Source organism: Camelus ferus, chromosome 6, assembly GCF_009834535.1.
Source record: "Camelus ferus isolate YT-003-E chromosome 6, BCGSAC_Cfer_1.0, whole genome shotgun sequence".
Taxonomy (NCBI): Eukaryota; Metazoa; Chordata; class Mammalia; order Artiodactyla; family Camelidae; genus Camelus; species Camelus ferus.
In genome coordinates this window covers 22,445,141-22,699,183 of record NC_045701.1, presented here as the reverse complement: position 1 = coordinate 22,699,183, position 254,043 = coordinate 22,445,141, and the positions used below count along the sequence as shown (strand labels likewise).

The window sequence follows — 254,043 nt, the reverse complement described above, 5'->3', positions numbered from 1 at the left end:
TTTGTCTTTTCAACATGAAAGATGAAAAATTAATTCCCTCAGTCACACTCCCTCATCCCCTTTACTTCCCACATTCCAATTTTTGTTTAGGTATTTCTTTTTAGGTCTTGCAGTGCTTGCCTTTATGATGCTGAGTTTCTGTTCGCAGTGTATCAACTTCAGCCATCACAAGCTGACTCCTAAAAGAGTTTTAGACAGAGGCCAGTGGATGAATCTTTAATGATGAAATTTTAGGCCCTAAGTTAACAGGGTAGGGGAGGTGTTTGAGGGCTGGAGGCCAGGATGGTAGCCTGGGAAAGCCCAGGCTTTGGAGGAAGACTGACAGATCCCAGTTCAAACTCAGCTTTGCCCTGCATTGGTTTTATAACCTTCAAGTTTCACAACCTCTTTGAGTCTGTTTTCTCATCTGCTGAATGGGTTTGGGAGAGGATTAAATGACAAGATGTATGTAAACATTTAGCATGATGTCCAAAACAGAGTCCCTTCTCAGTAGACATCCCTTTCCTTCCTTTCTTTGCCTTTTCATCTTCCCTGCCTTCTTGGTGAGGTTCAGTCTCAAAGGCTGACCTTGGGATTTCTCTGCAGTGGCTTCCTTCCTGGCCCTCTTTGGAAGAGGGTGGATATGAGAAGGGGGTAGGGAAGCCTCTAAAATGCAGCCTTAGACTCAGCTGTTACTTTGATGACCTGGTATACTCTCTGATAGGCAGTAATTATTAAGGTGTTTCCTTCCTTCTTCTGTTTCTGTCTTCCGAAGGGATTGGGAGCCTTTCCAGGCAAAGATCAGAAGAGTCCATGGGTTTTGTTCATTCATTAATTCATTCATTTAACAAAGATTTTGTCAGCTTCTCTGGTAGGCCAAGGATTATGCTCAATACTGGGAATTGGTGATCCAAAAAAGACACAGTCCCTGGCCTCATGCAACTTACAGTCTAGTGTAAAAATAAACATTAATCAACTAATCAAATAAATGAAAAACAGCCACATATTTAACGATCTGGAGAAAAGGTAATAGGTGCTATAGGATGTCTAGTGAGGATGTGACCTACCAAGTTGTAGTATTTGAACTGAGTTCTGAAGGATGAGTAGGAGTTAACTAGGCACAGGGACCAGCAGGAATAGATCTGGCAGATCAGGCAAAGTCCCTGTGGCAGGAGAGAGAGGGTGAGTACAAAAGACTAGAAAAAATCAGTGGGGCTGGAACAAAGAGATGAGGAAGGCAAAAGTGAGCTATGAGGCAGAAAGGGTGGAGGTATCTAGGCAGGGCCCTGTGAACCATGTTCAAGAGTTTTGTCTCTATCCAAGAGCACTGGAAGTCACTGCAAAATCTTAAGCAAGGATGGCTGGGAAGGCTGACATGTTCAGATTTAAGTTTCCAAAAGATAAACTTGGCTGTTGAATAGAGAGAGGATCAGAGGGTGCAGAAAGCCTGAAAGTCAGTTGGGAGGCCATTGCTGTAGAGCTTGACTGGGGGCTGTAGTGTTGTTGATAGTGAGAAGTGGACAGATTGAAGGGCTATTTAGGGGGTAATATCCAACAGAACTTGGTGATGGATTGCAATATGCAAGCTTCATGAATGCCTACACTGGAACACAGATGGGTTCATGCATGGGGCCTCTCTGAGCCTGTTTCCTCATCTGTAGACTGGGAGTTGGTGAGAGTCTACATGAGCACACAACATGGCCCCAGTGAAGCTTGATGGCACACAAATGAGTTATGCCCATTAGTTCTAGAGTAAGGCTCCTTATTTACATTCTTCCATCTCAGCATTGACCTGCGCATGTCACCATTCACCAATAAGTTTGCCCAAGATAAGGGAACTCCAGGTTCAAGATAAAATAGGAAGAAAACCCACCAGCACCACAGGGTCATAGCAGGGTGGGGAAATAAAGAGCATGCAGGCCTGGCCAGAGGTGAGGGTGTCTGCCCTGCTCTCCTGGCCTGGCCTGGCTCCAGTGGTGGGATAAAATAAGCAGTAGGCAGACCCCATCAGAACTAGGCTGTTCTCAAATGCTTTTTTTCTTATTAAATTTTTTTTATAATAAAAGAAAAACATGTTCATTTTATTTTATTTAATTTTTTTAGCTGGAATCCTTCCCAGTTAAAATATGTTCATTTTAGAAACATTTCTAAATTTTCTAAAACGTTTCCCCATAATCCTGCCACACAAAAACCACCACTGCTAGCATTCTGGCAAGTTTCTTTCTAGTCTTTTTGCTATGCATATATATTTAATATAGTTAAGAAAATGCTATGTAAAATATATAATCATTTAGAAAACTTTAAAAAATATTATTCAAGAGATGTTTTAAAAAAGACATATTCATTGTGTAAAATTCTAAAATACACATAAATCTAAATGATCTGTTTGGTGTTTTTTTTTTTTTTAAATTGAAGTGTAGTTAGTTATAGTGTGTCAATTTCTGGTGTACAGTGTAATATTTCAGTCATACTTATACATACATATATTTGTTTTCATATTTTTTCATTATAGGTTATTACAAGATATTGAATACAGTTCCCTGTGCTATACAGAAGAAATTTGATTTTTATACAGAAGAAATTTGATTTTTATCTATTTTATGTATAGTAGTATTTGCACATCTTGAACTCCTAATTTATTCCTTCCCACCCCCTTTCCTCCCCCCGGTAACCGTTAAGTTTGTTTACTATGCCTGTGAGTCTATTTCTGTTTTGTAGGTAAGTTCACTAGTGTCTTCTTTTTTCTTTTCTTTATTATTATTTTTTAGATTCCACATATGAGTGATATTATATGGCATTTTTCTTTCTCTTTCTGGTTTACTTCACTTAGAATGACAATCTCCAGGTCCATCCATGTTGCTGAAAATGGCATTATTTTATTCTTTTCTATGGCTGAGTAGTATTCCATTGTGTATATATATACCACATCTTCTTTATTCAGTCATCTGTTGGTGGATATTTAGGTTGTTTCCATGTCTTGGCTATTGTATATAGTGGTGCTATGAACATTGGGGTGCATATACTTTTTGAATTAGAGTTTCTTCGGGATATATGCCCAGAAGTGAGATTATTGCATCATATGGTAAGTCTATTCCTAGTCTTTTAAGGAAACTCCATACTGTTTTCCATAATGGCTGCACCAAACTATATTCCCACCAACAGTGTAGGAGGGTTCCCTTTTCTTCAAAAGGGTGTGACGCATTTATCGTTTGTGGATTTTTAAATGATGGCCATTCTAGCTGGTATGAGGTGATACCTCATTGTAGTTTTGATTTGTATTCAAATTGCTAATTATTCTCTGATAATTAGCAATATCGAGCATTTTTTCATGTGCCTATTGGCCATTTGTATGTCTTCATTGGATAAATGCTTGTTTAGGTCTCTTGGTTTGTTTTGAGTATATGGACCAATGTGTGGGAAGTACTTAGGAACAGGGTTTGGACATTGTTAGGGCTTGATAGATACAGGTTTTTGTAATGGTGTATATGATGGAAGTAATGATAAATTGGTGGTAATAGTACCATAAGGTAATAGTCTCCTGTGTTGGGATTCTTGTGTGTATAAGGTATTGAAGGAGACAGGAATCAAATTTTAACAAAATCCTTTCTTTCCAGTAACTGCACAATCCTAGGCTTCATTCCCAGTGTACCATCTTTGCTCTGTGTTCCCCACTGTGTCTGGGATAGTGTAAAACTCCAGAAAATCCAGAGAAGGGGAGACAGACCCCAAATTCCCACCCCAACATCCACAATATGGGCAGTTGGGGAATGTTGCAGTTCAGCCAGGGAAAATGATTGCAGGTTTGGCTACAATGACCTAGTGGGCAAAGCTGCCCTTAAAGAGAAAGTAGGAAGACTGTTCCCATTGGGTGGGGGGTTGTTAAGTCATCATGGAAAGGCTTTGAGTCTCTTTTTGGGGAGAGCATTAACAGGATCAATCTTGCTCTGTAAAGAATGATTTTTAAGAGAATGGTATTTTTAAGAATGGTCTTTTCTTCACTCAGGAAAAGCAAGGAGTCCGTGGTTGTGTGAAATTTATTAACTCGGCTACTTTGATGAGCAGGAACCCCTAGCTTCCAAGGATGGCACTTCACTGGAAGAGAGCAGCCAGCTCCTGACCAGGAGCATCCCCTTGGTGAGAGAGGAGAGGGATTCTGAGCTCCAGGGAAGGAAGTAGCCGACCAATGAGGCTAACACAGACTCAGCTCCAACAGAGACCCGAACGTAAATGTTAGTACAAGATGAGGAAGGGCCTCCAACAAAAAGGAACCACTGCGGGTCAAGCAGGGAAGCCTGGCCCTGGGAATTCGCCTCAGTTTCTCACTCTGGCAGAAAGGAGGGCTTCCGGAGCTGGCAAAGGCGGCGGCGACGACGGGCATCCCGGATTCCGGTTACCGAAGGGGCATTCACACAGCTTCTGGGATCTCTTCCCGCCACGGGATGGAAATGAGTCCCCGAGGGCTGACCATGACAGCGAGATCATTTGCGTCGGGCTTTTCCCCATTTCTCCTCCTGCAGCAGCTTCACTTGCGCCTCAGGCACGGGTCTGAGAAAGCTGGTTCCGACTGGAAAAGAAAGCCGGAGGCAGCCGCCCCAGAGCACCCGACCCTTGGGTGACCGATTCGCTAGAGCGTCCTGTCCTGGCCTCCGGGGATAGGGGTGCACTTCTGGGGCGCGGGATCCCCCCTACCTGAGGCTGAACTTGGTGGAGCCGGCGTAGAGCAGCCTTGAGGGGCGCGGCCCGAGGCAGGGCACCAGGGCCTATGAGCCCCTTTGGGAACCAGGCTGCGGGGAAGGGGTCGGGGATCGCGGGGACGCGCGGCAGGCGGTCCGGGAGCTGGTGCGGTGAAGGCTCGGCGGGCGTGGGCGGGCCGGCGGCACTGGGGTTAATGTCTGCCTCGCCCCGGCCGCGCTGACTCAGTTTCACCAGAAACCAGAGGGGAGGAGGTGGCCGATCCCCAGCACACCAGGCATCGGGGCGGAAGCGGCGTCCCGAGCCGCGCTGGAGGCCGGGACCGGAACCTCGGCCCCACCCCACTCACCTGCGCAGGTAACCCGGGTCTGGGAGAGCGAGGCGGAGGCGGAGCGGGTTTGGAGCATGCCCTTTGTTCTGCGCCCGTGCGTGTGTCCGGGTACGTGAACTCTAGCCGTCTAGTGGCTGGGTCGCGGGAGTGTGCGTAAGAGGACCGGGCCTGCGTGCCCCACTTAACTCCCGGGGTGCACGGTGCTCCTCCGTCCTCCTCTTCACTTCCTCCCGGCCGGCCCGCCTCCCTTGAAGTCTCCTGGCTGATCCGGTGTCTCCTCCTCCCTCCCCTCCCCTTTCTCAGGTCGCTAGCACCCTTGGAGCCCAGAAGCCCGCACTGTGAAGGTGACCCCTGTGGGGAGGAGGGCTATGGTCCCTGGGAGGACGATGGCGGGGGCCTGCCTCTCCCAAGCCCGCACTCTGGCGGTCGCCGTGTGGCTTCTGGGCGCAATCGGCCTCCTGCGCACCCAGGCCGGGCCACCGCCGGTGCCCCCCGGTCTGCTTACGGCAGACAACTGCCTGGGCCGCTTTACCCCCGGGGTGCCTGCCTTCGTGCTGGACACCAACGCCTCGGTCAGAAACGGGGCCACCTTTCTGCGCTCCCTCACCGTGCGCCGCGGCCGGGACTGCGTGCATGCCTGCTGCAGCTCCGAAAACTGCAATCTGGCGCTGGTGGAGTTACAGCCCGACGGCGGGGAGGACGCCATCGCCTCCTGCTTCCTCATCGACTGCCTCTACGAACAGAACTTTGTGTGCAAGTTCGCACCCAGGGAGGGTTTCATCAACTACCTCAGGCGGGAGGTTTATCGATCTTACCGCGAGCTGCGGACCCAAGGCTTTGTAGGTAAGGACGAGGGTGGCGGGATGGGTGGATTTGGGACGACCCAGAGAAGGGGCTGGTTATGGAGTCCTGCGCGAGGCCAGCATCAGAAAGGAGTTAGGAGGAGAGACCCATTCTACCCCAACTCCTCCTTAGAAGTAGGCTGCATAAACAGTAAATGAAGGACACAGGCTACAGGAATGGGGAGGGGTGACATTCTAGAGCCCAGAATGGCTCCTAAATTCAGGATGGAGAGTGGGCTGGTGCTCTGTGATGTGTGTATGGGAACGAAGAGGCAGCTTCTGGGGATTCCCACTTCTGGCCCTAATAGGCCTGGCCAGGGCAGAGAGTGAACTATCTGGAGGCCACCTGGTGACTAGATAGGTATTCCCGGACAAGCACTGTCCTAGGCACCTTGAGGCCATCAAGTGAACCTGGTGAAGGATAGGCTCCATCTCCACTGCTGGGATTGGTTATAGCATCTCTCTGCACCCTTCCTCCAATGTATTGAACTTTCGGTGGTCTGAGGAAAACTGCCAGATCCCCAGAGTATAAAAAACAAACCCAGTCTGGGGGGGTGACCCAACTAGGGAGGGAGCAGTATAGAGGCTCTGGGGTGGGGGTGAGGAGGGTTGCTGGCTGAGTCAGCCCAATGGTATGTAGACCTGGTAGGGAAGGGATGTCATCTCTCCAGGCAAGTGTATGTGTGTGTGCACACTCGTAAGCAGTCAGGGCTCTTCCTGCTTAGGATCTGGTAGCCAAGCTGTCTGCTCACCTTGTTTACTTCCAGGGATAAAGGCAAAGTGGGACGTGGGGCTCCTCCTCTTTCCTTCTGGGACTGAGCAGTTAACTGGGATCAGGGCCCCTCCAGAGACCTTCGTTCCCCATTCTCTCCACCTGCTATTCTGGCCAGGTGGGGCTCCAGGGCAGGGATGGGTCACACTAATAACCTCTATTAGTACTTTACAGTTTGCTGATTGCTGTGCCACTCAGCCTCTCACTTAGGCATCATGACAACCACCTCTGAAAAGGGTGCTATTAGTAGTTGTCCCACTTTTTAGATTAGGAAACTGACTCCCATGTTAAATAATTTGCCCAGGATAACACTGCCCACAAATGGGAGACCTAGGACTCAACCCCAGGCAGGACCTCCAAAATTCCTGTGCTCTTTTCCACATAAGAGCACCTTTCTGGTAGAAAACCTGTCTCTGACAGCCTAGCGGACAACAGAACCAGAGACTGGGGTACCCAGGGGCCAGGACTGGCTGGGGCTGAGTCGCGGTGCTCAGTTCTGGCAAGCGGAGAAGGGATTTCTCTGCCCACCCTTTTCCTGGTTAAGGGCCTGCTCTTCTCCCCGTCCTCCCAATAGCTCTCCTGGAGCTCTGAGGAGAGGTGGAATGGAGATTCCGGGAGGCAGACACTGTCTCTGGGCTAGGCTGGGCCACTGGTTCCCTCTGGATCAGGGCCTGAGCCTGTTCCACAGGAAGCAGCAGAGTGTAGGTGGTGATGACTCTAACTGACCTGAGATGCCTGTGCCCTCCCTGCTCTGACAAGACCCATCGGAGTCCCACTGCTGAGCCAGTGCCTAAAACTCTGGGGTCTGGTCAGGGAGCAGAGCTAGACGAGGCTTTCCTCTTCTGGAAACCTCCCCACCCCCTAACTGGCCTAGCTGACAACTCAGGATGGCGTGGAGATTTCCTGGGGCCTGTGGGGAGCTGGCTAAAGCTTAGACTTAGCATGAACCCTAGCCATTTCAGGGCACTGCAGTGCTTGGGTGAGTGGAGGATGCTGTGCGCATGTCAGGGAGTCCATTCTCAGCTAAGCCTGGCCAGAGAGGTTGGAAGTGGGTACAAACATTATGGCATCCTGGAGGCTAGGCCAGGGTAGACCGAGGCAGGCAAGGTAAGCGAGTGTTCAGGGGTTTTTTGATTCTTGCACTGGGGAAATCCCCCGCAGGGTGGTTCGATCTGTTCCCCTTTCCCTGCCTGTGGCTAGGCCGGTCCAATCCAGATTCCTGGGGCCTCCTGAGTACCTGGGTCCTTCCTCTCCCTTCCCCTGCTCTCCCCCACTTTCTGAGGGAGGAGTGGCTTAGAAGGTGGAGTCTGTTGCCCTGGAGATGTCCTGAGGCCTGGTAGCTGGGGGAGGGGCTGGCTTTATTGCCACTCTGGCCCTCTGCTCTCTTGGGGGTGGGACAAAGGGAGTGGTAGGGCAGGGCATCTGCCCCTTGCTCCTAGGGGCTGGGACTTGGAGAGGACCAGCTGCTTGTGGGTGGACATTGCTGATTCGGCCCAAGGTCTGACATATCACTCTGCTGCCACTTCCACCCTGGGGGCCGATGGGGCTAGCCCTGTCTGTCTGCTAAGTAGACTGCCAAGTAATCTGTCTTCTTTCCCCTTTCAGACTGCTGATTACTTTTTGAAAAATGCAAGGAGGGAGGAATGGGCTCCTCCCAGCTCACTGCCCCCTTGGCTTGGCCTCTCACCTCAGGGCCTGGGGCTGGCCCCTGCTGGGCCCTCAAGCCACCAGGCTGAGGTTTGGTTCCAGACAAGTACTTGCCTGCTCTCCCAGCCTTACTTCCCCTCAACCCCTGTAACCTTGGTTCCCTTTTCTCATTCCTGGAGGCCTCTGCACCTTCTGACATGTTTCTCCTTTGAAGCTCTCCTCTCCCATCCCTTTGCTGTCACTGTGTGTCCTGTTCTTCTCACTTTTGGGACCACCCTCTGTGAGTCCCCTATTGACTCTGTTTCCTCTGCCTCATCAAAGAGGACTCCCTGTGACTCAGCCTCCTACCAGGTGTTATTATCTCTTTACCTTTGCTTCCGTTGAACACACTCTTTCATTTGACACACCCTCCGCAGAGCCTCTGTGGAGGGCAGTTTTGGCAATATCCATCAAAAATTGAAATGCACATAACATAACCCTCAACACAGTTCCACTTGCAGGAACTAATCTTGCGGCTATACTTAAACATGTGGAAAACAACTTACCAGCCAGTCACTCACTGTACTGTTTATAAGAGCAGAGAATTGGAAACAATCTAGGTGTCTGTCAACACATCCTATAATTGGATACTGTGGTGCTGTTTTAATAATAATAAACCCTGAAGCAGCATGGGTTAGTTCTTAGGAAGAAAGGAAGAATCCAAATTAAGAGGATACTGGTGGACTGCTTAAACATGTTGTAAATTATGGCACATTCATACAATGGAGTACTATGCAACTGAAAAAAGTTTGTTATGTGTTGCTATGAAATGATTTCCAGTATGTGTTAAGGGAAAAGCAAGACGAAGAACCTGCATGCTTGTGAATTCAATTCTCTCTCTCTTGATATTTACACATACACACACACACCCAGACTAGTAAGAGTGGATGCCTCTGGAGAGAGGAACCTGAAGGGTTAAGAAGAGGGGACTTAATTCTCACTACCCTTTAGTATTTTTAAAATTTTTCATTATGTACGTGTATTACCTAAGCTAAAAACAAAAACAAAACCGTAACATTATAAAGGCAATCAAAATCATAGCTCTAAGCAGGTATGACCTGCAGTGTGGCACTTTGATGTTTTGGAGAGAGCGTGAGTCAGAAGAACCTGATTCAAATCCCAGCCCTGCTGTTTAGAAACTCAGCAACCCTGAGCAAGTCACTTAACCTCTTTGGTGTCAATTTTCTCATGTGGAAAGAAGGCATTTGTGGCAGGATGGTTAGGAAGGTAGGCGATGTAGATCGGGGTCAACAAACTTTCTGTGAAGGTTCAAATAGTAAATATTTTAGGCTTTGTGGGCCATACAGTGTTGGTTACAACTGCTCAGCTCTGCCATTGTAATGTCAAAGCTGCCATCCACAATATGTAAATAAATAGGTGAATCTGTATCTTAATTTATGGATACAAATTTGAGTTTTATGTGCTTTTCACATGTCGCGGAGTGTTATTTAAATTTTTTTTCAATCATTTAAAAATATAACAGGTGGTGGGCTAGATGTGGCCCATGGGCCGTAGTTTGGCAACCCCTAATGGAGATGCTGCAGGTAAAGTACCTAGCCTGGTGCCAGGCACACTTCAACAAGGGGCAGCTTTGTTAATGACTCCAGATCTTTCTCCATCTCTGGCTTCTCTGGAGCTCCCACTGTGCACCTCCCCTCTGGATGGTTTTCCCTCCCTCAAATTCAACTTCTCTCTGACTAAAACCCACATGTTCCTGCTCTACCTGGTTTCCCTTCCGCTCTTGCCCTGGCTCTCCTTCCCCAGTTCCCAGCACCTGTCAGTCACGGAAGCCTGAAGCGTCTGCCCAGAATTGTTTCTCACATCCTCCTTTCCATCTCTCAGCTGTCCCTTACTTTAGATCACTCCTGTTGCATCTACCTTGAACCCCTGCACTGGTCCACTGGCCAGCCTCCTTGCCCCAGAGGAATAATTCCAAACAGATAGGTAAACAGATGCTGACTGGAGCTCAGGAGTTTCCCTGCTGCCTGGGCCCTTGACCCCTCCCTTAGGACTCCTGGACCTCGACCTGGCATCTAGGAGGTCAATGTCTAGTGCAGCCATGGCTGCAAGGACTTTGTGCTACTGTTCACAGCCAGTGTCTGTTTCCTTCCTGTATCACCAGTTGTTAAATATTTGAATGTCACTCCTGGTGCGTCCACATGCCCTGACCCAGCATCCAGGGCCCTTGGAGGTCTATTCCAGGCAGGCTGGTCTCCTTAACGTCCACCAAACCAGCCTTGCAAATTCCTGGCTCGTTGCTTTGGTTCATCACGTTTTCTGCTGTCATCTGCAACACAGAACATTCTCCCCTACAACCAAACAAATTTAAAAACAAAAGAATCAAAAAATCCCTTCTGTCTTCTTCACAAGCCTCGCCTTTTCCCTCTGACTTGCCACTGTCTTTCCCTTCTCTGAACATCCATTTCCTGTCTCGTTTATGTACCACAAATCCCTTCATCTTGTTGGGTCTTTTGTCCCATGTTGCCTCATGCTGTTGGGTCTTCTCTGCCTAAGTGGCCCATAACACCCTCAAGGGCATGTGTCAGTTTCCTAGGGCCACTGTACCAAATTACTACAACCTGGGTGGCTTAAAACAACAGAAATGTACTGTCTCATAGTTCTGGAGGCCAGAAGCCCAAAATCAAGGTATTAGCAGGGCCACGCTCCCTCTGAAAACCCTGGGGGAGAATCCTTCCTTGCCTCCTCCAGCTTCTGGTGGCTTCAGCCATTCCTTGGCTCCTGGCTGCATCACTGCAGTCTCCTGCTGTCTTCACACAGCCTTCTTTACCTTCCCTGCCTTCTCTTTTCTAAAGGCACTTGTCATTGGATTTAGGGCCTACCCAGCCAATCCAGGATTGTCTCATGTGGAGATGCTTAAATCAATTAATTCTGCAAAGACCTTTTTTTTCCCCAATAAGGTCAATTAATGAATTCTGGAGATTGGACACGGACATTTTGGGGAGGGGGGCACCATTCAACCCACTGCAGGCAGGAATCCTGCTTTGTGCTGTTTCTCTCTCCAGCCCTAACCTGAGACTCGAGGAAGCCTCAGGCACGGGTACCCTCTGGTCGAGGGAGGGCATGGTTCCCTTGGGTCCTCTTGTAACTAGAGGCTGAGTCTGTCTGAGATGGCAGAGGCATCCTCCTCCGTGGCCAATCATCCTGGGACACCCAGGCTTGACACGGCACAGCCTGGGGACTCTGTGCTTAAGGCCTCTATCCAGATGGGTTTCTCAGCAGTGATCTAGGCCACAGAGTAAGGGGTGATGGTGTTAATTACACATTAACTTATCTGGCTTTTCAAAAGTGTTGTTACTAACTTTTTAAAGCAATTATCACAAGTACCTGCTTATTATAGAAAACAGGAAAAGCCCCCCTTCCAAATATATGTGCATATATATATATTTTTTTTTTCTCCCTAAATGGGATCAGATGGCAATGTTGCTCGGTAATTTGCTTCAGAAAGTTGGTTTTACAACATAAAAACGTCGTAGTATAATATATCTAAATAGAGGACAAGAAGGTGGTTTGGTTGTGAACGCCCATCTGTACCCCTGTGCAGGCTGCCAAGTCTCAGGTTGGTCTAGGTCACCCATACGGCACCAACCCCTCACCCTAGGAGAGATCCTGTCCATTCAGTGAGAATGAATACCTCACCTTATCTCACCTTCCTCTCAGGGTCCGGGATCCCCAAGAGCTTGGCAGGCATAGACTTGAAGGTACAGCCCCAGGAACCCCTCATGCTGAAGAGTGAGAACACAGACTGGCACCTACTGCAGGGTGACACAGATGTCCGGGTAGAGGTGAGACACTGGGCTGGCTCCCTGACCCTCACCTCAGCTCTCCAGGGCCCCTTTTTTGAGGCCATCAGCCAACCCGTGGCTCCAGACAGGGTGGGGTGGATAGGAGCTGAGGATACACTTAATACCAAGTCCCTCTGCTCTCCCCAGTGGGGGTGGGGGGTTGGCTAGGGGGACCTGGGGCAGCCCAGGGGCATCGAGGGGTCCCAGCCTGATGGCCACTCCTGTGTGTAGAGGAATGACCCGGACCAGGTGGAGCTGTGGGGACTCAAGGAAGGCAGCTATGTGTTCCAGCTGACAGTGGCCGGCTCAGAGCAGCCAGAGAGCACGTCCAATGTCACAGTCACCGTGCTGTCCACCAAGCAGACAGAAGGTGAGGAAGGGGGTGGGAAGTAGCACTAGGAGCCACCCCCTACCTCAGTTGACTGGGCCCGCAGACCCCCTCACCAGCTTTCCTCCCTCCAGAATACTGCCTCGCATCCAGCAAGGTGGGCCGCTGCCGAGGCTCCTTCCCCCGCTGGTACTACGACCCCACGGAACAGATCTGCAAGAGTTTTGTCTATGGGGGTTGCTTGGGCAACAAGAACAACTACCTCTGGGAAGAAGAGTGCAAGCTCGCCTGCCGCAATGTGCAAGGTGGGCCTTTGCAAAGCAGTGTTGGGGCTCAGGTCACTTTCCCCCAGGGTAGGTGTTACCTCGTCACAGGTCAGGGAGGTGGGTGGGGGAGTCTCCTGTCCCCAGGCCCCTGTCAGCTCATCCCTTCGCCCTTCGGGGCCTGGCCCTGCCTACTCTCACTTCTTGGTTTTTCTCTCCTAGGCCCCTCAGTGGAAAGGCACCATCCAGGTGGGCTTTGCTCCTTTCCCTATTCCTCTCACCCCTGCCAGCCCTCCAGCCCTTATCAGGTCTAGGCCCTGACCATGTTGCCTTGGCCCAAACCAGTCCTACCCTCATAGGATGTGGAGGACCACAAACAACCCACCCCTTGCAGCCCAGCATCCTCCTAATCTGGGTCTGCCCATTTTGCGTGTAGCAGGGTTTGGGGGGCGGGGGTGGAAAGGGAACAGGGGTTGGGTCATGCTGTCGCATTAGGGTAGAAAGGGCCAAGTAGATGATGGACCCTTGGTACTTGCTGGCCTCTGCTGGAGCCTGACCTCACCCACTGCCCCGTCCTGCCCCCACCCAGTGTGCTCTGGCACCTGTCACTCCAGCAAGTTCCGCTGCAGCGATGGCTGCTGCATCGACAGCTTCCTGGAGTGTGACGACACTCCCGACTGCCCCGACGCCTCCGACGAGGCCACCTGTGAAAAATGTGAGGCCTGGGAGATGGAGGGGCGGTGGGCAGCCGCGGGGAGGGCTGGACCGCTTGCCCTGCCCCTCTGAGAGACCCTTGTTGAGTCTCTGATCTTTCATCTTTGCAGATACCAGTGACTTTGATAAACTCCAGAGGATCCATTTCCCCAGAGACAAAGGTGAGCTCCGGCACAGGTCCCCTGGGTCAGGGCTCCACTGCCGTCCTCACTCATCCCATCAACATACCAAACGGGCCTGCTGGGTGTACCAGGCTGGGCGCGCCTCCTGGGCTTTCCTTCTGTGTTTCCCAAGCATCAGACATCCTCTTAACACCTTCAGAAATTTAGTCATACCCACGTGTCGCTGAGATGTTACTGGTTTAACTTACTGTATTATAAAGGAAATGTTACATAACTACCATAAATGGAAAGCCTCTATTATGTGCCACAAATTGAGACTGACTATTTAAAAAAGTACAATGAAACATGGTAATCAATTCTAGCTGGACAATGTTGCCTGCCAAGGCCCAGATCCTGAGCTTTCTTTGTTAAAAGTTAGACCATCCAGTGATAGAGAGAAAACCAAGTCCTTGATATAATCAGGAATGCTGAAAGAAAATTGAAAAAGATATAGTTATGTGAGTCAGCCTAGGGTAATTCTGGGCCTAAGATTACTCTCCTGGATTTATTCCCTTGCTTCTGGCAACACTGCAGATGGGCCAAATATTTCTGGGGCCCCTGAGGCCCTCACTGAGTCACAGCCATCCTCAGCATGAGGTGGCTTGGGAGGTGACATGCAGCAGCCATGTGGAGCCTGGTGGTGGCAGGGATGCCTTGTGGACACTACCCCCTTTGCCTGCTCTTTACCCCCCAGGCCACTGCGTGGACCTGCCAGACACCGGCCTCTGCTTGGAGAGCATCCCACGCTGGTACTATAACCCCTTCACTGAACGCTGCGCCCGCTTTACCTATGGCGGTTGTTATGGCAACAAGAACAACTTTGAGGAGGAGGAGCAGTGCCTTGAGTCCTGTCGTGGCATCTCCAGTGAGCCGGGCAGTGGGGGAAGAAGATGGGGAGGGGAAGGGCTTAGCTGGAGCACTAGAACACTGGGCTGTGTCCCAAGGCCTGGGCTGGTCACACCTCGTCCTCAGAGCAGCTGGAATGGGGGTGGGAGAGGATGGCAGTGGGGGGGTCTGGGGCACTGCTGAGGAGTGGCTGAGTCTCTGAGCCCTTCAGATTGACTTGTTTCTCCCCCTATCATTTTGTAGAGAAGGATGTGTTTGGTCTTCGGCGGGAAAGCCCCGTTCCCAACACAGGTAAGCCCCAGTCCGCCCTGTCACCACTGAATTAGGTATCAACTCAGGGATCAACTCCACACAATTGGTTGTGACTGCCTAAACCTGTGTTGAGAAGGATCCTGAGGTTGGCTGAAGGGACAGAGCACCACAATCAATAGTGATACCTGCCATGGGCAAGGGAGAAGCATAAAAATGCACGTGCTAGGGGTGTGCCATCAGAGTCCCAGGCCCCTCCCTGTGATGCCTGCAAGGAGAGCAACCTGGAGCTGAGACCGAGGCCCATCAGAATCCCTCCCACTGAGCTCTCAATGGAGCTGTTCAGCTGCCCGAGGGCCAGAGGTCCTTCCACACCCGGCATCCACTTGCCTTGGTCCCTTCGATACAGAGTAGGGGTGGGTGTCAGAACTAAGCAGGTTCTGGGAACGCTGCAGTCAGCCCCTTCCTCCCCCAGGCTCCATGGAAGTGGCCATCGCAGTCCTGCTGGGCACCTGCATCGTGGTGGTGGTAGCCATCCTGGGTTATTGCTTCTTCAAGAACCAGAGGAAGGGCTTCCACAGACACGGCCACGGCCATCCCCCACCCCCTACCCCCACCAGCTCCAAGGTCTCCACCACCGAGGACATGGAGCACCTGGTCTATTACCAAACGACCCGACCCCTCTGAGCCAGGGGCTGCCTTGGCCCTTGAGCCAGGGGCTCTCGAGGGCTTTCGCCAGCTCTCACCTGGCCCTGTTTCCTCCTTGCCGAGATGGAGGCCTGGGCTGGGGAAGACTTTGAGACTGTATACCTCCAGCCTGTTTCCCAGACCCATTCTGCCTCCAAGACCAGGGCTCAAGCCTGGCTTGGAGGTGTCTCAGCTAAGCTCAGGCTGCTTGTTCCTGAGAATGCTCAAGGGTCTGAGAGACGCAGAAAACCTTTGAGCCAGGAGTCCCACACACGGTTGACCTGTTGGCCTAGGATTTCAGAGGAAGATTTGCTTCCTGTTCAAAGCTGCCTGCCCCCACCGCATGGCCTTGGGAAGGGGCCTGGGGTGGCATCACAAGCTGGAGGGCCCAACCCATCCTCCAGAGCTGCCCCTCCCACTCTGCACAGTCCAGGGCTGGGGAGAAGGACTTCCCTGTATGTTTTGTTGTACAGAGTTGCTTTTTGTTTATTTAATGCCACGGGGCTGGGTGAGAGGAGTGGAAAGTGGCTCTCTAGTGCCTGCCTCCTCTTCCCCTTCCCCCAAGAGTGAGCCCCAACCTGGCCCACAGAGCCAGATCCTCTGTATCCTCCCCCACCCCCCGGGGCACTCCGACATCACACTCCCACCCCCACCCACTCCCCTACTTCCCACAGGCCCCATTCCACCCTCAGTGTAATAAAACGATTTGTTCTGTGAGTCTCCTGCCTCTGCTCTGTGGGCCAGGAGAGGGACAGTGCTGCTGGGGGGAGATGGGGCCGCCCTGTCCAACCGGTTCAGGCTTTGGTCACCCTGTTTAGCAGGTTTTCCCACCCTTCCCGAAACTGTCCTAGCCCTGGCCCCTGGGGGCAGGGAGAAGTGCCAAGTCTGACCACCAGAGGGGAGGGAAGAGAAGAGGAGGAGGGGGAGAAGAAGGGAGGGGAGGGGACAGAGGGCTGTGGAAGTAGGGGGCCTAGGGAGGCTGGGGCACTGTTTCTTCCTGGCTTGAGCTTGTCAATGAGCCTGTTCAGTAGCTGAGGCCAGTTTTAACTGCAGTGTGTAGTTAAGGATGGCAGGGGAGGGAGAGTGTACAGGCTTGAACCCTGATTCTTATGTCTACTCCTTTTGGTTTGGGGACAGGGTCCCATGTGGCCACCCATCGAAGCCTTTGCTTCTTCACAGGAGTGTAGCTGCTCCCCAGGCTCTGAGCTCCTGCCCAGGAAGGAGCCTTTAATTGAGGTGCTCCCCTCCAACCCGCACCCCTCTGTCTGAGCTACCTCCTGGGGCCAAAAAAAAAAAAAAAAATCATCCTTTGAATTCGTTTCTTCATTTGTTCAACAAACTATTGAGTGCCTCTGAGCCAGGCAACACCAGTCATTAGAAATTTGGTATGGTCAAGATCAGCACATTGGAAACCCCATGTAAGTGCTGTACGTCTCTCAGGAGATGGCCTCAGCACACTGCCCTGGGATGAAGGTACCTCTATTATCCTCGTTTTACAGGTGAGGAAACTGACTCAGCAAATTTCAGTCCCTAAGGTCCTAGAGCTGGTAAGAGAGGACTGATTCAAACCCTAACATTATGGCGCCAGAGTCTAGTCTTAGAAAAGAAGTACTTTTAGATTGTGATAAGTGCTCTACAGAAAAATAAAATGGCGATGCAGGAGGTTGGGGGCTCCTTTTAAAGGGCTGAAGTGCAAGCAAGGTAAATGTACAGCTCAATGAATTTCCATGACTGCACACACCCAGGAGCCCAGCACCCAGATTAAGATGCAGAACTTTACAAGAAGCTCAGGATGGGCCTCCTTTTGATGGGTAACCTCTCACCTCTGTGTTCTTGTATCTGTTGTACTCAGCCTGGACCACCTCCCTCTTTCTCATCTTTCAGCCTAAACTCCAGTTCTCATTCCTGAAATCCTCCCTCACACACACACAGCTCACACCCGGCTCTGGGGAATGCCCTGCTCCACATCCCTGTGTCTGCTAACAGGATGCTCAACAAAGAGTACGCCCCCTTTTCCGTTCTGTTCACTTACCTGTCTTGCCGCTGGGTTGTGGACTCCTGGAGATGCAGATGGCATCTTAGTCACCTATGCGTCTCTGGCACCCCACACATCCTCTATGACCTTAGTAAATGGTAGTGGTTCAATAAACATTGAGTAGACAGCAGGAGGTGGGGCCCATTCCCGTGCTTTGGCTGTTCCCATTTCATGGGGCACTGCATTTTTTCTTCCTACTTTACTAGCCATTCATCTTTCCATCGAGGCTCAAAATGGGCTCCATCCCTCTGGGTTCCCCCCGCCCCCAGGACTGGGAACAACCCTCATTATCCCTTGGTTCTCTATGAGCACTTCCAGGGCTGAGGTAAATTCTGTGTCCCAATGCCTAGAAGAGTAATCAGCACAGAATAAGAGGTTAATAAGTGTTGGACCAAAGGGGACATCCTTCTCTTAGGGAGGGGTGGAGTTGAGGTGAGACCATGGCAGACGAAGCACCTTCTCCAGGAAGAGCTGCTCGGATGGAGGGCATGGCTGGGTCAGCTGGGTGACAGGAGGTGGGATTGCACAGAGGCCACTAGGGGGTGCTCTCACCACTGCTAAGCACTGTCTTTGCTACAAGGTTTTGATCCAGAGTACACACCCCGAGGCAGGTGGCAGGTGTGGAGCAATGAAAGCTAAGATGCAGCACCTGCTCTTCTGCAGCTTCCACTCTGGAGTGCTGGCGTAAGGAATGCAAATACCGTAACAAAACAACTTGGTCCCCAAACCACTGAGACTTCCCCAGCTGTCCCTCTGCTCCATCCCTACCCAAGTAACTCCTAGTCTCAAAACTGTCACATTTCCATTCCTTTGCACAGGCAGTTACCTCTATCTCAAATACTTCTTTGCCCCTGGAAAGCTCCTACTTACTCCGTGATCCAGTTCAAAGAGCCTCCCCTTTTCCCCAGAGTTTATCCCTGTCCTCTCCATCCTCTGTACACAGCTCTGTCACACATGTATGGCCCATGTTAGCATTTGTCTGCCCTCACTGGGATGAGGCACCTCGGGGCAGAGATGGGGACCAGGTCTTATTTACCTTAGCATCCACCATGCCAGGATCTACTTGCGTATACAAGATATCCCACAAATGGCTGTTGAATAAAACAGAGGCTGGTCAAGCCATGGAGATTAGGAGGAGATTGAGAAAGGGCTGCATGAAGGAGGTACAAAATGAAATGAGCAGGTGGGTCTGGGTGTTCCAGGCATAACAAAATCAGAGTGAGCAAAATCTGGGCAGTGGAGGTCATGGGTCTTGCTTTGATTGGGGTCAGCAAGCTGCTCTGTTTGGCTCAAGCATTGGGAGGAAAAGCTGGGAGGTTGGTGGGTAGAGGTCACGTTGGTGGGCACTGGGGATTTGAGCAGGGAGACAGGGGAAGGAGTTCTCCAAACTCAGCTTTAAGGAGTGGACAGGTAAGTCAGCTATATCACTAAAGGTCGCAACGCAGGAATGAGGGAAAGGAGGAGGAATCCACACTGAGTAACTTAGGCAGAGTAACCTATGTGAAGTACACAGCAGATGTGCAGTAAGTAAAGGCTTGTTGGAAAGGTTGCACACTGGCAGCCAATGGGGCTGTGACCCAAACAGTGGTTAAATTTCTGTAATTAGTTACTAACATTTAAAGAGTTAGGAAACTTTATTTTAAAAAAATCCGTATTTCTAGCTTCTTGTGAAAACTTGGGATACTGGCAATCTCAGGGGCCCACATTCCTGCAGCAATTTGGGCGCTAGGTCCTCTTGAGCCCTTCTTGCACTCACCGTCCCCAACCCCCTCCCTCCCTGTGGCTCCCAAGGTTAGTGCTGGCCTGCGCCCTCGAGCCTTTAACTTTGGGACACGCAGCATCTTATCCCTTATAACCCACCTGGCCCTCCTTATATGGGAGAGTTTTTCTCCAAAACTTCTTTGTCCAAACAGTTCAAGTAAACAGTGACAAAACCTGGGTTGTTTCTCCCAAACCCATCCCTGCCCACTTAAACAAACAGCCCTGAATGAGGAGCGGTTTACCCTATTGCACAAGACCACTCTCTTCTCCACCCACCACAGCTAACTGAAGCCTGGGAAAGCACTTCCCAGCTCCCCCTGGGAGGGGCTGCGGTCAAAAGCACCACCTGAAGCCCCAAACCAGGAAGCCTGAGTCAGCCTCGGGGGAGGAGGGGGTTGCCCGGACTCTCCGGGAGCACCTTCTCCCCTCCTCAACCTGCAGTGGCTCCCAGGGGTTCTATCAGCAGAGCCCAGAACCAGGAAGACCAAGAACATAGACTGGGAGAGAAATCGAGAGGCCCCTTGTTATGAGGCTAAAACAAAACCAACAACAAAAACTTCTTTAAGGCTGTATGTTTTAGAGAAACAAAACTGAAAAAAGATATTTACCGAAAAGTTCAAAGTGTCTTCTCTCTTGAGAACAAAATGGTGGTTTTCATTTTCTTCTTTTTGTCAACCTTCATTTTCTAAATTTTCTATGAGTGTCTATTGCTCGTGTAATAAGAAAAAGTTATTTTGTGAAAAAGTCTTGAGATCTGTTTTGGAAAGAAACAAATCATCAGACCACGAAGCTCTGAGGTGGGACAGAGACAGTGGGGATGGAAAAGGGGAGCGTGTGTCTGGAGATCTGAGGAAGGGAGAAGCTTTGGGACGTGGTGACCGGCTTGTGCCCAGAGGAAACTGAGTCAGTGGATCCTTCAGGTTTTCTGTCCCGGGAGTCTGGCAGTGCCACCTGCAGGAACAGGGTCCAGTGGAGGAGCTTCAGGAGAACTAGGCAGAAGTTACCAGATGGCCAGCAGGTACCAGATGAAAACTAGTTTTATTGATTTTATTGTTGGTTACTTAGTTTTTGTTTGCTTTTGCCTTGCCTCACTGGGGAAGGATTTAAAGGCAATTTAAAGGGGTCTATAAACTATGAGATAACATGAGTATAAAGTAGGAACAAGATTTTTTAAAAAAGAAAAAGCAAGAAGGAACATAAAATAGGTCTAGGAACGAGGCAAAAACATACGAATCTTGCAGTCTTTGGGCCCAACACCTAGTTCTGTGTTCCAGCAGCAGGTGTGTCTTGGTGCGGCCCGAACACTCCAGAGGTGAGGGTGTGGGCCTGGTGGCGGGGCTGGAGCTCCTGGACTTGGGAGTATGTGGTGTGAGGGTGAAACACGGGGAGAGGGGAGATTACTGTGGGAGAGAGAGCATGGACCTAGAAAGGAGAGAAGAAAGTGAGGACAGAGCCTCTTCCTGGAGAAGAGGAAGCAGAGGAGGAGAAAGTGGTCGGAGGGGCAGAGAGGAGACCCAGGAAGAGAGAGCTCAAAGGCAAGGAGTTTCACAGCCAGCTGTGAAAGGATGCTGGGAGTGAGGAGACAGCTGACCATCATGGATGGTTAAGGAGCCAGGTGGAAACACCTAGCGGGGGCTGGGAGCAGAGTGGGGCTGGAGGCTGCTGTGGGAGTAGTGGGGAAGAGAAGGAGAGCCAGCACCCTCGCCACAGAGAGCTAGGGGTTGAGGAGAGGCCCAGGCTGGGTTTTACATGTGGAGGGAGAGGCTCGAGGTTCAAGGGACGATCAAACACCGATGGAATACAAAGGATTACACTGTTGACCACTCATTAATTTGGGGTTGTCTTCCCAGTGGGTTTTCTCTGACCCACTTACCCTTTCCTGCATGATCCCCTTTGCAACCAGTTTATGACCCCAGGTTAACCAGGTTGACCAGGGTTAGTCTCTGGTCCCCGGAGATCCCATAGTGGTCTATGAATAGTAAAGAACATGGACAAGATGGCAAGATCATTTCTATCCCAAAACTATGGTATTTACCTCAGGTTACAGGCTCTAGGGCCCCCTGAATGCACAGCTGGGGGAGGCTGTCAGAGTCAAGTTGTTGGGGCCCAGAGAGGGGCAGTGACTGACCCAAGGTCACACAGCCAGTGGTTGGGCTCAGAGCTGGGCCAGGAGGCCTAAGCCCCAACCTTTTTGCTCTGACGTCTCATCTTCCGCAGACGACCAGACTCCTAGGTTCAGTTTCTGTCCTTTCTCTGGAAGTGGGACAAAGGAGACAGGAGCCAGGCCAAGAAGCTGTCAGGGCTGGTCCCAAGCCTCAGGAGGCTGGGAACCCAAGGTCCACGCCCCTGTAAACACAGGCCAGTACTGATACCTCTCGCTTAGCTCTCGATAGCTTCCTCCAAATCAGTTCCCCGCTATTATCTGGCTTATCCCTGCAGGTCCCCTGGGAGCCAGGGAGGGGCAGAGAGTACTCGCCCCACTTCACAACTGGGAGAAACTCAGACAAGAAAGAAGGCAATAATTTGCCCAAAGTCGCCCAGCAAGTCAGGGATGGGGTTGAAACAGGAGGTCCCATGGGAGATGTGAGGGTCAGCAAAGCACATGGCCCCTTGGGCGGGGGTGTAACGGTGGCATAGGTAGAAAAATGCATACAGCCTCAGGAATCGAGGGTCCCCTGTCTCACCCAGAGAGTGATCTCGCCCATCCCTGGAGGGGAGAACTGTTTGCTCCCCAGCTGGTGCTGGGTGGTGGGGAGGGAGAGGAGAGGGGCAGAGACAACAGGACATGGCCACGGAGAATACAGATCTAGGGGAGAAGTAGTCATGGGTCAAGTGTCCCTGGGTGGGGACTGTGCTGCCTGCTTTTCTGCCAGATTTAAGGGACCTCAGGGAATCCCCACGCCCACACCAGGCCCAAAGGCTCCCCTACTGCCTCTCACTGCCAAGGGGCCAAGGAGTCATCTGGACACCTGGGGAGAGAGGCAGATTGGTGCAGATGAAGGTCAAGGAGGTCATGGAGCTGGTGACAGTGATCAACTCTGCCTTCCGGCAGGGTTTGAGTAGGTTGAACAGAAACCCACATTATTAATAGAGTTCCCATTCAATCTCAAAAATATCCTGAGTCTGACAATAAATTCCATGGTCATCCCAGTTAGGGGACAAATCTCTGTTCAGTGGAGACAGCCTTGAGAACATTCCACTAGGAGGGCCGGCCTGGTTCATTGCTAATATCTCTCCTCGCCTCCCACCTGCAGCCCTTTCTCCCTCTGCCCCACTCCCCAGCCTAGGACAACCTAATCTGTCCCATAAACTATGCCTCCCAGCCCTGCCCTCTAAGAAAACCATTTCTAGGGGGCAGAACCCCCAGGCAGCACACCAGAAAGAAGCCTGGACCCAGGGTCAGGAAACCCAGGCCCAAGCCCCATCTGCTTCACCTTGGTCACGTGGCTCTGTGCTTCAGTCTTCTCATCTGAGTATTGGAGCTAATGAGAGCCATCTGACCAATCCTGAAGTTCAGTTGTTAAGAATGGAAGGTGGTAATGGAGGAGACAGGGCGCCTAAGCATTGCTGCATGCAGGGACTAGTGCTCCCCCCCCCCCCCCCCCACCGACAGTCAGCACTGCCCAGGCCCAGGAAGTCACTCCCTACTGTTGCCACAGCATGACTAATGTGGCCCCTCGGCTGGCTGAGTGCTGCTTACCGGAGGATTTGGCCCAGGCCCAAGGAGGGCGCTGACAGCGCAGCCCTGCTGGGAGCGGGGTTTCCTGGCAGCCAGGCTCAGTGGGCAGGTCTGACCTGAGAGCCTCGTTACCGCCTGGGGCCTGGGCTGGTTGCAAAAGGGGCCGGTGCTCCTGACGCAGTCTGCTCTCGGTCTCACTCACTCTCCCAAGCTGGTTCCCAGGAGAATGAGGAGCTCAGAGGGTGCGTCACCTGCGCCCTGGGCACTACTCTGCTCCCAGGGGGAAAGCAAGCGAGGCCCAGCTCCCCTAGCTGTTAGCACACTCACACACCAGCCCAGGCCCAGCACACACACCCAACACAAAGATGCACATGGAGATAGTCCCCCTACAGATCCACACAGAATTGAGCCTGGGCACACACAGACACAGACACATGGTCCCCCAAAACAAGGCCCAACCTAGATGTGCACACACAGGCACAGAGACCAACAGACACACCCAGACACACACCCAGACACACACACAGGGTTGGGTATAACACACACTCAGGGCAGACGTGAGGATACACACACACAGGCAGAGCTATACACATCTCACATAAATATAGACACCCACTTTTACAGACACACAAACTTGCACATATATGGAATGATTCAGAGTTTTGCACAGAGGGAATACCCACTTTCAATGCACAAAAAGAGCAAAAACAGGGATGCAGAGAAATAGACATGAACACAAATATCTAATATATACAATACCTTGTCATCCTTTAGTATTTATTGACCACCCACTATCTGCTAGTCATGCTCCAATAGAAAGAGCCCCCTTCCACGAGTCACACAGACACAGAAACCCAAGCTCCCTCATCAGAGCCACTCGGGATTATATGCGGGTCCAGACTCCAAGGCAAAGATGAAGAACATTTTTTCTGTAGATGGTCATCAGCACAATAATCAACTGTAGATCTAGTCTCATTTACAAAAGAAAAAATGATTTAGAGAAAACAACCTAAATGCCCCCAAATAGGGATCGAGTTGAAGAAATTATAGTCAGGGTGAACCAGTAAGCAAACATGCACATATGGTTACAGATTCTAGTCACAGTTTATAATAATATGAGAAAACACTGTTAAATTTTCATTCTTTTTTTTGGTTTTTTTCTTTGTTTATATTTGTTTTCTTTCTTTTTTAATTTAACACTTAAAAATTTAAATGAAAAAAACCAAAAAATACAAAATTGTATATACAGCATAACCACAAGAAATACTTTTAAAATATGCATAGAAGAAAAAACTAGAAGGAAGTACATCAAAATGTTACTACTGATTATCTTTGGGAATTAAGACTATTGGTAAATTTTCAGTCTTCTAGTTCTTTGGAGTTTTCAATTTTTCTTTGAGTATTTATTATGGGAAAAGAAAATAAACATTTAATAGACAAGCAACAAGGTCCTACTGTCTAGCACAGGGAACTATATTCAATACCATATAGTAGCCTATAATGAAAAAGAATGTGAAAAGGAATATATATATGTATAAATGAGTCACTATGCTATACACCATAAACTAACAAAATATTGTAAATCAACTATACTTCAATTAAAAATAAAATAAACATTAAAAAATCAACTAAGAGTTGGTTTACACAAACCTTAAAAACAATTTACATCGATCCTCATCGATATAAATATGTATATATGACTTATGTAAGAATGTATATGTAAGAAACATACACTTTTATCCAGTGAACATGATCAATATTCCTTTAAGTTTAGATTCAACAGTGCAGAAAGTAGAGAAAAAAAGGCAAATGAAGGAGAGAGAGAGAGACTGTATTATAGAGAGAGAAGCAGAGTGAGATGGTGGGTTTGGAAATCAGAGGTAACGCCCTCTTGTTCTGCTGGGAATGGGGTCTCCGTGCCTCAGAGGAACTTTCCAGCAAGCCGTTGCTCATAGGCCTGTCTCCAGACCTCAGTAACACAAACCTGGAGCTGAACTTGATCCTCAGGGTCACTAACACAGGTCCTGGAGAAGGGGGACTGACTGGAAGATGGCAAAAGAAGAAATGGGGCATTTTGGGGGTGGGGTGGGAGCACTTCCTAAACTAGAGGAAAAATCAAAGAATTGGAGTCAGAAGTAAGAATTTATTGAGGATCAGAGAGTAGGGATCCCTGGAGCAAGCTGGCCTTGTCCTGGTTGGTGTCAGATTTGAGAAGGCCTGGAATGCCGTGCTGAGAGGCTGGGAGTCCATTGCAGGCAGTGAGAACTGGTAAGAGTCTTGAGTCAGGGAGGGGCCCGGCCGGCCAGGCCGGCATAGCGGTGAGGCTGATCAGGCTCAGTGACCCAGCAGGAGAGGAGACAGAGTGACATGAATGTGCTGGTACCATCAGAGAATTAGAGAATGAGGGGCCCAAAGATCACCTGATTGGGCTTCCTCCCCCAACCCATGGCATCTCTATGGCCCCTTAGAGCAGTTTGAAAACCTCTAATCCAGTCTTTCATTTTGCAAATGAGGAAACAGGCACAGAGAAGCAGAAAAATTTGCCTAAGGTCATGGTTGATGCTGGAGCCTGAACTTGAACCAGGGTCTCTGCCTCAAAGGGGAGTGTGTCAGGCTGGGTTGAGGTTAACAGCAGGCCATGGAACTGGGGCCCCCTCAAGACCTGGCTTCAGTGGTGCAGCTCAGCACCTCCACCCGCAGGGGCAAGGGGGCAACGGGAGACAAGGCTGGAACTCTGGGGGATGGGACCTGGTGGGGCAGGAGCTGGACAGTCTTGGATGAAATTAAACTTGGGGATTATGTGAGGTTTCACTTGGCTAGGATTTCTGTCCCTCGGCATGCTCTCTCTCTCTCTTTCTCTCTCTCTCTCTCTCACACACACACACACAGCTGTAACTTCCTGCAGAGGGAGCAGGGCTGGGACAGAGGGTTCACCTGGCCCTCAGTTGCCTTAGCAGGTGTCGCAGGTGTGCCTTAGAAATCTCTCTCCACTTGAATAACACTTACCTATGTACCAACTCAAGAATTTGTATAGCCACTTAGTAATATTTCACTTGAGATATTACCTTTCTTCTCTGAGTCTCTTTCCTTATGGGTAAAATAGTGGTTTCCCCTACCTCCACTCCCATCCCAAAAGGGCCCTTTTAAGTTCCTTCCAGCTCCACTTCCAGGGGATGTTCTCTGGATTCCTGCTCTTCCCCAAGTCCTCACTCAATGAACACTCCCTCCCAAAGGATTTCTGGGACTAAATTTCTATTTAAATTACTGACAACTGGCTCCCTGACATTCACTAGTCCTTATGTGGACTTTAAGTGCCAAGGCTGAAGACTGGGTCCAATCAACCCAAGTCCAAGAAGTTTGGTCAGTGGCTGAGGTTTAAGCTGTATGAGGTTAACTTCATTCTCAGGGTCTGAACCAGTGGGGTCCCCCAACCTGAGACCCTGGGCCCTATGGACTGTTGGAAGGAATAGAGCTGGAAGGTTAGAAGGCTCAGGGTTGCCCCAGAGCCCAGTGCTGAGCAATGTGCTCTAGAAGGGAGGGGGAGAGAGGAGGGGCACCACCCGCCCCGGTGAGGTCATGGGAAAGCAGCTCTGGCACTGACACCTGGGGAAACCCGTTTCCAGGCTGCTTCCCACGCTAGCTCTCCTGGGAACCAGCTAAGCCTCAAGTGGGGAGCCCCAAACCTGCCCCCTAGTCCAGTTCCCATCACACTGTCCCATCTAGTCCAGCCCCCCATCTTTCAATCTAGCTTCATTCCTTTGGTACCCAACCCGTCTCTATCTTAACTGTTGGGCCTTGAAGGAGCAATGTACTGACCGCTCCAGGAAATAACACTGAGACAGCGGCTTCAGAAATGTAAGGCTTTATTTGTAGACTCCACACTGCCCTACCTTCTAGGCTGTGACCTTGGAGAAAGCCCCATCTTCCTCCGGGCTCCAGTTTGCAGCTCCTCCCCTCCTCTTGCTGGGCTTTGCCTCTCACTTCCTGCCCAACTCCTGGCCCAGCCAGTCTGGGCAGTGCCTAGGGAGCCCTGAGACCCAGTTCTTCCCAGGGACCAGCCCCGCCCTCCCCAACCTTGGGAGCTGAGGGCAGCCCAGGTGTCAGCTTTGCTCCTCAGCTGCCCCACTTCTCTGCTCTCATTCTTCTTCCTTCCAAGCCTAGCCCTCTGATCTACCTCCTCCTCCCCAACCTGCCTCCAGTCCCAAGGCTCCAAGGCTCCAAGGCTTCACTTCCTGCTCCCTCTCAACCTCTCACTGTCCTCTGTTGCACCCAATCCATCCTAAACTTCTTTCCAAATCTGGGCCGGACACCATCCAGCTCTCCAAGATGCCCAGCTGTTCCCCAGGCTTTTCCTCACCCCTGTGCCAAGGAGGGGGTGGGGACCAGCACGAGGGCCTGTGATAAGAAACTGGGAATTGGATCCCAAACTGCTTTGAGGTGGCTGACACTATCAGGATCATTTTATGAAAATCAAAGTACTGGGATTTCTCTGTGAGCCTTGACCACAGAAATCCAAGTCGGAGCCTTCCCTCCTCCAGGCCGGAGGCTCACCCTGGCGTATAAGAGTGGGCAGTTGGAGGCCCGTGTCTCCAGTGTTCAGACGGGAACTGAGTCCTATGGGGTGGCCTGGCCTTGCCAGCAGAGCCATCCAAGGCCCTTTGCCCCAGTTTCTAGCAGTCTGTGGCCGTTGGCCTACTGCTCATTTGCTGCCATAGCCGTTCAAACAAAGCAGAAGAACTTCTTCCAGCGGCAGCGGGAGAGGGTACGCACACCTTTGGCATTCAGTTTCTTCTCCAGCCGGGCTTTGTGCTCGATGGCACTGAGAATGGCTGAGTCAAATACCTCCTTCAAGTTCTTCTGAGTCAAGGCTGAGCACTCCAGGTAGCAACAGGCCCGGATCTTCTCCGCCAGACCCTGAGCCTGGGGTTGGGGTACTGGGCCCTCCCGGCCGCCCTGGTCCAGCTGAATCAGTACATTGACATCGTCCCTCAGGTCGGCTTGGGTACCCACCAGCAGGACGGGAGCCTGCGGGTTGTGAGTGCGGATCTCAGGCAGCCATTTCTCTGTGATGTTTTGAAAGGAGCTGGGCTGCACCACGCTGAAGCAGGCCAGGAAGACATCCGTATCCGGGTAGCAGAGGGAGCGAAGGCGGTCAAAGTCTTCCTGGGATGGAAAGGCCAGGCCATTAGTAGGGTTATTCCCTGCCACCAGAATTGGGAACTCTTTTGTCACCTGGGGTTGGAGACTGAGACTCCTAACCCAGGGCCCAGGGCCTTTTCCATTCCTGATAAATCCAGGGCCCTCCTAGCCTCCAGCCCACCTCACCCCAGACCAGCAGAGGCCGCTCCCAATTTCTCACCTGTCCCGCTGTGTCCCAGAGCTCAATGCGCACGGGGGCTCCATCAACCAGGACTTGCACTGCAGGGGCGGGGCAGGGGATAGCATGAGTTAGAAAGAGCGTTCCGGGTCCCACCAGGCCTCACCAGCGCCACCTCGGGGCCTGCTCCCGCCTCCCTCTCCGGGGACTTCGGTGCACTCGCGCCTCAGCGCGGGCCCCAGCCCCCGGGTGCGCAACCGTACCCTCAGCCACGCAGCCGCCGGGGCCGTTGAACGTACCGGAGAAGGTGTCCAGCGCCGTGGGCCGGTAGCGCGCGGGGTACCCATTGCAGGTGTAGCTGACGATGAGGCTACTCTTGCCCACGGCGCCGTCGCCCACCAGCACGCACTTGATACCCAGCTCCGGGGACGCGCTGCCCCGCCGCGGGGGAGGGGTCGGGGCCCGGAGCGGGGACGACTCGGCCTCGCTCAGCTCCCGCGGGGGCATGGCCCGCTCCGGGGACAGCCCGGGACCAGGCTCCGCTGCGCTCGGGGAAGCAGGTTCCACAGGCTGCCTCTGACTGAATCCGCCGAAGCCCGGCGAACCGGCCGGCCGGCCGCCCGCTACCCGCGGGTATTTGTCGGGCCCCGCCCACCTTATCTGCATATCCCGAGCGGCCTCCGACCCCGCCCACCCTCCGAGCTTCCTCCCGGACCTCCTGGGCAGGGCACCCCGCGAGGTCAGGCAATCTCTAACACCCGGAGGTAGAGAGGCAGGCGGAAAACTGACGCTCAGGGAATCACACAGGTACAAGGACAAAGAATCACCAAAATGAGGCAGATCTAGGTATCTTGGCAGAGAAAGATATCTAGGTTTATCGTTAGGAGGAAGCAAGTTGCAGAACACATAATGCAACCTTTGGTTCAAATTAAAACAAAAACACTAGGCATATGTTTGTACGAGTCTAAAAAAGTCTGGGTAATAATTTTATCAATTAAAGAATGATTTTTAAAAATATAAAGATCATGACAAGGCAGAAAATAAGCGTGAACAAAGAAGGCAGGAATATATTGTACTCCCTTACACAGAAGAGCTTCCTCAAGGCAGGCTTTAAACACCTTCACTCTGCTCCTCTAAAGGAATTCAGGATGTGGAGAAGCTAATTAGGGAAGATCTTCAAGGACAGTTCTCCAACTGAATATTTTCTAAACCCCAAAGTCTCTAATACTATCTTCATCATCATCATCAAACGTACATAGCAATTACCTACTTGCTGATGCTGTTCTGGGCCACCCACTGTCCTTGCCCTAGAAGGAGTTTACGGATAGAGACAAGATATCTCAGGTAGCCCTAGGAAGGTCACCAAGAGAGCAAGTGAATAGCTTGATGCTAATTTCGTCTCTTTATTGCAGCCGCACCAAGTGACACTAGGCTCAGAGTCCTTTCTCTGAATTCCAAGCCTGTACAAAGATCTCAACCTATACAAAGACCATTGAAAATACCTCATTCATGAGTTGTTGCAGTGAGAGTGTTGGGAGAGGAAGTGTTGTTAGTAGTGAATACTAAGAGATAATCCTATTTCTTACACAGTTGGTAGCATAAAAATCCATAAGTTTGGGGGGAGGATATGGCTCAAGTAGCAGAGTGCATGTTTAGCATGCACAATGTCCTGGGTTCAATCCCCAGTACCTCCATAAAAGAAAGAAAGAAATAAGAAAACCTAACTACCTCCCCCCGAAACAAACAAAGTGCAAAAAAAAAAAAAAAATCTGTAAGTTCAAATCTCTAAATCTCTTGGAAAAAGTCTCACGAGCCCTGATTTTTATTTATTTTACTTTTTCTTTGTTTCTTTTTTTTTTCATTGTTGGGCAAAAGTTGTTGAGGACAACAACTAGAAAGTTGCTGATTTAACCATTTAAAGTTTGACTTGGGGAAATGGTAGGATCCCCATGATCTAAGTCTATATCCCAATGTCTGTATCCTACATTCCCTATATCCAAATATCTGGGGTTGTTAATAATCCCTAATTATAGCCCCGATAACTTCTCAGATGTATCTATAGAAGTTTATTCATCTAGCAAATGAAAGAAGCCTAAAAGTGTTGTCTTCCCGTTGTATCATACAGAACTTCCAAAAGCTTTTCTTTTTGCTCTCCTGGAAAGGGAGGCAAACATGGGGGATTGAAAAGCCCTGGACATCAGGAGATCTTTCCCAGTATTCCTAGTCTTTCAGCTCGTTAGCTGTGTGATTCCTGAGAAATCATTTGCTCCATCTCAGGTGCCAGGTGAAGCGTATTTATATCTAAAAATCCTTCTGATGCTAGCAATCTGTGATTCAGAGAACCTCGGGAAGTTGCCCCAGCACAGATGTCTGGAACAAAGTTGCTATACACACACACGCACACACACACACACACACACACACACACACACACACACACACAGTCTTCTTCCAGCACTCTTGTCCTTTTACCCAAGTTTTAATAATAGTTTTATTGTGTCTGTAATTTTCAGGGTAACCCTGTTTAACCCTCTCTGCAGGTAGAAGGGTATCCATAATACACACATGAGGGGAGGGGTCAGCTGGGCATGGTTAAAGCCCTGACTTGGCCTGGGACAGTCCATTCTTCGCTAGCTCCATGGGTGGGGACACTTTCTGACCTGGGTCCCACTGTCTGAGCTGGTTTAGGGACAGTCTTGTCAGCAAGAGGGGGAGGGAGGAGACAACCTGGAGAGCTGGTGAGTCACCTATTTCTCAGCTGAGGACTTGCAATTCTGGCTGCTGCTTCTGCTGGGAAAGTCCTCTCCCAGGGGTGGCTTGAGCCTTATTCCTGCCCCCCCTGACAGACTGTCTGTCCCAACTTCCAGTCAGATACACATTTGCTAAGATTAAAACCTCGCCTTGATTTTCTCCATGGAGAAATGATTGATTTTAGGACTGGAGCAGGAAATACACAAGATGAGCCTAGAACATTTGGTAGTACAGAAAGTAAGGAAGTGCTAAACAAACAAACAAAACAACAGGACAACAGGAAGATGGAGATATGTTAGATGGACACAGGAGCCAACCAAGAGAGCTTCCAAAGGCAAAATCTGGGACAATTTGAGCAACAGAATAAACTAGTATTGGATTATAACCCAAAGTATAAAATAAATAGCCACAGGTCTATTCTGATATAAATTAATAATTGAATACATAAATAAATGGGGGAATAACAGACAAATCTCCTGTGGAGAATTCCAAACAATGTATGTAAATACTGCACCCTCAAGGAGGAATGTCAACCCCCCTCCACCCTTGTGGGCTATGCATAGTGACTTTCTTTCAAAGGTGGCAGTATGAAAAGAGTGGGGGAAAAAAGTAACTTTACAGTGGACAATCCTGACAAACACTCCCTCAAGCAGGTGATCAAGATTAAGATCAACATTGATAAGTCAAGTTGATAGTAAGCACCCTTGATGTGATATGATGAGAATGACATGTTACCTCCATGGTCTTCCTCCCAAGAACTCCAGTCTAATCATGAGAAAAACATCAGAAAAATTCCAACTGAGAGACATTCTATGAAATGCTGGCCCAGTACCCCTCAAAACTGTCAAGGTCATCAAAAATGAGGGAAGTCTGAAATACTGCCACAGCCAAGAGGAGTCTAAGGGGACATGACAGCTAAATGCAATGTGGCGTCCTGGGTGGTATCCTGGAAGAGAAAGAGGACACTGGGTAAAAACTAAGAATTCCGAATAAAATGTGAATTTAATTATTAATAATGTACCAATGCTGGCTCATTAATTGTGACAAATGTACCATACAATGTAAGATATTTATAATGGGGAACCTGGGTATGAGGGTCAGGGAAACTCTGCTATCTTCTCAATTTTTCTGTAAATCTAAACTGTTTTAAAAGTTTATTAAATCTTGTAATAACCTTTCATAAAAATATGAAAATGATATATGTATGTATATGCATGAATGTGACATTGTGCTGTACACTGGAAATTGACATATTGTAACTGAAGGTACTTCAATTTAAATAAATAAATAAATAAATAAATAAATAAATAAATAAATAAATAAAAGTTTATTAAAAAAACAAAAATCTAAACAAAAAGTATGGTACTGGCACAAAAACAGACACATAGATCTATGGAACAGGATAGAGAGCCCAGGAATAAATCTATGCTTATATGAGAAATTAATTTACAACAAAGGAGGCAAGAATATACAGTGGGGAAAAGACAGCCTCTTCAATAAATACTGTTGGGAAAACCAGACAGCTATGTGCAAAAGAATCAAACTGGACTACTTTCTCAGACCAAATACAAAAAAAATTCAAAATGGATTAAAGACTTAAATGTAAGACCTGAAACCATAAATTTCTTAGAAGAAAACAGAAGCAGTACACTCTTTGACATCAGTCTTAGCAGTATTTCTTTGGATCTGTCTTCTCAAAAGGGAAACAAAAGCAAAAATAAACAAATGGGACGACATCAAACTTAAAAGCTTTTGCACGCTGAAAGAAACTATCAACAAAAAAAGACAGCCTACTGAATGGGAGAAGATATTTTCAAACAGTATATTCAATAAGGAAAAAATACATTTGATAAGGGGTTAATATCTAAAATATACAAAGAACTCATACAATTCAACATCAAACAAAACAAAACAATAAAACAAAACAACCAGATAAAAAGTGGCCAGGGGACCTGAATAGATATTTTTCTAAAGAAGATATACAGATGGCCAACAGACACAGGAGAAGATGCTCAACATTACTCATCATCAGGGAAATGCAAAATAAAATGACAACTGTCAGAATGGTTATCATCAAAAAGACAATAGCAAGTGTCGGTGAGAATGTGGAGAAAGGGAACATTTATGCATTATTGGTAGGATTGTAAATTAATGCAGCCATTATGGAAAATAGTATGGAGGTTCCTCAAAAAATTAAAAATAGAACTGTCATATGATCCAGCAATTTCTGGGTATTTACCTGAAGAAAACAAAAACAATATTTCTAAAAGATAAATGGGGGTGGGGTGGGTATAGCTCAGTGGTAGAGTACATGCCTAGCATGCACAAGGTTTTGGATTCAATTCCCAGTACCTCCTCTAAACATAAACAAACAAACAAACCTAATTACCTCCCCCTACCAAAATAAATAAAAGATAAATGCACTCCAATATTCATTGCAGCATTATTTACAATAGCAATAATATGGAAGCAACCTGGAAGCAATGTGTCTATTGATAGATGAATGGAAAAAGAAGATGTGGTATGTATGTACAATGGAACATTACTCAGCAACTAAAAAAGAAATCTTGCCATTTGTCACAACATGGATGGATCTAGATGGTATTATGGTAAGTGATAAGTCAGACAAAGAAAGACAAACACTGTATGATCTCACTTATATGTGGAATCTGAAAAACAAAGCAAACAAAGCAAAATAAAAACAGACTCATAGATACCGAGAACAAACAGGTGGATGCCAGAGGGGATGAGGGTGGCTGGGATTATATACTGAGTGAGGTTAAGAGGTGCAAACCTCCAGTTATAAAGTAAATGAGCCAAAAGGATGTAATAATATACAGCATAAGGAATATGGTCAATAATATTGTAATAACTTTGTATAGGGACAGATGGTTACTAGACTTATTATGGTGATAATTTCATAATGTATGTAAATGTCAAACCACTATGTAGTACACCTGAAACTAACATAATATTGTACATCAACTACATTAAAAAATAAAACACCATAAGCCCTAAGTGCAAAAAAAAATTAGCTATTTTAGGGAGAAGGTAAAATTAATAAAATAGTTTTAATTAGTGAAAAAACAAAAAAACTAAAATGTGGTTCTGACATTGAATCATGGCAGTCATAACATTTTGTTTCCAAAATGTCCAACACAGTTGTATGGAGCTTTAGACTTGTAAAAGTGCTTTAGTTTGCCCTGTCTCATAAGATACCCAAGTGCGATTGCTGAGGGGTGTGAGAGGTGTTGTGGAGAGTATATGGGGTCCCAGAGAAGTTAGGGGACTAGTCTGAAGATCAGAGAAGCTAGTAAGGGGCAGACAGTCCCAGAACCAGCAATCCACAGGTTCACCCTTAGGTGTGGTCAAATTTTTAGGCATTTTTGTTAAGCCCTTATCTTATTCAAAATTACTGCATACACTTGGGATACCTACAGCAAAACCTCAACTCAGCAGGAATAAACCACAAGAAATCTACCCATGCCCCTGTTGCTGGATTTTCCTGTTGCTGGATTAACAAAAAAGGAAGCGTTTACTCAAAAAGTTCCGTGAAGAGGCTCTTTGTGAGTGAAATGTACCTCGTGGAAGTCTTTTTCTATTTCCTCTGCATACTTCACTCCAAGGCCTCCAAATCAGGCCTGCTGCTCAGAACAAGCCCAGAGACTCAGGTGGGCAGGTCAGAAGCTTTGAAATAAAGAGGATGCAAGAAAAAGAATTTTATATCTAACACTAATTTCTTTGTCAACCATACTTCAAAAAAGCTGGGAAAAGCACCACTTACTAACCTATTGATGATAATGACAATACAGTAATTAGACTGTTCATTTGCCATGTTTTCTGGTTAATTGGGTTACCAGAGGTTTTTCTCTACTCGGTGGTCTTTTGTCCTGGAAAGAAGTTGGTGAAAAAATTCAGCGGCCTCAGCTGAGTGAGGTGCCCCGGGACAGGATCTTGCTAGCCAGCCCTCCAGCCCTCGAGGTCCCAACCCCACCATATCGTCTATCCCAAGGCTCAGACTGCCTCCTGGGCTTCTGCCCAGCCCTGCCCATTCTCCTACCCCAGCCTTAGCCTTTGCTTCTCCCTACCTTTCTCTCCACCTCCTCTCCCAACTGCTACTGCCCACCCTAAACCTCTCTTTCTTGCCTAGATTTGGCACTCAATCCCTGGCCAGTTTTTTTTTTTTTTATTTTACCACCTGCAGGAGTTGCCACTTAAAACATTCATCTAAAAGGATCCCCCGCTTCATTAATTGAGCTCCCCTCCTCACTTCTTTATTTCTCTCAAGCTAATGAATTGGAAAGAGTTGGAGCCAAATTGTCTCCAAACCTCACAATGCACTTGAACTCCTTCCTCTCCATCCATCTCTGTCCTTAGTCCTTTTCGTGAAATACTTGATGTACCTCTTCCTTTTGGCATCCCTTACCAAAATAATCACCTCCTGACTTCCTCCCTGGCTTGGTTTTGTTCATTTCTAGTACACCCAAGCTTCCTAAGACAACAAATTTATTCTATTCACTCTCCCACTCAAAAACAGACAGTGAATCCCTGTTCGTCACCGGATAGAGTGTATCAGTCTCTGCCCAGCATCCCACAGCGTCAAATTACAGTACACTCCCAGGATAGGATAAACAGCCACTGAATTACTTCTTAAGAGAATTTCCAATGACAAAGGAAAATGTTTAAAAAAATGAAATGATACAGAATTATATGAACAGTTTGACTCAAGTTTCTTTTTTAAGTGTACAGTTTGAATAAAAGAGAGTCCTATATGAAAGACATAGACCAAAATGTGGAGAGTCATTACCACTAGGTGGGAAACTTATTTTGCCTGATATATAACGAACACTAAGCACATGTTAGCTATTAATAGTGTGTTGCTTATCAGCATTTTCTCCTTTTTCTACAATGAACATGTTACTTTTTTACTGAAAAAAGTCACTGAAATTAAAAAATATGTTTATCACATATTTAGAAAAAAAGAGGAAATGCACTAACATGTCAACAATGACTACCTCTGAATGGCAGGATTATGAATAGCTTGTTGGCATTCATTCCTTCATTCCTTGAGGTTCAGGCACTGTGGAAAGTGCTGAGTGCACAGCGGTGGACAGAACAGGGCTCCTCTGTTCCCCCGCCTGGCTCTACCTTACATTAACCCCCCTTCTCTGAACTCATTTTCTGTTTCACTCATTTTGAGAACACTCCATGTTCCTGTGTGAATATCTCATACTTCAAGCAGCTGGGGACTGGGACGTTCTTATACAACGTCTGGCTCTTACTGCCCCAGCCCAGTGGCATCCCACTTAGGGGGAACTTTTTAACTCTTTGGAGAATGAATAAATGAATGGTGAGGGACGGTTTGCCAAATGGTAAAGAGACTGGTGGGCAGCCTCATCTTCCCTGATGTCACAAGTACTTGTCCAAATGGCCAAGCCTTGGACTCAGTCAAATCCTTAGTTGCCTCTCCCTAAAGACTGGCTCCAATGGCCCAAAGCCTCCTCTTGAACAGAAGTGGGGACCTGAGACCACTGAGGTCCATTCAGGTCTCTGAGGTTAACCCTAGAGATGTGTTTTCCTTTGATGATAATGATCATCATGATGAACATCATCAGCTGTACAAAAAGAAGACCCAATAAACAACCATTCAATTAATATGATATCACTCCAGCTCATATAACTCAATAACAACAACAACAAAAAAACCCAACCTAGTCCAAAAATGGGCAGAAGACCTAAACAAACATTTCTCCAGTGAAGACATATAAATGGCCAATAAGTACTTGAAGAAATGTCAATATCGCTAATTATCAGAGAATTGTGAATCAAAACTATAATGAGGTATCACTTCACGCCAGTCAGAATAGCCATATTAAAAAGTCCACAAACGATAAATGCTGGAGAGGGCGTGGAGAAAAGGGAATCCCTCCTACACTGCTGGTGGGAATGTAATTTGGTGCAGCCATTCTGAAAATCAGTATGGAGATTCCTTAAAAAACTGAAAATAGACTTACCATATAATCCAACAATACTACTCCTGGGCATACAGCTGGAGGAAACCCTAATTTGAAAAGATGTATGAACCCCAATGTTCATAGCAGCACTATTTACAATAGCCAAGACATGGAAGCAACCTAAATGTCCATCAACAGACAAATGGATAAAGAAGTTGTGGTATATATATACAGTGGATTACCACTCAGCCATAAAAAAGAATGAAATAATGCCATTTGCAGCAACATGGATGGACCTGGAGATTGTCATACTAAATGAAGTAAGGCAGAAAGAGAAAGAAAAGTACCATATGATATTCCTTATATGTGGAACCTAAAAATAATGACACAAATGAACATATTTGCAAAACAGAAACAGAGTCACAGACATAGACTTATGGTTACCAGAGGGGTAAGGGTGGGGTGTGGAGGGATAAACTAGGAGTTTGGGATTTGCAGATACTAACTACTGTATATAAAATAGATAAACAAGGTTCTACTATATAGCAAGGGAACTATATTCAAGAAACCTTGTAATAGCCTATAATGAAAAGAATATGAAAAGGACTGTGTGTGTGTGTGTGTGTGTGTATAGATGTAGATATATATGTATATCTGTATCACTATGCTGTATACCGGAAATTAATACAACGTTGTAAAATGACTATACTTCAATTAAAAAAAAGAAAAAGTACAAAGGAAGACAAAAAAATAATGATATCACTCCAAATTATCTTCTTGGCATCACTTATATAAATTCGTATTTTACATAATTTGAATCAGGGATGATATTTAAATTATTTAGCAACTGGTATGGCCTCAGAGAGATGCTAGTCCTTGTGCTGGAGTAGCTTTTCTGAAGACCTCTGTTGTGCCTGATACTAACCTGTTAGTGACTGGATCCTGGAGAGGAGTGACAGGGAGGGGCACACCCAGGGAAGTGGGTATTTTAACACCTGGTGTGGCCACATTGATATGCACCTGCTGAACTTCATCAGCCTGGTTGGATATGGAATGAGTGTGAACCAAATAAAGAGGGCTTGGGAACAGCGTGAAGAAACAGCAGGAATCCGGCCCAGAAGAGAAAGTGCCTGGTCCATTTTGGAACTAAAACTAGCTCATCCTGGCCAAGCAAGAGAGTAGTAAGAAATGAGCTAGAAAGGGGGGCAGGAGCCCGATCCAGGTCACACCACAGCTTTTCTCTTCCTTCAGGGTTATTTCACTGGGGAACAGCTAGGCCTAGAGTGACCAGGACTAGGGGGTATCCCGGGACGTAGAACTTTCAGTGCTGAAACCAGGAGGGTTGGTCCTGCTAACTAGATCTCTTTTTGTGCCTGTTAGTAGTTCCAGACTGCTCTTTGGAAAGACCACACAACTGAAGCTAGAATCAGAGAAGGATTTTCCAAACCAACATGAAATCAGCTTTCACAATTTTTTATGGAAGTGCTGATATGAAAGATACTGGGTTTTGTTCATGTTTAAGTTTGTATAAAGCTTGTATTTCTAAATCAAGCTCCTTTCCCCACCTTGATCTCTAATTATGCTCTTGTCAACAAGAGACAAGTGAGCTTGATGTTCAAGAGCAGAGCTCTGGGCCAAAACACCTGGATTGTTATCTGGGTTGTGTCCCTTACTAGTTGTTGTCTTCTTGGGGGCCTCAGTTTCCTTGTCTGTAAAATGGGATTAAAATAATTCCTGTCTCATAGAATGTTGTGGGGATGAAATGAATTATGGAGAATGCTTAGAATAGTGCCTGTACAGAGAGAGCAGTCTGCAAGGTTGCACTAGTATTAAAAGTTACCTTCCCCTGGGTCAGGGCAAGTTTTTTCAGATGAAGTCATGGCCCCACCAGAGGGTGAGCAATGCAAATTTGTCAGATAAGATAGGTTCAGAATTTTGTCTTCTGTGGTCCAGATAGGCAACACAAAAAGTCATCATTCTAATATACTGGTAATGTTATTCTTGTTACTTTACAGGTGAAGAAATTGAGTCTCCTAGAAGTTAAGTGACTTGCCGAAGGCCTCACTACTAAGACAGAGCCAGGATTGTAGAGCCCAGGTCTGTCGCTCCAGCACCACTGGCTTTTCAGTCCTCTTAAGAATGATGGGCTATACCATCAACAGATGATTGGTTTAAGAAGATGTGGTGTGTGTACACACACACACACACACACACACACACAATGGAATATTACTCAGCCATAAAAACAATAAATTATTGCCATTTGCAGCAACATGGATGGACCTAGAGAATACTGTATCTTATTATTTTTTTTTTTTTTAGTTTCATGGTTTTATTAACACAAATACAATGTGCACGAGCTGTCTATTCATTTTCTTCGCTGCGCAGCCTGGCATTGGGATTGGTGACTCTGATGGCCAGCTGGGCTGCTTTTTCCACAATGGCTTTGCAGTTCTTGGAGGAGATGTTGTCAGCAATCTCAGCCCAGTAAGATTTATTGCACATCAGCAGCACTTCGATCTCCTTGACGTTGTGGACCAGGAACTTAAGGAAGCCGCTGGGCAGCATTTGCTTTGTTTTCTTGTTGCTCCCGTAGCCAGTGCTGGGCATCAGGATCTGGCCTTTGAACCTCCTGCGCACCCTGTTGTCAATGCCTCTGGGTTTCCGCCAGTTCTGCTTAATTTTGACATATCGGTCTGACTGGTGCCGGATGAACTTCTTGGTCCTCTTTTTGACGATCTTGGGCTTCACGAGGGGTCTGAGGGCGGCCATGATGCCGACTAGGAGATGGCTGCCACCTCCTAGGTAGCGCCGAGGAAGAGAGGGGGAGGTGGTGGTGCACAGGGGCAGATAGGCTAGAGAATATTATACTTGATGAAGTAAGTCAAAGACAAATATTATATGACATCACTTATATGTGGAACCTGAAAAATAATACAAATGTATCTCTATACAAAACAGAGACAGACTCACAGAGACATAGAAGACTAATTTACGGTTACCAAAAGGGAAGGGGGGGAGGAATTAATTAGGAGTATGGGATTAACAGATACAAACTACTATATATAAAACAGATAAGCAGCAAGGATTATTGTATAACATAGGGACCTATTTTAAATATCTTGCAATAACCTATAATAACTATATATGTAGTTTTCAGATTATTTTATATATATATATAAAACATGCAGAGTGCAAGAAGCCAGACATAAGAGAGTACGCAGAGTATGATTCTATTTATTTAAAATTCTAAAATAGGGTAAAACTAAACTTTAGCTTAGTTTTATATATACATATTCACCCACATATATAACTGAATTACTTTGCTGTTCAGTTTTATATATATATAATTAAAAAATATATATATATATATATATAAGACTGAATTACTTTGCTGTATACCTGAAACAAACGATATTGTAAATCAACTATACTTCAATTTTTTTAAATGTAAAAAAAACAGAAAAAGAATTACAGACTACAAAGCAGGTTATCTATTGTTTTATTATCTTTTGCCTTATAACACTAATTACCATTCTGACATTTGGGCAGAGATCTTTTTAAAATTTGGTATTGCAATCAATTTTATTGAGATATCATTTATGCCTAAAATGCACCCATTTTAAGTGTATAGTTCAATGAGTTTCAACCTGCGTGTCCACCTATGTAAATCACCACTACAACAACCAAGATATAAAACATTTCCATCTCTCTTAAAAAGTTCCCTCTTGTTCCTTTCTAGTCAATCTTCCACTCCCATGCCACATCCCAGGCAAACACTGATCAGCTTTCTGTCACTAAAACTTAGTTTTGGCCTGTTTTGGAATTTCAAATGAACAGAATCATACTCTGTGTATTCTCTTATGTCTGGCTTCTTGCACTCTGCATGTTTTTGAGATTCATTCGTGCTGTGGTGTATAAGGGTAGTTTGTTCTTTTTATCACTGTATAGTATTCCAGTGTGTGGATATACCACTATTTGTTTATTCTCTTATTTATGGACATTTGAGTTGTTTCCAGTTAGGGGCTATTGTGAATAAAGCTGCTATAAACATTCATGTCCAAGTCTTTGTGTGGATATATATTTTCTTTCTCTCTGGTAAATACCCAGGTATGGATCTGATGGGTAAAGGTTAGTGCCTATAAAATGGCTGCGGATGGTTGCACCATTTTATATTCCCACCAGCTATGAGTTCCAGTTGCTTCGCAACCTCACAACACTCAGTACTGGTGGTCTTCTTGAAAGGTTTGGATGTTATTGTTGTTGTTGTAGTGTTGCTATGTTTTTAATACAAAAATCTCACTATTTTTAAAAGCTTGAGAACAGTTTCTGCAAGAGGTGACTTGGGTGAGTATATAGGCAAGTTTAATTCAGACATATGCAGTGTGATGGAGTGTGTGCATATAAACGCACATCAACAGGTCTAGTCATGCATTAATTCAGCAGGCACCTCCCAAGTACTTACAGTGTGTCAGGTCTTATGATCTAAAATGTTGGAGGCAGGGTGAGGGCTTGTTGTTAGATTTTATTGGGTTTCACATAATCAGAGAAGGCTTCCTGACTGAGGCATATTTTGAAATGTATCCTTGACTAAGAGATAGGTACACAGCGTAGCAACCGGCCTGGAGGCAGTGCCCTGAAAAAAATTATTCCCTGGGCGCTGTCCCCAGGTTTATCTAAATGGACTGTGACAAAGGTTTGGCTTTCAGAGAATCATAGACTGTCAGAGATGGTCTAGTTCCACCCTCACAGTTTACAGTTGAGGGAAGGAGAGGAGCTCAGAGGCGCCAGGTGACTTGTTCAGCAGCATCCAGCTGAGGCTCCATTTCCTGAGAAGAAAGGGGTCTGGGGAAAGAGCACGGAGGGTGGTGGTAGGAGAGCAAGGGCCAGCCTGGGAGGGGCTCCTGGCACAGGTGGGGCTGGTACAAAGCACCCCACCAAGACTCCCAAACTCCCTAGAAGTAAAGTGTATACACCTATAGGTACCGACAACTAAAACTTTTCATCTGAAGACCAAATAGTTGCAAAGGATGCCACTTCTAGCAAACTGTGAATATTGACATTTAAGGAAACTGTTACCTTGCTCTTTTACATATATGCAATGGAATCTAAAAATACCAAAGCAGTTTAATATCCTCCCTCACCCACTTAAAAAAATGTGAACAAACTCAACTTTAACTGCTGGAAAGTATATGTTATTGATTTTCTCTTTCAGTGTTCCCACTCTTACTGTAATGTATATTGTGATTGAAAGTTTTTGTTGATATCCTATTTTAATTAGATGCAATTAGTATATACATTTTTTGAACATTATAATGTTATATATCTTGCGACTGTGAGGCTCTAAGTCTTAATGCTATTTTCTTTTGAATTAAATTATCATTACAATTATTCAGTGGGTTAAAACATATCACACATTTTGCTAAAGACAGTTACACATACAGAGTAAAAATATATAAGAAATACATCTTTTGATGAGATGCATAGAGCTTTTATGGTTTTGTTTTCATTTAGTTTTTGTATTCGTGGATAGAATGCTTGAATGCAACAAAGTTCAGCATCAATTCTCTTTTCTGTTTTTTTTTTTGTTGTTGTTTAATGTAAATGCAGAGAAACCTTGTTCACATAAATCATTAGATGGGAATGAAAAGAGATTTGGTATAGCATTGTTACTTGATTATTGGACCTCCTTCTAAATTATAGGCCAATATTGTTAGTGATATTGTCTTTCAGTCAGCTAAAACTTGATTAGGTTCTCAAATCATACTCAAATTAAAGAACTAGAAAACAACACAGACCTATTGTGTAGCACAGGGAACTATGTTCAGTATCTTGTAATAACCTATAATGGAAAAGAATCTGAAAAAGAATATATATATAAAACTAAATCACTTTGTTATACACCTGAAACTAACACAACCTTGTAAATCAACTATACTTCAATTAAAAAAAGGTTTTTTAACCTATAGAGAAAAGGGGGAAAAAAGCTAAAAAGTATTTGATGTTGTCTTGTCACCTAGTCTTTACTGTCTTTGTGGGAACACCAACAGTCATTCTAGTGCTCTCTCGGCTGGGATCCCTGCAGATTTTTAAACCCTGAAGCAATGGGGTGGTGGTTCCCATTTCACCATCCCGGTGGGTGCGTGGTGCACTTTTCTTTTGAAGAGCTAGGAGCAGGGGACGTGGACAGGGACCTGACCTTGCTCCCAGGTGCCTTCTCCTGCCAGTGACTTTCAGCCCAGGGAATCTCTGGACACTGTTTCCCTTAAAACTATTTGGTGCCCTGTGCTCCTTGGGAGAGACTTATATACCCTTAAGGATTCGTGAATCCCTTTTGAGGACCACTGACCTGAGGATGCCTTCATTTCCCACCTAGACAGGTGAAAAAAGTGTCTTTTTCCCTCCCACCCAGTGACTTTTCTGGGGTCTTCACGAACCTAGAAGGTGGTGGGAAGAAAGAGGGCAAGCTGGGTCTATACTCGCCTGGGGCAGGGCTTCATCATTCACTCAGTGAGAGAAGGGATGACAGTAACAGGGAGGGGAGAAGGCTTTTTGAGAACTGAACTATTTTTAGGTAGGTTTGGAAACATCTGGAAGGGAACCAAACAGGAAGAAGAGATTTACTTCTTATAAAGTGTTGTAAAGAAGTGTCCTGAGTGAGCCAAGGGCCTTTTTCCCTTCAGCATATTTTAACAGGAGCCAACAATGTGCCAGGAGGGAGTCTGCAAGACACATGTCCCTGCCTTCAGGGGACTTACATAGGACATAGTTGGCCTGGGATGGGGAAAGAGGGAAACAGACGGGGGGGGGGGGGAGACACTGGGGAGGGGAGGGAGAGGGAGGGGATGGAGATAGTGGAGAGAAAAGAGAGAATTTACTAGGCAATTCTAAGCAGGTGATCATAATGTGGAGTGATCAGCACAGAGGGCTGAGGGACCACCCAGGAGGGGCTCTGTCCTGGCAAAGGGAGGAATATCAGGGAAGAAGTTAGTCCAGAGGAAACAAACACCTAAGACCAAATATTCAAGTGTGTAGAGGGGTGGGGTACATTCTGGGAACATCCTTAGATCAGCACTGAGAAAAAAGAACAGACCCAATGGAGTTTAACTGGGTATGAGGCAAAGGATTGCACTCCCCCCACCCCCTCCTCTCTGTATATGCACATATATATATAATAAAAATTAAAAAATTAAATTTATAGTTCCTAAATCTCCCACACAGAATTCCAAATGATTTATACTTAACCCTCAAGGAAGCATAAATCCCCACTCTTCAGCATAGGCTGTGTATAGTGACTTCCTTCCAAAGAGTACAGTCTGGAAAGGGGTGGGTGGGAGGCAGGGAGAGTAACTTGACAGTGGAGAAACCTGATAAACCTCAGTCAGGCGATCAAGGTCAACATCAACAGTGATAAGTGGTGTTGATGGTATGTACCCTTGATGTGATGTCATCATAATGGTACTTGACCTCCCCAAACCCCATAACCCCAGTCTAATTATGAAAAACAGATAGCAGACAAATTCCAATAGAGAGCATTCTAGCTGCCCAGTGTTCCTCAAAATTGTCAAGGTCACCTAAAACAAGGAAAGTTTTAAAAACTTCCACAGTCAAGAGGCGCCTAAGAAGACATGACAACTAAATACAAGGTCATATCCTGGATAGCATCCTGGAACAGAAAGAAGATTTTAGGTAAAAACTAAGGAAATCTGAATAAAGTATGGACTTTAGTTAATAATAACACATCACCATTAGTTCAAACATTAAGAACTGTACCATGCTAATGGAAGATGTTTATTATAAGAGAAACTGGATGTGTGTTTTATGGAAACTCTCCACTGTTTTCTCACCTTTTCTATAAATGTAAAACTGTTAAAAAAAAAAAAAAGAAGAATCTATTTTTTAAAAAAAACTTAATTACTTACTTAAATCAATTAAATCATTCCTTTTGTTCTGGGTCTTCATTCAGTCAACAATTACTGCTATAGTTAACTTGCACTGAGCATTTTCTAGATGTAGGCACAGTGCATAATATCCTATAATACTCACAATGCTACAAAGTAGATTTTTCTCCTTTTACAAATGTAGAAACTGAAGCATGAAAAGGCTCATTCCTGCAATTGTTTCATATATATTTCTTCGTGAGTTAGTAAATGCCCCACAGGTGCTAGGTCTCTTAGAGTAAAGGCCCTGCAGGGACCTCAGATGCAACCATGCAGATTGAGCTCAGTCATGTGACCTCTGCCCGGCTCCCCCAGCTCTACTTCCTTCCAGACAATGGTGTCACTGTACCATCTGCTAGCTCTCTTTAGTGCCTTTCTGCATTCTTCTTCCCCACCCCTCCAGCAACTAACTTGACACTAAGCCCAGTGGCCCTTCCTCAGAAACATCCCCCCAGAGTCTTTCTAGTCCACTGTCTCTTGTCCAGGTTGGGCCCCCATCACTTCTCCTCTGCTTCTGTCTCAGATCTCATCCACTCTGATGTGGACTCCACCCAAGCCACCACCCATTTTTCCAGAACCCACAACAGATGGTTTCACCCCCAGCCAAAATCTTCCGATGGTCCATTCAATGGCTTTCACAGTATGGGCACAACCAGACCCATTTCTCCCATTGCCCTGCTCTCAGTGCTCCCCACCTCTAAATATCATACAATTTGCAGGCTTTTGCTCTTGGTTTTCTTCAGGCCTGCCTAATGCTTTTTTGCCCTTGGAAATCACACATGCACTTCAAGTCTGACCTCATTTTCACCTGCTTTCCACACATTAATCCTCTCTCTCCCTGGCCCAGCAGTCAGTCCATACCTGTCTCATGGCAACTACTACACAGGGTTCTGAGGCGTAGGAGCTGTTGGATCTCCAGCTGTGCGCGTCCTAAGGCATCTCTGTATTCAGGTGTTCAGGAATGTTTGAGGTATTCCCCAGAGTCAGCTTCTGTTATATCAGAGCAAAATACCCACACTTCAAAGTTAGGTGCCAGTAAGTGGCCAAGACAAGGAAAGCCATAGCAGTTTGGAAAGGGAAGTTGTGTTCTGGGGGAGGCTCCATGGAGGAGGCGGTCTTGAAAGTGACTGTCAGATTAAACTTTCAGAGTTTATTGAGCATAAGCTCTATGTTGGACATTATGCTATCACAATGAGTTTTCACCTAGTTCACCTCATTTACTCTTCAGCACAGACATCGTGGGTAAGTATCATTATATTTATTTCTGTAGTTGAGGAAACCAAAGCTAAGAGCATCAAATGCACACTGTGTCACAGCTAGTCAGTGACTGGGCAGGAATAAGAAGGCTGGTCTCTGACTCTTACTCCAAAGTCCAGCCTTACATTGAAGAATGAGTATGTGGGGGATTATTGTTGTTATCAATTCAACGGGGAGTATATACTGAGTCTGTATCAAGCAAGGCTCACTTAGGTCCCACTGCATACATCCCAGCGAGCAGTGGAACCAAGAGGGAGGCTTTGGAGACAATGAGGAGGTGGCTGCAAGGACTCTGTGACCCTGAGATACTCCTCCTGTGCCAACCAGCTTCATGCAGTGGGGACAGTCTGGACAGTCCAGACCTGAGGAATCAGCTATTCCCCTCTTGCCTCAGCTTGCACTGGGGGCATGGACAGTGCGGTAGTGAACTCTCCTGCATCTCTAGAATTTGAATATTGCCTCCTGGCTTTCCCGCTTCTTGACCACATGACCTTGGACAAATTGCTCCATCATGCTGAATTTCAGTTTCTGTTTATGTAACGTGGGGAAAAGAGCAGTGCCTATTTCATAGGATTAGTGTGCGGGTAAGATGAAAAAAACATAAATATTAGGAACTTAGTGTGGAGCTTGGCACATCGTTGGTAGTCAGTAAACTTACCTTTTCTGGTTATTTGACCTTTGTCTGGACCTATTTGTATTTCCCTAATGTATAGGGCAGGTGATCTGGGGTGGAGCCATATGTACGGAGCAGGGCAGCTCCCTGGCTGGGATCATTTTTCCCAGGATGGAAACCACCTGCCTACCTGTTGGACATAACCAAGCCCGGGGCCACTCCAGGCCCAGAGAGCCTTTGGTGAGGGCTGGTGAGGGTCCAGCCCTCTGTGCCTGTCAGGGAAGTTCAGCAAGAGTAGCGGGACCACACAATGTATGGTGCACACTTGTCGCTTTTGAGAGTAAAGAGGGTGTTCTTAGTCATAACTACGGGCTACCCATTAAAGTCAGGGCAGTGATGACCCTCGCCTAGAGCCTTCCACTTTAGCAAAGTAGCAAGGCTCATGAACCCAGAAGGGAACAGACTCTGTCTGTGTTGCCTAGGCTGTGGAAGAGGGAAACCCAATAGCAGTCGCACCTGAACTCTCCCTGTTCTGCCGCTTTGGACTCCCCACCCGCCTCCGAAGTCACTTGTCCCTCGTTCCTACCAGGCTTTTCATGTATTTGTTCCCGGCTCCTCTGTGCTCCCACAGCGCTGTGGCCATGTCCCTGGGTACCTGTCATGAAGGCAGAGACTTGTCCGTTCTGTTCTTTGCAGGGCCCCCAGAACCTGGAACAGTGCCTGCCTGGCACAGTGTATTTGTGCTCACTGGTGGAACGAGTGAACTTCTGAACAAAATCAATTATTTTTCTAGCTTTAATTGTCTTATTTACTGGCCGATCGCCCCTGCTGGATTATGACCTTCAAGGACAGCGTTGTACTTACCTCTGTGACTTCAGCACCTAGCCCAAGGCCAGGCACAGAGTAAGCGCTCACCATCATTCTGTTAAATGAATGAATGTAAGTAGCCCAGTACCCCTTAGCAGTGCTTCGTCTTTTCTGCTGCTCCTTCTGTCTCCCCCCACACCAAAGAGCCACTACGGACAAGGGCAGAGACAGGTTAGGTAGCAAGCAGCTTCCTGCTGGCCAGACCAACAGCTCTGCCACTTTCTGGAAACTGGTGGGACCCTGGATGTGGGAGAAGAGAGTCCAGGACTGCTTACCTGTGCCTTGTGAAGGTAGGAAAAGATGGAGATGAGATTGAGGAATGGGAGGTTCTTGAGGACCTAGGGCAAAGGGCTGTTTAGAAAGGTGGGAGCGGGAGCTGGACAGAGAGGCTGGGCGGTCTTCTGAGGGACGGAAGCCTGGGCATGAAAGGTGCTGGGGACCCGCTCCGAGATTGCGTTGGGCGGGTCGGGAAGAGGGCTGAGAAAGCCGGGATTGCCTCCTAGTGTCAAAGCTCGGAACTGCAGCAGGGTGCAGGAGGGAGGGGCCTGTGGTCAGCGGGCCCGTCCATCACCCTGCTCTTCGGCTCGGAAGCGTGTGGGGCGTCTCCTCTCGAGAGCCGACGAGGCCTCGGCCCCGCCCCTTCCCCCTCCCTGGCCCTGGCCCCGCCCCCGCACTCCTCACCGCACCTCCCAGGGGCTGGCCCCGCGACGTTCCTGCGCGAGCAAACTTAGGCTTCTGAGAACCCGGAAGTTACGTTATAGGCGCGCGTCCCGGGGGCGGGAGTCAGCTGAGCTACTCGGGCGAGGTTGCTATCACCTGGAATCGGCAAAAGGGAGTCGGTCTGATCTCTTGGGGGCGGGAGTTGGGTGTAGGACTGCGCCAGAATCAAGGGGTCATGCTCCCCAGTCTTCTTGCTCTATAAGGCGAGAGCGAGAAGATCCTCAGGATTTTAAAGAGGAGGAGGAGGAGGTAGCGGATTGCCAGGATCTGTCAGATCCCTGCCGAGGCTTTGGAGTCGCAGCTTCCAGTCCGGGGAGACGGGGATCCCTGGGGGAAGCCTTGTTGTAATCCCTGGGCCCGAGACAGAGGACCCAGAGGCCGGGCACCATGGCGTCTATCCTGGATGAATACGAGGACTCCCTGTCGCGCTCGGCGGTCTTGCAGCCCGGCTGCCCTAGCGTGGGCATCCCTCACTCGGGTAAGGGAAGTGAGAGCGCCGCTACACCTCTCAGCTCTCTTGGCACCTGCAGGGGAGGAGCGGAGAGAGTGGCTCCAAGAGCTCGGGTTCACCTCCTGGACGTGCAGTCCGGGTCTAGGCCCTTGATTCTGCTCAGGCCCTCATGGCCCCCAGCTAGTGGATGGTCGAAGTTTGAAAGGGCAGCAAGAGTAGCCGCGTGATCTAGGCCCTGCCACTAGAGTCCTTCTAAGAGGGAACTGGGACTCAGATAAGGAAGTGACTTGCTTAGAGGGCCTCAGCTGGGAAAACTGAGAATAGGCTCCAGGCTTCATCTGATTCAGATTTTCCCACCAGGCCCCTTCTGAAGGTGGGAGGAGGAGAGTGGGCAAAGAAACTAGTGAAAGGGGAATGTTGTAGGGGAAGGAGGGATGGTCCTAGAGGGAACTTTGTCAGTAAACAGGGGACAATGAAGTATTTTAGGCCATTGCTAGAGCTGGGTGCAGATGAGTGTTGAGGGGAAATTTCCGTAGAAACTAATACAGAGTTGGCAGAGGGATCTGAAGCGCTGGGATATTTCGAGCAATGGTAAAGAAATGAGAGTGAAGGCTAGAGAGAAAGCGCCATCAATTTGTTAACCAGCTGATTGGACTGGTTCCCCAGGGATCCCTCTGCCCTCATCCTTCTGGAGACCCACTGAGAGTATTACCTCATAGGCAGGGAGGAGAGAAAAGGGTAGAATTAGACTCCTTTAGTTGAGCTGGAATTGCTAGGCCAAAGACTGATAAGGGAGAATGACCAACCCTTTCCCCCTGTTACCACTGGAAGCAAGTACATCATGGTGTAACAACATCCCAAGGGTTCAAAGAATCAACTCCTCACCCCTGTCAGAGGTGTGGGAAGAGCCCAGAACCCCTGATGTAGCCCAGAACTAATGTAGAGGTGATTAGCAAACTCCTTGATATATTGACCAAGGTTAACCAAGGTCCTAGGGTAGGACTATATTGGGAAGGTGGAGAGGAGCACTCTTTTTTTGTTGCCTCTCCTTTCCCTTTCTCCCTCTGTTCCATAGCTAACCTTTCCTTCACTCCTCACCTAGGGTATGTGAATGCCCAGCTAGAGAAGGAAGTGCCCATCTTCACAAAGCAGCGCATTGACTTTACCCCTTCCGAGCGTATCACCAGTCTTGTCGTCTCTTGCAATCAGCTCTGCATGAGCCTGGGCAAGGATACACTTCTCCGGTAAGTGAGGACCCAAAAGGTTTAGGAGTAGGGAGTGGATTGGTGGTATTTGGGGACCACTGACTGACTGGGCCTCTCTTTTACTCTGGGCAAGTGAAACAGTGGATTTGGAATTTTCAGGAAGTATTCTCTCCTTTCCCAAAGAGAACCAATGTAGTATAGTAGACCTGGATTCAGAACTCAGTTCTCCCACTTACCAGCCATAGAATCTTGAGTAAGTCACCCAGTCTCTCTGAACATGTCCCTTCATCTGTTAAAGATGGTACCAACCCACAAGTTAGTCACATAGATCAATGGAACTGTCTAGAGTCCTGGAATAAATCCATTTTAAATGACAATAATGTATCTCAATAAAACTGGAAGTAAGTAAATAAATACATAAGTAATTGAAAATAATTTGTGACAAAGGTGTCAGCAAAATGTTTATCTGGAATGACCATCTGGAATAAAACAGAGCTAAACCTCTGTACCGCAAAAATGAATTCTAAGTGGAATAATTATTTAAATATTTAAAAAATGTGAATATTAAAAGAATATTTAATACATTTCTATGTTCTTGGGCTGAAGGGAGACGGTCTTACTCAAGCTAGAAGATCTAGAATCCACAAGGGAAAAGATAGATACATTTGACTGTGAAGAAATTGCTGCTACAACAAAATAAAAACAAAAAAGGATATGAGTCAGGTCAAGAGAAAAGATGGTGGGAAAATAATGTTTTTCCACATATGACTAAGGATTTACATCCCTGTTCCTTAAAAAGCCCTTACAAATTAATAAGAAAAAGACCGTTCAGTAGAAAAGGGAAGGCAAACAATATAAACAAGCAGTTCACAGAACAGAAACTCCAAATTTCCAGTAAACATCTGAAAATATTTTCAACCTGTGGGAAATGCAAATTAAAATAACGGTAAGACACCATTTTTTTTAACCTATTAGTGTAGCAAAAATTAAAACCAGTAATAATGTGTGGTGCTGGTGAAGATACACAGAGATGGACTCTCACACGTTGCTGGTAAGAGTATAAATTGCCACCATCTTTTGGAAAAGTAATCTGGCAGTGTCTGTTAAACTCTAAAATGTCTATAACTTTGACCCAGTAATCCACTTTCTTTGGGGAATACATACGTAGAAAGAAAAGTACCAGATTGCAAAGGTATAGATAGAAGGATGCCGATTGCAGCAGTATTTGTTGTATGAAAAATGACCCAAGGTGAATGCCCATCAATAGGAAGATGATTAAGTTATGGTTCGGCCATCAAAGAATATTATGCAGTTACTAAAACAATGAGTTAGAGCTGTATCTGTTGACCCGGTAGAATGTTCATGAAAAATCATTAAGTAAAAAAAGCAAGCTATAAATTAGCATGCATATACACACATATATATAATGTGAAGACATTTTTGTAAAAACAGTAACAAAATAACCTTATTTATGTTATGAACATAGAGAAAGATGTTAACATCAGTTTTCTCTGTTGGGAATAACGGGATTGGGAAGAAAATCATTAACTTTTTCTTCATTCACCTTTGCATTGATTCTTTAGTTAGAATGCACATATAATTTGAAAAGAATTTAATAAGGGAAGTACCTTAAATAGGAAATAACTTTAAGGGAGCACCCCCTCTACGTTATTGTGAAGATTAATTGAGATTAAGCTTAAACTCTTGGTGTAGTGCTTGGTATATAGAAAGTGCTCAGTAACCATTAGCTACTATTGGTTATTCCCTTTTTACCCTAGCATTCTGGGATACCCCTGCCTGTCTTCCTAGATGCACTGGAGGTGTGTTAAGCAGAAGGAAAAGACTTATGCTTAGTGACTTCTCAAAAGGGGCTGGGGGTTGGGGGAGGTTCTTAGAACCGAGGGATCTTAAGTAGGACCCTGTATGTGTTTTAGAGTTCCCGAATTGCATTCAGAATTTTATGTATCTATGTAGATTTGAGGGAAGAAAGACTATGCCTTTCATCAGATTATAAAAAGGTCTGTGATTCAAAAAAAGGATCTGCCCTTCTCTAGAGTGATGCTGTGACTCTTGTCCCAACAGCATTGACTTGGGCAAAGCAAATGAACCTAACCACATGGAGCTGGGGCGCAAGGATGATGCCAAAGTTCACAAGATGTTCCTGGACCATACTGGTAAGTGGTGGTAAGAGTTCTGAGGTGGAGGCCAGGGGGTGCTGAGGGTAAGTCACTGCCTGGGTGGGTGGGATCTGAGGGTGGTACTATAAAGGAGGAGGCTGAGGGTGGGCATGGCAGCATCCTCAGAGGTGCCATGCTTTCCCCCACTCCAGGCTCTCATCTGCTGATTGCTCTGAGCAGTACTGAAGTCCTCTACGTGAACCGTAATGGACAGAAGGTGCGCCCCCTGGCACGCTGGAAGGGGCAGCTGGTGGAGAGTGTGGGCTGGAACAAGGCCCTGGGCACAGAGACCAGCACAGGCCCCATCCTGGTCGGCACTGCCCAAGGCCAGATCTTCGAAGCAGAGATCTCAGCCAGCGAGGGTGGGCTTTTTGGCCCCGCCCCGGATCTCTACTTCCGTCCATTGTACGTGCTAAATGAAGAAGGGGGTCCAGCACCTGTGTGCTCCCTTGAGGCTGAGCGGGGCCCCGAAGGGCGTGGCTTTGTTATCGCCACCACTCGGCAGCGCCTCTTCCAGTTCATAGGCCGAGCTGCTGAGGGAGCTGAGGTCCAGGGCTTCTCAGGGCTCTTTGCTGCCTACACTGACCACCCACCCCCATTCCGTGAGTTTCCCAGCAGTCTAGGCTACAGCGAGTTGGCCTTCTACACCCCCAAGTTGCGCTCTGCGCCCCGGGCCTTCGCCTGGATGATGGGGGATGGCGTGCTGTACGGATCGCTGGACTGTGGGCGTCCCGACTCCCTGCTGAGCGAGGAGCGGGTCTGGGAGTACCCAGACGGGGTAGGTCCCGGCGCCAGCCCACCCCTGGCCATCGTCCTGACCCAGTTCCACTTCCTGCTGCTGCTGGCAGACCGGGTGGAGGCAGTGTGCACGCTGACAGGGCAGGTGGTGCTGCGGGACCACTTCCTGGAGAAGTTTGGGCCTCTGAAGCACATGGTGAAGGACTCCTCCACGGGCCACCTGTGGGCCTACACCGAGCGGGCTGTCTTCCGCTACCACGTACAGCGGGAGGCCCGGGACGTCTGGCGCACTTACCTGGACATGAACCGCTTTGACCTGGCCAAAGAGTATTGTCGAGAGCGGCCTGACTGCCTGGACACGGTCCTGGCCCGTGAGGCTGACTTCTGCTTTCGCCAGCGTCGATACCTGGAGAGCGCCCGCTGCTACGCCCTGACTCAGAGCTACTTTGAGGAGATTGCCCTCAAGTTCCTGGAGGCCCGACAAGAGGAAGCTCTGGCCGAGTTCCTACAGCGAAAACTGGCCAGTTTGAAGCCAGCTGAGCGCACCCAGGCCACGCTGCTTACCACCTGGCTGACAGAGCTCTATCTGAGCCGGCTCGGGGCCCTGCAGGGGGACCCAGAGGCCCTGACCCTCTACCGGGAAACACGGGAGCGCTTCCGCGCCTTCCTCAGCAGCCCCCGCCACAAGGAGTGGCTCTTTGCCAGCCGGGCCTCCATCCACGAGCTGCTCGCCAGCCATGGGGACACGGAGCACATGGTGTACTTTGCGGTGATCATGCAGGACTATGAGCGGGTGGTGGCATACCACTGCCAGCACGAGGCCTATGAGGAGGCCCTGGCCGTGCTCGCCCGCCACCGTGACCCCCAGCTCTTCTACAAGTTCTCGCCCATCCTCATTCGTCACATCCCCCGCCAGTTGGTGGATACCTGGATTGAGCAGGGCAGCCGGCTGGATGCCCGGCAGCTCATCCCTGCCCTGGTGAACTACAGCCAGGGTGGTGAGGCCCAGCAGGTGAGCCAGGCCATCCGCTACATGGAGTTCTGCGTGAACGTGCTGGGCGAGACTGAGCAGGCCATTCACAATTACCTGCTGTCGCTGTATGCCCGAGGCCAGCCAGCCTCGCTGCTGGCCTACCTCGAACAGGCCGGGGCCAGCCCACACCGGGTACATTATGACCTCAAGTATGCACTGCGGCTCTGCGCTGAGCATGGCCACCACCGCGCTTGTGTCCACGTCTACAAGGTCCTGGAGCTGTATGAGGAGGCTGTGGACCTGGCCCTGCAGGTGAGCTAGGGAGCCTTGACACCATCCAGGAGAGGGGCCTGGAGAGCAGTAGCTTCAGATACTGAAGGGTTTGGGGGCAGTGTGGTTAGGGAGTGCTGGCTTCCCTCACATAGAGGTGCTGCTGTGTAGAGGTTAAGAACATGGGCTCGGAAGTCAAGGTTTGAATTCTGGTTCTGCCGCTTACTGAGCTATGTGACCTCAGGCTAGTTTCTGAACCTCTCTGCCTCAGATTAGTCAGCCACAAAATGGGGACAATGTTACAGTACTTACCTCATAGGTAAGTTCTGCATACGTGCTAGCCACAAATGTATCAGGGGAGGTGCTGAGTTGCATTGCTCAAATCATGAACTGTCACCTGCTCAGGATCATATGAAGTGCTGTTTAAAATGTGAATTCCTGGGTCTGAACCCAGGACTGTCTGTGGGTAGGGCCCCCAAATCAGTATTTTGAATATGTTCCCCAGTGAATTTTATATTCACTAAAATTGCAACCCCACCCTCATAAGCAGTGTTTATATACTTCTGGCAGGGACAGGCCCATTACTGAGACAGGTTTCTTCCTGGCCTCTAGGAGCCCCACCTCACTTGCTGCCCGTAGTGCAAGCATCCTGCCCATGGGTCCTCTGCCTGGGCTTCTGTCTCCCACAGACTCTGTCCTGGGTCGGGACGGGGCTTGACCCTAACACTCTGTCTCCCCTCAGGTGGACGTGGACCTGGCCAAGCAGTGTGCTGACTTGCCCGAGGAAGACGAGGAGCTGCGCAAGAAGCTGTGGCTGAAGATTGCGCGGCACGTGGTGCAGGAGGAGGAGGATGTGCAGACAGCCATGGCCTGCCTGGCCAGCTGCCCCCTGCTCAAGATCGAGGACGTGCTGCCCTTCTTTCCTGACTTCGTCACCATCGACCACTTCAAGGAGGCCATCTGCAGCTCGCTTAAGGCCTACAACCACCACATCCAAGAGCTGCAGCGGGAGATGGAAGAGGCCACGGCCAGTGCCCAGCGCATCCGGCGAGACCTGCAGGAGCTGCGCGGCCGCTACGGCACTGTGGAGCCCCAGGACAAATGTGCCACCTGCGACTTCCCCCTGCTCAATCGCCCTTTTTACCTCTTCCTCTGTGGCCACATGTTCCATGCTGACTGCCTGCTGCAAGCCGTGCGGCCTGGCCTGCCAGCCTACAAGCAGGCCCGGCTTGAGGAGCTGCAGCGAAAGCTGGGGGCTGCTCCACCCCCTGCCAAGGGCTCTACCCGGGCCAAGGAGGCTGAGGGGGGCGCTGCTGCTGGAGGGCCCAGCAGGGAACAGCTCAAGGCTGACCTGGATGAACTGGTGGCTGCTGAGTGTGTGTACTGTGGGGAGCTGATGATCCGCTCTATTGACCGGCCCTTCATCGACCCCCAGCGCTATGAGGAGGAACACCTCAGTTGGCTGTAGGAAGGTGTCAGCCCTGAAAGGCGGGCAGGCAGGAGGGGCAATCACTTGTCCCTTCTTGGGAAGGCCATGGTGTTGTCTGTGCCTGGTCTCCTGGAGGCTGCTGGGCTGGGACTGTGGCGGGGAGAGTGGAATTATAGCTGTTGCCCATGAGGTATCAGCTCTGAGAACATTCTGCCCGCTGCCCGTGTTCTTCAGAGCTACCTTTGAGCTGCTGTTTTGCTGGGCTGTCAGCCTGCTTTCCTAATAGAGGGCCATAGCCTGGAGAAGTCAGAATTCTGACCCCATTACCATCCCTCCCACATCTAACAGCTCTTATTTCCTTTTCACTCCCCACATACATCCTCTTCACCCTCTGGGGCACTACCATTCTTCCTTTTCATTCTGTGGCTCTTCTCCCTCAGAAGCCCTCTCTTCTGTCTGCCCCTAGGTCCCAGAAGTGAAAAGACAGTGCCCCCAAGTCCTGGGCATGGGCTGGGAGGAAAGGTGGTGCTGATGGTGGGCATGCTCTTGTGCACACTGTCTGGGACTCCAGTGTGAGGGGTGCCCTGGGGCAGAGGGACTCATGGAGGACAGTGGGAGATGGTGTTGGGGTTGCAGAGCATTAAACTGTCTGCGCTGCCGTGGTGACTCTCGAGTTGATGGCTTTGTGTTGATGCTGGGCTGAGTGGTGTTTGAGTAATCTCTAGGAGCGGCCGGGGTGCCACAGAGAGGCTGCCAGGGTCCTGCATGCTTTCAAGCCTTGGCTTTCCCTCCTTTGCTTGGAGATTTTGCCATTTCCTGCTCACTTCTTTGCCCTCCACGCTATCCTTTCTGACTCCAGGCTTCAGTTGGGAATTAGGGCCCACCCTCCCAAGTCTTACAGCAGGGACTGTTCTTCTCTTTGGCCAGCAGGTGGTGCTGCTCTCTGCAGAACCTTTCGCACTTAGGCAGCTGGGGGCACTGACTTCTCAAGTCAATTTGTCGGCTGGTGCTTCCTTGATCTGTTCCCCTCCCCGCTAGCTGTCCCAAGAGTTTCCTGGGAATCTCCACTGCCTAACCATAAATCTAAGTCCCCCCATTCTTCCTTCCTCCACTGGCCCTTATACCTGCTAGATTTTGCTTGCCCCTCTCTTTGCCATCCTGGATCTCTGCCTTCCCAACTTCTGCCCAGTTTTGGTTCTGCCCTACCACTGCCTGGCATTGAGCCATAATGTTGAGGTCCAACATGGAGGTGAGACTGCCACTGGCATTTGAGAGATAAGTTTTCTCCCCATCTAGTTCCTGTGACCTGCCCCTCCTCCCAGCTTACACTTCTTTAGTTGTGGCTAGAGGCTTTGGGGAGTCCTGGAGCAGGGCTTTCCTGTAACATCAGCTGAGCACCCTTTGCTCCATGGACTGGTGTTCACAGTCCACTGCTCAGCTTTATGGGTGTGGTCTATCAGCTGCTGATAGACCAAAATAACAAGTGAGTGTTCTGTCATCAGGCTGGGGTTAAGCACCTGGTTAGTGACTGCTGGCTCCTCTCTTGCCCCTGCAGCCTAATCATCTTCGAAGATACTTACCTTATGCAGTCGTAGGATAATCTTGTCCTGCTGATTCTTCTAGCCTCTGGAACAACAGGGTCTCTTCATGGCTTCTGGCAAGGGAGAGGGATGGAAGCTGCCCACCTTTGATGAGTCTCAGATTCCCCATCTCCCCTCAGAAGCAAAAGTGGGAGCAAATGGGGGTAGGGTCCCATTGGGTGGGTAGAGGGCATCCTAGTCCTGTTCCCTTTCCCTTGTTCCAAGAAGATTGGGAAGGCTTCTGGTCCCTTCCTCTCCCCCTGTGGTCTAAGGCTCCCCTCACACCTAGATATGCCCAGTAGAGGGCTCAAGGTACTGTTCCCCACTGTCAGTATTAGGTATAAACCCCTGCCTACCACTGATATGGTCACTTGCTTACTTAGAACAGCTTGGGGCTTCTGTCTTTGCACATAATGAGTGCTTGATACATGTTACTTAAACAAACACTGCCCTATTGCTCCCTCCTCCCAGGGTACTTGGCTAAGATGGCCTGGGACACCCCTGCCCTTTCTGTCCTCTCTTAAGCCTGCCCATCTGGTACTAGGCTACTTCCTCTTTCCTGGAAAAAGGCTCCAGGCTTCTCTGGCACTGACAGAATGGGGTTCCGTTGAGTCAGGGCAACGGGAAGCCACAGCAATTAGATCCCTGGAAACTAAGCAAGGCCTGGAGGAGAGGAGAGAGAGTAGGCCCTCAGGGCCTTGGCCCTAAGCCTGGGGGAGGGCCAGAAGGGGGTGGGGTGGGGTAGGGGAGCAGCTGCGTGGGCAGGGGCTAAGATGAATGAGCTGCTCCTGGAGCGGTCACTGGAAATAGGAGGAGTGGCCACAGGCAGTGACGCTGGGATCAGGGCAGGAGGCCTGTAAACAAGGAAGCCACCTGGGGGAGATGCAGGGCGGCCACTGGTCCTGGGAGCAGGTGCTTCCTGAGGCCCGCCCTTGAGAGGGCCCTGGGGGGCCGCCGGCCGAGTCGGCAGGCGGCACTAGAGGGCGCTGTCCACTGGCTTCCCGAACCTACCAACTCCTTTACTGCTCCAGGGGGAGTGGCCCCCGGAGGGTGTGCCCGCCCCGCGTCTGAGGCTTGCCTGGCCCGCCCGCCGCCCTTGTCCCCCATGGTTGGCCGGCCAAGGGCACCAGCTCTGGCAGGGAAGGTGTGTGGCTCAGTGCCTGGCCAGCCTGGGTGTGAGCTCATTTTCCTGGGACCACCGATTCTCGCAGTTCCTGCGCAAACCCCGCTCGCCCCCTCCGCTCTGAACCCCCGCCCCGAGCTCGGGTCGCAGGCCTGGCGCACTAGCCCCATTGGTTGGGAGGGGGCTGTGAGGCCACCAGGCTCCAGGCTGCCCTTGGCGTTGCCCCCCTGGCGCCAGGGAAACAAGAGGTTAGGGGGCCCAGAGGGAGTTATCTGGCCCCACTACTACCACCGGGGAAGGGGGTGGGGGCCAAGAGGGGCACCCCTCCTCCCCACTCCCTCAGCTCTGCAGATTCTTCGAGACACTTTCACAGGCGGAAATTCCCAGAGGTCAGAGGAGGGAAACGGTTAATTCCTTTTATTCAATGGGTTCCCCCCTACACGCCTCCCCCCAACTTCCTCCCTCCACTTCCCGCCCCCCCCCACTGTGTGAACAGGAAGTGGAGAGGAAAAGGCTCTGAGCAGAGCAGCTGGGAGCAGGAGGCAGGGAGTGGGCAGCAGGCTTGGTGCCAGCCCTGCCCCTCATGGTTACTTGCTGGAGGGCCAGACCCACTGTGGCCTGGGAAAGAACCAGCAGCCCTGCTGGCGGGTGGCTGCAGAGCCGGGAAACAGCCTTGTGTCTGAACCCCCTTCCCTCAGGCTGCTTCCAGGTCAGAGGCTGCTGCACTGAGGGTGCAAAGCATCCTCTGCCCAAGACCCAGCTGCCCTTGCCACTGCAGCCCCACCCCCACTGCAGGCTGGGCATCCCGAGGCTGGCAGGCATCTCTTCAGGCAGCCGCCAATCCTGGCACTGGCTCCAGCCACTCAGCCCCTTGGCCCTGCCAGTTCTTTGAAGCTCATGCAGCGCTTCCTGTTTAGGGCAGGCGATGCCAGGGCCCCTCCCCCACCATTGTTCTGTAGAGACCATAGGTCCATCTGTTGCCCCATGGTGGGGCCCATAGGCAGTGCCACACGGGAGCAGCCCCACAAAGGATCCTGCTGGCAGCTTTGCTTATGTGGGGCGAGGCTGGGCCCTGCAGCAGGGTGAGGGAGAATGGCGGTCAGAGGCAGGCCCAGGGTGGGCGGTGAGCTAGAAGGAAGATGCTAGTCTGATTCTTAGGCCACTAGAGCCCTTGGCTTTCTCCTCCGCCTGGAGCATGGAGGCGATGATATTCAGGGAGCCATACATGCTGAAGCCACCAGGAGAGGGACACCATTCTTACGCCCCAATTCAAAGAGAAAACTGAGGCAGAGGGGCAAGCTTTGCTCTAGGGAGCCCATAAAAGGGGCACAAGTGTTCTTTCAAGGGAATTAGCCCCTGCTCGCTGAATGCCTTCTTGCATTTGGGTGCTTTTCTCTCCCTGAGCAGCTTTGCCTTTTCTCAGACTTTTCTCAGCTTTCACCATGAAGTAGCCCTTGAGCTGAGCAGTAGGAGACGTGAGGTCATGGTAGGTTAGGGTGACCATAGTTTGGTGACCAGCAACCGAAGTCCACCAGGAACAATCCTGGGCAGGCCTGGCAAAAAAGGAGAAAGGGGCACTGGTTTGGTCCTCAGAAAGGTGGGTGCTACTTCTGGCTTCTAGGCTGCCATGGCCAAAGGTCTATTTGTGTTTCCCAGGTGCAGAGGCAGGTGCTGTGTGTCTCCAGCTCACCTCTGCTGGCGCCTGATGGCTCTGACCCTGACCTGCTTCCTCCCACAGGGCGAGGAGCCCAGACATGGTCTACTCCACTTCCCTCACCAGATCCTCTGGCTTCTCTCCCCAGCTCAGGACCTGAAACTAGAACACGGTTCTCAGAAGGTCAGAGCTGCAGAGCTCAGCTAGAGGCCATAGAGTGCTCTGAGATGCTTGTTCAAATAAAAACATCCCTTATGTCTGTCCATTACCTGAAATTGATATGCCAAGCTTCCCTGGTGGAAGCTGGGCTAGGGGTGGGCAGAGAACCCCCCTATTCACTGTCCTTTCCTGCCCCATCCCAGTCTCTGTGGGATGTCAGGACACCCAGGGACCCAAGTTTGAAAGCCGCTGAGCTGCCAGTCCCACCTCCTGATTTTACAGATGCTGAATCTAAGGGGAGAAATTGGTGGCTGACACAAGGCTCCATCCAGGATCCCGACCCTTCTCCATGAGATTGAGCATCAATCAGCAGTGATTGCATGCCCACTGGGAGCCTGACACAGTCCTGGGTCCCTCACTGTGCTTGCTCTCCATCTCCAGCCATGTGGGTTGAGCTGAGGGATGGGGAGGTGATCTGGAAAGAGCAAGTGCAAGTCTCTGCTCTGCCACTTACCAGCTGTCAGTTTAATCACACCCTCGGAACCTCAATTTCTTCACCTGTAAAATGTGGATAAACATAACAGACCTTGAGAGGCTCACGTGATGCTTAGGGAGAGCAGTCAGCACATCTACAGTTACCCCAGGGCCTGGCGCCCACACAGCCTGTTGGCTTGCTTCTCCTCCACTTCATTCTGTCCCCATTCCTCGAGGGCCGGACCCTGTGAGCCCTAGCATGGTTCTTCCCTCACAAACCCCTCTGATCTCCACATCGGGAATCAGAGTGGAATTGGAAGAAAGAGGCTTACTTGAGAAGGTTTTTCTGGTTTCTCAAAACATGGTGGATCTGGGATAGAGAGGTTCAGAATGAGTATGAGAGAGGAAGCCCTCTATATATAGAATAGAATATGGCCACTGACGTGGGACAGGAGTGCTACCTTGGAGGACGGGGTCCTGGTTTCCTGGAGGAGAGAGGGCACTACTCCAGCTCCAGGGAACATATCTGGATAGGCTGAGGGGGCTGGGCCAGGCGTGGCTCCTCTGCCAGTCTGCCTGCATGGTCCAGCCCAGAGCTTGCACAACAGCCTGGCTGGCTGGCACTCCCCTGAGAGCCTTAGGAAGTCCCCCTTGTCCCCCCTTGACCTTTGACCCCCTGGGCCTGCTGCAGGCCAGAATTCCAGGCAGCTGTCCTCTCTTTTACCTTCTGTTCCTGGATGTTTCCCTTTAACACTGGGACTCAGAGACACCCCAAACCCCCACCTTAACAGCTTATCCTTTCACATGCTCTCGATACAGACCAGCTGGAGCCTCCCCTGGGGCAGCTCCCACTGTGAACCAGTGGGGACCCTTGGCCACAAGCCAGCAGGACCCTTGGAGTCTGAAGAGCCCAATCCTTTTGGGAGGGTCCCCCAACAAGTGCTCCTGAACTCCAGACATCCTCCCAGGTGCCCTGCCTGATTCCATCGCTGTCCCAAAGCCCAGTGGGTGAAGCCAGGAACAGCCACAGAGCCTCCTCTCACCATCCTCTGAGCAGTCAAAGTCAGAAGAACCCATAATACTGTTCTACATTAAACCTCACAGCACTCAGCTTCACAATCAAATAATTCCCTTTGGTTTTTCTATCGGACTTTTTGCTTTTATTTTTTAGGGTTTCTCGGCCTTTTTTTTTTAAGCAATCAGTCTAAATATGTCATCGCACATCCCCCATTTCCGCCCCTAAGGGCCTCTTTTTCATCCCCTGAAATCTGGAAACCATATGTGTGGGCAGAAACCCCCCAGCATCCCCCATGGCACCCAGCTCCGCCTGGCCTCCACTGGGGCAGCCTGTTAGCTGGGGAGGAGGCTACCATCCAGGCTGGGGCTGGAAAGGGAGTTTCTCTTTGGACCTTCCCAGCTCAAGCCATGGAGAAGCCGTGTGGTCTAGTGGTTAGGGCTGGAACACACGGGTTCTGTCCCCAGCAATCTCTTTGACTAACGCTGGAAGCCTGGGAAAGTCCCCTTGGTACCCAAGGGACTCAGTTTCCCCACCAGCTGAGGGGCTCAGAGCTTCACCTGCAAGCTTATCTCCTATCTGCCTTGGTAAAAGGAGTTTTTGACCTAAAATTTTTGCTGTCACTTACAAGCTGTGTGACCTTGGCAAATGGCTTAATCTTTAATTTCCTTATCTATAAATTAGAGATGATTATTGTGCCTATCCCCTGGTTGTTGTTAGGGTTAAATAAGAAAACATACTCTCAAGGACCTAGCATCAGGCATGCTGTTAAAAAAAAAACTCCTCAATATACAGTAGTTGTTATTGTTAACAATAAGTAGAAATACATAATGAGGTGGGAGTGTGTTCTCAGAGGGCGCTGCTCTGAGGCTGTCTACCCCTGCCTCTCCTGCTTAGGCTGCCTGTCTGGACCTTCCTTGGACCTCCTCTGTCTCTAGAAGGGGAAGGGATGTGTTACCAGTAGCTGTGGATCAGGGCCGAGGCCCTGCTGCTCTAGTCCCTGTCTCCATGACGACCCCAGCCCCTCCCCTCCTTCCTTCCTCGGGAGCTTTCTGTTTACTGTAAACAGCTGCCCCAGCTCAGCCCTGGCTGATTCCGCCCAGGGCCAGCCAGACCCTCTCTGAACTGGACACTGGCTTGATGTGTGAAGGTCTGGGCATAGCATTTGGGCTCCTTGCAGCCTTGAACAGGCTCTGCTTTGCCACCTTGACTGGAAGGGAGGAGAGGAGGGGAAAAAGCCTGTCACCTCAGACTAGGGCAGCCAGAGCCTCAGAGACAAGGAGCAGATGGAGCATAATTGAGGAGGACCATGCTGAGAGAGCTGGTAGAGAGGTCTCTGGCTTGGCCTTAGACTGACCTGGGTTCAAATCCTCGCGTGGATTTGCTCACTGTGTGACCTCAGGCTGGTCATTTAACGTCTCTAAGTTTCACTCAGTTTATTGATTTGTCAGATGAAGATTATAACACCTTCCTTGGAGGACTGGTTGCTGTGTAGATTGGTGATAATGCATGTAATTATCATGACATGAACTAGCCTGCATTGATGGTGACTGGATTTATCATCATTTCACCTCTCAGATACTCTTCTGCTCAGGGACCTTGCATGAATCCCTGTCCATTCCTCCACCTTGCATGCCTCAATCACACAATCCTATAAGCATGCGCATATGTGCACAAAGCACGTATACACGTTCATGCAGCAAACACGTACAAGCCAGGTAATGAAATGTAACTCACAAGTGTCTGAGGCACAGGAGAATCTTCATGAAAGTGCAGGAAGAGACCAACTGTTTCTGAAGCCCTTACTTGGGCCTGAGTGAGCTGACAATGGAGCTGTAACATCTGTGTGTACCACCATCACCAGTTCACCCCAACTGCCCAATTCTCCCTCCAATCAGTCTCCAGGATCACATCCACCCTCCCTTCCCAGATGACCACTGTGCAGGAAGACAGGGAATGCTGCTAGGGCATGGCTCCTCTTCCTGGGGGTGGCGGGGCAAGCTTTCAGGGCAAGATGTCAGGATATGAGGCTCCTGGTTCCCAGCTCCTGAGGGGCCCACATTGGCTCCTTTGACTCTCCAGCGCCCTTGGAAGTCCCGGCCAGTTATTGGAACATTAAAGGGTGAGATTTAGACCTGCCATTCCCCTTACCACCAGAACCAGGGCAGGCTGGGGTTAGGCAGGGGCATTCATTGATTTGAGTCATTGCCCACAGGCCCATGAGTAAGTGTGGCTCTGGATTTCCAGGCCCCTCTCCTCACCAAGATGCCTGTTGGGGTCTTCCAGGGCTGGGTCCTTATTGGACCCAGGTGCGGCCCTGGGGTTCCACCTTGGGCAGGCTCCCTCTGGAGCAAGGAGTAGCAGCTGGGGAGGCTTGTGGGCTTAGCTGACTCTCCTGTCCCCACATCCCCTTGCCAACAAGTGGGCCTAACTCTGGAGATTCTGTCCTCATTCCGGCCTGGGCTGCATGCGAAAGGAGAGGAGCCCCCAGCACAAAGTCAGCCCCATGAACAGGGCTGGAAATCCCCTACTTCTTACCTTGGCTGGTTGAGGAAACAGCCTCCCGGCAGAGCGCCGCCTCCCGCCAGGGACTTTTCTCCTGGGGGTGACATAGCACACAGGGCAGCTACAGGGACCCCAGCCGCACTTCAGCCAGCCTAGGATGAGGGGAGCATCACACAGGACCATTCTCTCCATTGTGGGAAGCATGGCAGCCAAAGGTTCTAGACTCCGACTGAGACATAGGCAGGTCCAAGGGGGTGGGCAGGGAGAAGGGAGGCCACGGGGGCAGTGATGGCCACGAAAGTCTCCTCTGCTGGTGACGTCTGGGAGTCTGACCGGGCCCAAGTGATTCTGCACCCAGAGCTCACCAGCGCCTCCTCCACAACTCTTTTCCTTCACCCAGCACCCAGTCTGAATCAGGCTTCTGATAGGCTAAAAAGCCCTTGGTGATGTCCCAGGGTAGTGGTCTCCAAACTTTTTTGATTATGAATATTTATGTGTAGATTATACACTACAGTTAAAATACATATTAAATATTATTAAAGTTCAATTGATTTTTTTGATAAAAAATGAATTGAAATAGGAATCCTCCTATTTCCTCCCACCCCCTGACAGATGGCCTTGCTCACTCCTGCACACAGCCCACGGTGGAGCCCACCACGCTGAGAGATGAAGACAGGAGAGCGTCTCTCAGAGCTGACCGTCCACTTTGCAGGAGGGTACAGGGCATGGTGGTGGGGTGGCTAGTTTTCTTAATACATTTGCAAACCCCAGACAATTGGGTAACCCACATCTGAAGCCCTTCTACTTGCTGTTGTCATGAAATTTAAAAGAAATGTGGTCATCTGAGGTAAGGCCCTTTTGCTGCAGTGGTGGTGAGGCTGCAACTCCCTGCCCCAAAGGCCCAGGCAGCCCATCCCTAGAAGCACAGCACCTGATGTAGAAAGTGGGCGTTTATCAAGGGAGAATGCAGAGGCCTGGTGTGTGTATGTTTTCCTGTGTGTACGCAGGACCTTCACGCCCGGAGTGTGCCATTCAAACTCAGCCTGCTCAGTGATGGCCTCTGTTTCCTGGTCTGCTGGCTGTGGGGGCTCATGCAGGTCACACAGGTACTGAGACACCTGCCATTAACCCTCTGACCCGAGTCATAAAAGCCCCTGATGTTAAATCAGATAGTTTATCTCTTCTGCATCCTTACAACAGGACCATTTAGGTAGGAGAGGTAGGTATCAATATGTCCACGTTGGAATTGGGGAGCCCAAGGCACAGGGAGCTCACAGGGGGGCAGCGCTGAGTCTCTTGTGTGCTCGCATTCCTCCCAGGGTGTCGCTGCTCATGTCCTGCCCCCTTGTAGCTGCAGGGTAGCCTGCCCTTTCTGCCCTACTAGAGGCAGGGTAAGCCCAGGACCCTCTTCCCTGTCCTTGGAAAAGTGGCCCAGCCCATGGGTCAGCCCTCTTAGCAGGGAACAGGGGCCCCACAGGCAGAGGATAGGGGTCTGACTTTCCTGCCAAGGCTAGAGTTGTCCTTGGCTCCAACTGTCTTGGCTGGCTTTGGGGCCAGCGCTTCCTCCTTCATTCAAAAGCTCAGCCCTGTAAGGGTGGCAGAGAGGGAGGGCGAAGGGACGGCTCAGCCTCCAGCCCCCTCCCCCCTCACTGACAGCTGTAATCTGCTTGGGAAAATCTCTTTTTTTTCCGCACAGGAAAAAATATTAGTTGTCCCGATAACAAGGAAAACAAAATCCAGCGCAGGGCATCAGAGACTTCCTGAGGCGGAAAACAATGTCCAGGGAGCTCAGTGGAGAAGCCTGAGCTGGGAGGCTGAGGGGGAGCTGAGAGAGGACACTGGTCCAGGCCTATCCGGCCAGTGGGGGAAGGGGATGACAGATCGAGGAACTTGGAAAAAAGGTCTCCCCCCCCAAAACCTTGAAGTCTGGGCTGTTGAGCTATATCCGGGAAATGATTCAGGACCGGTGCTCGTTGAACGGGATCGGGCCCCATCAGCTCAGGTGCTCTGAGTCTACCTCTCTTCCCTCCGGGTCCCTAGCTTGTTCTCCTGGGTGCTGCCCCCCAGTCTGGGGGGCTGGGCTGAGGCAGAAGGGTCCCTTTCTGGGGGCCTGGAGAGGCCATGGGCATGCCTCTTGCAGCATTCTTGCCTTCTCTGCCCACAGCTGCTTCCTTGGGTAACTTTCCACTGGGGGTGGGGTATCAAGAAGGGGAGGACTTCTCCAAAGGCCTCATCCCTAGGCCTAGGGGATTCTGTTGCCCATTTCCCTCTAGACCCAGGGCACATGCACTGTTTAGTCCAATGGGTGTGGCCTCTGGGCACTGTGGGCTCTGGGGAGGGGCAGGTGAGGTCCTAGGATTTAAAGCAGGGCCCTGTGTTTCCAGGGAGCACTCTGGCTGCACACTGGGTCACTTAAGGAGCTTTTGGAAAATACCAGTGCTTCCTGGGGCTCATGTCAGACCAACTATATCAGAATCTCCAGGGAGTTGCTCAGGTGATTCTTGTGTGTAGTCAGGACTGAGAACCCCTGCTCCATGACTCTGTCACTCTTTGATCACTTGCTGTCTGGTCCCCTGAACTCTAGCATCAGAACTGGCCCCTCAGTTCCAGATTAGAGCCCCTCAGAATTTACCACCTAGCTGGTGGCCTCCAGAGATGCCTGCAGAGTTCCCTGACCAGCTGGAGGCCAGCTGCCCAACCCAATGGCAGGTTCTGGGTTACCCTGCCCCCTTCCTCTGCTCCTTCTCTTTCCCCCTGGGCAATGATGCCTGGGGCCTTTGTTCTCAGCCAACAAGAGTGTGACCAAAAACATACCCACAGCTTAATTAAAGCCCCATTCACTGGCCATAGGCTGGCCACTGTCCTCACTCAACCTGCCCAGCTCTCCCGCTCAGCATCCTCCCCACTCCTCACCCTGCTGGGCCTGCAGCCCAGGCAAGCCCAGCGCAGCTCCTCCCCACATTGCAGGGTCATCTCCAGCTTTGTTCTCAGGACCTGGGGTCCCTTCCCCCACAATGTCCTTAGCTCCTGCTCTGCACAAACCTTAGGGTCCTAGGAGAGATCTGGGCTCTGAGCCTTTGTGATTTTCCCCAAGGGCTGGGGGGCCCTGCTGGAGTGCTGCTACTGTGCCATTCCACATATTGGACTTACATGGGCTTACTCTGGAGTCAGAGACCATTCCTGGTTCTTTTTTCATTGTTCATAAGCATGTACTAGTTACCTAAGTGCTAGGTCTACAGGGGGATGGATACACAATGCAAAGAGCCACAGTCCCGCCTCTCAAAGGCCTTCTTAAGAGACGGAAGGACCGTAATGAGCTACCACAAGGTAGTACCACTTGAATTCCTTGAAACCTTCCCAGGAATTCCCCATCACCACAGTGCACGGAGTATTTTGAACACTCCAGATATGTTTGTTGAATGAATATTTGTTTCTTAAGTGAAGCACAGTATGCCCCTCCCCTAGCAGTACAAACAAAAGGAGATATCTCTGGGGTCAGGGACAAGGTAGGGTTCCAGCTGCAACAGATAGGGGAGGATAGAATGAGCTGTGGCCTGTGGCTTGGCTGAAGAGAACTCACTAGGGTCCCTTTTTGCTCCCGGCCAGGCTTTTGCCAACTGAGGGGCTTGCAGGTCCCCAGGTTTCTGTCCAGAGGGCCAGTGGGTTACCACTCCCTCTGCCCAAGTTGTCTTGCCCTGTCACCTGGAGAATCACCAGAGATCCTGAGAGGCAGGACCACTGAGCTGAGCTTCTCCCTTCTAAGGGGGCCTTCTTGGCCTGGGATTTCCAAGGAGGACACCAACCCAGCTCCCAGTCCCCAACATAGCATTTTCCAAACAGGTGGAGGATGCTGTGGACAAGTGGCCACCTGTCACAGGAGAGGGGAAGCCCCAGTGCATGTCCCTGGGGCTTCATTCTCCCCAGGGGGAAACAGTTGGCCAAGAAGCCACTGCCTGCTCCCCAGAAGCTAAGGCTCTGACCCTTGGCCTGGGCAGTAGGCTTCAGGAGCTTGGGGTGAGGGGACTTAGAGGGAAGGGCTCCAGTCCCAGCTGCCTAGCTCTGGGTACTAACAGGCCACGCCGGGGGCAGCCGAGATTGGGGGGGAGCACCACCACCTGCTTTTCCTTGTTTTGTTTTCAGGGCACTAATTACTGTGCTGAGCTCCTAGCTGCCTAATGAGGCCGTTTGGATTTCCTGTTGTTCTGGCTTCCCAAGACCCTTAAAGGGCCAGCATCGCTCTAGGAGCATGCCGGGTGGGACACCAACCGCTCTGGTGAGGGCGAGCACAGGGGGGCTATCCCTAGGCTCGGCCTGAATGCCAAGGGCAATGACAGGGGTTGGTCCAGTACTTCCTGACCGCCCTCACACCCTCCCTGAAGACCTGCTCAGAAGTGCCCTCGCCGGAAGCAGAAGCTTCAGAATGGTGCAGCCTGGCCAGAGCTTGCAATGGCGGGGGAGGGGGAGGCAAGGAGGCCAGGGCTGAGGAAGAAAGGCTGGTGATGTCACCAGTGCCCAGACTGTGAGAACCACTGCAGCACCAGGCAGGAGGGAAACGCCGTGACGTCCTGTTCCCTACTCACCCTGGAAAATAAACACTTGTTGTCTGAGCGGCCAGCGCCACTTCCGAAGGGCCGGGCTAGAGGCTCAGAAATGGGCCTGAGCCCAGCTTTGAGGAGAAAGGCCTGTGGGTCAGGTTGCCTCTAGTTACAGCACACTACCCAACGGGGCTTATAGGATGCATTCGCCCCTTTTGCACCTTAGGGCTCATCTCTGCATATGGAGGAGATGAGAAGATGCCAGGCAACTGCCTTCCGTGCCTGCTGCAGGCTGCAGATGGACTGGCAGGGCAGGTGGTGGCGAGGGGCCATCTGCCTCCTGAGTCTCCCTCAGATGTGAAGCACAGCCTCGGCCCTAGGACCTGTCCCAAGTGCCCCTCAAGCTGCCCCAGAGTGTGGGTCCCCTGGGCCCCAGGAGGCCTGGCCTGCAGCGCCCTCCCCCACAGACGGGGTGACGACATTGTTGTTCTTATACGGGGCCTTCCGCCTGGAGTTCCGGCTCCACTAAATGGTGGGAATGAGGGTCCCAGGGACAAAGCCAGCCTGGTTCCCGCAGCCACCTCAGAATGGACGGAATCCCCATTGTGTGCGGGCGCCCCATGCCGCCCTCCCCTTGCCCGCGCCGGACATGCCAACAAACAGCTCATTGAGCCCGGGGGAGGGGCCCAGGAGACAACAATGTCCCCCAGCGGGCCAGGGAGGTGAGCTCAGCTGGGGGTGGGGGCTGTCATGGAGGCTGGAGGGCAATGATCTCAGCCTGGGGAGGGCTGGCCTTTGCGACAGGCTGACCCGAGCCTGGCCTCCCCGGTGAGGCCGAGAAGGGCTGACCAGGGCTGGCCTCGCCCCAGCTGCCCCACCCCCGGGACCAAGCTGGGAATTGACTGGTGCTTCTCACGCTTAAACTGCCCCAGCCCAGGGCGCCAAGCAGGCGCAGCAGGGGGGCTCACAGAACCCAGCAGAGACACCCTAGGCCCAAGAGGCTGGTGGACCCTCCCTCTGGCAGTGCCAATCCAGAAGCCCCTCAGCGAGACCCAAACAGAGCCCTCCCACACTGCTAGCCCCCACTGACCACAGTAGGACTTTTGGATCAATAAGAGGATGCACTTTCTATAACCAGAACCAGCTAAAGAACAGCGATCAGCCTGAAGAGGGGGTGAGGGTCCTTTCTCTGGAGGCACTGAAGCCTTTGGTTATAGAATATGGGGTTGGTCTTGGTGCCCTTTGAGAGCTCACCTCAAACTGAATTTCTAGATAGAAGGCCCCAGCTCATTCCCTCAAGACACCTCTGGACTCCCTTTGTGGGTTCCAGGCCTGAGGTTGGATGAGCCCAGGCCTGATCCAACCCTTTACCCTCTTCCAGGCAGGCTGCTAGGCAGGGCCTCAGCGTTCTGAGGGAAAAAGGAGGAAAGGGGGGGGGGGGCTGAGTGGCAGAGGGTCATGGCCAAAGTAGATTCCACTCTCAGTATAGGAGCCATGGAAGTCCTGAGGCTGGTCATATTTGCAGGGCTCTATATTGAAAGCAGGGGGTAAAACGAGAGTAGCTGCTGGTAAGGATAGTGTGGGGCCTGTCCCAGCAGGCCATCAGGGGCCTGGCATTCTCAGGTGCTCAGCCATCTCAAGGACAGGACCCAGGCTTCGGCGCACACCTGGCCACCAGCCGCAGATGCAGAAAGGCTCCTAGCTGCCTTTGGGCTTCCCTCTGCACCTCCCTGCTCCAGACCACCTTGTATACCACTGCCAGATTGTGGCTGAACACCCTCCTCGGCTCAAGAACCCACAGGTTCCCTAAAACCCATCAGTGATGTCCAAATTCATCTTTCTGATGGGTCTCCATACCCTACCTGTCTAAACTCACATCCAACCTTCCACATACGAAGTCTGCTCCAGCTGTACCTACTTCATTTCTACCCTGATCCTTTTCCTCTCTCCACTCCCTCTGCCAGGAATGCCCTCTTCTCTTTTTCTAAGTTTTGTTCTTTTTTTCCAGGCCCAGTGCAACAACCACCCCACCCCCTGCCCGCCACCAAAGCCTCCATCGACCCCGAGGGCCCCCATTCCCTCTGAACCCTGATTCTGCAGGTCATCAGACTCCTTTACATGAAACTCGATTTCATCTCCACGTCCCATGGGCTTTAGGAGCTGGACTTGATGTTCCTTTTGGCCTCAATCACCTTAGCCTAGTGCTAGGCACATAGTCAACCTCATTCACAACTGATTGACAGATGAACCAATCTTTGTGTATGCACGTGGTCACACACACGGGCCCAGCCCAGGAAAACTAACCATGGGGGTGCACAAAGCTATGCCCCAAATGGAATGCGTCTTTTGCCTGCATTCTGTTCTTTTGATGGCAGTTTGATAGACACACCCCAGGTCTCCCCAGCTTCCTCCTTATCTGGAGAAGGGCTGTGGTAATGGGGGTAAGGGGAAGCAAGGGAACAGGGAGTTGGACACAGGGCAACACAGGGATCTCGGTGGTAGAATGACCCCAACAATGGGAATGTTCATGCTGCCTGTGCAGGACTTATGGGACTGGGGCGAGTGGGCACAAAAGACAGTTGAAGCCTGTCTATTTCTACACTTACAGATATAGCTGAGGCTGTTACTGAAAGCTCTGATGCTGGACAACCTGAATATTCGTTGTCACTCTGGAAATTCTCTGAGAACTCCCAGAACTTAAATCCAGCTTGCTCCTTTGCTGCAAAGTTCATGTGGCTGGACAGCTCCACAGGGCTTTTTGTGAGAGCAGCTGCCAGAGGGTTGGGGGCAGCAGAGGCAAAGTGACACTGACTCACAGTGGCCTAATGTTGTCCAAAAATTCCACAGGGCTAAGAGGAGGCACCAGGCCTTTCTGGACTTCTTCCCTAGGGACAGTCAGACACAAGGAGAATCCTCGGGGTTAGAGGTTCTTTGCTAATCACAGCCAAGGCAAGTTATTCATTAGCAAGCATCAACATGTAATTCTCTTCAACTCCAAGGGAGAGTTCAACCTGGATTAGCAACTAGGATACATAGTGTAGACACTGTCACAGGAAGTTCTCCCATATGTCTAACCTAAATCCTTCCTGCCACAATTGAAGCCCATTTCCTCTCATTCTGACTGTGGTGGGAGAAAAAGTCAGCCAGTCACCATTCTCTGCTTAAGACCCATCACCTACTTGACCATGGCAGTCCGATTCCTCCTCAGCCTTCCTCAGGGAACAGTGACCTGCCTGCTCAGACAGTTTTTCACAGAGCTGGCACCTGTTCCCGGTTTCATTCTCAGTGCATGAGAGTATCTGAAGCACAGCACTTCCTGGTTCAGGCTTGACCCTTCCTTCCAGGGAGGTCACAGGGGACCATGGCCTGTCTGAGTAACCCCCACTCCCAGGTTCTAGGGCTACAGAGAGGGAGAGGTATGACCTCCATCCTCTGTCCCTTGCTTGCTTCAAGTCCTGGGTGGCAGCTAGGATCAGAGATCAGAGGTTGTGTGGTGAAATGAGGAGAGGTCAGAGTTTCTTCCAGGAGATGAGTTGTTGCTCAGCAGAGGAAGGTGAAGTGCAGGCAAGGACCCAGGGACACCGAAGGGTCAGGGACAACACTGAGCTTGGATGCTAATGAAAGGCCAGAGCCAGAAGAGGGGAGTGAAGGCTGAGCATGAGGGTGGGGCTGAGGAGAGCTTCCCACCTGTCAAAGTTTACAGAGAAGAGAGGTTTCAGGGACAGGTGAGCTGTATGCTGGGGAGGGGACAAGAGTACAGCCCAGCCAGGGCAGAGGGTGAGTGGGTGAGGAGGCTCCTACAGGGGAAGAAAATCCTTGGTGTAGAGAAACCAGTCCAAGATAGAGGGGTGGCGATGGGTGCCTGAAGATTTACCTTCAACCCAGGCTCTCCTCCCCCAGCCCACCCTGTCCTTCAGCGTGGTTGGCAGAAGGTTCTCTTTTGGCCCCATCACTCTTAGCCATGCCTTGCCCTGTGCCCTCTGTCCTCTGGTCCTGTAAGCCCTCTCAGAGTCCTCTGTGTCCTGAGAGATCCGGGCAGGAGACAAGGGCAGGGCGGGCAATGCCTGCAGCCTGAGGGTCTCCACGCAGAGGCCTTCCTGAGCCTCCCCTCCCTTCCCCTGAGTCTCCCTCCTCACTGATGAGGGTGGGGACAGGAAGGAGCTAGGGAAGGGGAAACCAGGGGCTCTGGGAAAGTTGCCGTGGAGGCTGCCCTAAACCCCAGACTCCTCTGTGGCTGGAAATACCCGCTGCGTGGCTCCTGGCCCTAGCTTTCCAGGCATCCCCTGGGTTTGCCAAATGAAGCTGGGGCAGCTGCCGGGTCACCACCAATGAAGGCTCTTGCTTCCAGCCAGCAGGTCTCTACCCTGCCCCTCCTCTCTCTCCTTCTTTCCTTCTGACCAGCACACAGAAGACTCAAGGAGTGCTTCCTTCCTACACAGTTCAAAGGGGCTTCTCAGGTCAGGGGCCCTCAGCTCCTTCTCTCTTGGGCCCATTGTCTGTTCAGGCCAAAGCTGTTCTCACCGAGAAGCAGAGTGCTCAGTCCACAGTAGTTGCCCCAGCCCTAGGCACCATCTGCCCTGGTCTTCTGAGAAGGCAAAGGAGATAGTATACAGGGCTAGCCTAGGCCCTGAGCTCCTGGGTCCCTGGCAGAGAGAAGGTGGGAAGCCTTCCTGGTCTCATGAGAAACCAGAGCAGGCACTCTGACTCATGTTCAATGGTCTCACCTACTTGGACATCCTTTCCTTGGGACATTTGGGCCATTAGTCATGAGCCATAAAAACTAGTGGATATCCCAGCCTAGTCTGTGTGCCCTCTTGGTGACCTGGGGAGGGCTGAGACCCCTGAGCTGCCAGGAGCCTCAAAGACCAGGGCAGTTCAGAAGTTGATTTCTCCTTCCTCCTACATGCCTCTGCTCTAAAAGACCACTAAGAAGGAGGAAGGGTCCCAGCTTGAGACCCACATTTGGCCCTGACTGGAGAGTCATCTCTGGAAGGCCAAGGCCACAGGGAGTTGGTTCTTCCAAACCATCTCTTACCCAAACCCATTCTCAATGCTCCAGTCCTCTCCCTCCAGTCAAGAATGTTGTCATATCCTCTTCCCACAGAAGGACCCCACGGTGGAGGTTTTCCAGTGTCCATCTCCTTTCCATGCGCTGTCTAACTCTCCTCTTTATTTCCACCCTCTGCTCCTCTTTCCTCATCCTTAATGACTGTTTGCCTTCAGTTCTCCTTTTTCTTTCCTTTCCTTTACACATGTATGATCAATCGCCCTCCCAGGTGCCTATAATTATTATCCCATTGCACAGATGAGAAAACTGAGGCGTAGAGCTAGAGTTAAATTACAAGTCCAAGACCATATGGTTGGGAAGTGCCAAGAGCCAGGTCCATGTCATGCTTATTCTCCGGACTCAAGCCTAGATTGGGGAGAGGCCCCATTCCACCTCACCCTTCCCCAGCTCAGTCATGAGATTCTTCAGAACTCAGTGGCTCTCAGTGCTCATGCCCCGGGAGCTACCCCTTCCTCTTCACAAGGGCTCTCACATCTAATCATCAGCTGCTGCATTCGATTCCCCTGTGAAGCCCCCAAATGAGTCCTCAAGGCCACCACCAAGTCATCATCTTCCTCTCTCGTCCACCAGCCCCAGGCCTGTCCTATGGGGATCCCATTCTGTCCCGCGGGAAAGACCCGGAGCAGGCAGTTCCTTGTAGGGACTCCAGAGAGAGGTGAACGAGGCCCCGCGGGGCGCCGCCTGCCGAGCGGGAATCCCGGCCCTAACCGCTGGCGCCCCTCGAGGGGAGGGGCGAGGGCGGAGGTGGTTCTGCGGCGGCATCTGTCCCAGGCGGGCGGGAAGCTGCTGCATTAAATTGTAAAATCGATTTATTGACCGGCAGGTGCGAGCAGCGGCAGATGGAGAGTAGCGCTGCTGGGGCGCATCTGCGGGGAGCGGCGGCATCGATCCTGGCCCCCCTCCGAAACCCGTTGGTCCTGGTCCTTTCACGTCGGCTCGCTCCCAATTGCAGGGCCAAGGTCCGCGAAAATGCGGCGCCTGAGAGGCCAGGGTAGCTCGGCTCCCCCCTCTCCCTCCCGCCTGGCCTTAAGGCCCGGGCTGCGCCCCCACGGCTGCCAGGCCCTGCCAGCCCCACTGCCCCAGTTGGCACGCGGCGGGCCGGGCTGACGCGTGGCAGCGCCCTGCGGCAGATGAGGCACGCGCCGGCCTCATTTCAATGTGAATGGATCGAATGGAGCAGCCATGTGGCAGCAACAGTTTGCAAATCTCCCCGCCTTCTGTGCAGCTCCCTGGCCGCCGCTCCCTGCACGTGGCCCCTTCTCCGCAGCGACCACAGCGGCGCCCCTCAAGGCTTAAAAGCCCCGCCCAAGCCAGGCCAGCTCCCCCGCCCCTGGCCTGCCCAGCGGGCGCTGTGGTCCGGCCCCCACCACTCTCCTACCTGGGTGCAGTTCGTCCCGCGGAGAACGGGGTCCCACTGTTGGAAGGGTACAAAACTGTTCTGGAGGTCTCGGGAGCTGCGCCACCCGCCTCTTGGAGGGCGCGTGGGTTAGCAAGTGGGGGAGGGGCTGCGAGACTCTACGCGGCCCAGTAGCACCCTAATCACCGGGGGTCGGCCTCGGGGCAAGGCCCCAGGTGGGGGTTCTGCCTGCTGGAGGGCTGGGTACAGCGGTCAAACGGAGAGGACGGCAGAAGCAGAAGGCCCCTGGGGCGGAGGTGGTAGGCCTTGCCTGAAGCCAGGCCTCAGCCCTGCTCTGGCACCGGACGCTGGGCATTGCGGATGCCAGTGAGGATGAGGAACCATGGACCCTCATCCGGGTCCAGTCAGGGAAAGCCCAGTCTGGGAAAGCCCAGGTCGGTTGGGCCTTGCATCCGTGTCCCCTCTCCAGGGCGTCGCCGAACGTCTGCGTAGGGGCAGGGTCGGCAGACGTCCACGTGGGTCTAACCGCACTGTGATTTGTGGCCTCAGATCACCGCACAACCTCCTGCTCCTAGCACCCAGGACACGTGTTGGGTCATTCTGTCCACAAGTTACGAGTAGGAGAAAAAGTGGAGGAGCCCCAGCTATGGAGCCTCAGCATTTCGGTTCTCTGTCCGCAAGGCGACCATCTCCTATTCAGCAAATGTCAAATCTAGACCCCAGCAGATTGAAGCGCTAGTGGTTATTTAGGGCCAAGGGCGGCGTCCTAGCCTCTTAGGGGAGTAATGAACTTCTGGGACAGCACCGGTATAGCAAATAGGTGCTTCATTAATGCTTTTTGATGGTAAGGTGGATTTAACCCTTTCCTCTTCAGGTCAGAGGATTTCTAGGTCTCTGGAATCCCTTGTAAGAATTCTTGACTCTGAGGATAATGATGACACTTTTGTTTGATCCTTGACTGTTTGCAAAGTGCTTTGGAGCACATTACTCCGATGCGTATGAAGGGTAGAATGTGTTCCAGTTCTGCCAGTATTGAGTAAGATCGCTCCTGTGGGACTACATGTCTCCCTTGAGGGTCAGGCATGAGCCAGAGTCACAAAAGGAGGTTTTTATTTGTTTGTTTGTTTTTAATGAATTCTCGGGCTAGGATTTCAGGGTGGAAGCGGGAAGAATTATGTAGGGCCGGATGCCAGCTCAGAGGAAAGCGAGGGGCACTCTTTGGCACCCTAGGCAGGACTAAGGGAGTATGGGCGGAGAACCCACTTCTTGTCAAGATAGCTGGGAGGCAAGCCCCGGGCTCCTCCTCCCTCCAGCCTGGGGACTCCGCCTGTTCATAACCTACATTAACTCTGGAGCGCAGCTTGGGCCCATCTGCCGGCCCCCGCCCCACCTCGGTTCCCCACGCCAACCCGCTCGCGCCAGATGGTGGCTGGGAGGGGTGGCCGTGCGTGGGGGACCCCGGAGCCCGTCTCCTCACCTCGCCCCTCCCCCAACCCACGCTCCCAACCTCTTGTTTCTCATCCTTCTCCCCCAATCCTCCACTACCATCCTCAAGTTTAAAAAAAAGTGTATATGTGTGTGTGTGTGTGTGTGTGTGTGTGTGTGTGTGTGTGTTTGTGTGTGTATATATATATATATCAGACTATGCTCGGCCTAGGCAGCTGTTGGGTACCGCGCCACCCCCCCCCCAAAACTCCCCCGGGCCCGGGCCGCGTCCCTGCTCCCCCCCGCGCCGATCTTATCACCCGACGACAGCCATCGCTGTGCGGGCGGGCTGACAGCTGAAGCCACAGGGCCCCTACCGCCCTCAGCGTGGCAGAAAGAGAGCTCCCCGGCACCCCTGACACTGGGAGAAGCCAGCCCTCCCCAGTCTAAAGCCTCCGGGGATCACTCTGGTTCCGGGAAAGCAGCTGCACTGCCGCCACTCAGAGAAGTGGGGCCACCCGGGGGTGCCGCGAAGGCGAGACGATTGAAGTAAAGCCGCCTGAAACTCAAACGAGTCCGCGCGCTTCTAGTTCAGCCCTACATCTTTTCGTATGAGGAGAGGGCCAGGGTCTGCTCGGCCTCAGCCCGTAGCCTTGACTCTAGTGATTCGAGCCAACTCTGGAGTCAGAAGAGTTCCTCCCTGCCCCAGCGGAGCAACAGGACGGGGCGGCGAGGGCTTGGGGCTGCTGGGGTTGGGGGAGAAGGTGGGCACTGGAGCTGAAGATAAACACAGGTGAGGGAAGGCGCTGGAGGCGGGGCAGACCCTTATTACCATACAGCTGAGGACGCGCCCCCCTTCTACCTCCGGGACCACGCCCCCCTACCCCCAGCGCCGGGACCACGCGTCTGGGGGCTGGCACGCGCCGAGCCCAAGCAGGGGGCAGAAGGGAGGAGGCACGCGCTGGACACGCCCCCCCCCCCCGCACTAGAGAGACGCCCACCAGGTGGAGGGACTAAGCCCCCCGAGTCTTAGACGTTTGGCTCCTTGTCTTGCTCATAGTGGCCAAAGAGAGGTTAATGCGTCCGCTGGCTTCCTTGCTGCGGAGCGGGGGAGGGGGCGTGGTGGTGGTGGGTGGGCACTCACAGCCTGGGGGCCAAAGACGTCAGGGATTCCTAAGCTCCAGGAAGGTGAGGGAGATCTGAGTTCTTCAGCGTTGGTTTCGCTTTCTGAGCTTAAGTTCTTTTTACCTGCTCGAGGGCTTCAGGTAACTAGCTAAGGCTGCGGACACACCGCCCACGGGGACTCCCCAGTGTCTCCGCCCCCACGACCATCCGGGAACCGCTCGCTCACCTCCCGCCCCATTCTCCCCGGCCCTCCCTCTATCCTCCCACAGCAGGGATTCAGGCCGTAACCTTGCGATTGTGGAGAACTGGTCACCTCGGCACGCGCAGAGCTGGGGGACCCAGGGGCTGAGAGCGGCACGAAGGGGCGGGGACCTGTGCCTGACTAGCTGGCGGGGAGGGGGGATGGCGAGGGCGGAGGCCCCCTTCGGGCGGCGCTGGGGCTGTAGCAGCTAGAGGCCCGAGGGGAGGGGAGGGGAGAGTGACCACGAATCTGAGTGACAGGCGGTGAGAGGAGCCAATATATATAAGGAAAGCTCCCGAGCGCGCAGGTTTCAGTAGCGGCGCTGAGCGCAGGCTGGGAACGCGAGGCCAAGAGCCGTAGCTCAAGCCGCCTCAGTGCCGTGTACCCAGGCACTAGCCTGCTTACAGCCCCAGGATTAGCCCGAGGACACGTCCTCAGCGTGGCCGCCGCCCAGCCGCCCTCACCTGGATTACCTACTGCGGCAGTTGGAGCTAGCCAGTAGGCGAGGCAGGAGGAAAGCCCCGAGCGGAGCCTGGCTTTTCAGGGACCCCTCCGGCGGTTGGACGAGCGGGAAAGCTTCCAAGCCGGCGGGTGGAGAGAGCGACCGCCCCAGGGAATGGCAGCAGCGTCCCGTAGCGCCTCTGGCTGGGCGCTACTGCTGCTGGTGGCACTTTGGCAGCAGGTAACGTCCCGCGTCCCCTCCGCCCCCTCCCGCCGTGCCCTGGGCCGGAGCCCCAGGCGTCCGCCGAGCTGACCGCTCTCCTTCCTCCTTCCCTCGATTCCTGTGCAATAGCGTACAGCTGGCTCCGGAGTCTTCCAGCTGCAGCTGCAGGAGTTTGCCAACGAGCGCGGCGTACTAGCCAGCGGGCGGCCGTGCGAACCCGGCTGCCGGACCTTCTTCCGCGTCTGCCTGAAACACTTCCAGGCAGTCGTCTCGCCCGGGCCCTGCACCTTTGGCAGCATCTCCACGCCTGTGCTGGGCACCAATTCCTTCGCCGTCGGGGACGACAGTAGCGGCGGGGGACGCAACCCTCTCCAGCTGCCCTTCAATTTCACCTGGCCGGTGAGCACAACCTGGGCGCGCTGGGAGGTCACGAAAGCCAAAAGAAGGGGGCTCCCTGGGACCAAAGCCCTCTCCCCAGATTTCCATGCTCCCCTCCAACACACACACACACACACACACACACACACACACACACACACACACACACACACACACACACACAGTCTCTCTCTTCTGATCTTTTCTGACTCTCCTGGGACATCACCCTCCCATAGGCTCTCACCAATCTCTCACTTTCCAATTCTACGTCCTCTCTTCTCCCAACTCTTGGGATACGATTTTCATCACCTACCAGCTCGGCTCGTCCTCCACCTCCGAATGGCTCTCACGTACATTCCCCTATCCCTCAACCCTCCTCCCGCTCTGGATTCTCTCGCCTTGCCTGCTCGCGGTCGATGCTGTGCGCAGACCCGTTATGTTGACCTGGGTGCAGTAACTGTATCCTGCAATTAGTTTAATTAAATCGGCTGCCGCAAGGCACTCCCACCTCCCCCCTAGTTCATCTCGCTATCTCTCTGTCTCTTCCCCACCTTTCCGTTCCCAGGGTACCTTCTCACTGATCATCGAAGCTTGGCACGCGCCGGGAGACGACCTGAGGCCAGGTAAGTAGCTCGCTCCGCGGCCACAGGGGGGCGATACGGCGCAGCGCCGAAAGAGTTAACTGTGATAGGCGGGGGAAGTGCGGGGTGAGGGGTGGGGGCAGGACGCTTAGCTAGGCCGGGAGCTGCGCCCCGCGCTGGACGCTCGATTCCGCCCGCTGCCTGGACTCTGAGCACAATTGCGTTTCCTGCGGGTTATTTTTGGCGTGGGAACGCGGGGAGCACGGCGGTGAGAAAGGCCGAAGCTGCCAGCGCCGCTGACGGGCCCCTTCCTGTATTTTACACCTTTTGCGAATTCCGCTCCTTTGGAAAGGGAATAATGGCTTTGGGATGTTGTTCTGACACAGAGGAAAAGGATATTTCAGCAGCACAACAATTCTCACTTTGAAAAGGAAAAAGAAAAGAATTACCCATCTCTGAGGGCAGAACCCCTGAATGGGCACCAGAGGACCCCTTAGCTCTCAGGGCCCTCCCGGATCTGGAGAGCTTTTCTTTTACTTTTTTTCTCCCCCCTCCCTTTTGACCTCTTTTCCTCTTTCTCCTGCCTATCTGCCTCCAGAACACTGGGATATCTTAACATCCTTCTATTGTCCCCCTTTTGAATGGTATCAGGCCCTCTGCACATGTACACAGAAGCAGCTAAGCAGTGGGACCTTGCATTCCTCTGGCCTGTGCTCGCTGGCAGGTGGGGGTCATCTGGATAACTGGTTTGATCCAGCAGTTGCTGGCACTCTTGGGCACTGGCTGCCCTTCCTTGACCCAGCCCTCTGCTCCTTCAGAGGCCTTGCCACCAGACGCGCTCATCAGCAAGATCGCCATCCAGGGCTCCCTAGCTGTGGGCCAGAACTGGCTACTGGATGAGCAGACCAGCCGTCTCACAAGGCTGCGCTACTCTTACCGGGTCATCTGCAGTGACAACTACTATGGAGACAGCTGCTCACGTCTATGCAAGAAGCGCAATGACCACTTCGGCCACTATGTGTGCCAGCCAGATGGCAGCCTGTCCTGCCTGCCAGGCTGGACTGGGGAGTACTGCGAACAGCGTAAGCAGCCAAGTTCCCACCTGCCTGGAGGGGGGTCCCCTGAACAAATGTGGTGGCATCTTCTCAGCCACAGCCTGCCTCTCTCTGTCAAGAGCAGGTCTGGGCTATCCACTAACTGGGCCTCAGAAACAGCTGGGGATGCTTCGGATGGGCTTGGACTCTGCCCTCTCTCTTCTCAGCTGCTCCTCCCCATCTTCCACATCATACTAATACCCACAAACACCCCTTTATTGCATTCCGTCCAGCCTGGATTCTCCTTCTCTTGGCCATTGTTTCATCCATGGCCCCTATGGGAGGCCAGGAGAGGGAAGTGAACCTGGGAGAGTGGGGGTACCCCTAGAGCCAGGAGAGGGAGAGTGGGGCTTCAGAGTCATTGGCATCCCACCCTCACCCAGCCCTGTTTTCTTTCCTCAGCTATCTGTCTTTCTGGCTGTCATGAACAGAATGGCTACTGTAGCAAGCCAGCGGAGTGCATGTGAGTAGGGGACAGGAAGCGGTGAGGGGGGAGCTGTCTCCTTGCCCGGCCCTCACCTCACCCTCAGCCTCTCTCTGTTCCACAGCTGCCGCCCAGGCTGGCAGGGCCGCCTATGCAACGAATGCATCCCCCACAATGGTTGTCGCCATGGCACCTGCAGCACCCCCTGGCAGTGTACTTGTGATGAGGGCTGGGGAGGCCTATTCTGTGACCAAGGTGAGTCAGGGCAAAGGGAGGGGACAGGAGAGATAGGAAGGGGATGAGGGACCAGAGTTGTCACCTAGACCCTTCTTACTGCTGAGCTCACTCTCCAATATCCTTCAAGGAGCTTGGGACTTGTAAGGATCTTAACAACTGGCCTAGAATGAGATGGTGGGTCCTTCTTCCTCAGGTGCTGGGGGGACAGGATGGGTGGAGAAATCAGGAGGGCGACAAGTTGGCAGCCCGAAGGTTGCACTCATAAATTCCAGCAAGTCCGGAGAGAGGGATGCCGAGCTCAGTTCCTCTTTCTACCTTGTGGTTACCTATTAACCCCCTAAGTGTTTGCTTACCTGCCAGGGCTGTTTGAGCAGCTCTCCCCTAAACATCTGTCTGGTGGGGTGTGCCCACCGGCTGCCCTGAGGCTGTGGGTGAGCTGGGCCTCTGGGCGGAGTGACATCTAACCGCCTTCTTGGTGTGGCAAAAACAGCCTCCCTTGTTCTCCCCAACTGCACTTGCCAGGCAGCTGGCTGTCTCTTCCCAGTGTTTGGGGGGCTGGTCACTCTTTTGGCTGGACAGGGGTCTGCCAGCCCCCACCATGGGGGAGGGAGCCTTTTCTTCTTCATCCTAGTAGCCAGCTGCAGCGTGTGCCTCCCATTTTCAGGGTCAAAAGGGGTGGCTGCTGCCATGGAGACACCAGCACAGACCTGGGTAGGGTGGGCAGGACGCTTGCCAGGACTGAAAGAACTTGCCTGGGCCCTGACTTGCTGGCAACAAGGGGCTTTGAATTTAGCCCCTGTATTCTTTGTGTGTGTGTGTGTATGTGTATGTATGAGAGACTCTCTCTCCCCCATCTCCTCCCCGCCAAACACACACACACCTCGTTCCTGCCCACTTTCTTTCCTCTCCCCACATTTGCTCCCAGGTGACATAGTCATACTCATCTTATGCAAACACAGACCTCATAGTCCCTATACTTGCTCTGTCTGGTTCTCCCTCCCTGTCCTCCTGGAATAAGAAAACAAGTACTTATATTTCAAAAGACCCTTGTAACGCATCCCCCTTTAAAAATCACCTGGTGACCACCTCTGGTGGCTCTCGCCTCCCCTCTTTTCTTTACATCTGTTAAAATTGTAGCCCACCCTTCCAGGCTTATATCAGCTATGCCTCCAGCATGAACCTTTTCCTGACATCCTCCTCAGTGTGTGGCCTTATGTCCAGTCCTCATCCTTATCTTCATTCTCCCCTGGCTGCCAGTGTTTGTGAGCTTACCTGAGGCAGTTGTCCAATTGGGTTTTTTCAAGTTTGATTAATTGCACTGCTCAGGAGGTGCTTTGATATACATGATTTCATTGGGCAGAAGAGAAAGGATATTTGCACTTGGAAGACTTGAAGTTGAAGCCTCTAGGCCAAACACCGAAGGTGAACCTGCACCCCGAGGAGCCTGAAAGCAGGGACCACTCTCTGGCTCTGCTCAGTGTGTTGGTTCCTGTCTCCGCAGACCTCAACTACTGCACCCACCACTCCCCGTGCAAGAATGGGGCGACGTGCTCCAACAGTGGGCAGCGGAGCTACACCTGCACCTGTCGCCCAGGCTACACTGGTGTGGACTGTGAGCTGGAGCTCAGTGAGTGTGACAGCAATCCCTGTCGCAATGGAGGCAGCTGTAAGGTGAGGCCAAGGCCAGAGCAGGAAGGCAGAGTTCTGGCCAGGTGGTACCCAGGCATCCCCGTGCCAAGTAGCCAGTGGATGTGCGGCCACAGGCAGGCACTGTGGGCAGGTGGGGCCTAGCCCCGAGTCATGCATCCCTGCCCCCCAGTGTCTGACTTCAGCCCCTTTCTACTCTTTCTCCAGGACCAGGAGGATGGCTACCACTGCCTGTGTCCCCCAGGCTACTATGGTCTGCACTGTGAACACAGCACCTTGAGTTGTGCCGACTCTCCCTGCTTCAATGGGGGCTCCTGTCGGGAGCGCAACCAGGGGGCCAGCTATGCCTGCGAATGCCCCCCCAACTTCACTGGCTCCAACTGCGAGAAGAAAGTGGACAGGTGTACCAGCAACCCGTGTGCCAATGGTGCGTCCTATTGCCTTGCTAACTTGGTGGACTGGCCCTGGGGCCAAGAGAACCTTCTGGTGAGGGAGGGTCACAAGAGGAGAGACGCCTTGTCTGTCACTCTGGGCAGGCTGAGACAGATCCCCATCTGCTCTAGATGGTGAAGAGCTTGCTTGAATCTGGGTGGCTTTGGAAGAGGAGCAGTTTAGCAGTGGGTTCAGGCCTTTGGAGAAGGAGCAGTGTACACCCTGCCTGCTTTCCTTTCCTACTCCCATGTCCTGACCTTGCTGGGGTGGCCTCTGACCCTCCCCAGGGAGTCCTGGGCTAGAAGGGACCTTGGAGACTTCACGTCCCTCCTGAACGAGGCTAGCACGGTCAGAGCCCTGCTCCTAGAGGCCTCACGTTGCCCCATGGCCACAGTGAGCCTGGCATGGCTTAAGTCATCTAGAATGTTCAGCATTTTGTGGGCCACCAAGAATGCTGGTTATCTTTGTCTCATTGGTCTTCTGGTGACCCTCTGTGAGGCAGGTGGACAGCACTGGGCAGGAGAGAAGCCTCAGGAGCTGGAGAGGGATTGGAAGGGCTGAGATGGAGTTTGCTCTCTGGCTTATCACTTAGTTAACTTCCTGGAGCCACAGTTTCTTCATCACTGAATGGGAAAATATAGTCCCTGTCCTCTGTCTCTCACATGGTTGTGAAGATTAAGTGAAACAATGATAAAACATGTCTTTGAGCATTTCCTATACACCAGGCACATGCTCCTGCTTTCATATATCATCTTATCTAACGTCCACACATCTTCTATGGAGGGCATAGCATTATACTCCAATTTGACAAATGAGGAAACTGAGGCTTAGTAAAGCAACGGGTGCCAGATCCCCAGCTAGAGACAGACAGCTGAGATTCAAACCCACGCATACCTGTCTGGTTTTACTATAAGATGCTAGTAATTTTTATATACCAGCCCACTGAGGTATAGAGGACCAGGGTCACCTTCAACTTGAGGTCTCCTGACTCCTCATGCAGTGCTCTTTGTAGTGGGATCTGTAAATGCTGGCTGTGTTCCTGGAGACAGAAGGACCTGAGCTCGGAGCTCATTCCTGGGATGGGGCATCACCCTCTGCACTAGGGGATACCTGGGGAAGTGCTGACTTGTGCCCCGTGTGTACCTACAGGGGGCCAGTGCCTGAACCGAGGTCCGAACCGCATGTGCCGCTGCCGTCCTGGATTCACAGGCACCCACTGTGAACTCCACATCAGCGACTGTGCCCGCAGCCCTTGTGCCCACGGCGGCACTTGCCACAACCTGGAGAACGGGCTCGTGTGCACCTGCCCTGCCGGCTTCTCCGGCCGGCGCTGCGAGGTGCGGATCCCCACTGATGCCTGTGCCTCAGGACCCTGCTTCAACGGGGCCACCTGCTACGCTGGCCTTGCCCCCGACAACTTCGTCTGCAACTGCCCCTATGGCTTTGTGGGCAGCCGCTGCGAGTTCCCCGTGAGCATGCCCCCCAGCTTCCCCTGGGTGGCTGTCTCCCTGGGCGTGGGGCTGGTGGTGGTGCTGGTCTTACTGTGCATGGTGGCAGTGGCGGTGCGGCAGCTGCGGCTGAGGCGGCCTGACGACGGCAGCAGGGAGGCCATGAATAACTTGTCAGACTTCCAGAAGGACAACCTGATCCCTGCCGCCCAGCTCAAGAACACAAACCAGAAGAAGGAGCTGGAAGTGGACTGTGGCCTGGACAAGTCCAACTGTGGCAAACAGCAGAATCATACATTGGACTATAATCTGGCCCCAGGGCCCCTGTTGCGGGGGACCATTTCTGGGAAATATCCTCACAGTGACAAGAGCTTAGGGGAGAAGGCGCCACTGCGGTTACACAGGTGAGCAGCACCTGGAGGCCCAGGGCCTGCCACGGACCCCCGTGTGGCACTGCCTGGGCTCCCCCAGGACAGGTGGGAGGCTGGCACCAGGCCCTTGACTGCTTTTAAGCAAACGGGGGTTCTTGCCGCTGACAGTGGATTAGGATTCACCAACAAGTTCTCTGCCAGGGTCTCTTTGTCCCCCCTTCCCAGTCATTCATTCATTCACAAATGCCAAGTGTCCACGCTATGTCTCTGGTGACTCCCATCCTTCCTCGGCTTGGCTTGTCAAATTGGCTTTTTCCAGGACCCTCTGGTCAGGTTGGGGGTCCTGTGGATCTCATAGGGCCTGTTCCTAACTGTCTCCCAGCTGGCATTGGGCATTTGTAGTCCCCGTGTTTTCTCCCAGAACCACCTCTGCCAGTTCCCTTTGGCTCACCAGGGTCCAGGTTAGCACCCCACCTCCCTCCAGCCCTCTCCCCACCCCTCCCTCACCAGCCTGTCTTGTGTTCTCTCAGTGAAAAGCCAGAGTGTCGGATATCAGCGATATGCTCCCCTAGGGACTCCATGTACCAGTCTGTGTGTTTGATATCAGAAGAGAGGAACGAATGTGTCATTGCCACAGAGGTGAGTTCTGGGTTTGCCTTCCCTTCTAGCATGTCCCTTCCTGCCTTTAGGGGGATGATAAAGTGGCTCTTGACCCTTGGGGCTGCTCCTGAAGGGTGGGTCAGCACCCCTCCTTGGCAGGCCGGGCTCTGTGGCTCTCGGATCCCTGCTGGCCTCGTTGCCACAGAGGGTGTGAAACAGGAGCTGCGGTGGTGAACCGGCCCAGTCTCTTCCTGCTGTGTTAGTGCTGGGCTAGGCAGCCGTGGCACCTGGCCAGCTCCCAGGCGCTGCTTCCCAGCTGCTGGTGGGTGAGGGTGGTTGTCTTGTGCCCCTCCTGCCCCTACTCGCTGGCTTCCTTCACTGGCCCACCTCATGAGGACAGGCTCCCAGGCATGTGCATGTGTTGAGGCAGAAGACCAGGAGGCTGCCCACCCCCCTTCACCCCGCCCAGGGCAGCCATGGAGAGAGTGTTTGTACCCCAGGGTAACCCACTTTCCTGCTCTCCACATGCTCCCCAGGTATAAGGCAGGAGCGTCCCCAGCACATCCCAGCCTTGCCCCAGCAGCTGGACCTTCCTTCTGCATTGTTTACATTGCATCCTGGATGGAACATTTTTAATATGCAACGTGCTGCTCTCAGGAGGAAGAGGGAATGGCATGAACTGGACGGACTGTGAACTTGCCAAGAGATGCAGTACCCTTCCACATCTTTGGGTGTCTGTCTGGCATCAGATTGGCAGCTGCGCCAGCCAGGGGAACAGAGGAGAGGAGAGGTGCCACTTGGACCCATCCTGCCAGCAGTGGCCTTCAGAGGGCTCCTTTGGGGCTTTGGCCTGTTTTCCAGAGAGAGTGGCAGTGGTCTCTGGGGCCTGGAGCTGCTGTGGCCTCCACTGGCATCTGCGTTTCCAAAAGTGCCTTGGCCCAGGCTCCATGACGACAGCTGGGTCCAAATCAGAGGGAGAGGAGGCCAGCAAGGGCAGGTCCGTCTATGGGCCGGGAAACCATCTGGTGCAGCTCTTGGCAGGAGTGTCCCTGCAGGTGAGGTGAGCGCCCCAAGTGGGCGGAGCACTTTCTGCCCTGTGCCTCCAACTACTGCACGTGGGCTTTGCTCCTCACATGGCCCCAGTCTCTCCCTGGCCCAGGCCCTCTGGGCGAGGATACTGGTAAGCCTTACCTGGCTTCTACAGCCTCTGGCGCTGGGTGCCTCTGGGCTCCTGTGAGCAGACAGGTGGAGGGCCTGTCCCCTCTGCCAGTCAGAGGCACCAGGCCTAATTGGGGAGTTTAGGGCAGCGATGGTGGAAATCCCAGTGAGGGAGAAATTGGGTGCTGTCACCACTTAGGCCCTTTCCTCCCTCAAGCCCATTCCTACGGCCTTGAGCCTGGGTTCTGCCCACACCCACTACTGCCCTTAGACCACCCCTGAAGCCGATCTTCAGAAATCAATAATATGAGTTTTTATTTTGTTTGTTTTTTTGTAGTTTATTTTGGAGTCTAGTATTTCGATAATTTAAGAATCAGAAGCACTGACCTTTCTACATTTTATAACATTATTTTGTATATAATGTGTATTTATAATATGGAACAGATGTGTACAGGAGTTTATTACTTCCTGGGTCCTGTCTTTGTGATGGCAGAGTGGGAATCCTCTCCCCGTCCTCTGACTCCCCTTCTCATATTGCTGCCGGCTGCCCCCACTCCCCCGGCCTAGAACCCCTGGGACCTGTGCATGCACTTGGGCTCCAGGCCCTTGTCCTCTTCCAGTCCTTGGGGAGCCTGGCCTCACCCTTCACGTCCCCAGCCTAGGCCAGCTTCCTCTACCTGATGCCTTGAGGCTGGCTGCAGCTCCCCTTTCCCCTTTTATGTTCGCATCATTCCTTGGGGGATATGCCCTCAACCTGAATCTATCCCCCTCTCTTTTGTCAAGTCTGAAACCCTAGTCAGCATGGGTGATACAGAAATTTGGGGGAAGGAGAATCTTCCCTGTTTTCCTCTTTTCAAAAGGATTCTCTAGTCAGAGAAGAGGGTCTCTGAACCATGATGACATCTGGGCCCTTCCTCCTGCTGTTGCAGGTTCTTAGATGGACCAGCACCCTGCTCTTTGCTTGGCCCCAGCAGGGCACTGGTCTTGGTGCAGGGGGATTTGCCTTGGGTCAGTCCTCCTTGAAGCTGGGTAAGAGAGCTGGGTCTGGGTGCCTGGCAGGGCCAGAGCTGCTGGAGTTGATTGAAGACTCAAGGGAGGGGAGGAGGAAGAAAAAGGAACCTTCCCCATGTCCAAGTTTCTCTGGCTGAGGCCCTAATGAGGGAGTTTCCCATCTCTACTTCATGGCTAGTTTCCTGTAAGGTGCAAGATGGTCCCTAAGGTGCCACAGTCTTCTCTCTACAGCCACAAACATACCCCATGGAGAGCAACTGATTAAAAAAATGACCATTGAGACAAAAAGCAGAGCAGGATGCTCCCAGCTCTCAGCTTGTCCACAGTAAAGCAAAATAGATCCAGCAGATGCTCCCAGTGGAGTCCAAATATTTGCAGTGCTACTTGCCCTCCTTTTCCCTCTTTCTCCTTGACGCACACAGCACGCTGGCCCCTAATCTGAGTGCTATGCCAGACAAGGGAGCAAGAGACCCAGGTTCATCCACCCTCACCCGCACCCACACGCTCCATGCCTTGCCCATTGCTCCCTGTTCCCCTCACTGTAGACACAGGGTATCAAACAGGAAAGCATTCAGGGAACCGTTCCCACAGCCTGAGCCGGCAGCCGGGGGGGAAGAACAACACGACCTCACTCTTCCTGCCCAAAATGAAACAGGAAAGCAGCTCCCGGGCCCTGGGGGGCGGGGGAAACTGGGCTGGGACACGAAGGCGAGATGACGAGGCTCCCATGTGGGGGACAGGTAGGACACCCGCGGGCCTGCACGTCCACACCACGAGGCTGTGCTGGGCCGCACGGGGTTTCAGGTCCTCAAAAAGCCCTGAAGGGGAGCCGGCTGGCTAAATCCACTCACCGGCTCTGATCCCTTAGACAGGGAGCTGGGAGAGCCCACCACCCAAGCTTTCTGGGGAAAGAGGAGATCCCTTCATGGACTTCATCTGGGCAGCTCCAACCTGTAGCTCATGCCAGGCTCCAACTCTAGTGACATGGCAGAAGCTGGGCCAGGCACTTGGGGTGTGAACAGACCATGGTGGAAGCACTCCTTGCCCCAGGATTTCCAGGAGGTCACTGAGGGTCCAGCCTCTTCTCATAGGCAAGGTACCCAAGACTTTCCTGACAGAGTGTTCAGGTGTACAGGAGTGGTCCCAGACTTGATAGAAATGAGGCCGGATGATGGCTCTAGACTCACTGAGAAGTGCTCTTCATAGGTTAGCAAATATATGTTTAATCTGCAAGGGTATTTCACAAGAGAATTCAGAGCAAAGCAGTTGTGTAGCTTGGAGGCAGTGCCCTGTTTAAAGGCCAAGTCTGACCCCATGGTGAACTCTGAGGGCAGGTGCTTTTCTAGGACCTACTGGCCAGTAACCACCTGAATATCACTGTGGGGAGGTGAGGCAGGGAGAGGCTGTAAAGAAGAGAGGGATGCCTTCATCCTGCTTTTTCAGCTAGGTTCCCCTGTCCTGCCTCATGGCCTCGTCAGTCTGGTCAGGGGATACTGACAAAGGACAGTGGCTCCTACTTCCCCCATCCAGGACTAGATAAGGCCACTAGACTGAACACAGGTAGTGCGGACGCTCCATCTCTGACGAGGACCCACAGGGCTCTCCCCTTCCTGCTGCTCTCCCTGCCTCTCCCCGTGGGTCCGCAGGATGGCGACCCAGCCCTCCGCCCCACGTGGCCCGCTGAATTCCGGGAAGGGATGGAAGTGATTCACTCAGGGAACTGTGAGTGTCCCTTCCCGGGGAAAGGATGCGCCTGGGAGGTCCCATCGGCCTTCCCCAGGCTGCCGCGCCCTCCCTCGCGCCCAGGGGGCACGGCACGGCCGGATCCAGCGGGCCTGGAGCCCCGAGCGGCAGCGGAAGAGGCAGGTGCGGCGCTCTGGCCCGGGTCAGCCCTCCACCTGCCGCCGCCCCGGGCGCCCCGGAGGTCCCACGGCTCCCCGCCCCCCGCGCTCTTTGTTGCAGCCCGACTTCCTGTTTGCGGCCTCCAGACCCCTGCTCACTTCCCGGGCCGGGAAGCCGCCGAAGGCCGCGAGTTTCTCGGAGACTCCTCGCCCGCTCGGCTCCGCCTCCCGCAGCCCTGAATCCCGTCCCCGGCCTGGGAGCCCGCGCCGGGCCGCGGCCGCAGGAAGCTGGCGTCGCCGGCGGGTCAGCGGGCGGGACCACCCGGGCCCCGCTGCCCGGCACCAGGGGGCGCTGCGTGGCCGCGGGGCTGAGCGCGGACTGGGGCCGCTGTCGCAAAGCTGGGGGTCAGCCCTTCTCCGTTCTGGGGGCCAATGGGACGAGCCGGAAGAGGGGGCAAGTTCAGTGATCGTCTTTGTCGCTCCCTCCAGGCCCCGGTGCCCTAAGCAGAGGGAGAAAACTCGAGAAAGCTCAGCGCGATGTTTTCCCCTAAATATGCTTCGGGGTGTCCAGAGAAGCAGGCCATTCCCATACTCTGAGCCATCCATGCAGCCAGCTCCCTCCGCACCTCGCGGTCCTCTGGGCCATCCCCGCCCGCATCCTGAATGGAAGGGAACCGGGATGGGCTGGAAAGAGTACGAGGTTTGAGTTGGAAGGCTGAAGCCTCCTTCCAGCACTACCTCTCATTGCCAAGTGACCTGGGAAAAGTCCATCCCTCTCTTCATGCCTTCCACACTGACTGAGCACATTTTATATGCCAAGCATTGGTGATAAAACAGTCTCTGCCCAAGGAAGCTAACCATCTTATTATTTTTACCCTATCAGAAGATGAAAATATCTCTTGCACCTTACTATGAGGTTGAAATTAGTGTATGAAAATATTTGTTAGCAACAAGTTCCCCCAAACTTAATCCTCAAATTTATGCCAGTAAACCACTTTTGGGGGCTTCCACAATCCCAGCTCACAAGATGGGGGTGAGTCAGAGAGGAGCTTGGAGTTTGACTGCATAGTCCCAGCAGCAGCCCTAGGACCAAGGAGGCAACTGAGATGCCAGGTTGCCTCCACTGTTGCTTCTCTTTGTGCCCCTGTCTTTAAGGAACACCAATAGTCTAGGTCAGCCTCCTCTGATATGCAGAGTAGTGGGAGGGAAACCCTGGCTGTGGGAAGGGACAGCAGGACCCCAAGTCCTCAAGAGTTCCCTTCCCCTTGGAAATTTGCCACAAGTGGCTTTTGTCACTTTTACTCTGGCTTCTGGGGCCCTGCACCTGTTAGCACTTTGGTTAAGACTGGGTCCGCAAAGACCCTCTCAGGCCATGATGCAGCATCCAAAAAAAGCCAGCTGAGGCTATGGTCTGACACAAGCACCTCGGAAGTCTGGATTTAGCAACAGATTGGCTCTGGGCCCAAGCCTGTCCTGTGTCACGGCACCCCCTGCAGGGCAGAGCCAAAGCCCTGTCAGGCATGGCCAGCCTGTCTGTCTCCAGTGATCCCTCCTTCTGGCTCAGGCTGGAGGTCAAGCAGGCCCTCGGGGTTAGCAGACAGGTACACACCACTTGGCTTGTCAGAGGATTGTTGTTCCTTTCTCACAGTGACAGAGGTCTGGGCCAGGCCCATCCTACTAGGCCTGGACTGTTTAGTTTCACCCACATCAGTGACTCCCTTCGCTCGGTGCTTCCTCTTCTATCTCTCTGGTAAAAGAGATCTAAAAGGTTCTGGGATCTTCTGTGCATTCCCAGTAGGTCCCTGGGGATGGTCCAGCTGCTATCATTTAAGGGGCTTCACTTCCTTGGCTCTCTGTGGGCCTCAGAGTATGCCCCTACAGTCAGGACCTTTTTGAGCAAACAGACTTATCCTATTTTTCTAGAATTCTCTTCTAAAGCCAGGTCCTACCACACCTCAGCATTTCTATGGGGTCTGACTTTTGACTCTGACCCCATGGATCTCCCCTCTGTGCAGCCCTTTTGCTCCACAGAAGTGCTCCCACTGCAGCTCTCTTCAGCCCTGAGCCAGTCACTTCCTGCCGCCGCAAACTACACCTTTCTCTCTCCTTGGAATTGGGAGAGAGGCCCGATCATCCCACCTGTCCGTTGGAGCCCTGGCCCAGCCCCTCCCCTCCCAGGGATACTAGGGCTGAGGGCTGAATACCTGGAACACTGGCTCCCCTGGGTGCCCTGTCAACTGTGTCTTCCTCCCTCCTTGGCAGCTAGAAATGGGTAGGGAGCCAGGTTTTCCCACCATCTATGCACCTCTCTGCCAGGACATGACTAAATCCCTGCAGTCCCTGCTTTTGTGGGCAGGGGACCAAGTAGCCCTCCCACCTTGGCTCTGGATTCAGTTAGCATCACCAGCAAAGCAGCTGTCTTCTCTTCTCTCCCTCTCCTTAGGTAGACTGTATTGCGGGATTCAGCTACTCCTTCCTATCCTTTAGCCAGAGAGCTGGTGGGACACATGTCCTTCTTGCAAGTCAGCCAAGGACACGAGGACATACTTATCTCTCAGGTCTGCAAGAGGTGTAGCCCCTCACAGATTGTGGGTTACATATTTTATTAATTAATTTTAGCACCCCTCCCCCAAGCATATATGGAAAATCTCTCTCTTTGCTCAAGGAACTATTCTATTAATGGTGAACTTGAGGCAACCTATCACCCATTCTGCCTTTAAAAAACATTCCTTTAACATCCTATTTGCTGGAACAATCTGTGAATTGTATGGTAAGAATGGAGGGTAAGACAGCTGGAGATTTCCTGCACTAAGTCAAAAATACTTACCCTGATCACTTTCCTGATCCACTCAGTTCTTCTGAGCTGTGTCCAACTGAGGCAGAGCGAAGGAAAACACACTCTTCTGTCATCTCCTCTACTCTCAATCCCCTACCAGCCCTACTTTCCTTCTGATGAAGTGCACTTAGACCTGTGGGTTTTCCACACAGCCAGCAATTCCGCAACACCAGCTGGGCGTCCTTCAATTTAATTCAAGCCTGACACTATCTGCCTGGAGATAGCATCAGAGCCCACAGATTAAGGGCTCAGTCCCACAAGACTGCGCCCACTTCAGACGCCGATTGCAAGTTCAGGTGTTACCTGTGCTTCTATGGCTGTAGATCAGAGGTTCCTATGACCCTCTTGTTGGGTTCAATTACTTCACTAGAGTGGATCATGGAACTCAGGAACACAGTTTACTACTACATTTCTTGTTTATTAAAAAAAGATATAACAAATCTGAAAGAAGAACATATATATCTCTCTCAATCACTTTGCTGTATACCCGAAACTAACACATTATAAATCAACCATACTTCAATAAAAATGAGTAAATAAATAAGACATGACAAAAACCAAACATACATTTCTTATTATAAATCATCATATCACCATAAACCATGACTCTATCTGGGAAAAAACGGAAAGTTAGAAGCCTGGAGTAAAAACAATAAGAAGCAACACGTATTGAGTGATCACACATGCCAGGTGTGGCTAAGGTGTTATTTCTTTCAAGTTTCATCAGAATCTACAAGGTAGATCCTATTATTCCCAGTTCCACAGTTGAGAAAACTGAGGACCAGAGACAGGGTGCCTGGGGTCACCCAGATGGTAAATGGTGGAACTAGGCTCAAACCTAGACAAGCTGGGTTTAGAGACCATGTCTGGGAAGGTTTTTCATCCCTTTGGAATTAGCAGCTTCATAAAGCAATTCATTTAGCATAATAAATTTGAATGATCCCTGGCTCCTAAAACATACCCTCCCCTTGTTTCAGATAATGGTGCCCACTAACACTAGGAGTTGATTGCAGTAACTGGAATGAGTAGTGAGAAGGAACAGATCATAAGGAAATGAGAAGTGACTGTCTGAAGGAACAACAGGGAAAGATTAATTTGGAAAAGGTCCAAAAAAGGAAGCCACCATGTGTGTATCATGTGCAAATCACGTGCAACTCTGCAAGGTAGAGGTGATGCTCTCTCATTACCTCTCATGAGCTGGTACCTCTGTGGTATGACGTCTGCGGCCCCTCCATCAGGAGATTTTGGAGGAAAGGGGGTGGTTGCTGCAGATGTGGGGGAGGAACTGGCTGAGGTGGGTGGTTTACTGCCCAGGAGTGTCCCACTGGGAGGCAAGGAGACAGATGTTGTTGGCAACCATAAGCAAGGAATGTGAACAGGCACACATGTTCCTGGGAAGTTGGCCAAGACCCCTCGGCCAACTTTTGTCAGTGTTCCTATTTTGAGGGGATCAAGGTTGAACTTGTGACTTGCAGGATTCCTCCTCCTCTGAACCCCAGGGTGCCCTGGCCTTTTCCAAGAGCATCACTTCTTCCTTTGTGGAGAATCTTCCATGAGCTGGCACTGTGTTGGTTCCCCTGGGCCTTCAAAGATGAAGCCTGCTCTCAGATTTGTGGGAGGTAGGAGGTCAAAGTCTCACCAGCAAGGAGTCTCTGGGGTCGGACTGCCTGTCTTGGGCCTCAGGCTCCACAACTTGCTGCTGTGTCACTGTGGCAGGTTACCTAACTTTCCTGTGTTCCAGTCTTCTCATCTGTGAAGTGATATTTACCTCAAGAAGCAGAGGAGACGTTTATCATTAGAACGGATGTAAGAGCACTTAGCCAACTACCTAGCTAATGGCAAGCACTCGATAAATGTTTCTGTTAAAAGCATGAAGTGGAAGGGACAGAAGTGAGGTAAGGGGTCCTGGGAGCACAGAGGAGGGAGCACCTAACTCTTCCTGAACAAGAGCTGCTTGCTGATGACCTCAAAAGGTATTATTCAAACCTGGGGCTTTGGTCTGGGTGGGAGGAAGTCAGATAATGGGCAGCTTGAAGATGTTGCCCAGGTGATTCTGATAGCTCTCTGCCCCTTAGCTGCTCTTTAAAAGTAACTTTTTATTGTTAAAAATTACGTTTCATTAACCTTGCAAAGAAGAGAAAAAAATCACCCATAATCCCAATACCCGAATACACCCATCATTAGAGTATGGTGCCCCCATCTATTTTCTCATGCATCTTGTTTTTGTTGTTTTAATAGTTTTAATCATAGTGCATGTGATAGTTCCTATTTTGGATTTTTGCCTTACTATGCAATCATAAGCATTTTAACTACATTGTTTTCCTAATGAAATTTTATTTTTAACTTTTTTTCCCTAAACATAAGTGGTTTATGTTCTCTTAAACTCCCAGACAATCTGAATTGGTATAAAAAAGAAAATGCAAATTTCAAGTAGTTGTATTACTCAGAGGTAATCACTGAGCATTTTTATGTGTTTTCTAGATTTTTTTTCTATGTAAATAAACACATAAGACTTAGGTTATTTTATAACCTGCTTTTCATTAAACTATAAATTATATTAGGTTATTTTATAACCTGCTTTTCATTAAATTATAAATGTACCATAGGTGGGTTTCCAGGTCAATAAGTCATTCTAATGACTGCACACATTTAATTTTATGTCCGTATCAAATTTATGTAACTAATCATCTATTGCTGGATATTTAAGTTGTTTTCTCTGTGTGTGTATATATATTTCTCCACCATGTGGATTAATTTACTTATACATTTAGCGATTTTTGTATATTTAAGTAGATTTTCTTCTTTTGTTTTTGCTATAATAAATAACAGTGCATTGAAAAATCTGGAGGAATATGGCTTTTCCCATATTTTGAATAATTTCCTGGAGTGGAAGTATTGGGTCATCGGGCAGGGGCATTTTATGATTCTTGATTTGTATCACCAAGCTGCTTTTTCAAAGGGCTGTTTGTGTCAATTTAGATACTTCCAGCAATGTGTTGGTGCCAGTTTCACGCCTCCCACCCCACTACCTAAATGTGGTAGATGGAGGGGGGATAGTTTCCCTAACTAGCTAGCAGTAAAGGAGGTGCTCATATGAATTAAAGAGGACAGGATAGAGACAAGAGGAACAAGTGAATATGCGGAATGGAAAGAGAGAGAAAGGAATAACCAGAAACAACTATCTGTTTGTAATTTTTTCCAATTGGGAAAGTAATTCATGCTTCTTGTTAAAAACCCAAAAGTCCTCCTCTGGTGACAGGTTCTGCTAACAGTTTAAGTATATTATTCCATATTATTACTTTTACTAATATTAATGTATAACTGGTTTTGTTTTAAAAGAACAGCTTCATGCTATACACACCGTAATGCAACATTCCTACTGGGGAATATATCTTAGACACCACTGGAATGATTACTTTAAGAGTGCAGATAATTTTTAGTTTAAATATCTAATTAGAATCAAATGAAAAGAAATATTACCCTTTTTCCGTGCTAGAGGGCTCCCTGTTCCTTATCAGCAGTCCCTTGGAGGCAGTTCTTATTATAAATTTTCATATCACCATAAACCTTCTGCTGCCTGTTTCCCTTTTCCAGCCAGAGACATCCTCAGGGGGCAGTCCCTTGCGGCTGCTTAGGGGGCCAAACCCAGGCGGCCTGAGGACCGTCCATGGGTTGGGAAACCAGTAGCCAAGGGCAAAGGGCAGTAGCTGCTCACAACCCTCTGGGGGCCTCAGTTGGACCCTCCTTGCTTTCCACTCCTAGAACCTTGGTGCCCAAGATTAACCCAACCATTGTTGCAAAAGTCTCATGTCTGGGCAGAACTAAACCCATCACTTTGGGGCAGGGCTGGCCTGGCTTTCCTGTCTTTATGGCTTTTCTCCGCAGGTCTGGCCACCACTGCTAAAGTGAGGGAGGCTGTTCCAAGCGCCTTGAACGGCTTTTCCTGGAGCCTATTTTGGCTTAGGGCGTCCCATATCTGCCCGGGGGCGTAGCCTTCACGTGAGGCCCTCAAACTCCAGACGCCGGGTCTGACTCAGTCTTGCAGCCTCTGTAGAACCCCTTGCCAGCCCCGTGACTCAGTTTCTCCATTTGCTCACGCGGGCCAACGGCGTGAGACATCTGTGTGGAATGCGTAGGTGCCTCTGACAGCTTCTCCAGAGTACGTGCTCCCAGGCGAAGCCCTATAGACAGGCATTTACACCGCCCAGAACGCTCCTTCTGGACGTGTTCTGCACTAGCCCTGGTATGAGTCCATAGGACCTGGGATGGCAGTGACTTGGCCAGGTGCGCGAGCGGGACTGCTGAGGAGACATCTGCCCCGGGTCCGCCCGCCATGGTTCCCCAAGGGTCCAGACCATGAAGGGGCTGCCGGAAAGACGACCGGTACCCGCATCCGTGCCCACTGCCCGCCGCCTGACGCAATCTGAGGAGCCCTTGCTGCATGCGGGAACTGGGGAAACCTCCCCCTCCGTTGCATCACTCCTGCCAGGTTTGCTACAGAGGTGGAGTCGAACCAATCAGCAGGCACTCTGGGCGGGGGGCAGGCTGCGCAGTTACCCACTCAGAACGCGGCGCGGTTAACCAGGCAGCAATATCCGGATGTGATTGGCCAAAAGGAAATTTGCCCCGCCCCAATAACCGCGGCATCTGGCCGCGGTGGGTGGGGCTTCCCGGCCGGAGGGTTTAAAGGGCGCCTCGGACGAGGCCGCGCAACTGGAGCGACCAAGCGGTGCCAGGCCAGGTGTGCGCGTCCGTGGGTCCTTCCGTGCAGGTGCCGGAGACCAGCCCTGGAGGCCGCCCGGGCCCGTCCCTGTGCCCGGCACCATGAAGCAGGAGTCCGCAGCCCATAATACCCCGCCCTCCTCACCACCCCCATTGCAGCCTCCTCAGGACGACAGCGACCCCCAAGCCCTGTGGATTTTCGGGTACGGCTCCCTGGTGTGGAGGCCCGACTTCGCCTACAGCGATAGCCGTGTGGGCTTCGTGCGAGGCTACAGCCGCCGCTTCTGGCAGGGAGACACCTTTCATCGGGGCAGCGACAAGATGGTGAGCATCTGACCATGCCCGGGGGAGTGAGGTGGGTGGGGGCAGGATAGTGGGCGTCCAGCCGTTGCGCTGGAATGTCCTGGCCTATGTGGACAGATGGCGACTATGTCCTGATGGGGAAAATGTGTTAACCTAAGTCCAGGGTTTGTGGCTTAAATTTGTGTGCCCAGTGGGTCACTGTGTGATGGCTAATCTGTGATCCTGTGGATGGCTGTGTTGATGAATATTTTTGATTACCAATCTGGACCACTGCCGTGTGTCTATTTCTCCTGCATCCATGCATCACTCCCCTGGAGGAGTGGGGCTCTCTGAGCCCTGGGACAGAAGAGTTGTTGAGGGTTTCCTCTACTACTGATGGCAAAGCTGATTTCTAACTGTTTTTTCCCAAAATCTTTCTTCCCTCCCTAGCCTGGTCGTGTGGTGACCCTCCTTGAAGATCATGAGGTAAGTGCCTGAGTCAAGAGAGGCACCCAGCTGGAGGGGTGCAGACAGTTAGAGCTCATGGGTCTTTGGCTGCAGGCTAGATTAGATGCCCCTCTGGTTGAGAAGGGTGGTCTAGCTAAATGCTTCTCACAAAAATTACTTGAGGATATTGTTAAATGAGATTTTAATTTAAGAGAATTTAGAGTGGGTCCTGAAACTCAATCCTTACACGCTTACAGGTGATGCCATTGGCTCTCAGACCATTTTCTGAGAAGGATTTCTGTTCTCCCTGGACTAGACCATTGTATTAACCCCTGTTAAGAAAGGGAGAATGAAAACTTGGTGTATTGCTACTAGAGAGCTCAATAGCCTTCTGTCCACCCCCCTTATAGAACACAGTCGTGCAGTGGGAAAAGAAGGAGCTGTGTGACTGACCCTGGTGCCCTTGTTTTCTCCTAGGGCTGCACTTGGGGTGTGGCGTACCAGGTGCAAGGTGAGCAGGTGAGCGAAGCCCTCAAGTACCTGAATGTGCGGGAGGCAGTGCTCGGCGGCTATGATACCAAGGAGGTCACCTTCTACCCCCAAGAGGACCCTGACCAACCACTCAAGGCATTGGCCTATGTGGCCACCCCACAGAACCCTGGTTACCTGGGCCCTGCACCCGAGGAGGCCATTGCTACACAGATCCTGGCCTGCCGAGGCTTCTCCGGCCACAACCTGGAGTACTTGCTACGCCTGGCAGACTTCATGCAGCTCTGTGGGCCCCAGGCACAGGACGAGCACCTGGCAGCCATCGTGGATGCTGTAGGCACCATGTTGCCCTGCTTCTGCCCCACCGAGCAGGCTTTGGCACTGGTCTGAGGGGCTGAGCCCCTGCAGGGAGTGCCTACATGAACACAGGGGCCAGGTCCCCACTCCAGTGCACAGAGATACTTGATACAGCTGGAGCCCACTGAGAGGACTCGGTGGCCAGCTGGGGGCCTTTCTTAAGCCCCTGCCTGTCTGCCAGCCCCCAGCTCTCCTGCCTGACGCTCACTGACTTACTACTTGAAACTTTATTTATTGCACCATGTTGGTGTGGTGGGCAGGGTAGGGGGCCTGCCCTGGACACAGGGGCCCTGCTGAGCAGTGCCCCACCCCAGGCACCTGATGCCTGACCAGATTCCCCCCAGTGCTGCTGCTAACCCCATGATACCCAGGCCCCCACCTCCCTAGGGAGCCTCCAAGAGCCTTGACACTCCTCTGCCCTCTACCCCAGACCAACCATTTCCTAGTCCCAGAAATACCACCTGCTAAAGGTCCCAGCCTGCTGGTGAGGGATAGGAGGGAGTGAGGAGAGGGGGCCCTACAAGAACTGAGGTCCCTGCCAGCCCTGCTCATCCCCCAGGTCCCCAGGGCACAGCTGGATCTGGAGCCCAGACATAGCTGAGTCTGGACATGGGCCTGTCACCTATTTGGCCTTGTTTTCCTGTCCTTCTGTATGTCTGTCTGTCAGTCTGGGAAGCTCATCACTACAGGCCTTGGTACTTCTTAGTCTGTCCCATACTATTATCCATAAACTGATTTCATTATCTGTGCTGTCCTGGAATGTGATTCTTTTTTCAGATAAGCTGTTGGGGCAGGTGAGGTGGTAAAGCCCTGAGAGACTCATAGGAGGGGAAAGGGTGGGTCCCTGTTCATCTCCATCCCTCTCTGCCAGGGAGGGGGCAGCGGAGCAGGCAGGACTACCAGGTTACATCACTCCCATAATATGCAGAATTCAGCCCGGGAAGCTCTACTTGGCAGCCCTGTGAGCAGTCCTGGCCACCGACCTGGTCCCCTGCATCTCCCAGCTGCCCTGAAGAGGCTAGCAGGGTCAGAGTTCAGACCAAGTCTCCTCCAGTTGCAGGGTCAGTTGCTGCCTCTTCCTGACAGTGAGGCTAGACTTCTGGCTTCTTGCTAAAGGAGCCACGTGGGTTAAAGGAGTTTAAAGGGTAAAGTGATGACAACTTGTGAGACAGTGCTGAAAGTGCAGGCCTGGAGGACCTGATGGCCCTTTGACTTCTGAGGTCCAGGTGCTCATTCTTGTCTCCTGAGACTGTGATGTGCGCTGTGCCTTCTCTCTTACTGTGACCTGCCAGGATCCGTGATGGGATGAGTTGCTGGCTGCCCTCTAGGCTGCTGCTTGTTCACCATCGGCCTGCCCCTGGCTATTCTTTCCTCACCCTGACCCCCAGGTGCAAAGCTCAGCTCCCAAGATCTCAGCCTAGCCCTGTGCTCCTCAACTGGGAATGGCTACTCAGTGGGTTCAGCCTTTACTCCTGGACCTGCTGAATGGGTGTGGGGCCCAGGTGAGGTTTTAGCAGCAGAAGAGCCTGGCTCCATCCCAGCCTTTCACTGGCCCAGTGACCTCCAGAAAAGTATTCAGCCTCTGAGACTCAGTTTACACTGGGATGCTGGGTGGTATGTATGTGTTGCTGCCACTCTTGTGGCTGGTGTCCTGGTTTGGTCTGGGTGTCCCCAGCAGGGTCAGCTCCAGCCAAGTAGGGCAGCCATTGTGCCTGGGGAGGTTGCCCATGCGTTGACAGCCTCGTGTCTTGGCAGTTGATGGGAAAAGTGTGGAGTCCAGCCAGGTTCTTCTGGGAGCTAGGTCACAAGAGGAGGCAGCAGGTGGCAGGGGCCCTGGGCAGCCACCTCCTGGCCTCTTGTGCCAGGGCATGGCCAGACAGCCAGTCTGGGTGCTCAGAGCAGAGCCCTGCTCTATTCTGAATGGGGGTGGGGAAGGCTGCTTGCCGGCAGCACATGGGCTCACATTCTTCAAGCCATTCATTCAGCATGTATTTACTAAACTGCTGCTATATGCCAGGCACTGATCTAGGCTCTGGAGATAGAGCAGGGAAGAAATCTTCCTCCTCAAGGAATTCTGAATGGTGACCATTTGGCATGAACTGTGTCACAATGGAAGGAGAATAGGGCATTCAATGTAGAAAGGGCTCTTAACCTCGAGGGGTTGTGGGGAGGTCAGGGAAGGCTTTCTGAGGGAGGGAATTATGGCGCCAACCTTTGGCTTGAGACGGGATCTCTGTGAACAGAAGGAACAGCTTGTACTAGAGGGGGAGGCAAGGTCAGACCAGCTGGACCAGAGTGACATGGGGAAGGGGAAATGAGGCTGGACAGGTGGTAGGACCACATCCCGCTGGCTGGTCTGGTGTGCTGTGCGGTGGAGGTGGCATTTCTCCTGGGTTGGTGGGAGCCCCCTGTGGATTCTGAGCAGGGAAGAGACTGGTTAAAAAGGAACACTGACTACTGTGTCAGATTGGAGGAGGAAGGTCAAAGATCGGCCGGAGGAGGTGAAGATGGTCTGAGCCGAGGTGTGTGGTGGGAATGGACAGGAACGTGGATTCGAGAGCAATTTAGGGGGTGAGGTTTGCAGGACTGGGCGCGACTGGTTGATGAGGAGAGTGAGGGAGACGGTAGAGGGCCAGGGTTCCTGGTGTGCTTGGACAGTTGGAAAGAGATCTGCCCTGCATGAATGTTCGCATTGGGGGTGATTGTGGGGCAGCTGGATGTGTGTGTCTGGGACTCAGGAGAGTAATATGGGTTGGAGTCAGAGATTTGGTGCTTGAAGCCCTGGGAGTGGAGAGAAAAGAGAACGTGGCCCAATCAACCCCGAGGGCCCCAGCCCTAGTGGGCCGAGTGAAGCAAGATTTGGGAACAAGCAGCTAGAGAGGTAGGAAGAGAACCAGAAGAGTGTGGTGTTCTGAGAGCCAGGGTCTCACTACTGAGATGCCAAAGAAAATAAGGACAGAGGAGTGTCCACTGGGTGACATGGCAAGGGGTCTTCAGTGGGAGTGATTTCAGGATCAGTGGCGGGAAGCCACAAGGTAGGGCTGCTTTCAAGAAATATGTCTCAGATAGATAACAGGGTCCTACTGTATAGCACAGGGAATGATATTCAATACCTTTGTAATAGCTTATAATGAAAAAGAATATGAAAAGGAATATATATATATATATGTATAACTGAACCACTATGCTGTACACCAGAAACTAACACAACATTGTAAACCAACTATATTTCAATTAAAAAAAAAAAGGCAAAAAGAAAAAAAACCAAAGAAATTTGGCTGCTAAGAGGAGAGGGAAGCAGAGGGTTAACTGAGGATATAGGAAGAGTGTAGGGGTTTCAGGACAGCAAGAGCTTTTATTTATGTGGCATAAAGTAATTGACAACACAGTATATTAGGAATTAAAGTGGAGAAGTTTAAAACATTTAATAATTAAAATTTTAAAATAAATGCATTATATGTTAACATTTTTGGGGGGCTGGGAAGGGAGGTAATTAACTTTATTTATTTATTTTGATGGCAGTGCTGGAGATTTGAACCCAAGACCTTGTGCTTGCTAAGCACCTGTTCTACCACTGAGCTATACCCTCCTTCCCCCATGTTAACATATTTTAAAAGAAAAATGATTTTGTTTTCCAAAACAAATTTAGTGAAAGGAGCAGCATTTTATATTTTTAATGTCTGACTTTAATGGAAGCAACTGGATACTCATCTTCTTCTGCACTCATTCTGTTGCAAATTCACATATATAGTTCTGGAAAATTCCATTGTACACTTGTGAGGAAATGAGAGTGAAAAGGCAAATAACCTCTTAGTATTATTATGAAAATAGTTTTGACCTCACAGACCTCCTGAGAGGGTTTTGAGGCCTCCAAGTAGTCCTTGGGCCATTTTTGAAGACTTCTGATGTAGGATCATTGGGGGAAAAAAAAAGATTTCTTTTCTTTTTTAGTTGGAGGGATTTAAGCAGGGTGATGGGTGGATGCCCAAATTCAGGCTGCAGCTTTAAGGAATTTCAGAGTTAGCAGGGATCTTGGAAATCCTCCTCCTGTCCATCCCTCAAGGGTATCCTTCTGGAGAACCCGAAATAAGTAGGAAGGAACAGCCAGTTCACTTGCGGTTTATTGAGTCTACAACAGATGCGGCGGGGCCCTGGACATCCAGCTGTGGGAGACCGGCTGACAGTCTCTCCCTCACGACTAGTCTGGGCCAGGGGCAACTCCAGGAACTCAGGGGATGAATGGGGCAGAGGTGGTCAGGCCTGGGAGGACTTTAATGAAGCCACAGGAATCCAGCAGGTGGAGGAGGCACTCCAGGTGTGTGGGGATGGCGTCAGCAAAGGAGGGAGGTACACAGTGCTTGGCAAGTGGCTGTGTGGAGGAAGCCTTGGGGTGTTGGGGATGAAGCTGAAAGCTACTTTGGAGCCCGTTCTTGGAGGAAATGTTAGACTTTATCTCGTAGGGAAGTTGAGTTCTGTGGTGATGTTTTTGTTTTTTTCATGTGTTTTGCCTCCCACAGAAAGGTCTTTGTTTTTGTTCTTTTTGTTTTGTCTGCTTGTTGAGCAGACAAGTGTTGTGTTCAGGTCTAGTTTTAAGGAGGCTTGTGCTTACGGCAGGGGAAACATAGTAGGAAGGCCGCAAGATGGGGGCAGGTGCTGGGGAGGGCTGAACTAAAAACAGGAGCAGGGAACGTGAGGAAACTTCCTGGCAGCTGGTTGAAAACAGGGACAAGCTGGAGGGAGGAGACTGGGGATCCCTGGGTTTTGCTGAAAGAGGGCATGGACAGTACAGGGGACTTATGCGAACACCACTCTGGCCGCCCTGCACTCTTCTAGGGCTGACAGGGTCTTAGGGGTTCTCCAGGTTGCCCCCCACTAGCCCCACGAAGGACCACTGTAGTTCCCCTGAGGACCATGATGGCAGAGAAGCAGAGGGGGTGGGGAGATGAACCTCGAATGGGGGAGACCCCATCTTTCCCCAGGCCTGGCTCTGAGAAGGGTCAGGGTGCTCCAGGGCCAGGTTAGGGGAGGCAGCCTTCACAGGCAAAGTGTCCCTGAGGGCCAGGATCGGAGCTAGGCTGACCACACACCCCAGTGTGCCCAGGACAGGCCTGGTTTACTCCCGTTGTCCTGAGGTAATTATTAATTTCACTCTCAAAAGCGTCCAAGTTCGGACAGTAAATTACATGGTGACTGTGGAAACCGGGACGGGGCAGGATTGCTTTATTAGGTGGCTGTCAGAGGCGGCTGACGAAGCCCCTGACCACCCCTGTCCTCCGCCCTCCTCACCCCGTCCCTGGAGTCTCGTCCCCAGCCTGGGCCACTCTCCTCTGCCCGTCCCTGTTCCCCTTGAAGAGTCTCTCCAGGCCTGCCCTTCCCGGTTCAGGCCCTCCCCGGGCATTTCCTTGGGCGTGAGGGGGAGCAGACACACCCCGAAAGCTCAGTCACAGCGCCGCTCTCCGTCACCGCCCGGCCTCTCCAGGAAGGAGCACCGAGGACACTCGTGCCGGCCCCTCCCGCGTCGTCCGCGGACCCCGCCCTGGGCGCGCCCCTCGGGCTCGGCTCCTCCCCTGGCCCCGCCCCCTGGAAGGTAGAGCCCGGGGTGAGCGCGCCCCTCTCATCCCATGTTGGCCGTGGGCACAGCCTCCTTCCTCAGACCTTCACAGGTTCTGCTGTCCTGCCGACCTAAGGGCTCCCTGTCCCGTACAACCACCCTCGTCCTAAGACTTGTTCTCTTTCCCTAGACGATTGTCATGCCCTCCAAACGGATCCGCCTTCCCCAGTTCGGTGTCCTCCTGGATATTGATTTTCTACACAATGTAAAATGCATCTCTGACCACGACCGGGCTCCCTCACAAACTCCCAGAGCGCTTCGTGGCCCTCAGGATGAACTTCCCTGCGGCCTGGCCTCTGCTCTCCCCTCAGGGCCTCGCTGCCCCTGGGCCCCTTCATCCCGCCTCCTGCCTGCTGTCTCCTCCTACCGCAGGCTATTTCTGGTCACGGGGACTGTGCTCCTACTGCTTTCCCTACCCGAGAACTTTGCCCAACTCTGTCACATCCTCCCGAACGAACGAACGAGCCGCTGGCATGGTGCTTCCAGAAGCTGCTGCTGACCCGGGCTTGCTGGTGACCCACCTCGAGCCCAGAACATCCTACCTCAGTTTTGTGCCCCGCACGTTGTAGTGACGTGATCTCCCTGTCCCCCTAAACCGAGCTCCCCCCCCCCCAGGGCAGGAACTGAATGTATCCCAGCACGTAGCGCAGCTCTGGGGCCCCACAGGAACTCAGGGGACCTATGGGGAGCGGTTTTAATGAGACACCCCTCTGAACGCAGTCACGCTTCCCATTGGAAGGAAAAGCCCCATGAAAAACCTCATTCTTGGCCAAGGGAGACCTGCCAACCTGCCTCCCCAGGCTAATATTCAATGTACATGTTTATGTGCACAACCCAGGAATGTGGGACTGGGAGCCACCGGGGGTGAGGGCAGACCAGCCAGGCATGGGAAGACCCAGCATGCGCCTGACCCACACTAGGCTGGCCCCTCTCTCCCCTGGGTCCCTCTGTAAGAAATCAGGCCCTAAAAACACACCAGGGGAAGGGTCACCCTTTGGCAGGCATGTCAGGGGCACAGTCTGTACCCTTGCTAGTCCTCCCTGCTCTGGGAAAGCTAAGCTGGAGGGCTGTTTGCACCTGTCTCATGGGGTGGTGCTCCCTGTCCCCACAGGAGGGCAGCTGGGGCTTCCCGGGCACAACCTGAGAGAAGAGGAGAGTAATGTACCCAACTGTGGCTTCCTCCTGCTGGAATCGAAGCCTCCCACCAGGCAGCCCCTCCTGGGGCTGTCATGTCTATGCCAGGTCAGAAGGGTGGCTCTGGCTGGGAGGACACTGAGCCATGGCGGTGAAAGCTGAAGCTGCTTGTATAGGGTGCCTGAGTCATCTGTCCACAGGAGTGGGCCCTGCCCTTGGGGTTTCCACAGGAAGGGAGACCCAGTTCCTGTTCACAGGCCACTTGAGGCCCTGAGAGGCATGATACATACTGAACAGACCTGACAGAAGCCTGTAACACGCCTGCAATCTGCAGGGTGCCTTTTTACCTTGTCTTACCTAGTCCATTTCCTCATCCTTAAAGTCTCTTCCCTGTCAACTCTGGCCTGGCTAACTCATCACTCAGGCTTCAGGGCTCAGTTGAGAAATGTTGCCTTCTCTGGGAAGCCTTCTTTGAACCCCCTGTACCTGACCACCAAGGCCTGAAAGTCTCTGACATCTGTGCTCTTTCTTTTGCAGATTTGATAGCACTATGTTCCTTGTTGGTCTTCCCAGAGGACTGTGGGCCTTGAGGTGCTTCCCAGAGCCTGCTCACAGTAGGTGCTCATGTCATGTTTGTTGAATGAAAGCCCAGTCACTCAGCAAGAAGTGGGCACTCAGGAAGAACAGCCATCCAGCTTAGCCTTCCCAGAGCAGGGAGGACTAGCAAGGGTACGGACCATACCCGTGACATGCCTGCCAAAGGGTGACCCTTCCCCTGGTGTGCATTTAGGGCCTGACCTCTTACAGAGGGACCCAGAAGAGAGAGGGGCCAGCCTAGTGTGGGTCAGGCGCATGCTGGGTCTTCCCATGCCTGGCTGGTCTGCCCTGTGAGGGGAGGATGGTGCTGGAAAGGGCATTCTGAACTGTCTCCTCACAAGAGGGATCATGCAGCAGAGGAGAGTGGGCTGGTGGGCGTGCAGGGGAGGGGAGGAGACAGACCTACCATGACTGCCCCCCCCCCCCCATATCCACCAGGGCCTCATACCCTGGTCAGGACATTGAACTGCTGTTCAGATGTAAAGAAAGAGCTCTGGGCTTGGGTCCAGAGGTTCCATTCCTGCTTTAAGCTGTGTGTCTTAGGCGAGGCACTTTTCTTCTCTCTGGGCCTCCATCTTTTCAAATATAAAATGAAGAGCTGCACCAGAAACTTGCTCCCATCCAGTTCCAATGGCTCCTCTTTTGCAGGAGGAACATGGGCTTGGGGTCAGAGGGACTGAGTTCAAGAACCGGGCTCCATGTACCCTGTGAGTCCTTGGTCAGGTTATTTAATACCTCTGAGCTGCAATTTCTTCATCTTTAAAGTGGGAGTGATAATCATAACCATCTCTCAGATCTTTGGGATTAGATGTGCTATCAGGTGAAAAACTCTTTATATACTTTAAATTGCTATGTGAATGTTGGTTATTGTTATTTGACTATTATTTTTAAACAGCACCTAATTAGTTACTGGATTATCTCTAAACTCATTAGAGTGTAAGCTCCATGAGGGCCAGAGCCAGCACCTCCTGTTCATTCCTGTGTCCTTGGTGCCCAGCAGCACATAGCCTGGCTTACCTCAGGCCTTCAAAAAGTATTTGCTGGATAAGTAAATGGATAAATGAGTCAACTTGGCTGAATGACTGCATGAATGAACTCCACTCACTTAATGGAGCACTGAGGACAAATCAGGTTGATAGGAGAAAGGGAAAAGAGGCCAGAGGCAGAGGAGGAAGGGAGTGCTCCCTGGGCTACCCAGCTCTGCTATGTTGGGGAGGGTGGGCGAAGAAAGGCAGGAGGGGAGATGTCAGGAAAAACAAACTTGGGGCCGTGAGATGAGGCCACACAATTCTGCTGTACCTTCTAGGTGGTCCTTCCATATGAGCCCTCTTCCTGGTCAGTGCCTGCCTCCACCTCTCATAGCCCCTGCCCTGCCAGCAAGTGGGGAAAGGGAGGAGGAAGGAAGGCTGGCTGAAGTTGGGCCATTCTGGTTTGTTTACCAACAGCACAGTCTTCCTGGGTCATGACAGTCAATAGAAGCTGACCCAGCTAAATATATCTCCTCTGCTGGCCTGGACCACACAGCCAGCCCCTGAAGGCCTGGGACCACCCGCTTATCCCTCTGGATTGGGCCCTGGGCCTCCTCCTGACCCGAGAGTTCTGTGTCCCCAGGGAGCCAATGGCCAGTCAGAGTTCAAATCAAATGCAAATGCAGGCTGAACCCAGGAGGATAGTTTCTTTTGGGTGGAATCAGGACTTAATGGGAGAAAACCAATTGTCCAGCAGTAGGACAACCAGAATCTCTCTTGGATGGCATATTTGCAGTCATTACGAATATTTAGGAAGAGTATTTACTAATGTTTGGAAAAGTTTTTTTTTTTTTTTACAGTACTCTCTTGACATTACTGTGTAATATTAAGTGAAAAAAAATACAAAGTTAGACACATAGTATGAATACAATCATGTCTTTAAAAAGCATAGCAGTATGTCTGGAAGGAATCACCAGAAACTGTCAACACAGTTTGCTTCCCAGGAGGAGAATTGGGGGCCAGGGGATGGGATGGGAGAGAGACTTCTTATTCTTGTGCCCTTTTGTATGTTTTTGATTTTAAACTATGCAAATTTATTATTTATTCATAAGTAAATAAGTCAAACATGTAGTAAAATAAAATGCAGATCTGAAAAGAAACTGCTTGTGTATGGAGAGGCGCTGGACATACCCTCAGAGGTTAAGAGCACTGATTTGGGTGGTGGGCCATGCAGGGCACTCCCTTTTCTACACAGAGTAAAGCTGGCCTCATGCCCAGGTAAACCAGAACACCAGCCTTGCAAACCAGAACAGATATGGATGCTCAGAATCTAATTTGATGGATGCAATAGGACATACCTGCCTTAAAATATCACCCCATGGCGTCTGAAATTTCAGCCCATGCCTTTGCCTGAAGTACTGCTTCTCTAAAGACTCCTGTGAAAACATTAAGGTGCTCTGGGGCGATGGGGTGGGGCCTGGTGCTGTCATGTTATCATTTTATCACAGAAACTGAATTGTGATACATAAGACACATTGTGAGAAAACTATGGGAAATGTCTTATTTTCTTCTTGCTTTTGGGTGTTTTGAATTTCCCTTAAAACCACATACTTTTTTTTTTAAAATAGTGCTTATTACAATTATATATAAAAATAGTAGAAAGCTTGGAATGGTATAAAGAATTAAAACTAATTCATAATTCCAATAACCAGGAAAGTTTACTTCCTTCTAGTCCTCCTCCTTACTACTGTATTAAAAAATCTACATATATATGTATGTATGTATGTGAGAACATAAACTTTATTTACTATTGTGTCCTATTTTTTCACCTAAGATTAAATTGTAAGCATTTTCCTGTCATCAAATATTTTTGAAGATTATGATTTTTAAAGGCCATCTAATAGTCCAACACAGTGATGTACAAAATTTATTTAACCAATCCTGTGTTGTTTCCATATGGGTTGTTTCCAATCTTTTGCAAGGTTTGATTATGCTGCCATGAACCCTTTGTGTTAGTTGCATATAATAGAAAATCCAGTTCAAATGGGCTTAAGCCAAGTTATTGGTGAAACTCAAAAGTTAAGAGAAAGAGAACTTATGGCAAGGCCCCGTTTAGGCTCCTGCTCCATTTTCCCCATGGTTCTACCTTTACCCTTCATTGTGGTAGCTTCCTCCTCAGGTTGGCCCCTCCTATTGGCCCCAGGGTAACAAGCTTTCACAGCCCTGGTTTTCACTCTGATTGGCCAATTTATGAAAGGCTAGCTGCGAGGGAGGGAAAGTACGCCCTGCCCATCCTCGACAAGGTCATAGTGACAAGAAGTATGAGGGATGGTTAGGCCTCTCCCTGTGGCTATTGTGGGAAGGGAAAATGCTTAGTCAGCCAAAGAATGTCTCTGTAGCCTGGCTACTCAGATTAGGGTCTGTGTAGTTGCCACCATCGTTTAGTGTTGGGCACACAGTAGTCACAGTGCAGTGGGCCTGGGCAACAGATGCTCACGTGACCCAGGTCTTTAGGAAAGGTTAAGATATGCTCAGTAGGGTCTGTTTAAGCAGTGACTTTCATAAAATCACTTAAAGAGAGTCCTAACCAAGATAAATTCTGATGCTTCAAAGGGTTAAATGTCAACTCTCTGAAAGACTTAGCTATTCAGAAAGATTCTGCATGACAGATTTCATGCTGCCCTTTCCAGATCAGTGGTGCAGAGGACAAACTGAGACCACTGAAGCCACATGGCCCTGACAACCCATCGGATGATACCCCCTACCGACTTCAAGGGTCGGGGGTGACTTCAAGGATGCAGGGCATGGTACTGCCCAGGGTCTTCCAGGACCCCTCACCTGGGAACTGGAAAGGGAGCCATTTGGGGCTGTGTGATGATGGTGGAGGGCGTAAGATGTTCTGACTGCCCCTGGGCATTCTCCCAGAGAGCGGCTCTTAGGACCATCAGCTGGGCTAGGGGAGCTTAGAAAACCCTCCACCATCTCCTGCAACTGTGACCCACTGTGACCCTCTGTGCCCCTGCTTCCTTTAAACCTTCAGAGGATGTGCAGCCTAATCCCCAGTCTAGGTCAGATCCAGAGGCCCTCCTTGGTCTAGGCGTTCATTCTTGAGTGGGTCCCAGGACCTTGAAATGCCAAGGAGCAGGAGAGCAGAGAGGCATGGACCCTGCAGAGGTGCTCACTCGAGCCTGTTCCCTGGCCTTTGGGGAGAAACTCTTAGCTAAGAGGAGGGAGATAAAGAGTTGGGGTATCTCTCCCTCAGAAATCCCTGTTTTTCTCACCCAAGGTGCCAGAAACTGTAGACCAGGGAGTCTGTGAGATCTGTGAAATGTATCTTGAGCTTTGTAGCTCCCTGTGTCCATTTCTGCTTTGACCTAGTGTTTTTCTTTTGATGATGAAAACTCTTTAAAAAAAAAAAAAAAAAAGCAAGATGCTCATTTTTGGCAGCAGGTAGGAAAGAACGAGGAGTATGCCCCGAGCAGCCTGCCATAAAGGAGGGAAATTGGAATGAGAGTGGGTGGTGGGTGTTTTAAAGAGGAAAAGGGAGCCAGCTGAGTCCCAGGACCTGAAGCAAGGAAGAAGCAGGAGCACAGGAAGAGTTCAGGGGCCTGGTGATAAGGGAGGCACCCAGCTTCCTCGGGGACCTAGGAAGTGGGCCTCAGGCACGGCCTCCTCTTTCCCTCTCTTTCTACCTCCCCCTACACCCAGCCCCAAGCACTGTCACCTGGGATTGGCATCTCCATAGTCCAGTCGTGGTGCTGTTTGCCCCAGACACTTCCAGGATGACAAATGGTGGGTCCTATGAGGGCTGACATAGCCCAAGCTCCTGCCACCCCGGGGTCCCCAGGAGCCTCCATGTAGGGGCCCCTCCTCTAGGCATGTGCCTTTCTTTGCACCATTTGCTACCACAGAGCAAGTACCTGGGCACACAGTTTTAAGACAGCCAGAGGCCCTGCTCTCTCCAGAACAGACCCTGCCCCCATCTCCATGCTCTCCACATCTAAGTGGTTTGAAGGTATCATGAAGGTGGCTGACTTGGGAACCGGCACTGACCACAGCTGCATCCCCAACTGCACGGCCTCACTACATTCTAGCAGTCTCAGAGAAGCATGGGAGAGCTGCCAAATTTCTCCATGCCTCTGAGAAGGGCTAGGAATTAGCTAAGAAAGCTGACTTGGCCTTAGGGGTCTGGTGGTTACGATGAGACACATGCAGAAGAAAACAGCTGAGTCCAGGGATCGCAGACTCTCCAGCAACTAAAGAGGCTACAGCTTGGTGGAGGCTACAAAGGACACAGGAACAGCAGCAGATCAGAGAACTTCTCTCATACCTCACATGTCTAACATGTCTACCTGGGGAGAAAATCATGGAGTGATAGGGCTAAAATGAAAAAAGGTATGAGACCAAAACTTCCTGGAAATGCTAGCTTTTCACTTTTTGTCATCAAGTGAATTAAGCTGAATGACAGAACAAATAAAGTTGTATTTCCTGCACAGGGCTTCCTGGCTGGGGTGGGGCTGGAGGGTGCCCAAGGCCTTGTTATTCCAGGTATGGTTCCAGGACCAGCAGCCATCACCTGAGATGTATCAGACATTCAATTTTAGATCTCTTCCTAGACCTTCTGAAATTGAACCTGCATTTTTTAAGATATGAGGTGATTCATATGCATACTGAAGTTTGATAAGCATTACCTTAAGGGATGATTTAGAGGTTTCAAAAATGTTTAACTCCACACAAAAACTTTACCTAGCAGTCAAAGCAGAGCTGCTCTGTTTAATCTGGGTGGCTCACATCTCTTGCTCATCACTCCCAATAACCCTTGCAGCACATCAGAGGACCTCTAAAAACCCAGGTCCAGGAGGTCTCCAGAGACTCCTGAGTGCTTCAACAAAGCCCTAGGAATGGAAACCAATAGTAAGCCCAGTTCAGACTCCACATTACCCGGCTGCTCAAAGTGACCCACAATATTAAAATTCACTTACCTAGGGCCCCGGAGCTGGTTCTGTGCAAAGTGACCCTGGTAGAAAAGATGGCCCTCACTGTGATCCAGCCCAGCAATTAGCCTACAGCTTGGGGGAGGCTACAAAGACCTGCGCTCCAGATCTGGGCTTCTAGGCTTCCTGAGGGACATTTCTTTCGGCAGGCAGAAGCCCTCCTCAGCGTTTTTCTGTGTTAAGGGACTGGCTCCCTGGGTTTATAGGTAGTAAGAGTTAAGCTCTCCCACCTGGGAGATGGACAAATGTTCAGAAAGTGGATAGACTAGCTTGAGCCATAGCCTGGGGACTGGACTCAAATTGTTAATGAGTTTGAGGCCTTCACTTTTAAGATTCAAGTCTCAGCTATGAACGTCAGGTAGAGAGGGACAGATGAGGGACATTAAAGCTGTAAGCATACCTCACTATGAAATGTTAGCTGTGTTTCAGGGATTGGATTGAAAATGGGTAACAGGGGAGCATGTCTGGGGACAGATAAGACTGGAGAGCTCTGATCCAAAACTTACATGTTTTTCAGGAGAAGGCACAAGCCTACCTACATCTGGATGAAGCCACTAGAGGAGATGCATTGTCAAGTCCCTGGAGAGGCAGCCACTGCTGACCTTGGCAGGGTTTACAGTCCTGCAGCTGGGGGCCAAGCTGAGTAATGAGAACTGGAGAGGACCCATCCTAGTGGGCTTGTTGACCAGAAGTCACAGTGATGACGACAATAGGGCATTGCTAATTGGGAAATTGACACTGGTTTGTTCCGTGTGAGGCCTTGGTCGAGTTTACCAGCAAGAAAAACAAGACCCGGCATACATGATAGTGCTGCTTAAGATCAACAAAATGAAGAAAAGGCTGATCCTCGTGACGGGGTGAGCAGCAGCTGCTCAGGAGCCAGCCTACCCTAATCAAGTGTATGCAGGGTGAGCCAAGGCTCAGAAGGCCACACAGCCAGCACACTGAGAACAGCACATGCCCTGCTCAAAGGTGACGCAAGAGCATATCAGTGTTTTATTTAGCTCAATCAGAGAAACAGTGTCAGTCCAGGCTGGGAACTCACTCTTTTTCCAACTCATCAGAGAGCTAAGTTTTCAAAGCCTGGATGTCTTTGGAAGCCCTAGTAATGTGTTTCACTGTTTTCGTTCATGATTCTTACAAGTACAGCTAATTCTGAGAACAGAGTTTGTTTCACAGTTCCTTAGTATTTCTGCTGGCTTAACTGATCGACTGTGGGTCCTGGAACTGCAAACAGGGCTGGTTTCTGGGATTTATATTCACATATTTGGACACAGTTTTAGAAACTGGGACCATAATGTTCCTCATAGCTGGGGATTTCATGTATTACACACTGCCAGGACAATCTCTCACCAGGGGTTTTTGGAGAAAGAATCCATCAGTGTTAAGATTACCACTATGTAACTGCCTAATGGTTGACCAGGTCAAGCTATCTACATTTAAGCCCTGGAGGCTAGGTCTGGAGTTATAAGAAGCCCACACCAGAGAGCCTTGGCCCTGGCCTGCCAGGCACTTGTTTAAGCCTCCTCTCTGATGGTTGGAGGCAAATTCCTCTGCCCGATTAACACCCACAAGGGCACTCCTTGTCCCGCTGACCATCTCTCCTCTCTGACCACAAGAACGATGACGATGTTGGGGCCCTGTTTCCTCTTCATCCTGCCACACTCCCCCAGGAGCCCTACAATGCCCCCAAGGAGAGGCAGCTGCAAAGACCACAGACATCCCAATTTACATAAAATTATCTCACTCCATTTTATTTAAGATTTTTTTCTCCAGTTAGTAAAAGAAAGATGTGTCTCTCTTTATACATATGTACAAGTTCAGTTATAAAAATAGACAGCACATTCAAAGAGAAAAAAGGCTTGGCATTTTTCTGATTCCCTCTAAACAGCATCTGTACATGGGAGTCTGGGTTTCGGCAGGGGAATCTTGATGATTTAAGTTAAATGACTCCCCTACCACCCCTACTCCCCCCAAAAAGAGTTTTAAAAATCAATCTATCTAAACTCAATTCCGCGATTTTCAGGTGTGCAAATTAGAGGCTGGCCTGCCCAGAAGCACCTGCTCCACCAGGGACATCAGGTCAGGGACAGGCAGAAACACCTCCCATGCAACCACCACCCCTTTGCCTCTCCTGGAGGGAAGCAAGCTCAGGCTGGTGGGGCCGGGCTAGGAGGGTGGGTGCTGAGCTTGCCCTCTCCATCCTCTCCACCTCACTCTGCTGTCCCTTCCTTTCTCAGTGCAATACAGACAGTGCATACAGCCAAGCAGGGGGCTGAAGGGCAAGGGTGGGGAGACTGTGCATTCAGGAAGGGCAAGGGGAGCCTGCAAGAGGGGCAGTGAGGATGTCCTGCTGATTGAGGTGGCTCCTGGTCTCTTTACTGGCTTCTGGGAGTCCCCGGGTGGGAGCTGCTGCTACTGTTGCTGGTGGGACCTGAAGGTTCTCTGGTACGAACCATGCAGGACAGGAGAGGAAATGCTGGGAAAACAACTGCCTCCAGGCGTGCTTCCTCTAGTCTTCTGCATCCTTACAGACCACTACCTGCCCTTGCATTCACTGCTCTCCTCAACGGTGACACTCTGGCAAATGGGGTTTGGAGACCCGGGGAGCTGCCCGACAACTGAGGACACGATGATTTCCTCTCTTTTCAGCCCCACAGGAAATCACAGCTCAAAAAGAAGTCTCCACCATGGAAGGCTCTTCACAGCACTTGTGGAGTCTTTGCAAGGGACATGGCCAGAGCTGAAGAGTGGAATGGGGATGGAGACTGTGCCTGAGCATCTAAAGGGGGTCTATGTCAGGCCCTTCCCCCGTATGAGGTTTAAGACTTGCCTATAAGTTCATTCCAGAGGCTGTGGGGCTGATCCCTGTCCTTGGGTCTTTTTCCTACAGGCAATCCCAGAGCATTCCTCTTGAGACACAGGTGATTAAAGTGCTCACACCAACCACCTGCCTGTCTTTGCCTTGCTGCAACTGGTCATCGCTGCCCTCTGACTCGGGATGGAAGATGCTGCACTGGGCAAGCCATCCAAAGACCATTTGCAGGCCAGGACTCTAGCCCTGGGTTTGGTCGAAGGAAGCGGGAGGGTCAGATGGTTACCGTCCTCCAGGGGGGTTGGTGCCTTTGCCCTGTTTCCGAACCAGGGAGTCTGACGCTAGGCTGCTGGTCAAGTGGAGGCTCTTGGGAGTCCCAGGAACATTATTCCCTTTGCTCAAAGGGGAGCTCAAGGGAGAAGAGGCGCTTGAAGGTCCAAAGTCAGCAAGCCCAGCAGGCCGAACAAGGGACGTCTGCAGAGGACTGCTGGCGGAGATTCCTGTGGGGATGGAAAGAAAGGCAAGAAGAATGTAAGCACCAGTCTTGGCTGAGCTGCCTCAGCACCTGACCTTGGTTATTGGAGGCTGGCCTGGAGATGAGGCTGTGAGGCTGTTTCTGCCACTCTTCTTAGCATATTTGCCTACTATGCCTGTCAACGGTTTTTTCAGTAAGAGGGATGTGTTTTTAAGAGAAAAATGATACCTATCCAGCCCTCTCCACACTACCTCATCTACAGGGAGTAAGGCATCACCTTGGCGCTCTAGGACAGAGTACACGTTACACAACCCGGAGAAGCCAAGGCCGTGGGATGAGCTGTAACTTATAGGCATGAATGTATTTTCTTATACATTCCTTCTTCCTTCTTGGGACACCACTTGTGATTAGCTGCTTCCTTCTTAATTTCAGATGTCCTCTACTCCCCAGTCTGGCCAGAGGGCACAAGACTGCCCACTCCATCCTGTGTCTCTACTCACACAGTTCTCCTTGTGTTGGATGTGGCCACACCTGCTCTCCAAGCCCTGCTACTTCAAGGACCCAGTTCAAATCTCCCATCTCCAGTAATGGCTTTCTGGGCAACAACTCTTTGTAACCTTCTTAAAAGAGAATGCTAAGTGCTTGGTAGGCAGACTAGTGTCTCCTCTCATCCACAAGGGAACTGCAGGTGACATATGAATCTGTCCTTTCCCTTGTTTTCCATTCCCAGTCACCAAACACTGTCAATTTTTCTGTGACGCTCACCCCCTGTTGCCTCCTTCACCCCTCCTGCCCCCTCCTCAGGCCAGGTCTCCAGGGGAAAGCCTGAGGAGTGTCATGTTTTGCCCTATCGGTCAGTGAAATCCTGCCATGGCAGCCTTGACTACTGGCATGATTGTTTTCCAAGGATGTGATGAGCTAGCAAAAGGTTAGGAAACACTGGGCTGGGATATTATACTTCATATTTGTTGAATGAACAAATAAACAAAAGCCGATATTCCTGCAAGAGGAGAAAGGGGACGTCAACTGACAGCAGTAACTTTCTACTCAATAATGCTCTTACTTGCTGCAACAACCCTAAATCCTAAGCCCATGTTTTTGTTTGTTTGGTTGGTTTTTAAAAAATTGTATTTATCTATTTATTTGCAGGGGGAGGTAATTAGGTTTACTTATTTATTTATTTTTTGACGGAGGTACTAGGGATTGAACCCAGGACCTTGTGCACGCTAGGCATGCACTGTACCACTGAGCTATAGCCGCCCCCCTCCCAGCCCATGTTTTGAATCGGGAGAGAGGTCTGTGGTGAGTGCTGCTCTTCTCACTACCAGCAGATGTCCTACATTCCACCGCTACAATTATTCTCTACGTGTCATGGTCACAAAAGCCACCTCCCTTCTCAAACTTTCCAGGGCCCCTGATCATACACCCGATAAGCTCTTGCCCATCAGGTCTTTCCAACCTTGACTCTCACAGCTCCTCTTCAGCACAGCCTGACTGACCTGCTCAGTGACCCTCAACCTGCCCTGGTCACTGCCAACTCTCTGTCGCCAGTCCAAATCCTTCATCATCCTTCTACTTCCTTCTGAATTAGTCTGACAACTTTGTCATCAGGTCCATGGTTCTTCCTTCTTCTGATCTACAACCACCGTCAAGGCCTTCCCTCTTTTTTCATTTAATACATGCATACTGCCTTGTACTGCTGTTAAACATATTCCGCACAGCTTCTCCTTCTTATTTACATTATACACCCAGGTGCGGGGTCCTTGTTATACTCCCACGCACACGGCAGATGTTTAACACCTAAGGTGATGGATCACAAAACTGGGTAAATGTTAATGCTAGCCTGGACTATTCAAATTAAGTACTAAAATGTGGGTCTGGGAAAAAAAAAAAAGTGCTCAAAGCAGAAAAAATTTCTGTTTAAAGTAGCATGGTCAAGAAATCCAGCTCTCTCTTTTCATAGTTACTGCCACTTTGAAGGCAGCGCTGTGCTAAGTCAAAGGTTAAGGGGAGAGTCAGGACCATTCAATGCAGAGGCAGAATCCAATGTGGGCTCTGGGAAGGAGCTTCTTGTCTAGGGGTGTCCTACCTGCTCTACCAGGCAGAACACTCAACAGACTCTCCAGACTGTCCCCGACCAGAATGGAGCCCACAGTTCCCTGGGCCTCCGCACCTTTAGACACATTGTACCCGTATGCAGCGTAGGCGGCTGCGGAAGCTGCCGCAGCCCCTGCTTTGGCTCCTGCCATTGCGGCAGCACTGCCCGCGGTGGACTTTCGGCTCCGGCCTTTCCCTGCTCCTTTGGCTGTGCTTCCTGAACCTTTGGGGCGGCCTCGGCTTCGGGCTGAGTGACCACGTCCTGCGGCTGGCATTTCCTGAATGGAAATTCCTGTGGGAACAAATGGGCCAAGAGGGGAAAAAGTCAATCTTTTCATATGTTAACAGAATCTTGTCCTAGACAGGGAACAGGCTGGACAGGCTTTCAGGGTGTTTGTTTCAGGACTCCCAGGGAAGTCTATGTCCCTATTTAATGACTGGGCCACAGAATAACACAGAATTAGTAAGAATGGTAAACAGTAAAACAGCTGGACACCTCAAACAACAGAGTGGTTCCATTGGTCCAGAATTTCTTCTTTACACTAGTTCATTACTAAACGAATCCCAGGATCGTTCTACCTGTGATTCACCAGCACACACCAATGTTCTCCTGCCTGGGAGAATCAACTTTAACTCCTAACTTTTAAACCTAGAGCTCCTCAAGAAATAGTAGCAACACTGCGCCCCAAAGAACAAAGTAAGGAAAGGCCCAGAAAAGTTAACTTTCAGAAGTTTGAAATCTTTATGAAGTTCTTATTATTTTGCTTTCCCTAAGCCTTCTCTTTCTCCCGTTCACCTGAATGGGCTAATGAAAGAATGAGGCTGCAAATTCTTTTTGCTTTACTCCACTCTTCCTTAAAGAAAGTAGAAAACACCATTATCCTAGAAGCCATCGGGACCTCGTCAGAAGCATCCCTTACCATTCACGGTGTCTGAGACAGAGCCTGTTATGGAAGCGGGAGAATTGGTGGCTCGAGACTGAGGGGCTGAGGAGGCTGGGTCGTCCACAATGACCAGCATGTCGCTGCTGCTCTCATCAGGGGGAATGGAGCCGGTGTGCAGCTCACTGCTGATGGAGATCTAGAGGAGGAAGGGCCACAATCACTATTACTCCTAGTGTCCACAGCCCATGGCCCTTGTGTCTATGTGAGGACGGGCTTCTCAGCTCTCCATCATTTCCCTCTCCTGCCTGGCTTCGATCCTAAAAGTCAGACCCCCTGCTTTGGCTCCAGAGAAGCCAGCCTGTCCTCATTTGCTTTTCTCCTTATGGATTCCATGTGCAACTCCTTTCTACAAGGCAGGAGAATTCTAGGAAAAGCAAAGGCTACCAGGTCAGAACACAGTCCCCACTGCTGCAATGAAGGCATCCAAAAGGAGCCTCACCTCACTGAAAGGGCTGGGCATGGCCGAGTCCACGCTAATGAAGGAGTCGTCCCCGTCCGCAGAGAGGTTGGAGTTATCAGCCGAGGGAACAAATGGAATCACCAGGTTCACACCCTCCTTTCTCCTTTTCCCATCCAATTCATCTTCCTTTTTCTTCTGGGAACATACAAATCAAGAAATATGGAAAAAGCATGAGGATAGGCACCAAGAGAAAAGTAGAGTTGGAGAAGAAGGTGATGACAGAAACTTGACTCTTTGTAAACTTCTAGGTTTCATTTTATTCAATTAGCATAATATTAAGGAAGGAAAAACTCCTAAGGAAGGAAGAAAGGGATGGCTCAGTGAGAGTTTATGTATATTCTGCCACAATAAGGGAGAGTTGAAAGGTCAGTCACACTGAACCGAAGCTGTGCCTAGTCTACTCCTCATGGGGCAAGGTGCGTGGTCAGATTCTACCATGTCCAAGCTGCAGCACACTCATCAGGCACTGAACTGATGCAGTCCCACAAGGGGAGGGCCAGTTCTCCTAGTATATTTTCTGCACATCTGTTTTCACTTTGCCTTCTTTTTAAATACACATAAGGAGAATGAGGGTTCTTATCAATACACAAGGGATATTAAGATAGCTTTTGTCATTATTTCCTCAATTTAGATAAAAACGCTTAAGGACTGAGTGACTGAGCTACACTAAACAGTTCCAGAGCCAAGTTTAGTAGGGCTCTGTCACAGATTAGAGATGTAGAATCACAGAACATGCTTTGAAAATTCTGGGAATCACAACCAACCACTGCACCTAACTGCATTTGTATCTAGACCTATATTAGGGATAATATGGTATGCCTTTGTGTAGTTTATATTACCACTGGGTATTTATCTGAAACTTCTATGTTCAGATTAGGAATGGCACCTGCTGCAAACTCAGTAAGCTCTATAATGCCCTGTATGAGAAAACCTTTTCTTCTTTGCTATTGTTTCTGCATAGCAGTAATTTTTAATTCTAAATAACAGTAAGCAATAGGTTAGAAATTTGAGAGTGAAGTCATAAAAGAGAACCTGAGGACATGTGTAGAAAGAGCAGCCCAGTCTAGGAGGAATATGATTCTTCATTCCTGGGATTTGTCAACTTTGTAAATATAGTGACTACCAGGGGTATCGTTCAGGCTAGAAATAGTCTTGCTTAGTAGAAGGTACAATTGAGGGTATGGATTTTACAATAAGAAGAGCTGTATATTTACTGGAAGATGAACATATAATATAGGCAGGCTCTTAGGCTGCTGACCAACAAGGCCCAATATGAGCTTGGATAAGGCGAAGAAGCCGACCCCCACTTAAAACAGAACCAGCTTTAACGTGTGACCAGACAATGTGCTTCAAGCAAACCAAACAGTCCAGGAAAATGAGGCATGGACAACTGTCGGACTTGAGGGCCCAGAGCTATGGTGATGCATAAAGCTTAGTACAACCCAAAGGTAAGCTAAACTCACCAGAAAAAATCTGGAGGGTAGTAAAATGGTTTCAAACTAACAGTCAGGGCGTAAGAAGTCTGGGAACCTAATCAGAACTAATGGGCTGATTACTGAAACAAGAAAAAGTCCTGAAGACCCCATTTCTGATTTACATGTGAATAAGGATCAGTGATAAAGATTACTGATATAACACTTTGGTACAAACAGTAAGACAGGGATGAATGTAGGGGAACTACATCCCACTGTGCAGTTAGCCTGGTGGCTTCAAGCAGGAAATGTCAGAAGGGAGGCAAAAACCAGCTCAAATCCTTGGCATGAAATGGAGAAAATGGAGGATCATGTTCCACTTAGACTGGGCTGCTATTTCTACCCATCCTCAGGTTCTCTTTTATGACTTCACTCTCAAATCTCTAACCCATTGCTTATTTAGACTGGCCAGCAATTTTTTTTCTCTTTTTAAAAAGTTTGTATACAATTTTTAAAGGTTACTTCCCATTTACAGTTATAAAATATTGGCTATAATCCCCATGTTGTACAATATATCCTTGAATCTATCTCACACCCAGTAGTTTGTACCTCCCACTCCCTCAACCCTCCCAACTGGTTCCCTATATCTGTAAGTCTACTTCTTTTTTGTTATATTCACTAGTTTGTTCCATCACTTATATGTATGACATATAAGTGATATCATACAGTATTTGTCATTCTGTCTGACTTACTTCACTTAGTATAATGCCCTCCAAGTCCATCCATGTTGCTGCAAATGGCAAAATTTCATTCTTTTTTATGGCTGAGCAGTATTCCATTTTACACCCCACCCCCCAAGCCCCCCCATCCTTTATCCATTCATCAGCTGATGGACATTTAGGCTGCTTCCATATCTTGGTAATTGTAAGTAATGTTACTATGATACTGGGGTGCATGTATCTTCGAACTGGTATTCTTGTTTCCTTCAGATATATACCCAGGAGTAGAACTGCTGGGTCATATGGTAGTTCTATTTTTAGCTTTTTGAGAAATCTTCTATAGTGGCTGCAACAGTTTACACTACCACCAACAGTGTAAGAAGTTTCCCTTTTCTCCACATCCTCCCCAACATTTGTTATCTGTATTCCTTTTGACGCTAGCCATTGTGACAGGTGGGAAGTGATATCTCATTGTGCTTCTGATTTGCGTTTCCCTGATGAATAGCGATGTTGAGCATCTTTTCATGTGCCTTTTGGGCATCTGCATTTCCTCTCTGGGAAAATGTCTGTTCAGTTCTTCTGCCCATTTTATTTTTCTAGTAGTTAGGTGACACTGAATGGTACACTAGCAGAATTATGGTGGAAGGTTTGGATCTAATGACCTCTTAGGCCCTTTCTAAGATTCTGCAAAATCTAATAATGTAACTAATATCCATCTTACTCACATTTAGCCTAAGCTTTTCAACAGTCCCAACAAATGGTTTCCAAAATTGCATGTGACTGCAGATAGGGTAAGTCTCAGAAGAGTACAGATCTACCAAGGCTGCATTTCTCCCTATAGAACATCAGTCAGCACAGATCTGCTGCATATCATAGAGATGGAGCAGGATACCAACCAGTAACCAGGACAAGCAATTTTCTCTGAAGTACCTTTTCTGTAAGTACCACCCTGTCCCTCACCAGTCCCTATTGGCCACCCCAAGCTTGAGATACCTTCTCTGCATACTTTTCCCTCTTGCGCTTGCGTTCTTTAACTCGGTTGGTTTCCTCCTGCTGCCGTTTCTCTTCTTGCCGGAGTCTCACTATCAAGAAAAAAAAAAAAAAAGATCTGATGAAGTACCTGTGGCAAACATAATCCTCATTCTCTGAAATTAAGGTGGCCGTATTCTCTGACATTTATGTTTCAAGGTATGACTTCTATCCATCTAAGGCAGATGACTGGTGGTTTTCTAACTTAGAGAAGGAACAGAGTTCCTTGAATTCTTAACAGTTTTGGGATTCAACCCATGATTTCACTTTCATTATTACGAGTCTTTCCTTGCCTTCGTTCTTTTTCCTTTTCTTTTCAGCATTTTAACCTCTCTCTGCATTGCACAGATCAAGTATGGTTGTAGAGTCCCAAAAGGTTTTTAGAAGGTGGTGGGAAATGTGAGCACCATAAGAAAGGAGCTTCATCACATTCTCTGATGTGATGCTATGACGTCCTCAAAGGTTCACAAGGTAAGTTAGAAACCCACTGTTCTCAAAAGCCAGGAATGCTGGGAGAAGTCTGTATGTTACATACAGCAGTGTGCTTTTCCAAAATCGCCATAAAAAATTTCCCTGGACAGAACAGAGTAAATTAATTACTGCTGAGGAGTCTAGGGATATAGCTTTCCTGGTACACATTTATTTCAAGTCATATTACTCTAAAAGGACATGTGAATTTTGCCTTCTACTCCATAACACATCCTTGTTTTATTTGTGTGTGTGTGTGTGTGTGTGTGTGTGTGTGTGTTTTCAGTGGAGGTACTAGGGATTGAACCCAGGACTTCATGCATGCTAAGCATGTGCTCTACCACTGAGCTATACCCTCCCCACCTTTAATTTTTTTTGCTTTGGTTTTAATATAAAATATTAACATAGAAACATCTTTTTTAGGGAGGAGAGAGCATTAAAAAAAGGTCTAGAGTACGTACATTTCTTTTCCAACTCTTCATCATCTAGAAGAAGACTAACCACCTCTTTGGGTTTCAAGGTATCTGGTTTGAAGTTCCCACCAGAAATCACCATCCGCTGAATCTATACAAAGCAGATCAAAACATCACTACCAGGCATCCATTTTCTTATGGCAAATATCCAGAAAGCAAGAAACATCTTTTTCAATCTGCTCTTCTGGTGAAGCCTCTGGATTTCTATTTCTTCTCCATTCACATGACTGGCTCATCCAGATCGTTTGTCCAACAAAAAGGACAATAAGACCTTCTTTGGTTGGGACTGTCAATCGATAGCTATAAGATCCAGTAATACTGAATCAAGAAGGAAAAGAGCCAAAAACAATCATTTCTTTAGAAACTAGCAAATATGGCACACAACTCAGAGGCTGATTACACTGGAAGTACTAGGGTGAGATCTCAAATATCATTCTTTCTTCCCATGAATAGGCAACTATGTCAAACATGAGGACCATGACTGGGGTTCTCTTCTCATGAACAACAAATGGCTGAATGTAGGTTGTAGACAGCACTCTGGTAGAAAAGGAGCAAGGAATGGCCAGGGCAATACAGACTGCTATTGTACAGGTCCTGATTTTATTTTCTATTCAGAAGAAATTTTAGAGTCTTTCTGACGAACTAAAGGCAAGGGAGTCTTAGTCAGTCAGTGTGGTTGGATTTTTCTCTACCAGTATAGCACTTCCTTTGCCTTCTGCTTACCTCACTCTTCTCTTTGGCTCGCTGCAGAATGCGTTCTTCAATGGTGCCTTTACAGATGAGCCGGTACACGGTAACCTGCTTTGTCTGCCCCAAGCGGTGGGCCCTGTCCATGGCCTGCTGGTCCACAGTGGGGTTCCAATCACTATCATAAAAAATCACCTGCACAGGCAGGACAAGAATATAGCAATGACTGAGGCAATCTCAGGGGAAGACCAGAAATTCTGAGACCAACTCAGCCACTCATCTGTTGCAACAGTTTAATGCCAGACTTTGGTCTATGATTTAAAGATGAGCAGATATCCACTCATAAAACCAAGCCATTCCTTCACTTGCTGTAGGCGAAAGGGACATACTCTGGACATTTTTCAGGGTTTTCATTTAATAAGAGAGCGTGGCAATAATATTAGTAGTTAACACTTAGGGCTCACTATTTGCCAGTCATTGTACTAGATGCTGTATGTGTATTAACTCCCTTAAATTCCACTACCACTATGATTTAGGTATTATTAAAGACCTCCATTTTATAGATGAGGAAACAGAGGCAGAGAGGAATTAGAGACTTTATCCAAGATTACACAGCCTAAGTAAGCAGTGGGCCTGGGATGTGAGGAATATGAAAGCCTTCCTTTTAACCCTAGGCCTACCTTGGTAAGAGACAGGCATAGCTTTCCTAGCATTCTCAGGTTCCCAACAGCAGGATCATTTCCTGTCCCTTGAATTCCAGGCAAGAAATGTTTAAAGGGTTCTCTGGAAGCTACTTCTAGTTTGCTAAACAACAAACACAAATAGCAACAAAATGTACTCCCCTGTCCCCTGCCCCACAAGTGAACCTAAAACCAATAGACTCCTAGGGCCTCAGCCTTGAGGCTATTATCAATACAGTGGACCTTCTAAAAGAAAGCCAGTTCAAAATGACCCTCATCTCTCATGTGTCCTCTCCGACATTCAACCAAGTCACCAAATCCAGCCAGTGCATCTTCAGAAGCAAACTTATCCTTTCTCCAGTCCCAGTGTCATCTCCTGGGCCAGGCCCTTAACAGCTACATCTGGCTCACTATTGCTTCTAGACCAGTGAGCTTCCAAGATTTATCTCTTTCTTCTTCAGTCTACTTTGGGTACCACTGGTGACCACTCCAACTCTCTGCTTATTATACTGCAACACACCAAGTCCAAACTCCTCTCAATAATCAGGCCTTGCTATACTAAGCCAACTTCATTTTCATTCTTTCCTAACATAAACACAACTTCTCCCTTTTGTCAGATAGGTCTCTTTGGTGTTCTTTACTTATATTACATTTGTTTGCATCACTTCTAGCTCAAGCTGATTTTCTGACTTGGAATTCCTCAACTCTTCTCTATTGGTTAAGGTGCAGTTTAAGCTTCACCACTTTCAGGAAGACCTCCCTGACTTCTCTTGCCTGTAACAATGTCTCTTTTTCCTATTCCTCATGAATTCCTATTAGAAATAATAACAGCTGCAATCTGTTAAGCACTTCCAACAGATGTGTATACGTATTTCACTAATCTTCATAAAAACCTTATGTATTTCCTTCATCTTATAAATTAGGAAGAGACTGTCCTGAGTTCACAGTCTTAACAGTCTCCCTCCACCACCTGCACTATTGGCAAAACGTTGCACTGCCTACCCTGGTCCAAGTTCCCACTTAATCACTATCTTAATGGGTGTCCAATTATTTCATGTATATTACATATTTAAAAAGATCTTCCTATCTAGTCCTACATGAGGACAGACACCACCCACCAGTGCAAAGTAGAATTCAACAAATACTAATTGATTGGTACTAGAATCTCTTAGGGGCGATCACAACTGGACAGAGCCTAGAAATGTAAACTGAAGAGTGATGCATCTCTCTTGAAAATGTTCCTCCAGATGCTTTCCCCAATGCTTAACACTATCCCTAAGTAATTTACTTGTTTTCTCATTTTAAAATGGAAGCAATTCTTCTGCCATTTTCTACAGATTTCACTTTGAGTGAAGATGGATAAAAGACATCAGCATTTTCAATGTTCCTGCCTCTAATAAGGACCCTCACTTGTTCTTTGTTATGATGCTCCTTTTGTCTTGCCTGTAATAGGAGGTATATTCCCTCAATTTTTAGTATAGGTTAGAATCTTGGAGGAAAAAGTTTCAAACTGCCTGCCAAAGAAAAAAAAAATCATTACGAAAGCTTATTGTTAATCCATAGTGCCCACAGATCTAGGATGTGGAAGTACACAATGCCTGTCACTTGCAGGAGTATAGCAAATCTGACCACGTGACATTTTGGAGCTTGCACAGGATATGCAAAATTCTAGGATATCCAGTTTATATTTTCAGGGAGAACAAACGAAGGAAAGACAGAGTTAATGAAAATGAGACCTCCAGTTGTACTGGGGAGTGGGCATTATTTGCTCAACATACCTAACATGACTATCTATGTGGACAATGAGAATTGATGTCTCACTCAAAAAACAGTGGCTTTAATAGTCCAAGCCTGAGGCAATGGTTCAGCATAAATTCATAATGGGGAATCCTATATTATGAATCATTTCATAGGTGCTTCCTCCATATTTATATTTTTTTTCCTGGAAGTCTCAGTGACAACCAAAGCTGATTCAACTTGGGTTCTTTTGAGATCATAAACAGTTAAGAAGATTAAAACCTAAGGAGATAGGCTTGCAATTTAACATTAAGGTACCCGCCCCCATTTAGTGCCTATATATCATTCAAATGAATTAAAAGAGGTGAGGAACTGGGGAGAGAAAATAAAATGAGATTCTACTTAGAAAAATACCCAGGGAAAAAGAATACGAAGTATGTATAAACTAATAAAGACAAGAACAAGAGTAAGAGACCTAAAAACCAAGTTAGATGTATGGTTATTATCTAATGTGACAATAAAATGAACACAATCAACCATGACATGAACTTGCAGAGAGGAGTTCAGGGGTAGACAACACCCATGAGAGTGGCACAGAGATGACACCTGTATTTGGTAATCAAGTTTATGGAGCTCAATGAGACATTCTACAGAAAAACAAATAATTAAAGAACTGCAACAACTGACTTAACTAGGAAAGATTAAAGCCAGAGAATTCACAAAGCGTGGCTCAACAATGACTAAAGGAAAATATATTAATAGTCAGTACCTTTATGGAGTTGTAAACACCAAGCTGGACAGGCACTGGGGAGGGATGAGGGGAAGAAAGCAAAGAAGGTGACAGTTGAGATGGGGTGGAGGCACCTGGCTATACAGGTCAATAAGGGATTTCAGGGGATGAGGAAGTGAAATGGAAAACAGGAAAATTTTGAGAGAACAACTGGAAAAAGTTGCACCAACACTTGGAGGGTGGAACTTTCTCCTCTAAGAGAATGGGTGGAAGTTCAGTCCCCTGGGAGGGCTGAAAGCTGTACCATGTTGTCTCATGGGATATAGGACTTCTCACATTGCTATGAAGGGACAAAAGTGCCTCAATCTCTCTCTAAATATAAACATTTAAAACAGATCTGACAGAAACAAACCAACAGTGCAGTTCATAACAATCCCTCACTAAACAGTGTCAAATGCAAAGAGATCCCTACTTCAGGAAGAATACACAAAGAACAACAAAGGCAGTAAGGGGCAGCTGCCATTAATCACATGTTAAAATCATGTTTTACTAACAGAGTGAGCCAGACAGAGTCCCACTGTTTACAAATACATGTTTATATATGCATTCTCAATCATAAAACATTAAGTTTTTCCTAACGTTTTAGGCTGACTAACCTCTTCCTTATTCATAAATGGTTCTGGGGATCTTCCAAAGCTAAATCTCAGGACAAAGGAAAAATGCCAAGCAAGCAGTTAAACTTATTGTTTCTCTTATAATACATGCACACAGAGTATAACTTGACTTCATACAAAGCATAATCTAGGAACTCATTTCAATCCTGTGGTCTCATTTTTTTCTGAGGAGTATTCCAGGAGGTTTTAATTTACAAGTGAGTCCCTAAGCCGTACCCTCGAAATTAAATGTAAATTATTTTGGAATTGGGAACTCAGAATATTTAGAGCCTCTCTCTAGGCCTCAGGATATAAAGGGAATTCCCACTTCTACTCCTCTAGCTCTGGGGTTAGGGGTCTACTTTGGTCCTCTGTGGCTACCAGGAGCTCCCTAGGCAAACTATGTGAACTCTAAAAACAAGATGCAGATCTTCTCCCTTAAACCTGCTTATTTTTTGGCCATTCAAATGAACAACTATGGGAACCATTCCTTAGGAAACCACAGACTAAACCTGAGATAGGCAGGCTGAGAAGAAGGGAAAGACATTTTAATCATATGAAATATTGCTAGACCTCCTCTCATCTAGCCTCTGGCCTTAAATGTTATCTATGACCTGATGATTCCAAAATACATCTTCAGCCCTAATCTTTCTCCTAAACTTCAGACCCTACTGCCTGGGTGACACTGCTACTGAGAGTCTGCTAAGATTCTTACCACCTCCACTGCTTTAATCATTGTCCAAGTCACCATCATCTTGTGTCTAAATCCTAATTGAACTTCTTGCTTCTACTTTTTCCCTATAGTCTTCCCCACCCTACCCACCTGAAGCCAGAAGGACACATTTAAAACTCAAGCCAAAACATGCTCTTCCTCTCTTCAAATTCTTCCAGTAGCCTCCCACCCCAGAATCCTAACCATGGCCTACAAAGCCCTACATGATATGCTTCAGCCACACTCATCTCACACCACTTTCCTCTCATTCATTCTGATCTACCTACAAAAGGCTTGCTTTATTGCTTGATTATGCCAACTATGTTCTCACCTCAGGGCTTTGCACTTATCTCCTCTGCCTGGAATGCTCTTCTTTTCTGCCAGATATATAATTGGCTTGTTTGTCTCACTTTTGTCAGATCTTGGCTCAAATGTCACCTTATCACAGAAGCCTTACACTAGCCCATATAAAACAGCAACCCCTCATCGCGAATAAGGTTTTGAAAAACAATCAGAAGTTTACCAGGTGGAAGAAGAGATGTGCCCAGGAGAATGATCTATGCTGAGGGAGTTGTTTAATGTAACATTGTCCTGGAAACTATAAGTCAATCATTATTTCTGGAGCATAAATTCTGGAAGGAGAAGTAGTCTGGCAATTAGACTGGAAAGGGAGATAAAGGCCACTAAATGAAGGGCCTTGTATGTATAAAGGATCTTATACTTTATCTTGGAGACGATGGAGACTTCCTGAAAAGTTTTAAGCAAGGAAGTAGGACGATTAATAAAGAAGGTTATAAACAAACTAACAGAGAAAGTATGGGGCTAGGGGCTGAGACTGGCGTCTAAAAGATCAGCTAGGAGGAAGTGATAAATCCTATACTCACATTAAGAGTATGACTAACTGGGACAGTATGGAATGCTTGAACAATAGAGAAAGCAGAGTACCAAGGGGCAAAGAGAAAGCCAAGTTTCTGCTGATATGACATCAAGTGAGCTACCACATCAGAGAACCTACCTACCACCACCAACAGCTGTCCCTTAAGATGACTGAGGCTTATGATGTGCACATTAGATACAGCATCTACCCAGCTGTGCTTACAGCAATCCTCAGGCCCTGGAACCCTGTCCCAACCTAATTAACTGTGACAAGGTTTAGATGCTGAGGAAAGTTCAGCTAAGTCCTATGGTCGACGACTTGGTGATATTACAGAATCTGTTTTTCATTCCTGAAGGCAGGCAGTTCTACAGTGTAGCAGTTAACAAAGAGAACAGACACAGCCTAGAAGTTGAGGCTGGGAAACTTGGGATCTAGTTCCAGCTCTACTATTGTGAGCTTATTCAAGCCTCTTTACCCCTGCATTTCATTCATTTCTCCACGACCCTCCAGGGTTTGCATCCCCCTCATATTTGTGGGGATTTTGATGCTCTGTATTTCACAGAGGCATCACAATGACCACATTAAATGACCTTTTTAGGGTTATGTCTTCTACAAAACAATTTCCTACTTATGCATTTTTATGTCTCTAGGTTACTGAAATTGTTATTAAATATATTTGAATCCTGGGGATAATTCTGAGGTTCAAAAGGAATACCCTTCTCTTCTCCCTTTCAGATGCTGAAGTATTCCTCCAAGGAGATGATGTATGAAAGGATACATAATTTGATGGAATGTCTTTTTATTTTATTTTTTAAATTACCAATTGTAATGCCCTCCAACCACCTTTTGAAGTTAGGGATACAAAAATATGAGCTTTTCCTATGATGGAATAATGTATAAGAGTAATAAAACAATCCTTTTTGATTTGTTCAGTTACAGCTTCTGAAACAAACAAGTCTAGTTGGTTGAACTGACTAATTTTTCCCAGACTGTGTATTCACTGACATATTCCAAATGTTTAGAACAGTATCAGACACACAGTAGGCATTTACTAAATATGTACTGAATGACTGTGTAAGAAACTTATTCCAAGAGAATGGAGAGATAAGTCCCAATAGAAAGCTAAAATGTCCCAGTTCCAGGCAAACTGCAACCATTATTTCTTAACATAACAAGAGGCAAAGAAATGAAAAGTCTGTGACACAAAATAAAGGGCAATACCAACTGAACGATATATTTATAATAGAAAAACTGCACTCCCAGTGTGTTTTTGTGCTCTTGTTACTTACTGTGTCTGCAGCAGTCAGATTGATACCCAGTCCTCCAGCTCGTGTACTTAGCAGGAACACAAAGATGTCATTTCTGCAGAAGAAGGAGGGATATTTTAGAGGGAAAAACTGAGAAAGAAAAATGGCATATGGCAAAAGAGAGGGATCTCTGAATACAGAACAGTGTCTAGGCCTAGAAAAGTTTTGGTGGTTACTCAGACTTGACCCATGTTTCTTTGACACACTGTACAAAGGTGCTCTGTTGCTAAAATCAAACCATGGTAATCATCTTCCAATTTGCAGATATATTTTTGCTGCCCACTAATACTGACTGATATGCAATATAAACATTTGGCAAATATCACATAGAAATTCGCTATGGAAGCAGAGACCTCTGTCTATGTAACAGTCATATTGTTAGCAAGTTAAATCATTCCTAGTTCATACAGAGGGCAAGTCAGTCAGTATTTCCTGATGTTTCCCCCAAGAATCATGACTTCAAATAATTTGGGAACCAATGATTATAATTCCAAACCACTCAATTTCTTATGAAGAAAGTTAGTCCCATAAAAATGACCTGAGGTCAGGATTAAGGCTCAGGTTATGACTCTGACTTCCATGTAATAAGTTGAATTTAGGATCAATCCATGAAGATAGGATGGAACTAAAGTTCTTTTTGATGAAGGCCAAAATAGCCCTTAACAGAAACAATAAAATACAATTTTCTGTTTCCCTCTACATCCTACATGCTTTTAAAGAAATCTAGAATTACAAATAAACCAGTAGGTGCCATTGTCACTCATTTTGGCAGCAAATATTTACTGAATATCTTCTAGGTACAAGGCCCATGCTAGATCACAAAGAGCAGGCTTTGACTACAAGATCTATCTCTGTACACACATACAATTAGGGGCTCAGTTTGAACCCAGTTCTTCTGGATAAAATTAACATATTTTAAGATTATCTTGCATTTTCATGTTCCTGCCATCTGAGGTTGTTTTCCAGAACATTTCTAAGGGAAAGGGATTGCATTACACTGGTTAGCAAACTTTACAGTCCTCTAAATCAAGCTGCTAATCCTTTTTCTTCATGACTATAATGAAGAATAAAAATGGAAATTCATTTACGTCGGTGTTACTCAAATTACACGTCACATCTATCATTGGTCATGAAATGAGTTTGGTGAGTCAACACCACATTAAATAAATAAATTAAACAAGGAAATGGAATTGATTAGAAAATACAGTAACACATCAAAGGTCATAAGGATAAGTACTGTTTTATGATTTCAGATACAGTATATATGTACTAAATCCCATAGTAAAATGAATTTTATTGTGTGGGTCCTATTTTAAAAAAGAAGAAAAAAGAAGCACATTGACATCAGGATGCTCTCAACTCTTAATGCTGTTCTTCCTTGGTAAAGTCACCTGCTGAAGGTCTGTTTCCTGCAATTTAAAATGAGGATGCTCTGAATATAGTTGAAGTGACTAACTGATGACATATCAATGGCAAACATGAATACCAGTGAAGGAACTATTTTGAAGTAAGAATTCTAGTTAATCACTAAGTTGGGTAGGTCCTAGTAGAAATCTGTCCATTATTTGCATTCAATTAAACACAGCCTTCCTAGAGGCAGGCATGGGTAAGTAACATCATGTTTGGAGGCCTCTTGTAGGGCATAATTCCAAATGTTCTGTACTCTCATGAAAGTTCTACTAGTTTATCCCTGAATTTTATCATAAAGTTTAATATTTCATAATTTTATATACACGATGTCATCTTTTATGGTTAAATCATAAAAGGCAAACCAGAAAGTTAAAAGGCAACTGCCAGTTGACAAACACATTTTCCCACAGATACAGGATAATGTAAATGGAAATTTTGATACCTCATATCCCAAAGGAGAATATTTAGTAATAAGGGTTAAAAAAAAAATTGGTGGAACTTTCCAGGGCCTTAATAATTTCTACAGAGTAATTCTTCCACTCTGGCCTTAAAAAGATTGCTCAATCCATGCATCTCTCTCTCCTACTTTGGTAGGTAGAGAGGCAGGGGTCAGAGGCTTCTCTTTGATCTCTACGTAAGAGCTGATGGAGTCATCCAATGGCTGGGACTTTTTCTTGGGGTGGAGATGGGGGAACAGGGATGGGACAGGGAGGGAGACAGAAGGCAAATGGGATCTACAATAAAAGAAAGAGTAGAGGCAGAAAGATGGGTTATGTCCATAGTCTGGACAGCCAGAGAGATAAGTCCCCAGACATGGTAATCACTCACAAACAGGTACTATATACAAAAAAATACCAGAGAAAGGAATCTATGTAAAAATAAATTAGTAGCAAAACTTAGAAATACAATAGTGGAAAATGTATTTTTTTTGAAATATTAACTATGTATTGAGAAGATGCTTTTTAATGATGAGGTAGGTGGTACAAGCAGCAATGTTTGGTTGCATTCAATATAATTTTATCATACTGTCATGGAAAAAAATAAGGATTATGGGAACCTTGGGTTGTTAAAATCAAAGAAATTAGTGTCCATCCTGGATCACACACTGTTCAGTTACAAACAAAAACATCTAAATCAAACTGCTGAGAAGTTCCTTTCTACTTAATAAATCTAGTATGGATATAACATGAATTAATGTTTTGGGGGCTAAAAGGAAACAGAATCCCAGAAGGCAACACGATGGTTTGGGTGCCCTCTAGGGGGCTGAAAAGGAATTTCAATTCACGGTTTCTGCTGGAACAAGCCTTAGAGAACAGGCTTCAGGGTGGTCTGGGAAGGAGCCTATGAAGTCATGTAACAAGGACATGCCTAGGTCTCACTCTTGTTCTTTAGTTAATAGCCTCTGAGGCCACTCTGCACCCAAATACCCAAACAGTGCTGGGCACAAAGCCAACTGCAGGAAAGACTTGCTGAATGACTGAAAAAGCCAGAATGAAAGAAGACATTGGAGCTTTATACTCCCCACCAGGAAAGAAAAATTCACACTACATTTACTTTTTCTCATGTTTTTCAAAGGGTCACCCTGAATGGACAGATAATCGGGGGGATCCACTTGGTAAATGTCATGGGGTAGGAGGAAGGGAAGCAAAGGCCAAGGCACCAAAGAGCAAAGACCTTGTGAATGGCTTCTAGGATCACGCACTGATCACATGTTCTGAATGTTGTCCAGTCAGGACATCCTGGCCAAACAGTCTTTAGTCTCAGTCAGACTCTTTCCTGGAAGGATCCCTCATAAATAAATCTTGTATGAAGGGAATGTAAATGGCTTTTTATAGGAGTTCTTGTTTACTCTAGCTGACCTTTGAGCCACAAGGCTTTCCAGTTGAAACCACAATTTTTTCTTTTGATGTCTTTTCATTAATAATAACGAAAACATTTGGCAAGGCATGCTTTTTTATTTTAGAAAACACCTGTCTTTTTCTCTATATTGGGTTACTGCAGCCACTCAGATTTGTAAGTTAAGAATTTTTTCCCACTTGGAGGGGTCTGCCTGACAAGATTCTGATCAGCATAGGCATAGTTCAGATTCTATACATGAGGAGATTATTTTTCCTACCCATAATCCTAACTCTAATCATTTAGCTCATAATGCAGGCAGGGAAGGAGAGTTTAGTCCATTTTTTCATTTTGCCTAATGTTAGATGCAGGTGTTTAAGTGATGGTTACTCAAATACTGATTTTAAATAAAACTCATTGCTCCCTAAGTAATTCTCAGTTGTAGGGTTTGGAAGCTCAGGTAAGGTATCCCAGGAAAGCTGTGCAGAATAAGGTATTTATTAAGTAGATCTTGTTCAGTTTAATGGTAAAAATACCCTTCTTTAAGAGCTAGGCTTTTCAAAACTAATGTGTGCTACTGGGATTGCCCAAATAACTGCTTCACGAGTTACATAAGAGATTTTAGAAGTAATAAATTAGGTACATCTACTGATTTTTTCCACTCAAACACACTAAGCACTGGATCTCACAGTCCATTTTTCTGGGAATTGGTTTAGCTAGATGAAAAGCTGTAGTTCTTAATCAGCAGAAAAAGCAATCTGACAACATGCACAGTCTTAAATGTTAATACTCTTTCAGTAATTTCTCTTGCTTGAATCCATACTAAGAAAATAATCTAAAATGATGACAGATCTTTATAAACAAAGATATTCAGTCAACATTTTAACAACAGAAAAGTGGTATAGTATACTCAGTGTAATGGAATATTTGGTCATTAAAATAATGATTACAAAGACTTCTTAAGTGATATGTGAAGATGTTTATGATATACTGTTAAGTGGAATAAATGATGACACAATCATATCTACAATATGATGTGAATATAACCACAGACACACATTGAAGACTAGAAGGATATACCAAAATGTTAACAGTAATGAGACTGTGGATGATTTTTACTTTCCTCATTAAATAATTCTCAAATTTTCCTCAATAGACATTTTACATAATATATAATGACCCAACTATTACTGGGGGAAAAAAAGCTTTTCTGTAAATGAGATTCTCAGATGTACAGTATCAAACTTATTAATGGAAAAAAAAATCAAAACCACGAACAGTAGTGGGTAAAAAGACCTCTATTATTCAATGGTTTTTCTTCTAATATACAACCCATGCTGCCTCATACCAATGTGCCCAAATCACCAAGGTGCTGACATGCCTGGAGAAAATACAGGAGAAAACATACAGTCTATGGTTCTTGTATGTAAGAGTCTTGTCAGCTGGAGATCTTAAGGTTGGACTAGGTAAGGACATACTGAGATATGCTTCGTTTGATTTCAAAGTCAAGAAAAGATGAAGATCAGCTGGTAAACTTCTTTTCTGGGGGAGATGAAGCACACAGCAAAATCGTGGGGCTATGAGGCACTACTATGTTTATACATGTCTCAAGTAGTCAATTTAAGAATCAGCTGATAGCTTCTACTAGGTGAGAGGCCAAACAGTTGGTCCAAGGTGATTAACTAAAATAGTTTCAAAGCAGCTCTTCCCCTCACTGTTGGTCAAATAGCCACCTGAATTCATAAGCAGTTTTAACTTGGGAGTTATTGGTCTGAGTATATACTGTAAACCAAAACATCAGGATGTAACTCTTTACCCTTGCTCTATTATAAAGGATCATGCAATAGCTAAAATTCTCAATCAGATGGCATTCTATGTTGAACTATGGAGTCGTTTTATGCTAAATTGTTTTACATTTGAAGCAAACCATGCTTTAAAACTGAAATGAAAGAAATTAAAAATTGTAACCTAAATACAAATGGCTATGTGTTTAATTTTTTTCCCAAGAACCCAAAACGTAAATAGTAATAGACTCCACAATTATAGGCCTGAAATTCCGAACTGTTCTGATTTACAGAACATTGAAATCTACTCTATTCCTTAGTTTTCCAGGTCTAAGGAAAATTAAGGGTGGATTTCAGCAGACCTATCACTAGCAGAGCTTGGCTCTTTCCTTGGAGAGAGCAGTAACCAGACTCTGCATATTATAATGAGAACCTGCACTTAAGATAATTACGGCTCTGTAAGCCATCAGCATCCAGCGGGCAGTATTTGAAATTTCATAGGCTCATTATCAAGTGGGAGAAGTGCTGTGACTGAGAGCTACCAGCTGAACAGATTGCACACTATTGCAATTTGTCATACTGAACTATATTACTACAGTGCTAGAGGGAAAGCAGGAAAAAGGAAGGTTTTTTTTTTTAAACTTATACAAAGTGAAACAGGTAAGCAAAAACAAAATGAAAATCAACTATACGACAACACCCAGAGATAGCCACTTAATATTTAAGGAATATAGGCTTGTAGACTTTTCCTACATACATACTAATCACATAAGGAAGATTCTAGTTCATACTCAGAAATTGTTTCTTTTACTGCCCAAAGAAATAGACACTGATTTGGTAAGAAACATTTCAAACACAAAAATTACCAACTCCATTTCCCCTCTCTCTCATAGACACACAGATCTATAAACAGATCTAGCTACCTCTAAAAATGGTAGGAACCATATCATGATTGTTTAACAATCTGAGATGTGTTGGTATTTCTTTTAAACTCACAAACTCAAGCATTAGAGGAAAATCAAATGAGAATTTCTCTAATTCCTACTAACATTACCTGTTCTGAAAATCAGCAACCATGTCCCGCCTCTCCGAGATCTTGGATGAGCCATCAAGTCTCATGTAGGTATGCTTCCTGTAAACCATATATTCCTGTCAATCAGAATAAAAAGATATAAGTCTGATGCAAATTACTGTATTCTAATTCCCACAAGCATCTCCCTACTTCACCTCCAGAATGATGAGAGAGAAATCTCAAAAGTACAGGAATATAATTTATAAATGAGTTTACTGCCAGTGTGTAAAAATAGTGGGTAACCTGAAGATTACAAACACCCACAATTTCAACTTGGAAGCTAATCTTATTCCTGCAGATGTCTGTAGATTTTGTGGAAAAAAACCAAACCAAACCAAACCAACCAACCAACCAAACAAAATGCAATCTCCAAACCAAAATGGCTTTTCAGTCACCAACCAGATGTCTCTCACGGCTATGGAATATCCAGTTTTCAGGGGTGAGGGGACGTTAAACATCAGAGTGAAGAGAAGACAAGGTAACTTTCCATGGCAGAGAATGTTCTTGGCATTATCTGTATGAAGAATTACAACTTTTAAGAATGGAGAAGAGACTTCAAGAAATGCAATGGAAAAGATGTATCTCCATTCTTGGAAATTCCAATTCCTCTTACAGATAATGTCCAAATGAGCACTGGTTTCCTCTTTCTTTACTCCTGATTATATGGATTACACTTTAAAAAGTCCACTTGTGGAAGGACTATTATCAAAAGCTCAAAACAGCTGCCCATTTATAAGAAACACCATGAAACATTTTTTTTCAGTTCTAGATAACTCTTTCCTATTGAAAATGATTAATCATTTCTACATTTAAGAGGTGTTTTTGTTAATTAATTTTTGGTGGTCAAATGTTCTTTTATTGCAATATTCTCATTATGTGGCTCTTATACCTGGCTGGGTATTTCAGCACAAAAGGTTGTTAAAGTTTGGTATGGCTGGTGCACTACTCTTAGAGCAAGCTGAATACCAGAAACCCCTTAATGCCTTGGCAGAGGTCTCTGGTTAGGGTACCTGTGAGGTGAAGCTGGCTAACAAAAGTAGACAAGCCCATCAAGAAATTATCTTCATTGTGTTTATATCTCTGTCTCTCTACATATATATTTCTTTCTGTCTCCAGGTGGTTCTTTAAGGGTTTTGATAATCAAAAAGAGGCAGCAAATATTCAGTCAAAGCAAGCTTCAAGTTCACATTTAGTGGTATAGTCCCAAAATGGGACTGGGTTAACAGCAAAAGAATAGGGAGTGTTTTGGATAAGGAGGAATTCAGGAAAGAAGAAAAATGACAGCATGATGGTCTTTAAAGCCTTACTATACTTTGGCAGCTAATCCAATCAGGGGATGTTGCCATCCAGAACAAAATACCTAGATTATAGAGAGCCCACAGATATGAACTTTAACCAAAAGATGGGCTTTGTGCATAGGCATTCTTTTGCTTTTTAAACCAGAACTTCTAACCTCAGCGAAAGCACTGATGAATGAATCTTCTTGTAGATCTTGTTGTTCATATCATTTATATATCAAGGTCAGAACACCACCAGAGATATTAATCCTAGACCATAATCAAACCAATGCTGATTACAGGCTGCCTGTTACTGAGGCAACGGAAGTGAATTTTTCCCATTTACTGATTTAAGCCTTTGTTCTCTCACCCAGGGGAATAGTGCGCTTTCAGAAGGCTTAGATGAGTTTAGATCCTATTTCAGTAAATAGCTTCGAAACAACAAGTAAATGGACATGGAAAAAGCATAAAAGCAAAACAGAGGAATGGTTACATTCTCAAACTACAGAAAAATGTCTGAAAGACAAAGAATGAGCTAAAAAAGCAATTCAATCTTTCTTTCTTTCACAAATTCTGGTTATACCAAAGCTATTCTAGACGTCTCTCTAGAATACTAGGCCACTTGGAATATACTTAATCAAATGTTCATCTGGAAAGAAAAGCCTCATTTTTTTCCAATTGTTCCTTTCAAGAACTGTGCCCACTTCCATTTTTAGTTTAGTTTTCCTATGATCGTAAAAACAGCTAATGATTTAATATAAAATTCAATTCTACTTTGTTAAAAGAAAAATGCAAATTCTAACAAATGATTTGACAGCAGTCGTAGCACTTCTGAAAATTCAGTTAAAAATCCATTTTAAAAAATCTGTCCCCACTTAATCTCTGTATCAAAAGGTTTTCTAATATCCATCTTAAGAGCCTTGCTTAATATATTCTTTTCAAAGCCAGCAGCTGAGAGCTCGTTAATGAGTAACTATTTGCTGGATTCTGCAGTCAGATATCTTTTAAAGATGGCACAGCATTCCTATTTATCCCCCAACCCTCTGTAATTCACTCTTATGCTTGAGGACTACTGCTGGATGATTACTGCTTGCTGCATAACTTCACTGTGTTTTGTAAGAACAGTGTCATACTCAGCACTCCTGTGCATTAAGAAAGGCTTATGGGACAGAAAGGCCAACCATTACCCTATTCTTCCTTACACTTGCACTCTGAAGAAACCAAGGGTCTCTCTCACCCAAGTATATTTGGGGTACTTAGGAAAGGCTTTGAAAATGATCCATCAGTATGATTAAATTTCCTGGAATCCTGTAAAGCAAGAATTCCTTCTGCCACACTTAAGTTAGCAAAGTGAAAAGAGAAACCAAATGTAGACCTTCTTTCTCTCCCAGAAGCCTCATAATTTAGTACTCTCATTTAATTAAACTTAATTAAACAAATACGAATACCAGTACTCTCAAGTGGATCATGTCTAACCAAAGTAAGTTATAATACTGCTTGAACTAATGAAATAAAAATTATGGCTTTTAACATTTAGGAAGTCTTAAGTCTTGAACCTACATAGTTCCAGTAGATACTATTTTTAAAAATTAAGGGGTTATGGACAAGATGTACTCTTGGCATTTGAGTAATGATTTTCAACTGGGATTAGAATTCCTGGGTCCCTCTCCAAGAATCCTGTCACTGTAGGTCCGAGTTTGGGCTGGACTGGCTTATTTTTAACAAGCTCCAAACATGATTGCAATAGATATCCTTTATCTGCAGCTGAGAACCACTACAGAGGGAAGGTTGGGCAGGGTTCCTGAGAATCATGCTATCTCAGATGAGCAACACCTGAAGTTTGTTAGAAATGATGAACTGAGGGGCCAGACCTAATGAATCAGAATTTGCATTTAACATATGTGACTTGTAAGTACATTTACACTGTTGTAGAGCATACCCCTATGCTATTTTTAAAGCTCTGGAACACTTTTTTCAAGCAAAATATTACACGAAACCTATCTACTATAAGACAGATAAACACTTCTTATGCAGTAGCATGCACACAGAATTACTAGCATAACTCAAAATAGTTTTGCAAGTGCCTCTCAATCCTTTAAAGTATACTAAATAAAAGCAAATATTCACACACCAGATGGTGTAATACAGAAGGACTAGGTTCATCCTGAAGTAGTAGTGATAATGATGATGGTTAGCATTTATTGAACATTTACTAAGTGACAATTATTCTGTGTATTTTACTTGGTTTTGCTTATCTAATTACACTATAGCTATAGCCTTTAAGGTAGGTGTTATTATTGTCAATTTCATTTTACAGATGTTAAGTGAGGTCTCTAAAGTGACACAGGTAGTTGTAACAGAGCCAGGATGAGAACCCAAGTAGATTGGTTCCAGAGCCTTTGGCTTAACCCCTTTACCTACTGCTTCTCAGACAGAACAGAAAGTCATCACCACTAGTGGAAAAAAGGGGGACTGGAGAAGCCCTAAGAGGTTCTGAATACATTATGTCCATAACCCTCAATCATCATCATAAAAAAAGGTAATTGGGCACTTGAAAAAATAAAGGCAAATGCTTATATATTCTTAATACAAACCTTCCATTCCGAGAATTCTTTTCTACTTTAAAGTTGCCTCTGATGTTCATTCTAACCCAACTTCACTGTCATAAAACAAACTGAGGGAAAGACTCAGTATGATCCATTTAAAAAAAATATATATATAATATACACATTATATATAAATATATAATACACATATTATGTATATATATAAATAAAAATACCCCACTAGATACATACTTTGAAGTCAAAGATCACATTTAACTGGTATTTACCTCTGCCTAGCACAATGCCTTGCTCACAACTTGCATGAAAAAGAAACGAACTGAATAAACAAGTGAGTTTGTAAGCTGACATTTTCTTCTACCATTCCTAAGACCTAATGAAAATGCTAGTTAACAGTAATTCCAATTTGTTTTTCATTTCAAGGGGCAGTTTTAAAATACCCAGCTTCCCTGCATATTCAGAGTCACAGCTCCCAAAGGCTACCTGAAGCTCTAAGAAAAGCCAGCCCATAAATGATAGAACGCCTGTTTGGGATGGATCCTTCCCCAGTGAGGTACTTGCTGACTAGGCAAGTTACATAACCCAGCGTCTCAAATGTCATCATTACCTATGGATTATCTGGATTTAATTCTGTGTTGCATTATTTTCATATATTGGTACAGTTCAACATTTGTTTGGATTTCAGTACTTAACAATCACACCACATACAGCACCAGTTGGCTGACCCTTTCCAGTACTTTCGTACTGCATAGAAAATACTGAGGCTCATTTCCTTAAATTACAGACTCAGTTGCTTGATGCAACAGGAATGAATCTCAAAAGAGACAACCCGGAGATAATGTACGTCATCTGTTGTGAGTTAAAAAGCTCTCTGCAACTACTAGACTATGGGGTGGGAGAGTGTTCCAAACCAGGATAAAAATGGTAGTGGTGGAAAAGTTTGTCTGACATCCAGCTGGATGTCACCATCTCAACTGTATAAGGGCTTTGTGTCCATAGTGCTTCCAACCAGCCAAGACCTTATAGCTGACTCAGCAAATATAACTGATAACATAATATTTAGTAACCTGCCATACCCCCCCCCCATTTATATCCCTGACATCTACCCATGGCACACTAAAAATTCCTGGCCCTGGATATTAAGTAGTTTCCTTTTTAAATCCTCTATCCAGAAATACTATTTCGGTATCATGAGAAAACATAAAACATTTCTGAATACAAAATTCTATTTGGAAGAAGATCTGACATATTCATTAGAAATTTAAAGTCAGATTTTTGCCCAACAGAGGCTATCAATCACTTTAGAAAACACTGAGCAAATACAAAGTGCCCAGAACTAGTACTTTTCACAAAATGGAAACTTGGCCATATAAAAGAATGTGAAAATTTTCACTATCTTTTAGTTCTTCTGAGTCCCAGAAACAAACATACAGCAAGACTAAGACACAGAACAAAAAACCCAAAAAGACTGTTGGACAAAGAGATGCTGACATGCTCCACAGCTACACAAAAGAGCATCAACAGCCCCAAGTGAGTTCTAACTCCTGCTCTGTTGGAAGTGTTTCTTCCCTCTTTGATATACAGGGTACAAGACGTCAAGGGAAAAAGAGAATCCCAAAGGGGAAAAAAAAAAAAAAACCCCAAACAATCAAGCAAACAAAAACCACAACACTTTGAGAATGAAGAAGCAAGGCCAAGGTCAAGGTTTTTTTTTTTTTAAAAGAAAAGGTCAAGTATACTAAAAGGAAAGCACCTTTATAGATGGGCCATTCTATAATGTGATCCTTAGGGTACATGTACCTACATTATTTTAATGTGGAAACATGACTCTTATGGATGTTTACAATGAAAGCTTCCATCATGAAAATAACTGAAAAACTCATAATACTCTTTGAAAAGATAATGAAAAGTGGATCTAATCTTGCACTGTCCCAAGATCCATAATACATTTACATTCCTATAAATGATCAGACATGTACTAAACATTGTGGGTACTGTAATTTCATACCCACAAAATAAATTTTGAGGACTAACCTCTTAGAATACTTAATGTGGTTCCTTTGAGTAAATAATATTAAAACAGACCAAGGGGGGGAAAAAAAGAACTTTAAAGAAAAGCAATGTTAAAAGGAAAAGAATAGTATAGTATTAAGGAAACTAGACAACAGTTTCATTTTAGTTTTTCAGTACAGTTGCAACATTTTCTGGTTTCAGCATCCTGGATGCGTATTACACACATGGCTAAGAAATGTTAGCAGTTGCGAAATTCAGGCTTTGAATTTGCTTTTCCCTAATTTAGAACTCCCCATAGAGAGATATAACTACATGTAGAGAAGATTCTCAAGTTGCCTAGTTTGCAAAGCTTACTCACAAAGTCCACACCCCTCCAAAAACCCCATTGGACTACAGAGAGATAGGAAGTGACCCTGGTAGGTAGGGTTTACAGTATGCATCCTGAACAAAATTCATTATCATACTCTGAATTACTTATCTTAGTCATATTTATGAGTACCTAGCAGTGTGCAATATACAAAAAAAGGGACTAAAATGTAGGACTGTATCAAACTTACACCACCCACACTCATCTTCGTCTACCAGAGCTAGCTTTTTTTTTGATGGTTCACTCACTTTTCCTTGGAACTTCCCTTTAATATGAACCATCTTTTAGGACCCTGTAATATACTGATATAGCCTTGGAAAAGAAAGATCATTAACCCCCTTACAAAATCCTTAGCATATTGCTTTATCTACAATTCTTAGCAGCAAAAGATCACTACTTCATCTGTACTTCCCTGACTCTTCAGGAAAAGGCAAGTGACTTTATCCAGAGTCTCACTGAAGGAACGTTACTCATGTTTTGGCTGGTGGCATCATTTAGTTTGAACAGAACATTAAAGATACAGGCAGTCCTTTTATTTTGGATTATTGCTGTTAGGAACTTTTACACAGTCAAGATTTACATCAAACACAATGGCTTAATTACCTCTACTGTGACTTATAGTCACTTATAAGCATTTTTCCATCATTTAGAAATAGGTGACCTACTCGCAATACAAACCAGCAAGTTTCACCGGCTGACAGCATTCCAGGGGCTAAACACTGTATTAAACATAAGACTTAGTGATTAAATTGACCTCGAATATCATTTGTTATGTCTCTTGTTATAAGAAGTTGCTTATTTAAAAAAATCTGCCACCGAATTCAGATAAACTCAATGCAAAATTCAGCAAGCCAGCCTTGGCTTGTGAAGAACCTAAAATTCTTCCCTATTGCTACCCTTCATTCCTTCTGTAATGATTCCCTTATTCCTAGATAGAGATAATCATGATCCAATTTCTACTTATTTATTACCAACCAGTCCCTGGAGTAGCAGGGTTAGAATATAAAGCCTCAGAAAAACATGAGAATATTTATACACTACAGATATCCAGGTGCTTTCACCTCTTGACAGGTGGCTTTCCAACTTTCTTAAACTAAAGACTTACTCTAGTGGTTTGTTATTATTTGTCTTCACTTTCACTCCTGTTTCTATGTTCATGATTTTCTCTCCCTTCAAATAAGCCATTACTTCGACAAGAAAGCTGAGAGAATGTCAACACAGGAGTAACGAAAGAAACAAAACCTGACTTGCACAGTAAGACACAGCTGTATTGCTCACCATAACCTAATGGTTGTCAACTTTGGTTGCATGTTGGGAGCTTTTGACTATCCTGATGCCTGGGTCTCATTCGAAACTTATTATGTAAGAATCTCTTGAGGATGGGAGCAGACATTATTATTTGTTAAAGCTCCCCCAGAAGACTGCAAAATGTAGTCAGGTGGAGAACTACTACATTAGTTCAGGTTGAACACTGCTGTTTTTTTACATAGAGAACTAATCCTAAATCTTGTTTTCTATACAGGATTTAGGAGGATTGTTTAAGAAATTCCTAGGTTTCAATCTACTTTAAAAGCAGGGAATTTCTTCCCTAGTAAGGGAAGGGAGGAGGAGGGGTTCTATTTCATTGACATAAGGTAAGAATCAGAAGTCCTTTGCACACTCCCACATCTGCCAGGAGTTATTTCTCCTCCCTTTCTAGACAGTAAAATCACAAAGATAAGTTTTAAGTTCCCAACAGGCAGGACGGACATTAGTCATGCATGTCTGATTCCACAAGTTAAATATCAAAGTGTTCTAGGTCCCCAAGGTTCTTTCTCCTACCTCCAGCAGGTCTATCATCCTGGTCATCTGAGAGTAGATAAGGACCCTATGTCCTTGAGACTTGAGCCGAGTCAGCAGGACATCAAGGGCATACAGCTTTCCACTGTCAGTGATGAGGCTCTCCTTGCCTAGGGAGAAGAAATGGGGGGAAGCGGGAAACTATTTAACTGAAGCAGCAAAATCACTCACTGCAAAGCTGTATGCAGCCAATATTACTACAACCAGGATGCTTGTCATTGTGAGAGCGGACAAGTAGAGAAGAATGCAAGGCACTGTTAAATCATATCCAGTAGTGCTCTGGGAAGAAATATCCTTAAAGAGTGAAGTGTAGGTCCCCTCCCAGCTGACAGTTCCCAATCAGACATCTGCTGCTAAGGCATCTGAAAACTTCCCAGCTCCACATCCTTTATTCAAGAGACAGCAGGTACACGTGGACATCTAAGAGTAATGCCCATGTCATACCTGCTTTAAGTGACCTGAGAAACCTGTTTTTTCTTTGTTCATCCTATCTCTAGATACGTTTCTGCCAGTTCTATGGCTAAATGGTTTACCTCTTGAAGGCATGCGAACACAGAGAAACAAGGGCTGCTCTTGTCTGCCCCTGAAGACAAGTAACCACCAAGAAATGCACTTTTTAAAAAAACAAAACAAAATCAAAACTCCTTCTCTTGGATGATTTCAAATATGTTGGCTGGTAAATGTCATTATCCTAGGCTGTAATTCAATAAAGACACTAGGGCTTATTCAGCTTTTCAGAAAGACTTTGGGTTTCTGTGAAATGGAAGCTGCTTTCACTCACTAACTTGTGCTTTCTCCTTCCTCTTCCCACTTAAAAAAAAAAAAAAAAAAGCATTTCAGGCAGAGATCTTTAAAGAACACTTAACTCACAATTTTTCATCTTATCCATTCAGTATCATTCAACTCCCATCACATTTCAGGAAGGAGAGTTTCCTGTTTGCAGACCAGTCCATAAACATGCCCTGAACAATTGCTGCTATTAAAAGGGGAAGAGATGAAGCTTAAGGAGCTGAGAGATGTAAGAGTGTATTTGGAAGTCACTGTGGGACACAAAAAGGGAGACAGAAAGGCTAGTGATATCACATAGACAACTAACCACTGAAAGTGAAAAAGAGAAAACTGTTGAGAAAAACACACTGTCTACCCTTAGTTTCTGGGTTTGAACCCATTATTTCCCCTCTGAATTGCAGAGGCTGACTGTTGAGAGCAATCCAAGAGTTTTCAACGGTCATTTCTCTGTTCTCACCACTATCTGCCAAGTACACAATTAATTGTACACACCAAACAAGAAAGGATGTGCTGACAGCACCACAACAAATCATCAGCCACTCTGTTTTTGCTACAAAGCCACAGGTCCTGGATGTTTACTTCTCTGCACTGCAGCCTGCCTTTTCCCACCTTCGGAACATTGCCAGGTCACATTTCTCCCTCCACCACCCCCTCCCTGATGCTGTGGCACACACCTTTGTTCAGTCTCTTTGTTTGGTCCTGTTTAGATTATTGAAATGCTCTCCTTTTTGTTGGTCTCCTTACCAACACAATCAAATGACTGCAGCTGGGACAGAACCGATTGCTAAGCCCTCATGCTGGCACCAGACAAGGAGGTCTGTATAAGTTCCCAGTCTCATCAGGCAGCAATGCTTTCATAACAACTTCAAGGGTTTCTTCTTGTTACAATTACCCTTCAACTTTAATTGGGGTCCCTGGTGACCCTCAATTTTGATAGCTCCTAAACATTCCCCACAGAGCTACCAATCAGCTTTAGACAATAAAGTTCTTTTTTTTTCCCCTCATTAAAAGCACAGGAAAGTGAAAAAAAGAAACCCACATATTTCTCAGTCACTGAGTGAGAGTGGGCAAGCTAAGCTCATCAGATTTCTGCAGCTTGCCTATCTACTCTCTCCAATCGCATATACTCCCTCAACACAAATATTTAAGCATATACAAATCTGTCTTGTGTCTGAATTTTAAGAGGCTTCTATTCATCTCAAAATCATGATTTAATGGTTTTCACACAATCCTGCTTCCCATATCTACTTTATTTTGCTAACCAGAACAAACTGATGCTAGGATTAGGAAAACTCAGAAATGAAGATGTATACACACTTAGAAGAACGCAGCTCTGAATTCGCCTAAAAGAAGCAAGGAATCATGTCTGTTGTTAGCTTGTTATAGTGTAGGTAGGGAAGGTGGAAGTGAATGAACTGGATTTCTTTGGACTTCCCTGAAGGAAGAGGCCCAAGAAGGAAGAGACTTCGGTAACAGCCTTAAAACTCTTAAGGAGAAAAAATAGGTTTCTTTCACTGCACACACTGATGTGTTCTGGGCCTGGCATCCATTACCCAATTTTCAGAAGCTACCACAGTTGCTCTGAACAAGAGCACCACCTGTTGCTAAGAAGGGCATAGAGCCAAGAAGAGCACAATTCCCTAGGAATTAGGCTGATTCTGCTAAGTCAAACCTGTGCCCAGCTGCTTCTTTAAAACAGAAGCTTAAAAAATGCTGAAAAGAACAGATCTATCCTACTTTCTTGCAATCTTCCCTACAATCCTACAGTACAATCTTACAGTATTTTCACTTAGACACAAGTTCTTACTGACCACAGTTTAAGATCCTGCTCACAGACAAAATGAATGCATCCCATGGCAGTAAAATTAGGGTAACAGATTGAATAGTATCTCCTTTTTCCAAGGAGAGGAGACTTTTAAAGAGATTCTACATACTTCTTTCTCCTGGTGAAACAGAGACACATTCAAGGTGTGAAATTCAGGAGATTTTGCTCAGTCTCTCAAGGAATGTAACAGAACCAACTCTTCCCAGGGAAACAGAAAACATAAAAGTATAGAGGAAAGAGAGATAAAATACAGGTTCCAGTGACCCTTCCACCCTCTACTGCCCTGCCTAGCCAGTCTACCGAGCACAATGGGGTCAGTGAGGAGCTGGTTGGTTCTCACAGTAAACAGCCAGTGAGGCTGGTGCTTTTTATCGATGCGAAAAGAACTCAGACACTTCCTGCTATTTAAACAAGGTCCATTTTTCTTTCAAAGAACAGGAAAAGCCACAAGAGATTCCCACAGCGCCAGCAATAAGCCTTCTCCTCCTGTACTGGGAATTTAGGAGTCAGTATGCAGAAGGGATAAAGAAACTTGTGCTCATCTGCCTGGGACTCTGTGGTCTCCATACCTGCTGGCTTCTACTCCTCTATTCCCACTGCTACTCAGGCCTGCTTTACACCTGGGCTTTCCTCTCATCTTCCAACAATATACCTTCGCCCGCTGCTTTCATGTGCTCTAAGTCAGCTAAGGCCATATACATATAGTTCTCATACACCCGAAATGGTGTTTTCCAGTTCAGAGCACTCCCAAAGCTACTAACAAGTAGACTCAAAGTCTCTCAACATTTGACAAAGTGAATATTAAATGGAAAAGCCAGGCCTTAAGCCCTAAACCCACTTATCTCTTAGAAATAGCAGAGCCTCTCTTTTGAATGCTTAACTCTAGTTTACTTCCATTACATGCCAATAAGATGAATACAATCAAAGTATCAGAGAAATTTGGACAACTGAAACGAACACGGTAGCTCTAAGCTGCCACTCCAGTTTGTCAGCAGGTGTAAGCAAAGAACATGAGCCTATGAATCCTGCATTTGGTTTCCTTAAAAGTAGTCTCACTAAAGCAAAGATGAAAACCTAGTTTCCTTTCAACCCTCGACCTTGACCCTAGAAGGTCTGGGAATCCGCTAGCATTTTGGCACTAAATACTGTTTTTCTTCTGATTATCATTCAGATCTCTAGTGCTTCGTGCAGGACACTGTTTACGCTACTTAAACTAGGCTTTCTGTGAGTGACGACATTCTCATTCATTCCACTGGCAATGGCACAAGACAACTGTACTCACTCGACCTGGAGACTTTCCTACCAAGTTTATTTTTATGGCCCCCCTCCCCTCCAAAGAGTGGTATTCCTTTTTTTAGCTGTAAGCTTGTCGAAAGAGAGTATTTAGGCAGAAATCTAAAAAAATTTATCTCCACTCCAGTCACAAATTACTTAAGTATTCTTACCTATAAGTCGCTAAGGGCAAAAGAGGAAATAGAAATCCCAAGAACTCTGAATTCCAAATATCTGAAACCACCAGAGTATTTCCCTGGTTCTTCTCTTGCCAAAGCTGGGAACATATGCCAAGAGAAAGGAGGACTCACCTGGAATCCTGATGAAAGACCAGCCATTCTGAGGCCTAATGCTCCACAGTCCTCCTGCTGGCTCTGGGAAGAACTGGGACCTTCGATTTAGCCAGTCTGCCGCCAGTTCAGGGGCCCCATTCAACAAACACTGCTTGGCTGCCAGACTCCCTCCTTCCTTCAGCACTCGCCGCTCATATTCTGCACTTCGGTCATTGCAGTAAGAATCCAATGGCACCGCGGTGACCTGCAGGGAGATTCACATCAGATGGCTCTTTCACATTTTTCCACATCCACTAAGCCTTTTGGGAACTTCAACTCTGAAATCAGACTAATCTGGATAATTCTTAGGCTAGTGATTTTTAACTTCTCTGCTCTGACAAACTAAGCCATCCTTAATAACTGACTTAATGAGCTTCCCCAAGTAAAAGGCCAACCTCCATAACATGAACCTGCAACAAATTAAAGATCCAATGAGTGCTGGAGTTTGCAGATAAACTGGAATACCAGGTCAGGAATAATTCTACCACAAATGTATAAATATCTGTTCATTTTGCTACCTCCCTTCATTGCCAGATAGTGCTTTTGGTAAAGTTCTATTAGCCAAACAAAGGATGGTGAGGCCAAAAAGGGAGCTAGAGATAGCCATCATTAAAGAACTAACAGTATCCACCTGGTGCATCTGAAGCTCTTCTTTAATGCTCGATGGCAAAGCTCCCAAGTTTATCAACACTTCTTTTTCCTCTTCCCTGACCAGGTTGCTGACTGATGGAAGATAAGAGAATCTTTCTTTCAGATCGTAAGCTGTGGGGAGCAGTATGCGTAGGGAGTGGAGCAAGCAATTGCCAGACAGTAGTGGATTCACTTCTTGGCTAGGGCAGAGGCTTTGCACAAATTCTTATCTCATCACAAGGTGCAACAACACTCAAATGCTGCTCTTCAACGGAACAGAAGGCTCCTGGCAATTTAGAAACATAGGCTTTATCCTTCTTTAACAACCTGGGTTTATTCCCACTCAAATAAGCAGTTATGTATTCAAGTGGCGGTGAAATCATCTGATAAGGAGCCTGACGTTACCTTTTGTTAAAATTTGGAGGCTGTGATTACCTGTAAGTCAAAGTGGATTAAAATTGTAAAGTCCCATTATAAGCGGTAAATTGCTCAGAAGAAACTTGGAGCCAGACCAAGAAACAGGGAGAAAGTGGGTATAAGGAGCTAGGGCAGAGGTATGGGAAAGATCAGAACATTAACGTATTGACTGTACTTAGGTAGTTCTATTGTTTCTATCATTTCTTAGAAGTCAGACATTTAGGAAAATCTATCTTGCTATTAACTTTTCTATTTCCATGCCCATCAGTCTTTAGGGCAATGTCTGTCAAGTGTTTGTAGGCATAATAACCTCCTTGGGAGCTTATCTAATGTGTAGATTTTGATCCACATCTAAGGGAGGAGTCAATAGTTCTAGGTTTTTAACAAGCACCCCAGCATCTCAAGCCAAGCCTTGAGGAATACTGCCCTTGGGTACATGAACAGTCAGCAAGCTGATTATGGGCTGCAAGTGCCTCTGCTGCAAACAAGGATACTGAAACCAGAGAAAGCATCATTTACCAATAACCACAGAATACACTACTCTGGCTTGCAGGCTGAGTTTAAATTGCGTTTGCTAGGGAGCAGTGCCACCTATGGTCCAGATGGGAAACTAGAGTGCGTCATAGCAACCTGGGCCCCTGGACCTCTAAAACCCAGGTAGGCTCACATGTAAATCAGTTTACTCAGATAGTACTAGAAATAGGTTTTGGTAATCTCTTTATCACCTTTACCCACTCCAAAAGGAGTCTGTTCTCTTGCTTCGAAGTTACCCATTTTTCCCACTGAAAGTTGAGCATAGGCAAGTGAAGACTGAAACACAAAGGTGATTAAAAACTAGGTTTCTGCCATGACTTGCCCTGGCAGTAGCCCAGCAGATACTGGACCAGAGACGACATCCACCATCTAGGGTATGAATTCCAGAGCCTGACAATCAATAGTGGCTATACTTCCATAAAAATGGTTTGAGAAGCAGTGACCTGGGCTACAGAAGTATGACCAGTTCTATATAGCTCAACAGCACGTACACTCTTGGATGAGTAAGCACACTTAGTCTTTTCTAATGAGAGATTCATATTGACCAATTTTATACTCAAAGATAATTGCTTTAATGTTTTTCTTTATTTTGTAGAAAAGCAGAACCTATAATGGAATTATATATAAGAACTTTGGGCCCATATTCTCAAGATGAAAAAGCAAAAGCTAGAAAATCATGAAGGAATAGGGGGAGAACAGTGACATAGGAAAGAATGTTTTTCCTGTCTGGGACTCATTTCTAGGCACTCTTACATTTTAAAAACAAAACAACTTTTTCCGGTTACAAACTTTCACCTATTTTCCAATTTCATTTTGCTGACAGCCTTCCAAGCTCAGGATTAAAAACTAGGAGGTTTGCAAGGCAGTCCTTAGTGAAGTATTTTTTAATGTTTTGATAAGCTTCTTTGGTAGGAGCCCTGGATCAAGATATATGTGGAATCATAGAATGTCACTGTCCTCTTTTAAGTACGTAAGCAGTGAACTCATGAGGTCTAAAAAGAGGCAAACAAGTCCATTTCTACTTAAATCATGCTTTCCAAGTCAGCTCTATCCTAAACAGCCTCCACCCATTCTGGTAATTCCAAGTAGCCTTCCTGATTGCTCAGAAGCAGGGGTAGGTGAAGCATGACATACCATTCTCCCCACCCCACATCTCCACAAATGGAAATGTATACTCCCTGTAGTCCCATGAGCTAACCCCGTTTCTTGCTTCATTAACTTCCTAAACTATAGCATCTTCAGGGGCTGCCTCCTCAAGCATTCAGCGCGTCCTTCCTGAGGACACGTACATTCCTGCTCTAGCTCTAGGAAGCGTGACCGCTGCAAGCGCTTCAGTTTTCTGGTATGATGAATTCCCAGGGTTTTAGTTTATTAACCCTACAGAATGATTTCCTCAGCTAATGATAATTCCTTCCTTAGTGGCACAGTTCTTTCTGAAATGACCCTAAAGTTTTCATAGCATGTGCCACGGAAATTAGTCTTAACTCAAGGCTGGGGCTGAGGCTTCAAAGGAAATCAGTTTCTCCCCCATCAGAGATGCGCTGGAAATCAATATAAGATAACTGCAGCATCTCATGAAATGTTACCTTATTCACAACCCAGGCCAGATCTGAAAGGTTAAGAGCTTGTGTATGTGTGTATAAAATATTCAGACATGTTTAAACCTCTTCCTCCCGTCCTCACAACTGTGGTGTAATTACTCCCATTTCAGGTTTAGCGTATGCTACATGAAGAAGCTCTACAAATAAACCTGGGGAGAGGGGCCGAGCAGGAAAGGGTACTGGCCCCTGAGCCAGATGAGAAAAGCTTTCTCCTGCTTCCTGCCTGCCACCACACCTTTATGCTACTATAGCCTTCTTTAAGCTACTATTGTCTTTGAGGGAAACATCAGTACAAGGCATGACGGTTTAGACTTCAGGCTCCTCAGAAAACAATACTTAAGTAGTACAGTGGGGGTCTGCATGTGTAAGAATGTCAGGAGAGGGGTTATTCTTCAGAGCGGTTGGCTACAGAGCTCTGAATGGTACAAGTGAAGATTTTTTATGTCCATAAATGCAATTACAGCCTAGGGCAGCTCACTTTTTATTGGCTCTATAAAACACCAAGAATATGAGAAGTAAAAAATGTCTTGACATCCCTTTCTCAGAAATCTAAACTTCCTCTTATAGGCCTCTCATTATACACAACAGATTAGGAGAGAAAGGAGGAAACAAACCACACAATTATGAAGCCTGAAGAAAGCCTGCTTTCTATGGAAGCACTTGGTTTTAGATAATTCCTAGAAAAACTGCTTTTCCCTGCATCAACTTAAATTTCAAAGACCAAGAATGCTTTGGAAGAACCGGACATACACAAAACCCAAATACTTTCTGGATAATCAATAAAAATGAAACAAAGCTAACAGTGGCAAGGGAATCAAGTTTGTGTAGCACAGGACCAGGAAAATTTATGCAGGTAGGTAATCAGTGGGACTCAGTACTATCACCTCATTTCCATCTGTCATCTTTCTTTGGACCCTCTACCAACTTAATAAAGATGCAGGCTGACATAAATAATGGTAGAGAAATATCACTAAGGAAGATTTTTAAATTTCCATCTTCTTTGACTGGAACTTTGAAAACAACAGACTTGCTAGGATGAGCGGAGGAAACAAGATAAAAACACAGAGGGTAAGGAAAGTCAGCCTCTTAGTCTTCGGGCCAACTGAAAGTTGTCCCTTAGAGCAAAAGAAAACAAGCTGAGAAGACAGAAACTCACATTTGCTCTAACCACAGTCTGGCCACATCTTTACTCTGCGTCTCTCCTTTCATGTACTTCTTCATGGTTGTAAGAGAGCTACTGTCTGGCTCTGATCAGCAAAGACAGTAAAGAGCGGAAGATGTATAAAGTAAAAAGCTGTGGGGTGCTGGGGGAGCCTTTGCAGTGATGCTGTCAGCAATCACCAACCAGAGTGCCCTGTTTTGATAAACAGGGTATTAGGAAGGATCTAACAGCTGTTCAAAGTTGAAAAACACAACAGAAACTATTTCCAATCTGCAAGTAAGGCTACAACTGCTGAATGGCAGATAAGGCGCAAAAGACATCTTTCAGAGGGAACATACTTATGAACGACAGTCCAGGTAGGGCTGCTGAGAAAAGCGAGAACACCAGCTAAGAAATTTCTTGATGCTGGAGTGTTATGTTTCCTTTTGTTATCTGGAGACTGTACTGAGGCGATAAGGCCAGATCAAATCTCCCTCCCAAACTGGCCCCCTCCTCTGAAAAACCCTCGAAAACCTCAATGCAGGTGACAAATGGCTCCCTCACCTTTTCAAATATCCCACTGTCCCTGTCCCTGCTTTTGGGTGATAATCTACCTGACAGATGGCTTGCTCCCATGGTAGTTTAGCGCCCCAGACTAAATGAGAGGAACTACATAGGAGGGAAAGAAGCCACTGCTAACTACCATACAACTATTCTCAAACCAACACAATTCAAAGTGAGGAGTGCAGTCCTGGGAAAGCCAGGAGCATGGATGCTCTTCCGAAGTACTGAGCATTTATATGTTTCTCCAAGTCCAAATAGCTTAAAACAGTTCTGTTTAAGAAATGGATCTCTTGAAAACCGGTTTATTTCTTCAAATATCACCTATTTTATCTCTTTCCTTCTGTGGCACTTACTCGTGGACTGGCCACACACAAAAAAGATGGCAGCTCAGTGAGCAGGCAGCAACGAAGCGAGGAGGTAGCTGATCTCCGCTGATGGATGACCTGGTCTGAGTAGCCACTCACTGCTTTACAGTGGCTGCTGAAAACCAGAGACTACAAAACAAAAATGCAAATTAGTACCATTGACAATTATGTTCAACGTAAGAAAAACGACATGTAGTCAAGGTTCATGCTAAGTTCAAAATGTGCTTTTATTAATGTACCTTAAGTAAATATCATTTCTAAGTCTGTTTTTTTCTGGAAAAGATACTGTTTATTATAAATAGTCACTGCAAAACGTCTATTAGACAAAACAATATTTTGTGTATGTGAGGGGAAAGTTTGGTTCATTTGTTAAACTGTGGATACAAACTCTTGTCTTGAGTTAAAAACGATAATGACCAACAATGTTTCCTTCTAAATTTTTCTTTAAAGAAGATCAGCTTAGTATCATATGCGTGTACTAACAATGCAGTGCCGTTCTAGGAAGGTTCGATGTTTTATTTATTCAGAGACATCAATACAAGCTGTCAGGAACAGGAAATGATATCCTTTAGTTGCTCTGCCTCACTACTATTCAAAAATTTAAATTCTTCATTTATTTACCATATCAATTCATTTTAACAGACTTAAGTTCAGGTTAAAGCTTTAGTCTGTAGCCATTCATATGAAAAATTTTTAAATTGGAATGTTCACATACAAAGAATCTGTCAGTGGGATTACAATGCTGTATATCGCAGAAGCAGTTCTTCAGTTCAATGTTAGATATTTTTATCTTTGGATCTTAATTCTTCATTACTTCACTTACTTGTCTTACTGATTTCTCAAGGCAGCTGATAATCTAAGTAACTCTATGAATAAAAATAACACAAAAAAATGCAAGATGAACAGTAATCAGGATCCTCTGCAGAAGACTAATACTTATAAACCCAGCACCAAGAGTGTTCAGTACCAAATCTCTTCAAAGCTTCTTTGTTTAGTGTGTATCTTCTCCTGAAGTAAATCAGTTCTTCAGGATCACAGTTTGAAAGAAGCCATCTCAAGTTGTCTAGTGGGACCTATGTATCATTATCTGCTTCCACGAAGCAATCAGCATCTTCTAAATAACGGTCACGAACTGAAAGGATTTAACTGTTTCCAGCAGAGTTGGGACATCTTCAGTGGTTTCTAACCACACCATATGGAAGGCTTTACAACACTTTATTACAATGCTGGACCTCTGTAGCTTTGACACATTTGGTATTTTTCTTTAGATGCTAAGGTCCTTGCCATTAGCCAGAAAAGAATTTTAATCTTCTGATATAATTTTCTAACACTATCTGTGTTCTCATATTTATGTTGGCTAGCATCTGCACTGAAGTTCATCCACCTCTCTACATGTTTATGCCCATTATCATCCGAATGCCAAGTGTGAGGATCATTATGAAGATTAACAGACCAAGTGTCACCCTGTTCTTCCAATACTGAATAATGAAGAGCTAGAACACTGAAGATAAAAAAATGTAGCCAATTTTCTTGTTTTCCTTAAGTCCACTTCCAATTATCAGTGATAGCTCCTCCTGCCCCTCCTGGGGGTGGAGAGAAGATACAAGCCTAGCAACCGCTACTCAAATCAGTAGTAGTTCAAGGCTGCTAACTGGGGTGTCCACTGCCACCCAGGTGGCTGAGGTAGCAGCAGTGGCTGGCCTGAAGACTTGAACTCTTACTAACTTCTAAAGAGCAGTAGCTAACAGGGTCTCTGTCAGGGATCTCTTAAAGCTAACCCCATTTCCAGAATTCTTAAATGGCAAAACCCAACAGAAGCCTGTTTCTTACTTCATTTCTACAGTATAAAGGTAAGAGATGAAAGAACAACCATTTCCTTCAATTATTTTCTCTTCAATATTGTAGGTATTAACAAGAAAGCAATATAACAATCACTACAGGTAGTATTTTTATTTATTTATTTATTTATTTATTTATTTATTTATTTATTTATTTATTTATTTATTTATTTTACACAGTATGTTATTTGTGATACCTTTCTGGGAAAAGTCTAATGATGATTCTATTTCCAGGGGTGGTCATTCCTAAATCAGAACATGTTCACTTGCCTTATAGGAGCTAGGTTAAGTTGGTATTCTCCCTGGAAGTCTCTAAGTCAAGGTGATTTGTAGCTTTTTGATTCCAGATTTAAAAAGTAACTAGCTAGCTCAAAATGTTCAACATACACAGCCTTGGCTTTAGAGAAGCCCTGAATACCCCCAGCATATTTCACTCAATCTATTCTTTTCTCTTAACATTAGTTTCACCAAATCTTACTTAGTACAGGTGGTCCTTGGTACCATATTACCCGTATTCCCTTCACATAATATGAACTGCTAGGCACTGCTAGATACAGAATATTTTAATGCTTAATACATAAGAACACAAAGGACACCTTAGACACCATTATGTAGGATGCCTGGCGAGGGGTGGGGGTTGCAGGAAGTAGGAATAGAAATGAAGGTTCTTTACTTCTTTAGTCTATTTTGGCCTAAAACAAAATTTTTTTAAAAAGAAAGAAACAATGTCACACTGTGGGAGATGTGACTCAGTAATAACGCGGTCACAGGTTTTGCTCTTCTATCGTCCCTTCTACATGTGCTTGAATGTTTTGGTACCCTGCAGGCACTGACAACTGTGTGTCTTGCTGCCAGCACCACAATATGCACACAGCAGCGAAGTCAGGCTTTTGTAAAGAGTCTTTTGGCACCATGAAAGAGTCTCAAGTGAAAATAAGTCAGGCAGTATAATAGGCCCCAGAGCTGTACACTTCTTGCCACTGTGTAGCATAGAAAACACACAGATGTTTGTCTCTCAGATATAGACTTACCCACTTAACAAGGGACTATATTTTACTGTCTTATTTAAAATTAAAAAGAATACTTATTCCAGTGTTTATAAATCAATTGCTCAGACTATATGGATTCTATTTTCACAGATATTTTAAGTGACCAAAAAAGGGGGGGAAATAAAATACAGAAAAACCCTGGATACAATGGCTTCCCAGAGCTTTCCACAAGGAGTGTTGGCAGCCCTCATGATCTCAGGAAATGATGACAGATACACACCATAGTTGCAAATTAACATCTAGTGGAAGTTTTTGGAAACTTTCTGTTTAGAGGATTCTTCATCAATAGCCATTCAAACCTCTCTAAGCAATTAATAGAGAATAATGTCTAAAACTTAAACACACACAACTCTTTTCAAAACAATTCTTTATGTTTAGATTCTTTTGTCTATTTTAAATTGCAAAATCTGAAATGCCCCCAATTTCTTTTTTTGATGGGGGGAGGTAATTAGGTTTATATATTTATTTATTTGATGGTGGTATTGGGGATGGAAACCAGGACCTCGTGCATCCTAACACGTGCTCTACCACCGAGCTATACACTCCCCAAATGCCCCCAATTTCTATGAGCTAGTTGGCTCACTAGAGTTGCAGAGTATATAAAGCTTTCAACATATATAATGCCTAAACAGACCATTACCACAATAGCATTACTGAGACTGGGACAGGAAATGGAATCAATGCTGGTACTCCTGTTTCTGCCAATCATCATTTTTAATGTGATACTTGCACTCTAACCTTGCAAAACTGTACAAGAAAGAGCTGGACAGAGCCCATAATGGGGAAGGAAGTGTGTAAGAATGAGTTCATGGAAGTTTTGAACTAAATACTATTCCTCCTTGAACTTATTATGCTGGCTTTTGCTCCACAAGCATCACAAGAGAGGGAAATACCAGAAAAGCATTCATGTCAAGTAAGAGATTTTAAAAGGCCCTAAACTTTTTCAGAATGACGATAAGATGTCATCTTATCTGTGTCCTTAGCCTAGTTCTTAGTTCCTTGATGTCAACTGTATCATTCCAAAGCCAGTATTATGAGAATGATACTTTCTTGAACTCTGTAACACAGAATTCAAATTCAATATTCACTGCAGAGTGAAAACAAGAGTTTTACAGACACACTTAAGTAGGGAAGAAAAGAGCTTCTCACTATCCAGATTCTATGGGTGGGAAGAAAGATGGGAGGATTGAGTTAGACTGCCGAATATAACGTCAGGTAGTACGTGATATGAGACAGCTTACCAAGAACAAGACTACAACATAAAGCTAAGTCAACATTCACTGACTGTCTCCTCAGAGGAATAAGAACAAAGCCTTCACCTTGGTCTGATGATAGGAAGCCATATTTAGGAGAAATGCTGCTGGAACAATACCTACTACTCTTCATAAAACAAATGAAGGTACAGAAGAGAACAGAATGAAGGGTTTTCTTCAATAAGAGGATAAAGGTGAATATGGAAAAATTAGTTCAAAGTTAATTTAGTAGCTCCAAAGATTTTTAATCAAAATTATTACTTGAGTCAGATGAATACCCCCAAATGTCTGCCACCATGTCTGTGTCCCCAGGGTGAGCCACAGCTGCCCCATGCTTTCCCAGGAGACCCCAAGATTAGCAGGCCCCCCAAATCTAGACTCACTCTGATCAAACAGGTCCATCTGTGCATGTTAAGACTGAGAAAACAACTGGGAGTCCATAAAGATACGGCAAGACAGATATTCAAATTTGGAGTTCAAGGGAGGAGTTTAAATTGGAGAAATCTGTGAGTTATGGCATTACATCTTGAATAGATAAATGCAGAGCTAAGAGATGGTATACAGATACTGTTTAATACCTATGTACCTCCATTCTTATTTCCCATCCACCTGATTCCCACCCTCATCTCACCACAGGTTATTTGGAAGCCATGAGACTTGTGCCCATGGTTTTGTAGGACCTTCAAAGAAGGTCTGTCAGAAGTACCAGCAGAATGACTAATCTTTCTTCCCAGACCCAGCACCATTCAAATCACATGAGTAACTGACTGGCTGCCTAGTCCACCCACACCTCCTTCCTGAGCAGCTATGGCTTGTAAATTAAAGTACTTCCAGCTACCACTACCCCAATAAATACTCAGAAGAACTATGGGCCACTCAAAAGAATTTTTAAGAAATCCTTCCATGTAACAAAAAATAATACGAAATATATTCTACATATACACTGTATTTATATACATTAAAAAATTATTTGAATAGTACAAGAGAAAGAATCCTGGTACTTGCTTTCTATTTTAGCATTTCCCCTTGTCTCTTCTCTCAGGTTTGTCTGCCTGAAAATAATCCCGAACTTTACTTTTAAGACTGACTGTGAACGTGGAATCTGAATTCATGTTCTCCCACCAAAACGCTGAAACATAATTTGTGTTTACTTTGCATATTAAAACAAGGCTACTCCACTTTCTAGTATCATAAATGAAAGCAAAACCAAGAGCTGGAGAAACAGCACCTCTTCAGCATTATATTTACAATAGTCAAAGTTACATAATCAGAACTAGGTTGGCAAATCAAATGAAAATGCAAGATACAGAACAGAACAGAGATTGCAATGAAAAAAAAAATTGCTCACAAGGAGTTAGGGCTTATGAGCAATGAAAGACATGTATTATAGTGTAGTAATATCTTCCCCAACTGACATCTGCTGTGACTAGTAAAACTGTAAACAGACAGGTGACATGGAGAACATGAAGAGATATCAATATCCTTTCCAATTTAAGAATTTTCATGGTGTCATAGAATCCATCTATAGCCTAAGTCAAAATCTCAGAACAAGGAATACCAAAACAAACTTGATAATGAAGTAACTAATATAAAAAGCACCTGTGGCTCCTCCTTGCTCTTTCTCTTGAATCACTCACTCTGGGGGGAGCCAGCTGCCATGCCATGAGGACACTGACACAGCCCCATGGAAAAGTCCACAAGTAAGGAATTGAGTCTTCCAGCCAACAGCCAGCACCAACTCACCAGGCATATAAGTGAGCTAACCTGGAAGCAGATACCATGGCTCCAATCAACCTTTCAGATAACTGCAACCCTAAGCGTATCTCCTGACTGTAACTTCGTAAGATTTTCTGAGCCAGAACCACCTACCTAGGCTGCTCCTAAGTTCCTGACCAACAGAAACTCTGAGATAGTAAATGTTCATTGTTTAAAGCTGCTAGGTTTTGGGGTAATTTGTTTATATAGGTATAGGTAATTATTACAGGAGCTAACATCCACAGTTAATATTCTTTTTGCAGTTACTCTTGAGATGTCCACACATTAGCTTCTTTCTGCTATTTCACTCCCAAGAAATTCCTCTAGTTCTCACTTAAATGCAGAGTAAAAATAACTAATGTGCAATAAATCAATGAAGGATCAAACAAGACACCAATCCTACCCACATTTCCCAACCCCCAAAGAAAAGTTAGAATTCTTCACAAAATTCTATTTTAAATATAGAGTAAGACAGTGTTTCTAATTTCAGGCTGAAGGACATTCCCTCAGATAAGAATACACAGCAAGTTCCAAAGAGAAAATCAACACTAACACAATGCACCAACACTCACTAAGTCATTCAGTAAACGTTTACTTAAACTTGTAAGTTCAAGATGCCTAAAATAACCCAAACACAAAGACAAGAGGGACCATATAAAATGTCCAAACACCTAAATTCTGTTGTCACTTGGGAGGAAAAAGGAATGAAGAAAAAAAAAAAAAATGGAAAAAACGACAGAACTGTTTAATAGCACTTGTTTTTTTTTTTCATGTTAAGCTTGATTTCATTCTTTCTAGACAGTGTGAAACATTCTTTGGGTTCAAGAAGTATCTTTCTGTTAATTATAGAGCTCCTATCAGTATTAACTAGTTTTCTACCATATGAAAAGAGTGATTAACTACTTTTGCATCCCTATTAATCATCTTTCTTGCATGTTCGATTTTCCTCTTAACCGCCTTCTTTACTTTTCATCTTCAAATCTGAGTCTCCTCTCTCTTATAAACCCTGCTTTTAGTTAAATGCAACTGTCCCTCCTGAATTACCCTCCTATTCTTTTTAACTGTCACACTTCATTACCCACTTTTTACACTTTCTTGCCAGAATCTTTCCCTCAGTAAACCCCTGCCTCGGGGCCTTCTCTGTTATATCTGTACTCATAATATCAAAGAGCTCCTAATCTCATTCCTAAATTTCCACTTTAAACTTGATATAGAATTTATCACTCCTTCTGAATCCTCTCTTGAACTCTGGGTTTTGGAAGTTACTCCTTCACTGCCAGTTCTCATCCATATCCAAATCAATCAAGAGTCCCTTTACCTTTTTCTTTGTCATCTTTTGGTTACAACCATTTCTATTGGGTCCTTTGTACCTAATACTTGGAACTTTAGTTTAATACCCTCCTTAACATGGACCCGTGTCCAATCTTTCCTCATATCACACTCTCGAGATTAGTCATCAAGTGCCAATGGCAGAGATCCCCACTGGTGTGCTGTAATGAGCTGAGTGATTTAATAGCCTTCCTGAAGCCAACTACCAGATTATTCCTCCCCATGGCTTGAGGGTAGCCATCAAAACTTTATTTCCCCAGGATTACAACTGTAGCATCTGTTGAAAAAAGTGAGCCAAAAAAGGGCTGAAACTCCTGGTTTAATATCTAAACTCCAATAGATTAGCATTCAAAGACCTCTTGGGAGAAAAGGTGATTTACCTTTCTGGCCCTTTTTCTCACTATTGCCCTTTATTTTGGCTCGTCTTTTAACTTAGAATATCACTCTTCCTAACCAGATCCCTACCACTCAAGATCCAACTAAAACAATGCCATTTCTATAAAAGAGTTTTTTGTCCATTTCAACCTAAAGTGACCTTTCATCCTGAACTTTACTAGTAATCATCTACCATTAGCCTGGCAGCTAATTATGTCATCTTTCAACTCTGACCTTGAATCATTTTTATTTTTAAAGTATTTTTAATTTTGTGCAGGTATTTTTACTATATACATGAATCATTTTTCAAAGCAGAAAATAGGGACCATGACTGTTAACACACCATGCCCACAGTAAACACTGATGCATGACAGGTTTGTAAGCAACATTAATTACATGTGCTTTCCCTCTGTGGGAGCAGACTCACACTGGGAAGAGGCTTTTCTGAAGGTAGCCTGGACAAGGATAAAAAAGGAGCATTAGAAAAGTCCCAGCTCTTAACCCAAGATCATATTCTATCACTGGAGATTCATTCACTTAATAAGCTCTTCTGACATATAAATCAATGCACCCGCTCACTCAATACCACTGTGCCTTGGGAGCAAGCAACTGAAAATAGCACTAGAGAAAGAATGAAGAGTGTGTGAGGAAAAACAGGAGTACTTTCTCCAATAAATAGTGTGTCTTCCCCTCTATTACATTCCTTACTCAATTAGGCTTCTTTTACTGTCCAGATCACTGGTCTCCAAAAACGGAACCTGCAAGCTTCACAATGTGAATTATATTAATATGTTATTATTTGTATTATCATTTTAAGTGAAATAATACATAGGTACTGGCAAAATGGATAAAGAATGTTTTAATAACAAGGGGGACACAATCAAAAAACATTTGGGGCTACTGGCATGCACTGTCTACATTGCTGAAAAGACTTTAAATTAAGATAAGCTGATCCAAAATTTACATGAAAATGCAAAGTGCCAAGAACAGTGAAGGCAACTGCAGAAAAACAAAGCTAGAGGACCTGTGCGCTACCAGCTATCAAGCCTTATTATGGACCCATTAGTTATTAAGGTAGAGTAGACAGACAAATGGACTAACGGAAGAATCCAGAAACAGACCCACATATATATATACAGCCACCTGTTAGACAAAAGTAATGCAGCAGTGCAATAAAGCAATAAGGATGGTCTTTTCAGTAAATTAAGTTGAGTGAAATGGACATGGATCTCTATATGTAAAAAAATGACAACCCATAACACAGACAAAAAACCCAGTTTCTTGCAGATTTGAATGTGAAAGGTAAATCAAAAAAACCTGTGGAGAAAAACAGTGGATTATCTTCATGGCCTTGGTATAGGCAAAGATTTCTTCAACAGGATAGCAAAAATGCTAACTATTTAACAGAAGGCACCACTGAGAATGAAAAAGTAAGCTACAGAGTAGAAGATATCTGCAATACATAAAGAACTACAAATCACTATGAAAAATACAGACAACCTAATAGAAAAATAAGCAAGGGTCTGAATAAGCATTTCATAAAGGAGGTTATCCAAATGGCCAATGAGCTTTAGGAAAGGTATTTGATATCACCATTCATAAGGGAAATGTAATTTAAAGCTACAATGAGATACCACCACATAGAAGGGCTAAAAGGAACAAACAATATCACATTCTGACAAGGACATGGAGCAACTAGAACCTCTTATACACTGTTAATGGGAATGAAAACTGGTGCAGCTGCTTAAAAAAACCTGTTTTGGCATGTCTATTAAAGATGACCATAAATGCATATCCTGTGACACAGCAATTTGACTACAAGATATATATACCTCACAAAATACATATGAATTTTCATTAACAGGCGTGTTATTCATAGGAGCACTGTATGCAATAACGAAAACTAGAAACCACCCAAATATGTGCCTATAGTAATTCATGTGGGGAGGACATTGGGGAGGAACAGCAAATGGAAGTGGATACTAAGGAGCTTCTGTAGCAGAGTTCTGACAGGGTTTTGTGACCTTATCAGGCAGTATGTACACTTAGATTTGTGTCCTTTCCCATATGCATGTTAATATCTCTAGAAGGACAGCCAAGGCAACAAGAGAAAAGGTTTAACATTTTTAATATACCTATTACTTCTCCTTGTCTCTCTAATCTACTTGGCCTGTTACCTACTAAAGTAAAGCCAATGGTCAACTTTACAGAAAATCAAGTTAGCTGCTTCTTATGATTCACAAATTCAAATGGTTATTAATTTCATTAGAAAAAAATTTTTAACTCCCTAATAACTTACTAGGGTAATGGTTATCATTTACAAATTTTCTTCCTATCCTCTCAAGCTTTAAAGATAGAGCAGAGCCCACATATAAATGTCAGTCCTTTTTTATTCTTTCAAGACTTTTCTTGTCCTTCCTGAGTTTCTAACTCACCATATGAAAGATAGCAAATACCTCTCAAGTCATATTTTCAGGACATTTACTGAAAACAGGAAGCACATTGTAAGTTTGTTTTTTTGTGAAAAGATAAAAAAATTTTCTCTCTGATTTCATAGTAGTAGCAACCTATTTAAAGGGGTCTTCCAGAGGATTTGTAAATTGCATTAGCAACGCCAGAAGTATTTTTATAGGTCTCAATAATAAACAAGTCATATCAGTGAAAGGCACAAAGCACATACATGATAAAATTATCCTACATGAAGCAACAAACAGAAGGAACCCAAGACCTTGTATTTAAAACCAACTGACAAATCCAAACAACAGCATGACAGTAATTATTACATTTAGTCTCTGCATTGTTGTCCAAATTTGAAGAGTTATCTTTCAAAAAAGACTCATTTTGTCAATCATGCTTTTGTAAAAGACTGTAAACTGGCAGATCAGAGTAGACTATGAAATCTGGAAATGTGTTTTTGATGTGTGTGTGTGTGTGTGTATATATATATATATATATATATATATATATATATATACACACTAAAATATCATGCATCTTAAGTTTTGACTTTTAATTTATATTCTTAATGAATGAGTTTTCGAAATCTGTTCTAAAGGATTAATTTTCTTCTCTACTCCTCTCTGCAAAACAATGTTATATTCTCTAGAGAAATGTTTCCTGAATAAGGAAAACTCAGTTCGGAGAAACCAGTCTGAGAAACAGCACAATAGTGGTAACAGGCATATTCTAACAAAGCCATTCTGGGGGGACAGTTCCCATAATGAACTACTTTGCTCAAGTTTGAATTGGTCAGTTCTTTAAAAATTACTTATCTTTATTTATACTGTCTTTGAATACCAGGGATATAACAGGTATATACCAAAAATACACTAAGACAGAGACGGACCCCAAACACTTAACTACATGTCAGGGTAACTGCGATTAAATGTACATTCTGCCTTCTGAGTGACTTCTGGTCGTCTCTTTCATACTCAGAAACCGAGACTCTTCCTTAAGTCCCAAAATGTCAGTTTCTTTCCTTTCTTACAATTAAAAAGAATGATCCAGAATCTTTTTTTTTCAAGATCCAGAATCTTCTACATGGTGATTCTCTTTACCTAGTCCTCTGGGAAGTCTAGTATTGTGCAGTCACTGAATGATGTATTTTTCAAACTTGAGTAGTAAGGTCATGAAATCATTTTTTAGTAAGTTCCAACTAACATTAAGAGCAATGAATAAAAGGAAAAAATCAAGGAGCACTGTATATGAGGGTAAGGAGTGTTTCACGAATATTTTGTCTCAAAACTTTACATATGTGTATGTAATATCTGGTGTATCTATATAACTACCATGTTGTATAAAATATTCTTGTGTGTCATGGCCACAGTTCAAAAGCCAGAGATATAATGGGTTTTATTATATTTTATTAATTGTTACTAATGGAGCTTCAGCAAAATAATTCTTCATTTAGAACCTATTCTAATCCTTAAGGCTAGATACCATGTAAAAATCATTCTGCTTAATTGAAAGCAAATATTTCTTAGAATACACAGATCGACAAACTGGCAAGATACACTACCTGGCTGGTATTTCAATGTATGTATCTTGGACATAAGGATGAATGAGACCAAAATCCTGAATCATAATGCCCACATTTGAATCTCTCAGGAAATTAATCAGTACAAGGATCTCACTGAACAGGTGCTCTGAACACACACTACTGTATTTTCAGAAAGTAGAATATAAATAAGTGGTGCATATCTTTCAGTGTTAAGATACAAGTGTCTACATGATAGGGCATAATAAACCCCTGGAAGAATGGTGCTTTCTGTACCCAAAATAAAACTAGTAAAAAATTGTAAATGTAGTAATATACAATACCAAATGTAAGGAAACTGGTATGCAGGAGGTTAAGCAACTCTTCCTCAGACATTACCAGTATTGACTAATAGGAAGTCACCTTGCCACCACTGACCATATTATTCCAAATAGGTTGGAACCCAATCCTAGTCTCCTTTTGCATTAACAATCATATCTTGAGTCCAAAAAAGTACATGGAGCAATGCTTAAGAAACCAAATGGGAAAATAGAAGAGAAGGAAATTGTATGGGTCTTCAGTGTATAGGGGTAAATATCAGATCCACACAAAGAACATCCTACATTCAATAGCAGTTAATTATTAAACTAATATGACTCATTAAATTTTCTGAAGCATACAAAGAAAATGTTCTACCTTCTAAATTTTTATTCTAGTTGAAGAACTATAACATATAAACATACAAATCTCTTCTCAAAACCCTTCAGTGTTACCCATTTCATTCAGAATGAAATCCAAATCCTTAGCAATAACTTATGAGGCCCCACATGATCTGCACCTGCATCCAAAACCTTATTTCCTATCACTGTTCCCCTTACTTGCTACACAATGACCAGCAATTACACGAAAAAGTGCTCAACATCATTACTTTCCATGGAAATGAAATTTAAAATCACAAATTCAAAAAAACTGACTGACAATACCAGAGGTAGGAAAGGATGATGAACAACTGTAAAATCTCACATTGCAGGTGAGAGTGTAGCTTTATAAAACCATTTTGGAAAAATATTTGGCGGTGGGTACTAAATCTAAACATACACGTATGTAATGATATAGTAATTCTACTCCTGGATATAAACCCCCCAAATCAGTGGTAACATTCATCAAAGACATGTACAAGAATGTCTATAGCACTTTTATTCACTATAGCTCCAAACTGGAAGCAACCTAAATATCCAATAACAGTAGAAAAGAGTAATAAATTGTGGTTTATTCAGACAATGAAACACTTCACAGCATTAAAAAAGAATGCTATAGTGCGACATGAATGAATCTGATAGACATAATAACTGAGGGAATCTCACAGACATAATAATTGACACAAAACAGTAAATACTGAATAAAATTCCATCTACATAAAGTTCAAAAACCAGCTAAAATAATCTGGGATGATAGCAGTAGAATAGTGACTACCTTTATTTGTTGGTTTGTCATGAACTAGAGGTATTAAGTGAGAAGTATGAGGGAGACTTCTGGGTGCTAGAAATGTTCTATACCTTAACCTAGGCAGTTGTTACACAAGTGTATATACATATATAAATTAGAAGTACTATACATTTAGGACCTGTGTACTTCATAGTGAAGTTATATACAAAATATGTATTACACATACACACACACACATATAAAATGTCTATAAAGTTATATATTATATATAATAAGTTATAACAATACGCTGCTTCTACTACTCTGGGAACTTTCTGGATCTGTCAGGCCATCATTTACTTTATTACTTTTATTGATTCAAAGAAAAGGGAAGGGAGTACTACACAGATAATTGATGCTGAAATAACTGCTTACCTTTAACAAAGGGCAGTTGCAAAGGTTGGGAAAGGAGAGTGGAAAATTAACCCCAAGAAGGAAATCCTTGTTTCTCAGATATTTCTGCTGGATTCCCCCTTCTGGCTCTCCCCAGGAGCGCAGCTGATGGAGCCTGTAGGAGGCTTTCAGAGACAGGAAAAGAGCTAACCATCTGAAACAAACCACAGCAGACATGCTTATTCAGTGCTCCATGGAGGTTTGAGGGTAGTTCATAGCAGCAAGGAACCTTGTCTCTCATTAACATGTCTCTTTTGTAAATCTCGAGCATTTTAGCATAGTTCTTTCCTACTTTCAGATAAAGTCATTTCATACTTTTGTTCTATAAATTCTATCTTTGGCATGACTTGGTTTGCTACTATGAAAACGAAAATCCTCCGTAAAGCTCCTCTCAGTATTAAGGAACAGTCAACTCTAATCACAAAAACTCTCATAAAAACATCCTCATGTTATGGAGACAGCATCTCCTAACGAGGTCACTACTTATTACATAAATGCAAAGTAATAATTTAAGAAAAAGCCACTATCCCAAAGAACTAGAACACAGAACTAAGTTTCCCATAATAGTTAAGGCAGGCTATGCTGCAATCACTACTAATTAAAGGAATCAGCCATCATTTGCCTTATAGAAGCAAATAAAAACATAGTAGTCTACCTTGAAATTAAGAAGACTTGAAGACCTTCTGGTAGCATTTGGAAGAAGAGCCTAAATAGTTTTTATTTAAGGTATACCAAGAAGCATCATGCAATTATTAAATGATCAGAAGAAAATTATGATTTTCTTATAAAACTTTTATTCTTAACAAGACAAAAAGAATGAGAGACTTTCTAAGATGATATAATATTAAATATTTAATCTCACAGTATTCAACCTTTGTCCCTATTTATTTCCAACTGTTCTCTCATCAAACAATGAACCAACTTCTTACCTGGCCAAAAGTCCCTGAAGCATGAGGTTTGCCATTTCGGCTGGAGATACATCAATAAAGCGAAGGAAAGAGAAACAGCTTTCTTCATTAACACCTGGAATATCAAAGGACAAAGTTTAACTTAAGAGAAAACCAAGAGATAATATTCAACTAAAACCTGCTGAACTGCTGAATTTTGACTTAAGAGACAAAGGCTTTTCTAAAAGTTCTGATACAGCCACTTTGATAGAAGACAGACTGTCATATTTTTGTACTACAATCACAAGTAGAAGGGGCAGACCTATGAGATATGCTATCTATGGGTCAGAGTGGAGTTGGCTCATCAGTTCCCATTGGGGTTTTTGGATCCTTGGCTAACCACCTTTCCCTTTTTATCATGCCAGGAGAAGAAAAGGAAAGCAAAGAACAGAAGTGAAAGATTCTGAACCTTTGCGCTAATACTTTGGACAATGCTCAAAGTTGAGTAGCTTCTTTTCCCTAGACTAAGGAAGAGGGACCTAAATCACATTAATAAGAGTCCTGCATTGTGTGTCTCACACCTCTATTCAAAAATTTAAGGAAAAAAAAAAGATAAAAGATATTCTTAAAAGGCAGCTACAAACTAGAGATAGACGGTCAATCAAAATGAAAAACAATTAATCCAAAAAAATTCTTATTGCTATCTCCTATAGCCATAAAGCATAGCATCTATAGATGAGGGCTACTAATTTACTTAAATCTTATGAAGACTTTATAAAGGCCTAGCATTCAGGCACAGCATCTACTAGTTCCAAATCAACAAAACAAAGAGCATCCTGGTAAATCCTTGGCATACTTTCTTTCTCAAAGATCAAAACGCCTACCTTTTCTGTGAAAGAGAGACTGTTGGATATAGTCTGGTGCAAATGGAGAAAGAAGAACCCTTAACCACCTGTAAAGTAAGTAAATAAAATAAATCCAAACCCAAATATAACTATTGGGAAGTTAACTAAACTGGAGGCTCCAAACTAAAAGAATCTTTTAGGTTTGAAGCTGTTTCTACTTTTGAGAAATTTGCTGCCATACTTCCAGGCAAAAATCATAACATACATGTCAGAAAGTACTAAGTACTTAATAAAGGTATTAGATAATATTATAAGTTCAAAGTAGTCTCGTTTTTATCTCAGAGAATCACAATTCTAGCAAAATTCTGCAAATTATCACGTATCATATTAAGAAAAAAAAAAGCACTACAACTCTGGTCTCTTTCCCCTTGTCCATTTATTTAAATATTAGCCTGGAGTTCTCACAAAGGATTCTTTAAATTAAACACAAAAAATGTCTCTATTTCAGTTTCATTAGGCTAAATGTTGTTAAAAATTATTTTGATGATACTGTTCACACTGTTTCTCTACAGAAGGAGCTTTGTAAATCTAAGGTTCTCAAATGCAGGTGTGCCTAAGAATCCTTTGGAAGTTTGTTAAAAAATCTAGAAGCCAGGACCACTCTCACTCAGAGGTACAAAATGGGCCTCACAACTATTTTCTAAATGAAAGTAGTTTCCAGCATATTATCATTAACAATCACTTCACTTTACCAAATCTGTAACTCCTGATTCTGGAAAGAAGGTAAATCTGATTAGTCTGAAATGCAATCAGTTTTTCCACAAGTGCTATTCCAAGTGTGAAACAAGGCACCACAAAGCAATGTCAGTACAGAGCAGAGACATTTGCTGATCTCTCTCGGTGCAAGTACATATTTGCACCCAGGTGCACATTTCTCATTCAGAAAGGCAAAGGGAAGTAGCTAGGGCCTTTGAGGTCATTCAGGTAAACCCTTGACAGGGAACAGATCCTATCACAAGATCCCTCAACAAATAGTTGTCCACCCACTGCTTAAACACCTCATTGTTGTGAAACTCAAACACTCTCTATTAGATTTATCTGCTAAGCCACAAAACCTCAAAGTACAAAAACACTCTTAGAGCAAATAGATATTAATATTTGCTCACCTGTCTCGTGAATGGTTGAAGACCCTGATCTGTCCATGACGGTAGATAAACTTTGAAATCTGGTATGGCTTTAGGGAAATATGAAATGGTGACCAAGTTTCTTGGCGTTCAAACAGCTCTGGGTGATTACACACCTAAGTGGAAAGGAAATGATATGACAACATTGTCATGTGCAGACATCACTCTATGAAATGATGGGAGATCCCAAACCCTGCATGTTTACCTTTGTGAATATATACTTTCCTTCTTTCACCATATATATATATATATATTTTTTTTTTAACCAGACCGTGTTTATTTGGCATCAAGGCTAGAAAGAGGCTTTTTCTTTAAGTGAGTTAATAAAGACAACTCCAAGGCAACTGACCTAAGCTCTTACCTTTCTAAATTGCATGACCAGATTCATCAGGCTGCTGGTGGTCGTCTGTGCTTGCTGGGTAGAGCCCATAGAAGACTGTAATAAATCCTCAATGGAAATTTTGTTCTTTAGTGCCTGATATAGCAGCTTCTGTCGGCTGGTCAGTTGGCAATACATTAGAATCTCAATCTAAAAAACCAAAAAGGATATTTATATTTTGAAAAATAGTCTGTAAGAAAACTCACTATCAGCATAAAGTTGGAAACTCATGCAAGGTAGATTGTGATTGGAAAAAACAATACATACAGCTCTAGAAACTCAGTATCTCTATATAGCTATACTGTGGCTAGTTATCCAGAAAAATGTTCTTTCCTTGACCCTCTTCCCTTGTCTCTCTACTTGCTATTCCTCGGCAATTTTCTTCCATTTCCAATAGCACCAACTACTCTCCACTGCAATGATTTGCAAAAATATATTTCCAGACATTCCAGCCTGACATTTCCTACTACTTACTATAATAGTACTACTCAGAGAGCCTGCAGCAATTGCATTTGTTACAGGTCAGAAAAACAAAAAAATTCTGTCCTCCAAAATTTACATAATTGATTAATAGCATTACCATTCACTCAGTTACCCCAATAGCAGCTCTGATTTTTTTCTCTCTCATATCCTATGTTGTATCGTTTCCTAAGTCCCTCAACTCAACCTGGAAATTTACCTCTCAACAATCTTTCTGACCATTCTCATTGCCTTATTGCAGAATCTCATATTTAATCTAGAATGCTATCACTGTGGGGCCTCCCTGCCTCTAGTCTCTCCTGGTTCTAAGAAGCTTTCCATATAAATCTTATAAGATCCTCAACTGCTAAAAACCTTCATTGTAAGTTACTGCTTACAGTAAAATATTAAAAATTAACTTGTAGACAGAGGCCTCCCATAATCTAACCCACTGTATTGTCCCAGTCTCTTCATCACCACGTCCTCCTATATACCTTAGCAACAATAATCTGAATAATGTTTGCCAAACATGCTGCATATGAGTGTTGCTCTACCTTTGTTCACATTGCACTTGTTGCCTAGCATCCCCTTCCTATCGTATTTTCCTAGTAAATGCCAACTCATTATTCTAGATCTAGCTCAGATGTCATCTCTGCTTTGATACCTTCTCTAACTTTCTGTAAAAGAACTACTCCCTGACTATGTTCCCATTATACTTCACATAGATAATCATGGTATATCTTATGATACAGTTATTAGCTATTTATGTATTCATCTCCCTTGGAAATCTGAACAGAACCTGGAAGCTGCATCTTTATTTATCAGCTGCTGCAGATAGTAAGAGTTCAACAATACATATATATTTTTAATAATAGAGTAGAAACATTACTAATGTTTAAGAAATTAATACTATGCACAGTGGTTAAGAACCATACATCTTCTGATCACATCTAACACTAAATAACAGACATTATGATACTGCTATGGTTTTTAAGGCCTTTCTGATACAAAAGATCCATTTTTCAATAAAGTATTCTCCTTCTTTCAAGTACATCTGTGTGACAGTGCTATTTGGTTTAAATCAGCCAGTTTCACGAAATAGTCATTCATATTTAAAAAAAAGGATTAAAACAAAGATACATTTCTACTCTTCTCTTTGAAGGTGTACAATCCCACCACAATCTTATAAGAGAGATTATTTCAAAATGAACCAGCTTTCTGACAGTGATAAAGGAGAACCACTGGATATTATGAAGAATCTGGAAAGATGCCTTTTACACAAAGAGAAGAACTGTGAGAAACAGGTGCAATCTATGGAAGATGGGAAAATATTACAAAGGACTGGGAACTGGAAGAAAAGAGGAGAATATGGGAAGGATTCACAAGAGATAATAGAAAATTACAGAAGTCTAGTAGGGATCCAAAAAAAGACATTTATAAGCCAGAATTATTGGCTTTGTATGAGAAAAAGTATTACAACTCAAACCACATTAAACTTCTGAAGCTAACTCTCAGTTACCGTAAGTAACAGGAGACAGAGGAATATGTTAGACAACACTACAACGATGCAATAAGCAAAATTTAGTGTGAGGAAAACTTAATACGACAAACAATTCAGTCTCTTCAACAAGGAATTTCAAGGGAAAAAAGAAGGGAGGGATTAAAAGATACTAAAGAGACATATCACCCAAATACTGTATGTGAACCTTGCTTGGATTCTGATTTCGAAAACTGAATACTTGAAGTGAGAAAGAAAAACACACACACACAGAAACAACTAGGGATATCTGAGCACTGACTGGATAGGTGATACTACAACGGAGTAAGCGCCGTTTTTTAGTAGGGGCGATAATGATATATGATTATGTATTTTTAAAAAACACCGAATCTTTGAGAGGTACATATGAAAATATTACAAAATGAAATAAAAGACATCAAGGATCTGTTTCAGAATAATCCAGAGGGGTGGGGCATGGCCATCAGCTGACCACAAAAGCTGTATAGTGGTTACGAGAAGGTTCATTATACTGTTCTTTCTGCTTTTGTAAAATGTTTCAAGATCGCCATACTAAAAAGCATAAAACAAAAGGAACAAAAACCTATTACCTGCCTTGATTAATTGACTCATTTTAAGTCTTCCTTGACTCTGAAGTTTAAAGGTGTTCTCTCAATCAAACTAATTACCCTTCAACTAAAATTTACCAAGAAATTTTTTTTCATGCTGGAACCCTAAGTTGGTGCCTCTTAAGGCCCAAACTCATGAGGTTTTCTTTCCTTACCTTGTCAGACAATTCATTTTCCACATCTTTCTTGATTCTCCTCAGCATAAATGGCTTCAAGATCATGTGTAAGCGAGAGAGTTGATCTGAAATGCCAAGAGCCCCCCAACAAATAATACATCGTATCAATTTAACACAAAAGAAATATCATGATCATCTCTCACTAAACTGTTATAACACCTTTTCACTTGATGATTCTCTGAAAATGACTTAATCTTTTCCCAAGAAGGAAACCAAAAGATCTGAACTTCCCGTATCATCTTCCTATATTCAACTGGACAAATGTGTTTTGCTCTCATTTATTCAGACCAACAATAACTACTTCATTTTTATTAGAATTTACCTTTAGAGTGTTTTAGGAACATTTTATTAATAACAGGGTTCTTATACAGGTCTAATGCAAGCTATGTGGGACTCCCAGTGTTCCCCTCAAATCGTTTCTTCAAAGTATGTCAGCAAATTACCAACATATAGTATAAAAAGTTACTTAAGGAATTTTCTAAGAGTTAGTAGATATCACTTCATGTCTATGTAATAAATACCTCAAAATTCTCTTAAAAGACATTATTCAACAAGGTAAAAAAAACGATGTTAAAAATGTTTACAGTGGAAACAAATCCTAACATAGATAGAAAATAATAAAAATTACCCTTCTAATATTTTGTTTTTATCAAAAGAAAAAAGTCTTACCCCCTTCCACATAGAATCATATGAATTTTTCAGCATCTATATGGAAAATGAGGGTTTCATAAGCCAAAATGTGATACTTTATGAACTTTGCCTATTCTGCCTTGATTAAACAGTCAACACTACATAGTAGCAGTATCACCTGAATTAGACCACTTTTGACTCTCTTAAATATACACAAAGCACATAATTATTTTATAAGATAAAAAATTTTTATCCCCATTCCTTCTATGTATATTTGAAGAAAAATTCTTCACATTGAAGAAAATAAACAATTATGTGGTTGCCTACATTGACAAAAAGAAGGAAAGTTCACAGAAGTACTCACTCTCATCAATGGCGGATTTGTTTTCGGCGTGGCTCTCAATGTCCTTGGAAAACCATTCATTAAATTCCTCATGTGAATCAAACAGTGTTGGCATAATGAAATGCAGCAGAGCCCAGAGCTAGAAACAAAGGAAAAGTGAAATAGCTATAGGGCAACAAAATGACAGTCTGTGAAGAGATAAAGAGGGTTTGGAGAGAGAGTGAAAGTTGTAGAGTTGTGCGTGTATATGTGTCTAAGCGCATGTGCATGTGTGAGTGAGAGAGTGTAAGCACATCATCTCATCAATCAACTCTAATTCCGTAAGGTGCTTTAGCAAAATGTAATTTTTTCAATTAATTTCACGCTGAAAGGCTGAAAGTGCAAGTCCCACTCAGATTTTGTACTGGGAAAGTTTGAAAGATCTTACATAAAGATCCATTCCAAAACTGAACATAGTCTGAGGTAGCATAACTTGCTAATAACTCTAGATAAGGGGTCAGTAAATTATCACCCGTGGTGCCAAGTCTGGTCTGCCATTTATTTTCATAAATCAAGTTTTATTGGAACATAGCCACACCTATTCATTCATGTTATCATTTATGGGTGTTTTCCCATTAAAATGGCAAGGCTGAGTAGCTGAGGAGTGACTCTATGGCCTATGACGTCTAAATATTTATTATCTGGCTCTTTACAGAAAGTTTTCTGACCCCTTTTCTAGATGATCAAATTATCTTTCTTTCTAAAGAAAGAATTTTAGCTCCTCTTAGTGTTAAAGAACATTACCTTCCCATATAAAGTATCTCTGCATTAGATGAGAAGCATTCTTAATGTGACCATTATTTATTACATAAATATCAATGAATATAGTAATTTATTTGTCTTGTGCCAGAGAATAAGAAATTAGGAATGATGTAAAACAAACAAACAACAAAGAACACCAAAACCAAAAGCCTACTTAGGGCAAGCCATGGTCAAATTCCTCCTTTGATATGGAGATTATAATTTGTAGAGAGCCGTAACACCCCAGGTGGGCATGGGAAAAGAACTCTATTCTGCGCTGGAACCACTGTTTAACGCACACATAAAACTGAGGCCTCTACTAGTGCCTACCTCTGCCATGGTGTTCTGAATAGGGGTACCAGTTAGCAACAGCCGATTCCGACACTGGAACTGCAAGAGTATCTTCCAACGAACACTGTCCAATAAGATGAATTACAAATTCCAAGTTAGCAGTAAATCTTTCTTTACCCTACTGAGACCCCATATTTCTGAAAATGCTTTTCAAAAAAATAACAAACATTCAGAATCAAGTACTCTACGAAGTACAAAACTGAAAATATTACTCAACAAAGCTGAGGATAGGAAATTCAAAGGAACTGATTCCTCTATACTGAAAACATGGTATTAGGGTATTAAAAAAAAAAAAAGTTCTCAAATAGGCATAGTAGGATCCTTTCTGGCTTGACAAGGGCCTCTACCATCTTTGGTCAATTTTGTTGATACAAACTATTTAATTATAAGATACTTATCTATAGTAGAAAGTTTAAAATCATTACTCTATGTGCTCCAGTGTGAGTCTGGAGGAAAGCAATGGAGAAAGGGGAAGGGTAGACGAAAATGCAAAGTGAGTCTATTGCTCCTGGACACAAGCATGCCGTACTTAAAAGAATGCAATATGAAGTAATGCTCTTCAGAGGATGGAAAATTCCATAGGAAATATCATCCTGCCAGTTAACTTGGACCTCTAAGAAAAATCCTACAGGCTCACCAAGAGTTAATAAAAATGCTTCAAACCTAAGGTGATTTTAAAGGAAATTTTAAAAACCACTGAGTAACACTTTATAGCCAAGGACTCATTTACTATTCACTTTAGGACCTTAAAGGTATTAGAACACTTTAAACATATAACTTCCTATAAAAGGATTCTTGGGGGTCTAGTAACCAACCAGGGACTAGGATAACCTGCATAAAACAACAATGTTATATTTTGTGGAACCTACAATCCACAAAATATAACATTCTACCTCCTACTAAGACCTCCTGTCTAAAATAATCCCTCAAGCAAAGGGCAGACACCTTCTACAGAAATTTTCCTTAACAAAGACATCTGTTAAAATGTCATAATTATTGAGTAGGGATATAGAAGTTGAGAAAAACCCTTGTACTCTAAACATTAATATTTGTATTCCATGGAAGAGAGAATTGTTGCCTTCTGGTCCAATACACATCTTATGCAGTGACCATATCATACCATGTTTTGAAATCTCTCTGATCTTTATTCACATGTGTATGTATATCATACACCCATATCTATGTATCTATATATTCTTAGTCCCACAGACTTTGTTTCTACTACCCATATTACCTGGAACTACTCTTGAGAGCCTGAGCCTCGTCCAGTACCATATACTGCCACTTGACTCGCTGGAAATACTTCACATCCTGCACCACCAGTTGGTAACTAGTGATAACCACATGGAAGGGGGCATCCTGAGTGTAGAGAGTCTTCTGTAAATATAAGAAGCAAGGGTGAAAAAAGATATCATTATGATCCAGCAAATCACACTCCTGATATGATATAGCAATCCCATTCCTGGGCATATATCTGGAGGAGGTTCTAATTCAAAAAGATACATATACCCCAATGTTCACAGCAGCATTATTTACAATAGCCAAGGCATGGAAACAACCTAAATGTCCATTGACAGAAGACTGGATAAAGAAGTTGTGGTGTGTTTATATGATGGAATACTACTCAGCCATAAAAAAGAATAAAATAATGCCATTTGCAGCCAACACAGATGGACCTGGAGGTCAACATTCTAAGTGAAGTAAGCCAGAAAAAGAGAGAAAAACACCATATGATATCATTTATATGTGGAATCTTAAAAATTACACAAATGAACTCATTTACAAAACAGAAACAGACTTAGACACAGAAAACAAACTTATGGTTACCAGGGGGACAGAGGGTAAGGGGGCAGGAAGGTCTAAACTGGGAGTTTGAGATTACAGATACTAATTACTATATATAAAACAGATATACAATAAGTTTCTACTGTATAGCACAGGGAATTATATTCAATATCTCATCATAGTGATCTCTAATGAAAAAGATGAAAAGGAATACATATATGTATATGTATGATTGAAACATTACGCTGTACAATAGAGACTGACGTTCTAAACTGACTATACCTCAAATAAAAACAAATAAATTAAAATTAAATTAAATAAACAAATTAAATTTTAAAAACAAAACAAAAAGATACTAAAAATTCATAAGATAATGAGGGGAAAACTATTTTCTAAGGCCAAGAAGTTTAAGACAGCCCTAAAGAGATGCTACTCCCATGTAGATGTGGTGTATTAAAGCATAACTTTTTAAAGTAGTCACCTAAAGCACAAACCATGTTAAAAACCTGTCTTCAGCTTATTAATTATTAAGTTCTTACTTAATCCTGGACTTCAAGTCCAGCTGATTGTCAATAACTGGAAAAGCATTATAAAAGAAAAAACTGTCCTTGCCTAGTGTCTAGAAATATATAAGGAAATTTTATATAAGAAAAATTACTCAAATCCACTGGAGAAATAATGACTGCATACGTGTGTGAATATCACATGCACATAGTAAGCGGAAATTACCTGACTCCAGAACCTCCTAATGACTTTTCTATCGTGAGGATTTCCCCAATATGGCAGCACCTAGAAAAAAGGACCAAAATACTGATTATTTCCTACTGATAACTTAAAATTATCATCACAAATATGTTACTCAGTATGATTTCTAAAAAACCTAGAAGAATGAATATAGTTCCTCTTCTGTCATTGCAGCACTAGGTGCTGGACTAGTACTCCTCCTGTTGACCAAACTAAAACACAAATATAAAATACTTGTTTGAAGGCATCAGAGACCTAAGGCTGTAGACAATTATAGAGCCAAGATCTACAAAGGAGAGCAAAGCCTGGCATTTCATATACACTCCCCCTGAAGGTGCTGATCCTTCCCAAAAGTTCCAGTTGGAAGGCTATGAAACAAAGAATTTTTTAAAGAGACACAGGGAGCTGGCAGTCAAGATGGAGGAGTAGAAGGAACCAGAGGTCACCTCCTCTCACGCACACATCAAAATCACAACTAACTGCAGAACAACCACTGATTAAAAAAGACAGGAATCTACCAGAAAAGACCTTCTATAACTAAAGACATAAAGAAGGAACCACAACAAGATGGGTAGGAAGGGTAGACTCGTGATATAATTAGATCTTATACCCCACTTTGGGTAGGCAAGTTGGTCAATAACTATACTTAGAGGGTCTCTCACAGGAGTGAGAGTTCTGAGCCCCACATCAGGCTCCTTAGCCTGGGGGTCCAGCACCAGGAAGAGAAGCCTCCAAAGTGGTTGGCTTTGAAGGCCACTAGGGCTTAACTGCAGGCTCTCCACAGGATTAGGGGAAATAGACTTCACGCTTAAAGGAAACACAAAATCACACACACACTGTGACCAAAGGCAAAAGCAGTAATTTCATAGGCACCTGGGCCAGACCTACCTGCTGGTCTTGAAGGGTCTCCTGGAGAGGCAGGGGTGGCTGAGGCTCACCCCCGGGACACAGACATGGTGGTGGACATGTTGGGGAGTATTCATATGCATGAATTCTCCTGAAGGCTGAAATCTTGCTTGGGTCACCAGCTGCAAGACCTGGTCCCATCCAACACCCTTTAGGATTCCAGTGCTGGGACGTCTAGGACCAAACAACTAACTACTTGGGTGGGAATACATCCCCACCTCTCAGCAGACAGGCTGCCTAAAGACTTCCTGAGCCCACAGCCACCTCTAGACTTGCCCCTAGACATGGTCCTGCCCACCAGAGGGCCAAGACCCAGCTCTACCCACCAGTGGGCATGCACCAGCCCCTCCAATGAAGAAGGCTGCTCAAGCCTCCAGATCAGCCTCATCCACCAGGGGGCAGACACCAGAAGCAAGAAAACGTCTATCTTGCAACCTTGTGGAACAAGTCTGCAAACCAGGCTGGATCCTACCCTGGGAACTGCTGCCCCATGGTTCTCCCAACAAACAAAAGTTCAGGACCAGATGGCTTCACAGGTGAATTCTACCAAACATTTAGAGAAGAGTTAACACCTATCCTTCTGAAGCTATTCCAAAAAATTGTAGAGGAAGGAACACTAACAAACTCATTCTATGAGGCCACCATCACCCTGATACCAAAATCAGACGAGATCACAAAAAAAGAAAATTACAGGCCCATATGACTGATGAACATAGATACAAGTGGGATTTATCCCAAGGATGCAAGGATTTTTCCATATCTGCAAAATCAGTGTGATACACATTAACAAACTGAAGAATAAAAACCATATGATCATCTAAATAGATACAGAAAAGCTTTGAATTTTGGTAAAATTCAACCATTTATAATAAAAAAATCTTCAGAAAGTGGTCACAGAGAGAACATAACTCAACACAATAAAGGCCATCTATAACAAACCCAGAGCTAACAACATACTCAATGGTGAAAAGCTATAAAGCATTTCCTCTAAGATCAGAAACAAGACAAGGATGCCCTCTCTTGCCACTTTTATTCAGCATAATTTTGGAAGTCCTGGCCACAGTAATCAGAGAAGAAAATATAATAAGGAATTCAAATTGTAAAGGAAGAAGTAAAACTGTCCCTGTTTGCAGATGACACGATACTATACATAGAAAATCCTAAAGATGTTACCAGAAAACTACTAGAGCCTCACAAAAGAATCTGGTAAAGTTACAGGATACAAAATTAATATACAGAAATCAGTTGCATTTCTACACACTAACAATGAAATAGCAGAAAAAGAAATTAAGGAAATAATCCCATTTACCATCACATCAAAAAGAAAAATACCTAGGAATAAACCTACCTAAGGAGGCAAAGGACCTGTACTCTGAAAACTATAAGACACTGATGAAAGAAATTGAAGACAACACAAACAGACGAAAAGATATACCATGTTCTTGGACTGGAAAAATCAATACTGTTAAAATGGCCATACTACTCAAGACAATATACAGATTCAATGCAATCCCTATCAAATTACCAATGACATTTTTCACAGAGCTAGAACAAAAAATGTTAAAATTTGCATGGAAACACAAAAGACCCCGAACAGCAAAACAATCTTGAGAAATAAGAACAGAGCTGGAGGAATCTGGCTCCCTGACTTCAGGGAATATACAACGGAAAGAAGACAGTTTCTTCAGTAAGTGGTGCTGGGAAAACTGGACAGCTACGTGTAAAAGAATGAAATGAGAACACTCTTTTACACTATATACAAAAATAAACTCAAAATGGATTAAGGACCTAAAGTAAGACTGAATACTATAAACCTCCGAGAGGAAAACATTGGCAGAACATTCTGACATAAATGCAGCAGTATTTTTTTTGGCTCCATCTCCTAGAGTAATGGAAACAAAAGCAAAAAATAAATAAACAAAGGGGACCTACTTAAACTTAAAAGCTTTTCACAGCAAAGGAAACCTAAACAAAACAAAAAGACAACCTACAGAATGGGAGAAAACATCTGCAAATGACATGACCAACAAGGGACTAATTTTCAAAATATACAAACAGCTCATACAGCTTAGTATCAAAAAAACAAACAAATCAATAAAAAAAAAATGGGCAGAAGACCCAAATAGACATTTCTCCAAAGAAGAAATACAGATGGCCAACAGGCACATGAAAAGATGCTCAATACTGCTATTTATTAGAGAAATGCAAATCAAAACTACAATGAGGTATCACCTCACACCAGTCAGAATGGCCATCATTAAAATGTTTACAAATAATAAATACTGGAGAGGGTGTGGAGAAAAGGGACTCTTACATTGTTGGTGGGAATGTAAATTGATGCAGCCACCATGGAGAACAGTATGGAGGTTCCTTAAAAAACTAAAAATAGAGTTACCATATCCTTCAACAATCCCACTCCTGGGCATACATCTGGAGAAAACTCCATCCAAAAAGACACATACATCCCAATGTTCACAGCAGCACTACTGACAACAGCCAAGACATGGAAGCAACTTAAATGTCCATCGACAGATGAATGGATAAAGATCTTGCATATATACAATAGAATATTACTAAGCCATAAAAAGGAATGAAATAATGCCATCTGTAGCAACATGGTTGGATCTGGAGACTCTCATGTTAAGTGAAGTAAGTCAGAGAAAGACAAATATCATATGTATTACTTATAGGAGAACCCTTAAAAAAATGATACAAACAAACTTATTCACAAACCAGGAAGAGACTCACAGACATAGAAAACAAAATATGGTTACCAAAGGGGAAAGGGGGGAAGAGGGATAAATTAGGAGCTTGGTATTAACAGATACACATTACTATACATAAAGCAGATAAACAACAAGGACCTACTGTATAGGACAGGGAACTATATTCAGTATCTTGTAATAACCAAAATGAAAAAGAATTTTTAAAAGTATATATAACTGAATCACTTTGCTATCCACTCAAAACTAACACAACATTATAAATCAACTATACTTCCAAAAAAGAGACACAGGGCTCTCAAAACAAAAACTGTAGTTCAAGGAGGATGGATTCTGATAACCACCACCTTCTAGGCCTTAAGCTGGGAATCAAAAGATACATACACACTGGTAGTAAAGGTAAACCATACATACACTTGCTTTAACAGGTACTGAATCTCAGCTTCAAATCATCTACATTCCTGACTAGGTTAAGAGAATTTTGGATTATTAGTGTCCCAGAAAAAAAAAATTACCAGGGCAAAATAACTGAAATAAAACCCAAACACATAATAATCCTCTCTCAGGAAGAAGGAAACAGTATTCAGAGCAATTATCTCTAGAATTATCTCTAGAATTTTTCCTATATAATGTCTGGCCAGACATATGGAAACACTAGATCATGACTAAAAACCAACATGAAAAATAGATAAAAGAAACCCACAGAACATGGGGGTTCTGAAACCAATGAAAACACCAGAAACAGACTTTTTAAAAATGCTAATTTGTTCATAAAATTAAAAGATTGAGAATTTTAATGGTACACTAGAAAGTATAAAATAATCAAGGGGAATTTTTAGGACTATAAAAAATACAATAATTAAAATTAAGAACTCAATGATGAGTTCAGCAGCAGACAGATTCAGCTGAAGAGAAAATTAGTGAACCAGATGAGAGGCTAGAAGGAAATATCCAGATAAAGCATGGAGAAACAAAAGAGTGTAAAATTCAGCACTTTTTCTGTGATGTTTCTAGGTATGACTTTCTTTTTATCGTTATAGGGCTCAAAGTGCTTTGAATCCATAGCTTGATGTCTTTTTTTCTTTGGAAAACCTCAGCTAGATGGAAGCACAAATATGCAGGAAGGAACGAAGATAAATGAGCACAGTGAATATGCAAGTAATATGAGTAAGTCTAAATAAATTAAAAATGTATAAATAATAAAAAATGTCTTGTGGGGTTAAAATATATACAAAAACAATAGCATGTAAGTCTAGTGAAGTGGATGTAGTTAAAGTCTTTGTGCTGTTGGGAAAGTATTAGCAGTATTAATTTCTACTATTTTTGAAAAGGTTAAGAGTGCATGTTGTATTCTCCTGGGTATCTACTGAATAACAGAATGAGTATATAATTAATAAGCTAAGAGGGGAAGGAAGAAAAATCTAATCAATCCAAAAGGACCCAAAAGGAGAAAAACGGAAAGTTGATCATGTTAAAGAAGTATAAAGAAAAGAGCAACAGATTTAAACACAATATATCAATAATTACATTAAAAGTAAGCATAAATATTCCAAATAAAAGGCAAGAAATACACCTTAAATATAAGGATAGAGAATGGTTAAAAGGAAAAGGAAAAGAAAGATACAATGCAAAAACTAACCAAAAGAAAGCTAATTTATCAATGTAATATAAAGGTAAATAGATTTTTAAAGGTAAAAAGTCTTAGAGAGGAATTTCATAATAAAAGGTTTAATTAACCAGGAAGATAAAATTATGAATTTGTACACATCTCACAGACTCAAAAGCAAAAACAGACAGAAGAAACCAGAAATGGATAAATCCACAATTGTAAATATTAACACACCTCTTTCAGTCAGTAATAGGACGGCAGACAAAAAAATCAGTAAAGATACAGAAAAGCCAGCGAGTTAACAAATTTGATCTAATCAACACATATGCAACACTGTACTCAACAACTGCAGAATACCTATTGTTTTCAAACACAAAGAGGACACTTACAAAAACTGATCATATGCTGGGCCAGAAAAGCAATGCTCAACAAATTTCAAAGGACTAAAATCATACCAAGCATATTTTCTTATCACATTGGACTTAAGCTATGAATAATACCTTAGATCCCTAGAAAATCATCCTTTGTTTAGAAACTAAGAACTACACTTTTAAATAACCATGAAATCAAATAAGAACTTGTAGTAGAAAATACAGAGTATTTTGAATTTTAAGATAATGAAATATGACACACTGAACCTTTGGATGGCTACAGTCATGCTTAGAAAGCAATTAATACCCTTAAATACACATTTGAAAAAGCTGAAAATCAACAATCTAAGCTCCATCTCAAGATGTTAGAAAAAGAAAAAAGTTAACAAAAAAGGAGATAAGAGTAATAAACGATAAAGCAGAAATAAATGAAGTAGAAAACATACAGAATAGCCAATTTCAGGAATGAAAAGTGTTACATTAACTACAGAAAAAATGTAAACCTTATTTCATGGGAAAAAGGAGGAGGTCGGAGGCACTGATCATACTAGAACCATAAAATAAGTGTTACTCAGATACGTGCCAAATAAAATAAACTTTCAGTGGTTATCATCATAGATAAGTATTTTTGAAAGCAATCAAACTATAAACCTGAGCAGTTATTTCTAATTATGTTCTGTATAGAAGTAAAGACATTTGACAATCTAAAGCAGTAGTGTAATAGAAACAGTGAATCAATGGAGTAGAGGTCATCAAACTTTTCCTTTAAATGGCCAGATATTAAGTAGTTTTAGCTTTCCAGGCCATATAGTTTGCCACAACTACTCGACTCTGCTGCTGTAGTGAGATAAATAGCACATAATCAAAGGTACGACTGTATTTCAATATGTATGTATTTAAACTTCATGTATCATTTGCTATGAAATATTGTTCTTTTTTAATCAACAATTTTAAAATGTAAAAACTATTCTTAGCTCACAAGCGATACAAAAGAACAGGTGGTGGATTCCTAAATAAGTTAAATATAGAATGAGTTAGCAATTCCTAGTTATATACCCAAAAGAACTGAAAACATGATAGGTCTTTAAACAAAAACCCGCACATGAATGTTCATAGCAGTACTATTAACAATAGCCAAAAGGTAGCAGCAACTGAAAAATCCATCAACAGATGAATGGATAAACAAAACAAAGGATACCCAGATAATGATATATTATTCAGTCATAAAAAGGAATGAACTGCTGATACAGAGGACAATACGATGGGCCTTGAGAAAATTTCTAAGCGAAAAGAAGCAGCCAGACACAAAAGGCCACATATTGTAGGATTCCAGTTATAATACTCAGAATAAGCAAATCCACAGACATAAAGCATATTTGTGGTAGCCAGGGGCTAGAATAAAAGGGGAAAGGGGAGTGACAGCTTAACGGAGAGGGGATTTCTGTTTGAGATGATGATAAAATTCTGCAACCAGACAGCAGTAATCATTGCACCACATTGTAAAGGCACTTAATGCTACCAAACTGTACACTTTAAACTGGTATATTTTATATTACATGTATTTCATCACAATAAAAAAAAAAAACGGGACAAACAAGTGGCAACTGCAATTGGCCCATAGGCCATATTTTACTGACCCCTAAACTAGAGCTTCAAGAGGAAGCTCGATATGCAAGTGACAGCTCAGTTGCAGAGGTATCAACGATATAAGCAGCACTACATTGCCATCTATCGGCCAGTGAAGGAAATATTGAAAACTTCAGTGGTTTGGAGGAAAATTTTAAGACTTTTCAATTTCCTATTTGTTCACTATGTACTAAACAACAACAATGAAGAGCAGAAAAAAGATGAGGAGCTCTATATTCCATATGGAAACAACTCTAGAGAAAATATTCAACAAATTGCCTTAAAATGATCTCACCTTCTTAGAAAGTTAAGAATGAGTCAGCCAAGCTAAAAGCCATACAACTTACTGTGCCTTGTAAACAGTTTCTCTTAGTCTACAATCCAGTTACAAAGGTGGGGCCACAGACACAAAGATGCCCCAAAGTAGAATATCCCAGACATGTCCTATTTCTTAGACAGTGTAACCCAGAAAAATACCTGCCTCCCTTCTCTACCATATTCCACGTCCTTTTAGACTGCATGGAATCTATGATTATTTATGGAGATCAGAGAGATCATGTCAATATCAGTTCATACATAATCTCTATAAAACCCTCCTCACCATGCAACTTCATTATTATATCTCTTCAGGGACAGAACACATACTTAATTCATTTCTCCCTTTTTACTTGCAAATAATATAATAAATTCTACTCATTCTTTCTTCCATCCCGACAACTTTCCATAATTAAACCCCCATTTAAATCTTGTCCATGAATGATGTAACATACTTCCCTGCTGATCACTTCTTATCTCAACCTCAATTCTACTCCTCTGAATTATTTAATATTATGTATTTTAGACATTATAATCTGGACCAAGACTGAAGATCTGTCTTTGGAATATCAGGAATATGGATCATTTATTAATATACTTGGGGAGGACTGTGAACAACAATGCCATAAATTACAGTATGACTTGCCAAACTGATATGATTTGCCAAACTCTACATTATACTAGCAAGGTAGGTACTTCCTATTATGGCAGTACAACCAGGAGCTTCAATTCATGTGGCCAAATGCAGCAAATCACTCAAACTGGACTTTGGCTTTCTCACTTACAAAACATAAGGATGTGATACACTCTCTAATCGCTCCAATCAGGAACTTTGATAGGAAATGTATGCAAGGTTATTGTGGGAAAAATGCAAGAAATTAAAAACTACTACGAGCAATTTAATAAGGAAGGTAGCAAAAGAAGAGTCAGAAAGTTTATTTTAAAGAGGGAGAGAATTTTTTGTTGGGATTGATTTTTACCTTAAATTTAGGAACAAATCTAGTAAACTCCTGGTGCCAATTGTTCAGTGTAGAAGCAGGTGAAATTATTAAGAAAGGTCCCCAAATGTTTTCTCTCTGCAACAGAAAAACTGGGTTAGTTAACTGCAGGAAAACTGAAGAAATTTAATTCAAAATTATAATTAACAACAAGAGCAATTTAACATTAGGAAATGCATTATAACAAAAGAAATGGTTCCTATCTGCACACTCAATATTAATATCCTATGTTAATAACAAAGGCAAGGAAGTTGCTCTCACACACCTTAAGAAAAAAATACCAAGCAATCACTGCCACTCCCATACCTCTTACAGATTCTAATTTATATCATTCACAAAGCACTTATGACATAGTGACTTGCATGTGTTATTTTCCCTTACACTACATGATCACAACAATTTTACTATTATTTAATTGGTATGAAGCTCTTTGCTTTTTTCAAAATGCTGTAACATATTTTCTCATTTAATTCTCACAAAATTCCTGTAAAATTAATAATTATCCTAACTTTGCAGAAGAGGAAACTAAACCTCAGAGAGTTAAAGTGAAGTGAAGTCAAAAGAGCGTTTAAGTGAATTGTCCCAAGTTTACACAGCTGGTAAGCAGAGTTGAGATGTGAACCCAGGTCTTCTAATCTAATGAACTAGTGTTTTTTGCCACTATACTAGTGGTTCTCAACAGAACAAGGAGTGAAACCACACAGGCTCAAAATTTGTCCTAGTCTTCTTGAAAACCAAAACATTTCAGCACACTGTGTCACCTTGTGAAGGCCTTGAAGGCAAGGAGCAAGTCCTACTTTCTTGGTATGCTAGAGTCTAGCACAATGCTAGATAATAGCTGATTCTTAACAGAACATGACCCTAGGACAGACAGAGAGGCAGATAAAAAGACTGCATGCATCACCCACCTCAGCCAGGTGGGCCAGAAGGGCAATACTCTGTACTGTTTTACCAAGGCCCATTTCATCTGCAAGAATGCCATTGATACCCTGGAAAAACAAAATACACATAGTTAACACCTCTCACGTTGCATTACACAGGGTTCAATCTACTGTCAAAAAGAACTAATCAAAGTATCAGACTGGTTCAAATAAAAGTGACTAGAGATATAGAGCTTCAGCACTATTACTCACTGCTGTAGTGATTCCTTTTGCCAATTTCACAACTACAACTCTGAATCATGATACATTAGACAAATGGGCCAAAGCCAGTTTTTCAGCTAATGTAACCAGCACAAAGGCAATCAGGTTTATTAAGACCACTTAAGACAAACTATACAATATATTCTCCAATAAAATCTCAGAAACATAGAGACATCTTTTTGATTCTTACCAAAGGCCAAGCTTTTCAAATCTAAGTGAAATCTGAAACATTATCTTGTGCTCATTTCACAATACACTGAGAACCAATGGTTTTAGGTAAACAGAAACAAAAGAGAATGGGTATGACATAGTTCTAAAACTCACCTGTTCGTAGAGGTTTGCCAACCAATTCATGCCTTTCAGCTGATAACCTTTTAATTTGCCATTAAAAATTGTAGGCTGTGGAATATCTTCACCAGCCCGGATTGATGGGTTTGCCAGGCTGTAACTCTCCCCAAACCCAGTGCCAGATTTGTTTGCTGCCCGTAGGGAAGCTGCTCGACTTTCTTTTGCATCTTCATCGAATGACCTTGTCTGGAAAACAAATGTATATTAGAAGAAAAATATAAGAGGAAAATAATTAAATTCAAATAAAATTCATAATGATAACATACCTATCTGGGGCTAGTTGAAACCAACTTTCTGATAATAAAATATGATATATCATATTATATATAAAGCATAATACAGTTGACCCTTGAACAACACAGGTTTGAACTGCATAGTCGACTGATACGGGACTTACTTCACTAAATAACATACTATAGTACTACATGATCCTGCACTTGGTTGAATCTATGGATGTGGAACCACAGATACAGAGGGTTGACTGTAAACTTACATGCAAATTTCTGACTGCAGGGTGGGTTGGCACCCCTAACTCCTGGAATTATTCAAGGGTTAACTGTACATTAAAGGATACTATTAATATTTTTAAAAATTAATTTAATAATTATAGAATATGCTTTTCATAGATAGACACTAAACCATACCACACAATTACTTGCTTCATCAAAGAATTTATTAAAGATTTGATATAAAATTTGTTTGATTGGTTGGAGATGATGGGAAATAGGTTGAGTTTATCTCTACCCGTGACTTGGATCCTGTCAAAGTTACCTACGGGCTTCTATGCAGTATAATAAATTGTGTTTTCTTTACTTTATTTGATCTAACTGCAGTTTCTTTCTGATTTCATTAAACATCACTATACTATGAATAAGCAAGTTTTTTTTACTGAAGTGAAAGAAGGTACTAACTTAGCAGTTTTAATGTATATAGCTTTCTTAATAAGCAAGAATGTTTGTGATATTTTCCACTAAACAACCATGATGCATCTCACATTGTATTACCCATGATAATCAAGGAGGATAAAAGAAAGAAAAAAAAGAGACATACTGTCTTAGCTTCAATCAACACATTCCTAAAGCTTAGACAAGTGAATGCTTGTTTTCTATCTTTCTTCAAGTATTCCTACTAAAATAGCTTCCACCCAAAAAAAAAGCAGACACATACACATTTGCCAAGTTTTTAATTGAAAACATGATTAAAATTAAAGGAAGACCACCTAAGTAAAAGGTTATGGGGTATTTCCAGGGCCTGTTACAGTTCACTAAGACTCACCCGAGCTTGATGAATATGGTAAGCATTTTCAGCATTCTTCAGGGCCTGAGCTTTGAAGTGGTTACTATCTGAAAAGGAAAACAGAGATTATCACACCTCATTAACTGATCTCCCTCCAAGATGCAATTCACACTAACATACGTAGATCCCTGACTCCCACATTCTACTCAGCTCTAGGTTCACAGAGAGTGAAGGAGGACAAAAAGCTCAAATTACTTGACAAAGGTTAAGGACTTGGAAGTGGCAATGGAGGTAGAAGGCTGCCACGGTCTCCAATAGCCAAAGCCAGCTCACAAAAACCACCAGGAGACTGCACCAGTATCCCAATCCTGAGTTTCTTGCATGAATCAATGTCAAAGCCAGGAAAAGCAAAGACAGTGAGGATTCAAAATTGTAATACACTTATGCTGGGTGACACTATTCCAAAAGAAGAAATAGAGAATGTGTAAATTCCAAGATACTCTGAAAGACTCATTTTCTCTAATTCTTACTCAACATGATCTTAACCACTATTCTCTGTGATATTCCTCTCAAAGTTTCCTCAATTCCTCCTCCCCTCCGTGGTTACAAAAACATCAACACTAAATAGTCTCTTCTCATGCTTGACTCACATCATCAAAAATCTTGTTATGTGTTATTTCCTCTGCTGAGATATGTTCACTGAATCCTTCTGATTCAGTACCTTTTATTTCTACTAACATATCAAAACAAAAAATATTCTCAAATTTGCAAGATTGTATAATCACACCTTTTACTTTTCAAATCCTATATGTTGTTTTATAGAAACATTCACACTTTCCTTACTCCAATAAAATAAATCCCCCTTTACTGATCTACATTACCTACTGATCAAGATGAAACCTGTAAGAATTAATAATGAGTATAACCTAAGATATGAAAAAATGTTGGTATTTCCTTCCTCTAACTCCCAATTCGGAACTCACCATAATCCTCCTGTGTGATGTTAACTACCACCCCTCCACCAATGTCAATTTGTCTCTGGGTAGAACTATCTTCCAGTTTCCTTAGGATTTCTTCCTGGATCCCATCATGACCCATGTCTCGTTTTCGACTCATGAAATGGGCATACAACTCAGTCTGGGTGATTAGGAAATTAAGTTTTCGCTGCTGCCTCTTGGCCTAATAGGGAAAAAAGTTGAAAGTGAAAAGAGAGTCAAATCATCAATCATACACAAGTGGCAGTGAACAGAATTCATTAAACCTATCCCTAGTTTGCATACAATTCTTTTACCTCCAGAAAGGTAAAGACTGCAAATGAACAATTTTATTATAATGAAGTCAGTGGTATTACAAGAAAGGAATAACCCACATTTATAGTCTAGTAATAATCTATGTTTGGCTCTCCTTTACAACGTGAAATCTTTTCTCCACAGGCTTCTGTCTAGAATGCTTATTTCTTTATTATATTACTTTTCTACAGTGGTGCTGAGATACCAACTAAATTCAAACAACATATTTTATTTCATAACTTGGTTACTGGTAAATACATGTGTACAGCTTTATTATTCTGAAAAACATAAATGTGTTAAAAACCCTTCTTTATCACCAAAACACGAAATAAGTGAAGAGCTGTGAATTACTCTGAAAGTCAATGTGAGAGGCATCTAACAATAAGAAGCTCACTGAAGGAAGGAAATGTTCCCAACCTATAGTTCACCTGTGATGATGATAGCTACAAAACACGAATATAGACCAAACACATACACACAAAGACATATACTTTAAATAAAATATATGAGAAAACTAAATTCAAAGTACCTCTGAAATAACCTGGTAAGGAAAATAATCGTTGTGTCAATAAAAATCATTCTTCGAGATAAACAATAAAACGAGTAAATAAATGATCCAAAAGACTGAAATACATGAAATACAGCACACACAATAAATACCAAATCGAAGAGTCATTATTTTGCATAAACTATTTTATAATAAAATTCACATGAAGTATACCTGATTTATCTTTGATCCACCTCCACAAAAGAAAAACAACAATAAAATAAGGAACATGGCCAAGAAAGGACGTTAAGTCCTGAAGTATGCTACATAAAACTATACTTTCTCCTTAAGGTTTTATAACACTTCAGCCAGATTCAGATTAGAAGAAAATATGAAAGTATGGGAGAAAACTGAGTTCATAACGGATATAGATGTTCATGTTTCAAAGCTAAAGTAATATCAAGAAAATCTTTCTAAATTAAAACAAAAGAGTAACATTTCCCTTTACTGTAAAGAAGTCAACTATTACATGTTTAAATAAAGAAGGCAAATTAAGGGAACAAAGATCCATCAAACATGTTTTATCTCAAAAATTCAGAGAAAAAGACACATCAACAACCACAGATGAAACTCTCATTAGTTAGCTATCAACATAATTGAGAGAATATCTCACAAACCTAGATCATAAGGCAAGCCACTTGCAAAACTTCAAAATTTGTGACTAACCCTCAAATGTCTCTAAACTCAGTGAGCAAGTATTTCCAACAGCATCAAAGGTTTACCAATTCAATAATATGTTTATTTATCTTGCATACAAAGATACAAGTTACCCAGGGACTTAAGAGAACTGGGCAAAATCCATGTTCCCTCTTAAAGGCATGAGACAAGAAGGAAGACCAAGAGCTTAAAAGAGGTTCCACAGCTCTGCTGTGACAAAAGAAGTACTACCTATACCTGAAAGACAACATCCAATCCTTTGATTCCTTTCCTTCTCAGACCTCAACGTCCCTTCCACTCATCCCAAAGGATTTACCAATGGCAACACAATAACTTTGTCCTCTTAATCCCTCTTCTTCCCTGAACAGTATACTCAGCCTACACCAGCTAATATCAAGCTTAGAAAGAGAATTGACCAGCAAGTTAAAACAGCAAAGTTGGGGGGTGGGTCTCAGAAAACCGTGCTAGGTGTCCATTGTCCCTATCTGGCCCTAAATTTTGGCAATCAGCCTTGATCTTCCAAACCAAAATTACAGCCAGCACCTGGAGCCTATCTAAGTTGTAAGAGGTTTTTCTTTCATTCATTTCTCACCCCCCTCCTTTTTTTGTCCTCCAGAAATACACAAGAAAATAAAGCTACAAAGAATAAAGGAAATTAGCACAGAAGAGCGGTAAAGGCCAGGCAGAGAGCCTTACTAAAAGAATAAAACCAGAATTGATTTACTGAAGTAAAATCACTATCCTTAGAGTTATGTCTTAAAATACTTTTTCAGTGATTTCATTGGTTAGATTTATTATGTATGAAATGCAAACCAATCTCCTGATATGGCCACAGCAATTACAATTTTCAAAATTTCATGCTACTGCCCTACCTCCCGCATTTCCTCATCCAACTTCCGCTGCTCCAAGGCTTCCTTCTCTGCACGTTTGCGGTGTTCCTTCTCCACCTTCTCATACTTCTTCCAGTATAGAAGCATTTCCTTGGTGAGGCGGCGGGCACGAGGTAAGGTCTCCTTACAGTTCTTCTGGGCCTGCAAGGCAGCTCGACGAACCTCCTTCATGCATTGGTGGGCAAGCTGCAGACAATGACAATGTTATTACAATGCAGGAGGACCCAACACCAGAGCCAGTTTTCCCCGGGCTCTAAATCACAGCATTTCTGTTCAGTGCACACAGTCCTCCTATGACCACATCTCTTTCCCTCCCAATCTGATTAGTGTTCCTGTATAGCAATGGGAGCCAGTTCCAGACAATGAAGTAATGCAAGGGATGAGAAATCTATAGACATACTGCCTCAGAAGGTGAAAAAAAAGTAAGACATTCTGGGGAGTTACAAAGTGGTATCACATACACTAATAATAATAGCTGTAAATGCTTATTATATGGTAGGCACCATTCTAAGCTTCAAATACTAAACTGCTTCATTCTTCACAAAAACCCTATGAAGCTGGTTATTACCATCATCCTCATCTTATATACAGATGAAGAAATGAGGATAAGTAACCTAACCAGCCCAGGGAAACACAACTAGTAACATTACCTCATTTAATCCTCACAACTCTCAAAGAAAGTTGAGTTAATTCCCTCTAATGGAAGGTATTAATACCATTATTTCTTAGATAAAGAAAATGAATACAGGATGATTCTATGATCTGCCCAAGGAATTAGAGTGGGCTATAGTCTTACCCAAAAATGTCTGAAAACCAGAAATGTGAGGAAAAGCATTTTATTTATAAAATGGATTGAGAATATTTAGGAACTCTCTTAAGTACTATTAGATCCACTATCAACAGGTCACAAGAGAAAAGAGCAGCAAGCATGGATCTAAATAATAAGAACATATTCCAGCAAAACATAAAACGGGAAATACAAAACTACAACCTTACCTTTCGGCTATTGGTAAGAAACAGGTTACGAGCTGAGGCTTTCTGCTTGTTAGCCTAAAATATTTAAAAACAGTATTTCATTTAGGATTCCTTTTTTTTTCTTTTTCTTTTTCATTTTATTTTTTTGGGGGGTAGGTAATTAGGTTTATCTATTTAATTATTACTTTTGGTGAAGGTAACAGGGATTGAACCTGGGACATCGTCATGCTAGACACACAGTCTACCACTAAGGTATGTCTTACCCCCTAGGATTCCTTTCTGAAATAAGATTGAAGAGACTGATGCTGTCTTTTATTCAACTCAAAAATTAAAAAATAAAATGTCAAGTCAAGCATATGCGAAATACGTTACTTCTAAAAGTCATTCAAATATACTGACCAGACCACATATAGAGCTCCTAAAACAGCATTAAAAAGCCTAAGCTGGGGCTGGGACTGCCTTTAATAGTTTTCTGTTTACTTCTGGAAAGAATTTAAGTTGTATTTAACACTTGAAGCAGACTAGTAAAATGTTACAACATATCCTAACCGTAGCACCACTGGGATTAAAACATTCTGCTCTCTAGTGCCAACAATCAGTAAAGAAACAGATGGCAGGGCACTCAGAAGCAAAAACTGTTAGTAGAAAGGTAAACTAGCCTCTCAGTTTGTAAATATTGGAGTCCCAGCCCTATCTCCAGCCAGGGCAAACCTGCCATCTACTATTACTTAATTTCTGTCACCACCTGACCTCATCTTCTTCAACAAAAATTCCAAGGCAGACCTAACAGAAGATGATTTAGCAGTCCACAACCCAGTCTTGAGCTGCTTATTATGTCTTCCACTTCATTTTAAAAAAAAAAAAGCCTCAATAAAGAAACCTGATTTTCCAGGATGGTCCATTTATGTGGGAGAAGACACAGAAGAGGCAGAGCTGAGTCGCTTTCTATTAAAGAGCTCTCCTCCTAACTCTAAAGTAACAGTGAGTTCAAAGTCATACAAAGGGCCTGAAAGCCATTTCTATAATATTCCCACCCGAGGCTGTCTGCTTAAAGGAATTTCTAGGCCTCTTATCTAAGACTTTCTCTAATTCTTAAGCAGCTACTGCCACTTTAAAGAATCTCAAATATTCCTATTGAATTCCGTATCATCAGAAGGGCATTATCTGAAGCCTCTTTGCCAGATATTAAGCAAGTTTTCCCCTTTTTCCATCACCAGAAAAATGCAAATCAAAACAAAAAGAGATGATCACCTCAGACCTGTCAGAATGGCTGTTATCAAAAGGATCACAAATAACAAATGTTGGAGAGGATTATGGAAAAAACGGCACCCTGGTACACCATTGGTGGGAATGTGAACTGGGGCAGCCACTGAGCTAATATAATCAGCGATTTGAGTAACTTTCATGTGATTTGCCACATAAATGTCTTCTTTGGAAAGAAGTCTATTCAGGTCTTCTGCCCATTTTTTGATTGGGTTGGTTGTTTTGCCTTTTTGATATTGAGTTGTATGAGCTGTTCTTACAAATTCTGGATATTAACCCCTTGCTGGTCATATCATTTGCAAATATCTTCTCCCTTCCTGTAGGTTGTCTTTTCGTTTTGTTGATGGTTTTCTTTTGTTGTACAAAAGCTTTTGAGTTTAATTAAGTTCCAGTTGTTTTTTTGATTCCTTCGGCTTTAGGAGACAGATCCAAAGAAATATTGCTACAATTTATGTCAGAGTGTTCTACCTGTGTTTTCTTCCAGGAGTTTCATGGTTTTAGATCTTACATGTAGGTCTTTAATCCATTTTGAGTTTATTTTTGTATATGGTGTGAGGAAACTGAACTAATTTTAGAGCTATAGAAAAGGTGCAAAAAATAACAGAGTTCCCTTACAACTCTCCACCCCTGCTTTCTCTAATTTTAGCAACTTAAATAACCACAGTACAACTCTTAAAGAACAGAAATTAACACCAATAAAGTATTAACTAAATTATAGGCCTCATCTGAATGTCAACTTTTCCACTAATGTCCTTTTATTATTTCAGGATCTTATACAAGATCTCACAACACATTCATTTAGTTGCTCTTCTCCTTAATCTCTTCCTGTATGTAACATTTCTTCAATCTTTCTTTTTCACATCCTTGACACTTTTGAAGAGTTATTCTGTAAAATGTGGTTTTCTGATGATTGGAATGACATTATGATTTTGGCAAGAATATCATAGAAATGATGTGTTAATGATGTGATCTTCTCAGGGAGTCACATTAAGGAGTTCATGGTGTCAAAATTTATACTAGTGATGTTTACCTTGATCATTTGGTTAAGGTGCACTCTCTGACAGTTTTGAGTCTATGCAGATTCTGTCTCTCCTCTAACTTTTGCCCTCTAATTTTAGCGTTCATAAATGGATCTAGTCTGCAACTACTATTACTACTGGGTTTGTTTTGCATAAGGATATTCTCTATTTCTGTCTTTCCTTCTACACTTGCAGTTCATACTGTAAGAAAGAGTTGTTCCTTCTACACCTCATTTATTTGTTTATTCAACTATTATAACAGTATGGACTCACATAAATACTTTTTATTCTATGAATTAAAATCCAGTATTATTATTATTTATTTTGTTGCTCAAATTATTCTAACTTTGTCCTGATACCTCTGATTACAATCAAATTTTGAGTCTTCATTTTAGCTTTCCCCTTTCCCCTTACTTAGACTTTTTCTTCAGCAGTGAGAAACTGGTTCTCATCTACAATACATTTATTTGTTCAGTCTTAGAATACACATAAAGTAGTTTCAAAATTGTTAACACATACCCCCATGAGAAACACTTTTACTGTGTCAATCATGGTATTTATGTTTAGTTCTTTTGGTCTTTAGCCTTATATATCCAGTCAAAATACTGGTTTTCCTCAGTTGCTTCAGTAAGTTCTTCCTTCCCCACTCCCTGCAACTTGACTATGTTACTCATTTCTAATTAAGTTCATTTGTTTCTGTTTTCTATTCCCTTTTGCCCACACATCCCCTCAGCCTCCCTCTCCACCAATATCCCGGTTGGTTTAATATTTTCATTTTGGTGGTATGTCAGAAATATGTGAAATATTACTATGGTTCTAAAAGTCAGCCCTATGCAAAACGTATTCAAAGACTCCTTCCTCCTCCTCATCATTGCTACCCCATTCCCATTTCTTTCTTTCTACCTATTTCCTACCTGCCCTCTATAAGAAATCAATCACTTCAATTTCTGGTTTAGCCTTCTGGAATTTCTTTTGTATGAATGAGCAGATATTTGTTTTGCTTCGTTTTGTAGGGGGAGGTAATTAGGTTTACCTGTTTACTACTTCTGGTGGAGGTACTAGGGATTGAACCCAGGACCTTCTGCATGCTAGGCATGCACTCTACCACCGAGCTATACCTTCCCCCATGAGCAGATATTTCTGCATTTTCCTGTATTTCCTTTGTGCTTACATAAAGGGTATGTTTACTTTTTTTGTGTTTTTTGCCTCTTTCACTTAACAGTATGCCCTAGAAATTACTCCGTGTCAGTTCAGAGAGGTCTGCCCCATTTTTTAACAGCAACATCCTGATCCACTTGATAGATCCCACCATCATTTAATTCAAGCCCCATATATGGACATTTAAGTTGTTTCTATTACTTTGCAATTGCAAATAATGCTGTAATGAATAACTTTGGTTCCATGTATTTTTGTATTGTTGGTTTAGCTTTATGGTAGATTCCTAGAAGTGGAAGTGCCGATTTGAAAGGTAAGTGTATTTTTAGTTTGCTAGGTCTTACCAACTTTCCCCCCAGCACAGTTCTAATTTGTATTCCTAAGCAGTAATGTATGAAAGCACCTGTTTCCCCAGAGCCTCCTTAACAAAACGTGTTGTCATTTATGTTTAATTTTTGCCAGTGTGATAGATGACAAATGGTGTCTAAGTGTTATTTTAATTTGTATTACTTCAATTACCAGGTACTTTGAACCTTCTTAATATATTTGAGAGCCACTTTTATATCTTTCTTTGCTAACTGTATATTCATGACATTTTCCCATTTGCCTACTGAATTTGTGATAATTTATCCCTCAATTTTTAAGAGTTCTTTCTATATTAGAGACAACAGCCCTTTGATCATAGTATTCAATGTAAATAATTTCTCCCAGTTGTCTTTTGTCATGCAAAAAATGTATTTTTATGTGGTCAAACTTACCAGTATTTTCTTTTATTGCATCTGGAATGTTGAGTTACAGTTACAAACGCTTTTACTACCCAAAGGTTAAACAGAAATGCAATCATTTTACTCTAATATTTGTATGGTTACATTTTTCTACAATGAGATCCCCAATCCATTTGGAGAATATGAGATACAGATCTAATTTTATCTTTTTCAGAATGGCTATCTAGTTGTTCCAGCACCACTCATTAAAAAGTGCTCTAGTCTTTTCTGCTGGTCTCTTTGCCTATTCATGTGTCAGTACCAAACTGTTTTAATTGTAGAAATTTTATAGTATATTTTAATGTTTGGAAGACTTTTTTACTGTTTCCCTAGCAATTCTTGCATATTGACTTTTTTCATATTGAGTTTAGAATCATCTTTTCTAAATTCATAAAATATCTTCCTGTCCATATTTCTATTGAGATGATACTCAATTTATAATGAGGCAATTAATCTGATAAAACACAAACTACTGGTGAATCTACGGAAGGATATATGGACATTCTTTGTATTATTCCTGCAACTTTTAAGTTTGAAATTAGTATATCAAAATAAAATGTTATCAAAACCAAACAAATTAGAAGACCAAAAAGAATGCTTATACACGTTTTTCTTAAATCATTCACATTTTCTTCTAATGCCTGTGATCATTCAATCACATTCTATGAATTCTTTAAGAAACACATCTCCACCATCGTATTTTAATTTTCTCTGTTATCACCTTATCAGTTTGCTGTCAAGTCTCTATTGCTGTATGTAAGAAAACAATATTCCTTCCTCAAAGAAGTTTCTGGGTTTTTTTTCTTGGCCAACAATTAATTATCTTGTGAATTTGGATCAAATTCTAGAAAAGAAGTTAACTGGAGAGGGTACTATTCAGGATTCTCTTAATTCCAACAGATTAGTTTTCATTCTGAATGCTGTGAAAGTATCTAGCTCTCACAGCTTGTCTTTGGAGGGCAGGCAGAGAAATCATTCTTTCACCTCCTATCCGGAGGTACTCACTTACCTTTGGTAGTTCCTTTTTCACAATGCTGAGCCATACTTTCCTTCGACGAGCATTAAGCTGCTCAATGGATAAGTGCTTCTTCTTGGTGCCAGGAGGAGGTGCATCATGAGAGAATTTGGCAAAGACTTTGGTCTGGTGGTGGTGGCGACGAGGGGATTCTTCAGAGGAAAGTTCTTCATCTCTTCGCCTTTTTTTCTTCACTTTTTTCAACTTAGCTGCAAAGGAAACAGACTCTTAGGAGGTTGCATTTCTTCCCTACCACAGGAGATAGCCACAAAATAATCTCATCACTTGTAAGAAAATTCAAGGTTCTTTCCTCATTCCACCTGAGAGTGGGAACGTTTATCCCTTTCTCATTTCTGCTCCATGAATATTCCAAAAGGAAGATCACACTACTTTGGAGAAGAACACTGGATACTCCCTCTGTTTACATGAAAGAGAAATAGAAGAGAACCTAAGAACTGAATTTTTGACTCTTAACAATAGGAAAAGAAGCTTATGAGGTATCATGAGCTCAAGTAAATATCAAAAGGAAGGAAACCAGGAACTCAATAAAGGAAGGAAATGTTTCTCCTTGGTGGCACTGTAAAGTGACTAAAGAGAAATAAGAGAGAAAGAAAGAAATGCATTAACTGATACAACACTAAGACCTCTGAAGAGAAAATCATACATGAAACAAAAACCTAGTCTGAGGAGGATGGTGGAAAGACGAGAAACTAGAGATAAACAAGGAGGATGTGGAATTAAGAAGGGAAGAAGGCTGAAAAGAGTGTTTCTGAGTAGAGTTCAAGCCTTTTAAGAGAAGCTTCTTGGAGCTCAGTAAAAGAGGAAAAGATATTTCCTGGCAAACATGCAAACAAACACTACAGAAGATAATGAGGAAGTGATCTATTTTAAATCACTACATACTGCAACAATTATAACCTATTTCAAATACTTTAGGTTACTCTTCATATTTCCCTGTGCATAACCAACTTCTTCCTGTCCCAGAACATTTTCAGTATTTGGAGAGTATATATAAGAAAAAAGGAACAAACGAATTGGCTTAAACCTCTGACTGGGAATCTATAGTTCTTAAGTCTTTATAATTTTAGAAAAGATCATAAACCAAATACAAATTAAGGTTAATAACACTTAGGTCTAGTAATCAGATAAGGCAGACTAGTTTTCAGATAAAGAAAATTTCTACCACATGAATTATATTCAAAGTCTAAATGTACCACACACAACCCTGAAACTAAGAACAAGTAAAGGTAGAAGACAGGTCAATATGCTCACCTTTAAGTTTCTTTTCCTCCTTGAATTTCTTTTTTTTGGGTCCAAGAAGGTGCCGTTGTTGTTCATAGAAAGGGTCATAAGTGGAGAGCAGGCCTGCACTGTAGTATTGGTATTGCTGCAACTGAAGCAGGCAAAGATAATGATGCTTACAATGGCCTGTCTTTGTTCTATAGCATAGTCTTCAAATCATCTTTACTAAAGAAAGCTGAGCCAGAGAAAAACCATAGGTCCTAAATACAGTATTCCCACAAAGAGATCAATAAAGATTTAGTATATCAAACTGAATTATTTCCTTAACTTCAAAACAAAATGGGTTCATCAGCTATGCACATGGCAAGGTTGTTGGAAATTTAAAAACAAATAAAAATATCCCTTCATGATTCTAAATCTCTATCAGGATATTTACTTTGTCATTGTATATATGTCACAGCAGAAGGTCTCCTCTGGAACTCATCAATAAGAAATAAACCATAATTCTAAAACCAATAGGTCCTCAGATTTACTAAGGTTTCTGATGCCTGCTTTCTTGGCTCTTAGTCTTATATTTTTGGTTTCAACAGTCCCCATCCATCCCAAATTTCCAATCTCTCAGGTCTTCTCTCTTCACCTGCCACTAAATAGCCTGGAAAATAGCCTGGTAGTTCCCCCAAAGGGTAAGCATAGTGTTACCATATGACCTAGTCTTTGTTGCCAGAATTCTAACATACGAACAATCTATTTTTGTCTGTCCAGGAATTAGTTAATCTTTTCAAACATATCATTTAAATTGACCTCCAAAGCTCAAATTTTGTCTCACATATTACAAACGGGTAAATATGAACATAAATAAAATTAGGTAGTTCAGTATTAAATCTCTTTCCTGGATTACAGCCAAATGATTTGTCCAAGAACCAAAACTAGGATAGTAGAGTGACATGGAGAACTATTACAAGGTCTTCTGTTAAAAGCATTCATCAAGCTGTGTACTTAAAATCTGTGGACTTTCCCATGTGTGTTTTCCTTCAATTAAAAAAAGACCAAATATTTTGAGCACCAAATGCCTTAGCATCATATTTTAAGAAGGAAATTTTTGTCTAAATCAAAAAAGTCAAAAAGGTGTGTTTATCACTTGTATAGGTTTATAACCTTAAACATATTCAAAACCTTTTGAACTAACTTTGGACCTTAACTATTTGCTGGAAAGTTTTTAGGTCTTCAAATATTCTATTGCTCATTGTGTACAAAGTGCCACACTACTGACAAAAATCAGAAGACTTTGGTAACAGCATTCAAATAGTTGCCACTTCAACTATCATCAATCTAGAGTTAGTATGGGAAGAAAGGGAGTTTTTCCAAGATAAGAACACTTCCAAAGACCAACTGCATTAAAAAGCAACCACTAGAATTTAAAATAGTGCAGCTGCTTTGGAAAATAGCCTGGCAGTTCCCTCAAAGGGTAAGCATAGTGTTACCATATGACCCAGTGATTCTTCTCCTGGGTATATATCCAAGAGAAATAAAAACAGAAGTCCACACCAAAAACTTGTACACAAATCATAGCAGTATTATTCATAAGGGCCAAAAAGTAAAACAATTCACTATTTGTAGCTATAATTCATAAAACCCCAAAAGTAGAAGCAATCCAATTAGTTCATTAACTGATGCATGGATAAATAAAATGCAGTATGCCCACACAATGGAGTATTATTTGGTAATAAAAAGGAATGGTCACTAATACATGCTAAAACATGTATGAACTGGAAAACATACTAAGTGAGAGAAGAGGACACAAAGGTCCATGTTGTTCCATTTGTGTGTCTGATGGCTGCCTGGGGCTGAAGGGAATGAAGAGGATGAGGCAAGAGCTAAGAGGAGTGGGGTTTCTTTTGGGGGTGAGAAAATGTTCTGGAATTTGATAGTGATAATATTTACAAACTCTATGAATATACTAAAAACAACTGAATTGTGCACTTTAAAAGGCTGAATATTTTTGTTACGTGAAATATATTTCAATAAACCTATTAGAACCACCACCATCTAAATATAAAATTAAAATGATATATTTTCAATGAATATAAACCAGAGAATAAATACTCAGCATGAAGATCTGAGATTTCTCCTGAAACCTCTTACCTCCTTGTCTTTACTATACTTATTCTGGTGAAGTTTCTTATATTTGTGCAGCCGCAACATATTATGCAGTTCTTCTCTGCTGAGATTGAGTTCTTCATCTTCATCGTCATCGTCATCATCGTCTTCACTCTGAGAATCTGCCTCACTGGACTCATCACTTAGCAGAATGCTCTGAAAAAAGAGGAAATAGAAATGGAACCTCTGCTACAAAGCAATTCCTTTTATACTCCAAGAATTTCTTTCAGATCCAAAAACAATGACAGAAACAGTTAGAGAACAGTCATTTCAGTTTCCCTTATACTATTACTTCAACTGGAAAACAAATACCAATTAAACCTAGTGGTACAAATCAAAGAGCACTAAAACAAGGGAAATGCTGTAAACAGCAACAAGGCTAGATTTTACTTAGTATATATACTACACAAGATAGTTTGACTAAATGTCAAATATCCAGGCAAAAAAACTAAACAAAGCCTAAAAAACTACTACAGGGTTTAAAGGAATACAGAAAGCAAGTTGTAATAGCTGAAAAAGGACAAACAACCCAAAAATCCATTAACTGATAAATGGATAAACAAAATGAGGTATTATCCTGATAACAAAATATTATTCAGCCATGAAAAGGAAATAGTACCAATATGTGCCACAACATAAAGAACCTTGAAAACATTATAAGAAGCCAGACATAAAAGACCACATTTTATGTTTCCATTTATACAAACTGTCCAGAATAGGCAAATCCATAGAAAAAGAAAACAGATTACAGGTTGCCAGGGGTTGGGGAGGGTAGAGAATGGGTGGCTGTTAATGAGTGGAGTTTCTTTCCAGAGTGATGAAAATGTTCTGGAATTAGATATTGGTGATGGCTGCACAAACTTTATGAATGTACTAAAAATTACTACATTACATATTTTACAAGGGTAGATTCTATGACATCTGAATTACACCTCAATTTTCTTAAATGTGATGGCTACGCATAAAGGTTACTGCATACCCAACAGCTTAACACCTCACTAACATAAAGCAAATCAGGCCTTTCCAAATGAGTCTTTTGAAGGGCCTAGTGATAAAAATTAAAGAGTATTTTTAAATTACTTTGAGCTCTTCACAAGAAAAATATGAAATAGAGAAATAATTAGTTTCAACAGAAGAAATGCTATCCTTAAGTCCAGCTAATGATAGTAATCTTGTAAGAGTGTAAATGAGATTATATCACTCCCTTCTTTATAAATACTCCAACTGCCTACCACTGTAACTAGAGTAAAATACAAATTCCTTAACATGATGTATCAGGCCTGACACAATCAGGCTCTCTAACCTCAGTTTCTACCATCCTCTCATTTACTGTGCTCTAGCTATACTAACCTCTTTCTCCTGCATACTGAGTTCTTCCTTTCTCAGGACTTTTGCAATTGTTCATTCTGACTGAAATGCTCTTATGTTAAATCTTCACAGAGTTCTTTCTCTGATCATTCAGCAATCAGCTGAAATGTTACCTCTTTAAAGAAACTGGGTGTATGAATGTATGTATTTACTTATTTATTTATTTACAGGCTTATTCCCTGCCTCCCTCCATTAGAATGTAAAATCTTCAAGGCAGGAATCCTGTGTATCTATGATACTATCTCCCAAGGCAAGATGCACTCAATCAATAATTGAATGAATGTACTACTCAGTGACTAGTAAAAAATAGATTAATGACCCTGATTATAAGCCAGTGAGGGAAAGGATCTTATCTGATATATATACTCAGCACAGTGCTTCATTATCAGAACTGTTTGCCAAAATGAACTTCATTGAGTCCTCTAGATTTTTCTTTGTAATCTCTTCAAAAAACTACACCCAGAATAAAAGACTCACATCTAGGAAAATCTCTGCTAATGAGCCATAAGTCAATAACTTTCTCTTCTATTTGTAATTTTAGTAGGTTATGTGAATTATAAACATTTTGCTTTGTCTCTTACCTTTAGCCACTTTCTGCTTTTCTTCAATTTAGAGAAGTTATATAAATTCCCTTTGTCAGACTTCGACTCTGTGTAAAGAAACACAAAAAATAAAAAATAAAAGGACAACTGCCCCAAGAGAACTGACAGTCCAAAGAGGGATCTTATATCAAACTGACCTGACTGTAGAACTCCATTCACCGAGTATGTGTTTAACATTCCAGAACTGCTTGCTCCAGAAGTTTCACCAAGCAATGAATTTGGAGGTTCTTCTTTAACTTGTATCAAGGGATCCCCAGACTGGGGCAATAAAGGATTATTGTCATCCAGTCCATCTTCACTTTCATCACTATAAATTGAAGAATGGTGAATCCACAATAACAGCTAACCCAGCAAAATATTGTAATTTATGGTTAGTAGACTGAACACTTCACAGAAGAAACTGATTCTCTGAATAAATTGACTGTCTTATTTGAAAGAAAGAGGAAAGGAAAAAAAAAAACCCAAACATCCCAAAACCCATAAAATACTGTAACCCGAAAATTTACAGGGGTGATAGAATCAGAAATGTGGCCAAACATTGGGAAGATGGAATAGCATACCTAGAAATATTCCTGTTGAAGATGGCTGATGTTTGTCGCAGGAAATGGTCCAACCGGAGGGCCCTCTCCAGGTACTGAAGATAGAGGGGCTTTGCCAGCTCGGTGCAGCCGCCATCGTCCCCGGCACCCAACTCCGAGGCCATAGAACAAATCTATCTTCATGCACAAGGGTCTCCGACTACACGGCTGAAGAATGGAGGTAAGTAGTGAAAGATAAAATGGTATTCATTCTCCCCTTATCTTGCCTGCCTGCTATCAATAAGAAGAGAAATCAGACCTTCTAGAACACAAGAAGAGAATATGTTGCAAACAAAATTCATGACACTTTTCTGAAATAGTACTTTAAAATTTATACCCAATTCTCTTTCACAACTATCCAAATCTATGCCACAAGTTCACGGCTGTACATCTCACAGAGGAGCACTTGTTCTCAGTATCACCTTCAAAACAGCTGCTTCCCTTTTTCATTTTGTATTTACATTCATACATATAGGTGAGGTAGTCCATTTACATTGGAATAGATATACTGCAGAGTATTTTTACAATTCCTTATAAACATGCCATGAAGTATAAAAATTTAGAAAACTGGAGCAAAGAAAATAAAAGTGAGGGAGAGAAACCTGAGCATTCTCTTTACTATCTTATGTTGTTAAGGACAATGTTAGAGTCAGAATGTCTTTTTCACTAGGAAACAATATAACAACCTTCCCCTCAACTGTCTTTCAACATCTTTCCACTTTACAACTTGATATCTTTAAAGAATTAAGGGGTTAAGCCAGGATGAAATAATGGGACGACACAGAGCAATGAGCCCACCATCTGACATACAATGAGTACTCAATAAATAGATTATCTTGTAAAAGTTCATAATCTAATAAATTAAGGTATAAGCTTTAAAGGAAACCATAACATATTTATCGTAAGTTGTCCTCTCTTTTTACTATATATTTTTTGAAGTTTCTCAATATAATCTTTCTCCTAAAGGGAATGTTAAAAATTCTCCAATAGAGCTATAGATTCAACATAATCCCTATCAAAACCCCAGCAGGCTTCTTCTTTTCTCTTTTTCTCCTAGAAATTGACAAGGTGATTCTTAAATTTAAAAGGAAACACAAAGGAAGTAGACTGGCCAAAATAATTTTGAAAAAGACAGGGCTGAGTGACTTACACTTCCTCATTTTAAAATATATTATAAAACATATTATAAAGCTACAGTAATCAAGACGGTGTGGTACTGGCATAAGGATAACTATACAGACCAATGGAACAGACCTGAAAAATCCAGAAATAAACTCTTACATAGTCAATTAATTTTCAGTGAAGGTGCCAAGGCAATTTCAACGGGGAAAGCATAGTCTTTTCAAAAAAATTGTGCTGGACAATTGGATATCCACATACAAAAAGATGAATTTAAACCCTTACCTCCTACCATGCACAAAAATTAACTCAAAATGGATCAGAGACCCAGGTGTAAAACCCCAAACTCTATAAAACTTCTACAAGAAAACAAGAAAATCTTCTTGACTTTCAGTAAAGCAAAAAGTCTTTAGATATGACATCAAAAGCATAATCCATTTTTTAAAATCTGATAAATCAGACCATCAAAATTTAAAATGTCTGCATTCAGAAGATAACCAAAAAACAGACAAAAGACTTTGAACAGACATTTTACAAAAGATATACAAATGGCCAATAAACACATGGAGATGCTCAACATCAAAAAATGCAAATTAAAATTAGAGCAAGATACCACTTTACACCCACTAGAATGGCTACAATAAAAAAGATAGTAATAATCGTTGGGGATAATGTGGAGAAACAAACCATCATACACTGCTGGTGAAAATGTAAAATATTTTCACTACAGAAAACAGTTTGGCAATTTCTTAAAAATTTGAATATAAAGTTACCATATGACCTATCACTTCCACTCCTACTCACCTACTCAAGAGAAATAAAAACATGTCCACCACCCGAAGTCTCTTATGTGAATGTTCACAGCAGCATTATTCATAATCGTCAACAAGTGAAACAATCTAAATGTCTACCAACTGGTGAATGGATAAACAAAATGTGGTATGTCTACACAATGGACTACTATTCAGCAAAAAAAGGAATAAAAAATTGATACATGCAATAACATGAAGGAACCTCAAAATGGAATGTTACTTAACAGAAGCCAGATATGAAAGACCACATATTGTAAAATCCCATTTATCTAAAATATGCAGAAAAGGAAATCTATAGAGACACAAAGCAGATTAGTGGTTTGCTGTGGGTGCAAAGGAGGAGTGACTATAAATGGATACTAGAGATCTTTTTTAGGGGAGTTGGAAATGTTCTAAACCCACACTGTAGTGATGGTTGCACAATTCTATAAATTTGCTAAAAATTACTGAATTGTACATTTAAATGAGGTGAATTCCACCGTATATAAAATATCAGTCTTGGTAACACAGTTAGATAAAAAAGAACATTAAAAATACTTTAAATACTTTTTATAAAAGTATTTATAAAATACTTTTTAATAAAAGGCTTTTTATAGAAGACTTCAATAAGTTCTACTTTTCAAAATGAGACCCAACATGTACCCATTCCAGAAGATTTCAAAGAAACTTGGTTTTAAAAATAAAGCAAAATTAAATGTATTCTTAGAGAATACACATAATTCATCTCGATATACATACATATAAATTCAAGTATATAATATGCTGCTTGGCTCCCTCATAAGGTTTTATTACAAAATAACTGATCTCATGCTCTATTTATTTTGGCTGACAATGAAAATGGTCCTAATTAAGGGGGTATGAAGGTGTGCCTCCAGTGAAATACTAGGTGATTAAAAAGAACTATTTTCAAAAATAATTTCTCAAGTAACTGGGCTATACAATAACATGATGTCAAAACCAATCTGTCCAGGAAAGAACATAGTTACTTCTGTGGTCTTAACAATGCTCAATACGTGCCCCCTTGTGACACCAATAACACATCAATCCTCTAGTCTGATTTTCCCAGAATTACCTCTGTAGCACATCACCACTGGCAGCTGAAACAGCAACCATGAAATACCACTCTCTTACTTCCACAAGGCTAAAAGAAGGAAGTGCTACAAGCATAAAGTTCTTGACATATCTCCATGAGAAGAAGTCCTATGATGAGAGCTGAAGAGTCAAGGAATATATTTGAAGTGTTTCGTTAGATTTTTATTGTAGTAAAATATATATAACATAAAATTTACCATTTTAATCATTTTTAAGTGTACAGTTCAGTAAGTACATTCACATGTACTTACATACCCAGACTACTGCTTCTTAATCTGGCTTCCCATCTCCAGGTTCTCACTCTAATCCATCTTCACAGCTACTGCCAGATCAGTATTCCCAAAACATCACTCTAATTATGTTGCTATCCCTCAAAAGCTTTCCAAAATTCAATGAAGTCTAAATTCCTCAACTTGAAATTCAAAGACCTTTATCATCTGGCTTCAAGTTACTTTTCCAATTTAATCTTTTACTATTTCTCTATACTATATACAAATTAAGAATATCCTTAAAAATGTCTCTTAATTTCCTGTCAGATCCATCCCAATCTTCAAGTGAAGAGCTCCTTAAAATCCATCTAACTACAGGCTCACTGCCATTTCAAAGAATGGAAGAACTATTAATATATGCTGCCAAAGCAATTCACCACTGATTGTCCTGGTCCATATCCTGAACTCTGGCTCCTTAATCCTGGTTATCCCGCAACTGGACTGTGATCATCCTTCAGTTCCCCTGATTAGCGTCTGTTATCAGTGGTAAAGTGTTTGCTTTCAAATCATGCTCACATATATTAGACTTCCCTATCTGTGTCAGTATGTGATCCTGGACTGACTGCTTTGTACTCTCTAATTACTGCTATGCCTTATGGATGCAGTCTTGCCCTTACCCCATGAATAATATCTCTATAAGAAAAGTCTTACCAAGTGGATATTAAATCCTTCAAAGACAAAATGAAATACCCTGTTCAAGGAAACAGGTTTAGATTATTATTAGCTAAGACTATTCTCTTCTCTGAACCTCTAAATGGTTATTTACAGAAAGCACGGCACTTATACAATCTTATGGTCTACTTACGTATACATGCACACCTTAGCTTCCTTACTAAACTATAAACTATTTGGGCAAAGAGTCCCTATTTTATGAATCTATTCAGTTCTGATATTTACAAATGACCTTATTAATCTGCTTTTTAAAGCATAGTCCTAAGTGTTAAGGCCACGAAACTCAATTTCTAACATTACTTTCTATACAAAGACAATCTGCAATCAATGACCATAGGCCTCTATTCCTATCCTGGATACATGATTTGGGGACAAAAGTATAAATAAGACAAATCAAAAGAACAAAATCGGGTAACAAACTTAAGCAGAATGAGTTCAATCATTCATTATCCATCCTTGCTGAACAAGGACAGGAGAATGCATAACTGAGTATCTTTCAGGGAATCCTCCATAAATAAAATTTGTCTCTCAAGCAAGCTTAGATAAATTTGTAGAAGTGACAGATCAAAGTGTTACTTCTAGACAAGAATCTGAAGGACACTTCCATCAATTGCCAATTCTTAGCTGAGGATAGGATTTCCATCTTCCCCCAAATGAAAAGCCTGAAAAAGGTATCTACTAGGAGGGAAAGACACCTTATCTCTGGATGGAGATGAGCTAAGAGGCACTGTTCAAATAGCAGCCTAGTGTAACAGTTTTTAGTTTGATTTGGTTCCTAAAAAAGTTTTTTAAGGGAAGGGAGTGAGTTTTAATCATTTTTCCTAAAAGCAACAGTAAGAACATTTTATATAATGATCACCTCATAAAATACTATAATTACAATTATGACCATTAAGTATTTGTCCTAAGACCTACATAATTAGCCTTCCCATACTTAACTCTATTTTTACTTCTGATTTCTCTTTATAAATGCTGCCCCAAAATGGTTTCATACCAATCATTTAGGAAACCACTTCACAAAGTTTGCTTCTCTGAGGCCTAGCTCACGATGTTAGCAAGTGTCCATTAATAGTAAAAATACTTAAGCATTTAAGTCAGACTTAAGATACTTTGGTCTTCAATATGCTAATATGCTCTGAGTCTGTCTCCAAGAGGAATTCCAAACTTATTTGACCATTCTTTGACAAAATACCCATCGAAATACCTCAGAGAAGACCAGATTGAGAATCACTGATTTAGTCAGACATCTTTTAATTGCATCTGCCTTTAAGCAGTAAATACTAAATTTGCCAATACTAGTTCAGAAAAGGCTGAATAAAGGTACGGGTCTTTTGAGAACACCTATAGCTTTAAAGTATTTAAATGACTAAAGACAGCCTGCAGCACATTATGGGCTGTAGTCTCATAAAAGACAAAAACATTGAGGGAATAAAATAACTAGATTTCCACCTCTGCTCCCTTATACAATCAGACAATCTGTAGCCCAAACCTATTATGACTGAATGTGATCTACAGAATCAGAGCCACAGGTTATTTATAATTTGCAGGGCTATGGCACAAATAACAGAATCAGGCCAAATAAACAAACTCCATAATATTTTAAAAGATGGAAATAAGAACAAAAAAGAAGTGAGATGCTATCTACACATGAATATTAGCATAACATTTCATTCACTCAACCACTCAATTGCTGAACTCTAAGTGTAATGTACAAAAAGGTATTTCCTTCACAGAATTTAGTTTAATAGAGAATATAAGGCTCAAACATAAATAACCACTAAAAAGCACACATGGAAAGTCACTTAAGAGATGTATAGATAAAGTGCCATGGGAGATTAGGAAAAAATTATTACTTATGAGTGTTAGACCATGTTAAAAGGTTACATGAGGAATTAGTTACAAGTATCTGTATCTCTGAATGAGAAAATAGCAGGTTAGGATTTGGATCCTTTTTTATGCATGTATGATCAAGTGAACAGAAAATGAAAAGTCTGATGCATATGATCATCTAAATTTTAGTGCTTCCAATTCCCTACAAAGAAATCCCAGGCCAAACAGCTCTACTGGTGAATTTTACCAAACATTTAAAGTAGAATTAATATCAATCCTTCACAAATCCTTCCAAATAATAGAAGGGGAAAGAACACTTACCACCTCATTCTATGAGATCAACATTAGCATGATTTCAAAACCAGGCAAAGACATCACAAGAAAACTACAATCAGTCCTTCGTATTCACAGATGCAGATCCCACAGATATGGAGGGCTAACTATATAGTTTTATATAAGGGACTTGAGCTTCCACAAATTTTGGTATCTGCAAGGGGTCCTAGAACCAATCCCCCACAGGATACTGAGGGATAACTATATAGACTAATATCCCTTTCAATGCAGACACAAAAAATCCTAGACAAAATACAGCTGACCCTTGAACAACATGGGGGCTTGGGGCACTGACCTTCCTTGCAGTAGAAAATCCATATACAACTTTACAGTCAGCCCTCCGTATGCACAGTTCTGTATTCCTGAATTGAATCAACAATAGCTGGTGCAGTATTTATTGAAAAAACAAACCACGCATAAGTGGACCCATGCAGTTCAAGGGTCAATTGTATTAACAACTGAATCCAGCAACACATGAAAAGAATTATACGCCATTACTAAGTATGTAATTTATCCTAGGAATGCAAGGTTGGTGTATTATCAGCAAATCAATGAATGTACTATGCCACATCAACAGAACAAAGCATAAAATCTACTTGATTATCTCAACAGAAACAGAAAAATAATTCAACAAAATCCAATACCACTTCAAAATAAAAACACTCGACGAACTAGGAATATAAGGGAACTCCCTCAACCTGATAAATGACACCTAAAAAAGCTCACAGCTAACATTATTACCTAATAGCAAAAGACAGGATGCTATTCCCCTTAAGATCAGGAACAAGACGTGGTTGTCTGTTTTCACGATCTCTACTCAAAATTGTACTGAAAGTTCTAGCCAGGGCAATTAAAAAAAGGAAGGAAGGGAGGGACGGAGGGAAGGCATCCAGATTGGAGAGAAAGAAGTAAAACTATCTCTATTTGTAGATGACATGATCTTGTATACAGATAGATAGTCCTAACGAATGCATTAAAAATGACTAGAACTAATAAACAAGCTCAGTAACCTTGCAGGATACAAGACTAATAAACAAAAATCTATTATATTTCTACACACTAGCAAGGAAAAATCTAAAAAATGAAATTAAGAAAATAATTCCAGGGAGAGGGTATAACTCAGTAGTAGAGTATGTACATGGCATGCACTGGGTCCTAGGTTCGATCCCTAGAGCCTCCATTAAAAATAAAATGAATAAATAAACCTAATTACCTCCCCATCTCAAAAGTAAAAACAAAAATAAAAATAAAATAATTCCATTTACAATAGCATCAAAAAGAACAAAATACTTAACTAAAGAACTGAAAGAATTATATACTAAAAACAAGGCATTGTTGAAAAAAATTAAATAACTAAATAAAAAGACATCCCATGGTTAATGGGTCAAATGATTTAACATTTTTAACATGGCATTACAGATTAAATGTAATTTCTATCAAAATCTAAGCTGCCTTTTTTTTTTTTGCAGAAATAGACAAGCTGATTCTAAAATTCATATGGAAATGCAAGGGACCTAGATGAGCCAAAGCAATCCTGAAACTGAAGAACAAAGTTGGAGAACTCATACTTCCAATTTCAAAACTTACTAGATAGCTGCATAAGTTATTAAAATATGCGGTACTGACATAAGACTAGACATACAGATCAATGGAACAATTGAGAGGCCAGAAATAAAGCCTCACATTTAGAGTCAATTAATTTCCAACAAGGGTATCAAGATAATTCAATGGGGAAAAAACAGCCTTTTCAACAAATAGTGCTGTGACAACTAGACAGTCACATGCAAAAGAGTGAAGCTGGAACTCTTCCTTACACTATACACAAAAATTAAAAGAGATCACAGACCTAAATTTAAGAGTTAAAACCTTAAAACTCTTAGAAGAAAACGTAAGGGTAAATCTTCATGACCTTGGATGAGGTAACGATTTCTCATACAATATACCAACAGCAAAAGCAACAAAAGGAAAAATAGATAAACTGGACTTAATCAAAATTATCTTTAGTGCTGTAAATGATACTATCAAGAAATTGCAAATCACATATCTGATAAGGAACTGATAAAAGCTCTTGAAATACAATAACAAAAAGACAAGTAACAATTTAAAAATGGGCAAAAGATGTAAATAGGTAATTCTCTCAAGGGGAAATATCAACGGCTAAGAAGCACATGAAAACACACTTTATCATTAGCCTTAAGGGGAATACAAATCAAAACCACAAGAAAACCCACTAAGATTATAATAATAAAAAAGACAGATAATAACAAGTGTTGACTAGAATGTACAAAAAATGGAACCCTCATACACTGCTGGTGGGAAATGTAAAACAGTGCAGCCATTCTGGAAGTCTGGTAGTTTCTCAAAAGGTTAAACATAGAGTTACCATATGACTCAGTAATTCCACTTCTAGATATACCCAAGAGAAGTGAAAATACATGTCCAGAAAACAAATTAGACATGAATCTTCATAGCAAAATATTCACAATAGCCAAAAGGTAGAAACAATGCAAATGTCCATGAACCAATGAGTGGTTAAATAAAACGTGGTATATCCATACAATGAAATATTATTTGCAACAGAAAGGGGTAGGATACTAACAGGTGGTGTAACATAGATGAACCTTGGAAACATTATGCCAAGTATACAAGCTAGTCAACAAAGGCCTCATACTGTATGATTACAATTATATGAGATATCCAGAAAAGGCAACTCCATAGAAACAAAAAATAGATCAGTGGTTGTGTGGGACAGTGGGCTGCAACAGGGGTAGATGGGGCACAGGGGGCAGAGTGACTGCTATTAAGCAGGGATTTTTTTCTGGGCTAACAAAAATGTTCTAAACTGACATTGAGGTGATTATTACAACTCTGTGAATATATTTAAAACCAACGAATATACTAAAATTATATATACTTTAAAATGGGGAACTTTATACATTGGGAATTTATATCTCAATAAAACATGTTAAAATGTATCATTTCTACACAGAAAAAAACAAATACAGTTAAAAAGTAAAGGATAAATTGTGAAAAATATTTGCAACACTTTACACATTTAAATCTCATACAGCAGATTCTTAAAAATTTCTAACAGTAGTATAATACTTCTAGTACACAGAACCCACCCAATAATTTTCTGTTTAAAGAGACTGTTACTATTATTATCCCACTTAACAGATAAGGAACCAAAGGCCTATACATGTTAAGTAACTTGCCGAAGGTCATACCACTTAATAAGGAATGTGGATTTGAATCCAGATAATCTGACTTCTGAGTCCTCACCTTCAACCATTATAAGACTAGATACTCGTATAAAAAGAATCATACTACATGTATACTTTTGTGTCTGTTTTTTTTTTTTTTCAGTATGTCTGAGATTCATCCACATTGGTGCCTATAGTTCTCTCCTTTTGTTGCTGAATCAGATTCCATTTCAAGAATAAATACAACCATAATTTGTTTATCTATTCACCTATTGTTGTTTATTTACATTTTCATTTCTCTTTGGGTAAGTTCCTGGGAATAGAACTGCTAGGTTATAGGTAGGTGTATGTTTACCTTTATAAGAAATCATCAAACAATTTTTCAAAATGATTCTACCATTTTACACTCCCACCAACAATGAATAAGAGTTCTAGTTGTTTCCCATCTTTGTCAACACTTGGTGTTATAATGCTATCTCACTGTGGTTTTAATTTGTACATCCCTGATAAAATAAACATCCTTTACTGATAACATAAGCATGATGAAGACTGATGAAGTTGAGCACCTTTTCATATGCTTAATGGTCATTTGTATAAATTCCTTTGTGAAAGATGTGTTAAAGTTTTTTTTACCACATCTGAAAAATACTCATCTTTGTATTATGGAGTTATAGAAATTCTTGATATATTACAGATACAATTCTTTTGTCAAATATATGCATTACTATTACATCCTTCATGTATATTTCCCCCTTATTTATCTACAGATTTCTTAACCAAACCTCAGAAGTGTTTTTTAAGAAAATGACAAGCTCAGTCTAAAACTTACATGGAAATACAAAGAACCCAGAATAGGCCAAACAAGTTTGGAAAAGACAACCAAAGCTGGTGTTTACACTATCTGATTTCAAGACTTACTAAAAGTTACAGTAATCAAAATGATACTGCACTGGCATGATGGACAAACCAACAGTACAAAACTGAGTCCAGAAAGAGACTCACACTTAACATGGTCACACTGTTTTTGACAAAGGCATTAAAACAATCCAAGAGGGAAAGGAAAGTTTTTCCAACAAATGGTGCTGGAACAACTTGAGATCCATACAAGGGAGGGGGAAAGAGAGGGATTGACCTTCAAACCCCTACACCTCATAACATACACAGAAATGAAGTGAGAGGTGAGTCACAGACTTATATGAAAAGCTAAAATGATAAAGCTTCTAAAAGAAGCACCTAGGAACATATCCTTGTGATCTTCGAATAGGTAAACATTTATTAAACAGGATACAGGAAACACTACCATAAAAGAAAATACTGATAAACTGACTTCATCAAAATTAAAGTCTACATTAAAAAACTGTTAATCATTTTTTTGCTTGGTTTCACTCTTTATCAGTTTGCAAAGGTATTAAAAAATCAGTCTGTAGAAAACATTATTGCAAATTACATGCAATTAGGGTTAGTGGCCCCCTTTGCATCTCCACACCAAATAAAGGTGCAAATTCCCTCTAACACACATGCTATAACCTTACCAGGATTCTCATGGAAGTCTGATGGCTTCCAACGGCACCCAGAATTACTCCACTTTCCCTTCTGCACCTCAAATCAGGATTCAATCTCTAGCCATGGCCCTTAAAGTACTTTTTGTGTTCCTCCAGTACCAGGTAACATAAATACTAAAAGCTCCCATAACATATGCTGTGCTTAACCAGCATCCGTTAGTGACAAAATAAGCAAGAGTATCTTCTCTAGCTCTCCAATACTTCACAGGCAATAACAGCATACTTAAATGGGCAAACTAAATAATCCCCTTTTCTCTTAGTTCTCTTATTTGGACCTATCATTGTGATTGTTCTTTGCCCTAGGTCTTTCTGCATTACCTTATTGTCTGTTTTGCAATAAGTAAGGAATCATATGCAATACCAGAAGTAGTTCGAAGACTCAGTACGAGAATACTTCCCTTTGGTTCACAACGTGGATCCTTGTACTAATGCACAAAGTACAACAAAAACTGCTTTCCTTTAGTTTCCTTGTAAAAAAAATCACAAGTAATTAAAATGGATTAAATTAGCAAAATGTCAAAACAACAGAGGGGGAAATAATTCAAGTTCCAAAAGAAAATACCTAATTCTGTACAGTATAAATATTGACAAGAAACTTAATGAAATTCTCATTTAAATCAATACTTTTCTAACCAATAAAACTTACTTGTATCATTCCATTTAGCTGAAATAGAGGTTACCAGTGACTTCTTTCATTGCTAAATCTAAACTATTAAAATATCTTTTAGCAATTATGCAAAAAATCACGAGGGAAAAAAGTTTTTCATGATTGTTTAAAGAAAGAGTTAAGAATAATTAGATCTATAGGCATTCGTTTCCTGTCTACCATAATTATATAATTTTAACAACAACAAAAAACGCTCAATGGCTCAGTAGAAAAACATTTCTGCATTCACTGAAATGTTTCACATAATCTTAACCATAAAAAAAGCTTTCAAAGGCAGCCTCAGTTCAAAGTAAAACCTCTAGTTATGGTGTGAGGAAAGGAGAGGAGAGGACAAGGGACCCAACACTGGTAAGAGCACACTAGTATGAGGGGCTTTTCTGTCCTCGGTGCTTTAATAATACTAGGTCATTTAATCCTCACAGTAATTTAAACTGTATTCTCATTTTAGTTAAGTCAAATAACCTGCCCAAGTTAGAATTAGAACTCATATGCATTATCAGTGACTCAAAAGTCGTAATTCTTCACCATCAGACTCTATTATGATATGTCAACAAAAAGACTAGGGTGACCCTACCTCCTACTTGGTTTGCCCAAGACAGTTCAAGTTTATGCCTGTTGTCAGAAACAAAATTACTAAGTCTCTCTCTCCTCACTTTCAAAATCTCCTCCATTTTCAAAAACTGAAAAAAAAAAAATTTGGTCACCCTACTCGTGGCTAATAAGTAAATAAATCATTAAGCACTCTTTAAGTATTCTAGCTGAACCTAAACTTTCCATTCAGTTCACTAAGAAGTTACTACGGTACCAAGCAATGAACTAAAATTAAATAGGAGGAGGAAAAGACTTTGCCCTCAAAAGCAGAGGCTGACAGAGCCCCTCTACATGGAAGCCATTGAGAAACCACCTGCTCAAACAAAGGGATTACCATAAGAACACAGGAACAATTCAATAAGACCAGAGTTTTCCCAAAGCACAAAGTTTCATAGATGAAAATAACACCTGCATTTTAAGTGGAATGAAGAACTCCTAGCTAAAAAATGACGACCCTTTCAGAAATTTCTAAAACGGCAAAGAGAAGATACTTTGGCCACCTCATAGGTATATTGTGAGAAAGAAGAAAGCACTTACCCACATTTTCCCTTCCCTACTTTTCTTTTTTAATGAAATTGAAATATCATACCCAAATGAAATGTTTCCAAGACAACAACAACAACAAAAAAATCAATTACAACAAATTTGCTTTCTTCTAGGAAAGAACCATTTCAACTTCCTAGAAGAGTATCTTCACCAAGGCAGGGAAATCATCTTATCAAAATAATAAAAGCAATAGGTTACAAGCACAACTGCCTCCAGGGAGTTCTGTATTATCGGGGGACACAGCATTTGGGCAAACAAGTATAACCCTCATTAATAAGAAATCAAAAAGTCCAAAAGGGAATAAATGTTTTCTGAGGTAGACACTTTCACCTTTCATTTTTTTTTTAAAATTTGTTTTTAAGTTAGGCTATATTAGAAGTGTCTAGCATATTTCATAAGTCTTCTAGTGAAAAGCACCCAATCTGAATTAATAACAATTTATCAAATTAAAAATTTGAAAATCCCTCTTAAAGAAGAATCAGTAACTTCAGCAATTTTCACAGCTAAATCCATGAAAACACCTTTTTCAGGAAATGAGATAGCTGAGGAAAAAAATGCTCATGTAAAAGAGAAATTAAAGGACTGAATTCACAGACCAAAAATCTTGAGCAACTCAATTCATTCCACAGCAAAGGGAAGTTAACATTAGCTTACTTGATAGTTATTTGTGAAAAACAGGGTTTCACACAAAGAGCTGGGGAATTTTAGTTATCAGTTCCTTATAGTTAACTGTTTATTATTACAAAAGTGATGGTGAGAGATTATTACTGAGACTAAAATGTAAGAGACAACCATAAACAATCAATATTACAAAAACCACTTTTCTATTTAGTTTTCCTACACTAAAAGTCAGTTTTCATATTGGGAGTGAACACACTAAGCAGTGTGGGTGGTAACAGAGCAGTTGTGTAGAACTGTGTTCTCCAAAGGAAACCTGAGAAATCAAAGTTCAAAGAATTCATCCTAAGGACAAATGATCTGTAAATAAGTATGAGTTGAATTGTATGCGAAATGGATCTTGCTTTTCAATTGTTAGATATTTTAGTCACTTAGCTGTGTGATTTTATTAACACCAAATATAATTACTCTCATTCTCTTCATCATAACCTATACAGTTAATTTGAACAAGGCAGGTATGTTTACATACAACTAGGTATCAATAAACACTTTCCCCTCTATTCAAGAAGGCTGGGGATGGTGGGAGGGGGGACCTCCATCAAAGAATTCCAAGTGGGAATCCAAATTTTTAATTTTGTTGTATAAAATGCTACTGTAATAAGGAGGCTATAAACACATATTCTATTGAGAGCTATGTGCCAAACATTTAATTTACATATGAACTTTATATATATTTCACTTATCTAATCCTTTTATGACATAAATACTATTACCTCTATTTTACAGACAAAGAAAGTTAGCTTAAGGTTCCCCACCAAGGTCACCCAGCCAGAAGTGTCAGAGCCAGGACTGGAATCCAAGAGGTCTGACTCCAAATTCCCACGTAATTAACTACTCCAGTATTATCCAAAAGACCTCCAGCAAGCCAGAGGCTCCTAGGGCATAAAGTGATACTACTGGAGTATTTGAAGCAGTATATTCATTTATTCAATCATTTATTTAGACCAATACAGATTCATAAATATTGATTTTATATTATGGGTTATAATCCAATGTTACTTTATTTTGCTGCTCAAATTGTTCCAGTTTTGGCCACTGGAAGCTTTTTCAGTTGGCCCCTGTGCTCCTTTGATGGTGGTGGTTGTTGGATCACTACTTTACTTTCTGACACTACAAGATTCTACAGGCTCATATTGCGTATTTCCTGCCCCAGTCCTAGAATCAGCCATTACTCCAAAGAACTCTAGTTCCTTTTATAGGATAATGGTGTTAGAAACCAAGATCTGGGTACTAGGTGTGCTCCTGGGTTTCCTTTAACCTTTTCAGATGAGAGAGCATAGAAATACACCTGTGTGTCTATAAACCCATGTTTGTACCTCTATAAATATTTCAATATGCAACCATCTGTAGCTGTATTAAGCTAAACATGGGTTTGCACTGAGTCTCCAACTCTAATCCATCACAAGGATCATTCAAGCCTCCTCCCCTTGCTTATCTGTAAACTTCCACTCTAACAGTGAGAAGCCTGTCTCCTGCTATACACTTATTTTGTTATTCAGTTGCAGTATGTATGTATGTATGTATGTATGTATGTATGTATGTATGTGTGTGTGTGTGTCTGTCTGTCTGTCTATCTCAGTATCAGAATTAACTGGTAATCCCATAGAACACAATTTTATCAGTTAGACTACAGTGCTTATGTGCAGTTCTTTGTCCTAGACTCCACTTATTTCCAAGGTTACTTAGCACTCCCCACCTCCCCATTTTAGTAAGGTTGTCTCATACATTTGTAATATAATTAGATTCTCCTATCACAATCGGCATTCCTTCCTGGGATCCCTCAACCTCCTAAATGATTTTCATTTAATTTGCACACATGAAAGTTTACTCTTTGTCCTTTAAGGCCCTATAAGTTTGGCAAATGCATAATGTCATGCATCCACCATTACTTTATCTATTCTACAGAACAGTTTTATCAACTGAATTAAATGGTATTACAATCCTCTATGGAAGCAGCACAGTTGGGTACAAAGAAGCTGAAGTCAAGAGCTCTTGACAAGTCTTGACACACTTTAGGACTAACAGTTATCCTCTGTGTCCCAACAGCCTCATTATAAAATGAGGGGGTTTTACTAGATAATATATAGCATGTATTAAACGCTTACTATGTGTTGGGGATGGTGCTAAGCACTACACGTGGGTTATCTCATTTATTTCTAACAATTCTCTCTATAAAGTATTACATATTATCCCTATTTAAAAGATGGAATTAAAGAATTAATAGTATTAACTAGCACAAGATCACCAAGCCAGGGACTTGTAGAGCCAAGACTCTAGAGCAGGAGTTGGCACAGTAATGGCCTGCATGTCAAATTCAGCTCAATGCCCATTTTTGTAAATCCTGACAGCTAAGAATGGTTTTTGCATTTTGAAATAATTTGGAAAAAGAATCATATTTACACACATGAAAATTATATGAAATTAAAATTTCAGTTCCCATAAACCAAGTTTTATTAGAACACAGCCCCACACATTCATTTACATATTGACTATGGCTGCTTTCACACTACAATGGCAGAGTTGAGTAGCTGCAACAGAGAAGGCATGACCAGCAAAGCCTAAGATTTATTATTTGATCCTTTATAGAAAAACTTTCTCAAGCCCTGCTCTAGAGTCTGGCCTACTCCTATCTTCTAAGAATGATTCTAAAAAAGGCAAACTATTACTAACATTAGAATGACATCCTGGACAGAAATATTTTAAGGCTTGAACTAAAAAAGTTTAATGCTGTAGAACATCACCCCTTTTGAGTTATAATCTTAAACAGAAAGATATTTCTATCTCCTGGTATTCTCAACATAAACACAAAGGTTAACGCATTATAATGATTTTCTTTACTCATGTATTTTTACCTGCCTTATCTAAAAAAGATTTGAGATATTTTCTACTCATAATAAAAAGGTTCTGGTTTCACTACTTTACAAACTAAAACTCCAGATTAAATTGTCAAAACAAAAGGGTACTTGTAATTACAGCTAACACTTGTTGAGAGCACTATGTGCCAGGTACCATTCTAAGCATTTCTAGGCATTCATTTATTTCTCACAATTATCCTCTATGAAGCAGGTACTACTATTATCCTAATTTAACAGATGAAGAAACTGAGGCTTAAAGTTTTCCAAGGTGGTGAGGGTATGGCTCAGTGGTATAGTGCATGCCTAGCATGCATAAGGTCCTGGGTTCAATCCCTAGTACTTCCACTAAAAAATAAATAAAAAAGTAAATAAACCTAATTACCTCCCCCCACCAAAAAAAATAAAAAAGTTTTCCAGAGGCCACACAGTTAATGAGAGAGCGAGCTAAATTTCAAACCCAGGTCATCTGGCTCTAGGATCTAGAAGAGGTTTGGCTATACTACAAGGCCACTGCATTATAATGCTTCTGTTAACAAGGCAAATCAGGGTCTTTAAACAAATGAAAAGAATGTCTCAATATAATTTAAAAAACAAAAACTAAGTACTAGTAATTCATATCAGCACCTCAAAAGAAACAGGTCATACTCCTTTAGGGCACTTAGAGTTTGCATTACTGTGTTTCTCTTTGCAGAGCAGAGCCCTGCTGTACTCTCCATACACACACACACACACACACACACACACACACACACACAACTGGATTAATTCACTTGTACACCCTAGAGTCTACCATGGTCCCTTGAGTGTGGCAGATGCTTAACAAATCATCACTGGAAGGATCAAAGAGCATTCACTAGGTGTTCAATAAATATTTATTGAATGAATAAATGAACAGAATAAGGAGTTTCATAAACCATTAGGTTCCAGTATCATTAAATGGTTTGTTGACCTGAAATGAAATGGGGCTGAATCACAAAAGTTTCTGGCTTTGCAACCTTTAAATTGAGTCTGGTCTGTTCTTGAGCTTCAACCACTTTCTGTGTTAGTAAGTTTTATAAACAAACCACTCATTACACATCTGTCAAATAACAGTTATCTTTCAAGATTGTTCTAAATTTCCAGATCATTCTTCAAATTTTTCCTAATTTAATACAATTCAATCACGGTCCATCTCAGACTTCATCACTCCATTGTGGAGTCAAATTTCTTTATCTTCATATGAAAGCCTCACCATTGCCTTCATCATTTATACGGTCATTTCCTGGAAACTTCTGTTACTTAATTTGTTCTTCCTTGAGGTGCAATAATTCAATAGCCCAAGAGTGGATATATTGTGGTTTCCTACCAAGATAATACAGTCCATTCCTGAATTTTATTTTTCATACCTCTCTCAGGAATGACTAGCATTTTGACGGCCTTCCTGGTAACTTTCAGGCAACAATCATAGGGATAAAATGAGCACTTGGCCTAGCATTTTTTACCATACTGATGTTCACTACCATTTTTCTGTTCATGCACAGGATACGAAAGATTTACCCACAGTTTATCCTATTTAGCTACTAACTTCTTGCCCAGAAAAGCTAGTGGTCACACGCAAGCCCAGAGGCGGCTTATTTGTTCTTTTACAAGAAATATGAATAATTTTAGTACCATTATGAAAAGGTGAACTCTATACATGAATACCCTGAGAAAACCCTATATGCCATTCACGTTTTTCCTTCAAATTGTATAACAAAGGAAAGTTTCCCCTCTTCCAAATCAAAACTAAATGTCATAGCCTTTGGTATGTTCTTCAAAGATGAAAATAAACTAACATTTATAAATATGCTGTCTTATAGTTAATATGTCATTTAATCCCGGAAGTGAAAATTAATTATATCCATTTTAAAGATAAGGAGAACTGAAAATCAAAAAAGTTCAGTAACTTACCCAGTGGTAAGTTGGACTCAAACACAAGACTTTTCAAATCCAAAACCAATGTCTTTCCATTACACTACCTTTAGTTAAATTATCATTTGCTCTTCTAGTAGTAAGTCATGTACATGTTCATATGAACATGAATTCAATAATTCATGTCAACTTGAGTCAATAATCCTACTTCTTTCTATGGAAACTAGTGGTGTGCTGCATACAAAATAACATGTCCAGGACTCTGTAGGGCAAAGGCATTTAAACTAGGGTCCAAAAACCTGGATGAAAAAAAAATTTTACATCCTTGTTTTAACTAATCTATAAATGAAATTACCATTTCCTTCAATTCTGAATGTAGGTATCACATCACAGCAGTATTAGCAGGAGTATCACTAGTTGTTATTTAATAATAAAAAGCAAATTTCTTACATCATAAATTTTTTTTTAATGTGAACTATATTTTATACATTTAAAAAGTCATTCTGAGAAGAGGTTCACAGGTTTCTTTAGGCTACAAAGAGGTTCAGGGCACATAAAAAAAAGTAAGAACACTGCTCTAGAGACCATCACAAAGACTATCTATCAAGCCTTGGTAGTGAAGGTTTACGAAGATGTATCAGAGTTTACTCACTGCCCTCTAGTCTGTTAAAAATATGGACACCATTTAGTCCCAGTGATTTTTTTTTTCCTATCTAATTTGCCAACTACATTTGCTAGTACTGATCTCCTACTTCTGACCTAATACATGGAAATCTCTCTTACGTACTTATTAAACCCAGGCATTAAACTTCTTTGTGACCAACTTTTCAACCCTAAGCAAATCTACTGTATTATTGTATCTACTGAATCCATTGCTTCTATAACTGAATTTCTGACTTAATGTACAGCCATGGTCTAAATGCTTGTGTCCACTCCCCCAGCTTGTATGTTGAATTCCTAACCTCCAAGGTGATGGTATTAGGTTCAACCAGAGCCCTCATGATTAGGATCACTGCCCATGAAAGGTTTTAGTAAGTATTAGGGACTGTGCTCTTCTCATCTTCTGCATGTTACAGCCTAGCGTATCAAAATCCTTATTCTTAGGATGTCACTTTAAAACTTGTCATTACTTCACTTATTTTCCTACATAAACTCAGTTTCCTATTTAACTCTATCCCATTCTGTCCATTCTAAATTCACTGCATCCCAGCATTTGTATTTTGTGTGAACTTATATGTTGACATGTTATATCTCAACGCCAGTTTTAATCTTGTGGGCAGAAAAGACGTCTATTATTCCTTCCCTAGCCCTATGTCTACACAAGTAACAGCAGTCAAAAGCCGTTAAGATACTTTCCCTTGGTAGTACTATGATAATTTTGATTAAGTGATATTATAACACCATAGTTTATGGTCTGTTCCTGAGACTGAATCACATTTCCACCTTGATGTATTCATGTTTTTATTAGTCATGAAACTCTCTAATCATATCTGTGCTCTTTACAGTTAGTTACTTCCTATTAAAAACACAGAGTTTTAAAAACTGATTTTAAAAAATGATTCAGATTCTTCTAAAACAAAATGTAGAGGAAAAGAACACAGTAAACTAAATAATGAAATTTAATCCTTAAAAACACAAATTCCTTTTAGAACCTACTAGGTAATCAACTTTTATCATATATTATAACCTCAAGTTGATGTTTCATAGGAAGAGCTTGAGAATTTCAAGCATAAAACACAACTGGAATTGGAACATTACTTAGCAATAAAAAGGAACGAAGTCCCAATATATGCTACAACATGGATGAACCTTGTTCACTGAAAGACAGCCACAAAAGGACACATGTTGCATGATTGTTTATAATATACAAAATATCCAGAGTAGGCAAATCTACAAAGACAGAAAAGAGGTTAGTGATTCCTAGGGTTGGGGGAAGGGGAATGGGGAATAACTCCTAAGGGGGCTTCTTTTAGGGATGATCAATTAGATAGTGGTGATAGCTATACAACTCGATTAGCATACCAAAAATTATGGGACTGCACTCTTTAAAAGGCTGACATTTTTGATATCTGAATTGTATCTCCATAAGTGTGTTATTTCAAAAATAAATAACAAAAAGCTGCCACTAACAAACCACAATGAAAATTTCCTTGGTAAAGGAAACCATGAAAGTCACTGATTGAAAAATAAGCTGGTTACCTGTGATATTAGCAAGGTCAACCTCCTCACTTCTTCTCCCATTCCTACCAACAAGTACACGAACATACAACTAGACAGTGTATGAATCAAAGAATTCGGGCACAGTTGGCTGTTAACTAAAATAGTGAGCGCCTTCTTAGAATCTCTCACTCCTAAACTGTAGGGGGCTTCCACCCTCGCTGATTACGGAAGTAGTAGTTTCCATCAGCACTCGCAAGAAGGAATGTCAAAATAGGATGACACTTGCCTAGACGCCCTACAAAGCCTAAAAGGCTATCAGAGGTGACACCTACACACTCCTAAGTCTGTACACGTGTTGGGCTGCCCCCACCCAACACCAACAAGCAGCATGTACCATTCACCCAGATCCCAACTTGCTCCCCACAAACTGACACACGCTCAAGCCCTTAGAACTCATTTGTTTAAAAGGACAGATACGGCCCTCTCCAGGTTCCCACTAAAGCCCAACCAGCCCTCGCCCTGCCCCACCCCACCCTCAAACCCACACACGTGTTAGCCCTACACCGCCCAACCGGGTCCCACGTGCACCTGGTCTAACACACTCCCCACGTGTGGGCGCCCCACGGGCTTCCTCGGCTGGCTGAGGTCACCGCGTGACCCCGGGTCTCCAGAGGTAGGAGAGGGAAAGGACGAGGCCCAGGTCCCTGAGGTCCCAACCCTACGGGGAGTGTCCACACCCATCCTCCCTACTAACCCCAACAAATCAAGGGCCGGGGGCGACGGCCCCTTTAAGACACGGCCCAGTCCTCGCCCGCAGAGAGGGGCGCAACGGGGCCTACACTACACCCCCTCCGTTCGCCCGCCCACGTCTAGTCGCCTCACCTCGGGCCGCCGGGCCCCGCCGCCGCGGTGGCGGCGGAGGGGGGGGCGGGGTGCGGGCGGGGTCCGGAGGGGGGGGTCGCCCCGCCGACGGTGGAGCCGCGGTTCGCTCTCTGAGGCCGTGGGACGGTGACTGCGTTGGGCGTGGACGCTCCTAGCTCGCTCCCTCGGCGGCTCCTGGGACCCCAAGATGGCGGCGGCGCTGAGGCGGCTGCGGGCGCTGGGCCGGCGGCGGCGGCGGCCACTTTCACTCACTGAGAGGAGCGGAGCAGGGACACGGGGAGCCATGGCGGGGGGGAGGAGAGGCGCCATAGCCAGGCCAGAACAATCGAGCCGCTACTCAGCGGGCTTACCCCCGCCCCGCCCACGCTCACTGCTCGTCGCCAGCCCGTGGCCGTCCACAGTGCCGCTGCGGTCGGCCTCGTGCAGCTCTCACCCCCGCCGCTGCCGCCTGACGCCCCGCGCGGACTGGGGTTCAGGGGGAGACCCAGATCTATGCCATCTGAGTGCAGATTGGTCGGGGCTGGGACTGGCGAAGATTGCCGAAAGGCTGCGGGGAGGAGGAGGAGGATGTCATCGCTAGAGTGAGCAAGCAGATCTCGCGGGAGCAAATGTCGCGAGACTTCGGTAGGTCTGCAACCGCCGAAGAAAGGTTACTTTTCCCGGAAGTAACGTCAATCGAAACGGCCTGGAATCCTGGGAATATATGTTCCCGCAGGCAGGCGGTGGGAGGGTGCTTGTGATTCTCTTGATAGGTGCTACTAAACACTTGAGGGGAAGGGTTGCCTCGGATATGATATTTTATCCAGTTTTCGGCCCCTTTGGGCTGGGTCGTGCATCGTCGGAAAAGTGCCTTCTCTGTAGAACCGCCCTTACCCAGTAGTCTGGGGCTCCCCTTTAGGCTAAGGCATAGTTAGGCAAGGTGCCTGAGTGAAGGCTTTAAGATTCAAGCACTTGGGAACACATAGACCCGTCATCAGAAATGTCTGCCTGTTCTCACACTGATCGAGTGAGTCTCTGAAAACAGAATTGATTTGTCTATGCCAACTCCATTGTTTGAGCCCTCTAAACACGTTTACTAACGTTAATGCAACTCAATTACAAAGACCTGTGATGAGTCTTAGCCGGCGTACAGCCTAACTGCGAATAAGGATTAGAAGAATTTAACGAAAGTTAACTATTCTATTTCAGTTCCGTCACGTCTCATGTTTTAATTCATTTAAATCTGGCATTAGCATTTTTTAAGGTCACTAAGTAAGCCTTCTTGTGCCATATTCCCTAGGTATAAGTTAATTTTGCTTAAATGCAAAAGTACAGTATTTAACCTTTATGGAGGAAGGAAGGAAGGAAGGAAAGGAGACATAAAACAAATACCTGCTCATTTGGGGGGACTGGGGAGGATAAGCCAGAAATTAAAGTAAATGGTGTCCTAGGTGAGAATTGTGGGAAGAAGGGGAGAATGGGAACAAGGCAGCAGGATTGACAAGGGAGTGGCAAATATTTTTGTGTAGGACTGACTCTTCGATCCATGTGTTTCACATACCCAAAAACAAACACCTAAAACCAACTAGGGTAATATCTGAGTAACAACGAGCTGACTGTTTGGAACATAGATCAAAAGGAATAAAGGGGAAAAAATCAATAAGCTAGGGAGGGACCAAGTTGTAGAGTCCTTTAGAGTTCAGATGTAGGTTGTCTGTTGTATTCATTTTCTACTGCTGTGCTAACAAAATGCCACAAATGTAGAGGCTTAAAGCAACACAAACTTATTATCTTACAGTTCTGTAGGTCAGAAGTCTGACATGGGTCTCAAACTGGGCTAAAATCAAGGTGTTGACAGGGCTGCCTTATTTCTGGAGGCTGTAGGGAAGAATTTGTTTCCTTTTTCAGCTTCCAGAGGTTACTTGCATTCCTTGGCTCCTGGCTCCCTTCCTCCATCTCAAGGCGGGCAATGGCTGGTTGGGCTGGCTAGGTACTGCTCAAGTCATCTGACCAACTCTTACCCTTTAAAGAATCCGCTCAGGTTATCTAGGATAATCTCCCTATTTCAAAAGCAACTGATTAGCAACCTTTAGCCCACCTAAAACCTAAATTTCCTTTTGTCTGTAACATAATATATTCACAGGTTCTGTAATCATCCCTGTGGGGAGGGTATTATTCTGCCCCTCAGATCTGTCCTAGAACTTTTGATGTACAACTCTTTACATCTTTCACCCATAACTCTCACTTTAAACTCCAGTTTTTTCCAATCTCTAATACAGTCTTGCATTCTTGATTAAAAGTCTTTATACATTCTTTGCCTCAGAGATTTAATATACCATGTAAAATTTAATCCACAATTTCTTTGTAATTTGGATTTAAGTTAAGATTAAATGTTTTCCAGACATATCTCAATTTTATTTTACAGTTGTAATATTGTAATATTTTCTGCTTTCTATCCAAATAGAGGAGTCTCTTTGGCTTTCTTTAAAAACTGTTCACATTCATTCAAAATGCAATATTTAATTTTATTAGGGTATTGTTTAAAATACAAAGAAAACAGTATTATTTAATGATCATTTTGGAGTGGAGAAAACTTGTGCAGTCAATTTAGGATATATATTTTATTTCCAATAATAAAAGCAATAAATGAAAACAAAACCTGCAGGGGGTCAGGGGAAGCGGTTTGAAAGAGACCCAAGACTGAATATAAACACTAAAGAATGAACTTAACTGTATTATAAATGAGTAACATAGCGACTCTGCAGAGGGTGGAGAAGAACTCACCAAGTAACTGAGGGAAACAGTATCCTGACTGGATACCTAACTATAAGACCAACTGAACTGTACATAAATTCTGTGATCCACAAAGTGAGTGTTTCAGATATATTGTAGATTGTGAGCTGGGTTTCTTTTTGTTAGAGAAAAAAGTTATTGAGTAAGGAAGAGGCGAAAGCTAAAATGAAGCCTGTGGTGTTGGATTGGAATCTGAGATATCAGTATAAACTCATGGCTTTTAATATATGTACAATAGGTACAGAAATATAGATTGGTGTGTTTATGTGAATTATACATATACATATATTTCCTACTTATATCTGCTGAGAGTATCTAAAAGCAACAAGGATACCTAGTACCCAGATCTTGATTTCTAAACACCATTTCCAAATAAAAAGAACAAGGAGAGCCTTGGAGAAATAATCGTTTCCTGGGCTGAAGCAGGGAAAATACAAGATAAGCTTGAAATATATTGTGGTGCCAGGAAACAGTGCTCAAAAAAGGATGTCACAACAACACAGGAGCCAACCTGAAAGAGCTTCTAATGGTCAAACCAACAAAATAAATGACAATATTGCATTATGATCCATAGACCCATAGATAGTTATTTTTAATATTCATGCATCCATACTGCTATAAATAATTGGTTATTTAAATGGATGGGACAGAAGGGACAACTCTTTCTTAGAGTAGAATTCCAGTTAATAAATAGAGAAGGAAAGAAGGATAACAAAAATCACCATTAGGCAAACATCACGGTAATAACTTTTGTAGACAAGGTCCACTGGTGGATGCTAAACTAGTGGGTGAAAATTTGAAGAGAAACAGAATTTACATAGATTCAAAGTGTCTCACCCAAGATACATTTTAGCACAAAGGGGAAGATAGTAACTTAATAATGGTGAAACTCAACAAATCAAGATTTATTTACATCATGAACTCCTTGATATTTTGCATTGAGAAGGACACTATGGCAGGGGAAGGGTATAGCTCAGTGGTAGAGTGCATGCCTAGCTTGCACAAGGTCATGGGTTCAGTCTGTAGTACCTCCATAAATAAATAAACCTAATTGTCTCCCCTCTCCAAAACAAAAATAAAGTTAAAAAAAAAAGACACTATCATTTCTGTGGTATTCTGTGGTATTGTCAAAAATGTATAACCTCATTCCAATCATGAAAAAAAATTAGACAATCTGAAATTGGGGGACTTTCCAAAAAAACAATTGATCAATATTCTTCAAAACTGTCAAGGTTGTTAAAGACAAGGAAAGACCCGGGGACTCTTACAGACTGCTAGAGACTAGAGAGAAATAACAAGTAAATGTAATGTGGAGTCCTGGAAAGGATCCTGGAAAAGAAAACTGGTGACATTTGTATGAGGTCTTTAATTTAGCTCATAATATTGTACCAACGTTAATTCCCTTGTTTTAGTAATTGTACTACGATTGTGTGAGATGTTGACATTGGGGAAGCTGGGTGAAGAAAATACAGAAAAAAATTTTGCACCTTCTCTGTAGGTCTATACTTAGTTCAAAATGAAAGGTAAAAAATTTTTTCATTCCACTTAACTTTTCAACTGTATTAATCTACATTCTTGAAACACTGTCATCCGCTGACTTTATAATCACAATTGTCCCCTAGTTTTCTTCTTCACTTCGGACACTATTTTTCACAACCATAGCAAATAGTCCACTGATTCATAGATTCTGGTCTTGACAAAATTAGGGATATGCCGGAACTTACCTGAGAGTACAAAACTATTTTAAGACACAATCTTCTCAAAGCCCTTACCTAACTTGAAATCACAGGAGACATAGGGGGACTTCACTTGTGAGAAGCTGGAAGTATAACTCAAGCTTTTCTCAGATAAAAACAAAGATGGCAGCAATCTGAGCAATAATAACCATGAAACTGCCCCCACCAACCACCAACTCCATCCAGAGAAGGAATAGTTGCCACCATCCTAACTGCTCTCTGAGATTCCAGGGAAAACAGAGAGGTGACAAGCAAGTGCATTCTGCCTGGGGTCTGCAGCATACACACTTTAAGTATTAAAGCAAGGGCCAGAAACTGGTAGTCTTTGGCCATAACTGGCCTCCAGGTGTGTGTTTTGTTTTGTTCAAGTTTTTATCCTGAAAACTAGAATATCTAGGAACACTGATCCAATAGCTGAATGAAAGTGAACTGTAGCTTCTCCCTCTAGGCACAGTATATGCTCTCCTCTTCACCAGAGTGCTCATAACTATTAAACCCATTCCACTGACACTGTTTCCACAGCTGCCCTACTTTTGCAGATATTTGAGTTTGCAGTGCCTACAATAAAAGATTTGTATTTGAGTTTGTCACTCTCGCTGAGATGGTTTTGTTCTAATCAGTATGGGTTAGTAAATGCCGTTTTGAAAGCACATAAACATCATAATTGTTACCATTTTGTCAGCTCCTTGAATGTGCTGGACATTGCTCTAGGAGCGATACATATTTAGCCTTCATAAAAGCCCTTTATTTCCATTTTATGAAGAGGGAACTGAAGCTTAACGTGATTCCGTAATAATTAATTTGTTCAAGCTCACACAGATAGTAAGTGATGAGCAGAGACTCAAAACCCAGGTGTTCAGATGCCAAGTGCTGTATTCTTACACTATACCAAATGTTTGCTTTTATCACTTACATTTGCTTTACTGACTTGGTTGGCTGTCTATAACCTTTGATGTTATCACCTCTGTATTTTATTTTTTTAATTTTATTTTTTGGGAATTAGGTAATTAGATTTATTTCTTCACTTATTTTATTGGAGGTATTGGGGATTGAACCCCAACCTCGTGCATGATAGGCACACACCACACCCCTGAGCTATACCCTCCCCCTTCTTTATTTTAAAATTATGAAATAGAGGGGAGGGTGTGGCTGAAGTAGTAGAGCTGCTTGCTTAGCATGCTCAGGGTCCTGAGTTCAATCCCCAGTACCTCCTCTAAAAATAAATAAATAAGCAAGCCAATAAAATAAATAAATAAATAAATAAATAAATAAATAAATAAATAAATAAATAAATAAAATTATGAAATACATACCACACACAAAGAAAAATATAGAAAAAATATGACATTTGGTCCCCACCACCAGATTTATCAATCCTTAATTTTTTTATATTTGTTTTTATTAATAAAACATTACAAATAAAATTGATGCCATCCATCTAGCCTTTTTTGATTCCATTTCCCCTCTTTCCCACTCCCAGGGTAACTATTATCCTGAATTTGTTATTAACAATAGCCATCCATATTTTATATATATATATATAATATATCTCTCCATAAAAATTATCCTATAAATTTATATACATATATAGCTTCACTTGCTCTTTTCAGTTAACATTATGTTTTTGAGGTTTATGCATGTTAATATAGAGAGCTTTTTTTTTTATTATTATTTTTAAATTTAGGGGGCTTCAGTTTCACAAAATCAGATTAATCATAATCTTTGGCTCACAACATATCAGAGGTCTGTCAGTGGCTCCTTTTTATTAGTTTATTTTTAATATTATAATAAGCACTTGGAAACTTACTGTCTAGGTCCTTGACAATAAGTTGTGTCTAACCATATCACATCCCCAATTCCACCCTGTGCCTCTGACATAACCATCATACTGAATTCCATTTTCATTATTCTCTTACTTTTTATTGGATCTATGTACATTTATTAAAAGTATACTTGTTAATTCTAGATGTTTTAAACATATATATGTAAATAGTAATATCATAGTCTCAAAATATCTCTATACAGATACTTATTACAAAAGGTAGAATAGTAAGTTTATAGTTACTATAAATAGTAATTTTATAGATGGTTATACCATCTTAACCAAGTGATCAAAGCTATTGTCTCTAGTAAGATTCAGGAACTGTTCCAGATTAAAGACTAAAGACTAAAGAGATAGGATAACTGAATGCAATGTGTGAGCCAAGATTATGTGGGGGAGTGGCATTATATAAAGTATATTACTGAGGTGCAGCCATTATGGAAAACAGTGTGGAGATTACTCAAAAACTAAAACTAGACTTACCATATGTTCCAGCAATCCCACGCCTGGGCATATATCTAGAGGGAACTCTAAATTCGAAATGATACATGCACCCCAGTGTTCATAACAGCACTATTTACAATAGCTGAGACATGGAAACAACCTAAATGTCCATCAACAGATGACTAGATAAAGAATCTGTGGTATATTTATGCAATGAAATACTACTCAGCCATAAAAAAGAATAAAATAATGCCATTTGCAGCAAGATTAATGGACCTGGAGATCGTCATTGTAAGTGAAGTAAGCCAGAAAAAGAAAGAAAAATACCATATGATATCACTTATATGTGGAATCTAAAAGCGAAGAAGAAGGAAGAGAAGGAGAAAAAGAAGACACTTATGAAACAGAATTTATCTACATTACAGAAACAGATTCACAGATATAGTAAACAAACTTATGATTATGGTGGGGAAAGGGGTGGGAAGGGATAAATTGAATTGGGAATTAGATATCTGCAAATACTAACTAGTATATATAAAATAGATAAACAACAAGTTTCTTCTGTATACAGGGAACCATATCTTATAGTAACCTATAATGAAAAAGAATATGAAAATGAATATATTATATATATATGTGTGTATGACTGAAACATTATGCTGTATGCCAGAAATTGACATATTGTAAACCAACTATATTTCAATAAAAATAAAGTATATTATTGAGATAATTGGCAACATTTGAGTAAGATATGTAGATTAGATAATGGTAGCCTATCAATGTTAATTTCCTGGTTTTTATAGTTGTGTTATATAATTTCTTGTTTACATATGCACTAATGTATTTAGGGTTAAAGGGCCATTATGTTCACCACTGAAACTTGACCAATTTAGAAAAAAAAACTGTTACATATATGTATATATATAGAGAGAATAAGGCAGATGATAAAATGTTAATATTTGGGAAATCCAGGTGAAAGGTATGTGACAACTCTGTGCTTTTCTTGCAGCCTTTCTCTAAGTCTGAAATTATGTCAAAATAAAAGTTAAAAGGGTATCCTATTATATGGAATCTTTGGGGACCTACCTTTTCCACTTAATACTGATAAAATTAATCACAACTGTTAGGTGTCACTGGAGCTTGTAGTTTTAAAAACAACTTTATTGGGGTATAATTCACCTACCAAAAAATTCACACACTTTAAAGTGTATAATTCAGTATTTTTTAGTATCATCACAGTGTTGTGCAACCATCATCATTAATTTTAGAACATTTTCCTCATCCCCAAAAGAAATGCTTGAACCTATGAGCTTTGCTCTCAATTCCCAACCTCCAACTCCACCCCAAGTAACCACTAAACTTTTTGTCTCTATAGACATTTCATTAATTCTTAATATTGTGTACTATTACCTTGTTTATACCAGTTTATTTATCCACTCTCCCACTGATGGGTATTTGTATTGTTTTCCAGGTTTTTACTGTTGTGAATAATATTGAACAGTCTTGTATTTGTCTTCCCTTACACGTGTCAAAGAGTTTTTCTTAAGTACACACATAATAGTAGACTTACAGGATCATGGATATGCAAGTGTTCAAGTAAAGAAAATAATTAAAACTACTAGGAAACTATATTCCAAAGTAGTTGTGCAAATTTACACTCTCACCAGCAATAAGGGAGGCCATGGATTACCATCTGTCCAAAATTTTTTATCAATCAATCGTTTATAAAGTTGAATAGTTCTTCAAACGCTTATTGGCCATTTGTGTTCTTCTTCTGTGAAATCCCTGTTCATATCTTTTGCCTGTGTTTCTGTTGGGTTTGTGTGTGTGTGAGTGTGCATGTGCACTTTCCTTATTGATTTGTAAGAGCTCTTAATTTATTCTTGATATAAATCCTTTGCTAGTACTGTCTTTTGTTAATATCTTCCTCCAGTTTATTACTTGTCTTTTCACTTTCTTCAGTGTCCTTTTAAAAGTTGTCAATTCTAATAGTCAAATTTATTGATATTTTCTTCTGTATCAAATGTTTTTAACATTTTGCTTAAGATATCTTTCCCTATTCCATGGTCTAAAAATAATCCACCAATATTTTCTACTATGAGTTTTTTTTAACATTTAGATCTTTAATCCAACTGGAATTTTTTTATGTATTGAAAAATATCCAATTACATCTTTTTTCATATAGGAATCCATTTTTTCCAAATTCATCTATTAAATAGTTGGTCCCTCCTTTCCTACTGCTCTCATGTGCTATCTATGTTTTGTACTAAAGTTCTACATTGTGATGGTCTGTTTCCAGGCTTACTCTATTCCATTGGTCAACCAGTCTCTCCCCGTGTCAATATCACACTGTCTTAATTACTACAATTTCCAAATAAGTTCTGATACCTGATAGGCAAGTCCCTCTCCCTTCTTCTTCAGAAATGTTTACCTATTTTTTGGTCCTTTATTCTTCCATTTAAATTTTAGTATCATCTTATCAATTTTTATGAAAAATATGGTTGGTATTTTTATTGTATCTCATTGAATCCGTAGATCAATTTGGAGAGAGTTGACATTTCACGCTGTTAAATCTGCCTATCTTTGAACATGGTAGCTCTACATTTATTGGTTTTATTTAGATCCTTTTTATTGCCTCCTAATAACATTTTATAGTTTTTCCTGTAGAGGTCTTAGACTACCTCTGTTAGATTTACTCCTAATTACTTGATATTCCCAGATATTATTTTACCTCAGGTATTAATAAACAAATTTTAAGAGTTGTCTTCTCTTTTATGTTGTGTATGTTTCTTATGCACCTATGGGAGTCTCTCTAGCATCATAGGATACATGCATCTTCAACTGAAACTTCTCTGTGAATAATAACAACCAAAAACCCACACACAAATGTAAGTTAATAGTAAACATTTAAAAAATATTCAGTGAAGGAATTATCACAGTTGAAAGGATGAAATGAATTTTACCACATTTTATCACTTAGAGACTAGATCTCCCCAGTAATATCCCTCAGCACCCCCTTCTCTTTCCTAGACAATGCTAAAACTAAAACAAAATGAAAAAAAACTAGAGGTGTTCTTAAATTAATCTAACAGTGGATATGTCCACATTTTAGCTGTTCATAATAATCCGGACATGGTTATCACTGAAATTAAATAAAAAGTGATAATAGGATAGACCGGAGGCCAGTCTGGTTCTAGCCCAAATCAAAAGGTGCTATCAGACTGGGAGAGTGTTCCTCAGCTGGTCCGTAGCAACCCTGAGTACCTGTACATGTCCCAGGCCTATCCTAATCTGAACTCATACCCCGTAAATCTGGACCATAACTGGACCAGTGTCCGGGACAGGGTGAATAATGACTCATCTTCTCTTTTCTTTGCCACTGCAGGCAATGTATGCCTGGGGAATGTTGTGTGTCAGATCTAACAAAGGAGGAGAAACCAGTTTGACTTCATGCCAGCACTAGAAGTGACATGACAAAGAAGGCTGGAGCTGAACCATGCATGCACAATTGACTCTGAAATAGAAGAGAGGTACTCCTCTAGCTTTAATGCAAAAGACAAACCCAATCACAGGTTCTAGGTTGTTTCTACAACCAGCCTGTTTTCTTTCCCTAAGTCAGCAGAGTACTGGGCAGGATCTAGAAGAATTTCCATGTGCTTGTTTCCCCTTGACAGGTGCTCAAGGCAATTCCCAGGGAAAACAGACCCCCTACTCTAAGAGGACCAAATCCAGCTAGCTCTTAACAGATCCATTCATTCCATGAAAAGGATGAAACTTTCAGGCAGTTTTCCAGCCTCCTCTCTGCCACAGTCAAGTCTTGGAAGTCCCCTCTGCTTTTCAGGCTCTTCCCTCACCCAGAGAGATGGCAGTGCCAGGTCCTGCCACTCCTCAAGGAGGCATTTTGTCCCATTTCAGTCAACAACACACTTTCCACAGTACCCTTTGCCCTACCAAACTCCATCTCTGGGATTGTAAAAAGAAATTGGAGCAGAGTTCCCAGAGGAAGGGACATTAACCAGAAGGGAGTGTCTCTGTGTTCCATCTTTTCCCTAAGGGTCTGTGTTTTTTTTTGTTTTTTTTTTTTTTCCCCCTTCTGACTCAACTTGTAAATTTGAGGGGAAGTTAGTAAGAAGGAGGAGTCAGTCAGAGAGAACCAAGTATGGAGTGTGAGGCCCAGGGAGATGCTGCATTCATGCTGGCAACAGGTTGTCCAACAGACTGAGAGGTTAGTGCAACCTTGGTTTAGACCTTGACTATCATTATTCAAGACTTCTAACACAGACAGAACAAAGCTATACCATTAGAATATAGTTCAGTTATACATTAATGCATTCAGTGAGAAACCCAGAAGCTGACTGGAAACTACTGGGTATCTATAATTATGCTGGGGTACATTTCCTGGGTATGAACAAGGATCTTCTGGTTCCCTAAGGGGCTGGACCGAAACAGTGGGTTCTGATAGCCACTACCAGAGCATGGGCTTGTAGAGCAGGAAAGAGATTTCCAAAAATGTTGGGGTGCTCCTCTGGGTAGCCAAAACTTTAAAATTGTGTCAAATGGAAAAATAAAGCCATAAAGGTACTAGAAGAAAGCATAGATTAACTTTTTTGACCTTGGAGTGAAGGATCCCTTTTAAGCCTGCCATAAAATCCAGAATTCATACAGGAAAAGGCTGATAAATATAACAGAAACAATTAATATAACCCAACCTAAAAATCACCATAAGTCACATGAGAATTTTTTTTAATATATAGAGAGCACTTACATACCAAAGTTTAAAAATTAACAGCCCCAAAGGAAAAGAGGCAAAAAAGAGAAAACATAATTAATTCACTTGTTCAGTAAGTATTTATTGAATGCTTAGTGTATGCATAGCATGGTTCTAGGCACTGGAGATGTGGCTTTGTGGAAAAGCAACAAAAATTAAGTAAATGCCAAAGGTTAATAAATATATGAAAATACTATCAACTTCACTTATAATCAAATATATGTGTGTGTGTGTGTATACGTATGTGTGTTTTTAAGTTGAAACACTTACCAAATTGGCAAAGATTAAGCTTACTACAAGCAAGGTCCAGGGGATGCAGACACCACCATCCACGAATGAAGAAGTTAAAATTGGCAGCATCCTATTAGAGCACTTTTACCTCTTACTTTAACACATCTGATTAGTTTTGAGCCTTTTTTTTTTTTAAACAAGTGTCTATTATTATTCTTTATAATTTAAAAGGATTATATTAAAAATGAAATCATAAAATATACCTTTCCTTTCTTAAGGGCCTTTGAAGGTTTCTGATTTTTACCTGTGCTGAAGTCAGAGGAAGACATTTGGTTTATCTACAGAGGCTCACTCTTTTTGGCTTAAGTAATCAACACTAACTGTAGCTTGGTATTTATTTTATTATTCACCCTTTCAGTCAGCAGACATTGACTGAGCTAACTGCTTTATGCCAAGCAATGTATTAATCACTGGCTATTTAGTCTGATGAGGGAGACAGACCAAATAATCACAGCATAACCAGCACAACAAAAGAAGAATACACAAAGTACTTAGGAAGCCAAGAAGAGGCATCAGTAACTGTCAACAGACTTCAGAGAAGACTTTTCAGAGATGATATTTAAGCCAGCTCATGAGAGAAGAGGAGACTTTCTTGCCATGGGTTTTCCACCCAATAAACAAATGGGAAATGGAAAGAACCACATCAACATCAAAGTCAGTAGAGAGGCAGATTTAAATATGGCCACCATACTTGAACTACAATGTGCTGAAATTAAGAAGGGAACCACTGAGAGTCGGAGGAAGCTGCTGACATGGGAGACACGAGTCTAGAAACTGAAAGCTGAACTTGAACATGACATCATCATCAATATCTCCCTTATGAAATTTGAGGGATCACTGGCTCCTCACAGGAAACACGATTACAGGGACATTTCTGGTTGACACTGTTGTTCTGATTATCGCTGCTGATCATGGTGAATACTAAGAATTTCAAGGAATGGGCAAACTGGTGAGCTTACAATATCAGTCTGTATTTTTCTTTTCTTGTAATGTCCTTTTCAAATTTTTGTAACAGGGTAGCGTTGGTTTCTCAGAATGATTTGGAAGTGTCTTCTTTATCCTATGAACTAGTTGGTGTGATTATTTTTTTAAGGCCTTGTTAGAGATGTATAGTGACATATTTACAGCGGAAATTATATGATATCTAGAATTTGTTTTAAAGTACTTCAGAAAAAGATAAAAAGAAGAGATGAAACAAGAATGATAGAATGTTGATAATTCTGCAAAGATGGTTATGGGTACCTAAGGGTTTATTATACTATTTTCTGTACTTTGAAATTTTCCATAAGAAAAGGGTTTTTTTTTTTTCAGGGAAAAAAATTCAGTCTAGTATATTTCAGCATACTTGAGTCGTAATACTGACTGATCTTAAAAACCTTAATCTTCACTCAGCCCACAATGATGAGACCGATCCAACCTTCCCCTGGAGGAAAAGACATTAGGATTGTCAACTTGACTAATTAGCTGTGGAGGCAATGCAAGGCTTCAAACCATGTTGTTTCAGTGGAGAGTTCTTACTGGTGACTTTCTATGCCTTGATCCGGGCATGTTAGAGTTTGACTCTGGCAGCTTGTCCCCAGTCTAACCTGAAATGCTACTGGGTCTGGATTTTAGCCAAATTCTTTACTACATATAGGTATCAGCTTCAACAATTTCATATTTTCTTTTATGGCTATGGGGCGGCTCAGTGTGATCCATTTTGTTAATACCATCAATCAGCTGTTCTGTACTTGGTATTGTTACCGGCCCTTTCAAGCAGGCCCCAAAGAGAATCCGCCTGTTCAGTGTCACTCAAGCCAATAGAATAAGACCAAGTTTAGTTCAGCAGCTTTATTGTTTTGTTGCTGAAGAGTAGGTTCTTGTTTCATCACAGAAAGAATTCAGAGACAAGGCACAAAGGCCAAAAAGCAAAGCGAGGATTTATTAAGTGACAGTCCACCCTCAGCAGGGAGAGCAGGCCAGCTCAGGTGAGAGAAGCTGTACCAAATTCCTTTGGCAAGCTGGTTATAGGGGTCGTGAAAATGATTGGGCGGAATATTCATTAAGCAGGGAGGGGTTTGAGGTTGTATTTCCTGGTTTTCCCTCCAGCTCCACCTTCCCCAGGGAAGGGAGGATTTTTGTCCTTATTTGGTCTTGATCAGAAGTGTCATGGCATCACTGCATGATGGTACTTCTTGTTTGCAAGGCTAATTTTATTGTAATAAGGGCATGATAAACAAAAGGTTACTTTCAGACACCAGAGATGCCCGGTTTTTCCCATCTTTCTTTGTCTCTAGGACCCCTGTTGCCACAAGATGTTGGTTTCCTGCCACATGGCCCATGCCCCTCACTCTTTATTCTTACCTGGTTAACTGCCTGCTCTCACAGTTTGATCAAAGAATGGAGAGCTGCGAACTCAGGCTGTAGAATACATACTCTCCCTGAAAGGCTGTGGGTCAGGCAGCTTTACAGGGGTCGTGTCTGCAGGGAAGGGGTGGAGTTCTCACAGACAGAGCACAGCTGTGCTGCTTCTGTTGGCGCCAGATTGCAGCAGTCTCTCCACCTGGCCGGCTACCGCCATCTTGAACTGAGGTGAGGCGCACAGCGCCTCTGCACACGGCCAGGCCCGCAGAGCAGAGCGGTTCACAGCCGCCTCGCGCCAGGAACTCTTGTCTGAAGTGCCGGGTGTGCAGCCTCTGCGCTTGGCCCTCTGAGCAAGTGAAACTAGACTAAGCACAAAGGAAAGGAAAAAAAGTTTAGACTTCATTTTATTACCCAGATTCTATTTTTATTTCCCGGGAATTGTTAATGGACTTTGCCAGTGACAAATCCTTCCTCTGTCTTTTGTCCCTGCTCCTTCTTGAAGGGCGCTGGGAGGCCAGGGTCTGTCCTCTGTAACTGCTTCCTGCTGACTTTGGGCATTGTCATAACCCCAGGCAGAGGAGCAGAACTTCTCCCCAGCTGCCTTTAGATCTGTTTGATTGTCACCAGGCCTCTGCCCTTACAGTTTGTATCCCTGGGCTGTTTGTGTAACCTTTTGGAGACAAAGGACACCAGACAATTTAAGATGCATAGCCCAAATATTAACAAGAGACAAACGATCACATGTTAAATTTTCCTAAAAATGAAGGTCTCGAGGTCTTTTGCCTGTAGGCAAATGTGTGCCCTGAGGTTGAGGCTCATTGCTGTGGCCTGAATGGTCACACTTCTGTTGTTTTTCAGAAGACAAGGTTCTGGTCAGAGAGAAGGTCACACAAGTAGCCAAGGGGGTCTGTTGCCCCAGCTTGTCTCTCTGGAGGTTGGAGCTCGGGGTCCTCTTCACTCAAATGTGATATCCCCATGGAGTGATCCCTGAAACTTCAGGACAGGATGGGTGGTTAGGATCACTAAGGGGAGTTCGTTCCACTTAGGAGTGAGCTGATTTTGCAGGCTGCCGGTTTTCTAGGTTTTTAGATACACCTAGTCTTTCAGCTGGAAGGGGTGGAGGGAGGACCAAGTCGGTGGGTATGGGCAGCACCAGATTCCATGAGAGCTTTCGTGGTTTCTCATGTCTGGAGAGCATACTTGAATTGTTCGATTTCGAGGGGGTTAGGGTGTTCCTTCTCTCGGGCTTGGGGAATGCATCTACCATACTTGAGTTCAAATGCACTTCCATATAGTGATTGGATTCTTTAGAGAAATAAGCAACCACCCGAGGAAGGGGTCCCAGTTTTTGAGTTAATACCCCTAGTGCGATTCCCCTTCTCTCATGAATGCAAAGATCAAAGCATTTAGCTAAATCTGGGAGTGCCAGGGCAGGGACCTGAAGTAACTGCTTTTTCGCTTCTGGAAAGGCTCCTTCACATTCTTAATTCTATTCAAAAGGACCATTCTTTCCTTTCAACTTTTCATATAGAGGCCTAGCTATTAGACCATAGTTAGGGATCCAGATACAGCAAAGCCGGTCCATCCTCAGGAAACCCCTAAGCTGTCTTCCAGTTTTAGGAAAGGTGAGGCTTCTTTCCTTTTCTGGGGTAGGCTTCTCTGATCTTCTGTGAGAATGAAGTTTAGGTAGGTCACCCTAGTTTGTGATATTTGGGCTAAACCTGGGAGGGCAATGTATGTCTGGATTTTATTATTTTTTTAATTTTTAAATTAAAAAAAACTTTTTTTAATTGTTGGGGGAGGTAATTAGGATGTAATTTATTTTTAGAGGAGCTACTGGGGCTTAAACCCAGGACCTTGTGTATGCTAAGCATTTGCTCTACCATTTGAGCTATACCCTCTGTCCTCCCATGTCTTCGTTTTAGATGGACTATCACAGGACTAGCTCCTACAGCTCATCCCACCCATCCCTGGGCCTAGACCTCTGGATTTACTCCAGGGAGGTCAGCTTGCTCTGTCCACGGATGTTTGTCCTCAGCCATTAACATTATCGTCTTATGCCCCCGTCTAGGGGAAAGCCAATTTCAAGTTTGTCTCCAATTAAGTGGATAGGAGCCCCCAATGTATGTAGGATTATTTCTTCCAAGCAGGGGTATAGGGCATTCAGGGACATACAGAAAGGAATGGGTGAGTGTGTATTCATCCAATTTACATTCTAATGGCTCTACAAATGCCCATTCTTGGGCCTTCCCTGATACCCCCATAATTTTACAACTCTGGTGACCAAGTTTGCCTGATCAGGTGTTTAGAACCGAGTAAGTGGCACTGGTGTTAGCTAAGAATTTGGCAGGCTTTCCCTCTATGTCCAATGTCAGCAAGGTTTCCTTGGGGGTTAATTGGAGTGTCAATTTAGGACACCTCAGGCCCCATCATTCTTCATCTATTTGGACCATCTACCTTTGAGGGTAGGGGCTAGGATCTGCCATTTCTGTCCTACTTCAGGGGTGGTGAGGACATTCTCTCTTCCAGTGTCCCTCTTGTTTACATATGGTGCACTGGTTGGGTCCTAGTTTCCTTGACTTGCTATCCCTCGGTGGGAGCCAGGGGTCATTCACTGGAGTTGAGTCTCCACGGGCAGTTAGTCCAGATTCCCATGCCAACCAGCTGACATTGGAGGGCAACAACCAGTAAGTGGGCTTGCCTCCAGGCCTTACTTTCCTCTGACTTTTCCTCCTCTATATCTTGGTTATTAAATACCTGGCAGGCAACCTCGACCAGGCGAGAGGTAAGGGTATCTGATTCTATTTCCAGTTTCTGAAGTTTATGCTTAATGTCAGGGGCACTTTGGGAAATTAAACACGACCTTAAGATTGCATTCCCTTCCAATGACTCAGGGTCAGTGGTAACATAGCTTCAGAGGCATTCCCTGAGGGGCTCTAGGAAAGTTAAAAGGTTTTCTGTTGGCTCCTGATTGATTTCCTTTATCTTATTCCAATTGACAGGTTTCTTTCCTGCTGCCTGAATTCCCTTTAGGATCATATTTTCATTCTGGGTCAGCCTCTGTCTTCCACTCCTTCTCCATTGGCTGGAGGTCCCAGTTGGGTTCCTTATCTGAGACTGCTAGATTCCCCGGTCTCCCTCTTGGACTTTGGAAAAGACCATGGCCTTATTTTCCTCTATTAGGAGTATATTGAGGAGTCTCTGGATTTTAGCTCAGGTGGGGTCATGGGTCTGAATGATTACCCTAATCAGATTCAGGAACCCCTCTGAATCTTCCCTCAACCCTTTACTATGACTTAGCAGTTATACAGATTAGAAGCGGTAAATGGGACCTATACCTGGATGAGCCCTCCTTCTCCATCCGGGACCTGCCTCAAAGGGAGTCCTGGTAGGTTGGAGTCCTGACCCTGGTTGGTAGTCACAGCTCACAGGGCTTCCCATCACTGGGGTTTCTGGTCTTGCAAACAACTCACAGGGCTCCCCAGCCCACTTCAGAGAAACTAGTGCTGACTAGAAGAGCTAGGAATTCTGGTCTGAAGTGCTGGGTACAAGGCCTTTGTACGCGGTACCCTATGAGGAAATGAAACTAGACTAAGCACAAAAGGGAAAAAAATCAAAGGTTAGACTTATTTTATCACCCCGATTCTATTTTTATTTCCTGGGAATTGTTAATGGACTCTGCCACAGTGACAGTATTTGAGCCAGAAGAGCAATCTGGAGCATTGAAGGTCTGCCCTGAAACACGCACAGAGCCCTTTGGAAAAGTCTAGATTATAGGGTCAAGCATTTAAAGCTTTTCTCTATGTACTCATAAACTGAATCCTAAGCTAACTGAGAAGAAAAGTCTGACGGACAATTAGGTTGTTTCCATATCCTGCCTATTGTGAATAATGCCACAATGAACAAGGGAATGCAGGTATCTCTTCAAAATCCGCTTTTCATTTCCATTGGTTATATACCCATAAGTGAGATTATTGATCATACACTGGCTCTATTTTAAATTTTTTTTGAAGATCCTCCATAGTGGATCCCACCAATTTATGATCCTACCAACAGTGATAAGGGTTCCCTTTGCTCCACATCCTCGCCAGCACTTGTTATCTCTTGTCTTTTTGATAACAGTCACTCTAACATGTGTAAGGTTATATATAACGCGTTATATAGTCACTCTAACATGTGTAAGGTTATATATCAGTCTTACTGTGGTTTTGATTTTCATTTTCATTAGTGAAGTTGAGCACCTTTTCATGAACCAATTGATCATTTGTGTTTCTTCTTTGGAAAAATGTGTATTCAGCTCCTCTGCCCATTTTAAAAATCAGATTATTTCTTCGTTTTGCTACAGAGTTGTATTTTTTGTGTTCTCTTTTTATCTTTTCCTAACTCACAAAGATTTTCTCCTGCATTTTTGTTTAAAACTTATACTCTAGGTTTCAGGAATTTAGGTCTATGATTCATTTTGAGTTACTTTTTAAAAATTTGTTTCAAGGCAAGGGTCATGGTTCATTTTTTTACATATGTATTTTTTACATACATCCAACTGTTTCCACAATAGTCTAGATCCTTTGTTTTTTCCTTGTTGGTTACTCTAAAATATAAATTTTAGAATAAGCTTACCAATTTCTACCCCAAAAGCCTCCTGGGATCTTGATAGGATCTGTATTGAATCCATAAATAAATTTGGGAAGAATTAACAGCTTAACAATATTGACTCTTCCACTACATAAACAAAGTAAGTCTCTCCATTTATTTAAGTCTTCTTTAATTTCTCTCAATTGTGGTTTCAAAATACAAATCTCACACACATTTTGTTAATTTTCTCCCCAAGTATTTTATGGGTTTTTTTTTTTTTTTTTGCTGTAAATGATATTTTTAACATTTAATTTCCAGTTGCTTGTTGCTATTACATAGAAATATGATTGGTTTTTATATATTAATCTTGTGTCTTACAATATTATAATACTCACCTATAGTTCTAGTAGCTTTTTAATTTTGGGGTTTTCTACATAGATAATCATGTGGTCTTTGAATAAAGATATGTCACAGGGAGATAGGAGTAACTAAAAGGAGAGCCCACTGGCTAAATCTGGGATAATTAGAGCATCAAAATAAATAATAGTAAGGGATTATTATTTATAATATAAGAATCCCTACACTGATATAAATAAATATATACACAAATGAATGAATGAGTGAATGAATGATGGAGAAGGGAAAGCTCTTTTTTTAGTTAGATGTTAATTAATAATTGAGGAAGGAATGATAGAATTGGAAAATCATCATTTGAAACTCATAACAACTGATTTAGGCAAGTGTCATCAATGTATGATATTAAAACTGGCTGGTGAAAGTTTGAAGAGTAAGAGAATATTCACACAGTCTCAAAGTATCTCCCCACAATATACTTATTAACTGTAAAAAGTAAAAAAGTAACTTCATAGTGGAGAAGTCTGGCAAAGATCACCTTAACCAACTGAACAAAGCTAACAAAGTTAACATCACTGGTAATGATATTAATTGACAGCATGTGTCTTCTGATAGGATATGGCTAAAGTAGTGCAACCCAACTGTATTCATGAGGGAATGTCAGGGAAAATCAAATTGAGAAACATTAACTCACAAAATAACTGGGTTTCCAGAAAGGCATAATAGACAAATTTCCCTATTCCTTGTACTAATTACAACTAAAACCCCTTAACACTATATCAAAAACAAACTCTAAAAGGCTGGAGAGAAGAAGACTAACAAACAAGGAACCTCAGGACCCAAGGAATGACATGGCTGCAAGTTCCCTGGGTTTTCTTTTTGTCTCATGTATCAGACTTGGATCTGAAGAAGTTGGCAACCCTGAAACCAATGGATACAGACAAGAAAGCCCCAACAAAAGCCTGCTTCTTCGGCCAAAAGACCAGGAAAGGGGCCACCTCGAAAGACAGAAAATTTTTACATTAACAATTTGACTCCAGCCAAACACCACAGAAAAAACTGTGGCCCAGCCCATGTCCATGCCAGCAAAGGCTGAGTGGGAAGTCTAGACTTCTACCCTTCAACAAAGTTACTTCTACCCTGTAACAAAGTACCTCAACACCCTTGCAAGGTGGCATCAGAGAAAGCCAAATAGGGAGCCAGTTCTTTCATCCTCATCTGGGAATTACAAGGACCCCAACTCCATGGCATCAGTGGAGACCATCTGAAGATCTGGAACTCCAGCCCCCAACAAGCAATAATGAGAACCCCTGCATTCAACCTCAGTGGAAACCAAGTGAGGAACCTGGATTTCTATCTCCACCTGACAGTAACAAGATGGCACCCCTCTACCTTCCCCTGCTGCAGTGGTGTCAAAGAAAGCCAGCTAAAATAGGTAAAAGGCCCAGAAACATATTTTAAGACATAATATGAAAATGTCGAGGTTTCAATGGAGAATCACCAAGAACCAAGTAGATCTCAAACTGAATGAAAAAAGACAATCAGTAGAAGCCAACACTAAGACGACAGAGATGACACATTACCTATCAGGAAAAATAATTTGAATGACAATAGATTTCTTATCAGAAACCATGGAGGCCAGTAGAAAGTGGTACAATATTTTTCCAGTGATGAAAGAATTGACAACTCAGAATCCTATACCCAGTGAACATATAGCCTGAGGAAACTCTAATTCAAAAGTATACATGCACCCCAATGTTCATAGCAGCACTATATACAATAGCTAAGACATGGAAACAACCTAAATGTCCATCAATAGATGATTGGATAAAGAAGCTGTGGTATATATATACAATGGAATACTACTTAGCCATAAAAAAGAATAAAATAATGCCAGTTGTACCAACATGGATGGACCTGGAGATCATACTAAGTGAAGTAACCTAGAAAGAGAAAGAAAAATAGCATATGATAGTACTAATATGTGAAATCTAAAAAAGTGACACAAATGAACCTATTCACAAAACTGAAATAGACTCACAGACATAGAAAACAAACTTATGGTTACCAAAGGGGAAGGGGGAGTAGCGGGATACATTGGGAGTTAGGGATTTGCAGATATGAACAACTAAAAATAAATGAACAACAAAGTCCTACTGTATCTCACATAAAACTATATTCAATATCCTATAATAGCCTATAATAAAAAAGAATATAAAAAGGTATATGTCCATATAAATATATCTAGACATACATATAAAACTGAATCACTATGCTGTACACCAGAAATTAACACAACATTGTAAACTGACTATACTTCAATTAAAAAAAAAAGAATTAACACAAAGTATATCATGGACTCAAATATAAATCGTAAAATTATACAACTTTTAGGAAAAAACAGCAGAAAATCTTTGGGCCATAGGATAAAGCAAAGAGGTTTTAGATTTTTAAACCAAAATCATTATCCATAAAAATAAACTGATAAATTTTACTTCATCAAAATGCAAAATTTTGCTTTATGAAAGACCCTGTTAAGAGAATGAAAAGAAAAGCTACAGACTAGAAGAAAACATTTACAAGCCACATATCTGACAAATATAAATATCTAGACCATATTTTTAAATTCTCAAAAGTCAACAGTAGCCTTTTGCCTTGCCACATCCATGAAAACAAACTTAGTCACAGCAGTTCTGCTGGAGCCACTTATGAAAATTTAGCCAAGGTTCTCACTCTTGTTGCTGTGCTCCTTAAACAAAAACGGTTTGATCCGGAAATATAGCACTCAGTAAGTGCTGCTAGTGTCTGCATCAGTACACAAGGATATGGGGTTCATTAAGTTGGACTAAGTGATCTTCTTTGAATGGATCATCCAAGACATCTACCAGTCAAAAGAAATAATGCTAGCTCTTCTTACAACAATAACAAACTCTACGTAAAAAGGAAATAATCCAAATAGCAAACAATCCAAAAGCAAACAATCCATGGACAAAAGACATAAAGAGACAGTTCAGCCAAGAAGATCTACAGATGGCAAATGAACACATGAAACGATGTTCAACATCATTAGCCATTAGGGAAGTGCAAAATAAAATTATGATGAGGTACCACCTCACCCTACTCACACTGCTAAAATTAAAATACAGACAGTATGTACCAAGTGTTACTGAGGATTTGTAGAAACTGGATTACTCATATGTTGCTGCTGGGTATGCAAAATGGTATGGCCACTTTGGAAAACAATCTGGCAGTTTCTTAAAAAACTAAGTATGTAATTGCCATGCAACCCAGCAGTTGCCCTCCTGGGCATTTATCCCAGAGAAATAAAACTTACATTCACATAAAAACCTGAACACAAATGTTTATAGCAGCTTTATTCATAATAGTAAAAAAAAAAAAACTGGAATCAACCCAGTTATCTGTCAATAGGTAAATGGTTGAACAAACCACCTTAGAGCCAAACCATGGAACACTACTCAGCAAGAGGAAACTATTAATGCAACAGCCTAGATGAATCTCCAGAGAACTATGCTGAGTGAAGAAAAAAGAAACCAACTTGAAAGGTTACATACTGTATGGTTCTATTTACGTGGCCTTGTCAAAATGATGAAATGTATAGAAACAGAACAGATTTCTGCTTACCAGGGTTAAGGAGGGGTAGGGAGGGAAATGGGGGTGATTATAAAAGAGCAACATGAGGGAGCCCTCAGCTGCTGGAAATGTTCTATGTCTTGATTGTACCAATGTCAATATCCTGGATTTGAAATTGCACTATAGTTTTGTAAGATGTTACCATTGGGGCAAATGAGTAAAGGATATGTGGGATCTCTCTGTATTATGCCTGACAACTTCACCCAGCTCTACAGTTATCTCAAGATAAAAGCTTTTTGAAAAAATAACTTGCCTATGTTCTTCAAAAAATGTCAATGTCATGAAATATGAGGAAAGACTCAGAATAAAGAAGACTAAAAACACATGACAACTGAATGAAACACATATTCTTGGATTTTCTTTTGCTACTTAAGGATATTAGTGAGACAACCGGCAAAATTTGAACAAAGTCTGTAGCTTATAAAATAGTACTGTATCTCTCTCATCTCCTGATTTTGTTAAATGTACTCTGGTTATATGACATAATATTTTGTTTGTTTTCAGGCAATATACACTAAAGTATTAAGGAGTAAAGGGATGTCATGTCTCCAACTTGACATAATTCAGAAAAAAAAAATAGAGCAAAAGACAAGGTTAAAGCAAACGTAGGTAAGTGTTAACATTTGGAGAACCTGGATGAAGGCTGTATAGAATTCTTTGTACTATTCTTGCAACTTTTCTATAATCTGAAATTATGTCTAAATGTAAAACATTCAAAACAAAAAACATAGAATATGGTATAAACATAGAAATGCTACTCTTCAACAAAAAGGAACAAATTACATGGGACAACTCGGATAAATCTCAAAAATATTATGCTGAATGAAAGAAGCCTTACACAAAAGAGTACATGTTTTATCATACGTTTACATGAAGTTCTAGGATAATCAAAACTAATCTCTGATGGAAAAAATCAGAACAGAGGTTGCTTCTGGAGAGCAATGTTTCTAAGAAGGAGCATGAGGGAAATTTCTGGACTAATGCTCAGGATGTTTTGAACCTTGATAGAAGTTTTTGGTTGCACAGTTGTGTATATTTGCCATAACTCATCAAATGGTACATTTATGATTGTACATTTCATAGTATGTAAACTTTACCTAAAAATAAATAAATAACCAAATTCTGAACACTACCTAATATAATATATGTTCAGGTGTTTGGGGCAAAGTTCTGCTTTCTCTAACTAACTCTGAAAAGTATCGAAAAATAAGATGGCAATTTTAGGGTCTAGGTGACGGATATAATATGCACTGTAAAATAACTTTTCTGTATGTTTGATATTTTTATAGTAAGATATCAGGGGGAAAAAGTCACTAGAATCAAATGGCATATATTCAGGATTTTTGAAAAATTCTAGGATTCAACTGTATACAAATAATGAAAATAATTTAATTCTGTCACCAGGCAAAGCTTTTGATGAATTGCTATATATTATTTAAACCTGAGAAGGATTCCAGAAGTGACCTTGTTATCTCAGAGCAGGAAGTTTAATTTTCTGTGCTTAGCATTGATTTCTCAAGCTCTTTTTAAATTCTCTGTCCTTTGTGAAATTTTTCTTGATTACCCTTTCTTTCTTGTTAACTCCAGTCTATACTATATACCTTTCTTATACAAAAATCACATTCTAGTGGGGAGGGTATAGCTCAGTGGTAGAGTGCATGCTTAGCACGCACGAGGTCCTGAGTTGAATCCCTAGTACCGCCGTTAAAAAAGAAATAAATAAACCTAATTATCTCCCCATCCCCACCCCGCTAAAAAAACCACAAATTATTACATGAACTGCTTCCTATTTGTTTCAGTCCCTGTGCCAGACTATAAGTACCAAGAGCCCGCTATTTGCAGACTTTGTCCCACCAGCCCCAAACTAACGAGGACCCACCTGGCACAATTTCTGTCCCTTTTCCTTTAATGGGGATGTGTCTTCTGCCCTCCGCCTGGTGAACAGTCTTGGATGGCTGTAGGAAGGCCGCATTGAGTCTTCCTGTTTACTTCTCTAATGTGCAGTCTAGACAAAGACTTCTGGCCTGGGTCCCTGGTTCTCACTCCAGTTTCCTTCCAGGGTTGCGGCCTGCCCCTGGAGCCTATTTTTCAGTGGAAGCTCTGACCCCTTACACAGTTTCAAACCATCTTTCTTGCAGTATTGCTTATACTGACTCATATGATTCTCTCTCTTCTAATTGTTATCTACTACCTGCACTGATGAAAAATCCTGCAAACATGTTCTGACCCTTCACTTAGAGACCTTCAGAGACCAACCTCAAAATTCTGGGGCTTCATCCCAGCACTCCCTGCTTCATCCTGATCTCTCCCATTCTAGGGTTCTTATTAGAAGGTCCCAGCACGTGAATCTGAGAGCCATGTCATTACAACAGTTATTTCCACACATCTTACTTTTCTAATTATAAGAGCCTTAAACACAAAAACTATGTCTAATTTCTCGTAATACTTAGCACATTGTTTGCATAGAGTAAATAAATAACAGACTGGCCAAAATACAAAACAAATTAGAGGGTTCTGAGAATAGTTTCATAAATTGCTGGGAAAAAATTTCTCATTCTCAAACTGGACAACTAGGTATGACCAAATATACCCTGGGCTTGCATCTACGTTTTAACTACATGTATTCTCAGAATTTACCCTAAAGTTACTGAAGAACAATCTCTGAGCATAAAGTCACAGTGTTTGTTGTGTGGGTGGGAGTTTCACAAACAGCCAGTTTTGTAGAGCAAATCATCACTGGGGGCTCTGATTCTAGTACTAAATCACCTGCTCCAGAGGCCGTCTCACTTTAGGGTACCACCTGTGGAGCCTTTCAAAGGCAGAAGATTCCTTGAGCCCAGCTCCAGAAACTGGAAGGTCTTGAGAGGAGGCCCAGAAATCTATGTTATAAATCAGCACCCAGTGGCTGTAATGCTGGCAGCCCTGGGACAGACTCTGAAAAACAATGACTTGAGAAATAATCTTTTCACTAGTAGAAATTCCTGTCATTCCCTCCTGGCTGGCATCATCACAGAGAACACTTTCGCTGGGTGCCATTTGGTTCATCTGAGAATCTGACCTCTAAAGTCTGACACACATTCCCTTAATTCCCCAAAGTGATCACCTGCAAATCCCCTCTCTGATATCCCATCAAATCCAGTTCCGCTCTCACCACAACCTGCTCATCATTCATTTATTTGCTCCCCATTTACTCATCAAACATCAAATATTGACCATGTACCAGACGGCTGGGTTGCAGAGTTGAGCAAACCAATCATTATGACTCAATATAGTGAGTGCAAAGATAGTGATAAGTGTGGGGAGCTAAGTGATATACCTAACTCAGTCTGGGGTTGGGGGTTGGGAGGCATCAGAGTTTCCTGAAGGACAGGATACCTGAGTGGGAACTGAAGGGTGAGTGGGAGTTGTCAGTTCTCTCTTCCTCAGACGAATCACTTCAGAAAACCCGTAGGACTCTTATCACTTTCACTCAAGGACTACTCCAGTTCTATCAACCCAGATAAATGAGGCTTACCAGCCTGAAAAACTAGCAAATCAGCCATCATAGATAAACGTCCTAAGTGAAGAAGGTAACAACAGCTGCAATCCCAACCCTGAGTTCTGTCCAGAACATACTCCACAATGACTTAAGAATTTCTTGGGATGTAATGAGATGGGAAACTAAGAATACATACTTGACATTCTAGCCTTCATTCCAGGTTTTAACACTATTTACCTACAAGAGACATGAATTTTTTCAGTACACGTTGCTTTTTCACTTTCAAAAAGTATTACCATGTGTTCATTACAGAAAACTGGATTAAGAGTTTTTTAAAAAATCAGCCATAATCACATAACTCAGAGATGACTACTGATACTGTTTGGGTACACTCTCTTCTCATCTTGTTTTAATATAAGTTTTTAAAAACAAAATTGATTTATAATTCTGATTATTGCTTTCTAAAACAATATGCAGGGAAGAAGGTATAGCTCAGTGGTAGAGCGCATGCTTAGCATGCACAGGGTCCTGGGTTCAATCCCCAGTACCTCCTCTAAAAATAAATAAACCTAATTACTTGCCCCCCCCAAAAAAAACTTTAAAAAAACCTTAAAACAATATGTACTGTGAATATTTTCCCACATTATTAAAAATTCTTCAAGAGCATTTTAATGGACGCATCATGTAGATTTATCATAATTTATTTACTATTCCCGTAATACCTAGGCTATTTATGAATTTTTTCACAATTAAATATAACGCTATAGTTAACATCTGTGTCTACATTTCCATCTACTCAATTTCTGAGAACTGATTTTCAAAAGTGGAATTACAGAATCAAAGGGTTCTGTACCTCTTACATTATTGTTAAGTTGACCTCTCAAATGGTCATACCAGTTTTCACTGAGGCTGTTTCCTCTTACTCTTTTTTGTGGCCCCTTTTTTAAAAATTAAGATACAATTTATATGTAAAATTCACCCCTTTACAATGTATAATTCAGTGGTTTTCAGTATAGTCACAAGATTGTGCAATCATCACCACTATCTAAATCCTGAACATTTCCATCACGCCCAAAAGAAATCCTGTGTCCATTAGCAGTCACTCTTCATTTTTCTCCCCCCAAGCCCCTGGCAACCATTAATCTACTTTTGTCTCTATAGATCAACCTATTGCTTTATTCAACAAACATTTATGGAGCACCTCTTATATGCCACACAATCTTCTAGATACAAAAGATGTGTAAGACTTCTATGGGGAAAAGTGTAAAAGTTTTTAGAGATGTGCTAAAGGAAACCTAAATAAATGGACAGGTATGCCAAATTCATGGTATAGAATTCATTATTTGGTAAAAATGTCAGTTCTCCCTAAAGTAATTTGTAGAGACAATACAATCCCAGTAGATACAATACGATCCCAATCAACACTTTAAAAGTCTTCCAGCTTAGAATCTTAACATTTTTATGGATATACAGAAGACCAAAAAGAGCCAAGATTCTTTTGGATAAGAACAAGAATGAGTTGTTTTAGAATACCAAGATCTATTATAAAGCTATAGTAATTAAGACAGTATGCTATTGGCATAAGATAGACAAACACCCAATAAACAGGAAGCGAGAACTCAGCAGCAGACATTGACTTTGGATCCACAGAGTGTATCAATGCTGGATATCTGATAGTAGGACTACTGCAGTTTTTCAATAAATGGCACCAATCAGGAATCTGTATAGGGAAACC

The 254,043-nt window shown here is 43.6% G+C and overlaps 8 protein-coding genes and 5 long non-coding RNA genes across 17 annotated transcripts; 9 read left to right on the top strand and 4 right to left on the bottom strand.

Annotated features, from left to right (window-relative positions):
• Window positions 1-3,995: 3,995 nt before the first annotated feature.
• Window positions 3,996-5,159, bottom strand: LOC116664151. 2 transcript variants are annotated; one of them, XR_004320508.1, is made up of 2 exons: window positions 5,021-5,159; window positions 3,996-4,543 (listed from the first exon to the last, which is right to left on the bottom strand). It is a non-coding gene; the product is annotated as an uncharacterized LOC116664151 (long non-coding RNA). The 2 variants fall into 2 exon arrangements; XR_004320509.1 differs by having other exon boundaries at window positions 4,669-5,021.
• On the top strand, window positions 4,887-16,070 carry SPINT1 (serine peptidase inhibitor, Kunitz type 1). 3 transcript variants are annotated; one of them, XM_006176623.3, is made up of 11 exons: window positions 4,887-5,028; window positions 5,306-5,845; window positions 11,981-12,105; window positions 12,337-12,475; window positions 12,568-12,738; window positions 12,919-12,945; window positions 13,286-13,411; window positions 13,521-13,571; window positions 14,266-14,436; window positions 14,661-14,708; window positions 15,142-16,070. In XM_006176623.3, exons 2-11 carry the CDS (start codon window positions 5,371-5,373, stop codon window positions 15,351-15,353), a joined length of 1,545 nt encoding a protein of 514 aa, XP_006176685.2. In that variant the 5' UTR covers window positions 4,887-5,028; window positions 5,306-5,370; the 3' UTR covers window positions 15,354-16,070. The 3 variants fall into 3 exon arrangements, with proteins under 3 accessions (XP_006176685.2, XP_014407766.2, XP_014407767.2); XM_014552280.2 differs by having other exon boundaries at window positions 4,995-5,110; XM_014552281.2 differs by lacking the exons at window positions 4,887-5,028; window positions 13,286-13,411 and having other exon boundaries at window positions 5,116-5,845.
• Window positions 16,071-26,674: 10,604 nt separating this feature from the next.
• On the bottom strand, window positions 26,675-28,775 carry RHOV (ras homolog family member V). The gene is made up of 3 exons (XM_006176645.2): window positions 28,445-28,775; window positions 28,188-28,246; window positions 26,675-27,991 (listed from the first exon to the last, which is right to left on the bottom strand). Exons 1-3 carry the CDS (start codon window positions 28,650-28,652, stop codon window positions 27,548-27,550), a joined length of 711 nt encoding a protein of 236 aa, XP_006176707.2. The 5' UTR covers window positions 28,653-28,775; the 3' UTR covers window positions 26,675-27,547.
• A 10,396-nt stretch (window positions 28,776-39,171) lies between these two features.
• On the bottom strand, window positions 39,172-39,742 carry LOC102505081 (60S ribosomal protein L32). The gene has a single exon (XM_006176626.3). It carries the CDS (start codon window positions 39,620-39,622, stop codon window positions 39,215-39,217), a length of 408 nt encoding a protein of 135 aa, XP_006176688.1. The 5' UTR covers window positions 39,623-39,742; the 3' UTR covers window positions 39,172-39,214.
• Window positions 39,743-48,284: 8,542 nt separating this feature from the next.
• On the top strand, window positions 48,285-56,163 carry VPS18 (VPS18 core subunit of CORVET and HOPS complexes). Its single transcript, XM_006176627.3, has 5 exons — window positions 48,285-48,725; window positions 49,801-49,942; window positions 51,986-52,077; window positions 52,233-54,103; window positions 54,804-56,163. Exons 1-5 carry the CDS (start codon window positions 48,635-48,637, stop codon window positions 55,527-55,529), a joined length of 2,922 nt encoding a protein of 973 aa, XP_006176689.2. The 5' UTR covers window positions 48,285-48,634; the 3' UTR covers window positions 55,530-56,163.
• A 21,830-nt stretch (window positions 56,164-77,993) lies between these two features.
• Window positions 77,994-87,241, top strand: DLL4 (delta like canonical Notch ligand 4). Its single transcript, XM_032481485.1, has 11 exons — window positions 77,994-78,433; window positions 78,545-78,814; window positions 79,359-79,416; window positions 80,193-80,456; window positions 80,871-80,931; window positions 81,017-81,147; window positions 82,631-82,800; window positions 82,984-83,203; window positions 84,358-85,060; window positions 85,558-85,666; window positions 86,164-87,241. The coding sequence occupies exons 1-11, from the start codon at window positions 78,368-78,370 to the stop codon at window positions 86,167-86,169; spliced, it is 2,058 nt and encodes a 685-aa protein (XP_032337376.1). The 5' UTR covers window positions 77,994-78,367; the 3' UTR covers window positions 86,170-87,241.
• Window positions 87,242-97,164: 9,923 nt separating this feature from the next.
• On the top strand, window positions 97,165-99,515 carry CHAC1 (ChaC glutathione specific gamma-glutamylcyclotransferase 1). The gene is made up of 3 exons (XM_032481484.1): window positions 97,165-97,519; window positions 97,928-97,963; window positions 98,402-99,515. Exons 1-3 carry the CDS (start codon window positions 97,298-97,300, stop codon window positions 98,801-98,803), a joined length of 660 nt encoding a protein of 219 aa, XP_032337375.1. The 5' UTR covers window positions 97,165-97,297; the 3' UTR covers window positions 98,804-99,515.
• Window positions 99,516-102,339: 2,824 nt separating this feature from the next.
• LOC116664150 lies at window positions 102,340-113,052 on the top strand. Its single transcript, XR_004320507.1, has 3 exons — window positions 102,340-103,085; window positions 106,053-106,129; window positions 112,592-113,052. It is a non-coding gene; the product is annotated as an uncharacterized LOC116664150 (long non-coding RNA).
• On the top strand, window positions 103,771-105,336 carry LOC116664147 (serine/arginine repetitive matrix protein 1-like). Its single transcript, XM_032481483.1, has 2 exons — window positions 103,771-104,357; window positions 104,512-105,336. The coding sequence occupies exons 1-2, from the start codon at window positions 103,954-103,956 to the stop codon at window positions 104,588-104,590; spliced, it is 483 nt and encodes a 160-aa protein (XP_032337374.1). The 5' UTR covers window positions 103,771-103,953; the 3' UTR covers window positions 104,591-105,336.
• A 749-nt stretch (window positions 113,053-113,801) lies between the features above and the next one.
• Window positions 113,802-226,390, bottom strand: INO80 (INO80 complex ATPase subunit). Of its 2 annotated transcripts, none has more exons than XM_032481482.1 (36): window positions 226,078-226,390; window positions 204,899-205,084; window positions 204,476-204,645; window positions 204,318-204,385; window positions 202,354-202,524; window positions 200,242-200,362; window positions 198,964-199,178; window positions 193,775-193,828; window positions 192,761-192,964; window positions 190,379-190,574; window positions 189,435-189,502; window positions 188,136-188,345; window positions 187,578-187,658; window positions 186,652-186,747; window positions 178,107-178,166; window positions 176,827-176,969; window positions 175,572-175,656; window positions 174,483-174,600; window positions 173,468-173,553; window positions 170,712-170,879; window positions 170,333-170,466; window positions 169,206-169,273; window positions 168,364-168,457; window positions 167,417-167,588; window positions 153,970-154,110; window positions 148,709-148,934; window positions 144,494-144,621; window positions 136,434-136,528; window positions 130,332-130,404; window positions 123,690-123,848; window positions 122,955-123,057; window positions 121,990-122,078; window positions 118,845-118,997; window positions 118,382-118,541; window positions 117,538-117,753; window positions 113,802-115,389 (listed from the first exon to the last, which is right to left on the bottom strand). In XM_032481482.1, the coding sequence occupies exons 2-36, from the start codon at window positions 205,039-205,041 to the stop codon at window positions 115,172-115,174; spliced, it is 4,686 nt and encodes a 1,561-aa protein (XP_032337373.1). In that variant the 5' UTR covers window positions 205,042-205,084; window positions 226,078-226,390; the 3' UTR covers window positions 113,802-115,171. The 2 variants fall into 2 exon arrangements, with proteins under 2 accessions (XP_032337373.1, XP_032337372.1); XM_032481481.1 differs by having other exon boundaries at window positions 118,845-119,000; window positions 226,078-226,327.
• On the top strand, window positions 133,393-138,564 carry LOC116664149. Its single transcript, XR_004320506.1, has 3 exons — window positions 133,393-133,479; window positions 135,778-135,781; window positions 138,555-138,564. It is a non-coding gene; the product is annotated as an uncharacterized LOC116664149 (long non-coding RNA).
• LOC116664148 lies at window positions 153,828-163,938 on the top strand. Its single transcript, XR_004320505.1, has 3 exons — window positions 153,828-153,837; window positions 156,100-156,103; window positions 163,529-163,938. It is a non-coding gene; the product is annotated as an uncharacterized LOC116664148 (long non-coding RNA).
• Window positions 226,391-236,640: 10,250 nt separating the features above from the next.
• On the top strand, window positions 236,641-238,973 carry LOC116664146. Its single transcript, XR_004320504.1, has 2 exons — window positions 236,641-237,076; window positions 238,129-238,973. It is a non-coding gene; the product is annotated as an uncharacterized LOC116664146 (long non-coding RNA).
• Window positions 238,974-254,043: the final 15,070 nt, after the last annotated feature.

Bases quoted from the DNA above. Each gene is read 5' to 3' on its own strand.
- SPINT1 (XM_006176623.3), top strand. From the start codon at position 5,371: ATGGTCCCTGGGAGGACGATGGCGGGGGCCTGCCTCTCCCAAGCCCGC. The intron at 5,846-11,980 runs GTAAGGACGAGG...CCTTCCTCTCAG, and splicing joins GCGGACCCAAGGCTTTGTAG to GGTCCGGGATCCCCAAGAGC. The intron at 13,412-13,520 runs GTGAGGCCTGGG...TCATCTTTGCAG, and splicing joins CGAGGCCACCTGTGAAAAAT to ATACCAGTGACTTTGATAAA.
- RHOV (XM_006176645.2), bottom strand. From the start codon at position 28,652: ATGCCCCCGCGGGAGCTGAGCGAGGCCGAGTCGTCCCCGCTCCGGGCC. The intron at 28,247-28,444 runs GTACGTTCAACG...CCGCCCCTGCAG, and splicing joins GGCGCTGGACACCTTCTCCG to TGCAAGTCCTGGTTGATGGA. The intron at 27,992-28,187 runs GTGAGAAATTGG...TTTCCATCCCAG, and splicing joins TCTGGGACACAGCGGGACAG to GAAGACTTTGACCGCCTTCG.
- LOC102505081 (XM_006176626.3), bottom strand. From the start codon at position 39,622: ATGGCCGCCCTCAGACCCCTCGTGAAGCCCAAGATCGTCAAAAAGAGG.
- VPS18 (XM_006176627.3), top strand. From the start codon at position 48,635: ATGGCGTCTATCCTGGATGAATACGAGGACTCCCTGTCGCGCTCGGCG. The intron at 48,726-49,800 runs GTAAGGGAAGTG...CTCCTCACCTAG, and splicing joins CGTGGGCATCCCTCACTCGG to GGTATGTGAATGCCCAGCTA. The intron at 49,943-51,985 runs GTAAGTGAGGAC...TTGTCCCAACAG, and splicing joins GGCAAGGATACACTTCTCCG to CATTGACTTGGGCAAAGCAA.
- DLL4 (XM_032481485.1), top strand. From the start codon at position 78,368: ATGGCAGCAGCGTCCCGTAGCGCCTCTGGCTGGGCGCTACTGCTGCTG. The intron at 79,417-80,192 runs GTAAGTAGCTCG...CTGCTCCTTCAG, and splicing joins GGGAGACGACCTGAGGCCAG to AGGCCTTGCCACCAGACGCG. The intron at 85,061-85,557 runs GTGAGCAGCACC...GTGTTCTCTCAG, and splicing joins GCGCCACTGCGGTTACACAG to TGAAAAGCCAGAGTGTCGGA.
- CHAC1 (XM_032481484.1), top strand. From the start codon at position 97,298: ATGAAGCAGGAGTCCGCAGCCCATAATACCCCGCCCTCCTCACCACCC. The intron at 97,520-97,927 runs GTGAGCATCTGA...TTCCCTCCCTAG, and splicing joins ATCGGGGCAGCGACAAGATG to CCTGGTCGTGTGGTGACCCT. The intron at 97,964-98,401 runs GTAAGTGCCTGA...GTTTTCTCCTAG, and splicing joins CCCTCCTTGAAGATCATGAG to GGCTGCACTTGGGGTGTGGC.
- LOC116664147 (XM_032481483.1), top strand. From the start codon at position 103,954: ATGGTGACTGTGGAAACCGGGACGGGGCAGGATTGCTTTATTAGGTGG. The intron at 104,358-104,511 runs GTAGAGCCCGGG...CTCTTTCCCTAG, and splicing joins CTGGCCCCGCCCCCTGGAAG to ACGATTGTCATGCCCTCCAA.
- INO80 (XM_032481481.1), bottom strand. From the start codon at position 205,041: ATGGCCTCGGAGTTGGGTGCCGGGGACGATGGCGGCTGCACCGAGCTG. The intron at 170,467-170,711 runs GTAAGAGCTTAG...CTTTCCACTTAG, and splicing joins TGGTCATGCAATTTAGAAAG to GTGTGTAATCACCCAGAGCT. The intron at 169,274-170,332 runs GTGAGCAAATAT...CTTACTTTACAG, and splicing joins TTCAACCATTCACGAGACAG to GTGGTTAAGGGTTCTTCTTT.